General features: G+C 43.3%; 4 protein-coding genes and 1 non-coding gene across 7 annotated transcripts; 3 read left to right on the top strand and 2 right to left on the bottom strand.

Annotated features, from left to right (window-relative positions):
• The first annotated feature begins 7275 nt into the window (after positions 1-7275).
• Positions 7276-10883, top strand: LOC121585597. The gene is made up of 3 exons (XM_041901920.1): positions 7276-7401; positions 8760-9013; positions 9406-10883. The coding sequence occupies exons 1-3, from the start codon at positions 7360-7362 to the stop codon at positions 10274-10276; spliced, it is 1167 nt and encodes a 388-aa protein (XP_041757854.1). The 5' UTR covers positions 7276-7359; the 3' UTR covers positions 10277-10883.
• Positions 10884-21905: 11022 nt separating this feature from the next.
• LOC121586523 (collagen alpha-1(XXII) chain) lies at positions 21906-96016 on the top strand. The gene is made up of 63 exons (XM_041903272.2): positions 21906-22189; positions 28019-28168; positions 28445-29011; positions 37459-37539; positions 53739-53850; positions 55400-55523; positions 55757-56032; positions 56617-56697; positions 56939-57058; positions 57241-57285; positions 57410-57472; positions 59697-59735; positions 61379-61432; positions 61638-61691; positions 61798-61851; positions 62919-62972; positions 63103-63147; positions 64785-64838; positions 64962-65015; positions 65499-65534; positions 65726-65755; positions 66054-66107; positions 66272-66325; positions 71931-71984; positions 73392-73445; positions 73601-73654; positions 73786-73839; positions 74144-74197; positions 76020-76064; positions 76186-76248; positions 76376-76429; positions 76777-76818; positions 76989-77021; positions 79071-79124; positions 79463-79516; positions 80880-80933; positions 81036-81089; positions 81239-81292; positions 82227-82331; positions 83115-83159; positions 85219-85296; positions 85394-85429; positions 85549-85647; positions 85878-85913; positions 86029-86142; positions 86583-86636; positions 86802-86909; positions 87072-87125; positions 87334-87387; positions 87587-87640; positions 89314-89367; positions 89474-89518; positions 90157-90210; positions 90306-90359; positions 90759-90812; positions 91235-91306; positions 91515-91550; positions 91727-91771; positions 91862-92041; positions 92228-92294; positions 92407-92589; positions 92859-92936; positions 93189-96016. The coding sequence occupies exons 2-63, from the start codon at positions 28075-28077 to the stop codon at positions 93380-93382; spliced, it is 4875 nt and encodes a 1624-aa protein (XP_041759206.2). The 5' UTR covers positions 21906-22189; positions 28019-28074; the 3' UTR covers positions 93383-96016.
• Positions 96017-96981: 965 nt separating this feature from the next.
• LOC121586522 (collagen alpha-1(IX) chain-like) lies at positions 96982-120549 on the bottom strand. 2 transcript variants are annotated; one of them, XM_041903270.2, is made up of 38 exons: positions 120303-120549; positions 116517-116602; positions 112449-112523; positions 111246-111375; positions 109145-109391; positions 108680-108829; positions 108038-108118; positions 107335-107352; positions 107035-107127; positions 106843-106878; positions 106336-106407; positions 105768-105812; positions 105623-105658; positions 105445-105468; positions 105248-105301; positions 104908-104979; positions 104474-104515; positions 104148-104204; positions 103831-103884; positions 103629-103682; positions 103179-103232; positions 103027-103080; positions 102818-102871; positions 102639-102692; positions 102454-102507; positions 102254-102307; positions 101799-101843; positions 101322-101375; positions 101149-101202; positions 100775-100900; positions 100642-100677; positions 100492-100536; positions 100356-100388; positions 100011-100157; positions 99203-99257; positions 98904-99098; positions 98205-98291; positions 96982-97995 (listed from the first exon to the last, which is right to left on the bottom strand). In XM_041903270.2, the coding sequence occupies exons 1-38, from the start codon at positions 120329-120331 to the stop codon at positions 97787-97789; spliced, it is 2865 nt and encodes a 954-aa protein (XP_041759204.1). In that variant the 5' UTR covers positions 120332-120549; the 3' UTR covers positions 96982-97786. The 2 variants fall into 2 exon arrangements, with proteins under 2 accessions (XP_041759204.1, XP_041759205.1); XM_041903271.2 differs by lacking the exon at positions 107335-107352.
• A 4227-nt stretch (positions 120550-124776) lies between these two features.
• Positions 124777-170487, top strand: LOC121586521 (protein FAM135B-like). 2 transcript variants are annotated; one of them, XM_041903269.2, is made up of 20 exons: positions 124777-125280; positions 133389-133485; positions 135822-135901; positions 140763-140917; positions 145377-145447; positions 146433-146606; positions 148782-148914; positions 154121-154274; positions 154497-154546; positions 155637-155792; positions 160755-160828; positions 161127-161281; positions 161576-163808; positions 164044-164210; positions 164319-164410; positions 164624-164721; positions 167830-167981; positions 168323-168433; positions 169309-169422; positions 170146-170487. In XM_041903269.2, the coding sequence occupies exons 2-20, from the start codon at positions 133409-133411 to the stop codon at positions 170349-170351; spliced, it is 4452 nt and encodes a 1483-aa protein (XP_041759203.2). In that variant the 5' UTR covers positions 124777-125280; positions 133389-133408; the 3' UTR covers positions 170352-170487. The 2 variants fall into 2 exon arrangements, with proteins under 2 accessions (XP_041759203.2, XP_045081993.1); XM_045226058.1 differs by lacking the exons at positions 167830-167981; positions 168323-168433; positions 169309-169422; positions 170146-170487 and having other exon boundaries at positions 164319-164492; positions 164624-164712.
• Positions 170488-230546: 60059 nt separating this feature from the next.
• Positions 230547-230622, bottom strand: trnag-ucc. Its single transcript has one exon. It is a non-coding gene; the product is annotated as a tRNA-Gly (tRNA).
• Positions 230623-243344: the final 12722 nt, after the last annotated feature.

Raw genomic sequence — 243344 nt, 5'->3', positions numbered from 1 at the left:
TATAACACTACTGTAACCCCACTATAATACTACTGTAACCCCACTATAACACTACTGTAACCCTACTATAACACTACTGTAACCCCACTATATAACTACTGTAACTCCACTATAATACTACTGTAACCCCACTATAACACTACTGTAACCCCAATATAACACTACTGTAACCCCACTATAACACTACTGTAACCCCACTATAACACTACTGTAACCCCAGTATAACACTACTGTAACCCTACTATAACACTACTGTAACCCCACTATATAACTACTGTAACTCCACTATAACACTACTGTAACCACACTATTACACTACTGTAACCCCACTATAACACTACTGTAACCCTACTATAACACTACTGTAACCCCACTATAACACTACTGTAACCCTTATATAACACTACTGTAACCCTACTATAACACTACTGTAACCCCACTATAAAACTACTGTAACCCTACTATAACACTACTGTAACCCCAGTATAACACTACTGTAACCCCACTATAACACTACTGTAACCCCACTATAACACTACTGTAACCCCACTATAACACTACTGTAACCCCACTATAACACTACTGTAACCCCACTATAACACTACTGTAACCCCACTATAACACTACTGTAACCCTACTATAACACTACTGTAACCCCACTATAACACTACTGTAACCCCACTATAACACTACTGTAACCCTACTATAACACTACTGTAACCCCAATATAACACTACTGTAACCCCACTATAACACTACTGTAACCCCACTATAACACTACTGTAACCCCAGTATAACACTACTGTAACCCTACTATAACACTACTGTAACCCCACTATAACACTACTGTAACCCCACTATAACACTACTGTAACCCCACTATAACACTACTGTAACCCCACTATAACACTACTGTAACCCCAGTATAACACTACTGTAACCCTACTATAACACTACTGTAACCCCACTATAACACTACTGTAACCCCAATATAACACTACTGTAACCCCACTATAACACTACTGTAACCCCACTATAACACTACTGTAACCCCAGTATAACACTACTGTAACCCCACTATAACACTACTGTAACCCCAGTATAACACTACTGTAACCCTACTATAACACTACTGTAACCCCACTATATAACTACTGTAACTCCACTATAACACTACTGTAACCCCACTATTACACTACTGTAACCCCACTATAACACTACTGTAACCCTACTATAACACTACTGTAACCCCACTATAACACTACTGTAACCCTTATATAACACTACTGTAACCCTACTATAACACTACTGTAACCCCACTATAAAACTACTGTAACCCCACTATAACACTACTGTAACCCCACTATAACACTACTGTAACCCCACTATAACACTACTGTAACCCCACTATAACACTACTGTAACCCCACTATAACACTACTGTAACCCCACTATAACACTACTGTAACCCTACTATAACACTACTGTAACCCCACTATAACACTACTGTAACCCCACTATAACACTACTGTGACCCCACTATAACACTACTGTAACCCTACTATAACACTACTGTAACCCCACTATAACACTACTGTAACCCCACTATAACACTACTGTAACCCCACTATAACACTACTGTAACCCCACAATAACACTACTGTAACCCCACTATAACACTACTGTAACCCCACTATAACACTACTGTAACCCCACTATAACACTACTGTATCCCCACTATAACACTACTGTAACCCTACTATAACACTACTGTAACCCCACTATAACACTACTGTAACCCCACTATAACACTACTGTAACCCCACTATAACACTACTGTAACCCCACTATAACACTACTGTAACCCCACTATAACACTACTGTAACCCCACTATAACACTACTGTAACCCCACTATAACACTACTCTAACCCCACTATAATACTACTGTAACCCCACTATAACACTACTGTAACCCCACTATAACACTACTGTAACCCCACTATAACACTACTGTAACCCTACTATAACACTACTGTAACCCCACTATAACACTACTGTAACCCCACTATAACACTACTGTAACCCCACTATAATACTACTGCAACACTGCTGTACTGTATACTGGTCAGCTCCCAACACTGTTGCCACATCCCACTGACATAGCCAAGTACAGTATTCACTATTCACCCCATAACAGACTACACTGTATCAAGACTACACCGCCAAGGTAAAACAAGAACCAGTCTATATACTCATACATTTCCAAATTCATTCCTTAACAAGACATATTACAGTTAAAAGACTTGAGTTCAAAACCTTACCTGTTGGGGCAATTACGTTTTACTCCAAGAAGAAGTTATTAACTAATTCATTTCGTGCATTTATTAAGAATCACCCTCCAGCAGAGATAGGATAGGCATCTCATTTGAAGCACCAAAAACAAAGTGAAGCTCATATTTGTTCAAGATAGATAGCGTGGCTTAAAAAGTCATTTTAGTGTTGGCTTAAGGAGATGTGAAGAGAGAGAGAACATCTCTAGCCCCCAGACATCTACAATGATCAAAATACAAGACACTTTGAGCCAAATAAGATAGAATTCTACATTCCGATTCAGAATGACCTAGAAGAATCTGATTTAGACTGGATAAACATGTGAGAGAGGATCTTACTCACTGACTTACTTCAGCCTCCATTCCTCTCTATCCTTTCTGTGATTATAAAGATGAACTGGAATACACCTGTGTGTGCTCGTAATTAAAGCACAAGACAACTACCAAACTGATTTTAATTCACACCAAACGCTAAAGAGATGAACTGTTGTACTGAAATGCCACAGGAGGCCGATACTTGTCAAATACAATGTCTGGGTGTAGAGGAGATGGGTGGAAAAGTATTGAGAAAGTCTCCTTATTACACAGAAAGAAATCAGCAGCAAAGTTCCCCAAGCTTGGTGTGAAATGTAAATGAACCACAGTGACAGACTGAGAACTCATATTGCCTCAGTGAAGGTGTGTGTGTGTGAGGATGGTGATATACAGATATAGGCTGTAAATAGCAAAAAAGGTCTATATCTGGAAATAGCTGCCAATGCCTGGGGAAGATGCATACTGGGCTGTGTATGTGTGTGGTGTTACAGAAGGGGTTCAAACCCAGGTCTTCTGCACACTAGAAGAGCACATTAGTCCGCTAAGCCAAAGTCTAGGCATAGAGATGCAGGAGGGGGATGCTGGAGGACGCTGACTGACAGAAGAAGAGGCCTGTGTGTTCTACCGCTGGATGTTCCCTTGCCCTTTTTCAGTAGGTTGGATCTCTGCAGAGCAGAGCAGAGCGTGGTGATCACTGCAGTCCTATTTATCCAGCCCCTTGCTCTTATGTCTTCCCCCTCATCCCACACCATGCTAATTACACTGCCAGAGCCACGGACGTCAGGGATGGAGGAGGACAATAAGAACAGTGGTGGTGCTCTCTGTTCAACATTAAGCCTGTAATTTCACCACAGCTCAAATGATCATCTAAGCAGAGCCAAGTTTCCTCTGGATGGATGGAGGAGGGGTTTTATATACCAGCAAGAAGGTGCTGATGGTGCAACAGAAACAAATGTTATTTTATGTAGGATTATTTGGGAAGTTAGTGAATACATGAATGACTAACAGGGAAGATGGAAGATGTGTGTGGCACATGAATGAGACGGTTTGGGAGAAAAACTGCCTCAAAGAAATCCAGCTGGCTGAAAACCACCGTGATGTGAGAATTCATGAAAACAAAAATCCAGTGGAGTAGGCAGAAATCCGTTGATGGCAGGACCAGCAAAAATTTAACTGGGACAAAACATTTGCAATCAAATCATCATTAAATGATCATAAAATAATAGCCTACCATGCCCTCCTGTAATTGATTGCACACAACTAACATGTGATTTCGCAATACAGACCAAATATTCTTATAGCCCTACAGTACGTAAATCTATGACTCTTGCATTTAACATGTGACTCACATAGACCTACACATAATAACACATAGCCTATAATGAATAGATTATGAGACTAGAACATAATGCCCTGATATAACAGTAATAATCACAATAGACAGCCATAGCCTATATAGACTAGAACAGTGGTCACCAACCCTTTCTTAGTCGAGATCACTTTATGAGTCAAAATGCAAACTGAGTGTAATTCTCTGCTGGGTGCAGGAGATCAAGTGTGCCTACAATGTATTTTGTGATATCAATGAAATGATCAATAGTCTATAAGGCCTAACTATAGCACATGGGTGGAGAAGCACAGAGCAAAGTTCTATTTCCAAAACTCAAGTCTCAAGCTAGGCAATATGATAAGACTGATAATAGGTCCGTTGTTGTAGCTCATCGTAGCATAAATGGAAGTCACTTTTTTATTTTTTTCACTGGACTGATGGTTGAAGTGGAGAAGTGTGTTTCATGAGTTCTAAAAGCGTTGAATAAAAGCATTGTTGTAGCGATGATCATGGTCTCTGAATGTACTGAAACTGTCTTTAAGGCCCAAGATTAGATCAATGCAATCAGTGATTGATATAGAGGGGGACTGGAAGCCCTTCGTGGCGAAATCACTGATATCAAATAACTTGGCAAATGCTCCAACATCCTCTTCTATACACAGACTCTTGAAAAAATTGAACAATGAGCTTTGTTTGGCCATTTTACTGTTTTTTGCTAGCCAAGTTGGCTAGTGAGTCTTGGCTAGCTAGCGAACGGTGAGAAGCCTACACAGTGTAGCCTAGCCTACACAGCGATAGTTACTGATTACTGCACATGGTATCAGTGCGAAGTGACACATGCCAGAACCCACACATTATTTTGGAATTGATAAGTAATTTGTTTTTATTGTTTTTTCCCCCGGTAAATAATCAAGCATAATTCAAATTCATTATAAAGGCCTAAATTAAATATATTTAATGTACAGCACTAGATTTTATGTAAGATGTCTTTGAGTGTCCTGAAAGGCATCTGACAAATAACATGTATTATTATTATTATTATTATTATTATTAGTAGTAGTAGTATTACTGAGCATACAAAACATTAAGAACACCTGCTCTTTCCATGACATAGATGTACCAGGTGAATCCAGGAGAACGCTATGATCCCTTATTGATGTTACTTCAATCAGTGTAGATGAAGGGGAGGAGACAGGTTAAAGAAGGATTTTTAAGCCTTGAGACAATTGTGTACGTGTGCCATTCAGAGGGTGAACGGGCAAGACAAAAAACGTAAGTGCCTTTGAACGGGGTATGGAAGTAGGTGTCAGGCCGGTGCACCGGTTTGTGTCAAGAACTGCAACATGCTGGGTTTTTCATGCTCAACAGTTTTCCGTGTGTATCAAGAATGGTCCACCACCCAAAGGACATCCAGCCTACTTGACACAACTGTGGGAAGCATTGGAGTCAACGTGGGCCAGCATCCCTGTAGAACGCCTTCGACACCTTGTAGAGTCCATGCCCCCGACGAATTGAGGCTGTTCTGAGGGCAATATATATATCCCTTTAGTTTCCCCACCCCCTCCCTACCCCCATCCCCTCCCTACTGCTTGCTATGAATTGCATTTCATGGTGTATGCATGTTCAGGCCAGTGCTTGACTTGGACTGAGAGAGGCGCCGGTACTCATTTTGGGTGCTGGTACCATTTATATTTAGGTGCAGGAAATATTCTATAAGAGGTGCAGGAACTCAAGCAGAATAACATTTTAGGTGCCGGTACTCAGTTCTTGTAAGCTCCTGCCCAAGTCAAGTGCTGTGCTTCGGGTAAAAAGACAAATAATGACCTGTTGAGAACACTGACAAGTAGAGAATACATTTTTTGGGGGGCTCAATCTGATTGGGTGGGCCTGGCACCCAAGTGGGTGGATCTACGCCCACCCGTGTCCACCCGTGCCTATGCCCCTGCAAAGATCTACACCACCTTGTAGACAATGGATAAAAGTGTCAGTTAGGTCAACTGGAGGTAAATCATGTACAAACTTGCTGCTGTTTGAGACTGATGTTGAGATACAGGAACTCCTGCAGGCAGCACACTAGAGTCTCATGTCTAATCTAACCTGTCTGAATAGATTTACACAGGAATGTGAGTAGGTAACTGCATGCCATATGCAATAGGCTACCGATTAAAGCAAGATCACAGACACTTTTGTTATTCTAACCTATATTACTCCCATGCATAGTGGCACATACAATACACTGTAGCCTGCTGTCAGATAGCAAACTAATCTTTCTCTATCAGTTTATGTAGAAATTAACTAAGGGCTCGATTCAATCCGTAGCACTGAAGTTCCGCGTTACAGCATGATTGAAATTTAAAGGCAATGTTCCCGCGTTCGCAGAGACTGCATTCACGGTAAACTATGCAGATGTTGGCTCAATCGGAAATTACCTTTACATTTCAAGTGCGCTATAACGATACAGATTGCATCAAGCCCTAAGATATTTGGATATATTGACAGACAAGATCAGGTACACGTCCCTAGCTTCCTCTGAAGTTCTCCAAACTCCATCCATATCTCTGGAATCACTACTTGACTTCTATCCAGTGATGCAGTGAGATAACCACACACTGAGAGTACCACAGTTCAGAAATAGACTTCAGTGGTGTCTGGTGACATCTAGTGGTCATAATACAACACTAACATTCCCCATTATGATTCACTCCTAAATACATTTGATTTGAACAAAATGCCATTGATCTCATGTAGTTTTCTAGTCAATAGGCTTTAATCAATAGGTCATTAAAGAATGAAAACAGTACTTGATAACTACCCTGCATGTGGAGCCATTGGCCATTGGCACACTACCCTAGCCTCCTGTAGCTCAGTTGGTAGAGCATGGCGCTTGCAACGCCAGGGTTGTGGGTTCGATTCCCACGGGGGGCCAGTATGAAAAATGTATGCAATCACTAACTGTAAGTCGCTCTGGATAAGAGCGTCTGCTAAAATGACTAAAATGTAAAAATGTAAAATGTCTGCTACATGTGGAGTCATGGTTATTAAGGATGAAACCAGTACCAGTCCCCAGGCTGGCTGGCAAGCTGCTGTCCAGTACCATCACCCTGACCCTGTATGAAAACACTACCATGTGGAGTCATGGTTCTCTCCAGGTGTCCCTGAGCTGGATTTGGGATCATTACAGATGGCCCTGCTGCCCGCTGACCCTAATCCTCCTAATGATCTTACAGCCAGTCAGCAGGCAACTAAAACCTACCTGCCCTGCCCTTTACTGTAGTGTTATCCCATCCCCTGCTTTCAGGCCAGTGCTGGACACAGCACGGAAAGGGACAGGGGAAAACACTAACAACAACAGCCTTTCCTCCTGGGCTCTCTCAGGGAAGAAATGATTCTGCAAAAATTCAAGCTAGAGGAATTTGCCAAACCTGTGAGTATTATAGATGTATATCATCATCACTTACCTATCTCCTTCCTAGTTGTGTTGTATCTTATTGGGATTATATATATACACTGACTATACCAAACATTAAGAACACCTTCTTTATATTGAGGTACCCCCCCCTTTGCCCTCAGAACCTCAATTTGTCGGGGCATGGACTCTACAAGGTGTCGAATGTGTTCCACAGGGATGCTGGCCCATGTTGACTCCAATGCTTCCCACAGTTGTATCAAGTTGGCTGGATGTCCTTTAGGTGGTGGACCATTCTTGATACACACGGAAAACTGTTGAGCGTGAAAACCCAGCAGCATTGCAGTTCTTGACACAACCGCTGCGCCTGGCACCTACTACCATACCCAATTCAAAGGCACTTAAATATTTTGTTTTGTCCTTCACCCTCTGAATGGCACACATACACAATCCATGTCTCAATTGTCTCAAGGCTTAAACATCCTTCTTTAACCTGTCTCCTCCCCTTCATCTACAATGATTGAAGTGGATTTAACGTGACATCAATAAGGGATCATAGCTTTCACCTGAATTCACCTGCTCAGTCTATGCCATGGAAAGAGCTCATAATGTTCATACTGTTTTGTACACTCAGTGTATATTGGCGGTAGGACACATTGTATGATGCTTATTAATGTACACATGCAGTGAAATTATCAGACATTGCTTGTTATATGCGGTCTATAACCTTTTCAGGAATGAATTACACTATTTAGAAGAGGAAGAAATTATTGGTTAAATGTGTACAATGTTTGCATCAGTTTCTGTAATGTACAGCTATATTCTAGGTTTACATTAACCACTATCTTCAGGAAATTGTTATTCTGATTAATTAGGTGATTCATTAGTTTAATGTTATACAAAATATATGAGCTACTTTAACAGTCTTTATGAGCTGAGAAATCACAAAGAAAATTGCATTTTCCTCATAAAACTAATGAGAATATTGAGATCTGTGGAAAACAATCTCAAGTAAGATATTTAATTCTTGATATCAAGGTTTTTTACTGAGCAATCATTCAGTTATGAATGTTCCATTCCTATGCCAATGTTTTTGAATGAATTGAAGCTTTAAATTGGCTATCTTTGTGGAAATCTGCAATGGAATGTTGAACTCAACAAGACGTTTACAATGAGTATACAAAGTAAGACAGTTCGACAACCTCTAGAGCATACAGTATTTAACATTGATGGGTCTGCTTTATAAGTATAAGTATTCAATACTTTGCTATAATTTCATCTGACGGCTTTTCAGTGTTGATTGTCTGTGTTAGATATTCATGTAATGTAAGCGAGTGAGTGATATTAATTTGTGAGTGATGTGTGTTTTGGTGCAGGGCTTGCCCCGACCAGAAGGCCTGCTGACCTCTCAGGCTAAAAATACCATGATGCATCTCACCGGCCAGAACCACCGGCTGGCGTCTAAAAATGTATGTGATTCCAAAACACCTGGCCTCCATCTGTCAGCTACACAGGGAGGGGAAGAGGAGGAGGTGGTGATGGTGAGTCGGCTTAAGCCTGGCTCTGCCATACTGCCAACTCTGGGCCTAGAGGGCCCTGCCACCCAGAGAGACTCCTCGCTCCTGGTCAGGTATGTATTATGTACTGTTGGCTCACTTGGCTGAGGCAGCTGTACATGTATTTTAAATGTGTCAACAAAAAATAATTTGTTCATTCATTCATTCATTCATTCATTCATTCATTCATTCGTTCATTTGTTCCTTCCTTCCTTCCTTCCTTCCTTCCTTCCTTCCTTCCTTCCTTCCTTCCTTCCTTCCTTCCTTCCTTCCTTCCTTCCTTCCTTCCTTCCTTCCTTCCTTCCTTCCTTAAATCCTTCCTTCCTTCCTTATTTATTTCCTTCCTTCCTTCCTTCCTTCCTTCCTTCCTTCCTTCCTTCCTTCCTTCCTTCCTTCCTTCCTTCCTTCCTTCCTTCCTTCCTTCCTTCCTTCCTTCCTTCCTTCCTTCCTTCCTTCCTTCCTTCAGGTCCAGGTCTCCCCTGCCTGGCTCATCTCGAGAGAGGGAGAACCTGCCCCCGCGGCGGCCTCTGAAGCTGGCCCCTCTGGAGCTGCCCAGGGAGGTACAGAAGGCCCAGAGACAGAAGATGAAGGGGATTGGGCTGCAGGCCAAGACTGCTGCCCGCAAACTGGACACTACGGTAGGGGACCAACACTGCCACAGGAAGGTGAAGGCCTGTGGGGTGAGAGGAGAGGGACCAGAACTGGTTAAAGGTGCGGCAGAGTGTGTCTCCACCCCAGCCACACGTCCCCTACCCCTGACTGAAACAGCTCCCAGAGTCCAGCGACAGCAGAAGGTTCAGAGAGCGGATCTTGCTCATACCAACCCAATCCAGAGACACACAGGAGACAGGCTCTCAGAAGACGCTGGTACTGCCATTAAAGACCTCCATCCTCCTCCTAGCAGCAAACCAGCCTCTCCCTCTGCCTCTTTCCCCGTCAGTGCCAAAGCTCAGGCCCAGCAGGCGGTAGCACCATATGGCGAGGAGAGCGTATGCCAAGCGACCGGCACGTTCCAGCAGGAGACCGGTAAAAAGAGGCTACGTCTGAGGAGGGCAGAGCGCCTCGAAGAGGATCAGAGCAAATCTAACATGTCAACAGGAGGATTACCTGGGGAAGAGGCCAAGCTGGCAGGAGGTGTCCAGCAGGGAAAAGCCCTGAGGGTAGAAAAGACAGAGAAGGCTCTGAGGACAGAGAAAGCCCTGAAGGAGGCCAGTCGCATGCTGGAGAAGGCTTCCAGGAAGAACGCCAGGCCGGAATCACCGGAGAACCCGCTGGAAGTGTCTGGAAAGGCCATCAGGAGAATGGCAGTGAGCAACCTCCAGGACGCTGTCCTTTGACCTCTGACCTCTGATCTTTGACCTCTTAACCCCTGACTCCTTTTGACCAGCCCAGGAATTAGTGAAAACAGACTTGATAGTGTTAAACGGTGTGTTTACTTGCGCTTATCACCTGGAGATTACTATAGAAAAGCCCCTGTATCTTACTTCACACAACATCTGGTATTCAAAGCAACAAGCCAGTTACCCTGGCAGGCAGTATGTACAGTATAGTATATAACACAGGATAAATATATTATGGACCAAAAACATACTTATTTATTTATTATTTTGTAGAAATGATGATGCTTGTAATAAAAAATGTTGCATACCAACATGGTTCTATTAGAATATGTCAAAAATAGTAACATTTAACCATTATAGATATTCTGATGAGATATGTCTGCATATGCAGGTGACATAATTATATTTGAGCTTCACAGAGTATGTAAAGCTATGCGAAACTGACATGCATTCAGGGATTATTATCAAGGACTCATCTGACCGATACATTGGCTTCATCTATGACCACTGAAACAGTTCCATCTAGTCCAAACAATGGCATTGATTCGTAACATATCAGAACTCACAAACAGAGCTGCAGCAGTAATCAGATGTTTACATTGACAACAGCAAATAAAGTTCATGAGATTTGAAATATGCCATTGTTATGTCTTTTCTGAATCAGCCACCCCATAGATTGGGTACTGTGTGTTTAGTCCTTCAGTTCATTATATCATCTTTCTGCACCTTAGCTACTTTGTCAGGTGTGCATTAGATTCCTGTAGTTCATATAATCTAAGAAGAATGCAGTAGTGGTGCGTGGGTAAAATCACAGGGGAAGCCAGAAGAAAAGCCATATTACAACCTATGTGTTGTGATAATTGCGTTGTTTGCTCTATAACCTGTTAGTTCATATGCCTTGACACCGTGATATATAGGACTAAGGCTGAGACAATAAGAAGACACAGTGGCAGAATAAATTCAACCACACCTTTGTTTCATCACAAAACCGGAGAGCAACATCTGTCCGGTGGAGTCCACAAATCATATTGCATGTAACAAACAGTTACATGACCTGCAGCATGGTCTAGCGAGTTAATGTTTCCAACATTTTCGGACCATTAAACAACTATTGATTTAGAACCACGGAGAGTTACCACAAGTCGCAAAGAAAACAGGAGCTGCCTCCACTATTCTAACACCATTTCAACATCATCAAATCACCTATGGTTAATCTAATACAGTGACAATTAAAAGATACCAGAAACGATTTTGTCCAATCAACGTAAGCTAAATATGATATGGCTGTTTTCTGTGTGTGTGTGTGTGTATGTGTGTGTGTGTGTGCGTGCAAGTAGAAAAAACATGACTCACCCTACTTGTAGAGAAACGCCAATGCTATCCTCTCTTTCATGTTGATAAAACGGTCTATCACTCTGTCATACAGTACACCAGGTTTCTTCAATTCCGGTCCTGGAGGGCCGAAACACCTCTGTTTTTCATCCTCTCCTTCTAATCTGGGGATAATTCAGACCTGGGACACCAGGTGAGTGCAATTAACTACCAGGTAGAAATAAAAACAGAAGTGTTACGGCCCTCCAGGACCGGAATTGAAGAACCCTGCAGTACACAGTTTTATATTTTGTTGTCCAAGGGTACCTGGCTAAATTGCATGCTCTCTAGCCTAACTTCCATTCATGGGCAACGTTAGCTAGTTACATTAGTTACATTAGCCTTCTACATCTAGCTACATATTGAACTGCAATCCTCTCACACGAGGGGCACAACAATGAATGAATGAATGGTTGGATCAGAATCGCCATTATAATCATTGGCCAGTACTGAGAATTAAGTAAAACCACAAGTCCAAATCCCTATCTCCATCAATGGCTAATTTAGGAAAGGGCCAATTTTAGCTAGCTAACCACCGGAGGACAACAACAAAACGAGATGCAACAATTCAAGTTGTTTCTGTCAATGAGGTATGCTCTCAATGCGATTTGATAGGAGTGACGCCAAATCAAAACTGGCTTCCCTTTACACTTTTTTTGGTGTGCCAGGACCATTCACAGTTGAGCTCACTCAGTTTAGCTCAATGATGATTGGCTATTATTTAATACTTTTCAAGGGAGGGCAAATGCTCGCTGGTTTCCCTTGCATTCAATGCTACGGGCGGCAACAATGTCATACTCTTTTGGACCAGACAGCATCAGATAGATGTCCTACACATACAGAGGCAGAGGGGCGCTGTTTCGCTCGTTCAGATGCTTTCTCCGGTGAGATACATTCAGCTTCTTGCGAATTGAAGGAAAATTATGAAACACAGATAGACGAAAGATAAAAATGTTATATACATTGTAGAATAATAGGGAAGACATCAAAACTATGAAATAACATATAGTAACCCAAAAAGTGTTAAACAAATCCAAAGAGATTTTATATTTGAGATTCTTCAAAGTAGACTCCCTTTGCCTTGATGAAAGCTTTGCACACACTTGACATTCTCTCAACCAGCTTCACCTGGAATGCTTTTCCAACAGTCTTGAAGGAGTTCCCACATATGCTGAGCACTTGTTGACTGCTTTTCCTTCACTCAAACAGTTTGAGCTTCTACTTCTAAAAATCCACCTCTCCAGAAATAAGTCTATCACTGTTGCCGCTTGCTATAGACCCCCCCCCCCAGCTGTGCCCTGGACACCATATGTGAATTGATTGCCCCCCCATCTATCCTCAGAGTTCGTACTGCTTGGTGACCTAAACTGGGATATGCTTAACACCCCGGCCGTCCTACAATCTAAACTAGATGCCCTCAATCTCACACAAATTATCAAGGAACCTACCAGGTACAACCCAAAATTTGTAAACATGGGCACCCTCATAGATATCATCCTGACTAATTTACCCTCTAAATACACCTCCGCTGTCTTCAACCAGGATCTCAGCGATCACTGCCTCATTGCCTGCGTCTGTAATGGGTCCGCGGTCAAACAACCACCCCTCATCACTGTCAAATGCTCCCTAAAACGCTTCAGCGAGCAGGCCTTTCTAATTGACCTGGCCCGGGTATCCTGGATAGATATTGACCTCATTCCATCAGTAGAGGACGCCTGGTTGTTCTTTAAAAGTGCTTTCCTCTCCATCTTAAATAAGCATGCCCCATTCAAAAAATTCAGATCTAAGAACAGATATAGACCCTGGTTCACCCCAGACTTGACTGCCCTTGACCAGCACAAAAACATCCTGTGGCGTACTGCATTAGCATCGAACAGCCCCCGCGTAATGCAACTTTTCAGGGAAGTCAGGAACCAATATACACAATCAGTTAGGAAAGCAAAGGCTAGCTTTTTCAAACAGAAATGTGCATCCTGTAGCACTAACTCCAAAAAGTTTTAGGACACTGTAAAGTTCATGGAGAATAAGAGCACCTCCTCCCAGCTGCCCACTGCACTGAGGCTAGGAAACACTGTCACCACCGATAAACCTACGATAATCGAGAATTTCAATAAGCATTTTGCTACGGCTGGCCATGCTTTCCACCTGGCTACCCCTACCCCGGCCACCAGCTCTGCCCCCCCTCCGCTGCAACTTGCCCATGCACCCCCCACTTCTCCTTCACCCAAATTCAGATAGCTGATGTTCTGAAAGAGCTGCAAAATATAGACCCCTACAAATCAGCTGGGCTAGAAAATCTGGGCCCTTTCTTTCTAAAATTAGCCGCCGAAATGGTAGCAAACCCTATTACTAGCCTGTTCAACCTCTCTGTCGTATCATCTGAGATCCCCAGAGATTGGAAAGCTGCCGCGGTCATCCCCACAGCTCTCCTTCCGTAGACTCCAACTGCTCTTAAACGCTAGTAAAACTAAATACATGCTCTTCAATCGAACGCTGCTTGCACCCGCCTGCCCGACTAGAATCCCTACTCTCGGCGGGTCTGACTTAGAATATGTGGACAACTACAAATACCTAGGTGTCTGGATAGACCGTAAACTCTCCTTCCAGACTCACATTAAGCATCTCCAATCCAAAGTTAAATCTAGAGTCGGCTTCCTATTTCACAACAAAGCCTCCTTCACTCATGCTGCCAAACGTGCCCTCGTAAAACTGACTATCCAACCGATCCTTGACTTCGGCGATGTCATTTACAAAACACTCTACTCAGCAAATTGGATGTAGTCTATCACAGCGCCATCCGTTTTGTCACCAAAGCCCCATATACTACCCACCATTGTGACCTGTACGCTCTCGTTGGCTGGCCCTCACTACATATTCGTCGCCAAACCCACTGGCTCCAGGTCATCTATAAATCACTGCTAGGCAAATCCCCACCTTATCTTAGCTCATTGGTCACCATAGCAAAACCCACCCGTAGTATGCGCTCCAGCAGGTATATCTCACTGGTCATCCCCAAAGCCAACACCTCCTTTGGCCGCCATTCCTTCCAGTTCTCTGCTGCTAATGACTGGAACGAACTGCAAAAATCTCTGAAGCTGGAGACTCTTATCTCCCTCACTAACTTTAAGCATCAGTTGTCAGAGCAGCTTACCGATCACTGCACCTGTTCACAGCCCATCTGTAATTAGCCCACCCAACTACCTCATCCCCATATTGTTATTTATTTTGTGCATTTGCACCCCAGTATCTGTATTTGCACATCATCTTCTGCACATCTATCATTCCAGTGTTAATACTAAATTGTAATTATTTTGCACTAGGCCTATTTATTGCCTTACCTCCTTAACTTGCTACATTTGCACACACTGTATATAGATTTTCTATTGTGTTATTGACTGTATGTTTTGTTTTATCCCATGTGTAACTGTGTTGTTGTTGTTTTTATCGTACTGCTTTGCTTTATCTTGGCCAGGTCACAGTTGTAAATGAGAACTTGTACCTGGTTAAATAAAGGTGAAATAAAAATCAAAAATAAACTCTGCGGTCCAACTCATCCCAAACCATCTCAATTGGGTCGGTTGATTGTGGAGGCCAGGTCATCTGATGCAGCACTCCATCACTCTCCTTCTTGGTAAAATAGCCCTTACACAGCCTGGAGGTGTGTTGGGTCATTGTCCTGTTGAAAAAAAAAATGATAGTCCCACTAAGCGCAAACCAGATGGGATGGCGTATCGCTGCAGAATGCTGTGGTAGCCATGATGGTTAAGTGTGCCTTGAATTCTAACCGACACGGTCACCAGCAAAGCACCCCCACAACATCACACCTCCTCCTCCATGCTTCACAGTGGGAAACACACATCTAAAAAAATCTCAAATTTGGACTCATCAGACGAAAGGACAGATTTCCACCGGTCTAATGTCCATTGCTCGTGTTTTTTGGCCCAAGCAAGTCTCTTCTTCTTATTGGTGTCCTTTAGTAGTGGTTTCTTTGCAGCAATTTGACCATGAAGGCCTGATTCACACAGTCTCCTCTGAAAGTTGATGTTGAGATGTGTCTGTTACTTGAATTCTGTGAAGCATTTATTTGGGCTGCACTCTGAGGTGCAGTTAACTCTAATGAACTTATTCTCTGCAGCAGAGGTAACTCTGGGTCTTCCATTCCTGTGGCGGTCCTCATGAGAGCCAGTTTCATCATAGCGCTTGATGGTTTTTGCGACTGCACTTGAAGAAACTTTCAAAGTTCTTAAAATGTTCTCTATTGACTGACCTTCATGTCTTAAAGTAATGATGGACTATCGTTTCTCTTTGCTTATTTGAGTTGTTCTTGCCATAATATGGACATCGTCTTTTACCAAATAGGGCTATCTTCTGTATACCACCCCTACCTTGTCACAACACAACTGATTGGCTCAAATGTATTATGAAGGAAATATATTCCACAAATTAACTTTTAAAAAGGCAGACCTGTTAATTGAAATGCATTCCAGGTGACTACCTCATGAAGCTGGTTGAGAGAATGCCAAGAGTGTGCAAAGCTGTCATCAAGGCAAAGGGTGGCTACTTTGAAGAATCTCAAATATAAAATATATTTGGATTTGTTTAACACTTTTTTGGTTACTACATGATTCCATATAAGTTATTTCATAGTTTTGATGTCTTCACTATTATTCTAGTAAAAAATAAAGAAAAAACCTTGAATGAGTAGGTGTGTCCAAACTTTTGACTGGTACTGTATGTTTTTTCCTTTTTTTCGTGGTCAAATTTTTGGGGAAGCCTGGCTTCCTTTGGCATCCACGAATACACACCACTGGAAAAATGTAAAAGTGAAATATTTTCAGAGTCTTTAAGCCAGCCAGGTCAACCGTGATACATGTCAGTGTTCGACATCCATCCATGTCTGAGGAAATCAGGAGATTACTTGGAAGCCGGCCACTTTTGGCAACAGCGAGCGCTGTTACCTTCAAGTAGATTTCAGGCATTATGGACGGGGATGGTGGATGGGCATAAGCATCTGATTCCAAAGCTTGCAAGTTCAAATCCAGTGATAGAAAGTTGTTTTTGAGATGTTTGTTTTTAAGCTTATCCCAAACATTAACCCTTACCTTAAGCATTCGGACTCAATGCCTAATCTTAAAATGTCTGTGTTAATCCCTAAACTTAACCTTAAACCCTTTGAAATTTGACGTTTTGCAACAACTTCGAAATTTGACATTTGAGAAACATGGATGAATGTCTAATTCTGACGTGACACTGTGAGAGCTAGTTGCTTTAAGCAGTGTTTTTTCTACTATCAAAATGCATTACAGCTCTGTGTGTGTTTAGCAACAGATCAAATCCCATCCCTCACTGCAACAAGTGAATCACTCTGAAAGAGTGACTGAAGAACACTCACATAAAAATATCTACTTTCTGCCAATCGGAACAGAGGATGCTACTCTATACATCCAAACTTTGAGATGATCCATTTCTTTTCAAGTTATTCCTTAAATCTAGATTTAGAAATTCCAGACAGTAGTTATGGAATTTAATTTAGGTAATGTATGTTGACCCTTGACTAAATCAGGTAGTTTATCATATAAATGTCTCCCAAAACATACAGTTGAAGTCGGAAGTTTACATACACCGTAGCCAAATACATTTAAACTCAGTTTTTCACAATTCCTGACATTTAATCCTAGTAAAAATTCCATGTCTTAGGTCAGTTAAGATCACCACTTTATTTTAAGAATGTGGAATGTCAGAATTATAGTAGAGATAATGATTTATTTCAGCTTTTATTTCTTTCATCACATTCCCAGTGGGTCAGAAGTTTATATACACTCAATTAGTATTTGGTAGCATTGCCTTTAAATTGTTTAACTTGGGTCAAACGTTTCGGGTAGTCTTCCACAAGCTTCCCACAATAAGTTGGGTGAATTTTGGCCCATTCCTCCTGACAGAGCTGGTGTAACTGAGTCAGGTTTGTAGGCCTCCTTGCTCGCACATGCTTTTTCAGTTCTGTCCACAAATTGTCTATAGAATTGAGGTCAGGGCTTTGTGATGGCCACTCCAATACCTTGACTTTGTTGTCCTTAAGCCATTTTGCCACAACTTTGGAAGTATGTTTGGGGTCATTGTCCATTTGGAAGACCCATTTGCGACCAAGCTTTAACTTCCTGACTGATGTCTTGAGATGTTACTTCAATATATCCACATAATTTTCCTTCCTCATGATGCCATCTATTTTGGGAAGTGCACCAGTCACTCCTGCAGCAAAGTACCCCCACAGCATGATGCTGCCAACCCCGTGCTTCATGGTTGGGATGGTGTTCTTCGGCTTGCAAGCGGCCCCCTTTTTCCTCCAAACATAACGATGGTCATTATGGCCAAACAGTTCTATTTTGTTATATCAAACCAGAGGGCATTTCTCCAAAAAGTATGATCTTTGTCCCCATGTGCAGTTGCAAACAGTAGTCTGACTTTTTTATGGCAGTTTTGGAGCAGTGGCTTCTTCCTTGCTGAGCGGCCTTTCAGGTTATGTCGATATAGGACTCGTTTTACTGTGGATATACAGTGGGGGAAAAAAGTATTTAGTCAGCCACCAATTGTGCAAGTTCTCCCACTTAAAAAGATGAGAGAGGCCTGTAATTTTCATCATAGGTACACGTCAACTATGACAGACAAAAGGATAATTTTTTTCCAGAAAATCACATTGTAGGATTTTTTATGAATTTATTTGCAAATTATGGTGGAAAATAAGTATTTGGTCAATAACAAAAGTTTCTCAATACTTTGTTATATACCCTTTGTTGGCAATGACACGGGTCAAACGTTTTCTGTAAGTCGTCACAAGGTTTTCACACACTGTTGCTGGTATTTTGGCCCATTCCTCCATGCAGATCTCCTCTAGAGCAGTGATGTTTTGGGGCTGTCGCTGGGCAACACAGACTTTCAACTCCCTCCAAAGATTTTCTGTGGGGTTGAGATCTGGAGACTGGCTAGGCCACTCCAGGACCTTGAAATGCTTCTTACGAAGCCACTCCTTCGTTGCCCGGGCGGTGTGTTTGGGATCATTGTCATGCTGAAAGACCCAGCCACGTTTCATCTTCAATGCCCTTGCTGATGGAAGGAGGTTTTCACTCAAAATCTCACGATACATGGCCCCATTCATTCTTTCCTTTACACGGATCAGTCGTCCTGGTCCCTTTGCAGAAAAACAGCCCCAAAGCATGATGTTTCCACCCCCCATGCTTCACAGTAGGTATGGTGTTCTTTGGATGCAACTCAGCATTCTTTGTCCTCCAAACATGACGAGTTGAGTTTTTACCAAAAAGTTATATTTTGGTTTCCTCTGACCATATGACATTCTCCCAATCCTCTTCTGGATCATCCAAATGCACTCTAGCAAACTTCAGACGGGCCTGGACATGTACTGGCTTAAGCAGGAGGACACGTCTGCACTGCAGGATTTGAGTCCCTGGCGGCGTAGTGTGTTACTGATGGTAGGCTTTGTTACTTTGGTCCCAGCTCTCTGCAGGTCATTCACTAGGTCCCCCTGTGTGGTTCTGGGATTTTTGCTCACCATTCTTGTGATCATTTTGACCCCACGGGGTGAGATCTTGCGTGGAGCCCCAGATCGAGGGAGATTATCAGTGGTCTTGTATGTCTTCCATTTCCTAATAATTGCTCCCACAGTTGATTTCTTCAAACCAAGCTGCTTACCTACTGCAGATTCAGTCTTCCCAGCCTGGTGCAGGTCTACAATTTTGTTTCTGGTGTCCTTTGACAGCTCTTTGGTCTTGGCCATAGTGGAGTTTGGAGTGTGACTGTTTGAGGTTGTGGACAGGTGTCTTTTATACTGATAACAAGTTCAAACAGGTGCCATTAATACAGGTAACGAGTGGAGGACAGAGGAGCCTCTTAAAGAAGAAGTTACAGGTCTCTGAGAGCCAGAAATCTTGCTTGTTTGTAGGTGACCAAATACTTATTTTCCACCATAATTTGCAAATCAATTATTAAAAAATCCTACAATGTGATTTTCTGGATTTCTTTTCCTCAATTTGTCTGTCATAGTTGACGTGTACCTATGATGAAAATTACAGGCCTCTCTCATCTTTTTAAGTGGGAGAACTTGCACAATTGGTGGCTGACTAAATACTTTTTATCCCCCACTCTAGATACTTTTGTACCTGTTTCCTCCAGCATCTTCACAAGGTCTCCCGAGTGGCGCAGTGGTCTAAGTTACTGCATCGCAGTGCTAGCTGTGCCACTAGATATCCAGGCTCTGTCGTAGCTGGCCGCGACCGGGAGATCCATGGGGCGGTGCACAATTGGCCCAGCGTCGTCCAGGGTAGGGGAGGGAATGGCCGGCAGGGATGTAGCCCAGTTGGTAGAGCATGGCGTTTGTAACGCCAGGGTTGTGGGTTTGATTCCCACGGGGGGCCAGTATGAAAAAATAATAATAATAAATAAATAAATACAAAAAATAATGTATGCGCTCACTAACTGTAAGTCGCTCTGGATAAGAGCGTCTGCTACATGTAAGTTGTAATGTAAGTCCTTTGCTGTTGTTTTGGGATTGATTTGCACTTTCCGCACCAAAGTACGTTCATCTCTAGGAGACAGAACGCATCTCCTTCCTGAGCGGTACGACGGCTGCGTGGTCCCATGGTGTTTATACTTGCGTACTATTGTTTGTACAGATTAACGTGGTACCTTCAGGCATTTGGAAATTGCTGGATGAACCAGACTTGTGGAGGTCTACAAAACGTTTTCTGAGGTCTTGGCTGATTTCTTTTGATTTTCCCATGATGTCAAGCAAAGAGGCACTGAGTTTGAAGGTAGGCCTTGAAATACATCCACAGGTACACCTCCAATTGACTCAAATTATGTCAATTTGCCTATCAGAAGCTTCTAAAGCCATGACATCATTTTCTGGAATTTTCCAAACTGTTTAAAGGCACAGTCAACTTAGTGTATGTAAACTTCTGACCCACTGGAATTGTGATACAGTGAATTATAAGTGAAATAATATGTCTGTAAACAATTGTTGGAAAAATTACTTGTGTCATGCACAAAGTAGATGTCCTAACCGACATGCCAAAACTATAGTTCGTTAACAAGAAATTTGTGGAGTGGTTGAACAATTAGTTTTAATGAGTCCAACCTAAGTGTATGTAAACTTCCGACTTCAACTGTATGTGAGATTTATAGTTAAATTGTTTTTGTAGGTACAGTATGTGAAAATGAACTGACAGTGAGAAAACACATGCAAACCAAAACACGCATTCTACATTGATTAAAAAATGTATGCACTCACTAACTGTAAGTCGCTCTGGATAAGAGCGTCTGCTAAATTACTAAAATGTAAAAATGTAAAAAATGTAAAAACTTCTGATCAAGTGAGTCGTATTAGGCAAGTTGACAGACTTGACACATGAACCCAAAATCAGGGTTCAGAAGACAACAAGAGCCTTCTAACACACTACTTTCTGCTTTGAGTCATGCTGCATTCTGAAATGTTTATGTATATGTGAACCCTGAGGGAATTGAACCTATGACTATAAGGAGTCAGATCACTCCTCAACCCTCAATGAGTCACTCTGACACAAGTAGCACAGTAAAGTCCATCTGCCCCAGACCATCATCCGGTCACCAGACTTCATTACCCTCTCACACCACACCGGGGCTATAGTTAGACTGGCCTGTGCTCACTTGCCCTGGCTGACTGACTACAAAGGTAATCACAAATAGGATCTCAGAATGTATAGCCGTTATGTCCAATGTACAGTACCAGTCAAAAGTTTGGACACACATACTCATTCCAGGGTTTTTCTTAATTTTTACTATTTTCTACATTGTAGAATAATTGTGAAGACATCAACACTATGAAATAACACATCATCTAGTAACCAAAACAGTATTAAACAAATCAAAATATATTTTATATTTGAGATTCTTCAAAGTAGCCACCCTTTGCCTTCATGACCGCTTTGCACACTCTTTGCATTCTCTCACCAAGCTTCATGAGGTAGTCACCTGGAATGGAGGCGGTGGCTGAGAGAGAAGCTGTGTGCCTCCTGTCTCTGAGGGCAGAAACACTTCAGATGGGTGCAGTCCCGGCAGCCGTAAAGAAAAAAAATAATATATATATATACCCAGAAAGTTGGTCTATAATTGGCCAGGCCTGTCAGGGTTCTTTATGTCTGTGAGCTGAGCAGCTAGCTAAAGCAGTACAAGCTCTTCCCCTAGTGAAACCCTACACTTTCCCCTTCAGTCAGTTTCTCCCTCACTCCCACTCTATCCACCTATCCAAGAGGTTGTAGCAGAATCTCACTTTTGACTTTTTATCAACACTACACTGGATTGACATCGCGTGGATTTTAGGATTACTTGATCCTAATTTCTTCACACCTGTAAAGGAGGTACCTTGGGGGGGTTTTCATTGGATGGGGGATAATGCCTTTATGCTGAGCTAAGGGACAAGTGCACATGTGAGACTTGGAGGATAGGAGCCACACAGAGAGAGAGACCAGTGAAACTAAGTGATCCGCAATCCAGGTAGGATTAAATCAATCCGTCGCATATATATTGTTTTATTTCTGGCTATTGATATTGTTTATTTGGAGGGTAGTTTTGTGTTTTTGTGCATTTGGATGTTTGTGTTTGTGATAAATTGCTCAGAGGAGCCACATGTTTGATGCTCCATCAGGAGTAGCTACCGGATCCAGGTCAATCTTTTCCTTTTGGAGTGGAAAACTGCTGCTGTTTTTTACATCATTTGCTGGATGATGGAAGTCACGTTTCTGGAATAGACATCTACATTGTAGTCCCTGGTCTGCCATTGAGAGAGGAGGTGGAAAACACAGGCCCCATGCAGGATATAGACCATACTTTGTACGGGGGAGATCTGGGCTCAGGATTGGGCTGCTGAGCTGACTATGTAAAATCACCATGTTTTTATATTTTTTGTAATAATAAAAACATCTTATTTCAAAGTCAACATGTTGAAACTGAGTTGAAAGCATACGTCATATAGGGAGCATATGTGGTGACAACGGGTGACTGTGGTGTAAAATGCTTTATCTGATGGGATAAAGTTATGAAAATGCAAAGTAGCACTAAATGATTGTTTAGTTTCACAATTTGATCTGTTGAATAGTTAGTTATTAAAGATGTAGGCCTATCATACAGTGGGGAAAAAAATTATTTAGACAGCCACCAATTGTGCAAGTTCTCCCACTTAAAAAGATGAGAGAGGCCTGTAATTTTCATCCTAGGTACACGTCAACTATGACAGACAAAATGAGATTTTTTTTTACAGAAAATCACATTGTAGGATTTTTTATGAATTTATTTGCAAATTATGGAGGAAAATAAGTATTTGGTCAATAGCAAAAGTTTCTCAATACTTTGTTATATACCCTTTGTTGGCAATGACACAGGTCAAACGTTTTCTGTAAGTCTTCACAAAGTTTTCACTCACTGTTGCTGGTATTTTTGGCCCATTCCTCCATGCAGATCTCCTCTAGAGCAGTGATGTTTTGGGGCTGTCGCTGGGCACACGGACTTTCAACTCCCTCCAAATATTTTCTATGGGGTTGAGATCTGGAGACTGGCTAGGCCACTCCAGGACCTTGAAATGCTTCTTACGAAGCCACTCCTTCGTTGCCCGGGCGGTGTGTTTGGGATCATTGTCATGCTGAAAGACCCAGCCACGTTTCATCTTCAATGCCCTTGCTGATGGAAGGAGGTTTTCACTCAAAATCTCACGATACATGGCCCCATTCATTCTTTCCTTTACACGGATCAGTCGTCCTGGTCCCTTTGCAGAAAAACAGCCCCAAAGCATGATGTTTCCACCCCCATGCTTCACAGTAGGTATGGTGTTCTTTGGATGCAACTCAGCATTTTTTGTCCTCCAAACACGACGAGTTGAGTTTTGACCAAAAAGTTCTATTTTGGTTTCATCTGACCATATGACATTCTCCCAATCCTCTTCTGGATCATCCAAATGCACTCTAGCAAACTTCAGACGGGCCTGGACATGTACTGGCTTAAGCAGGGGGACACGTCTGGCACTGCAGGATTTGAGTCCCTGGCGGCGTAGTGTGTTACTGATGGTAGGCTTTGTTACTTTGGTCCCAGCTCTCTGCAGGTCATTCACTAGGTCCCCCCGTGTGGTTCTGGGATTTTTGCTCACCGTTCTTGTGATCATTTTGACCCCACGGGGTGAGATCTTGCGTGGAGCCCCAGATCGAGGGAGATTATCAGTGGTCTTGTATGTCTTCCATTTCCTAATAATTGCTCCCACAGTTGATTTCTTCAAACCAAGCTGCTTACCTATTGCAGATTCAGTCTTCCTAGCCTGGTGCAGGTCTACAATTTTGTTTCTGGTGTCCTTTGACAGCTCTTTGGTCTTGGCCATAGTGGAGTTTGGAGTGTGACTGTTTGAGGTTGTGGACAGGTGTCTTTTATACTGATAACAAGTTCAAACAGGTGCCATTAATACAGGTAACGAGTGGAGGACAGAGGAGCCTCTTAAAGAAGAAGTTACAGGTCTCTGAGAGCCAGAAATCTTGCTTGTTTGTAGGTGACCAAATACTTATTTTCCACCATAATTTGCAAATAAATTCATTAAAAATCCTACAATGTGATTTTCTGGATTTTTTTTCCTCCATTTGTCTGTCATAGTTGACGTGTACCTATGATGAAAATGACAGGCCTCTCTCATCTTTTTAAGTGGGAGAACTTGCACAATTGGTGCCTGACTAAATACTTTTTTCCCCCACTGTATGTCTTGCAGGTGGATGACTGGATAGTTTTTACAAGACTGAAAAGTTTCCCAGTAGGCAATATGCTTTCATTTTTGTCAGCTTTAAAAACACACTAATTACAGCAATTGCAGTCATTTCACTAAGTAGGCCTTGAGCTCAATAATAGTGGCTTTAAAGCCAAAGAAAGTTTGAGGGCATAAATAGCTCTGTGGTAAATCAGATAAAGTAAGCTACTGCCAAACTAACCAGACTAGAGGTTAAACCTAACATCATGATGACCATGCTCCTGGCGGATAATGGACAATCAAGCAAAGTGTAGGACATCACACAATTGTTAAGTGGCTGTGAGCACTCCCCTATGACCTACTGTAGCTGTAGAACGCAAGACAGGAGAGGAGGAATCATATGAGAACAGAACTTAACTTGGTCATGTTCTACTACTAAGTTCCATGTTCTCAGTAGGAATCACATTCACATAACACATTTTTAAATGGGTTCCACTATTTCCCTCCATTTCACTTTACTAAAACATTAACACAGCTGTATTCCTTGATTTGATTATCCTGTCACTGCTATATAAGATACAGTGCATTCAGAAAGTATTTAGACCCCTTTACTTTTTCCACATTTTGTTATATTACAGCCTTATTCTAAAATTGATTAAATAAATAAAAATCCTCATCAATCTACACATAATACCCCATAATGACAAAGTGAAAACAGGTGTTTAGAGATTTTTGTAAATGTATAAAAAAACAACAACAGAAATACCTTATTTACATAAGTATTCAGACCCTTTGCTATGAGACTCGAAATTGAGCTCAGGTGCATCCTGTTTCCATTGATGATCCTTGAGATGTTTCAACAACTTGATTGGAGTCCACCTTTGGTAGATTCAATTGATTGGACATGATTTGGAAAGGCACAGACCTGTCTATACAGTGCCTTGCAAAAGTATTCATCCCCCTTGGCGTTTTTCCTATTTTGTTGCATTCCAACCTGTAATTTAAATGGACATTTATTTGGATTTCATGTAATGGACATACACAAAATAGTCCAAATTGGTCAAGTGAAATGAAAAAAAGGACTTGTTTCAAAAAATTCAAAAAATAAAAAATAATGGAAAAGTGGTGTGTGCATATGTATTCACCCCCTTTGCTATGAAGCCCCTAAATAAGATCTGGTGCAACCAATTACCTTCAGAAGTCAGATAATGAGTTAAATAAAGTCCACCTGTGTGCAATCTGTGTGCAAAAGTGTCACATGATCTCAGTATATATACACACCTGTTCTGAAAGGCCCCAGTCTGCAACACCACTAAGCAAGGGGCACCACCAAGCAAGAGGCACCATGAAGACCAAGGAGCTCTCCAAACAGGTCAGGGACAAAGTTGTGGAGAAGTACAGATCAGGGTTGGGTTATAAAAAAATATCAGAAACTTTGAACATCCCACGGAGCACCATTAAATCCATTATTTAAAAATGGAAAGAATATGGCACCACAACAAACCTGCCAAGAGAGGGCCGCCCACCAAAACTCACGGACCAGGCAAGGAGGGCATTAATCAGAGAGGCAACAAAGAGACCAAAGATAACCCTAAAGGAGCTGCAAAGCCAAGGGGTCTGAATACTTTCCGAATGCACTGTATGTATAACATTCACTGTATAAAAACAAAAAAAAACTAGGATAAAGCATTATGAAAGTTCAAGGAGAATGGTAAGACATTGCCACATCATCAGTCTTCCATACACCAAAGCAGCACAGAGCTTTCCCCACACAACACTAGTCTAGCCCTCTGATGACAGTGTAGCATTGGGCCCACAGTGTCACTGATTTCTGTCCAATTAAAAATCACTCAGTACTCTCAATCAGTCCAGTCATTGGGTTAGTTTCAATGGGCCTGCTCCAAGAGTGTCAACTTACACATTCCTCAATTAATCTACTTCCAGAAGAGATGCATACCTTTAGAATAATCCTCAACGATTAAATGAGTGTTTGAGTACAGAATGGTAGCTATTTGTAAAATCAATATTCCCTAAATAATAGCTGCTTATCTGAATCACAAGACATTTAAAATCATATTGCATTCCAATTTTCAAGGAGAATATTGTGGTTTAGGATATTGTGGCTTAGGCAACAGGAAATGTCCAGTTGTCTCTCGCACCTGTCTGCTTCTTGGTAGTATGTGATAGTGATCTGTTGATGTCTGGGCATTTCCATCTAAAAGGACCCATGAGCACCAATGATTTAAAAAGGACTTCATAAATACATTTGAATTGACCCTCCCTCTCCTCTCTCTGCCGCTCTCTGTGATCTCTCTCTCCAGTTAATGTCACCTCTCCTGGCTCTTACTAACACCTACCATTTACTGTAACAAGCATCCTTACCTAATGAGCAATGACTGACACCGGACGTCCATGGACGTTGGAAAGTGGTTGAAATGTGGTCAGTCTGTCAAGATGTACACTACCGGTCAAAACTTTTAAAACACCTACTCATTCAAGGGTTTTTCTTTATTTGTACTATTTTCTCTATTGTAGAATATTAGTGAAGACATCAAAACTATGAAATAACACATATGGAATCATGTAGTAACCAAAAAATTGTTAAACAAATCAAAATATATGTTATATTTGAGATTCTTCAAATAGCCACCCTTTGCCTTGATGACAGATTTGCACACACTTTTTTTGTTACTACATGATTCCATATGTGTTCATTCATAGTTTTGATGTCTTCAAAACAATGTAAAAAATAGTCAAAATAAAGAAAAACCCTTCAATGAGTAGGTGTCTCCAAACTTTTGACTGGTCTGTATATGTTTCACATGTTTGGACAACACAGTACAGTACAGTAGAGCATAGTAGAGAACAGTACAGTAAAGTAAAGTAGAGTACAGTATAATGTACTGAATTGTACTCTACTCTACTGTACTGAACATATCTACTTTACTGTACTGTACTAAACTCGACTCTACTGTGATGTACAAACTTGTGAAACATAGCCGTCTATGATTGGTTCAGACTTGTGGTCTTGTTTGGAGGCGGAGCTCATTACAATAATTGCCAGTTTGTAAAATAATACCCAAATATGCAAAAAAAGGATATTGCATATTTCCACCTTTGTGTACCTATTCAGGATACATCACCATGAAGAGAATGACTTTCATATCCATAATTATGCATTTCTGTGTAGTACAGATCAGGGACCCATGACGTCATTCCCTTACCATAATTCTGTTCACCTGCTGTAGTTCAATAACCAAAATACATTTTTCAAACTCAAGGTGTCATGTCATAGCTGACACCCCATTGTTTCTGCAGACATCTTTGAATATTAATTCAGAGCAGATATTTTACAGAGTTTTTTGGAAAACGTGGTCGCATAAAAAACTGAGGGAGATTTTATTTTGTTACCAAACTTTTAATCTGCACAGTTCTTCCGGAAACTTGTTTTTGTGAAATGTTCTGTGTAAATTGTTCAAAGTAGTCCTTGTGCATAGTCACATGGTTTGTTAAACTTTGAAATCAATGGTTTTTGTTTGGGCTACATTTTAAAGTGAAAAACCTGAGTCAAAGCGTAATTCCGTTACCCTCGAATTGTCCATCTACAGGTTGGAGACCTTGATGGTGATCACAACCTAAGATCAAAACAGAACCAGAGGCTGATATGGAGCTGCGACTGGGATGCAGGGCTTCCCTGGTTCTGGTCATACTGGCCCTGACGCTCTCAGGACAGAAGGTTGATGCTCAGAGCAGGGCAGGTAAGGGCATCAGCTGTTACTAGCTGGTTCACATAGTATTTGTTTTCCTTTGTATACTTTGAGCCACATTGAGCTTGTCTGGCTCAAAGGAACCAATGGAGTAGTCCTAAAAGTAGAAACCCTGCCCACCTGGCACTCCACACTAGCTCAATCTTCAAAAGTTAGAAATAAAAATAAATAGAATTTGAACCCAAGCCTGGTTCTTTCTATCTTTATGTACAGTACTGGAATTCCTCAGGTCTTAATTCTAACATATTACCATCCACTTCCTCTCAGGCTGTAAGAATGTGCACTATGACCTGGTGTTCATCCTGGACACGTCGTCCAGTGTGGGGAAGGAGAACTTTGAGAAGATCCGCCAGTGGGTCTCCAACCTGGTGGAGTCGTTCGACGTGGGCCCGGACAAGACGCGTGTGGCCGTAGTGCGCTACAGCGACCGGCCAACCACAGAGTTCAACCTAGGACGCTATCGCACCATGGACGAGGTGAAGAGGGCCGCCAGGAACATCCGCTACCTGGGAGGGAACACCATGACAGGGGACGCCATCAACTACACCACCACCAACATCTTCACTGAGCGGGCCGGGGCCAGGCCTGCAGCCAGGGGCATCCAGAAGGTGGCTATCCTCCTGACAGACGGGAGGAGCCAGGATTACGTGTTGGAGCCGTCAAAGGCGGCGGCGAAGGCCGGGGTGAGGATGTTCGCGGTGGGCATCGGGGAGGCTCTGAAGGTGGAGCTGGAGGAGATCGCTGCCGACCCTAAGAATGCTCACGTGTTCCATGTGACAGACTTCAATGCCATCGACAAGATCAGAGGGCGGCTGAGGAGACGGCTCTGTGAAAGTAAGTAACTAATCACACAGGCTCTGTGAGAGTAAGCAACCAATCACAGGCTGAGAAGGAGGTTCTGTAAAAGTAAGAAACCAATCACAGCCTGAGAAGGAGGCTCTGCGAGAGTAAGCAACCAATAACAGCCTGTGAGAGTAGGTTATCAGGTGTAGGATTTTTCTGTGACTTCCCTTACCCTTTAGTTTGTCAGTTTTGAGAAAACAGATTCCAACAAGATGTCTATATTACATACACAATCAGGATGACAGAATTGGGTTTCAAATTCAGTTGAAAATGCTATTATTTCTATCAATCAAAAGCCTCAACCTTCTTACTATACAATCTGTGCCTTTAAAATGCACTTTGAAGATAGCTAAATCTATATCACTCTGAAAGTATGTACCCTTAAAACACAATGCAATTATCCCATTAACCATACACTACAAAACTAACACTTTTACGCCCCTAACCAAACCCCTCATCCCAAACGCCACCCTACACCTTCATTTAATTACAGTACATTAACCATTTCAAATGGATTTTCTCTCGAATAGGCCATTCCCCTTGACTAAGCCAGCTCCTTACTGTACTTCCTCGTCTCTGACTGGGTGTGACATGATATGTGTGAGGTGTGGGCGTTAAGCAGAGATCGGCTAGTAAATTACAGTTTTTGTGACAGATTCATTTTTGTGGCCGCTTGCCCCAGTGACTACTGGGTAAATGTTTGCTTAAGATGTGCGGAATGCTGGATAGTCTGATTTACTCTAACCTCAATGTATTTTCCAGGACCCAGCTACACATCCTCCGACAGAGACACTTTCAGTACAAATATGTTGCAATATTTTTGTTAGGCATTATAAATAACAACAACTATACACTACCGGTCAAAAGTTTTAGAACACCTACCCAGGGTTTTTCTTTATTTTTACTATTTTTTACATTGTGGAATAATAGTGAAGACATCAAAACTATGAAATAACACATATGGAATCATGTAGTAACCAAACAAGTGTTAAAGAAATATATTTTATATTTGAGATTCTTCAAATAGCCACCCTTTGCCTTGATGACAGCTTTGAACACTCTTGGCATTCTCTCAACCAGCTTCACCTGGAATGCTTTTCCAACAGTCTTGAAGGAGTTCCCACATATGCTGAGCACTTATTGGCTGCTTTTCCTTCACACTGCGGTCCAACTCATCCCAAACTATTTCAATTTGGTGGGGGTCGGGGGATTGTGGAGGCCAGGTCATCTGATGCAGCACTCCATCACTCTCCTTCTTGTTAAAATAGCCCTTACACAGCCTGGAGTTGTGTTGGGTCATTGTCCTGTTGAAAAACAAATTATAGTCCCACTAAGCCCAAACCAGATGGCATGGCGTACCAGCCATGCTGGTTAACTGTGCTTTGAATTCTAAATAAATCACAGACAGTGTCACCAGCAAAGCACCCCCACACCATAACACCTCCTCCTCCATGCTTTACGGTGGGAACTACACATGCGGAGATGTCTTCACTATTATTCTACAATGTAGAAAATAGTAAAAAATAAAGAAAAGCCCTTGAATGAGTAGGTGCTCTAAAACTTTTGACCGGTAGTGTATATTAAAAATGCCTTGACAAGAAACATTTATAAGTGCTAAAACAGTGAGGTGTGTGGCCTGGAGTAGCTCTGGGCTGGTGAGGAAAGTAGAGTAGTGAGTATGTACTGTACGTACACTCTGAAAATAAGAGGTTCTTGGAGTATCCTTTAAAAGGGAACCCCTTTTGATGGATCCTCGAAGAACCTTTTGAAGAACCTTTTGGGGTTAATATCAAAAGGTTCTTTGAGGATCCATTAAAAGGGGAGAACCCTTTTAAATAATAATAACACGCATAACAATAACAACAATAACACAATATTTTAGTTCTCAGTGATAATTATAATTTTAGGGGGAAAGCAGAATACAAAAATATAATATGAGGTAAACTCCCAGCAGAGCCCAAAGACCAATGGGTATATCCTCTGGCGTGTTGATGTTAATGTGTTGATGTTCTCCGTATCCATACCCAGAATGATTTTGCAGTGCATGGTGATTGAACAGGTTTCCTGTTATCTTCATCAGAGGTGTAGGGAGGGTGAAGTCTGTGAATCCAAAAAATTTAATTGTACAGATGATTAACAAAACATGCACACGACAGAATTCATAGCTTGGTTTTTGTGGTGAATGTGAATGAAAAAAACTGTTTTGATAATAACTTTGTATGCCTCCTCATATGTATACCTACAGACACAAAAGTGAGCAGTTCAGTCATTTGCACCCAATACAGCTAGCCTTCAACATATTCTTATAGCCTACATATTCTTACCTCTTTGTTGATTGATATCCATTGAATTGTGTCCATTTTCTGTTTTAGAAAGATTTGCACAAATATGAAAAGATAGATGGTATCATCATGAAAAAATATCAATTTGGATCATACAAGGGACAAACCTTACCTTAAATTGAGGAGATCTTTACATTTATCAGTTAAGTGCCTGCACCTGCTGTCCTTTCAAATTCAAATCCAAATGTTTCAGTTGGGCAGTTAGGTTCCTGCAAGAACCCCCACCAACTAAGGAGGCTCCTCGATGAACCCCACCTCCTATGGAGTTCTTGGAAGAACCTTTTGGGGGGCATTTTCAATGCCAAGAACCCTAAGGTTTTTCAAAGAACTTTGAGGATCTTAGAAGAACCCTTGATGAACCCCTAATTTTTAGAGTATACAGGACAGGAGGTGGAAGATGGTTGGTTGGATGCTTCACACTCCATAGTTTGCATTCCCCACTAAAACTAGCGGGACGGGAAAGCAGCGTATGCCTGAAACTGAAAAGTCTAAACGGAATCCTTGGGACCTCCCAACTCTGACATCACCCCATTTAAAGTTAAGTTAAGGTTAGGGAAGGGTTATGGTTAGGGCTAGGGCAAAGACAGCACAGTATGATTTAGAAATGTTGTGCTTAGGGTTTAGGGTAGGGACGTCCCAAGGATACCGGATAGCACCTATGTGCCTGAAACCCTGGCCGCAAAACAGTAAATAAGGAAGTTGAAATGACACGGTCACACGGCTGTACCTGATGATTAGGGCCTCGTCACGAGATAAGTATTGGACCATCATTTCAACATAGGCTTTCTCTGAAATGCCACTCCATTGGGAACTGGTCAAAAGTAGTGCACTACGTAGCGAATAGGGTGCCATTTTAGATGCACACATTGTCTCACTCACTGCTGTTAGAGCACAACAGGACAGCAACACTGCAATACTCAGAGCTGTGTTTAGTGTTAACTCAGAATCACACTGTAAGCAGAGTTTCTATTCTTTATTTAAGTCAGACAGGCGTCCTTGTGTAATTAGCGATACTTGACTTTGGCAGGGCGCTAGGAGATTCATTTGGAAGCTCTTAACCCTTCCCTCTGAGACCACAGATTCCAATGGTCATATACCCACCTTAGAGTCAATCTATAAATTCCTCACTAGTCATAATGGCACATGCTTTCAGACATGCAATCTATTGTGTACTCAGGGGTCACTACACAGAACCTATTTTGCCCTGGACAACAAGTTCATGGCCATCCAACATTTTTCGTTCTGTAATCTCTAGGATCACCATGCTATTGTATCTAAGAATATCAGTGGGCACCGCACAGAGTGGCCCAAGTTATTTTCACTCTGAAAATTACAGTTCTAATGTTTCAAGCAGGTCCCAAAGAGCAGTTTAGGACTTCTACATTGTATGCTTTCATCTTTTCATCTAACGTTACCAGCCCACCACTGTTAAACAAAGTGCTGGGAGAATATAATTATATATATATATATATATATATATATATATATACACTACCAGTCAAAAGTTTGGACACACCTACTCATTCAAGGGTATTATATATATTTTTACATTGTAAAATAATAGTGAAGATATCAAAACTATGTAGTAAACAAAAAAGTTTTTTATATTTGAGATTCTTCAAATAGCCACCCTTTGCCTTGATGACAGCTTTGCACACTCTTGGCATTCTCTCAGCCACCTTCATGAGATAGTCACCTGGAATGCATTTCAATTAACAGGTGTGCCTTCTTAAAAGTTAATTTGTGGAATTTCTTTCCTTCTTAATGAGTTTGAGCCAATCAGTTGTGTTGTGACAAGGTAGGGGGGAATATGAATATGAATATGGCCCTATTTGGTAAAAGACCAAGTCCATATTATGGCAAGAACAGCTCAAATAAGCAAAGAGAAACAACAGTCCATTATTACTTGAAGGTCAGTCAATACGGAACATTTCAAGAACTTTAAACGTTTCTTCAAGTGCAGTCGCAAAAACCATCAAGCGCTATGATGAAACTGCTCTCATGAGGACCGCCACAGGAATGGAAGACCAAGATTTACCTCTGCTGCAGAGGACAAGTTCATTAGAGTTACCAGCCTCAGAAATTGCAGCCCAAATAAATACTTCACAGAGTTCAAGTAACAGACACATCTCAACATCAACTGTTCAGAGGAGACTGTGTGAATCAGGCCTTCGTGGTCGAATTGCTGCAAAGAAACCACTACTAAAGGACACCAATAAGAAGAAGAGACTTGCTTGGGCCAAGAAACATGAGCAATAGACATTAGACCGGTGGAAATGTGTCCTTTGGTCTGGAGTCCAAATTGGAGATTTTAGGTTCCAACCTCCGTGGCTTTGTGAGACATGGGTGAACGGATTAACTCCGCATGTGTATTTCCCACCGTAAAGCATGGAGGAAGAGGTGTTATGGTGTGGGGGTGCTTTGCTGGTGACACTGTCTGTGATTTATTTATCAAGGCACACTTAACCACCATGGCTACCACAGCATTCTGCAGTGATACGCCATCCCATCTGGTTTGGGCTTAGTGGGACTATCATTTGTTTTTCAACAGGACAATAACCCAACACACCTCCAGGCTGTGTAAGGGCTATTTTACCAAGAAGGAGAATGATGGAGTCCTGCATCAGATGACCTGGCCTCCACAATCCCCCGACCTCAACCCAATTGAGATGGTTTGGGATGAGTCGGACCGCAGAGTGAAGGAAAAGCAGCCAACAAGTGCTCAACATATGTGGGAACTCCTTCAAGACTGTTGGAAAAGCATTCCAGGTGAAGCTGGTTAAGAGAATGCCAAGAGTGTGCAAAGCTGTCATCAAGGCAAACGGTGGCTATACAATATATTTTGATTTGTTAAACACTTTTTTGGTTGCTACATGATTCCATATGTGTTATTTAGTAGTTTGATGTCTTCACTATTATTCTACAATGTAGAAAACAGTAAAGAATTAAGAAAAACCCTGGAATGAGTAGGTGTGTCTCAACCTTTGACTGGTACTGTATAAAAACAGAAACATTTAAACCCAACTAAACGAGAAAGGTGTGTTAGCCAAATCAAAGACTATTCAACTGCCATAATCTCTTTACTGATGAGGTAATACAGCACACAATATTTGCTTCAAAGTGCAATACCACTGTAGGTTTGGCTATCCCAGTGCTTTGGCTTCAGAGGATGTTGTTGATTAATAGCTTCCTAGTCTGGAGACCCAAGGCCCATAGGAATTAGATGAAAAATTGTTTTGTATTTAATTAAACTTCATTTTTTCAATTTCATATACACTGAGTATACCAAACATTAGGAACACTGTCCTAATATTGAGTCGGGGCATGGACTCTACAAGGTGTCGAAAGCGTTCCACAGGGATGCTCGCCCATGTTGACTCCAATGCTTCCCACAATTTTGTAAAGTTGACTGGATGTCCTTTAGGTGGTAGATTGTTCTTGACACAAACCGGTGAGCCTGGCACCTACTACCATACCCCGTTCAAAGGCACTTAAATATTTTGTCTTGTCCATTCACCCTCTGAATGGCACACATACACAATCCATGTCTCAATTGTCTCAAGGCTTAAAAATCCTTCTTTAACCTGTCTCCTCCCCTTCATCTACACTGATTGAAGTGGATTTAACAAGTGACATCAATAAGGGGTCATAGCTTTCACCTGGATTCACCTGGTCAGTCCATGTCATGGATATTTTGTCTAGTCAGTGTATATATCTGTACGTTTTTGTTAAACTTAACAATGAACAGCAGGCTAAACAAGGCCCATCACCTGCTTCACTATGTTTCCTGTTGATACAAGATCATGGACACACTTGACCTTGCATGACCTCCTATTCCACCCATGACATGGCATTTCCACTCTCAGCAGATATCTCTTTCCCAGCGGTGATGCAGTTTTGACAATGATACAAAAGAGCAGCATGGCTGAATACAAGACAGACATACATTCCGAAAATAACCCAGTAGGCAATGAGCCCCAAAATGCAGATTCAGCTCAAGTTGTTGTTGCATTGTATGTTACTGCTGGTGTATCAGACCTATGAGATAGCACTGGGCCCCAAAAGCTAAGGGTTCTGCCCTGCATTGCTTCCATTTCAATAACTCTGAGGCGGATCTCTAAATTATAGATGTTGGGCCACAAGGAGAGGGAGTAGCTAGCTCTGCATTGAGCTCAGTCAGACCTTCAGTTATGGCTGCATCTTAAAACACATTAACGCACAGCTGTCCTTTCAAAGCTAGCGTTGTAATTGTAGGCCACAATAGGTATGTAGTATTAATCTAACCATCTCTTTACAAACTGTGTGCGTCTATCGGGAATTAAAGACCTCCTATAACCACCAGCAAAGCCTCTTCGGTTTACAAGTTTGGAAATGCTTAAATAAAGGAAAACTCCACCCAAGAACTATCTTTTGGTATTTGTTTCATTAGTCCATTGTTCATACAGTCCCAAACTGTTTTGCGTGTCAGCAATCAAGTTTTCAAGATATATAACTTTCAAAATACAGAAATACAGCTGGTATGAGGCATTTTGCCCCATATGTTTTTAAAAAAGTTAAAAGAAAGGCATGTAACCCGAACAAGCAAGGACACAAACAAACAATCACAAAACATAAAACACCTCTCAGAGAGAGAGACCACATCAAATTTAGAAATGATTGGTTGCTTATTTCCTTTTCTGCCACAGTAAACAACTTATTATGGCAGCTAGACATGAACACTGTGACACATTGTAACAGTCTACAAAGGATAAACTGTTTACCTGGATTTTCCCATTATGCACTTGACTCTGCATTTACAAAGAACAAGGCATGTCAAGAGTCTGAGCCGTCCCCGTAAAATGGATACCATAGTTAAGTTAAAGCCTCCTTAACTCGACAAAGTCCTTTTTATAGCCACGATTAAAGAAAATTACAGGGTCTGATAGTACATGATTGCCAGAGACACGATCTGCTGTGCGGTTTGGGTGTCTGCCTGCTTTACACACACACACACACACACACACGTACACGCACACGCACGCACACAGACACACACACACAGACACACTTGAGATTAACAATACATTTGGTTAAGTGCAGTTAGTTCCTCTGATGCCAACTTATCATAGCATCACAGTTCAAAGGCAATAATGTGAGTTAAAACTGAATTCCTCTGGTCTTAACACAACTATGTTGAGGAATTTAAATAATTTTACCGTCAACACCTTTTAGTGCCAGTGTGTCTGCTCTCCTCTTAATCGTCATAGCTGACATTTATTTCAGAGATTTTATCAATAGAGATCAAAGGAATGCAATAGGAATTGATGTCTCTAATATGCCTGTTTTGCACATGAACATCATACAACAAACCATACAGTATTCCAGGAAAGTAGAGTGAGGTGGGCAAAGCAATGTACAGTACAGTTACAGTATACCCCCTCTCCAACTGAGCCACTAGTCTCCATCCCAGTTTGAACAACATACAAAGAACCCCATCCCATTGTCCCAGCAGCATTGATACCTGTTACTGCAGCAACAACACATAGAACATTCAGGATCGGGTATTCCCTCCTACAAATAGAAAGTACCTCTCTGCCAATGTAAACTAACCCTGAGTGGGGCTGTTGCCTTTTCTCTCTGTCACCACTGGCATCACTTGGCTGTCCCAGGCCTTTGAGATATATGTGTGTGTGTGTGTGTGTGAGTCTAAAACTGTCACCACTGGGGTTGGTGCATGCAGCCCCCACTCCTGCTGGAGCCAGAGGCAATGTATCTTCTGTCTGGGGGCAGTCTGTCTGTGTCAAACAGACTGTCTCAGATCTACTGGTAGTTTCAATGAAGGATCCCGTTTCAATGGGACACTCCCATCATAGCTCTGATCACCTAGTTAAAACGAATGAGCTTATTCAATGAAAACTATGTAGCTAACACGGTTTCTAGGATAGGTCAAAGATAGAATTCTGTATAAGAATTGTTTTTAATTTCACACTGTAAACATTGATTTGTTGACTACATTAATCCAAGCATGTATTATTGCAGCGTAAAACAAATTATAATACAAAGTGTTAACTTGAGTTACTGTTACCCCAATCTAATTCTGCTCTTCTGCTGTCTCAGACGTGCTGTGCCCCAATATGAAGGTCCAAACAGACCGCTTCAAGCCCAACAGCACCAGCTATGGATTGGAGGAAGTTCCAGGTAAATGCAATGTATCTTACGTCTGACTGCAAGGATCATCGCAATCATGGTGATTAATAGCGTCTGAAAATAGACCTGCTACACAAATACCTGTTTTTCATGAACATTTTTATTGAAGACCAGATGGTAAATTAATTGCTAAATGACTTTCTCTACCTTCTCCTCTATCACACACAAAGGAAAAAGTATTTGAGCCAAGCCAAAACATATCTATTCATTTATCCATTCGCTGGGGCAGTTTTCCATTGTTATAATCTTACAAAAAGTATCAAAGCTTGCACCTGAAGTAGCCTACTTCCCTAGAGTTGACCCACATACTTCCATTCGACTACAAGAGAAGGTGTGACATTTTGCTAAATGAAAACAGACTATATTACTATCTATGACAACTTAAAAATAGTAATTATGGTCTAGTTCTCTATTTACTGGTTATATTAAGGCAATTAAGCAGGTTCAGGTTGTTCTTGTAGTCTCTATTTTCAGTGGCTATGTATTTACCAGTATATAAAAAAAATAGTTTCTGAGAAAAGTGGAGCAGTAGTGCTTAACCAGATAGGTAGAATGTTGTCTTACAGTCTTAAGGGATCTGAGTTCCTGTCTATGCCTCCCACTCACATTCATCATGCTAAGAGGAAAAACAGCCACAGACGAGGAGGGATGTCTGACTCCTGCTACAGCCTCTTTACCCGGGGAGAGGAAACTGTCAAATGTAGTGTGAAACGCTTAAAATATAATGAAAGCAGATCGGAAAACAAGTATTGGAGTGATGGCACTGAGATATCTAATCATAGAGAACATCAAGCAGAGAGAAATGTTAGATTTACGGGCTGTTAAAAATGCTAATTTGCCTCGTAATCTAGTGTATCAAAGCGGTATGAATAATAACATACTTCAAGAGTTTTACTGCTTAATCCTTTTTCCTTTCCTGCTCCTGAGTGCATGACTACAGTGCATTCGGAAAGTATTCAGACCCCTTGACTTTTTCTATATTTTGTTACGTTACAACCTTATTCTAAAATGGATTAACCTCTACGGAATCGTTGTCCCGAAAACGGGACAGTTGAGCTAACGTGTGCTAATGTGATTAGCATGACTGTTTTAAGTAACCGCAAACTTTCCAGGACATACACATGTCTTATATGGGCAGAAAGCTTAAATTATTGTTAATCTAACTGCACTGGCCAATTTACAGTAGCTATTACAGTGAAAATAACATTTTATTGTTTGAGGAGAGTGCACAACAAAAAACTTATCACGGCTAGTGGTTTGATACATCCCCCTCTGAAGGTAAATAATGCACTTACATTCAGTAATCTTGCTCTGATTTGTCATCCTAAGGGTCCCAGAGATAAAATGTAGCATAGTTTTGATTGATAAAATACATTTTTATATTCAAATGTAGAAACTGGGTTCTACAGTTTGAACCTCTGCTGTCTCTGGCTCCAAACCCACCCCGCCCTGCCATCTAGATGTGTGAAAGTTAGTGTATAAGCTAATGATCCATCATGTATGACATTAACTTACATTTTGTATTACCATATCATTTTTGTACGTTCTCTATAGTTATGTACTTGCAAATGTATCAATTGACCAATTCGGCACATTTGGGCAGATACAAAATAGTCCAGTATTGCAATGCTTCACTGGATCAATCTGAAACTTTGCACACACACTGCTACCATCTAGTGGCCGACATCTGAATTGCGCCTAAACTGCAATATTATACTGTGGCTTTTCTCTTGCATTTCAAAGATGCTTACCAGATCTAATGTGCTATATTCTCCTACATTAATTTCACATTTCCACAAAATTCAAAGTGTTTCCTTTCAAATGGTATCAAGAATATGCATATCCTTGCTTCAGGTCCTGAGCTACAGGCAATTAGATTTGGGTTTTTATAAATTTTTGCAAATGTATAAAAAATGTAAAACTGAAATATCACATTTACATAAGTATTCAAATCAAATCAAATGTTATTTTTCACATGCGACGAATACAACAGGTGTATACCTTACAGTGAAATCCTTACTTACAAGCCCTTAACCAATAATAATAATAATAATAATATGCCATTTAGCAGACGCTTTTATCCAAAGCGACTTACAGTCATGCGTGCATACATTTTTTGTGTATGGGTGGTCCCGGGGATCGAACCCACTACCTTGGCGTTACAAGCACCGTGCTCTACCAGCTGAGCTACAGAGGACCAAATAATGCAGTTTTAAGAAAAATAAGTGTTAAGTAAAAAATAGATAAGTAAAAATTATTAAAGAGCAGCAGTAAAATAAAATAACAGTAGTGAGGCTATATACAGGGGGAACCAGTACAGAGTCAATGTGTGGGGGCACAGGTTAGATGAGGTAATTGAGGTAATATGTACATGTGGGTAGAGTTAAAGTGACTATGCATAGATAATAAACAGAGAGTAGCAGCAGCGTAAAAGAGGGGGTGGGGTGGGATGGGGTGGGATGGGGTGGGTGGACAATCCAAATAGTCTGGGTAGCCATGGTTAGCTGTTTAGGAGACTTGGCGCTCCGGTACTGCTTGCCGTGCGGTAGCAGAGAGAACAGTCTATGACTAGGGTGGCTGGAGTCTTTGGCAATTCTTAGGGCTTTCTTCTGACACCGCCTGATATAGAGGTCCTGGATGGCAGGAAGCTTGGCCCCAGTGATGTACTGGGCTGTACGCACTACCCTCTGTAGTGCATTGCGTTCGGAGGCCGAGCAGTTAACATACCAGGCAGTGATGCAACCAGTCAGGATGCTCTCAATGGTGCAGCTGTAGAACTTTTTGAGGAACTGAGGACCGATGCCAAATCTTTTCAGTCTCCTGAGGGGGAATAGGCTTTGTCGTGCACGACTTTCTTGGTGCGTTTGGACCATGATAGTTTGTTGGTGATGTGGACAACAAGGAACTTGAAGCTCTCAACCTGTTCCACTACAGCCCCGTCGATGAGAATGGGGGCGTGATCAGTCCTCTTTTTTTCCCTGTAGTCCACAATCATCTCCTTTGTCTTGATCACGTTGAGGGAGAGGTTGTTAACCTGGCACCACACGGCCAGGTCTCTGACCTCCTCCCTATAGGCTGTCTCATCGTTGTCGGTGATCAGGCCTACCACTGTTGTGTGGTCGGCAAACTTAATGATGGTGTTGGAGTTGTGCCTGGCCATACAGTCATGGGTGAACAGGGAGTACAGGAGGGGACTGAGCACGCACCCCTTTGGGGCCCCCGTGTTGAGGATCAGCGTGACAGATGTGTTGTTACCTACCCTTACCACCTGGGGGTGGCCAATCAGGAAGTCCAGGATCCAGTTGCAGAGGGAGGTGTTAAGTCCCAGGGTCCTTAGCTTAGTGATGACCTTTGAGGGCACTATGGTGTTGAACGCTGAGCTGTGGTCAATGAATAGCATTCTCACGTAGGTGTTCCTCTTGTCCAGGTGGAAAAGGGCAGTGTGGAGTGCAATAGAGATGGCATCATCTGTGGATTTGTTGGGGCGGTATGCAAATTGGAGTGGGTCTAGGGTTTCTGGGATAATGGTGTTGATGTGAGCCATGACCACCCTTTCAAAGCACTTCATGGCTACAGACGTGTTTAGGCAGGTTATCTTAGTGTTCTTGGGCACAGGGACTATGGTGGTCTGCTTGAAACATGTTGGTATTACAGACTCAGTCAGGGACAGGTTGAAAATGTCAGTGAAGACACTTGTCTGTTGGTCAGGGCATGTTCGGAGTACGCGTCCTGGTAATCCGTCTGACCCTGTGGCCTTGTGAATGTTGACCTGCTTAAAAGTCTTACTCACATCGGCTACGGAGAGCATGATCACATAGTCATCCAGAACATCTGATGCTCTCATGCATGCTTCAGTGTTGCTTACGTCGAAGCGAGTATAGAAGTGATTTAGCTCGTCTGGTAGGCTCGTGTCACTGGGCAGCTCGTGGCTGTGCTTCCATTTGTAGTCTGTAATAGTTTGCAAGCCCTGCCACATCCGACGAGCATCGGAGCTGATGTAGTACGATTCAATCTTAGTCCTGTATTGACTCTTTGCCTGTTTGATGTTTTGTTGGAGGGCATAGCAGGATTTCTTATAAGCGTCCAAGTTAGAGTCCTGCTCCTTGAAAGCGGCAGAACTACCCTTTAGCTCAGTGCGGATGTTGCCTGTAATCCATGGCTTCTGGTTGGGGTATGTACATACGGTCACTATGGGGACGACGTCATCGATGCACTTATTGATGAAGCCAGTGACTGATATGGTGTACTCCTCAATGCCATCGGAAGAATCCCGGAACATATTCCAGTCTGTACTAGCAAAACAGTCCTGTAGCTTAGCATCTGCATCATCTGACTACTTCCTTATTAACCGAGTCACTGGTGCTTCCTGCTTTAGTTGTTGTTTATAAGTAGGAATCAGGAGGATATAATTATGGTCAGATTTGCCAAATGGAGGGCGAGGGAGAGCTTTGTACGCATCTCTGAGTGTTGAGTAAAGGTGGCCTAGAGTTTTTTTCCTCTGGTTGCACATTTATCATGCTGGTAGAAATTAGGTAGAACATGTACATTTCCCTGCATAAAAGTCCCCGACCACTAGGAGCGCTGCCTCAGCTCTTTACTCAGTGCCTTAATGAAGCACCTTGGGCAGTGATTACAGCCTCAAGTCTTCTTGGGTATGACACTACAATCTTGGCACACCTGTATTTGGGGAGTTTCTCATATTCTTCTCTGCAGATCTTCTCAAGCTCTGTCAGGTTGGATGGGGAGCGTCGCTGCACGGCTATTTTCAGGTCTCTCCTGGGCCACTCAAGGGCATTCAGAGACTTGTTCTGAAGCCACTCCTGCGTTGTTTTGGCTGTGTGCTTAGGATCATTTCCCTGTTGGAAGGTGAACCTTCACCCGTCTGAGGTCCTGAGAGCTCTGGAGCAGGTTTTCATCAAGAATCTCTCTGTACTTTGCTCCGTTTATCTTTCCCTTGATCCTGACTAGTCTCCCAGTCCCTGCCTCTGAAAAACGTCCCCACAGCATGATTCTGCCACCACCATGCTTCACTGTAGGGATGGTGCCAGGTTTCCTCCAGATGTGATGCTTGGCATTCAGGCCAAAGAGTTAAATCTTGGTTTCATCAGACCAGAGAATCTTGTTTCTCATGGTCTGAGAGTCTTTAGGTGCCTTTTGGCAAACTCCAAGCGAGCTGTCCATGTGCCTTTTTACTGAGGAGTGGGTTCCGTCTGGCCACTCTACCATAAAGGCCTTATTGGTGGAGTGCTGCAGAGATGGTAGTCCTTCTGGAAGGTTCTCCCGTCTACACAGAGGTACTCTGGAGCTCTGTCAGATTGACCATCAGGTTCTTGGTCACCTCCCTGACCAAGGCCCTTCTCCCCCGATCGCTCAGTTTTTTAAATTAAGAATTTGCAAAAATCTCTATAAATCTGTTTTCGCATTGTCATTATGTGGTATTGTGTGTAGATTCAGGATTTGTATTTATTTAATACATTTTAGAATAAGCCTGTAACATAACAAAATGTGGAAAAAGTCAAGGGGTATGAATTATTTCCGATTGCACTGTACATTGTTGGTATTATGACGGATTTAGTGTCAACTGCCAAAACTTAAACATTTTCACTCAAAAGGGGGACGACGACTCTGAGGTACCGGAACACTGAGAAAAAAAGTGACAAACACAACGTAGCATCGCAGCAGAAAGAGTAAACAGCTAAGTAGCCTACTATCTGTTGTGGTGAAATGGACAGCACTCTCAAAGGTGCTGATTAATTCAAAGCATTTTAGACGTCAACAAAGTATGCCCACATACTTGAGTGTAGCTGCGGGGCTTACACAAGTCCACATTTCTTATAGCCTAATTTTCTGTGTACAGCAACAATTTCAGACGTTACTGCAGAACACCAGCTATATGCATATGCACACATACTCAGCTGTGGGGCTTACAAGACCCGAATTTCAAATAATTTTCAAGACATAAATGTAGCAGTAGAACAAATATCATAATTTCGGAATATAACTTCAAATAAAATAAATCAATGTAGGCTGCAGCAGAACACACATATAATAATATATAGACCTCCTGCCTATGTGATAATATGAAGCACATATTCCGATTAACTTCACAGTACAGAACAAGTTTGTATAGGAAAACAATTTTCCTACCTTAGTTTCAAAACCTCCCACAATGACTCTCCCCATGTCAAGTCCATTTATCTCCTGACAGTCAATTTCCTCCTCATGGCCATGAACGGGCCTATGGCTGTGACATTTACTCTCCTTCTAAGGCTGTTCTGAAGACTCTGGCTTTTTCCTAAGGGCTCTTAGTTTTTTTCATGTCAGAGGTAGAGGATGTTACTGTACATTCCACCCTCTCTTTTGCTTGCTGGTTTAATCCTTCCAGTCGTTTCTAGACCCAAGCTCCCTACCTTTTTGCATGTTGTACAGCCCAGCTTTGAATTCTACATGACAAGCCAGGTGTTATACGTTTGCTTGTTCTTGAACTGCAAATTGCCTGTTCCGAGCACCTCGTCGGTGGATGCAATGCCCCCCCCCCAGCTCCCGTCTTTTTGTTATCAACATGTCATCAAACTCAATTACCTTTTCTTCTAAATTTTTTGGGGCGCTTTCCTACGTTTCAAATTCAGTAGGGAGACGACTAGCCTAGGCTACGTGACGTGATTACATAGGGACCTCTTCACTAGCTCACCAGCACTACCAAGACCTGTGTCAAGATCAGTTACTTACCCCACTGGCCCTCCCCATGACCTCTATGTACAAATAAGAGAGCAGGTCTGGAATCAGTGTGGCAGGATAGGATGATTACACAGAAGGATGACCGCACTTTTATATGATGGTCTTTCTGGGGGTCGGGAAAAATAATGAGGCAACTTAATTTAACGCTCATCGCTTTTAGTAGAATGTTTACAGTGCAAACAGTGAAACAATTAATAAATCATGCCGGGAGAGGTACCGGATCTGGGTAAATAGGTGCCGGAACAAACAAAGTCAGATCTGAGAGGTGCCGGATCCTTTTCCGGCAGGATCTGGCTCAAATTAAGCACTGCTGAACATTGAAACAGCTAATCATCCAAGTTCAGGAAAACCCTATCTGGGGGTGAACAGAGGTTTAACAATGTTGGTTGTAAACCTGTCTGAGAAAATGAGGCCTTCTGGCAGAGCTGGTGTTTGTTTCTGGTGTTTAAAACAACAGTTCCTCCGGTGGTTCCCACTGACTAGACATAATACATCACATCCTCTAGTAGACAACACCAGTGCTAATTATGTGGCCGGGCCTTTACTATAAACTGCAATATAAAGAGAATAAATCAGGATAAATCACTAGAACTACGTAGCCAAAGTTGTTTGAAGATGCTTCACATTCACAACAACAGTAAATGTATGCACACATGACTTTAAGTCACTTTGGATAAAAGCGTCTGCTAAATGGTATATATATATATATATATATATATATATATATATATATATATATATATATTATTTAATATATATTACATACAGCTGAATTGATTGGCAGATGTGGGTTAATCTACACACTCAAGTACGCACACACACACACACACACACACACACACAGACAAACACACTTTCACACTTACCACATTCACTACTGTTACTGTTTATTATCTATCCTGTGGCCTAGCCACTTTACCCCTACGTACCTACAGTGCCTTCGGAAAGTATTCAGACACCTTGACTTTGTCCACATTTTGTTTTGTTACAGCCTTATTCTAAAATGGATTAAATTAATAAAAATCCTCAGCATTGTACACATAATACCCCATAATGACAAAGGGAAAACAGGTTTTTAGATATTTTTGCAAATGTATTAAAAGTAATAACAGAAATATCTTATTTACATAAGTATTCAGACCTTTCGCTATGAGACTCGAAATTGAGCTCAGGTGCATCCTGTTTCCATTGATCATCCTTAAGATGTTTCTACAACTTGATTGGAGTCCACCTGTGGTAAATTCAATTGATTGGACATGATTTGGAAAGGCACACACCTGTCTATATAAGGTCCCACAGTTGACAGTGCATGTCAGAGCAAAAACCAAGCCATGAGGTCGAAGGAATTGTCCTTACAGCTCCGAGACAGGATTGTGTCGAGGCACAGATCTGGGGAAGGGTACCAAAACATTTCTGCAGCATTGAAGGTCCCCAAGAACATAGTGGCCTCCATCATTCTTAAATGGAAGAAGTTTGGAACCCCCAAGACTCTTCCTAGAGCTGGCCGCCCGGCCAAACTGAGCAACCGGGGGAGAAGGGTCTTGGTCAAGGAGGTGACCAATAACCTGATGGTCACTCTGACAGAGCTCTAGAGTTCCTCTGTTGAGATGGAAGAACTTTCCAGAAGGACAACCATCTCTGCAGCACTCCACCAATCAGGCCTTTATGGTAGAGTGGCCAGAGGGAAGCCACTCCTCAGTAAAAGGCGCATGACAGCCCGCTTAAAGTTTGCCAAAAGGCATCTAAAGACTCTCAGACCATGAGAAACAAGATTCTCTGGTCTGATGAAACCAAGATTGAACTCTTTGGCCTGAATGCCAAGCGTCACGTCTGGAGGAAACCAGGCACCATCCCTACGGTGAAGCATGGTGGTGGCAGAATCATGCTGTGGGGATGTTCTTCAGCGGTAGGGACTGGGAGACTAGTCAGGATTGAGGCAAAAATGAACGGAGCAAAGTACAGAGAGATCCTTAATGAAAACCTGCTCCAGAGCACTCAGGACCTCAGACTGGGGTGAAGGTTCACCTTCCAACAGGACAATGACCCTAAGCACACAGCCAAGAAAACGCAGGAGTGGTTTCAGGACAACTCTCTGAATGTCCTTGAGTGGCCCAGCCAGAACCTGGACTTGAACCCGAGCTAACATTTCTGGAGAGACCTGAAAATAGCTGTGCAGCAACGCTCCCCATCCAACCTGACAGAGCTTGAGAGGATCTGCAGAGAAGAATGGGAGAAACTCCCCAAATACAGGTGTGCCAAGCTTGTAGCGTCATACCCAAGAAGACCCGAGGCTGTAATCACTACCAAAGGTGCTTCAACAAAGTACTAAGTAAAGGGTCTGAATACTTATGTAAATGTGATTTACTTTATTAATTTTTTGAAAAAAATGACAAAAACCTGTTTTTGCTTTGTCATTATGGGGTATTGTGTGTAGATTGATGAGGAAAAGTAACAATGTAATCAATTTTAGAATGAGGCTGTAACATAACAAAATGTGGAAAAAGTCAAGGGGTTCGAATGCACTGTGTATATATATATATATATATAATCTTTATCTTTAACTCTGCACTTTAAATAGAACCATGAGGAAACCTATAGGAAACGCTATGCTGAAGTTCTGAAAATTCCCACAGAAGAACATTGTTTCTTAACATTCTCTCAACTATTTGAGAACATTCCCAATGTCAAACCAGTTTGAGAACGTTTCTAGAACATTACCAAAATTGGAATGAAATGTAACCATGTTTGAACTTTTAGGAAACTTTCTGTTAAATAATGAAATACCAAAAAAATAACGTTTTTTTGTCAAGTTCCTTAAATGTGCTGAGAATGTTCCAAAGCCAAGCAACTGTCCTGCACCATTCCCAGAAAGTTGTGGGAAAGTTGTAGGCAAAATATCCATAGGGCAACCATGCTCTCACCAAGTTCTAAGAAACATATGGTTCTCGGAACGTTATGTGCTGGATTGGGTTTAAACTCCACTTGTTTAAAGAAGAGGCCTAAAATTAGCTTCTGTATGCAGTTATGTCATGGTGTTCCAATGGAACAGTTGTGTGTGCGAGTATGAGTGTGTGTGAAAGGACTGAGGTTTCCAGGGTTAGTCACCCAGCATATTAAAGTGGTTTGAAAAAAACACACCCGTTTAAAAAACAAACACGTCGCTATGGGAATGCCAGCAGGGCGAGGGGCAGGGTGTTTACTAATGTTGCCAGTTATCCATCTGATCTGAGTACCAATGCCAATGCCTATAAATACACAGCCAGTCTAGCATAATTCAAGAGAAAAGTGGGTTGAATTATATTTGTGTCTACTATACATTTTTCTTACAGCAACTGTGTACAGTTGAAGTCGGAAGTTTACATACACCTTAGCCAAATACATTTAAACTCAGTTTTTCACAATTCCTGACATTTAATTCTAGTAAGAATTCCCTGTCTTAGGTCAGTTAGGATCATCACTTTATTTTAAGAATGTGAAATGTCAGAATAATAGTAGAGAGAATTATTTATTTCAGCTTCTATTTCTTTAATCACATTCCCAGTGGGTCAGAAGTTTACATACACTCAATTAGTATTTGATAGCATTGCCTTTAAATTGTTTAACTTGGGTCAAATGTTTCGGGTAGTCTTCCACAAGCTTCCCACAATAAGTTGGGTGAATTTTGGCCCATTCCTCCTGACAGAGCTGGTGTAACTGAGTCAGATTTGTAGACCTCCTTGCTCGCACACACTTTTTCAGTTCTGCCCACAAATGTTCTATAGGATTGAGATCAGGGCTTTGTGATGCCCACTCCAATAGCTTGACTTTGTTGTCCTTAAGCCATTTTGCCACAACTTTGGAAGTATGCTTGGGGTCATTGTCCATTTGGAAGACCCATTTGCGACCAAGCTTTAACTTCCTCACTGATGTCTTGAGATGTTGCTTCAATATATCCACATAATTTTCCTTCCTCATGATGCCATTTATTTTGTGAAGTGCACCAGTCCATCCTGCAGCAAAGGACCTCCACAGCATGATGCTGCCACCCCCGTGCTTCACGGTTGGGATGGTGATCTTCGGCTTGCAAGCCATCCCCTTTTTCCTCCAAACATAACGATGGTCATTATGGCCAAACAGTTCTATTTTTGTTTCATCAGACCAGAGGACATTTCTCCAAAAAGTACGATCTTCGTCCCCATGTGCAGTTGCAAACCGTAGTCTGGCTTTTTTATGGCGGTTTTGGAGCAGTGGCTTCTTCCTTGCTAAGCGGCCTTTCAGGTTATGTCGATATAGGACTCGTTTTACTGTGGAGATAGATACTTTTGTACCTGTTTCCTCCAGCATCTTCACAAGGTCCTTTGCTGTTGTTCTGGGATTGATTTGCACTTTTCGCACCAAAGTACGTTCATCTCTAGGAGACAGAACGCGTCTCCTTCCTGAGCGGTATGACGGCTGCGTGGTCCCATGGTGTTTATACTTGCATACTATTGTTTGTACAGATGAGCGTGGTACCTTCAGGCGTTTGGAAATTGCTCCCAAGGATGAACCAGACTTGTGGAGGTCTACAATTTTTTTCTGAGGTCTTGGCTGATTTCTTTTGATTTCCCCATGATGTCAAGCAAAGAGGCACTGAGTTTGAAGGTAGGCCTTGAAATACATCCACAGGTACACCTCCAATTGACTCAAATTATGTCAATTAGCCTATCAGAAGTTTCTAAAGCCATGACATCATTTTTTTGAATTTTCTAAGCTGTTTAAAGGTACAGTCAACTTAGTGTATGTAAACTTCTGACCCACTGGAATTGTGATACAGTGAATTATAAGTGAAATAATCTGTCTGTAAACAATTGTTGGAAAAATTACTTGTGTCATGCACAAAGTAGATGTCCTAACCGACTTGCCAAAACTATAGTTTGTTAACAAGAAATGTGTGGAGTGGTTGAAAAACGAGTTTTAATGACTCCAACCTAAGTGTATGTAAACTTCCAACAGTATCTGGTAGTACAGTCAGCTTGAATAACCTGCTGTGCTGTGTTCATTCATAAGTTTCAGTCCAGACTGCAGACTGCTATTCATGCCACAGAGAATCACTCTGAAGAGAGTTTTAATCAGGCTACAGTACACATTTTCTCAGTTAGAGTTGAATTACATTTCCCATATGTCCATAATTCAGAAGAAATATGCCTTGTGAATGTCAATATGCGATACTTAACATTGTTCAAGGGGCAGTTAAGTTTCATCATGAAGGTGTTAATGTGAGAGTGCTGCTGAAGCCTTGAAACACACAGGCTGCAGATACACCATTGGCAACAGAGTAAAAAATAACCCTAAAACATACAGGGGCCACTTAGCCCTGTCATTGCATGCTGTTGGATAACTGTCGAAGAGGCCCCATAACGCATCAACTGTCTGAGATGATAAACATTCCTCTGACCTGCTGCATCCATCTACTTCATCTCACAGCAAGGAAGTGACAACTACTCAGACAGACAGACAGGTCTACTGGTCTGTGAGGTTAACTACCCTGCCCCACCCCGCCTAGAAAATGATGGTAGGGGAAACACTGGGGTAACTAGCCTGTTGGTGCTTTATCAGAGACTTTGAGATCAGATGTAATCTGGGTGGGTCGTGGTCGAAGGAGGTACCCAACTATCCATAATCCAGCTGTGAGTTATTTTGTAACTCTGTTTTCTCTTCTGTCACTGTGCTGCACTATGCAAAAACTCTCCGTGCTCCATGCGCTCGCTGAGTCCCATGCTTTAGGGACGAGCCAGGGCTGTAGCACAGACCTGTAATTTGGATTGGCAGAGGATGCTGTATAATCATCATCCTCCAAAAAGTTATTCTGAACTGCCAGAGAACAGACAGCCAATGGGGCGACCTGGCTCTGTGGGGAACGCCAAATGAGTGCAGTGACTGGGAAAAGGAAATATATTATTTTGATCCGGGCAGATGGCAACATCTGAGCGCTGGGCTAAGCTGCCGTGATCGTCGGTTCATAATTACACACAGTGGGGACATCATGGCCACCAGTCTATGCTTCTATGGTTCTCTGCTGACTCTCTTCAGTATTTATCAACATGTTGGGTCAGACCAGACGACCAAAGTCTATCTCTCAACACAGATGTAAATGAGTTAGGCATGATGATTACTGAGTGACTAATAGGGTTCCTCTGGCTCTGAATGGTTATATCACCTGTCAATCTTGCCACTTGTTCAATAGGATCACTGAATGGTAGGACACCCTATGCCTACACCAGTCTGGGAATTTTTCATTCAAACAAGTTTAATAGCTACTCTGGCGGTCAATTAGTGGGTAACCACAAACTACACAGGGGATTTCCTTCTGTCTGTAACTTTTCTTTTCTCAAGTGAGGACATAGTGAGGACATATGCATAGTTCTACACCACTTTAGGGTGTGAGAATTGTTTGGTATTTTGAGTGATCATTGGTTGTTTTATGCTGGGATGACAAATGCCTATTTGCTATATCCAGAATCACTAATATCACAGCTATACAATACCTTGGGATCTCTCTCTCTCTCTCTCTCTCTCTCTCTCTCTCTCTGTCTCTGTCTCTGTCTCTGTCTCTGTCTCTGTCTCTGTCTCTGTCTCTCTGTCTCTGTCTCTCTCTGTCTCTCTCTGTCTCTCTCTGTCTCTGTCTCTCTCTGTCTCTGTCTCTCTCTGTCTCTGTCTCTCTCTGTCTCTGTCTGTCTCTGTCTCTCTCTGTCTCTGTCTCTCTCTGTCTCTGTCTCTCTCTGTCTCTGTCTCTCTCTCTCTCTCTCTCTCTCTCTCTCTCTCTCTCTGTCTCTCTCTCTCTGTCTCTCTCTCGCTCTCTCTCTCTCTCTCGCTCTCTCTCTCGCTCTCTCTCTCGTCTCTCGTCTCTGTCTCTGTCTCTGTCTCTGTCTCTGTCTCTGTCTCTGCTCTCTCTCTCTCTCTCTCTCTCTCTCTCTCTCTCTCTCTCTCTCTCTCTCTCTCTCTCTCTCTCTCTCTCTCTAAATAGAATTGTATCAATCTGACTAGATAAAAATGATATATATACAGTTGAAGTCGGAAGTTTACATACACTTAGGTTGGAGTCATTAAAACTCGTTTCTCAACCACTCCACACATTTCTTGTTAACAAACTATAGTTTTGGCAAGTCGGTTAGGACATCTACTTTGTGCATGACACAAGTAATTTTTCCAACAATTGTTTACAGACAGATTATTTCACTTATAATTCACTGTATCACAATTCCAGTGGGTCAGAAGTTTACATACACTAAGTTGACTGTGCCTTTAAACAGCTTGGAAAATTCCATAAAATGATGTCATGGCTTTAGAAGCTTCTGATAGGCTAATTGACATCATTTGTGTCAATTGGAGGTGTACCTGTAGATGTATTTCAAGGTCTCCAGTAGTTGATCTAGAAGTATTGGAGAGACTACAGAAAGATAGGGAGGGTGTTGATCCAGCTGATTTCTTGAAGAGACATCTGGAAACTGTGTATCAGGATTTTGTGGACATTTCAGCATTTGTAGTGCAGGAATGTGGGGTGGAAGTCAGGAAACATATTACAGATCATCTGGCTGTATATATGGCGGAGCTGATGGCCATACTGTTGGCATTGCAGTGGGTGGAGGCGGTAGATGAACAGGCTAAACAAGCACTTAGTAGTGGGGATGTTGATGTTGAAGTATCAATGAGCAAGGCAGAGGCAAAAAGACGGATATACAGTTGAAGTCAGAAGTTTACATACACCTTAGCCAAATACATTTAAACTCAGTTTTTCACAATTCCTGACATTTCATCCTAGTAAAAATTCCCTGTCTTAGGTCATTTAGGATCACCACTTTATTTTAAGAAAGTGAAATGTCAGAATAATAGTAGAGAGAATTATTTATTTCAGCTTTTATTTCTTTCATCACATTCCCAGTGGGTCAGAAGTTTACATACACTCAATTAGTATTTGGTAGCATTGCCTTTAAATTGTTTAACTTGGGTCAAATGTTTCGGGTAGCCTTCCACAAGCTTCCCACAATAAGTTGGGTGAATTTTGGCCCATTCCTCCTGACAGAGCTGGTGTAACTGAGTCAGGTTTGTAGGCCTCCTTGCTCACACACGCTTTTTCAGTTCTGCCCACATATTTTCTATAGGATTGAGGTCAGGGCTTTGTGATGGCCACTCCAATACCTTGACTTTGTTGTACTTAAGCCATTTTGCCACAACTTTGGAAGTATGCTTGGGGTCATTGTCCATTTGTAAGATCCATTTGCGACCAAGCTTTAACTTCCTGACTGATGTCTTGAGATGTTGCTTCAATATATCCACATAATTTTCCTTCCTCATGATGCCATCTATTTTGTGAAGTACACCAGTCCCTCCTGCAGCAAAGCACCCCCACAGCATGATGCTGCCACCCTGTGCTTAACGGTTGGGATGGTGTTCTTCGGCTTGCAAGCAGCCCCCTTTTTCCTCCAAACAGAACGATGGTCATTATGGCCAAACAGTTCTATTTTTGTTTCATCAGACCAGAGGACATTTCTCCAAAAAGTACGATCTTTGTCCCCATGTGCAGTTGCAAACCGTAGTCTGGCTTTTTTATGGTGGTTTTGGAGCAGTGGCTTCTTCCTTGCTAAGCGGTATGACGGCTGCGTGGTCCCATGGTGTTTATACTTGCATACTATTGTTTGTACAGATGAATGTGGTACCTTCAGGCATTTGGAAATTGTTTCAAATTATGTGGATATATTGAAGCAACATCTCAAGACATCAGTCAGGAAGTTAAAGCTTGGTCGCAAATGGGTCTTCCAAATGGACAATGACCCCAAGCATACTTCCAAAGTTGTGGCAAAATGGCTTAAGGACAACAAAGTCAAGGTATTGGAGTGGCCATCACAAAGCCCTGACCTCAATCCTATAGAATGGGGAATGGGCCAAAATTCACCCAACTTATTGTGGGAAGCTTGTGGAAGGCTACCCGAAATGTTTGACCCAAGTTAAACAATTTAAAGGCAATGCTACCAAATACTAATTGAGTGTATGTAAACTTCTGACCCACTGGGAATGTGATGAAAGAAATAAAAGCTGAAATAAATCATTCTCTACTATTATTCTGACATTTCACTTTCTTAAAATAAGGTGGTGATCCTAACTGACATAAGACAGGGATTTTTTTTTTACTAGGATTAAATGTCAGGAATTGTGAAACTGAGTTTAAATGTATTTGGATAAGGTGTATGTAAACTTCCGACTTCAACTGTATATAGTGAGAAACAGTATAAATATCATCCTATTTACTTGGGTAATTGGTATCTCTCTGTCAGTCATTTTCAACCTATAGGTATTTTTCGTGGTTTTTAGTGCGTTGCTCTGGCCTTGATGATCTGTGCTCCCTCTAATGGTGATCAGAAAAAAGTTCCACAAACCACTTCAATTATTTGATTTACTCAGCTATAACTCTAGGCTATTTTCTGTCCCGTCTGTTGCAGGGTTCGACCTGATGGAATACTTCAAAGTGGGAAACATACTGGGATCAAGGATTGATGAGGGCCAGAGCTCCTATGTTCGACTTGGGACCATGCCTATTGTACAACAGACAGAGTGAGTGAACTATTCTGTATTTGCTGTGACAAATATCATGCAATATCGCGCAGGCCACAAGGCAATGGCAGTCATGGCACAGGTGTAATATTTGGCCGTGTGCATAGACTGGTTGGTTGTTTAGCAACAAAACCAACGTGTGCGCAACTATGGGGCAAAACAGACTGGGAATTGGCTTAGATTGTTGACAACATGTAAACTATATTTAATATCCAAATATTTATTGAAAACATAATCACATTTGCACAATGAGCACTTGTTGTCTCTCAAATACATTGTTACAGTTGTTGGTTAGCTAGCTAGTGAATTTTTGCCATATTAGCACAGACATGACATTAGTCAAAACACCTCAAAACAGGTATCAATAACAAGATACAACGAGCCTCCTATGATTCCCCACATAGCAGCTTCTTGTCATTGTTGCTAGAGATCTGACCATTCAGAATCATAACACCACAATGCCTTCTGCCCCATCGATGCGCACATCATTTTCATGACGTTGTCAGCCAACCCGTCTATACGGATGATGAATCTAAACCCTGGTTCTGGCTAGAGGGAGTACAGCTAGGGCTGTTACGGTGACCGTATTACTGCCACACAGGCGGTCACTAGACATGACGGCAGTCAAATTCCACCTAACCGTTTAGTCACGGTAATGTATTTAAGTACGTTGTTGTAGTGGGGACAGTAACATTAGTAATCTCTAAAAATTATACTTTAAGGAAACTGTTTTTTATAAAGTGTATGTATATATATATATATATATATATTATGTTTAGCTCACATAATATAATTAAAAAATATGTATTAAGGTGTCTGTAATATAATAAATGTATATAAACAAATGTACACATTAATGTATTTCTATAGCTTCCAAAATATTTTTTATAACAGTGGAGGCAAGATGGAGGCACGGTGGCTTCAACACAGCGCCCCCTATCAGTTATCTAATGTATATATAAACCATTGGTCTATACAAGCCTTGAATTACCAGAATGCGTAAGAGCGCTACAATTTTGTGCCAGTTCTTAGATGTTATTCAATTGAAGTCAATGTATTTTTCTCTTTAGTCTAAGTATTTTTCTTCCTCATTAATTATAATGTTATAATTTTTTATGGTAGTTGAAAAGCTAAACGAACAACAACAGTTAGTGATGAATAGCTCAGTTGCAAGCTGATTGATCAAATCAAAGTTTATTGGTCGCGTACACAGTTTAGCAGATGTTATAGCGGGTGCAGCGAAATGCTTGTATTACTAGCTCCTAACAGTGCAGTAAAATGTCAAACAAGTTCACAAATAATGAATAATCCAAAACTAGAAACAAGAAATCAAGAATGTCAGAACTAATCTAATTAACAACCCAAATAACACTGTATCTAAATCTATACATATACTTTATATACCAAACAGATATAGTAAGAATGATCTGTAGGCCTACAGCAGTAGATATACTACAGTGAGCTATGTCAATAATCCAGTGATAATACATGCATGTAGTGTGGATGAGGTGATTGATTGGCAACCCTCTGTGCTGTTGATTTGTTCCAGAGACGTGTTCCCTCAAGGTCTGCCAGATGAATATGCCTTTGTGACGACTTTCAAGTTCAGGAAGACCTCGAGACGGGAGGACTGGTACCTCTGGCAGATCTTTGACAAGTATGGAATTCCACAGGTGGGTTATCATAGTGGTGTGTGTGTCAACAGACCCCATGCTGAGTCCATTTGATTGCCAATTGCAGGGCTGGCACACAGACAGAGATGCATGACTATTATTTTCCTGATCATTTATGACATTGAATATCATAGAACATGTTATATTTGCCTATCACATGCATATGAGAATCCTTTCATTATTAACATATTCAACTTTATTCACTTGATCCTTCCACCGTCGCTCCTACCCAGGTGTCTATCCGTCTGGACGGTGAGAACAAGGCAGTGGAATACAACGCAGTGGGGCTGACCAAAGACGCAGTGAGAGCTGTGTTCAAGAACGAGGAGGTGGACAACCTGTTCGACAGGAACTGGCACAAGATAGCCCTGAGCGTTGAGGCCAAGGCTGTGTCTCTCTACCTGGACTGTAAACTCATCCAGACCCTGCCCATCGGGGACAGGGAGGATATCGACATCCACGGGAAGACTGTGATCGGGAAGAGGCTGTACGACAGCGTGCCAATTGATGTGAGTGGCTGGGTGTTACAAATATCAGGGTTGAGGTTAAGAGCAGTGGGAAGGTCAGGGTATTGGAAGTATGCTACAGCATGTGGTGGAACAACATGATGGATTAAAGCTACAATTTGTAACTTTTTGGGCAACCCAACCAAATTCACATAGAAAGGTGTGATATAGATATGTCATTCTCATTGAAAGCAAGTTTAAGAAGTAGTAGATCTGTTCTATGTGCCCTATTTCTTTGCTTCCCAATCTTAAGTTTGTTTTTGCATCTTTTACTTTCGGTTTTGTACACCAGCTTCAAACAGCTGAAAATACAATATTTCTGGTTATGGAAAATATATTTCACAGCGATTTAGATGGTACAATGATTCTCTACACTGTACTTGCTTGTTTTGTCACATAAACTGAAATTAGGCGAACTATTAGATTTTTAGCAACCAGGAAATGGCATCGAGATTTCTGCATAGTGCATCTTTAAGGAAGAACTGTTTATATTGTATTTCTAGACTAGTGTCCATCTTGTGATTCTGTGTTCATTTACTGTACTGTAGTGTACATTTTGCTTACTTTGTGACTTTCTGTCCCTGCAGTTTGACCTTCAGAGGATGATGATCTACTGTGACTCCAAACACGCTGAGCTGGAGACCTGCTGTGATCTGCCCACTGGGCCGGTGAGTCAGACAGTCAGACAGACAGGGCACCTGTCTCTGTGGTAGGCCACTCCAGGAGCATGTCTGCCATGGTTCTCATACTCACCTTACAGTGGTGAGCCACCCCAGTGAATCAGCCAATCATCTGTCACTGTGGTGGGCCTGGGCCCCTCTCCTGAGAGACATTTTTCCCTTTTCTCCTTTTCTCTGTCCTGTCAACTTACCTGGCTCACCTTTCCACGGTAACACTTTTAAATTCCAGTGCCCCAAGAAGGTGGTGACGGAGGCCCCTCCCATAGAGATCCCCACCCCCACCCCTGCAGGGGTGGAGCAGCAGAGAGGACCCCAGGCGGTCAACTGCTCCTGTCCCGCTGGAGAGAGGGTAAGATGCATAGGTCAAAATTCAATCATAGGCCATAGCTCCTCTATGCCTTACAATGGAAATGTGTTTGACGGTTTCCAAAGATCTGTTTATTTAATGTTTTACTCATATGCAAAAGAGGTCTCATTTTCAATGTGACTACCTGATGAAATAATGGATCAATAAATGTTCCTTCCCCACAGGGAGAGATCGGTGTACCTGGCGTTGCCGGTCCCAAGGGTGTAAAGGTCATCTAATGCTCATCTTAAGCCATATCTCATGTGTGATACAAACAATATTCCTATTTCCTAGATCTATTTCTCTGGGCTCGTTGTTGTGCTCTGTCATAATGTCACATGCCTACTCTTACAGGGTGATACTGGTGCCCTGGGACCAGCTGGACCTACTGGCCTCAAGGGAGCCAAAGGAGAAACTGTATGAAAACATTACTGTGATAATGTCAAACATACTAATGCCTCATTTACATATATGCTATGTTAATTTGACACTGTTTCTCACAGCAGGAAAATAATCCTGCAGCAACAGGAAATGTGAATTGTTAAGTGGATTATAATTAATGGACTTTTGTAGGGGTTGATAAATATTTTCGTTAGGGCAAATCAAGTCTGACATTTTAAAGTGGAAATTAACAACTTTAGAAGCCTTTTTAAACTTTGACTACGCTACAATTTGCATTTCCTGTTGAGCTGCAAAATTCTCTGCGACAACAGAATATCAAATGAAGATAGCAGATCTGTATGGGCCTGACATTTGAAAGACAAGCAGTTGACATAGTAAACAGTCATAGTAGCACATACAGTGGCTTGCGAAAGTATTTACCCTCCTTGGCATTTTTCCTATTTTGTTGCCTTACAACCTGGAATTAAAATAGATTTTTTGGGGGTTTGTATCATTTGATTTACACAACATGCCTACCACTTTGAAGATGGAAAATACGTTTTATTGTGAAACAAACAAGAAATAAGACAAAAAAACTAAACTTGAGCGTGCATTACTATTCACCCCCCCCCCCCCCCAAAGTCAATACTTTGTAGAGCCACCTTTTGCTGCAATTACAGCTGCATGTCTCTTGGGGTATGTCTCTATAAGCTTGGCACATCTAGCCACTGAGAGTTTTGCCCATCCTTCAAGGCAAAACTGCTCCAGCTCCTTCAAGTTGGATGGGTTCCGCTGGTGTACAGCAATCTTTAAGTCATACCACAGATTCTCAATTGGATTGAGGTCTGGGCTTTGACTAGGCCATTCCAAGACATTTAAATGTTTCCCCTTAAACCACTCAAGTGTTGCTTTAGCAGTATGCTTAGGGTCATTGTCCTGCTGGAAGGTGAACCTCCGTCCCAGTCTCAAATCTCTGGAAGACTGAAACAGGTTTCCCTCAAGAATTTCCCTGTATTTAGCGTCATCCATCATTCCTTCAAATCTGACCAGTTTCCCAGTCCCTGCCGATGAAAAACATCCCCACAGCATGATGCTGCCACCACCATGCTTCACTGTGGGTATGGTGTTCTCGGGGTAATGACAGGTGTTGTGTTTGCGCCAGACATAGCGTTTTCCTTGATGGTCAAAAAGCTCAATTTTAGTCTCATCTGACCAGAGTACCTTCTTCCATATGTTTGGGGAGTCTCCCACATTTTAACTTATTTTTTTCTTTCAGAAATGGCTTTTTTCTGGCCACTCTTCCGTAAAGCCCAGCTCTGTGGAGTGTACGGCTTAAAGTGGTCCTATGGACAGATACTCCAATCTCCGCTGTGGAGCTTAGCAGCTCCTTCAGGGTTATCTTTGGTCTCTTTGTTGCCTCTCTGATTCATGCCCTCCTTGCCTAGTCCGTGAGTTTTGGTGGGCGGCCCTCTCTTGGCAGGTTTGTTGTGGTGCCATATTCTTTCCATTTTTTTATAATGGATTTAATGGTGCGCCGTGGGATGTTCAAAGTTTCTGATATTTTTTTATAACCCAACCCTGATCTGTACTTCTCCACAACTTTGTCCCTGACCTGTTTGGAGAGCTCCTTGGTCTTCATGGTGCCGCTTGCTTGGTGGTGCCCCTTGCTTAGTGGTGTTGCAGACTCTGGGGCCTTTCAGAACAGGTGTGTATATATACTGTGATCATGTGACAGATCATGTGACACTTAGGTTGCACACAGGTGGACTTTATTTAACTAATTATGTGACTTCTGAAGGTAATTGGTTGCACCAGATCTTTGCTTCGTAGCAAAGGGGGTGAATACACGAACCACTTTTCCATTATTTATTTGTTAGAATTTTTTAAAACAAATTATCTTTTCATTTCACTTCACCAATTTGGACTATTTTGTGTATGTCCATTACATGAAATCCAAATAAAAATCCATTTAAATTCCAGGTTTTAATGCAACAAAATGGGAAAAACGCCAAGGGGGATGAATACTTTTGCAAGGCACTGTAGCTTGTTTACCTCATATTTGAGTTTTTGTTGTTGAAGTGTTTGAAGTATATGATTTTAAAAAATCATGTTTAAACTTCCTGCTAGATGATGTGTTAATCTCCGTAGATATTAGACTTAGAAGTTTCTGTTTTTGTTGCATGCACCTCTTATCTTTTCCGCTGCCTTTTCTTTCTCCAGCCTCGATAATAATTGATCCTTGTTGATTGATTATTTGCAGGGCAAAGTAATATCTGTCAAGGGAGACAGAGGTGAGAAGGTAAGATCATAGTTTTGACAGTCAATCTCCTCACATGTCATAATAATAATAAAATAAAAAAAATAATAATAACATAACAACGCATGGGCATCATCATATCCTAACCCTCTACAACCAAATATGTCTGTCTCATTGGACCTATCACACACAGTTAACACAGACAGAATTACATCTCCTGAAGTAGCACTGTATAATTTTTTTTTTTTTAGGAATACCACAACATTCTTTAGGAGTAGGAAAATGGTCCTACATGTCATAGTGAGAATTACAGGACTGTTGGCCACAGAGGAAGTGTAGCACAGAGGACAAGCCCACACAGATGCCCCCCCGCTCCGTTAGAAACACACACTTTGGGTCTGTTAAACACATACACACACGCACACACACACACACACACACACACACACACAATGGGTTGGCCCTACGTGGCATTGCCAGCTGGGAGCTATAGGGTATAATTTCCCCCTCAGCCCAGACCAGGCCAAGCATGTAGCATACAGCCAGTCCAGACCACACTAAATCTGGGTTCAAATAAGATTTGTGTCCTTTTTAATGCTTTTCCTGTGCTTGAATGAGTTTGCCTGGTGGAAAGTCCCAAAACCATCTGACACTCCAGGCAGGGCTCAATCAAGTGCTCAAAGTATTTGAAATATTTGAAATACTATGTGAACCCAGGTCTAGTCCAGAGGAGGATACTTAAGATGGCCACAGTGTGGGCTGGAAAGCAAGGCCACACTTCTCGCATCTCTAGTTGAAATGCACTTCAAGTTATGTTATGGTGACATGGCGTGGTGGTGGAATTTCAACTCAATATTAGTAAGGTGTTCCTAATGTTTGGTATACTCTGTGTACATCCTCAACAGACTAGACTAGACGATCGTACAAAAGCGATTTAAAGTATTTTGTGTATAATGTATTTTCATTATAGGCTGCCATTGGTTGTATGAAGACGTTTTGTTGCAATGTTTCTCTCTTTTGATGAAGAAGTGACGTGCGTCAAAGTGATACAACCTCTGAGAGTAATGAAAGGGTAACATTGGTTTATGAAGTAAAGTCACAGTAAAGTCTTTCTGGTTGTCGAAGGCTTAGTGGCACTATGTAATTAAACACTCATAATTTTTTTTGTTTGTTTCTTCTAAGAGTTAAAATTATTTGGAGGGATTCCTTGGCAAAAAGAATGACATCAGAGCACAAACCAAAACTGCAATGTTAAAAGGCTATAGAAACTTTCTAAGCCATTGTTCCTTGAGTTTGAGGTTGGGGTTGGGTTGGCTGTGTGTGAGTGAGGTTGAGTTAGGGTTGAGTTTGGCTGTGTGTATGAACTGACCTCTGCGTTGAGAACACTGTGGGTCTTCAAGAACCGGACCGGACCGCTGTTACCATAGTTTGGCCCCCAACGCCATGGCTCAAAAGTTGAATGTGTTTGAACTGTTTGCCCTTGCTTGTTTACGTGCATTGTCTGTATTCTTTATGTGAATAACTGTCTGTTTTGTCCTAACAGTAATCTACTAATCCCTGTTCAGGAAGTGAACCCCACCATGTTGTTTCACAGCACCTCGTCGCTGTCTGCATCTGTTGTTACGCCATTACACCTATGCATCACCGGTGTCCAGCCACTCTAACCTCCTCTCCTCTCTCTACAGGGTGATCCTGGTAGCCAGGGGACATCCGGTGACAAAGGATCCAAAGGGGAGAAGGTGAGATGATCCTAAAGAGTTTTGCTTTTCCACTGTTCTGTACCTCTCATGACATGTCTGTCACAGAGGTGCTTAATGAAATGGTGAGGCTTGACATACTGTATCTGTTCTGCTGTTTGTCAGCAAGTAGACTCTATATTTGGACACATACAATAGACAGGAATGAAATACTTTTTAGATGTTTGCGTTTTAAAACCAATTCCAGGGAAGCAGTGGAGCTGCAGGTCTTGCTGGGAAAGATGGATCTAAAGGAGAAAGAGTAAGAGACAACCACCTTACACTAATATTCTCCTACAATAAGTTACTGTAATTATAATGTAAACATTTCTGATTAACTTCTGGATCTTTCTGCTTTATTGTGACAGGGTGAATCAGGACTGGCAGGCGGTCAGGGATTACCTGGACCTCTGGGACCAAAGGTGGGTGATCGTTCTATTTCTCCTTGTAGATTCCATATACGTCTCGGACAGTATACAATAGCCAATGTACTCTCATGACTACATGCAATCTGCTCTTTGCAAACCCTTTTCTTGTGTTTGGATTTGTGGCAGGTTAAGTGAGAGTTTAAAGAATGTAGGCAGTATAGTTTTTATTCGGTTTTGTCTACTCTGATATCAAAGACAGCCTTGTTCTTTGTGTTCTGTGTCTTGGTGGGCATTTGACATTTGATGGACAATTACCTCTGCTTGCTATTGATTTCCTGTGACTTGGTTGGCTGACTTCTGCTGACTTCCCTTGTCTGAGGCAGCTGGAGAGGGAGGGAGAGAAGGGGGAGAGAACGCAAGAGGGAAAGTGGGGGAAGAGAGAGAGGAAAGAGAGGGAGGGGAAGAGGGTGTGGAGAGAGTGTGGTTAGGTTTGGCCAATGTGCTGTGTGACCACTCAGTCCCAGACTCCCAGACAAAGAGAAGGTCTCAGCTCAGACTGGCAGGGACGAGTGCCCCCTGTTGACAGAACTAGATTTTGTAAGTTAATGTTTTTTAGACTGTACACCAGGGAAATTAGTCAATTATATCAAACAAAAACCTGAACATAGCATGTTCTTGTAACTGTGAATTCCATGTTAATACTGATACTTTTGTATTGTGGTGAGTTTACTCACTACCTACTTCCTAGCTAAGCCCATTGCTCCTCAGGGAGCCTCTGAGGAGGCTCTCACTTGCCCACTCTTGGCTCAGTCAGAACAGAGGTCAGGGGTCAGGGTTCCCCCAGAGGGTCACAATGCTAACAGGTGTTGTTGCTGTTCTGGGTGTTTATTGGCCTCTACAGGATCCATATACCTCCCAAGTTATCTTGTCAAGTTAGACACCGCAAAATTGGCTTTTACCCCTTTTAATGTCTTGCCTCTCATATGACCTTATATGTAATATTACTGCTCAACTTGAAATGATTGTGTAATAACATTGCATCAGTATTATCTGTATGTTACCGGTCTTTACTCTGCATCTGTTATCCGTCAATATAATGTCTGGTCCTTTTGTTCCTACAGGGAATTCAAGGAGACTCAGGACTTCCTGGTTCATCTGGACCCAAAGGTGTCAGTGTGAGTAGAAGTTACAGTAAAAAATAGCTCATATATAAGCCAAATAAATAAATGCTTTTGTCTCAGACAAACCTATGTTTTCTTAAAGTATCTTTGGATGTTACTGTATGTCTGTGTTGTACCACGTTAGGGTGAAAAAGGTTTGAAAGGAGATAAAGGATCTGCAGGATTAAGGGTAAGTATTATTACATGTCCTATATTTGATTCAAATGATCATCAAGTATCATAGGTCATCACAAGCATGACTGGTTAAAGAAATCAAATATAACTGCATGTACAGAGTTGAGAATAGAAAGCTCCAGCAGGTTTGGTTAACTTTAAAAATAGCAGACACACCTAGCTGGTATGTGCAAGTGTGGGTATACCAATTCCCTGTGGGTATACTCATTTAAATAAAGGTAATTAAATGTTTAACAATTGACAGATATTTCCTATTTAAGGGTTAAGTCCATCGTTTCTGAGAAGGAATATAAACCCCCATCCCAGAAGGGAGTAATGGTGCAGACAGATGTAAACTTGCTTCCCTGATGCATTCGCCACACTTCCTGTCCTGGGCTTGAGGGGGCGGATCCTAATACTCATTCAAGGCTAGCTACCTACAGTACTGTGTGTCAATGCCTCCGTTTCCTCTCAACTTTAAGGGTTCCTGAAATATAGACTTTCACTGCTGCTGATGGCCATTGACTAGGACGTAACACACTAGTCAATCAGTCAGAGTGATTGTGGCCTATGATTATAATGATTATACTGAAGTAGCAACCAAAATGGAGTAGTGTATATGATTCCTGGCCTACTTGGCTTCATACAGTATGTCAAGTGGGTCGTTGAGGACTATGATTGTTATTAGGCTTTTGAGATACAGATTGCCCTCTGCTTTGGGTGATGATGTGGGATGATAGGATTTAGATGTGCTGGTAAGTGTCATAGAGATAGACTGGGGTTAAAGGAGAAGGGTTTTAGACAGCGAGAGTAGAAGGTTATTTAAGATTATTATTATTTATTTATTTTATTATTTTATTTATTATTTTATTTGTATTTATTATGGGTTGTGTGAAATTAACTGCCAACCGAGATGAAAACGGGAACACCTACATAAGGACTTCATTACACACTCATAACCCATGTATACCTGTACCGCATCCATTGGTCGTTGACATACGTCTCTGTCAGCACGTAAAGTGTAGAATAATACTCCCTGTACAATACTGTCCATACATTTACCACATGGCTCTTCTCCACCAACCTCCACCAACCCTGACCCAAAGCCATGTAGCAGGTTTGAAAAACATAACAGCATGAAGCAGGTTCTGACAGCTTAACAGTGGGGTCCTGTAGAAATATGATGATGATGATGGCTGTATTTTCTGTGTTTCTGAGCTGTTATGTTATAGCCATCAGTCAGCCAGTCAGTCAGTCATTCTGTTTTCGGAGAGAACAGAAGTCTGGAGAAGCGTTTACTTCTCTGGAGGTGACAGCTGAAGTGGTGGTTCAGAACAGGAAGTGGTGGTTAGGAGAGGCTTCTGGCGGTCAGATGGGGGTCAGGGGTATCCATGTTGTTGGCAGATGGAAACAGTCACAAAGCCTGACAGACATGTGAGATGTGTGTAATATATTCAGCACTAGCTACCTGCTGGTGTTGACTGCCAAAATGATGTTCTTTTGAAACAACAAGGCCTTGGATAGAATGCAGTACAGATGGGAAGATGTAGCAAGGTTATTGTTAGTCACAGCAGGCTACTTTTGAATCTCATTTCTTATGTACCTAGAAGACCCTTTCTATTTTAATTGAACACTGTTCCTTGATCCTCACAGGGTGACAAAGGTATTGACGGATTCCATGGAAAACCTGGTGTTCCTGGAAAAGATGTGAGTTGTCATTTTCTGATAATGTTTTGCAGGTGCATACAGATGTTTACAGAAGAGAACGTTCCTTTCACTGGTAGTCTACTGCTCATTTCTGAACGCTGTTTGTTTCGATTTACTGTCTAGGGTTTGGGAGGACTGATTGGCGCACCTGGAGCCACTGGAGTGAAAGGGGAAAAGGTATGGTCTTCTCTCTATCAAACACTGTAATACAACACATGATCATGAACAATACAACATATGAAACGGAGTGACTCACAACATTAGCAGGTAAAACAACCACATAATATCACGATCATTGCAGGTAAACCTTGAAAAAAGAGACGTTATCTGCAAAATCCTTAGTCAGACTGAACTGTTAAGTTACTGTCTGTGTTCCAGACATTCCTCTGTTTTCCCCCTCAAAGGCAGCCCACTCATCTGCCTGTCTTGAAACACTCTACTCTTGTCTGTCTATAATTACCACACACACACACCTCAAGCACTGTATGAAAAGTTAAACTTCACTTAACACTACATCCCGGAAACTACTATTTTTCTTGTCATTGAAATTATTAATGTCTCTGTGTCATCTGAAATATTACCCCATAAATCACACAAATGATTTAAAGAGACAACTTCTCAAATGTGTTTTATTTCCTGTCTGGTTTCACTGTCTTGCAGGGAGAGATGGGCCCTGCTGGAATGCCTGGGGATATGGTAAGTCCCTAAACATAATATGCAGTATATTTTAATGTCATGTACTGTATACTCCACTAGAATGGATGCCAAGTGCCAACCTGATACAACAACACAGAGTGATAATAAAAACACATATTTAAAATTTGATGTAGATTGTTGTTTGTTAGTCCTGTATAAAAGTGCTTTAAACCACACCTTTATTTTGGCAGGTTCAAAGAGAGGGCTTGAAAGGAGAGGCTGTGAGTACATGGATATCGTAATTTTATCTTCATATGTTTCTGTTCAGTATTTTTTGCATGGGTCTGTATCTTTAACACTATTACCAAGTCTCCATCTGTAGTCATAGAACAGTGTGTCAAGTAAGGTCATGAAGATTTGTACACTAGAAAGTACAGAGGTAGAGTTACTACACAGTAATGGCTACAGTAACATGGACAGTATAGCGTTCCTATGATGTACAGTATATTGTTACTAAGTGACAACTGTGTCTCCTGGACTCTGACTCTGTTATTTCTTTCTGTCTGTTCTGTGTTCCAGGGACCGCCAGGACCTCGTGGCCCTCCAGGACCTGACGGCCCCCCAGGACCTCCTGTAAGGAACCATCATTTATTACTTCCTCTGTAGACCCCACCTTCATCTTTGACCAAATTACATGTCTCTGTAGAGATACCAGATAAATGCAAAAAAGCCCACTAGCTCTGTAGTTTTACCAGTCAGAGCTGAAGTAGAAAAATGACAAGTGCTTTTTCCCCCAGGGTGCAACCGGTCAACTTGGTTTACCTGGCGAACCTGGAGAGTTTGGCCAAAGGGTAAGAGTCTAACATTTGTTATAGGATTTACAGTACATGCCTTTCGTTACAGTTATACTGTAGGCCTGAATCTGACCTCACTGGTACTTTAGTCATAAGAGGTTTACTAGTGACACAAACAGTAGGTTTCTTCCCATACTCTCAAAACCACATAGTTCACCTTTTCTGTATGGCACTCAAAGGTTTATTTTTGCTCTCGGTATCAAAGCACTGTAGTCATAGTGACTGGATGTTGACGGTACACAGTAATCTGTATTACAGCAGTACAAAGCTGTTGGACTGCTGTTGGATTCCTCCCTCTGTTTTCTACAGGGACAGTTTAGGAAGTCAACTGTCTCACGGAAACAGGGATGAGCTGTTGGACTGCTGTTGGATTCCTCCCTCTGTTTTCTACAGGGACAGTTTACGAAGTCAACTGTCTCATGGAAACAGGGATGGTGCAAATGATTTATGAACCATAACATTTATACAGTTATATTCTATTCTAGGCAAGCAAATCCCTATGATAACATTACACCGTCATTTTCTGTATTGCCATTGTCGATGTGGTCTTTTTTGCACATATCTCTGGATGTATCTAATGGATTCATGAGTAGCTTAACATCTGGCTACTCTCTTGCCTCCTGTTGTGGTGGAACCCCCTACAGTGCATTCGGAAAGTATTCAGACCCCTTAACTTTTTCCACTTTTTGTTACGTTACAACCTTATTCTAAAATGGATTACATCGTTTTTTCCCCTCATCAATCTATACACAATACATCATAATGACAAAGCAAAAACAGGTTTTTGGAAATGTTTGCAAATTTATTTAAACCCCCCCCCCCCGGAAATATCACATTTACATAAGTATTCAGACCCTTTACTCAGTACTTTGTTGAAGCACCTTGGGCAGCAATTACAGCCTCGAGTCTTCTTGGGTATGATGCTACAAGCTTGGCACAACTGTATTTGGAGAGTTTCTCCCATTCTTCTCTGCAGATCTTCTCAAGCTCTGTCAGGTTGGATGGGGAGCGTCACTGCACAGCTATTTTCAGGTCTCTCCAGAGATGTTCGATCGGGTTCAAGTCCAGGCTCTGGTTGGGCCACTCAAGGACATTCAGAGACTTGTGCCGAAGCCACTCCTGCATTGTCTTGGCTGTGTGCTTAGGGTCGTTGTCCTGTTGGAAGATGAAACTTCACCGCAGTCTGAGGTCCTGAGCGTTCTGGAGCAGGTTTTCATCAAGGAGCTCTCTGTACTTTGCTCCGTTCATCATTCCCTCGATCCTGACTAGTTTCCCAGTCCCTGCCGCTGAAAAAGATCCCCACACCATGATGTTGCCACCACCATGCTTCACCGTAGGGATGGTGCCAGGTTTCCTTCAGATGTGACGCTTGGCATTCAGGCCAAAGAATTCAATCTTGGTTTCATCAGACCAGAGAATCTTGTTTCTCATGGTCTGAGAGAATTTAGGTGCCTTTTGGCAAACTCCAAGAGGGCTGTCATGTGCCTTTTACTGAGAAGTGGCTTCTGTCTGGCCACTCTACCATAAAGGCCTGATTGGTGGAGTGCTGCAGAGATGGTTGTCCTTCTGGAAGGTTCTCCCATCTCCATAGAGGATCTATGGAGCTCTGTCAGAGTGACCATCAGGTTCTTGGTCACCTCCCTGACCAAGGCCCTTCTTCCCCCGATTGTTCAGTTTGGCCAGGCGGCCAGCTCTAGGAAGAGTCTTGGTGATTCCAAACTTCTTCCATTTAAGAATGATGGAGGCCACTGTGTTCTTGGGGACCTTCAATGCTGCAGACATTTTTTGGTACCTTTCCTTAGATCTCTGCATTGACACGATCCTGTCTCGGAGCTCTACGGACAATTCCTTCGACCTCGTGGCTTGGTTTTTGCTCTGACATGCACTGTCAACTGTGGGACCTTATATAGACAGGTGTGTGCCTTTCCAAATCATGTCCAATCAATTGAATTTACCACAGGTGGACTCCAATCAAGTTGTAGAAACATCTTAAGGATGATCAATGGAAACAGGATGCACCTGAGCTCAATTTCGAGTCTCATAGCAAAGGGTTAGAATACTTATGTAAATAAGGTATTTCTGTTTTTGTTTTATTTATACATTTGCAAAAATAATGTATAAACCGCTTCAGACCTGTCAACAGCCCTACCCCAGGAACCCTACAAAACACTACAGCAGGCTGTAAAGGAGACAGGAAGCAGTGACTACCCAGCAAGCTGGGAACAATCCCAGGACATTAGCTAACATTCCTATTAAGTTCTAGTTAGGGTTTTATCTAACATTATGATGATAACATCCCCCCAAAACATTTAAATAATGTTTTTCCAGAAAATCTGTTGAATGAAATATTCTTGGAATGTTCTCCTTTTTTTTTTGTCAACGCTCTTATCCAGAGTGACTTACAGTTAGTGAGTGCATACATTATATTATTATTGTTTTTTGTTGTTTTCATACTGGCCCCCCGTGGGAATCGAACCCACAACCCTGGCGTTGCAAACGCCATGCTCTACATCCCTGCCGGCCATTCCCTCCCCTACCCTGGGCCAATTGTGCACCGCCCCATGGGTCTCCCGCTCGCGGCCGGCTACGACAGAGCCTGGATTCAAACCAGGATCTCTAGTGGCACAGCTAGCACTGCAATGCAGTGCCTTAGACCACTGCGCCACTCGGGAGACATGTTGTTATGCACAACATCTGTAACAACCACCACAGAATATCCCCCTAAGGTTCTTATTAAGGTTTCCAGGTAATGTAATAACAAAATGTGTTCTGTGAATGTTCTTCCAACATCAGGTGAATGGACAGTTTTTGTGTTATTAGAACTTTTAGGGCAACCTAATTAATGTTCTGGGAAAGTTCACAGAACCAATTTTGGTTTGCTGGGTAATCTGACCGAGCCAGACCTCCTGGAGGGAGCAGTACGATGTTACATCAGCTGGAGTTTAGATGGCACACAGTTGATGGAATTAGATGTTTTCTAACTATGACAACAGGAGCTCTATCTGTCACTGTATTGTGTTGAGGAATACCCTCACCATAGGGCTCTGATGGTAATAGAAAATTACATGACAGGTTTCTCACTTGGAAGTGGTGACGACACTGTATTTGGTATGGAGAAGGCATCACCCTACCTCCGTAGTATAGTTTTTTGTTGTTGTCATTTAGCAGATCCAGAGCGACTTACAGAAGCACTAAGGATTACATGTCTTGCTCAAGGACACATAAACAGATTTTCACCTAGTAGGCTCAGGGAGTAGAACCAGTAACCTTTCAGTTATTAGCCCAACGCTCTTAACCGCTAGGTTACCTACCTGCTTTGTCTTTCTTGTATCTGCTACCTCTACTGTAGCTCTAAGTCTAGCCTGTTCACTGTGGGGTATTCAGAGTGGATACCCTGACCTAGTCTACTCTGTTCTGTTCTGGGCAACACAACAGTTAGTTACAGTTCATCTATTTTCCCTTTTACCTTTTTGGCTGTTCTGTTGTGACTTGAAGCACTTACAGTGAGGGAAAAAAGTATTTGATCCCCTGCTGATTTTGTACGTTTGCCCACTGACAAAGAAATGATCAGTCTATACTTTTAATGGTAGGTTTATTTGAACAGTGAGAGACAGAATAACAACAAAAAAATCGAGAAAAACGCATGTCAGAAATGAGTATTTGACCCCTCTCAATCAGAAAGATTTCTGGCTCCCAGGTGTCTTTTATACAGGTAACGAGCTGAGATTAGGAGCTCCTAATCTCAGTTTGTTACCTGTATAAAAGACACCTGTCCACAGAAGCAATCAATCAATCAGATTCCAAACTCTCCACCATGGCCAAGACCAAAGAGCTCTCCAAGGATGTCAGGGACAAGAATGTAGACCTACACAAGGCTGGAATGGGCTACAAGACCATCGCCAAGCAGCTTGGTGAGAAGGTGACAACAGTTGGTGTGATTATTCGCAAATGGAAGAAACACAAAAGAACTGTCAATCTCCCTCGGCCTGGGGCTCCATGCAAGATCTCACCTCGTGGAGTTGCAATGATCATGAGAACGGTGAGGAATCAGCCCAGAACTACACGGGAGGATCTTGTAAATGATCTCAAGGCAGCTGGGACCATAGTCACCAAGAAAACAATTGGTAACACACTACGCCGTGAAGGACTGAAATCCTGCAGCGCCCGCAAGATCCCCCTGCTCAAGAAAGCACATATACATGCCCGTCTGAAGTTTGCCAATGAACATCTGAATGATTCAGAGGAGAACTGGGTGAAAGTGTTGTGGTCAGATGAGACCAAAATCGAGCTCTTTGGCATCAACTCAACTCGCCGTGTTTGGAGGAGGAGGAATGCTGCCTATGACCCCAAGAACACCATTCCCACTGTCAAACATGGAGGTGGAAACACTATGCTTTGGGGGTGTTTTTCTGCTAAGGGGACAGGACAACTTCACCGCATCAAAGGGACGATGGACGGGGCCATGTTCCGTCAAATCTTGGGTGAGAACCTCCTTCCCTCAGCCAGGGCATTGAAAATGTGTCGTGGATGGGTATTCCAGCATGACAATGACCCAAAACACACGGCCAAGGCAACAAAGGAGTGGCTCAAAAAGAAGCACATTAAGGTCCTGGAGTGGCCTAGCCAGTCTGCAGACCTTAATCCCATAGCTAATCTGTTGAGGGAGCTGAAGGTTCGAGTTGCCAAATGTCAGCCTTGAAACCTTAATGACTTGGAGAAGATCTGCAAAGAGGAGTGGAACAAAATCCCTCCTGAGATGTGTGCAAACCTGGTGGCCAACTACAAGGAACATCTGACCTCTGTGATTGCCAACCAGTGTTTTGCCACCAAGTACTAAGTCATGTTTTGCAGAGGGGTCAAATACTTATTTCCCTCATTAAAATGCAAATCAATTTATAACATTTTTGACATGTTTTTTTCTGGATTTTAGTTGTTGTTATTCTGTCTCTCACTGTTCAAATAAACCTACCATTAAAATTATAGACTGATCATGTCTTTGTCAGTGGGCAAACAAAATCAGCAGGGGTTCAAATACTTTTTTTCCCTCACTGTAACTGTACCTCAGTGTGTTGTTACTATTGCTGAGAACTCCACTGTGGTGGGATGGGGGCTGGTCTGAGTGTATGTGTGTATATTGAGGATGTGAAGTCACTGAGGGATTTCTGCTGTGATAATGGTGCTGTCATGGCCGACAGGGCCGACAGTGCCAGTTACATGGTTGATCAGCCGTGTAGTGGACCTCTCCTGGCTCCTCACACGCACCACAGTCCACACCGCAGCCATTATCAGTCAACTGTTTCCCTGATGAGCCTCAAAGAATTCTCCACCCGCCCATCCTTTACATATACAGTATCAGTCGCAACAGTAGGGCCATCTCAGGTGAAACATGACGCAGTACCTTAAACAATCCTGCAGAGGGCATTATATCAGTGCAGAGAATCAGAGAGAATAGAATTCAAGTACAGGAGTTGCCAGAGCAGCAGAGGTTTTAAAGGGTTGATTTTTACCAAGTGAATAAACATGTTTTCCGGCACAGGTTTATTTTCTCCCAACGTGACATGTTTTGATGTATGATGGTTGATTTTGCGTCTTCCTTTTTCAGGGCAAGAAAGGTGAAAGTGGATTACCTGGTGTTGACGGGCTACCCGGACCACTTGTAAGAATACTATTTTTAAGATTACTATTTTATTTCTATGTGCTATACATTGCAGGCACTCTTTATTGTGTTCTACTATAGTATCAGATCATTTACAGATATATTCCATGACGAAAAAATCTGTTGGAACATGAAAGCTATGTGTAACAGTATGATTGATTCTCTGCGTCATAAGATCTATTTTTGACACCATGAATGGAGTATGTGTCAGTTATCATCACATCTCTTAAACCTGGCTCTGGCTCATTCAATGACATTTCCTTCTGGATGTTAACTATTCACCATGGACCACATACCTGACGCTATTTCTCTCTCAGCACTAGCTTCACTAAACACCTCCACTGGAGGGAAAATACTTTATTCTCCACATTACATAAATTAATTAATATTCAATATCACTCTTAAAAGCAATAATTAGTTCCTTAGGGTCTGGAATTCCTCTTGACCATGTGACCACCCTACCAGCAGTGGTGGAAAAAGTACCCAATTGTCATACTTCAGTAAAAGTAAAGATACCTTAATAGAAAATGACTCAAGTAAAAGTGAAAGTCCCCCGGTAAAATATTACTTGAGTAAAAGTCTAAAAGTATTTGGTTTTAAATATACTTAAGTATCAAAAATAAATGTAATTGCTAAACTATAGTTAATTATCAAAAGTAAAAGTATAAATAATTTCAAATTCCTTATATTAAGCAACCAGACGGCAACATTTTTATATTTTTATTGTTTACGGATAGCCAGAGGCACACTAACACAGACATCATTTACAAATAAAGTATTTGTGTTTAGTGAGCGCCAGATCAGAGGCAGTAGGGATGACCAGGGATGTTCTCTTGATAAGTGTGTGAATTGGAAAATGTTCCTGTCCTGCTAAGCATTCAAAATGTAACAAGTACTTTTGGGTGTCAGGGAAATGTATGGAGTAAAAATACATTATTTTCCTTAGAGAAGTAAAAGTAAAACTAGTCAAAAACATAAATAGTAAAGTACAGATACCCCCCCAAAATGTCTTAAGTAGTACTTCTAAGTATTTTTACATTTACATTTTAGTCATTTAGCAGACACTCTTATCCAGAGCGACTTACAGTTTAGTGAGTGTATACATTTTCATACTGGCCCTCCGTGGGTAACGAACCCACAACCCTGGCATTGGAAGCGCCATGCTCTACCAACTGAGCTACAGGGGACTACTTAGTTACTTTACACCACTGCCTACCAGGAATAACTCATTGCCCTACTCATGATATTTCCACGACTTGGAGCTGACTGAATATCAGGCCAACCTAGAATACGATACTGTACATTACAATACTCTCCCATCTAGTGGCTGATCCTGGTACTGTATGTCTTGCCGGTTGGACTGAGGTTGATGACAGTCTTTATTGATGATGCTGTGTCTCTTTATAGGGTCCCCAAGGGCCTCCTGGAGGGCAAGGAAACCCTGGACAAACTGGACCTCCTGTGAGTTCTGTGCATCAACAATCCATTGAAGGCTGTACAGCAGTCTACTGTCAGCAGTCATCCCAAAAGCTCATCCAAAGCAAATGGAACCCACATAGAGGAAATTGAAAAAAAAAAATATATATATATATATATTGTCCCTTTTCTTTGCTCAGGGTCTACCTGGCGAGATTGGATTTTCAGGGAAACCAGGAGAGCCAGGCAAAGCTGTAAGTTTACTGAATTTTTTTCAACATTTACATGTTACATGTTTGACATGTTATAATATGATTCACTAATGTAACATTGAGTTGTCGAAGTACTCATGTCCCAGACTTAACCCAATATTTATTGTTGGAAGGGTTTACCTGGAAACGATGGGCTGGATGGAGTTCCAGGAAATGACGGAGCCAAGGTCAGTGTAGTAGTAGTAGTAGTAGTAGTAGTGATTAATGTTTCATAACCAACTGAATGTTTCAGGTTTTAATCCTCACTAACAGAAAGGAAACATCTAATAAAATGTAGCATTCCAAAGGCATAGAGGATGTTATTCTTACTGACATGGTTAGGTTCTCAGAATGTTGTCACATGGTAATGCCATGACCAACCTTCTTTCACAACCTGTTTGCAATGTTGTGACAACATTATGTGTTAGATAGGATAATATCTGATTCAATACCATAAATGTACCAAGCTGTGTTATTCATTAATCTCCATAGGGGCCTAGAGGAGAGTCTGGATTGGATGGCTTCCCTGGTAAACCTGGTCCTAAGGTACAGTGATACTACTCTTTGTCTGCGTCCACAATGGCACCCCTTTTCCTATATAGGGCACTCCATAGAGCTCTGGTCAGAAGTAGTGAACTACATAGGAATTACAGTAGGGTGCCATTTCAGATGCAACCTCTGTCTGGACACCCAGGCCATATCAATGGCACTTCATAAAAGTGATGCAGCAGACTAAAGTTTATACAGTGAGGGAAAAAAGTATTTGAATACCTGCTGATTTTGTACGTTTGCCCACTGACAAAGAAATGATCAGTCTATAATTTTAATGGTAGGTTTATTTGAACAGTGAGAGACAGAATAACAACAAAAAAATCCAGAAAAACGCATGTCAGAAATGAGTATTTGACCCCTCTCAATCAGAAAGATTTCTGGCTCCCAGGTGTCTTTTATACAGGTAACGAGCTGAGATTAGGAGCTCCTAATCCTAAAAGGGGCTCCATGCAAGATCTCACCTCGTGGAGTTACAATGATCATGAGAACGGTGAGGAATCAGCCCAGAACTACACGGGAGGATCTTGTCAATGATCTCAAGGCAGCTGGGACCATAGTCACCAAGAAAACAATTGGTAACACACTACGCCGTGAAGGACTGAAATCCTGCAGCGCCCGCAAGGTCCCCCTGCTCAAGAAAGCACATATACAGGGCCGTCTGAAGTTTGCCAATGAACATCTGAATGATTCAGAGGAGAACTGGGTGAAAGTGTTGTGGTCAGATGAGACCAAAATTGAGCTCTTTGGCATCAACTCAACTCGCCGTGTTTGGAGGAGGAGGAATGCTGCCTATGACCCCAAGAACACCATTCCCACCGTCAAACATGGAGGTGGAAACATTATGCTTTGGGGGTGTTTTTCTGCTAAGGGGACAGGACAACTTCACCACATCAAAGGGACGATGGAGGGCCGTGTACCGTCAAATCTTGGGTGAGAACGTCCTTCCCTCAGCCAGGGCATTGAAAATGGGTCGTGGATGGGTATTCCAGCATGACAATGACCCAAATCACACGGCCAAGGCAACAAAGGAGTGGCTCAAGAAGAAGCACATTAAGGTCCTGGAGTGGCCTAGCCAGTTTCCAGACCTTAATCCCATAGAAAATCTGTGGAGGGAGCTGAAGGTTCGAGTTGCCAAACGTCAGGCTCGAAACCTTAATGACTTGGAGAAGATCTGCAAAGAGGAGTGGAACAAAATCCCTCCTGAGATGTGTGCAAACCTGGTGGCCAACTATAAGAAACGTCTGACCTCTGTGATTGCCAACAAGGGTTTTGCCACCAAGTACTAAGTCATGTTTTGCAGAGGGGTCAAATACTTATTTCCCTCATTAAAATGTAAATATATTCATAACATTTTTGACATGCGTTTTTTTGTTTTGTTTTGTTTGTTATTCTGTCTCTCACTGTTCAAATAAACCTACCATTAAAATTATAGACTGATTTTGTTGATCATGTCTTTGTCAGTGGGCAAACGTACAAAATCAGCAGGGGATCAAATACTTTTTTCCCTCACTGTATGGAGCCTATAAACGTGACTTTTAAAGTATCCCTTTCACCTGCGCTGGAAGAATCATTAAATAGGAGATGGAGTAGTAAAACCAAATTAATGACATTATGTTTCAATTCAGGGAGTTGGATAGAAACCTTCTGAGATATACCCGTGCTTTTATAGACATAACCATTTCTTATTGCGCATGGCTCCTTACAGCACCCCATTTGAATGCAAATGAATGCAAGGTAGTTCATAGAAAGTGTTACAGAAATGTCAAGTGTGGTATGAGGAATCTTATGGTCTCATGATGACTGAATGCTGCTATAGGGTGAAGAAGGACCACCTGGACCAAGAGGACCTGGAGGAGAGGGGGTGAGTTAATAATACCTGGCTATGACCTTAAATCATTATACTCAACTCAAAGTTCCTCATCTCACATGCTCTTCATCTTTCTGTCTGTGTGTGTGTGTTTGTGTGTGTGTGTCTGTTACAGGGACAAGTTGGTTTAACTGGACAACCAGGTGTTGTTGGACCAAAAGGAGAGAAAGGAGGACAGGTGAGTTTGTTCGCATAAGCATCATTAAAGCTATACTCTTGAATTTGTGCTTCAGCCCAACGACAGCTTGCATCTAAATCTCCTTGTGTACTATGCTCCTGTTTGTGTCTTGTGTTTAATTTTTTAGGGTGACAGAGGACAAGATGGCTCTCTCGGGCCAAAGGGTGACAAAGGTGACAAGGTAAGATGGAGATATGAGACATTGATTTACAAAGATTCATGTAAACAGCTAGCTACTGTATGTCACAACATCCTTTAAAAGCCTTACGATCTCTTACCTTTACTGTTACTAGACAGTCAGTAACAATGAACAAGATTCTTGTTACTGTGTGATTGGATAAGCATGCTTATTAGCATAAAAGCTACGTTAGCTGCATGAAAGATGTTTGCTGCTTGTGTCAGAGAGTGTGTTAGTCACAGAGACTTCCTCTTCACTTTGTCTCACCAACGACCACCAGGGGACTAGTTTGTTGTAATGAGCTAATTAACTTTCTCACACTGTGTGTGTGTGTGTGTGTGTCGCATCAGGGTGACACGGGACCAAAGGGAACTCCAGGAATACCAGGAAACGTGAGTAAAGTAAACAGATGTTGAATGGAGCAAATGACCATATTAACCACAGGAGGTTGGTGGCACCTTAATTGGGGAGGACGGGCTTCTGGTAATGGCTGGAAAAATGCATTGCAATTTGAGGATGCTTATTGGCTAACTGGTCTCTCTGTGTTATGTTTTTCTCTCAGGTGGCCAATGTTATCCCTGAGCCTGGTGAGCCTGTAAGTACTGTAGAAACCAACAAGATCTCACGGTCTCACTTATGTTTAGACATTAATTCCAGTTTGGGATAGGGTTAAAACAGAAAAAAATAAGTGCCTAGCACTGGGATTGAACCACAATCCTCGGAGCCGGAGCATGTGGTTTAAGGCTGTGAGCCTACTTGATATACAGTGGGGGAAAAAAGTATTTAGTCAGCCACCAATTGTGCAAGTTCTCCCACTTAAAAAGATGAGAGAGGCCTGTAATTTTCATCATAGGTACACGTCAACTATCACAGACAAAATGAGATTTTTTTTTCCAGAAAATCACATTGTAGGATTTTTTATGAATTTATTTGCAAATGATGGTGGAAAATAAGTATTTGGTCAATAACAAAAGTTTCTCAATACTTTGTTATATACCCTTTGTTGGCAATGACTCAGGTCAAACGTTTTCTGTAAGTCTTCACAAGGTTTTCACACACTGTTGCTGGTATTTTGGCCCATTCCTCCATGCAGATCTCCTCTAGAGCAGTGATGTTTTGGGGCTGTCGCTGGGCAACACAGACTTTCAACTCCCTCCAAAGATTTTCTATGGGGCTGAGATCTGGAGACTGGCTAGGCCACTCCAGGACCTTGAAATGCTTCTTACGAAGCCACTCCTTCGTTACCCGGGCGGTGTGTTTGGGATCATTGTCATGCTGAAAGACCCAGCCACGTTTCATCTTCAATGCCCTTGCTGATGGAAGGAGGTTTTCACTCAAAATCTCACGATACATGGCCCCATTCATTCTTTCCTTTACACGGATCAGTCGTCCTGGTCCCTTTGCAGAAAAACCAGCATGATGTTTCCACCCCCATGCTTCACAGTAGGTATGGTGTTCTTTGGATGCAACTCAGCATTCTTTGTCCTCCAAACACGACGAGTTGAGTTTTTACCAAAAAGTTCTATTTTGGTTTCATCTGACCATATGACATTCTCCCAATCCTCTTCTGGATCATCCAAATGCACTCTAGCAAACTTCAGACGGGCCTGGACATGTACTGGCTTAAGCAGGGGGACACGTCTCGCACTGCAGGATTTGAGTCCCTGGCAGCGTAGTGTGTTACTGATGGTAGGCTTTGTTACTTTGGTCCCAGCTCTCTGCAGGTCATTCACTAGGTCCCCCCATGTGGTTCTGGGATTTTTGCTCACCGTTCTTGTGATCATTTTGACCCCACGGGGTGAGATCTTGCGTGGAGCCCCAGATCGAGGGAGATTATCAGTGGTCTTGTATGTCTTCCATTTCTTAATAATTGCTCCCACAGTTGATTTCTTCAAACCAAGCTGCTTACCTATTACAGATTCAGTCTTCCCAGCCTGGTGCAGGTCTACAATTTTGTTTCTGGTGTCCTTTGACAGCTCTTTGGTCTTGGCCATAGTGGAGTTTGGAGTGTGACTGTTTGAGGTTGTGGACAGGTGTCTTTTATACTGATAACAAGTTCAAACAGGTGCCATTAATACAGGTAACGAGTGGAGGACAGAGGAGCCTCTTAAAGAAGAAGTTACAGGTCTGTGAGAGCCCGAAATCTTGCTTGTTTGTAGGTGACCAAATACTTATTTTCCACCATAATTTGCAAAGAAATTCATTAAAAATCCTACAATGTGATTTTCTGGATTTTTTTCCCTCAATTTGTCTGTCATAGTTGACGTGTACCTATGATGAAAATTACAGGCCTCTCTCCTCTTTTTAAGTGGGAGAACTTGCACAATTGGTGGCTGACTAAATACTTTTTTCCCCCACTGTAATAGGCTCTTACATAGCCCTTAGTGAATGGTATTGAAGGCATTTCCCAACATCCTGGGGACCTGGATAAACATTGAATACTGAAGTCGATCTGGTGTGACCTGGCTGGTAGAAACTGCTCTGTGTTAGAAATGTGATCCAGGCCTAATGCATGTCTAGGAATATTTTATGTTGATACAAAAAAAAGTGTTTTTCCAGTCCTTGAAACTGTACACAACACGTATTATTACACAGCAATATTTCACAACTTGGTCATGCATTTATCCTTTTTCTTTCTCCCTAGGGAACACCTGGAGAGAGAGGAGAAAAGGGAGAGCAGGGGAATCCAGGAGAGAATGTGAGTTATTCAGAATTAAAGGAGCCTTCTACCAAAGGAATAACATTAGGTTGCATTTTTATAGGAGTAAAAAATACATATTTTCATTAGGAATGTAGTGAAGTGAAAGTTGTACGACTTAAGTAGTACTTCAAAGTATTTTTATTTAAGTACTTTACACCACCGCTGCAGTTAGTGCTTTATGCTTGTACGCTAAAATAGTAACAGTGCTCTATCAATAGGATGGGCACTGTTCACTTTGAAAGGAATATGGCATTGCAAAAGAGCAAAATACGGTATAATTTGTTTGATGTTGAACATCATTCTGGGGATGTTACTAACCTGCGTGTTGTCTGAAGGGTCGACGAGGACTGCCTGGTGAACAAGGCTTTGCGGGACTGCCCGGACCACAGGTAAGGAGTTCAGTCAGTCAATCAATCAATCAATCAATCAATCAATCAAATGTTATTTATAATTTGACACACCTATTCACAACCCATGTAGAGACAATAACATAAGTAGGGCCCTATAAAATCGGTTGCATTTTTTTGTTGCCTAAAACCGTTTTGTACAATGCTTAAAGAACGACTGCTTTTAAAAAGCAATGGATCTCTTTGAAAATGGCCTATGTGGCATCAATATGAGTCAGAAAATTTTATTCTAGTGTCAAAATTGACTACAAGATGTAAATAGGATAATTTTGGTCATAAAGTCAATCTCGTCTAAAACGGAGTTTGGAACATCCACGCGTCACAAAGGTTAAATTAAGGTATGTCCATTTGCCCACTAACATGGGGTGAACAGCTGCAGTGATTGTTCTCTAACCAATAGCATAGACAGTGCGACAGACCTGCTAGACAGCTCTGACTGTTTACATAAGACAACATGTCGCCATTTTTTTACTTGAGAAATACTGCACCAAACACCTTAGTTAGATGTAAAATTGCACAACTAAAATATCCTTGGCAAAAACGTCAAAATTGAGGATGTGAAATAGGCTTCCGCATCTACAGTGTCTCATAGGGGACATCATTAACCAAATGCGGAATTGGTCAGGAAACACACCTCCAAGACTGAAATCTAGTTTTTCTAATGATCAACAGAAAAACACACATGACAATAGTCGTGTTCAGTCGCTCTTTTTAAACCACATCAGGAGACAATTTTTTAGGTCTGGGAAAAAATCTAAGACATTTTGATTTTGGAGCATATCCTAGTTACCCTTTAATTCATGTGCGCACCTAGCAAGAGGCTATTGTTTAGCTGTGTTTTTGTAGCGCACATGTGATGGTAGAGTTTGCAAAACAAATACCCTGAATTGATGCAAATAATCATGATATAATTTTGCCAGGTAAGCACAGCCTACTTTGTAGTTAACATTTAATTGAGAATAAGGTTTCCTTGGCATCATCTCTAATGGCTACACAAAGTGGTAGACGCGGGCAACGCACGCACACAGACAGGGAAATTCTGGTCTTCAGAAAGTTGCAGGAAATACGAATCACTGATGCATTCTGTTTATGTCTAATGATAAACTTAGACAAATTAATACATTTTCAATAAATGTAGTTGATTCCCTATAAGCTCAATCATTTTTTGGGATATTGAATTCCGTTTTAATGCACCGTGGATTGTATAGGGCCTTACATAAGGTGTCATCCATTGGAAAATAGAAGCCAAACCTCGACATAATTTGTCATATTATACTGAATGATTTCCACTTACTTCATAGCCTTAAATGACTGGCAAGTTTGTTTGTTATCCCCTTCAATTCAGGGACCTAAAGGTGACATTGGCCCTAAAGGAGAGACTGGGAGACAAGGAGAGCCTGTAAGTTCTGGGTCCTTACTGCGATATATTTGCTCTCAATTACATGTCTGATAATACTATTACATATAGACAGTTGTGAATGAAGTCTTGTTTCTATTCCAGGGTCCTCCAGGATTGCAGGGTACACAGGGCGTCCGTGGACTGCCTGGCAATGTGGTAGGTTAATTTTGTGGAAATGACAACCCCAAAATATTTTCAACAAATGGAATTTGTGTGTTGGTGTTCGAGAATGTCCCTAATGCTTTAAACTAACCTTTAACCTAATGTGTGCCCTGAACATACTTCTCTCTCTGTCTATTACACAGGGCATCCCTGGAACCATTGGACCACCTGGAATAGCTGGACAGAGAGGAGAGCGGGTCAGTAACCGTATCACTGCTTTGCTATATGGATCAAAACGTGATCTCAAATGTGTTGTTCTAGGGACATCATATTGTAACCTGTAACCCGTGTGTTCTAGGGACATCATATTGTAACCTGTAACCTGTGTGTTCTAGGGACATCATATTGTAACCCGTAACTCGTGTGTTCTAGGGACATCATATTGTAACCTGTAACCCGTGTGTTCTAGGGACATCATATTGTAACCTGTAACCCGTGTGTTCTAGGGACATCATATTGTAACCCGTAACTCGTGTGTTCTAGGGACATCATATTGTAACCTGTAACCCGTGTGTTCTAGGGACATCATATTGTAACCCGTAACTCGTGTGTTCTAGGGACATCATATTGTAACCTGTAACCCGTGTGTTCTAGGGACATCATATTGTAACCTGTAACCCGTGTGTTCTAGGGACATCATATTGTAACCTGTAACCCGTGTGTTCTAGGGACATCATATTGTAACCTGTAACCCGTGTGTTCTAGGGACATCATATTGTAACCCGTAACTCGTGTGTTCTAGGGACATCATATTGTAACCTGTAACCCGTGTGTTCTAGGGACATCATATTGTAACCTGTAACCCGTGTGTTCTAGGGACATCATATTGTAACCTGTAACCCGTGTGTTCTAGGGACATCATATTGTAACCTGTAACCCGTGTGTTCTAGGGACATCATATTGTAACCCGTAACTCGTGTGTTCTAGGGACATCATATTGTAACCTGTAACCCGTGTGTTCTAGGGACATCATATTGTAACCTGTAACCCGTGTGTTCTAGGGACATCATATTGTAAGCCGTAACTCGTGTGTTCTAGGGACCTTCTATTGTAACTCGTGCTGTATGAATGACTACTCTATGCTATGCAACACTATGCTATGCTCATCTCCCTGTGTGTGGTGTGTTCCAGGGAGAGTTGGGGAAGGAGGGTCGTGGTGGCCCCCCAGGCCCTCCTGGAGATGCAGGCATACAAGGACCCCCTGGCCTACCAGGGAAGGGCAAAGACGGACAGAACGTAAGACACAGAAACATCACTCTTCATAAGACATTGAAACCTCGTTTTTACGTTCAAACCTTGAGTTTCTCCTGTCTGTGTGACCACTATAACCAAGGTCGAGAGTTTTGCCTGGTCTTGTGGCATAGTCAGGAAAAACTCCTGACTACAGAGTTAACACATATCTAACTTGTTATCCAGACTCTAAGAAATATGATCCAGAGTTTGTTGGCACTTATCCAATCAGGCTCTGGGGTTTCAAATTAAAAGACCTTCACATCCTGTACGGGTGTTGGCTGCACATGTCCATAAATCAACATGCATTTAAATACAACCATATTACAATATGACTGGTTAGTGGGGTACAACCCACATTATACAGTTATGCCAGCGATTTGACCTGGAACCTGTTTACTCATTTTCTACACCACAGACATATGGTGATAGTGCTGAGAAAGCAAACAAACAGAGCATACGCAGTTTCTGCTTTATCACATGAAACTAATGAAGGAACCCAGCAGGACGGTGTACAGGTGCTGTGTGTGTGTGGGTCATAACAGTTCCATCTTACTACTGTCAGCTGCTGGCCTATAACATATAACCCTCATGCATACACCAGTACAGTACACTATTTGCACAAATATGTAGTGATTGTTCTCCACTATATTAAATTGGTTTCTGTTACCCTAGTCCAGAGAACTGTAGGACCATTTTATTTTATTCTATAAGACTTTAAATGCCACGTTTTTTTATTTGACCAGCCAGTGGGCTGATAATAGTGTTATGTGTGATATTATATTACAGGGTGATCCTGGACAGCAGGGAATTGAAGGACCGCCCGGCCAGAAGGTAATGTCATTGGGGGTGGAGGGGTAGAGAGAAACATTAATGCCTTGAAGCTAGGGTGATTCTATCTGTTGACAAAAAGGTTTTATTTTTCTCTAACTTAGGAAGAAAACAATCCATTCTGGTTGGACAAAAGCAATTTTCTGTGACCACAATACTGTGACTGACACACTGATTTAACAACAACTGTTTTGGGAGCAGGAGATTGGTTGGGGGGGGAGAGACTGGCGAGAGTAATTGATTGAGGATAGTGCAAGGTAGAGGCCATGCATGGACATTCTGTTGATTCCATCTTTGTAGTTGTTAAACATCCTCCATGGTCACCTTTACAACCGCCACAATGAATTCTAAAACTTCTGATTGGATTCTCTGTTGTTAGAAATAAACACAAATGTGATGTATCTTGCCTGAGCAGCCAAGACCTGCAAAGATCAACAACCACTCTGCTCAGCACAGCAGAACTCTCTGAGCCAAACATTACGATAGTACAGTCGTGGTCAAAGGTTTTGAGAATGACACAAATATAAATTTTCACAAAGTCTGCTGCCTCAGTTTTTATGACGCCAATTTGCATATACTCCAGAATGGTATGAATAGTGATCTGATGAATTGCAATTAATTGCAAAGTCCCTCTCTGCCATGAAAATGAACTTAATCCCCAAAAAACTTTTCCACTGCATTTCAGCCCTGCCACAAAAGGACCAGCTGACAATCATGTCAGTGATTCTCTCGTTAACACAGGTGAGAGTGTTGACGAGGACAAGGCTGGAGATCACTCTGTCATGCTGATTGAGTTAGAATAACAGACTGGAAGCTTTAAAAGGAGGGTGGTGCTTGATATCATTGTTCTTCCTCTGTTAACCATGGTTACCTGCAAGGAAACACGTGCCGTCATCATTGCTTTGCATAAAAAGGGCTTCACAGGCAAGGATATTGCTGCTAGTAAGATTGCACCTAAATCAACCATTTATCAGATCATCAAGAACTTCAAGGAGAGAGGTTCAATTGTTATGAAGAAGGCGTCAGGGTGCCCAAGAAAGTCCAGCAAGTGCCAGGACCGTCTCCTAAAGTTGATTCAGCTGCGGGATCGGGGCACCACCAGTGCAGAGCTTGCTCAGGAATGGCAGCAGGCAGGTGTGAGTGCATCTGCACGCACAGTGAGGCGAAGACTTTTGGAGGAAGGCCTGGTGTCAAGAAGGGCAGCGAGGAAACTACTTCTCTCCAGGAAAAACATCAGGGACAGACTGATATTCTGCAAAAGGTACAGGGATTGGACTGCTGAAGCCTGGGGTAAAGTCATTTTCTCTGATGAATCCCCTTTCCGATTGTTTGGGGCATCCGGAAAAAAGCTTGTCCGGAGAAGACAAGGTGAGCGCTACCGTCAGTCCTGTGTCATGTCAACAGTAAAGCATCCTGAGACCATTCATGTGTGGGGTTGCTTCTCAGCCAAGGGAGTGGGCTCACTCACAATTTTGCCTAAGAACACAGCCATGAATAAAGAATGGTACCAGCATGATGGAGCACCTTGCATGATGGAGCACCTTGCCATAAGGCAAAAGTGATAACTAAATGGCTCGGGGAACAAAACATTGAAATTTGGCCAGGAAACTCCCCAGACCTTAATCCCATTGAGAACTTGTGGTCGATCCTCAAGAGGCAGGTAGACAAACAAAAACCCACAAATTCTGACAAACGCCAAGCATTGATTATGCAAGAATGGGCTGCCACCAGTCAGGATGTGGCCTAGAAGTTAATTGACAGCATGCCAAGGCAGATTGCAGAGGTCTTGAAAAAGAAGGGTCAACACTTATGGAATGCTTGTAATTATAATTCAGTATACCATAGTAACATCTGACAAAAATATTTAAAACACTGAAGCAGCAAACTTTGTGAAGACCAATACTTGTGTCATTCTCAACTTTTGACCATGACTGTACAGTAATGTCATCAGAGAGTATTGGCTATTGCATTAATAGGACACAGTGTCCCCTGGTTGGATGGTTACCAAGGTTCTGTTGATGTCTCATTGGATGGTAACCAAGGTTCGGTCTGTGTGTTCCAGGGCCAACCCGGATCCAAGGGACTTCAGGGGGTTCCAGGGGACAGGGGTCCTCCAGGAGAAGGCAAAGATGGACCCCCGGTATAGACAACCACGCCATACACACAACCACACACACACACACACATTCAATCTTGCAGCATATCTTGAACATGTCTGAGAACATTTTCTTTTACAGGGACCTTCAGGGCCCAATGGTGCAGTTGGACCGCCGGTAAAAACATTTTTGTCATAATTATGCTCAGCCTTAGAGTGACAAAGTCAATGTGAAAACGTAAACTGGGTAACGTTCAAATAAAAGTTTAACTGACTGCTGTTTGTTTCCTGATTCAGGGCTTGAGAGGTCTGCCAGGCGTCGCTGGTACACAGGGACCTGCAGGACACAATGGTTTACCAGGAAGACCAGGAGAGAAGGGATCCCCAGGAGAGCCAGTAAGTTGACCAGTACAGTAAATTGCCTTGTAAACGTCCCAACAACACTGCAAACAGAGACCAAATACTGTACCTTCACTATACTGTACCTTCTTTGTCACTGCACTGACATGATGGCACACCTATGGGGATGTATTCAATCTCATGATGTGATAAACAATGTGAAGTTTATAAGTCCAATCAACCTTTGTTTAATAATGGACCAAACTAATATATGCCATCTCTTTCAGGGAGCAGCAGCAGACTTATCGGATTTGAATCTGAAGGTAAGGAGGAGAGCGCCATTACTATAGTACTGTTTCCTCCATCTTGTTAAAGCATACAGTATATTCTGAGACAGACAGATTATTTCATCACTCAGTGTTTCTCTTTGTCCTTCAGGACGTGTGTTCAGACTGCCCAGCCGGACCCCCGGGACAGCCTGGTCTGCCAGGGACACCAGGGGACAAGGGACAAGCTGGATCCCCAGGGAAGAACGGACAGGACGGGTACCAAGTAAGGACAAAGTCAGAGCACCATGCTATTCCATCTGTTGTATGATAAAGGTATCTCTTACTGGGAGATGCACATCCTGAATCATTAATAGGATTAATATGATCTTCTCCATACCATTTCTTCATGCTCTAAACACTACAAAGAGAACTTCATAGAAGTAGCATGCCTCAGACTGTAGCCCAGGAGAAGAGCGAGGATTCTCCTGTATCCATCACACTGTTTGACTGAAGTAGCGGGAAGCTATCAGGCTGGCTCTCTCAGCATCGTTAGGCTTCCTGTCCTCTGGGGGGTACAGTGAATGATCAGGACCTGGAGACAGGTCTTTTTAGAGAGCCAGAGATGGGGAGAGAGAGGGAGAAAGACAGACCAGAAAGAGAGATGTAGAGAGAAAGCCTTTAGTTAGCCAGAGACTGATTGTTTCTCTGTCGTTATCATTACAGGGCCAGGCAGGCCCGACCGGACCCACTGGACCCCCAGGAGCTAACGGAGAAAAAGCAAGTCCTCCTCAACCACACCCGCACACTTTTACCTTCCGTAGAACATGAATTATTGAGTTGAAGACCTGAAAACATCCAGTGGTTTGTGTCTGTTATGTCACCTGCCATACAACACAGTGGCCAGAGGTGATATGCATTATTTATTTACTGTTTGTCCTACAGGGTGTGAAAGGTGATAGAGGACCCCAAGGAGGACCTGGAGACAAAGGTGAAATAGGCCACACCGGACCCCCTGGCCACCCCGGTGCTGCTGGTATCATGGGTAATCCTGTGAGTACCTGCCTGTTGGTACTACCAGTACCTACCATAGGCCATCATCTTTGCTGTTTAGTAGCCTAGTTTCATATCCCTGTGTGCTGTATCGCCAACTCCTATGGTTATTGCAGTAGGATGAATGTTCTTTCTGACTCTTCCCTCTTCGTCTCTCTGTAGGGTAACGACGGTCAACCCGGCCCCATCGGTCCCCCAGGAGCCCCTGGAGAAAAAGTCAGGATGTTGTCAATGTGTTTTATTTCCAGACAGCATATTACACTACATGTCATCAGTTTTATATCGGGCTCATCCCACTGGCTGGCCATATAGGTCAACTGGGCTGAGTGTTGTTGTGGCAGAGGTCATTAATCATCCTAGTGTTGTTGTTGATTTATCATGGTTGAATCTGTGGAACTATCTTGTGTTTGTTTTCACCCTGCAGGGCAAGGAGGGGATGAAGGGAATCCAGGGTCCACCAGGTCTACCAGGCTTAATGGTGAGAAACTGTGTTGATAAAGTTTTGTGAAAGAATATAAATTACCTGCTAAAGACTTAGTATTCATAGAGGTTGTTGTGGTATTGTTACTATCTCAAGCTATCCATGATAACATAAGTGTAACTTGGAGTGGACTGTAAATAAACATTTCGAAAATCAAGGCTAAATGCTAAAAGGCTGAAAGCTGAATGTTCCGCAGGGTCAAATGGGTAAAATTGGCAAAGATGGCCGCCAAGGAGAACAAGGAGAATCTGTGAGTACACATGATATGGCCTGATTATATTCCCAGGATATCCTGTATGTCCTGTATATCCTATTGGGACTTCATTTCCAGGGATACATTATGTACATAATCAGTCATAATGGTCCCTGGTTATACAGTGCATTCGGAAAGTATTCAGACCCCTTGCCTTTTTCCAAATTTTGTTACGTTATTCTAAAATTGATTAAATTGTTTATTACTTCCTCATCAATCTACACACAATACCCCATAATGACAAAGCAAAAACTGTTTTTTAGAAATGTTTGCAAATGTGTGTATGTATATATATATATATATATATATATATATATATAAAACAAAGAAATATCACATTTACAAAAGTATTCAGACCCTTTACTCAGTACTTTGTTGAAGCATCTTTGGCAGTGATTACAGCCTCGAGTCTTCTTGGGTATGATGCTACAAGCTTGTGCCAAAGCCACTCCTGCGTTGTCTTGGCTGTGTGCTTAGGGTCGTTGTCCTGTTGGAAGGTGAACCTTCGCCCCAGTCTGAGGTCCTGAGTGCTCTGGAGCAGGTTTTCATCAAGGATCTATCTGTACTTTGCTCCGTTCATCTTTCCCTCGATCCTGACTAGTCTCCCAGTCCCTGCCACTGAAAAACATCCCCACAGCATGATGCTGCCACCACCATGCTTCACCGTAGGGATGGTGCCAGCTTTCCTCCAGACGTGGCGCTTGGCATTCAGGCCAAATAGTTCAATCTTGGTTTCATTAGACCAGAGAATCTTTTTTCGCATGGTCTGAGAGTCCTTTGGGTGTCTTTTGGCAAACTCCAAGTGGGCCGTCATGTGCCTTTTGGCTTCCGTCTGGACACTCTACCATAAAGGCCTGATTGGTGGAGTACTGCAGAGATGGTTGTTCTGCTGGAAGGTTCTCCCATCTCCACAGAGGAACTCTGGAGCTCTGTCAGAGTGACCATCGGGTTCTTGGTCACCTCCCTGACCAAGGCCCTTCCCCCTCGATTGCTCAGTTTGGCCCGGGTGGCCAGTCTAGGAAGAGTCTTGTGGGTTCCAAACTTCTTCCTTCTAATGATGATGGAGGCCACTGTGTTCTTGGGGACCTTCAATGCTGCAGAAATGTTTTGGTACCTTTCCCCAGATCTGTGCCTCAACACAATTCTGTCTCATAGCTCTACGGACAATTTGTTTGACCTCATGGCTTGGTTTTTGCTCTGACATGCACTGTCAACTGTGGGACCTTATATAGACAGGTGTGTGCCTTTCCAAATCATGTCCACTCAATTGAATTTACCATAGGTGGACTCTAATCAAGTTGTAGAAACAACTCAAGGATGATCAATGGAAACAGGATGCAACTGAGCTCAATTTCGAGTCTCATAGCAAAGGGTCTGAATACTTATGTGAGTAAGGTATTTCTGTTTTTTTATTTTTAATACATTTGCAAACATTTCTAAAATCCTCTTTTCACTTTGTCATTATGGGTTAATGTGTGTAGATTGATGAGGAATGTTTTATTTAATCAATTCTAGAATAAGGGCTGTAATGTAACAAAATGTGGAAAAAGGGAAGGGGTCTGAAAACTTTCAGAATGTACTGTACATGGCAAAATGTGTGTCCCCTTTATATTTACCTGCACATCATTCCCTTGGTCTGTGTAATCTAAGTGTGAGTGTTGTGATCTCAGGGTAAACAAGGAGAGCCAGGACCACCAGGACAGCCAGGACTCAGGGGAATGCCTGTGAGTAACTAAAATTGTGGGAAGTATTATTTAACCGTGTGGTTAATGGAAATATCCTTTCACTAGTAATATTGGTGTATTCATGTTGATGATTCTCTCCATACAGGGCTTCAAGGGTCACAGAGGAGAGCCTGGACCACCAGGGTCAAAGGTCAGTCCATTGACTCCCATGTCACAATAGGCAACACATCAGATGACTAGGCCATAACTTGTTGAATATGAACGTGGGCTTATGTCTTCCCTGGTCTGTCAAGATCAAATCATCTCATTCTCAAAATTGTGACACATGCCTACTCTCATTAAATCTCACTCAGCTCTAGGATACGATATCTGTCACAGTAGTATGACCAATAGCATGTCTCAATATAGTGTGACCTATTATAGTGTGACCAATAGCATGCCTCATTACAGACACCACTGAGTCACTGAAACACAGTGCCAGGCTCACATCCCTCCAGCATTTTCTCTGACAGAGATGGACCAAGTGCCCAAGTGCATCACCAGAACACCTCTCTTAAGACAGAGCATTATGTTGGTTTGACTCCTATCTGCCTATGGATTTTATAGACCACATTAGATGTATAAGAATGTCTCGCCTTGACCCCAGACTCGTACATCCAGGCCATCAAGGTCAAGGGGTGGAGTTTTCCTCTAATCCCTGTAGATTTTACCAGTGGAGCCCCTTTCTATAGCTATAATCAAAACATTTTGATTAAATTAGGAAAAGAGAAGCCTATTGTGAATTGATTGGTTGCGTTGATTAATATCTTTCTGTCCTCGACCAATCAGGGTGAAGATGGAAAGGAAGGACGTAGCGGACCGGAGGGTAAACCTGGCCAAGACGTGAGTGAGAACACCAATTTAACCAATCATAACTCTGTAAGTATCAACATACAGGGAATGTCTTACTAATGTATGCGTTGTGTTTGTTTTTGAAGGGTAATATTGGACCACCTGGACCAGAGGGCCTGGCTGGCCAGAGAGGGGAGAATGTAAGTCACCTTTATACTGCAGTAGACAAGCCTTTATCTGCTGACACTTACCACACCAGACCTAGCACGATGACAACCTGGTGATAGAAAGTCAAAAAGTGTCTGTATTTCTCTCTCTCTCACTCTTTCTTTCTCACTCTTTCTTTCTATCTGTCTCTCTCTCTCTCTGTCTCTCTCTCTCTGTCTCTCTCTCTCTGTCTCTCTCTCTCTGGTCTCTCTCTCTCTGGTCTCTCTCTCTCTGGTCTCTCTCTCTCTGGTCTCTCTCTCTGGTCTCTCTCTCTCTGGTATCTCTCTCTCTCTGGTGTCTCTCTCTCTCTCTCTGGTCTCTCTCTCTCTGGTCTCTCTCTCTATCTCTTTCTCCCTCCCTCCTTCCATCTCTACCTCTCAACCTCTCTCAAGGGTAAACCTGGTGAACCAGGACCTTCAGGAAAGGCAGGAGCCCCTGGTACTCCAGTGAGTGATTATTTATTTATATACAGCAGGAACTGCTCTTAACATTGCAGACATCGTGGTCCTAGCTTCTGTGAAAACAGAAATGTGCACATGCAGTGAAATGCTGTTTGTATTTAGCGAACACAGCAGCTTCCCTCTGCCCTGTATCTGGTACTCTACAGCCAGCTAGATCAAGCCCCACCAAGCCCCACCAAGCCCTTGTAAATATGAATATTAATCACTTGCAGCTGTTTCATCTTCCACCGCAAGATCTTTTATGAGATTTACCTCCAAGAATAGCAACGTTCGTAAGAACATCAGATAGCTAAACGTTAGGTTAATCTCACCCAAGTGGGGCTGCCTGTGAGTGTTCAACTACAGTATGACTACAGTATGACTACGCCATGTGAAAGTCATAAGCCCCAATGTTTCTGTGTGTACAGGGTCAGGCTGGAGCCAAGGGAGATGCTGGGAACCCAGGATTACCAGGCTTTAGTGGTCCCAAGGGACCCTCGGTAAATAGGGATTCCTGCTCCTTTTGTTGTCAACGTTATCACTAGCGTGCTAAGCTACTGTTACTACGTCTCCTAGTCCTACCACTCATGTTGGAACAGTCTGAGTTGATGTTCTGCCATAAGAGGATCTGAAGTTACAAGCGTTTCTGATTTAATCAAATGTATTTATATTTAAATGTCTCTGCCTTCGATCTCTCTATCTATCTAGGGTCCTACTGGTCCTGTCGGTCCAGAGGGGAAACAGGTAAGAACCATTAATTGATTGATTGATTCGTTTGTTGATAGATTTTTTGAGATGTATTTCAATTTTCATCAGCTACTTTTTTCATCTTTACACTATGAAATGGATTTGTTGTGGAACATGGATTGGGAGATGTCTTGCCCACAACACATTAAACCAACTCCTTGTCTGTTTCACAGGGTATGTCAGGCAGAGCAGGAGAACGTGGAGTCAAAGGAGAGAGGGTGAGTACATACAGGAGCCTGCCCAACCAAAGACCATAAACAACATTGTTTATATTGTCTCCGGGTGTGTTTTGTTGGATGTCTTTGTAGGGCGACTCAGGTGGGAAGGGAGATAAGGGACCTGTTGGAGATTCAGGTATGCCTGGTAACCCGGGGCCCCCAGGCCGTAAGGGCCACACAGGGATGATGGGTATGTCCGGGCCCCCAGGAGAGGTGGGACTTACCGGGCCTCGGGGAACACCTGGAAACCCTGGACAACCAGGACCACGGGTGAGTAGTGACCTGAATACTTGCATTAGCTACCCAGAGTAAACCGCCAGGTTTTAGCTCAGCAGGACAACAGTCTTGTGGTTTACAAAATCTGGTTCAAACCCAGACACAGTCAAAGTGCTATAGACAATAGTACAGACATCTAGAAATCGATGACATAAACATGATAATTTCTCCTTCCAACAGGGAGAGTCAACATCACTGGAAACAATGAGAAGGCTGATCCAGGAGGAACTAGCTAAAGCGTTAGATGGTGAGACTGGCGTATTGTTAGGGACAATGGGACATTAGTGCAATCTGCGATGTATGTTTGACCTCGTATAAGCTGTGCAAGTCATAATCGTGTCTGTGTGTTCCACCTCCAGCCAAAATGGCGTACCTGATGGCCCAGATCCAGCCGGGCCATGTGAAGAGCACGGCAGGTCGGCCAGGACCTCCAGGCCCCTCAGGGAAAGACGGGAGCCACGGTCGCCCCGGACCCCCAGGGGAGCCTGGCATGCCTGGGCAGAATGGAGGAGACGGCATGAGGGGACCCATGGGTCCTAAAGGTAATTGATCCAAAGTGAAGACCCCATTGTTATTGGTCACACATACTGTACTGATAAACAGACACTGTGAGAGCATAATATTAAAAACTGTAATATTGTCAAACCACTACATGAGAGGTTTCAGGTTTCCACTACACCCAGAAAACACATTTTTGCCAACCATTGATAATAGTTGCCTTTGGTGGTCTTGATTTAGGTTGTCTTGATTCAGATACTGTCTGTAAGAACATCATTGTGAGTGTTATGTCTGTCATCTCTGTGACGTCCAGGTGAGAGAGGATCCAGAGGAGACAAGGGGGAAAACGGAGTTGGACAGAGAGGAGAGACTGGACCATCTGGTCCTATAGGTACAGTACTGTTCCTCTATTACAGCATTACATCAATAGAATGTCTCTATTACTACTATATCATTCTTAATGGATGATTGTTTGTATCCATCTTGAGATCCTTAGTTGCTAAACTATGCGCTATCCAGCACAAGTGGGGTGAGTGACTGAGTGACTGACACATGAACTTCCTAAGAAAGCAGCAGTTGCTTCAGTGTGACTCTTTGCCATTCACTTTACCATTTAATGTGACTTTGCTATTCCACCCTCCAGGTCCAGCAGGTATGCCAGGCTACGGTAAGGACGGGCAGCCCGGGGCGGCTGGAGCTCAGGGAGAACCAGGGAACCCTGGCCCCCATGGCCAGCCAGGCCCCAGCGGACCCCCAGGACAGTGTGACCCCTCCCAGTGTGCCTACTACGCTAGTCTGGGATCACGACCCCACACCAAGAACGTCAAGGGGACTTAAAGAGACAGAGACACACAAACAGAGGGTGCATCCGAAATGGCAACCTCTTCCTAATATAGTGCACTACTTTTGTCAAAAGTAGTGCACTATAAAGGGAATAGGATGCCATTTTGGACGCAGCCAGAGAGCTACAAGTCCAGCTATTTATGAACTGGGATGTGTTAGGATGAGCCAAGAACTTTTCTTTCCATAAAGATATATCTCCTCAGTTTGGAGGGAGCTCGAGAGAAGTGTTCTGCCTGCCTGCCGGTCAGAATTTGTTTGTTTGTTTTTGTTATGGGGGTTTGGGGGTGGAATGACCAGGGGAAGTGGTTGTGGAGGGTTGGCTCGAAGGACCATGTAAAAGACCACAGACTACAGTCATGCTTACTGGGCTATAATGTGGCGGCACAGAACCAGGCCTGGGTTCAAATAGTATTTGAACCAATGGAATAGTCCCCAAAAGTGCAAACCCTGCCGATCTGTCACTTTAGGTAGGCTCAATCAAACCCTCAAAACTATTTCAAAGAAAACAAATACCATCTGTACCCATATCTGGTAAAAGATGGAGCCACAGTTACAGAACGGCCATTTAACTGACTCCAAGTTATACCGTAATAGTGTCGTCACTCTCCCAGCCTACACAGTCATCAGACTGGTATGGGTTTAACATTAGATTTAACTTCAGCCCATCAGTCAATGGCCATATCATTGATCCAGCGGTAGGCAGCTCCTCTGGAGTCAACTGGTAATGATCCAGTCAAGTTATTTTTATTGATGGGAAGGGAAGATTAGCCTTACTGAGGCACAATCTGAAATATAAATATTACGTTTCATAGAAGGATCTTTAATGAGCCTGTGGATGGTGGTGAACGACTGCATGCTTTGTTTTGCCTTGCCTGTAAGCTTCTAATAGTGCAATTGTCTTGAATAATGATAGCCGGGCCACCAGTACTAGTCAAGGTGAATACTGAACTCTCACATTCTCTGGGTATCTGTAGAACTCTTATTACTATCCTGACCTTATTACAAACTAAGATACTGTGTCAACAACAAAACCATTTGTGACAGCTTTAATTGCCTATTGTACAGTGTTTGTTCATTGTTCCTCCAAAGGGAATCCAACTTCATGAACGTGTAAGGTCGTCAAGTAGACAAGACCCATAAGACTTTCAAAAGGAAATGGAAAACTAGAAAATAAAAACTACATTTCCCCTTTCGTTTCTACTTAAGTGTCTCTGGTGATTCCACAGAGTCTGCCAGTAAACAGTCTGGAGAGAGAAGGCACTAAAACCACAGCCTTTGTTCCACTCGTTCCTCAAACGTTGCTTGTTTCCTGGTTTCACGCTACGGTCTCTCTAACGTGTCACTTCCTCCTGCTTATTAGCCAGTCCCCCTGTGGCACAGGCAGGCCGGGGACACAGTGACTCAAATAAAGACATTGTTTTAACTAAATCTTTAAGTGCTATACAAAATGAGTTCCTTCTTCCCTGTATTGTGTATTCTGAATGGTAAAGTCAGTGAGTATTCTGTCTGAAGGATGTCTTCCTCACTCATCCCACGTCCCTGGTGGACCAATTATACCCTCTCTAAAACTCACAAGATGAGTCGAGGGAGAGAGAGTCAGTAAAAAAAATACAATAGATAGCTCACTGCTCACTCTAGGGGAATTATTTTGGTTTGAAAAAGGAGAAGAAATGTAACACATCAACGTTGAGGTTCCGAAATGTTCATCAGGTCACCAATAAAGTAAAATAGATATATTGTCTTTTAGGCCTTCCTTATATGGATGTGAGCCTGGATTCAGCATGTATTTCTAGAACACAGTAAGAACACCCACAGTGTTCCAGAACCCAGGCCAACACCAACAGTGTTCCAGAACCCAGGCCAACAGCCACAGGGTTCCAGAACCCAGGCCAACAGCCACAGGGTTCCAGAACGCAGGCCAACACCCACAGTGAAAACACTGCTTGGCCATCTGCACCTCAGGTCACTTCATTGAAGGTCATCCAAAGTGCTCTCCTGAATATTTAAAGCTAAACATTCTGTGCCTACATTGCCCATTGTACTGTAGCCTATAAAACGGTGCCTCATGATCCATAGCAGTCAAAGGAACAGATATACTCTTCACTGACTTCAATACACTTTACTACCACATCACAGTGGAGATGAGTCGACTTCGTTATGAATTACGTTTCAGAATGCCAGAATGCCAAATAGGAGCTATATAACAATAACATAATGGTTTTGTAAATGGAAAACGCTTGTTAGCCCATTGATATGAACATTAGAATGTCTGATGTTTGCTGCCAGTGCTCCCAATGCAAATAATGCATAAGGTGCTAGTTTATAATTATGTTTGGCTTGTTTCCTCATTTCATATACATTTGTGATCATTCAAAACAACCAACTGTATGTAACTGATTTAGAGTTTTTGTTAATTATACTGTTAAATTATTCACAGTTTGAACTACCAGTAGCTTACCGTATGTGGAATGTTAAAAATGGTTTTACGATGGTAATCCTTACCTGTTTATCCTAAAAGATTGGTGCTAAAATATCCTAAATTAGTGGCTGGTATATTTGTACGTATTGGAAAGGTATGTTATGTACTGTATCATGTTGTAATAAAGACTGGAACAGATCCATTTTTTAGAAAAAGGCTTTTCCTTTCCTTTGTGAGTCATCTTTCTGTGTCCTCTTATAAGTGCAGGTTTGATCAATGTTTAATACTACCAGCTAATTTACCAGTAGACCCTGCAGGCATATGACAAGTCCATTGCTTCTATTGAACATCAATAGCAACTTCTACAGACCCATTGAAATGAACAGTAATCGCTCAGTTTTACATTTTCTCCCGGCATCATTTGCATAGCAAGCACGATTGGCACTTCTGTAAAATATCTAACCGATTTTTTAGTGCTAATTAGAATTTTAATTTTGCTGAAATTATCCATTGTTCAACTGTTGGTATGTTAGTGTTTTATGGACAACCTATAACCTATTATTCTATGGGATGCCAGTAGATCCATGATTAGACCTATGAGGACAAATAGATTATGTTGAGAGGGGGAAGAGGGGGAGGAGGTGGAGGAGGAGGGGGAGGAGGAGGGGGATGGGGAGGAGGAGGAGGAGGAGGAGAGGAAGGAGGAGGAGGCTAGTTCTAGCCTGCAGTAGCCCAATCTCCTGTTTTCAGCCACCGGCCAGCAGCCTTCTAAAGGTCATATTGACTCAATAAATTAAGCTCTGGTGTATAGACTCAGAGGATGGGATTTTGACTCTCTCAGTAAATAGGCAACGGTGGACTGCAAGACCCTGCAGACGTCTGTAACAAAGACTGACCAACCTGGTGCCCTGTAGGTCTTGGTCCATCCCCTGGATGTAACAGCGTCAACAGATAGAACTCTCTAATGGTAATCATGATGTCACAAAACATCTCTCAAATGGTAATGCTGAAAGTCATAAAGCTGTCAATACATTTTGGTATTCTGTGAATGCATGTTATATCTGTCTCGAAGGACCAACATAAAAAAAATTGACTAATGGTTTGTTCTAAAATACTTCCCTAAAGGTAAAGGTAGCTGTTTTTACATTCATAAAAACAACTCACGGGTCTGATGTGAAATATTTCCCAAACAAAACAGTTTATTACATTGTTAGAAAAAAATAAACAGGGAAGAACATGTGTACTCGTACTGTACAACCTCTGTATAACATACATCCTATGTTCAAGTGACTGAATGAAAACTTGAATTACCAATATCTGTCTATGGCTCATCATGGTAGTGGACTTTTGCCGTTATTTATTGTTTATTGATCAATATTGAAAATGAATGATTCCAAAGCGCAGTTTGAGGTTTTCTTATTTGTGAAAGGCTGAACTTCGTATTGTACATGGTGCTGGAGAGGACGTTTTTGATGACTTTATTTAAACAAGGAATTAAAGAGTACATGCATAGAAGAAAAATACACACATTATTTACCTTTGTATTACTTGAAAACCAAGATATTGCCCTGTTTGTCTACCTGAATCTGTGGGTATGAATTGAACAGCATGAATTGAACAATATGGTCATTTTAGAAGTTTTTGTAATTTGCATTTGTCTTTGGGACAGCACTTGGGCCATGATGGGCCACTCATCAGTTGAAAGGCTAGCTTAAAATCAATAGCAGCTGTCTTAGAAAGCACAACATCAGATAAGCTCTCTCTACAAAGAACGAGGCATCAGTCAAAAATATGAAAAGTTAGTTATCTATACAGTATTCTAAATTACATTTGCCTTGTCTCTGTTTCTCTTTGGTTCCGTGGTGCGATGATGGAGACATGTGAAGACTCCCATGTATTACCCCTCCTGAACTGGGTACCTCACGTCTCTCTTGCTGCTGCTATAGATGGAATGTGTTCCGAGGTTCTGTTTGTGTTCCTCATGGCCCCTTGCTGTAGCTGGAGGATTTCTTCCCCCCACTCATCATATAGAGAGGTGGGGGCCTGCCTATACAGTTTGAGGGGTCACAATACCCTGGGGCTCCTGTAGCTCCCCTGGGACCAGAGGCACCTGGGCTACCGTTAACACCGTCTTTACCGGGAGCTCCATCTTTACCGTCCTTCCCGATGCCAGGGATGCCAGCCACACCTGAGAGACAAAGGATGAGGTTGATGATGGCAACAGTTACTGAACAACGCCTCCTCATGTCAATGTGTAACTGACTGGGTTCAAACCCAGGTCTCTTGAGCGACACCAGACTGTGTTAGCCCGCTGAGCTAAAGCATTGGCATAAACTTGAGGAGCTAAAATCTTCAGGTCTTAGGCAAGATAAGAATGGGGGGAGGGGGTGGTGTTACCTTGGGGGCCTGGCTCGCCTGGAGTTCCTGGGATTCCCACTCCGTTTTCTCCCTTATGTCCTGTATCTCCCTTTACACCAGCTTCACCTACAGAGAACAGGAAGACATTTCCTTTCACATGTTGTTCATTGACTGTCTGAAATGGGCTATTATCCCCACAAGAGGTATGTGTGTGTGTGTGTGTGTGTGTGTGTGTGTGTGTGTGTGTGTGTGTGTGTGTGTGTGTGTGTGTGTGTGTGTGTGTGTGTGTGTGTGTGTGTGTGTGTGTGTGTGTGTGTGTGTGTGTGTGTGTGTGTGTGTGTGTGTGTGTGTGTGTGTGAACAACAGGGATGCAATAAAAAAGAATTTAGCAGAGAGGGATTTAAGTGCTCTGTTGTCTGATTCAGCCCTCGATGTGAATGCTTGACTCAAGCCCACCTACAAAGAAAACACACTGTACAAGCACACTGTACAAGCTCTTTCAGAGCACTAAGCTACTGTACTGTGGAGACAATGTCTAACTATTTGTACTGTGTCTATACTTTTCAAGTTGCAGTTTCTATGTTCTCTACTGTACACAATGAAATGGGCATTTCCAAGATGGCCCAAGTATTCCATTGGAATTATCAGTTCTTTATACATTTCACCTTTATCTAGTAAGTTATTGATACATAATTCCCCATTATCTTTGAGCAGCTTTGAGTATCCACCTAGTCCTACCTTGTTTTCCAGGTGTGCCTGGTAACCCAAAGTATCCAGGTGGTCCCTTCATTCCCATCAGTCCTCTGGGACCGGCCTCTCCTGCAGGCCCTGCTGGGCCCGGGGGACCTGATTGGCCTGGAAGTCCTGTCATGCCAGGGGCCCCGATCGCTGCTGGTTTCTTTAGGACCTCTTTCTTAAACTCTGCTAAGTGTTCTAGATGGAGAGAATGATTCAAATGTCAGTTTAACAAAGCACCCTACGTGGCAGTCTGTCTTAAATCACTGTTACAGTGTATAAGCTACACAATATTCACATACCTTCAACAATTGCTGAGCATAGTTCGCGAAGTTGGATATCATTCACTTTAGGACCCTATTGGATTTGGAAGGGGAAAAAGTATATTAATGAACACCTGTGTGTTTTACAGTCTTCCTTCACTTGCTTGGAAGAAGGTACTTACAGGTAGGCCCCTAGGCCCAGTTTAAAGGCACTTACAGGTAGGCCTCTAGGACCAGTTTAAAGGTACTTACAGGTAGGCCTCTAGGCCCAGGTTAAAGGTACTTACAGGTAGGCCTCTAGGCCCAGGTTAAAGGTACTTACAGGTAGGCCTCTGGGCCCAGGTTAAAGGTACTTACAGGTAGGCCTCTAGGCCCAGGTTAAAGGTACTTACAGGTAGGCCTCTAGGCCCAGGTTAAAGGTACTTACAGGTAGGCCTCTAGGCCCAGTTTAAAGGTACTTACAGGTAGGCCTCTGGGCCCAGGTTAAAGGTACTTATAGGTAGGCCTCTGGGCCCAGGTTAAAGGTACTTACAGGTAGGCCTCTGGGCCCAGGTTAAAGGTACTTACAGGTAGGCCTCTAGGCCCAGGTTAAAGGTACTTACAGGTAGGCCTCTAGACCCAGGTTAAAGGTACTTACAGGTAGGCCTCTGGGCCCAGGTTAAAGGTACTTACAGGTAGTTCTCTAGGCCCAGGTTAAAGGTACTTAAAGGTAGTTCTCTAGGCCCAGGTTAAAGGCACTTACAGGTAGTTCTCTAGGCCCAGGTTAAAGGTACTTACAGGTAGGCCTCTAGGCCCAGGTTAAAGGTACTCACAGGTAGGCCTCTAGGCCCAGGTTAAAGGTACTCACAGGTAAGCCTCTAGGCCCAGGTAATCCATGTAACCCTCTCTCTCCCTCCAGACCATTGGCTCCCTGGGGACCGGTCAAACCCTCATGACCCGGCTGCCCTGGTCTACCATTTTCCCCGGTATATCCCCTCATGCCCTTCTCTCCAATCTAGAGGTTAGTGGACAACACAACATGACTTAAATGTTAACTGTATACCATACAGCATTCAATTATTCCATAAACCAACCAACCAATCAACCAATCAAACAATCAACAAACCAATCAAACAAACAACCAACCAACCAACCAATCAATCAATTAACCAACCAATCAACCAATCAATTAAACTGTAACATTGTTCTGTACCTCTCCTTTGATTCCAGGAACACCAGGAGGACCCTATAAAACAACAATAATCAACTGAATTAGGACCATTGTAATCACTACAAATACAGGGGAATACTAAAGCTAGAGCAGATGTATCTCTCAGTAGAACATATACCTGGTCTCCTTTGACTCCAGAATCGCCTGTAAGACCTGGATCACCCTGTGGAGAGAGGTAAGATTGTCAATACAGATAGTGTATCTTACAAAAGAATACTGTCTCATTGTTGACATGATATATGGTATTGACGTGAATCCATAGACTTACTTCACTTCCCTTTGGGCCAATGGGACCAATAGGACCCTAGGAACAAGACACAGGAAATTAGAAATCATTCAAACCCATTCATCTACAAACTGACAACTATTACCAAAACAATAGGCTACACATCAGGACTCACCTGGTCTCCCTTATATCCAGTGTGACCCTTCAGTCCCTTTTCACCAGTATCACCTTTGTCCCCTTTGTCACCCTGCATGCCTGTATCACCTGTGACCCCAACTGGTCCCTGCTTTCCGGTCTCGCCCTGGGGAGAGTGAAGCAGGATCAATAAGACTCACGGTTATTATTAAAGATACTCTAATAATTGTGGGTTGATGTGAGTTTAGCTATCAGCTCATTGTTACCATCAGATATGGATCGTTATTGATGAGCAATATGCATGACAATCATATTTGAATATATGAATAAAAAATTACTACTGTCATGTAGATTTAATAACAGACTATTATAAGCTGTTGAACTACAATAAAATGTTAAAAATTGTCAACTTACAGTAGCTCCCTTGTCTCCTGGTTTTCCATCTTCTCCTGCTGGTCCAGTTGCCCCCTAAACAAACAATATAGTCTTATTAAGCTCTTCAGCACCATCAGTAGAATATGGATCCACAGTCATGGCTAGCGGTGTTGAGTGATAGTAAACACTAAACTATGAAATTTGATACTCACTGTTTTCCCAGGAACTCCGATTGGTCCTACTGGTCCGTCAGCTCCTGTGTCACCCTGGACAAAAAGCATACTGTTTACAATAGACAACAGAAGGAATGAAATTGTACCCAAGATACGCACACACGCACACAGACACACACACGCACACAGACACACACACGCACACAGACACACACACGCACACAGACACACACACGCACACAGACACACACACGCACACAGACACACGCACGCACACAGACACACACACGCACACAGACACACACACGCACGCACACAGATACACACACGCACACAGACACACACACGCACACAGACACACACACAGACACACAAACACACACAGACACACACACGCACACAGACACACACACGCACACAGACACACATACGCACACAGACACACGCACGCACACAGACAAATAAATGCACACAGACACACACATGCACACAGACACACACATGCACACATTTTACCTTGGCACCTCCAGCTCCAACCAGCCCCTGCTTTCCTGGTAACCCCTGCAGAAAAAACACACAGGATATCCTCAGAATACCGTACAGTATATTGTTATTTTTTAGAGTATTACAACATATGGGATGGACTACTTCCTTGTTGTGTTGTTTCTGTTGATTCTGTTTCCCCTGCTATGTCCTCTGACTGTGTAACCAGCCAGACAGGCGAGGATGGGACGGTTGTGGTTTCTGTATTGGATGTTTCCTTCTGCATGGCTGTTTGCTTCTAAATGTTTTATTAATCTGGTCTGCAGTGTGGTTTGACTGGAAGGCAACCAACCTCTCTATTGATTTTCATAGCTTTTGCTTTTCTTTTAATACCAACAAAACCTTGTAAGGCCATCTAATCTATAATTATATTAGTAGATTAATGATATTTATTTTAGACAAATGTCAAAGATTAATATTAGACTCACTGGAATTCCGACGATACCCCTGATTCCGACAGTCCCGGGAACGCCAGCTTCTCCCTGTTGGAAAGATGAAAGGTATGTTCACAAGATAACAGATTGATTGACAGATCTTTTAAGACTGGATATATTCTCTTTATTTAAACTATACTAACTAACTATACTAAACTCTATATATGTACAGCAGTCATAAAACGTTGACTGACCTTAGCTCCATCCACTCCATGGAGTCCATCCATGCCATCTGCCCCAGGAGTACCCTGTAATCACAGCATCATAATCACACTCAATCTAACTATACAACTAACACTACAAAAGGATCTCGCATCCATCTGATAACGTATTAGTAAGGAAATAAGATCAATTGATGTTGTATTGTATGTTTACTCACAGTGTCTCCTTTTGCACCAACAGGACCCTGCTCTCCTTGAGGACCGATGGCTCCCTGAGAAAATGCACATGCAATGAACCATGCAACAATTTAGGCAAACAGAAAGGCTTGGAACAAAACAATTTTTAGAAAGGCCAGTAAAAATGCTAGAGATACTGTAGAAGAGAGGAGATACTCACATCATCACCCTTTTCTCCCTCCAGACCCTGACGTCCACGAACGCCCTCCACACCCTAACAGAAAACAAGTGGTCACTACAGAACATAATGGCAGACATTTTGGAAAACACTGTTCAGTTCTAGGTAATATCAACCACAGTCTGTCCTCCAGTCATTTATAGAAAATGGCAGTTATAATTGATTGAGTTGATTAAATTAGTAGTGCTTACAGGAGAACCCGGTGGTCCGGTGGGTCCTGGGATGCCGTTGAAACCAGGGGGACCCTGAGAGGAGGAGAAAACACGGATGGTGAGTTTAAGACCCTAAACGCTAAAGTAGAACATCAACAAGACTTGTAGTAAATATAGTTTGAAACCCTTACCCTGTCTCCCTTATCTCCAGGACTACCAGGAAAACCAATAGGACCTCTTTGTCCCTGGAATGTATTACAGATGTTAAAATGAATAATATTTGATATGATTCACAGTGATGCACAGCAAAAACATTAAACAGTTATAAATGGCTGGTTGTATGACCAATTTCCACTTGAAGCAGAAATCCTATGTACCATCTCTGAATATGCAGATACTAATTTTTTGCTTTAGGCAGAAATCCTTTGTAACATTTTAGTATGCTCAAGATACACAATTTCCAATTGAGGCAGAAATCCTGTGTAACATGTTGGTATGCTCATTACCTATGTTCTGCTTGGAACAGGAAGAAATAGGTATACAAATGACAAAACGAGTGACTGGGACTTTCGTTATCAGACAGTGAAGTAGAATATCAGCCTGGATATGTTGGTATCGTCCAGAGCAAGGAAGGTTCTTACATCATCTCCCATCTTGCCTGGTAGGCCCTGCACCCCAGATGGTCCTGGCTCGCCCTGTGGATTAGCAACATAGGAAAAACACAAATACTCACATGTAGTGATTGGTATGCTTGAACAACCATCCTAACCACCCAATGTACTTAAGCACAATGTCAAACATCACACTTCTTCACTAAACATCAGAATTGATTGCTTGTCATACCTTTTGTCCAGCTTCCCCTGCAGCTCCATTATCACCTGGTATTCCCTTGTGTCCCTGGAGATGACATAGCAATCCAGTTTAGACTGAATGTCATCTACTATCAGAAGCTCTACACATTGGTGGTTCATACAGTGATTTTCCCCCTACAATGTAAAGTGCTTTGAGCATCTGGAAAAGCCATACATCAATCCATTAAATTATCAGATACTGGTATCTGAGAGAAAACCAATGGCCACCATGTTGTGAATAATGATAAGGGCTCTGTTGCCCAAAGCCAGGTATGTATTCATTCAGTGTCTGTCATTAAGATTCCTCACCTTCATCCCTGGTAGCCCTGGGTTTCCCTGTGGTCCAGCTGGACAGGCAGCAGGGCACTGCAGACAAACATAGACAGACACAGATATAACATTATCACTACACCTGCAGAGGGCTCACCTCCTATTCAATAGCCACTGACCAAAGAACACTATAGCTACCAATTTTCCACATGCAGGTTTGTTAAAATTAAATGACAGCAACAACAACCGTTTCTAAAGGAAGTGTGAATTAAGCTGAAGTGTAGTTATTACAACAACATTAGGCTCTGAACCACCTAGTCCCACCCTCTAGCAGACCCTCTGAAAGATGATAAAAAGAGACTCACATCTTCCCCACTCCCCTCAGCTTTGCCAGCCCCAGGTGGTCCCTTAAAGACAACAGAGTGAGTGACACAGTACATATCTCTATGGAGTGACATCTAAAACCGAGTTTAGATGTCCACAAACACTACAGCAAATATCTCCAGTGTTTGAGGCTGTGCAATCAACATCCAGTAATGCAGAACTGATACTGATTATCACTCTGCATCAGGGTTAAGATGCCACCCTAAAAGTCAGAGAGAACTCTTATGACAATATTGATAAAATAAATACTTAGGTTAATGGGAAAAACCAAAGAGACATAACCACAATAGAGAGGAACATAGGTCAAGACTCCAAGTCGGGAAAACAGAGATCAATTCACACAGAGATGATACAGATGTTGAATTCACCAATTTCAGGTTAGAGCCAGAAGTCAGAGGTTAGCATCAGTACTTACCACAGGTCCAGGTGGTCCTGGTAGACCAGCAGGACCAGGGAGACCCAGACCACCTCTAGGCCCAGGGGGACCCTGATAACAACATGGACAGTTACATTTAGACATGAAACACACAGAGAATGTCCTAATAGACACTGAAAAGTCTGACATATCAGTAATGTATGTTACAAAATGGTCCACAGACTATCAAAAGGACCAATGATAAAGTAGCACTATGACTGCTAAGACACACAGTGCAGAATGCAGAGCATATCCTGTATGTTTTTATTGCTGGATGTGTTCTGTTTAATCAGTCATTTACTATAGTTGTGTAGGATGTGATCCTTATTTGAACACTGACCTCAGGCCCAATGTTCCCCTCATCTCCTGGAGTTCCTGCTTTCCCAGGTGGGCCCTGTAGGAGCGACATACACAAGTTATACGATTATTCTATAGCCCGTTAGTAGGACTCGATTAAAAAACTGTATGCTGTATTAATGCTGTTTAGAACATGGGGTGAAGATTATCTAAAGATGTTGAAGAGTGTGTAGGACATACGGGGGGTCCAGCTGTCTCAGGTCCCTGGGAAATGAGAGAAAATAACAATCAGATAAATCATATTATTTAGCTATAGAAATGAAGTGTTCTGACATGTTCCATGGCTTGATGGCTATACATATCAGCAAAATATTCCCATATATATATATACGATGCTCTAAAGATAGTGGATACTTACGGGAGAACCTGCTGGCCCAGGAAAACCTTGAAGTCCCTGTTATTAGACACAGAACAGTCAAATATTAGTTAACATTGTCCCTGCTGTTACAGTTATTAGCAAAATATTGTTTCTTTAGTAGGTTCCGGGAAGAGAAATAACTCACTCTCTCGCCCACAGGTCCTCTTGGGCCCATTGAACCAGGTACTCCCTTCATAAAAAATAGGAGAAATCATTGATCTGGCCAAAGCTAATAAATAAGGTGATAGAGAACAACTCTTTCTTACTCCACAAGACAAAATAGAGGTTGAGTGTGTGACAGGTGGTGTGTGTGGTACAGGTTGATTGTGTGACAGGTGGTGTGTGTGGTACAGGTTGAGTGTGTGACAGGTGGTGTGTGTGGTACAGGTTGAGTGTGTGACAGAGGGTGTGTGTGGTACAGGTTGAGTGTGTGACAGGTGGTGTGTGTGGTACAGGTTGAGTGTGTGACAGGTGGTGTGTGTGGTACAGGTTGAGTGTGTGACAGGTGGTGTGTGTGGTACAGGTTGAGTGTGTGACAGGTGGTGTGTGTGGTACAGGTTGAGTGTGTGACAGGTGGTGTGTGTGGTACAGGTTGAGTGTGTGACAGGTGGTGTGTGTGGTACAGGTTGAGTGTGTGACAGGTGGTGTGTGTGGTACAGGTTGAGTGTGTGACAGAGGGTGTGTGTGGTACAGTAGGATGTAGTGATCCTTACAGCAGCTCCTGGTAGGCCAGGCAGGCCTCTCTGTCCAGGCAGACCGATCTCCCCCTTGTCCCCTTTGACGCCCTGAGTTACAGACACAACAGATGGCTGAGTTACAGACACAACAGATGGCTGAGTTACGGACACAACAGATGGCTGAGTTACAGACACAACCAAAGCCATATATAGCAGACCCAACCAAAGCTAAGTATTGCTCTGTCCACAAAAAAATCTGACAAACAGCTTTATCATCTGTCTGCATCGCTCGTCGCCGTTGCTAAGATACTCCATGGCATTGCCAGTCAGCGTTTAATCAACGAAAGATGTGCAATTCTCATGAGTACAGACAGAGAGAGAGAGATAAAGGGAAGACAGGGTGGAGTAGAGAACACTGATCTATTTTTTGCAGCTAAATTGATTGTAAGTAATGACATAGGTTGAGCTACAGGATGGCAACAAAGAGTAAAATAAATATTTAGAGAATGAAACACATTTAATAATATGACATCTCGTACTTACAAGAGCGCCAGCACTGCCAGGTGAACCTGGAAGGCCCTGCAAGAAAAAAGAAAGACATTGGTTATCCATTCTAGTCATTGAGAATAGAGAATTAAGAAAAGTGTGTACTGGCTGTCTAAGTTTGAGGCAATATCCAGCATGGATGCTATGGTAAATTTTTCATTCTAGTTTGGATGGGGTGGATAGACTTACATCTCTCCCGTCTCTGCCGTCCTCTCCGTGTGGCCCCCGGGGCCCCTCAGGGCCGGTGGGACCGGGAGGGCCAGGGACAGGCTTGGGGTCAGGCTGGAGGGAGAAGAGACAACACAGTCGATGAGTACATGAGAAGGAGTGAAGGCCACTCTGAGGGGAGTGGAGAAATGTCTTACTCCAGCCAGAGTTTGATTGTGCCACTAAAGTAACAAAGCATCGAGGCAATTAGGCAACAGAGCATTGAAGTAGATTATTTGCCCCAAAAACACCAAGAAAAAAGAAGGTAGAAAAGATAAATACCTCAGCATTGGCATACATCTGAAGAAGCAAGAGAAATAAGAAACATGTAGAGTTAGTGAAGTAGTCACACCACCTTCACCCAAAGTGTCAGAAGAAGCTACAGCATTAGTCCAAAAACAATAGCTGTGAGCAGAGTCATATAGGATCTATCTATGGCTCTGGCTGTGAGCATATCATGCTGTCATTTACATACAGAACCCCATAGTAAACCTATAGTCCCTGTAGTATACTGCCCACCTGTACCATTTTAGTGTTGGCGTACTGAAAAGATACCAGTGTACGCAGAAAAGTTACCCTCAAAGCTAGAGGGAATAGACCATTGTCAAATAAAGACAGACTGGAGCTTTTCATTCTGCAGTCTATGGGAAAATAGGTCTCTACCCACTCATAACAGCATGTACTCTAACCTACAACTCTGACCCGAGGAGTCAGACTTTAATGTGCTGCCACTTTATGAAATGTGTCTAGTCTAAATTGAGAGTGAGAGCTGGCAGTATTCTCTCTGTATAAACTTAACTGCTTATTTGACATATTTATTGTAATCATAGCACTCCTACAATAGTATAACAGGCCATCCTATCTCTTCACAATTTTGCAGGTGCAGATTCATAGAAGCCAGTTAGTGAAAGTTATGTTGCTGGTCAATATGAACCCAAAACCAATGCAAGTATAGACCAGGTGGAGCCAAGGTTGTTGTTGTTACCTCTGTGGCAGGCAGCTCCTGGCAGTTCTCTCTATTGGCTCTCTTTGGGTCGCAATGGATCAGCATCCACTGGAGTTCAAACTAGAATGAGACAATGGCATGATATTGATCATTTAACATAACATAGCATAGCATAGCATGGCATGGTTAAACATAACATAAAGTATCATAACATTTTTCAGCTTCAATCAAATATTTGTTTGATAGAGTCATATGACACTAAAACTATGCCTATGCTTGCTTATGGCACAGTTATTCTAGTTCTGTTTATGTTCTCTACGAGCTGAATGTGTTTAAAGCCTGCATTTTCCTCAAGGGAGATTTCCGAGTAGAGGAACATGATTTTGTGGCAGTGGAACCCCATTGAGCCGCAGTTCTGCTGTGGCAGCAGCACTTTAGAATTACAGCAATGCTCAGCACACATATAAACCCATACCCTCTATGGTTGAAGAGCTTCACAGACTCATATGATAACGCTTACTGTATAACAAAGCACCGCTGGGGAACCAACACCTTCTCAGCCTTAGCCTGATCCCAGATCTGTTTGTGCGGTCTTGCCAACTCCTATGGTTATTGTCATCTCAAACAACGACCAAAAGAGTTGGCAATACAGCACAATACAGCTATCCCTGCCCCACTCACCACAACAGAAGCATTAGCGTCAACGTCCAGCCTCCCAATAAGTGTATCTCCCTCTGTGTTCACTGGGCCTTTCCCCTTGATGGGCTTCTTGTCCACGGGCTGACAGTCCACATACAGGGTGACCTGGTCTCTCTCCACCCCAATCATCACCTGTAAGGATATGGTATAGGGTTACTGTTGTTGATCCTCAGGGGCCACCGTAATTCATCCGGAGACTGCTAGCTAAATAAACCAGTTTTGAAACTGCTAATTTTGTAATCAGTCATCACTAATTACATTGTACCAGGAGTAGGGTTGCACATTTCCAGTAACTTTCTCAAAATGTCCAGGCTTTCCAGGATTTCCCTCTTATTACCTCCTGATTCCGGGAATCTTCCATCTGAGATCTCTGGAAAAACTGGGAATTTTGGGATAGTTACTGAATTTTGCAATGCAAACCAGGAGTACCATCACTCATTCCATCACCTTGTGCCACTTGGTGTTGAACAACACAGATAGCCCTGGGAAGGTAACGGTCTGCAGGTTGCCGTCCTGGCCCATCAGGAAGTACTCCAGCGCTTGTTGGTCTCCGTTTAGCCTGAGCCCCGCCTGCTTCCAGCCGTCCTCGTCCACCACCTGCCACACGTTCCACACCTTGTTCACCGTGTTCTTGATCATACGGAACGTGACCATGACGGAGTACTCGTCAGGAAAACCCCGGGGGAAATTGAGCCTGGGTGAAGAAGAACAGAAGATGAAAATGAAGATAAAGATGGGTGGGAGAGGGAGGAGGAGAGGAAAGGGTTGATACAGGAAGGAGTCCTCAACAGGGAAGCCCCTAGGGACGTTCATCCTCAGTAGGAGAGGGATGGATGGACAGAGGAAAGGGTTCAAATGTATCTTTACAAAATCGTAATTTAGATGATTCTCATAAAGAATGCAGTTTAGTTAGAGTCATAGAGAAGAGGTCACAGAGGGCGACGTTTCTCAGCGGGTAAAAAAGCAGCTTTCCATCACATACACACAGTTTGGTTCTAGGATTTCAGAACTCTGATGGCGGCTAATGTCAAAGACACTCCATCATCATCACAAAGCATCACACACAGCGATTCAGTTCCCTTCCCGCTCCTCACGCCCACGATAACATTCTGAATGGAGACATCAATCAAACCCTAACACTTTTATGTTCAAAGCTCTCCAGTCCTCTCTCTTTCTCTCTCTCTATCCCTCATCTCTCCCTGTCTCTAATGCATGATGCATGCATAACGCAACAGTTACAATTAATCCAAAGGAACAATAAGGCCCCTCAAACCCATCAAACCTTTCTGTTTTAAACAGAAGCAGAGCCCCAGTGGCTCTGATCAACAGATCAACTAAGCAGTCGACCCGTCTCAGTTTCTAACACTCATTATAATCTAAAAGGGAAAACTGATCCTAGAGCAGCACTCCTACTTAACGCTTTAGAAATACGAGCCCTGGGTTTTTAACTAGCCATGCCAAAGGCTCCATAGGTGGTGCCTTAATGGGTGGGAGCTGCAGAGCTGCAGTCAGCTTGTAAATAGATCAAGACAAGGCAATAAAAAAGGAGTTTCCTGTAACCCAAAAAAACTAATGAAGACCACTCTCTCTAACGTTCCTGCTGTGTGCCTGTGTGTCTGTGTATGTGTGTGTGTGTGTGTGTTAAGTGCACCTTGGGAGAAAGTCTCTCACAGCCTAGGCCAGGGTTTGATGTGTGTTGTGTTGTAGGCCTCTATCCCCTGCAGTGGTAAGGGCACAGGAATCGGAAATCAACCTTTCTGATGACAGACTTCAAAGCCCAGACAGACTGGACACTGGACTCCAAGGGATACATGTTTTTGTGATTAGTGTCGCGTTGTCCTGAGTGGCATGAGGCAGACTGGAAGGTGTCAGTATGTTACATGACAGAATGTGAAAACAGGCCCACCACATTAGCCATACCAGACCAGCAGTGAAACACTAGAAGACAGGTTAAGTTATGTAAAAAGGTAACCACTTAGCAACAACTTCTAGCCTATTAAGCAATGTGCAATCAGTCTAAGCTGAAAATGGCAGATTGTGTAGTGGTTTTAGATCAAACAAATTACAGGATACAGCACCAGGCTAGACGATCCCCACACATTCACTGCTTGATCTAGACAAGACACACACACACACTAAAATATTAATAAAACTACAACTAAGAATGCAGCATGATTAAATGTGTCTCTGTGTTTCCAGGAGGAGATATTTCGGGGGGGGGGGGGTTCCCCCCTCGTCGCCAAGAGATGCCAAATAGGTTCAGACATGTTGTTCTGTGCCAATTACAAGCTGTTTCACAGTGTGATAACACCTGTATGGAACCTGTAATAATACAACACCTGCATCGACCCAGGGGAAAGCATTTATTTGTGTATGTGTGCATGTGTGTGTGTGTGTGTTTAGCGATTATATGTGTGTTTCTCTTTCTGGTTTCTTCATTCTTTCTTTACCTGGTAGATATTTGAAAGCTGGCCTCTCTTATCAAACCATAATAATATAACACCTGCATCGACAAGCTCCAGCATTTTCTTTTTCTGTTTTTCCTTACCTGGTAGGAATCTGGAAGTTGGCCTCCCTATCGAGGCGGTACGCCACCTGGAGAGGAGTGGAGCCCTCCACCTTCCTTACCCCCTTCAGAGGAATAACATCCAACTGGAACTGGGTGATCAGATCAAACCCTAAAAGAGATTTAAACTGATTTTCAGATATATCCTGTATCGTTCAGAATGAATGACATGTTACATTACTATACATATCTCTTGAATTATTCTGGTGAAGTATATGTTATATACTGTGTTCCAGAAGTACAAAAATAAAAATGATGCACATCTGACTGACAGGTACTGGACTTTTTTGTATCCTACACACAGTGTTATAAAAGTGCAAGGGCATATTTCTGGTTCACATTCTAGTTTGTAACAAGTCATGTAAAGTGGACATTTTGGAATTTCAGTGTTGTCCCACTTTACTATGTTTAACGGTTTATTCTTATTTAGTAATCTGTATGAAACACTGGGTGCAGTGATATGACTAGCATATTATTCTAATTAGTTGTTCTCTTGCTTGGGCTGGCAACACATAGTACAACATGTGCTTTGAAGGCAGCTAGTGCATCTGTTCCTACCAGGGCGTTGGTACACAATTAACATCTTAATGAGCTAGAATTGTTCCTACTAAAATCTGTCAGGCTTCAGCAGAATATTTTATGTGGCTCATTTGAAATCTAAAGGTGTCTCAAGTCATTAAGCATTTAGACAGCCCAGTTCACTAAGCAATCACAGCAGCTAGCTTAATTGTGACATTCTGTATTTCTGTAAACCAAGGCTGGTGGTTTTCTGGTCATTTAAAATGTAAGTCTTTGCTGTCTAGTGAAGAGAAAAACCACAGGGACTATAGTGTTGAACTCCCCCTTCTGACCTGGTGTCTTGAAGAGAGGTGATACTTGGTTACAGAAAGACATCTCATTACTACTGGCTCAGAGCTCCTGAGATATCTTGTAGTGTATGATACAACGTTGGGTATGTAGTATGTCTTCCCATGCAGGTCTCCTTTGATTACATCATAAACTATATCCACATCTCATGGTACAGGGCGCAAGCAAGCTGTGGCCAAAGTCAGACCGCAGTGGAAGCAAATTGTTGCTGCCTTATGTCCGACCAGGGATGAAGAGGACTAAGTTAGTACGCATATTCACATAGTCAATATTTCTAAAAGACAACATATGATTGTTAGTATCTACTGTATATTTTACCTGGAAGGTCATCTTGTCCATTTCTCATGGGAGGGCAGACAGCTGTGTCCCCATCTAACCTGTTGAGATCTAACTCTGATGGAAAATAAACAGAGACAGCAGCTTGGTTAGGATGTTTCTGTTCACAGCACCAACCAGACACCACAGGGGATTAAACAAGGTAAGAATGCCAATTCACCTTATGCTCATGATCCACACTGGATGCATTTTTAATGTTGGTTATTCTTAAAGCTGCAGCGTTTATATTTCTCAAGTTAATTACACAAGCACAAACTCAACAGCGTGTTTATTGTATTGAAAAGAATGGACACATACTTTGATGTGCTTTATATATGTTAGTATGGGATGACAGAGGTAATGTTGATGAATGTTGTAGTGTGACTGTGGATCGGATAAGGCCATATTGCCTTACATACCCTGTAAAGCCTGTAAAGAGACTAACGAAGGTCAGACTGACAGGTAAAACCTCTTTGTACCTGTGATTTATTGAGATGCAAGTCCCTCTGGGGACTAATGTAATAAGCTATGAATCATAAATCACACTATTGTGCTTTAATTTCTGCTTTCATCCTCAATGTTTTTCTTGGGCGATTGAGTGACCTATAATGGTCTTGTGTCTTTAGTCTTTGTTAATTTACTATAGCCTACATATCTGGCTGGAATTCTAAATTCTTAAGTCATTGGATGGGATTGATTGAAAAAGAAAGCTACTGCAATGTAACTTAAACCTGATGTGATTTTTTACATTTCCTTCTCAACTAAAACTTTAAGTGAACCTTGAAACTTGAAACAATGACAGCGGAAACATTTGATAATGTTTCATTAAAGAGCCTTGCTCTACTGTAGTAGTATCATCTCAATGTGAAGCTACTAAAGTGTTCCAGATTCAGAGAACAGATCTCCTCCGCTCCTCCTCCTGTTTTAAAGGAGGATGAAAACACCTTGCAGGGAAACTACGAAACAAAGATATGGAATTAATGAAACAACACTGGGAGCCGGAGGGCCTCTATCCTCTACTCCCAGAGTCGATAACCTGAGTCAGCTTATTTGGATGTTCAGAGTGTGGAGGCAACACATCTGGAAGCCCCTATTGGCTCCACCATAACTGCTGAGTAGAGGGGATACTTTGGGGAGATGGTATTTATCCTGTGTATTTAGTGGCCATAAACACTTCTCTCACTGTGCAGTGTGGGCTGTAAGTAGTTAACGACTCCCTCTCCAACACCATGGATTGTGTCCCAAATGGCACCCTATTCCGTATATAGTGTACTACTTTTGACCAGATCCCTAAAGAAAAAAATCCAGAAAATCACATTGTAGGATTTTTTATGAATTTATTTGCAAATTATGATGGAAAATAAGTATTTGGTCAATAATAAGTGTGGTCCTCTGTAGCTCAGCTGGTAGAGCACGGCGCTTGTAACGCCAAGGTAGTGGGGTCGAACCCCGGGACCACCCATATACAAAAAAAAAATGTATGCACGCATGACTGTAAGTCGCTTTGGATAAAAGCGTCTGCTAAATGGCATATTATTATTATTATTATTATAATAACAAAAGTTTCTCAATACTTTGTTATATACCCTTTGTTGGCAATGACACAGGTCAAACGTTTTCTGTAAGTCTTCACAAGGTTTTCACTCACTGTTGCTGGTATTTTGGCCCATTCCTCCATGCAGATCTCCTCTAGAGCAGTGATGTTTTGGGGCTGTCGCTGGGCAACACGGACTTTCAACTCACTCCAAAGATTTTCTATGGGGTTGAGATCTGGAGACTGGCTAGGCCACTCCAGGACCTTGAAATGCTTCTTACGAAGCCACTCCTTCGTTGCCCGGGCGGTGTGTTTGGGATCATTGTCATGCTGAAAGTGTAACGATCCCGGCTGTCTAAGTCGGGTCCTGTCTGGTGACTAGTGTTTCTGTTCGTGATCTCCAGTTTCCCGAGGGTTCGGGAACGCTCCGGGGAGCGCTCTTGATTTCCGCACCTGCATCCCATCAGCAATCTGCACACCTGGTCCTGATCATCACCCTTCTTAGGCTCTGGCCTAACATCCAGTTCCTGCCGGATCGTTAGCCATGAACAGTATGTTTGTCAGCGTATCAGCCTCTGAGCTACTAGTGTTAGTTTTGTTGTTTTGCACCTTGTTGGCTTGCCGTGTACTTACCTCCGTTTGTTTCTATCTGCAGTCTCTCACCCGGAACCTTCTCCCAACCTCTGCCTGATGGTCGGCGGCTGCCGAGCCATTACCGGACCAACCACTGCACCCTCAACAACCCATCCACGCCACCCGCTCTGTTCCCTGGATTATTCAGCCTCACTCGGGAATCTATTAAATAAACACTCACCTTTGTCTCAACGTACCTTGTCCTGGTCTGCTTCTGGGTTCTGGCTTAGTAAACCGTGACAGAAAGACCCAGCCACGTTTCATCTTCAATGCCCTTGCTGATGGAAGGAGGTTTTCACTCAAAATCTCACGATACATGGCCCCATTCATTCTTTCCTTTACACAGATCAGTCGTCCTGGTCCCTTTGCAGAAAAACAGCCCCAAAGCATGATGTTTCCACCCCCATGCTTCACAGTAGGTATGGTGTTCTTTGGATGCAACTCAGCATTCTTTGTCCTCCAAACACGACGAGTTGAGTTTTGACCAAAATGTTCTATTTTGGTTTCATCTGACCATATGACATTCTCCCAATCCTCTTCTGGATCATCCAAATGCACTCTAGCAAACTTCAGACGGGCCTGGACATGTACTGGCTTAAGCAATGGGACACGTCTGGCACTGCAGGATTTGAGTCCCTGGCGGCGTAGTGTGTTACTGATGGTAGGCTTTGTTACTTTGGTCCCAGCTCTCTGCAGGTCATTCACTAGGTCCCCCCGTGTGGTTCTGGGATTTTTGCTCACCGTTCTTGTGATCATTTTGACCCCACGGGGTGAGATCTTGCGTGGAGCCCCAGATCGAGGGAGATTATCAGTGGTCTTGTATGTCTTCCATTTCCTAATAATTGCTCCCATAGTTGATTTCTTCAAACCAAGCTGCTTACCTATTGCAGATTCAGTCTTCCTAGCCTGGTGCAGGTCTACAATTTTGTTTCTGGTGTCCTTTGACAGCTCTTTGGTCTTGGCCATAGTGGAGTTTGGAGTGTGACTGTTTGAGGTTGTGGACAGGTGATAACAAGTTCAAACAGGTGCCATTAATACACGTAACGAGTGGAGGACAGAGGAGCCTCTTAAAGAAGAAGTTACAGGTCTGTGAGAGCCAGAAATCTTGCTTGTTTGTAGGTGACCAAATACTTATTTTCCACCATAATTTGCAAATAAATTCATTAAAAATCCTACAATGTGATATTCTAGATTTTTTTTCCTCAATTTGTCTGTCATAGTTGACGTGTACCTATGATGGAAATTACAGGCCTCTCTCATCTTTTTAAGTGGGAGAACTTGCACAATTGGTGGCTGACTAAATACTTTTTTTCCCCCACTGTATGTGTTATTGTATCTCTCTGACAGCTCGGAAGAGAGGCTTATACAGATCTAGGATCTTAATTTGAGCCAGTTTGCTACAGAAGGAAAATAATGTGAATTATTATGTGGATTATAATTATTATAATTTATTTGTAGGGGTTGATACATTTTTTGTTAGGGCAAATCAAGTCTGACATTTGTAAGTGGAAATTACAAACTTTAGAAGCCTTTGTAAACCAAATATACACTACAACTTTGCATTTCCTGCTGTGCAGGAAAATGTCTTCAACAACAGGATGATCAAATTAAGATACGGCATCTATAACAATTAAGAAACCAGAGATTATCTGAATTAATTTTACAGACTAGTACATTACGCTACACTACGTCTGCTATTTCTGTCTTAATAATAGATTTGCATTTGTAATAAATGGAATGACCTGTGATAGTATTCTGAAACAACTTGTGTGTTTTGATACCAAAAAGAAAGTTAATTATCCATATCAAAAGTAGTTGTGCAAACAAACACCACATCCCAGTAGTACACCGTTATGAGGAAGTGATGTGCCCATCATGATCCTGGAGGCTTCTGGGTAACTTACGGCCGAGGGCAGGAGAGAGTAGCAGAGAGAGGAGGGCCATGCAGGTAGAGGGGTACAGCAACATTGCTGGGTGCCATGGTCGCTTCCTGAGGGAAGAGAGAAAGAGAGAGAGAGAGAGAGAGAGAGAGAGAGAGAGAGAGAGAGAGAGAGAGAGAGAGAGAGGGACAGCTCAGTCATCATGTCTTTGGCCTGAATTGATTAAGCTTTAGAGTAGTGACACATTAAAAGAGATTACAACTCACGTAGACACATCAATATTATCTGACAGAAGTGACATACAGTATGTGACATACTGATCTTTACTGTATTAATAATCACAATCAATCTTATGACAACACAAACACAGAAACCCATCAATTTCTCCTTTGACAGGTAATGGGGGAAACTGTGTCATGATGACGTTCATAAGCAGTGCCAGACACAAGTGTACATCTATGCCAGACACAAGTGTACATCTATGCCAGACACGAGTGTACATCTATGCCAGACACGAGTGTACATCTATGCCATACACAAGTGTACATCTATGCCAGACACGAGTGTACATCTATGCCAGACACAAGTGTACATCTATGCCAGACACGAGTGTACATCTATGCCAGACACAAGTGTACATCTATGCAAGACACGAGTGTACATTGTCTAATACATTAGCTCAATGTCTGTCATTACTAAGTAGGCTTACAGAAATAATAAATTAATAACTACACACAGTAAAGACAGACATTGTGTCGTAGAAAGCAGAAACAGAGAAAATAACTTTGGAGAGCAGGCCTCTGACAATTGTTGTCATACACAGGCCTACACCACAGGTGCTGTTGAGGGGAGGACTGCTCATAATAATGGCCTGAACGGAGTGAATGGAATGGTAATCTAAACACATGGAAACCATGTGTTTCATGTGTTTGATACCATTCCACCAATTCCGCTCCAGCCATTACCACAAGCCTGTCCTCCCCAATTAAGGTGCCACCAACCTCCTGTGGCTTACATATGAATGTGTACTACATAAAACAACAACATTGTGCTGTGTGTCCTCAGACCGCTCCACAGACAATTCTCTCTCTTTCCCTCCCCTGGCCTTGTTTTCCTCAACCCTCCACAGCCTCTTCATCAGCCCTATCAGAAGGCTGACAGGCAGGGTGATATGGAGTGATGGCCGAGGCACCAAGGCAGTGTGTGACGGCAGAGACAGTCTACATGGAGGTATTTTTTAGAAAGAGAGATGATCGGTGGCGTGTTAAAGCTGAGATCTGCATTAGGGGAAACAGCGCCACTGGCTGCCCCCAGGCGCATTTGTTTTGTTTATTAAACGGCAGTGAGGAGCTCTAGCATCAAGGTAAAAAAAATCATTGTTTGAAGTAACATCTTTATTGTTGTAATATCGCAAACGAACATGGCAGTTTCACCGCTATGGATTCCAACTTTAAGGAGACAGGGAGGATGGGAGAGAGAGGGGGGTGCTGTCAGAGAAATGACGAATGGCTTACTCAGCAAGGTCCCTACAGCGAAGGGAGGTAAGAGGCAGTTAGCCACTAACATATGCCCTTCACCATGGAGGATGCTGCCCAAATCACTACAGCCTGGCAGCCCTGCATCTCCCCATGCCCATCAATCTATCTACCAGCCTGTTAGCCAAGAACAGCCCTGGCCTTATAATGGTTATGGGGAGGGCTTTCACTGACAGGAACCCTGGACCACAGTACAGTACATCCACCAACACAAACTACAAGACTATCTGGAACAGGTAGCTTTTGTTTGCTTTACTGTGAAATAGCTTGTGTAGCTCAGTTGGTAGAGCATGGCGTTTGCAACGGCAGGGTTGTGGGTTTGTTTCCCACGGGGGGCCAGCATGAAAAAAAAAAAATGTATGCACTCACTAGTTGTGCAGAGTATGTATGCACTGGATAAGAGCGTCTGCTAAATGACTAAAATGTAAATGATTTTGCCCTGCACCACTAGTTGTGCAGAGCAGTTTTAGTGTGAGACATGAGAGTGAGGGGAAGGAGAGAGAGAGAAAGAGAGAGAGAGAGTGAGAGAGAATACAATGTAGCACTAATTGGGGTTAATTCACAACAAAGATGTCCTTGTACATTCCTTCTGGGCTTTTCAATTTGCATTGGTCCTTAGATCCAGTCTGATATTGTGACATACAGGAAAGGAAAGCTTAGTGTTCTTTGATGCCTTGTGTACCATAGACTCCCAACCCCTGGGGATAAACTGTCACAGCAAGCAATAGCATCAAAAATGTTCTGACACTGATGGTCTGGGAAAGCTTGACAGCGATCTTAACATCAGCTCTTGAGCTGCAGAAAATATCTTTGGAAAAGCAATTGTGTTTTGACTTTTTCCCATACTATGTTGTCAGACCACAGATGAAACTATAAAGCAAGCCAACAGGGCAACAACCTCAACAACTCTATTCTCAGGGGGAAATTCTAAATCAATATGCTGCATCTCAGCCAGAGTTTCTAGTCTATACTACTGTGTCGTGAAAGTAAGGTCAAGGGCATTACTGATAAGAACAGAAACATCTTTAAGATTGCGCCTCTTTTATCTTTCATCGAGAGCAATTACAACTCAGTGATCAGTCATCACTCTCTCTGAGTGAAAAGCACAGTGTGTTATCTCCAGCATCCAGAGCTTGTTTGAATGTTTTCTGGCCTCCTCGCTGTGCCTCTTGTGTCACCCATATGGCCTTGTCCCCAAGCGTCCCAGAGCCTGGACCGTGTAGTAAGCCTGCACTCTAGCTCTCCTGGCGTGACTTCTGTTGCTCTCATTTGTCTTAATTACACCAACTGGACCCTCATTCCAGTCTCTGCTGCTCAGCCTTACAAATTAAACCCTGCAGTATCACTCACTTGAATTAGTAAGTTAATCATTTGGTAGCATTCCCCAGACAAAGCTTTAGGTCAAAAGTGTGTGTGTGTGAGTGTGTGCCACTCTCATTGCCACAGGGGGTCAAAAGGTGACAGGCCAGCATGCACGCACTGACACACACACAGGCAAGCAGGCACACACACACCACATGGCAGTGTCTGTGTGACAGAGGCTATTCGAGAGACCAGATGGATCTTTAACAGAGCTCTAAACCATGATAAAGACACAGTTAACCAGCCCACTGGAGAGGTAAGAAGGAGAGGAAGCCTGGTTCTTAAGGCTTAACAGCCGTTTTAATTCCCACAAAACAAGGTTTATAGTCTATGTGTGAGTGTGTGTGTGTGTGTGTGTGTGTGTGTGAGTGTGGGCCAGATTATAAAGCTGTGTTATCTCAATCTTGGCCTCTGGCCATGGAGCTTCTATAATCCATGCAGAGCTAAATATTGGTTAATTTCAAGGCTGTATAAATATTTCCAATTTCTAATAAAAGGTACTGTATGTGTAAGGACTTTTTTCTTATATAATATTTCGTCATTATTCTGAGTCAATGGCTCAGGGGAATCTGATGATTTTACTTTTTTTTTTTATGTATCAGTGATGAAAAGAGTGGATTCATACCAAGCAATGTTTCCCAAATCTCTCCTCTAGTACCCCCAGACATTCCATTTATTTGATATATTCCAGTTGTAGCACACCTGATTCAACTAGTCAACTAATCACCAAGCATTTCATTACAGGATTTGAATCATGTAATCTGGTTCTGGAATACATCAACTCTGACCTCATGATTTTCCCACACCAAGGTCACACTCAAGTGGATCACAAAAATGTCCCAATCCACCCAGATATTACCACTTCCACATATAAATAATGACATAATACATGTATCATTCAAAAAGCTCTTACCTTGTCAAGACAGCACAGTGGTGCTCCATGTTTTACTCCCGTCTAGGAGCGAGGGGCGACGCAGGGCTTTAAGAGCAGACAGACAGATAGACAGACAGAAAGCAGTGGGTGAGGTAGAGGAGCAGAAGGGGCCACAGACATGAACCTTAGCTTATTTCCCCCTGAAGCTCAGTCCTGGTGCTGGGAGAGCATGGTGAGGACTGACTGGTGGGACCAGGGCTGGGGATGCTCAAACTGGGGCTGAAGACACATAAAACCTGCTTCAATGGATTCCCATTGGACAGGGGCTATTCAGGAGGTGGCGACTAGGTTTTATTACCAACACTTAAAAGACATGTTGGAGGCCTCTAGGCCTTCCCTTCCTCCTGTTACACCTTTTCCTCTCCTCCCTCCCTCTCTCTCTCTCCTTCACTGTGCCCCATAATGATATGTGTTGGCTGTGTGTAATTCTGTTAATAATTACGTTGCAGGTTAGGGATAGGGATGCCCTAGGAGAGTGTAGAGTGATGGAGGAATGAGGATTTCATAATCGTGTAGGTCCTTTACTGTACCCGAAGAATGCCTCTATAGTGTTGAGGTGAGGAAAGACCTGGTTTTTAATTTAAAGGTCCTGGTCCACACAGACAGGGTTGTTTGCTTGTACATGTTTTATGTAATGGAGTGTGTGATTGGCTTTTTAGAAGACTTGGTGATAGATATACTGTATGTTTAGCTGTTTGTTAAGTCCCAGGGAGAACTACAAAAGGTCTGTAAATGTAACATCACACAATAATAACCTATTATGTTTGTCACAATATTTTCTATTACATAGCTGTACATAAGTATATTGCATATCTGTCACGTGAAATTGATCCTAACTGATTCAAGTACTGTATGTTTAGTCATAACTACATAATAGTCAATCAAAAAACTAGCTATCCTATCAAGTATCAGAGAGATTCCTAACCTCAAAGCCAAGTTACATAGGCCCACTAGGCTAAAAATGTCCGCCCCTGCTGAGAGGAACTGTCTGGACTTTTACAACAACAAGTTTAGACTTTAGCTCAGCCTGTTGACACAGTCTTGTGGCACGCAGGAGATTTGGGTTTGAACTCAGTTGTTCAAACACAGAAGTTGTATCTATTGTTGTGTAATTCTACAATGTAAAATAGAAATACTCAAAACACCATGATTGCATAATAAAACCATGAAAAGTAGTGCACCTAACCTGAGATCTGGTGTTTGGAGGGTGTTTATATGTAAACCCAATGTAAGTGTTATGATACACAGAAAGTGTTTTAACCTCTATGTGATCAGTGTCCCGTATATGGGACGGTTGAGCTAACGTGCGCTAATGTGATTAGCATGACTGTTGTAAGTAACAGCAAACTTTCCAGGACAGACATGTCTTATATGGGCAGAAAGCTTAAATTCTTGTTAATCTAACTGCACTGTCCAATTTACAGTAGCTATTACAGTGAAAAAATACTATGCTATTGTTTGAGGAGAGTGCACAACAAAAAAACGTATCACGGCAACTGTTTTGATACATTCACCTCTAAAGGTAAATAATGTACTTACATTCAGTAATCTTGCTCTGATTTGTCATCCTGAGGGTCCCAGAGGTAAAATGTAGCATAGTTTTGTTTGATAAAATCAATTTTTATATTCAAATGTAGGAAATGGGTTCTACAGTTTGAACCCCTGCTGTCTCTGGCTCCACAGCCACCCCGCCCGGCCATCTAGATGTGGGAAAGTTAGTATATAAGCTAATGATCCATCATGTATGACATTCCTGGGAGTGTGTAAACTTACATTTTGTATTACCATATCATTTTTGTATGTTCTCTATAGTTATGTACTTGAAAATGTATCAATTGACCAATTCGGCACATTTGGGCAGACTTGATACAAAATAGTCCAGTATTGTAATGCTTCACTGGATCAATCTGAAACTTTGCACACACACTAAATTGGGCCTAAACTACAATATTATATTGTGGTGTTTCTCTTGCGTTTCAAAGATGATGGAATAAAAAAAAAGAAAACACGTTTTTTTGTTTGTATTATCTTTTACCAGATCTAATGTGTTATATTCTCCTACATTCATTTCACATTTCCACAAACTTCATTTGTTCAACTTGTTTCCTTTCAAATGGTATTAAGAATATGCATATCCTTGCTTCAGCTTTGGGTATGTCATTTTAGGTGAAAATTGAAAAAAAGGGTCAGATTCTTTTAAAACAGAGTAGAAGTACTCTGAAACACCCAAAGTGGTTCTTCAATCTGAATATTGGTGTTTTTAAGAGAGTATTGCCAAAACACGTTTTGGGGTTTCAGTGCATGTAAAAGGCAGCATCAAAACACACCCAGAAAAGTTTAGGGGAGACTGTGTCTCTCATACAATCAAATGATTCTGAAATGCAAATGGTTTATAGCCTAAATATTGATTGATGGAGAATATTTTTGTGTGGAATTCCAACATATATTTTTTGAATGCTTTATTTAGAGAGATTAGAAACAGAAGGAGACAGAGAAGGAGTGAATGTGGGACAGGTAGAAGCAGAAATTCAACCCATGAATTCTGGGGCAGTGAAATCGTACATTTCTTTGGAATTTCATTGGAATTTTACACACTCAACCACATAGAGAACATTTTTGTGATTTAACTGATTGGAACTTTGGTTTTAATCTCTTTGCACTTCATATTTTGCCACGTGGCAATGTTTTTAGAGGATTGTGGGTAATTCAACATTTGACTTTATGATTATTTTACACAATGTTGTATGCATGTTTGAACAAAGAAAATGATACATATTAGTATTATGCAGCTTGTTGTACCATGAGGTGTAATGGATCATGATGAACGGATATCAAAACCATCAGGCAAAATGACGTTCAATGATGAGACGATCCATTTCCATATTTCCAACTTTTAATGGTAGAGGCAAATACAGTAAGTATCCTATAATACTTGCTGTAAAACCTCTAGTGCACTGTGCACTGTGTTCAACAATGCCTACAAAAATGGGTTAAACTGGTAAATAATCAGATACATAAATCAATGTTAAACATTAATATACTCCAGAAGAAGTTATCTAATTCTGCACTAGACAGGATTTGAAACATCACAATGGTGTTTTCAACCTTTTCCGGTAGTGCTCCCAGTCCCTGGCAAGGTGTTGCGCAACACTTGATTAAGTGGTGTTACAACACACCATGCCAAGTTTCAAAACATCTCAGGATGATGTGTTTCAATACTCCAGCAAAGTTAACGTTTTGTATCCTTCACATTGGTGGCAGCTCAGTTGCCACTAGTTTTGCTGTTATAAAGCACTTCATTTTAACAGTCTAATGGACTATGTGTAGCTCAAGCTTTGATAGATTGCTGGCAAAGGCCATTTACAAAGGCTCAATGACCCCCCCCATGTAAATGGTTATACATCTGTTATAGCCTAGTGTAGAAATTGTGACCTATGAGTAGCCTGGCCCTACACTGTAAAGGAACTATATGCAGCCAGTCAGTCTCAATGCCAGCTCTGATGATGGTCTTGCTAAACGCAGGACTTCTGTTTAAGAGAGAAACACATATTTCACTCCGCAGGTCCTAACAGCACATATAGATAACTATATAGATAACTACAGGAAGTGTTTATACCTTTACCAGATGGTTCTAGATCCTTCTGGTCACATTACTCTATCTACACACCTGCAATCCCTCTTCTGTCAGATGCATAGGGGATAATGATGGGTAGAACATGTTAGAGATTGACCCTGGGCCCTTAGATAAGACTATACTACAGAGAGAGAGAGAGAGAGAGAGAGAGAGAGAGAGAGAGAGAGAGAGAGAGAGAGAGAGAGAGAGAGAGAGAGAGAGAGAGAGAGAGAGAGAGAGCAAGAGAGGATGGGGAAGAGGAACTATGAAAGTGGAAATGAGATGCACAATAGCCTACAGATGTTGAGTCACTGGGGAATGTTATTACTGGTACCTGAGATAACTCCACGATTCTGAGGAAGCTGTCATGTGACATCAACACATCAGTAGGCTATACCTGTGTAGGCATCAGATCACAGAATAAAGCCTGAGCATGATAAGATATATATATCTGCCTGTTTATGAGTGCTCCAACCTGTTTACCAGGAATTTGTCTTTAAAAAAAAGTTTTTATTGGGTAAACCCTATCACTAGATTACTGTCATTGTTGTTGAGCACTCTTCCTACTTATTTTGTTTACTGAAGAACAGAGGCCTACCTTAACTCATAACTCCATGACTTGTTGGCTATTTTCCATCCCATAATAGCCTAGTTGTTGTTGGATACACCAAACTAAGAAATGCTAACAATCCAATGACTGTAAACATAGCCTATTGTATTTGTGTCAATCTTGATGGTGAAAGTTGTCAGGTGGACTAGTTCAGTGTTTAATTTCTCAGCTGGCGGTGACGTCAGCCCGTCAATTGTACGCACAGTGCAAAAGCATGCAGCACCATCGCAGGACACTGGCCCACCCGTGCATGCTGACTGTTAATATTCTCCCGAAACGATGTGTCAACCACCGGACAAAGGATAAACAAGAAGCTAAACCACGAGACAGGCCAGGCGCACCACTTAGACAAATTGAACATTACTGTCATGATGGGGGAAACGTAAGCTAAGCTAGGAGGCTGATATCTAGTGGTTTGCACTGCAGAAGAAGAGGATACAGGGGCTGAATGGATAACCATGGCAACAGCAGCAGCAGCAGGAGAAGCGCTGAGCAGCAGCTTACAACAGTGATATAAACACTGAACACAGACAAGACATCATACATCCGCAGACCGGAGAGGCAAGCAGCAGCTTACAACAGTGATATAAACACTGAACACAGACAAGACATCATACATCCGCAGACCGGAGAGGCAAGGGTCGCTGCAGGTTGTGAAGCCAAAGCCTTGTGGATATTAGACAGTGGTGGACACTGGGTATTGCGTGGGTATTCGCAGCGCAGCAGTGAGCAAGGTAAGGTTTGTTACATTGTAGCTAGCATCCTCATTGTCCATCACAGTGCAGTGGGACAGACGGAGAATATAACCGGCCGGCTGTTGCCTGCTGCTGTATTGTGAAACTGAGAATGTTTTGACAAGATTGTATCAGACCTGGCCGCTACATTGTTGCCAAAGCTCCCGCTCATAATTTAGTTGAGGTTAAAGGGTTGATATCTATAATAGCAGCGTTGGCTATAGCAGCATCACTAAAATACCAACAGTAGAACGTTGTGTCTGCCACGCACGCACACACACGCGGCACACACACACACACACACACACACACACACACACAGACAAACACACACACGCACACACACACACACAGAGTAAATCATTTTATTGAGAACATTTGGCAAACCCCCATAGCTGCTTAGTGGAGGGCAGGTACTTTGTCTGCTGTACACTGCATGGAGCTTTCCGCTTGGTGAACAGTCTACTCTCCTAGAACCTCAGCAGACCCCTACAGCAGATTCCTGAAGTGATAAAACAAGGATTTTCCAGCTGACTTCAACCCACCCAGGTCCATCCGCTCCGGGCAAAATGTAGTCAGACCACAGGGGACTTTCGTGTGAAGACAGCATTGATGCATCGTAGAATCTACTGTTAGACATCTTATTCCACCTCCCGCAACCCTCCAACCACTGTACCAACAGCCCCAACCACTGTATGAACAGCACACAGGCCACAGCAATGTTATGTTCCTTGGCTAGTTGGATGACTTGATGAGGTGAATTGCTATGATATATTATATTAGAACCATTGGATAAATGCTAGACATTGTTATCAGCACAGAACAGAACTGCAAGTTCAGTAAGTCACTGCAACCCCCCACCCACTCTCCACCATTCCTCAAATGTATGTGTGACTGTGATCTAAACTAAGTATTCCTACAGTAGCTAATGTCCTTAGAAGAACTTGGCCCAGAGTTCACTATAACATGATTGACATAATCCTCTCTCTCCTTTACACAGTCAGTCAGGCTCTCTCTGTATCACGTCTGTTCACTGCAGCTCCCTTCCTTACTCGGTGCTTTATTCATAGGGATGGTGGCTTTTAAGAAGCGGGTAGTTCACATATCTCATATAGCCTAGTTCCAGTTGGTGCATGGAGAGACAGATCAGTGTACAACTCCAGCATAGGCCTACTGGTATTATTGTAACTCCACAATACATTTAGGCTAATTTGTCTTAAAACAAAGAAAATAGCCATTTAATTTATTGTGTGGCATACAGTATAAGGATACCAGTGTGCTGGAGTGTCTTTGTGGGATGATGTTGTTGTATTCCAGTATGTTGTATTTATTTGTAGGGATGGTGTCTTTGCCTTTTATTCTAGGCCGCTTCATGAGATGGAGGTTAATTATGAAGTGAGTGTGTGAGATACATTTCCTGTCATGTGACGATGTTGTGTAAACATTCAGCCAGTTGTCATGACACTGTGACTCTGTCCTACGATTACACCTACGCTTGGCCTGTTGTCTCAGTTATGCCTCTCCAAATTCTCACTCCAAATATAGGCTAGTAGCTACAGTAGGCTGCCACACTGAATAATGTCCCCCTCTGACCCTGAGATATGTGGTTATACTGTCAGAAGTAGAAAAAAATAAGGTAGCCTACCTGCAGACTGCAGTTTCAGCATTGTGGTAAAAAATAGTCTTGAAAAAATTAAGGTCAGCCCTCAAAAATATGGATTCAAATGTTATTTCAGGTCTACCAACTACTCGTAGGCTAATATAGGAATACTACGAGTGTGCTGGGTTTTCTCCTTATTTCAGTTACTGAAATGTCACTCTATTTGCCAGCTGAACATACAAGCTAGGTCAGTGAGAGAAGAGCTAGGGGCTTGTTGTGCTTATTGTGGTTGAGAGATTAGTGGTGACCAACTCAAGTCCCTCATAGAGCCCCAGCATGCCTGTAATAGCCTCATAGAGCCCCAGCCTCAGTAGTGTAACCTGTAATAGCCTCATAGAGCCCAGTCTCAGTAGTGTAACCTGTAATAGCCTCATAGAGCCCCAGCCTCAGTAGTGTAACCTGTAATAGCCTCATAGAGCCCCAGCCTCAGTAGTGTAACCTGTAATAGCCTCATAGAGCCCCAGCCTCAGTAGTGTAACCTGTAATAGCCTCATAGAGCCCCAGCCTCAGTAGTGTAACCTGTAATAGCCTCATAGAGCCCAGTCTCAGTAGTGTAACGTGTAATAGCCTCAAAGAGCCAAAGCCTCAGTAGTGTAACCTGTAATAGCCTCATAGAGCCAAAGCCTCAGTAGTGTAATAGTATTCTGCATTAAATAGTAATCTGAAAGTGTGTCTTTAACCCAAATAGGTGGCACTTTTTCATTATTAGGGTTTAATGATTTTTACCTGCTAGCTCATCAGAACGGCAGAATATGGCCACAAGCAGCAGCACATTAAAGGGCCTATTGTAATTGGACAGAGCATCCCATCACCTACTAGCATGGTAAATGATGAAGAGCATATTAGGGCTGACCCCATTTAGTCGACTGGTTGTTTGTTTGGTCAATAGGCTGTTAGTCGACCGAGATTTCTTTAGTCGAGCATTAGCAACAAAAAAATATACAAATCATGGTGTACAAGTCACCTGTCTGATTGGTGCCTGTCTGAGTGGACTGATCCATTGTGGAGGCCATGGGGATGGCCCAGTCCATCAGTCTAAGACATGTGCTACTGAAATTGTATATGGTTATATTATGTAAGAACAATGGTGCGACGCTAATAAAAATTATATTATTTTATAACTTATGCGCTTTCTCCTGCACTGGATAGTGGTCGCTGTTCACGGTTCTGAAATACATCAGTGCGCTGTTGAATTGGCACCTTTTCCTAGATCATGTTGGTATGTGCATAATAGCAAAGTTAACCAGTATATTTGTGTTGAGAACAATGCAGCGGAGGCAGCAGCAGAATGAGGAGATGAGAAAACAGCCCTTGCCTTATTGTCTAAGAAAAGTGAGGAGAGAGGAAACCCCATAGCATATGATATGCTATAGGTCAGGCCCTATTGGTAATGTGCATGCAATGCATACATGTGTCACATAAAGAGAGCAAGGGTTGAGGGAATAGGGAATGTTTTTCCTAAACAAATGAGGGATTTCGGTAACAGACCTTTTCAGTCAGAAATGGCTGTAATTATGTTGTAGCTTAAGCGACAAGGACAGTGCGATAAACACTTTGATGTTCTGTGGTGGGTGCTGCAGCAGGGAGGAGAGAGAGACAACGGGTGCTCATCACAGTCAATCAATTGCTGGTTGGACTCCCTCTAGTCATCTGTGTGTCTTAATTATTTAATCAAACAGTGTGCTTAAAGCATCAGACAAGCTCAGTGAATATAGTTGATTCGATTAAAACACATAGGATGTGTCTATATATGGAAAAATACACATTTAAAAATGGTCAAAAGAACAGAAGACTCTTGGTCGTCCAATATTTTTTTCTGTCGGGGACAGCCCTAGAACATATCATACTGGACAACAATCTCCAGCTCTTAGTATTCTGTCTAGACTTCATCTGTCTTAACACTTGAATTACAGTGTGAAGGTCTCTTTGAATAACAGATGATCAGAACTGTAGACGTAGCAACAACCTATCTGGCTTATCTCGTACATACAGTATGCTTCATTTAACTGACTATAGAGAACTCATTTTGATTAAACAGAGATATCCGGTGAGACAAGGCCACAGCAGTTGACCCAGCTGGAGCAGTGTAGGTCAGGGACATCTAGCAGCACCTGTTCAATTCTATGATTCAATGCCATTCATTCAGCACGTGGAATCTTTGTTACCAGGCTAGTACACTTCGTGCAAGCAGGCCCACACATCTCTTCAATTGCTATGACTAACACATTACAGTCAGCAGTCTTTTTCACGTCAATAGTAAACTTTGAAATGGAAGCTGATGGCTCAACAGAGTAGTAGAGACGAGATGGTAAGGTCCTTTTTTAATCCTCCTCCTCCTCCTCCTCCTCCTCCTCCTCCTCCTCCTCATCATCATCATCATCATCCTCCTCCTCCTCCTCCTCCTCCTCCTCCTCCTCCTCCTCCTCCTCCTCCTCCTCCTCCTCATCATCATCATCATCATCCTCCTCCTCCTCCTCCTCCTCCTCCTCCTCCTCCTCCTCCTCCTCCTCCTCCTCCTCCTCCTCATCATCATCATCATCATCATCCTCCTCCTCCTCCTCCTCCTCCTCATCATCATCATCCTTCTCCTCATCCTCCTCCTCCTCCTCCTCATCATCATCATCATCCTCCTCCTCATCCTCCTCCTCCTCCTCCTCCTCCTCATCATCATCCTCCTCCTCCTCCTCATCATCATCGTCATCCTTCTCCTCCTCATCATCATCAACAGCGCAGGCAGACGAACTCAGTAGAAATAAGGAAATGATCGTAGACATGTAATACCCTTGAAACTCTTTGTGTGTGTGGATCACAGAGATCCTATCAAAGTTATATGTAATTCTATGGTCTGGAGAGATGGTGCCTGTGAGTTATTTACATTCAATTATTGATCACTTTCTGCCGAGGTTGATTAGCAGGGGAGAGAATGCAGCCTCCGCCATATACAGTACTTCTGCTGGCAGTTAATATGATCTAGCGGTTACACTGGGATTCTGTGTGTGTGTATGACAGAGAGAGAGTGAGAGAGAGAGAGAGAGAGAGAGAGAGAGAGAGAGAGAGAGAGAGAGAGAGAGAGAGAGAGAGAGAGCGCGTGAGAGATTGAATGATATGCAACTTCCTGTGTTTCTGTAAGGTACACCGTGTTCAGTCCCAGCTGTAGCCTGTATGTCCCAGACAGAGTGAGGAAAATGCAGAGCTCCTGCTTTTGACACAATGTGAGACAGCTGACAACAGCTGACAAGAACTGGGCTCAAGCGAGACTTGGGAAAATTTGACTTAACCAAATAAATTACACATTTTCCATTGTGCTATACACTTTAGACAAAAGGTGCTATCTAGAACCTAAAAGGGTTTTTCGGCTGTCCAAACCTTTGAGGAACCCTTTTTTGGTTCCAGGTAGGACCCTTTCCACAGAGTGTTCTACATGGAACACAAAAGGGTTCTACGTGGAACCAAGAAGGGTGCTCCTATGGGGACAACCGAAGAACCCTTCCAGAACCCTTTTTTCTAAGAGTGTAGCTAACTCAAATGCAACAGACTGTCACAGAGCCAACACTGATGTACAATACAACACTGATGTACAATACAACACTGATGTACAATACATCACTGATGTACAATACAACACTGATGTACAATGCAGCACTGATGTACAATACAACACTGATGTACAATACAGCACTGATGTACAATACAGCACTGATGTACAATACAGCACTGATGTACAATACAACACTGATGTACAATACAACACTGATGTACAATACAACACTGATGTACAATGCAGCACTGATGTACAATACAACACTGATGTACAATACAACACTGATGTACAATACAACACTGATGTACAATACAGCACTGATGTACAATACAACACTGATGTACAATACAACACTGATGTACAATACAGCACTGATGTACAATACAGCACTGATGTACAATACAGCACTGATGTACAATACAGCACTGATGTAAAATACAACACTGATGTACAATACAACACTGATGTACAATACAACACTGATGTACAATACAGCACTGATGTAAAATACAGCACTGATGTACAATACAACACTGATGTACAATACAACACTGATGTACAATACAGCACTGATGTACAATACAGCACTGATGTACAATACAACACTGATGTACAATACAGCACTGATGTACAATACAGCACTGATGTACAATACAGCACTGATGTACAATACAACACTGATGTACAATACAACACTGATGTACAATACAACACTGATGTACAATGCAGCATACTTTACACAGCAGCACAATATCCTCCACATCCTCTCTCTCCACCAACTGTCCGAGGCTGCTGGGTCAAGGCTCTGTGTCAGGACAGGTCACTGTTAATATGACCCACGGACTGACACAGCACAAACCTCAGTTCCCTATCATAACCTTTATTAAAGTAGTCCGTTTGGGCAGGGGTGTGTATCTGCCCCCTCACATGTCAATGTAACACAATAAGTAATGTCAGCAGAAGGCAGCAATGCTGTGTGACATACCTCTTCCCTCCCTTCAGGTGGCTTTCATCAGCAGTGGGATAATGGACCACACAGTACAGGAGGAGGAGGCTTTGTTCAAATCAAATCAAATCACATTTTATTTGCCACATGCGCCGAATACAACAGGTGTAGACCTTACAGTGAAATGCTTACTTACGAGCCCTTAACCAACAATGCAGTTTTAAGAAAAAATAAATAATAATATAAATAGCAAATAATTAAAGTAAAACAGTAGGGAGGCTATATACAGGGGGTACCGGTACAGAGTCAATGTGCGGGGGAACAGGTTAGTCGAGGTAATTGAGGTAATATGTACTTGTGGGTAGAGTTATTGTGTTTCTCATGCTTACTTATGCTTAGTGTTTATACACTGTTCTAGCTTCACAGACACAGACCCTTAACGGGGACAAACAGATTTTTGCATGGTTTTTGATTGTTTTTGGAAGTAGATTTTAATGCAGATCACATGTCACATAGCAAATGCGATGCAGAATGTTTATTTTTTATTTTTAGCTTAGTTTACTGTCCTACAGGTGTGGCTATGCTGTCGTTTCATTGCTCCATATGTATGGCTCAGTTGGTAGAGCATGGAGGTTGCAATATCGGGGTTGTGGGTTCGATTCCCGTGGCCATCTATATGTAAAATGTAGCATCTGCTGAATGTCATATGTTGTTATATTTGCTTTGATTTGGTAGAGTTATTAAATGGGGATCAAACAAGCTCAATGGACCAACTTTTTAATAGCTGTGACTCGTTAGTAGAGGTTTATCATGTCAGCCTCTGGGCTTTAAATCTTAATCAAAACAGAGACAATAAACACAATGGCTACTATGTTACTGTAATAATGCATCGCAATAACAATCTTACCTATGCTATTGCTAACTACTTCTACTACTATCATGATAAAAGGCGCTCAAGAGAAGAAGGCTAGATTTCTTTATTCGTGACTGTGAAATATATGTGGTTGTTTTAACTACCTAAGTTGAACGCACTGACTGTAAATTGCTCTGGATGAGAGCATCTGCTAAATGTCTTAAAGAACACAGTCTTCAACATGATATCATTATGATTAGAAAACACATTAAGGAGTGAATGGAGCAGACGGTTAGAGTCAACACTTTGACTCACAATCCCGGGTGTCTCTCTCTCCATTCATCTCAATGTTCCATGCTGAGGTCGTGTGCAGTCTGTTGACTGTTGACTCTGTGAATAGCTTCCTGGGAGGTGGAAGGATCAAGGCAAACGCTTCCTGAATGACTCATTGTTTTTCTAATTAGAAACCATGGTGGAGGAGTGTGTGTGTGGTGTGTGTGTGTGGTGTGTGTGTGTGTGTGTGTGTGTGTGTGTGTGTGTGTGTGTGTGTGTGTGTGTGTGTGTGTGTGTGTGTGTGTGTGTGTGTGTGTGTGGTGTGTGTGTGTGTGTGTGTGTGTGTGTGTGTGTGTGTGTGTGTGTGTGTGTGTGTGTGTGTGTGTGTAGACGAGCTTCTATATCCAGTCTGGGGTTTCCTCCCTAAATGCCAGTGTGCTTCTCACTGTGAGGCCTCCGAAGGTCAACTGAGTCACAGAAGCTCTACAGTGAAGAAGACAAATGACTGTGTTCAATGATTAGATGATAAATGTCATGGTTTGATTCGATTTTGATTCCTTGTGAATGCCTTTTTTGTTATTTTGTGAAAGGATGCTTTGTTGGCCATGAATTCACTGATGAATCATGAAGGTACTGCTGGCTTTGTCACTGCAATCATAAAACAATGGGGGTAGTGCAATGGAGCAATTTCCAGTGTGTTCCTCACTGCAATACAGTATGCACCCAGATGTGTCTATAGTGACAACATTATGACCCTTGGGTCTTTCTCAGGGCTTGAAATACTGTAAATAACTGCAGGTTATATTATTTGATATAGTATCTTTTCTCTCTGCAGGGGATGACCTGGAACATATCATGTCTGAAGTACAGGGAACGTTGGAGTTTTCTGTAGAGCTGAACAAGTTTCACAATGTGGATCTCTTCCAGAGAGGGTGAGTGTAACGGAGGTGGATCAGTGAACCTGTGATGAGTAACCTTGCCTTGAAACCTGAAGACTGCCCAAGCTAATCATTAGGCTTTAGCTCAGAGGGCTAATACACTCCTGTGGCATGTAGGAGACTTGGGTTCAAACCACAGTCTGAAAGTCTCCACCTGTATCTCTGGCTGCTTCATAGTTAATATTAATACCCACTGCACTGCCGCTGCTGTGTTAATGGTAACGATAAAACGTACAGTTATTATTTAGAAAAGGGTCATCTTTATGCTGGACAGCAGGATGTGTCTGAGGACAGATATGGGCCCTGGTAGTGCGCTACATAGGGAATAGGGTGCTATCTGGGACACAGACACGATGTAGAATAGGGTCAGCTTCATGCCGTACAGATACAGTGTATCTGCTGAGAGATTATAACCTGGCATCTGTCTCGCCTCGCCTCTGGGATGTGACTCTGGCTGACTGAAAGGCCAGCTTTACCCAGATTAGATTTTCCTGGCTCCAAACAGGACAGGGAGGGCTAAAGCTTTTGCATAATATAATCCTCTTTAGCTGAGTTTTTATGGATGTCCATGTCTGCCATGTTTCTGCTCCAAACAGCAACAAGGAGGGAGTAGGTCTGATTGGAGGACAGAACAGAGGGACAGAGAGTCAGAGACTCCTGTCCAAGTGACTGCTGATGTAAAGATAACACAGTCATTGGCTATTGTGAGATAAGGAGAAAAGTACAAAGAAAGACCATTAGGTTAAACATCTATGCAAATCTTATATACAGCCCTGAAAAAGCCATTCACTTGTACGTTTTATACAAACCCTATAGAGGAGTGATTGCATTAAACGAAAGTCTGTGTTTGATGTTTTAAACCAGGAGATGGTGATAAGAGCAACACAGGCCTTTTAGTTGAGCTTAACGGATGGTGAAAAAGTCATGTCTAACGTTGCTCTTGATGTTATAATCGGGTTTGATTGATTATCCTAGCTGTAGTTTCTAGGAGCATGTCCGTTTGAAGTCCATTTGAAGAACTGGTTCCCAATACATTTCCAGTGTGTGATACCCAGAATGCACTCTGCCAACCAGGAACCATCTGTTTCTGACATTCTAACTAGCACAATTAATGAATGTTTCCACTTTTGTTTTTATTGGAAATGTGTTCATATGTCATAATGAGGCAGTGCATGATATCAAGACAAACTACAGGTATACTGTATAAAATACATATATTTTGCTTCTCTCTCTGTTATCTTTTACCCACAATACACTCTGACTCTAACCATAACAGGTCCTACATTGGGTTTCACACAGTCGTGCAGTGAACTGCTTTTTCCGAACGAAGACTAAACCCTTATTTATTTATCAACCTCCAAAACCTTTTCCCTGCTATTCACTCTCACGCCTCCATCTCCCAGAGGTCGCTCGCCAAAACCCTGATGATGCCATGTCTGTGTTCACAGCTAGGCTCTGGTCTCTTCCATCGCCTTCCGATGGGTCTCAGGGGACGCAATGTGTTTTTACACAGAACCACATCCATTCACACTCCAATAGTCAAAGTGATCTTTGAAAGATGTGTGTTTCACTGCACTTTTCATACCATATGTTTTTGATGGGGGAATGCTGAATGTCAGCATTTGCAGGATGATAATAGTATGCAAGAGGCAATTTCAAATGATAGTATTAGGGATGTAATATCAGTTTTATCAGCATTTGTTCAGAGCTCTACTACCGTTGCCCTTCAAGCACAGACAGCAGCAGACTCCACTGAATGGATGTGCATTATTATGAGTAATTTATTAGTTATTTGCCATTTTATCCTGTCCTCATTAATAATTAAGGTACATTTGTACAATGCCTTACCAGCTGTGTTTAACATGACAGTGGTAGCCCCGGGTCTGATGTCATGGAAAGCAGCAGTTCTTTCCATTCCATTCTGAACATTGATTTCATATGCAGTAGTATGTGTGTAGTGATGTGTAGTGATGTGTAGTGATGTGTAGTACCAGTATGTGTGTAGTAGCTATTTACAGATGCCGTATCTTAATTTGATCATCCTGTTGTTGCAGGAATTTTCCTGCACAGCAGGAAATGCAAACTTGTAGTGTATCTTAGGTTTGAAAAGGCTTCTGAAGTTTGTAATTTCCATTTTAAAATGTCAGACTTGATTTGCCCTAATGAAAAATGGATCGACCCCTACAAAAAATGTCCATTAATTATAATCCACATAATAATTCACAGTTCCTGTTGCTGCAGGTTTATTTTTCTGCTGTAGCAAACTGGCTCAAATTAAGATCCTACATTTGTGTAGTAACTGAAGGTATTGTATTGCTTTCTCCCTTCAGATTCTACCAGGTCCGTGCAGGGCTGAAGGTCTCTCCTCGTGTACCACACAGGTTGATAGCAACAACACCAGGGAATACAGGTAATGTTGTCACATTGTGTTAAATCTGAATAACGTTGGGTGTTTTCAATGGATAGTTTGAACTTCGAAGCAGCAGTATGTTTTCCATTTGCCATAGATTGAGCCAGGAGTTTTTTCCTGATCAGGTTCTGGTCAGGTCATGCTGAAAGATACCATAGATGCCATAGAACAGTTTCCTTAGTTTTACAAATACTAATTCCCACACTTACAGAATGAATCTCACTGATTCCAGCAATAGGCAGGTGGGCAAGACCCACACCAGCTTGTAGCATACCAAGACTTCTATACAGGTAGTTTGAGTTCATGCAGAACTTGCCAGTGGTTGGGCCACTGTCTGTGTCTATGCAGCCTGTTAAGCCAGGGACTGTGGTGGGTTGAGTGTGAGAGGTTCATGCGTGTCTGACAGAGAGAATGTTCTGGTTACCCTACAACATGATTACGATCATCTTCTGTGATCCACATTCTTAGTCCCAATGACACACATGCTGAAGTACAGTTTCCTTTGATGTTTCTGAAAACAGTAATCTTTCACAACATCTGCTTTTTATAGTTTATGGCCACTGAAACTATACTGTATGGGAACAGTAGTGTGTTGGTAGTGTGCTGTGTTGGATCATGGGGATCAGGCCAGAGATTCTGGGTTGAAAGATACAGTATGTTCAGTTTTATTTTACAGTCACTCTCTGGAATCTGGAGGAATTCAGTCTGTACCACATGCTAGCTGTGTGTATAGCTCATATTATTCATGTTTCTGAGGTGTTATACCATCTGGTTAGGCCTCATACAACAGGCCACCATTAGCACCTAACTATGGGTGCTTCAGGGTTGCATAATGTGCAGGAATGAAAATTGCCTATCTTTATAATATATAATAATAATATCTTAGAGATTTGAAACTAAAAGGTTTATTGAACAATGATGTGTTGACTAATGATTTAAACAGTGCAAGTGTCTCAGCTGGCTTTAATAAATGCAAATTAATTGGTATTGCAATGTGTTTTGATATAGATATGTTCTGTACCAGAGAAAGTAGTCTCTCCCTTCTCGAGAAAATACAGTCCCACAGAAAGAGACGTGACAAAGTTCCCATTGCAACCGAGTGTCTCCTGCCTGTTTTACATTGTCTCAAACAATCAGTTTAGGGGTGTGAACGTATTCACAAGAATATCAAAGGATTTTTTTATAACATGACAGAGTTATATGACAGAGTTAAAACAGAGGAAACTGGCCTTGGACATACCAAAAGAGAAGTAACAGTGTGTTACTTCTAGCTGACAGCTTCCTCTCATGTTCTCTGTTTAATAGTAATAAGCCTTGCTGTTATTGGTGGAGAGAGTTTTCTTCTCTCTCTGTGAGGAAATTTGAAATTCAGGCTGATAAATCTAGCTTAAGGTCATGATGTAGTTTCTCCCTTTGTGGTGCTTTACAACTACACTTTTGTTGACTTCAGTGGCCGTTACTAAATGTTAGTGTTGAGAATATATTTTATAGGTACGCAAGACTGTTCCAGTAGACTGGGCTGACACACACTGTCATTGTACTGTACTGTAGTCCCATCAGCATTAGCAGACAGATCTGGTCCTCTGGATAAGCACGAAGCCATATCCCAGGCATCTTTGATTTGCTGTAATAAAAAAAATATTATTAGTTCATTATGATCGGAACAGGATGCAGGGAACAGTGTGTGTGTGTGTGCGTGTGTGTGCGTGCGTGTGTGTTCCTTCTTTGACAAGGGCATGCATGGTTGCGTCTGCAAAACCCCTTTGTTGTGTTGGTCTGACCCTGACATTGAGATGTGATACTCAGGCATTTATTCAGACCCACCAGCCACCTGTTCCTATCGTCCTACTGACTCAGTAATAATCTGGATGTCACTCTGACCTATGTAGGGAAGTCAGGAAGGTATTGATCAGGTCAACGTGACCTGTTGTATGGAGGAGCTTCACATGGTCCTATGCAGTATAAAACAGCATAGTATTTTACTGTATCAATTTGTGAAGCATGGAGCAGTATATAATGAGAGGTTAGCTGCATATTTAACTACATTATGCATTAGATCCATTATATGATTAGATAGGAGAACTGCATAGAGTGGAGGGTATCAATTTGAACGACTTTGCAGCATTTAGCGTCCATAATATGTTTAGTCCATTGGCGATAATGTTTAGTTTATTGTCCATAATATGTTCGCATTCAGCAATAATAGTTTGTACTGATTATCACTGCACTGCCATATGATAACATCTACAAATCATTTGCTGTAGTGCAGAATATGAATATAGCCTAGACCGCAGTATCAGGATTTCCTGCACACACACAGTGCAGCAGTGCCATAGTATCTGTACACAGTGAGTGCCGCTGGCTACATTGCAGCAATGGACCATACAATAACATTACAGTATGTATCCATATTCTAATTGGAGGGCTTAGCCGCAGTCCCCTTCACCATCTCCCTCCCCTCTCCTGCAGCTCCTCCTCTACAAGGTCACGTATTACAGTCATAAGCCTCTCGGACAGACAGGACAGACAGGGCTCCCAGACATAAATTCACCAGCCAATGGCACGCTCCGCTCCAGCCAGCCAGGACAAAGACATTTATCAATCACAGAGACTTGGGAAATGATCCACCCAGAGTACTGTGGGAAATTAAAGTGTTGTGTGCTTGACATTTCAAGCAGACAAATGAAAGGTGTGAAGGATTGTCTCGCTTCTGAGGCCCAGCCATTTAATGACTGTGATTCATATAGAAAAACATTGTGGTGTGTTAAGTCAGGATGGTGTTATATGAATTAGTTTAGCATTTACCATTCTGCTGCCTCCTTACTGTAGCTTAACTCTAAAGGTATTATGTCACACAAACAGTTGGAGAATATCTGAGAAAGAGAGAGAGAGAGAGAGAGAGAGCGAGAGAGAGAGAGAGAGAGAGCGAGAGAGAGATTACCTAGCAATCTATAAAATGTTAGCTGAGAGAGAGAGAGAGAGAGAGAGAGAGAGAGAGAGAGAGAGAGAGAGAGAGAAAAGACCATGTAAATGATGTGCAGTATTTTGATTGATAACTTGATTAGTACCTCAGTATCACAAGGAGGAGTCTCAGTGAAACCTCTTTAATGCCTTGCTAGTTCCGCTCCATCTCTCCCTCTGTCCCCTCCCTGTAGAGCGGAACTAGAGATGTTTTTAGATGAGCCTGGAGCACTGAGCATTCACCCTCATTACAATTCTGTTGACAAACTGACTCTTCATCTGTAATAGCCAGGCTATGATTGGTTTGGAATGAAATAAGAGTATTTGCACTAGCAGTAGCACAGCATGCTGCCAAAACACAACAGCCACCATGCCTTTCACTCAATTTTGAACAAAATAGTCTGCCACTCGTGCTGGTTGAAGAGACTGTTCTTTCTGGAGAGGGCTGCCGAGAGACGGGGAGAACAGAGAGAAGAGAGAGAGGAGGGGGTGTAGAGTAGATCAAAGGAGAGCACCTTGGTGGGGTGCTTCCTTCAAAGGCCTATCACAGCTGCACATCCAGAAGCCAGATGCAGCCAGGAGCTTCTTCACAACTACTCTACAGAAGCAAGCAGAAAACAGCACTGACTATATAGAGATTTATTGGAAAACCATTTATTTTTATACCCAGAGAAATGTCTGATTGTATATAATCCATTCAGCTATGCATAGTCACTGCTTCTGAGTCTCAATTATGTGGAGGACATGAAAAGACAGTGATGGGAATGTTGATGTGTTTGTGATGTATGATGATGAGCAGGGCTGCCTCTAGTCTTTGGGGGCCCTAATCGAGATCTGGTTGGGATCCACCACCTCACAGGCAAAACATTTGAATGTATATTCCTGCAATTCTACACATTTTGCCATGGGGCAGAGAGAGCATTTTTCTGTTTTAAAACTAATTTCATGCAATTCTACTAATTTTGCCATGGCAGAGAGACAATTTGGCAGTTTTAAAAGCAAATTCCCTGCAATTCTACACATTTTGCCATGACTTATACCAGGTTCATATGATATCTGAGTGAGAGTGACTAACAAAATCAATGTGGGCTCCCAGGAGGTCAGGGCTCCTGGGCACGTGCCTTGCTTGCCCAGTCAGTAATTCAGTAATTCAGCCATGATTACTACAAGGTTTAGATAGCTGGCTAGAGTAAGTTACCTAGCAATCTGTAAAATGTTAGCTGACATGGGATAATTGAGTGATTGTCAGTGACTGACATAACAAGAGAAAAGTGCAGATGCACTACCAAATGTCGTAATTGCACCTTGTGTATTCTACTATTCTAACTCTCAACAGTAAGTTGAGACCCCAGCTGACCCCCCCCAAAATAAAAACAATAGTCAGACGGACAAGTTATTATTTTGGATCGGGGGACCCTTAGCGGCCACCGGGCCCTACACACAGTGCCTTGTCTCGATAATGATGATGATGACGTTGATGATGATGATGATGACGACGACGATGATGATGATAATGATGATGACGATGATGATGACGTTGATGATGATGATGACAATGATGACGATGATGACGACGATGATAATAAAGATGATGATGATGACGATGATGATGATGATGATGAGATAATGATGACGACGACGATGATAATGATGATGACGATGATGATGACGTTGATGATGATGATTATGATGATGATGATGACGTTGATGATGATGATGATGATAATGATGATGATGATAATGATGATGATGATGATGATGATGATGATGATGACGACGACGACGACGATGATGATGATGACGATGATGATGATGATGATGACGACGATGATAATGATGATGATGATGACGATGATGATGATACTGCTGCTGATGCTGTCTCCCCTTCCTCCCCCCCCAGGTGACTGTAGTTTCAGCTCTGCAGGGGTCCATGATGGGGTCCATGAGGACACTACGGTGTTCAGCCGGATCTTCCAGATCCTCTACCGAAACCAAGAGGTCAACGTCAATGACCGCATGCTCTTCAAGGTCCACCTGCTGCTGGACGGGGAGAGGGTGAGACACACATACACACACACACAATCACACGATCACACAATCTCACACACGCTCAATTTAACCACTTGAAGAGTTTATTTCCAAAACGCTATATCCACCAATTTTTCACGTTTGTGTTTTTTCATCAGAAATAATTGCTTATGGGTACCTTCATATGTGTGTGTAAAATATTACTGTTCTCAGGTTTTTAATTCAGCGATTTTAGATGTGTATGAAAATGTTAGTTTTTTTTGCAAAACGCTATACATCATTTACATTTACATTTACATCATTTAGCAGACGCTCTTATCCAGAGGGACAACCACTTTTTTATATGTTTTTATTATTATTTATTTTTTATGGGGGGTGGGGGAAGAAGGATTACTTTTATACTATTCCAGGTATTCCTTAAAGAGGTAGGGTTTCAAGTGTCTCCGGAAGGTGGTCAGTGACTCCGCTGTCCTGGCGTCGTGGGGGAGCTTGTTCCACCATTGGGGTGCCAGAGCAGCGAATAGCTTTGACTGGGCTGAGCGGGAACTGTGCTTCCGTAGAGGTAGAGGAGCTAGCAGGCCAGAGGTGGATGAACGTAGTGCCCTCGTTTGGGTGTAGGGTCTGATCAGAGCCTGAAGGTAAGGAGTTGCCGTTCCCCTCACAGCTCCGTAGGCAAGCACCATGGTTTTGTAGTAGATGCGAGCCTCAACTAGAAGCCAGTGGAGTGTGCGGAGGAGCGGAGTGACATGAGAGAACTTGGGAAGGTTGAACACCAGACGGGCTGCAGCGTTCTGGATAAGTTGTAGGGGTTTAATGGCACAGACAGAGAGCCCAGCCAACAGCGAGTTGCAGTAATCCAGACGGGAGATGACAAGTGCCTGGATTAGGACCTGTGCCGCTTTCTGTGTAAGGTAGGGTCGTACTCTGCGAATGTTGTAGAGCATGAACCTGCAGGATCGGGTCACCGCTTTGATGTTAGCGGAGAACGACAGGGTGTTGTCCAGGGTCACGCCAAGGTTCTTTGCACTCTGGGAGGAGGACACAATGGAGTTGTCAACCGTGATGGCGAGATCATGGAGCGGGCAGTCCTTCCCCGGGAGGAAGAGCAGCTCCGTCTTGCCGAGGTTCAACTTGAGGTGGTGATCCGACATCCACACTGATATGTCTGCCAGACATGCAGAGATGCGATTCGCCACCTGGTTATCAGAAGGGGGAAAGGAGAAAATTAATTGTGTGTTGAATGTGTACTGAATTGAATTATAAAAATAAAAAAACGTTCAGTCTATCATTTTAATGGTAGGTTTATTTGAACAGTGAGAGACAGAATACCAACAAAGAAATCCAGAAAAACGCATGTCAAAAATGTTATAAATTGATTTGCATTTTAATGAGGGAAATAAGTATTTGACCCCTCTGCAAAACATTACTTAGTACTAGGTGGCAAAACCCTTGTTGGCAATCACAGAGGTCAGACGTTTCTTGTAGTTGGCCACCAGGTTTGCACACATCTCAGGAGGGATTTTGTCCCACTCCTCTTTGCAGATCTTCTCCAAGTCATTAAGGTTTCGAGCCTGACGTTTGGCAACTCGAACCTTCAGCTCCCTCCACATATTTTCAATGGGATTAAGGTCTGGAGACTGGCTAGGCCACTCCAGGACCTTAATGTGCTTCTTCTTGAGCCACTCCTTTGTTGCCTTGGCCGTGTGTTTTGGGTCATTGTCATGCTGGAATATCCATCCACGACCCATTTTCAATGCCCTGGCTGAGGGAAGGAGGTTCTCACCCAAGATTTGACGGTACATGGCCCCGTCCATCGTCCCTTTGATGCAGTGAAGTTGTCCTGTCCCCTTAGCAGAAAAACACCCCCAAAGCATAATGTGGCGCAGTGGTCTAAGGCACTGCATCGCAGTGCTAGCTGTGCCCCTAGAGATCCTGGTTCAAATCCAGGCTCTGTCGTAGCCGGCCGCGACCGGGAGACCCATGGGGCGGCGCACAATTGGCCCATCGTCGTCCAGGGTAGGGGAGGGAATGGCCGGCAGGGATGTAGCTCAGTTGGTAGAGCATGGCGTTTGCAACGCCAGGGTTGTGGGTTCGATTCCCACGGGGGGCCAGTATGAAAAAAGAATGTATGCACTCACTAACTGTAAGTCGCTCTGGATAAGAGCGTCTGCTAAATGACTAAAATGTTTAAAAAAAAATCCACCTCCATGTTTGACGTGGGGATGGTGTTCTTGGGGTCATAGGCAGCATTCCTCCTCCTCCAAACACGTTGAGTTGATGCCAAAGAGCTCGATTTTGGTCTCATCTGACCACAACACTTTCACCCAGTTCTCCTCTGAATCATTCAGATGGTCATTGGCAAACTTCAGACGGGCCTGTATATGTGCTTTCTTGAGCAGGGGGACCTTGTGGGCGCTGCAGGATTTCAGTCCTTCATGGCGTAGTGTGTTACCAATTTTTTTCTTGGTGACTATGGTCCCAGCTGCATTGAGATCATTGACAAGATCCTCCCGTGTAGTTCTGGGCTGATTCCTCACCGTTCTCATGATCATTGCAACTCCACGAGGTGTTGTAGCCCATGGTCTTGTAGCCCATTCCAGCCTTAAGTAGGTCTACAATCTTTTCCCTGACATCCTTGGAGAGCTGGTGGTCTTGGTCTTGGCCATGGTGGAGAGTTTAGAATCTGATTGATTGCTTCTGTGGACAGGTGTCTTTTATACAGGTAACAAACTGAGATTAGGAGAACTCCCTTTAAGAGTGTGCTCCTAATCTCAGCTCGTTACCTGTATAAAAGACACCTGGGAGCCAGAAATCTTTCTGATTGAGAGGTGGTCAAATACTTATTTCCCTCATTAAAATGCAAATCAATTTATAACATTTTAGACATGCGTTTTTCTGGATTTTTTTGTTGTTATTCTGTCTCTCACTGTTCAAATAAACCTACCATTAAAATTATAGACTGATCATTTCTTTGTCAGTGGGCAAACGTACAAAATCAGCAGGGGATCAAATACTTTTTTCCCTCATTGTACAGATATCTTACCTACAATCTAACCTACAGAGTTAAACAGGAACCCTGGTTCAGTCAGAATGTGACTGTCAGTTTCATCTTCAGCTTGTTGGCTACATGGCAGGTCAGCTCTCCCAATTTATTTATTTAATGTCAGCTACCTACCTTTGAGGTCTCCTAAATTTAGATTTTTTCATTAAATGTATGACACATTATTTATGTGAAGGTGGTGACAGAGAGAGGATGTGGGCTGGAACATAAATCCCCTCTTCTCATTAACCTTCCAGAGGTAAACTCCTTTCCCTCTCCCCCTCTCCCCCCTCTCTCTCCCTCCCTCTACCCCCCTCTCTCTCCCTCCCTCTACCTGCTCTCTCTCTCTCCCTCCCTCTACCCCCCTCTCTCTCCCTCCCCCTCCCCCCTCTCTCTCCCTCTCTCTCATTCCTCTCTTTCCCCCTCTCCCTCTCCCTCTCCCTCTCCCTCTCCCTCTCCCTCTCCCTCTCCCTCTCCCTCTCCCTCTCCTTCTCCTTCTCCTTCTCCTTCTCCTTCTCCCTCTCCCTCTCTCTCTCTCTCTCTCTCTCTCTCTCTCTCTCTCTCTCTCTCTCTCTCTCTCTCTCTCTCTCTCTCTCTCTCTCTCATTCTCTCTCTCTCTCTCTCTCTCTCTCTCTCTCTCTCTCTCTCTCTCTCTCTCTCTCTCTCTCTCTCTCTCTCTCGCTCTCTCTCTCACTCCTTCTCTATTTCTCAGTCTCTCTCTCTCCTTCCCTCTTCTTCCCACAGACTCAAATAAGAAGGACAAAAATAGAACTCAATTTCCCCAGTGTGTGTGTTTAACCAATCAGAATATCAATAGGATTTGACAATGCTGTTTGTTCTGCTACACAGACCATGCTGTGTGTGTGTGTAAGTCTGTGTGTGTGTCTGTTTGTGTGTGTGTGTGCATGTTGTAGGGAGATAACAAAGAGAGTGAAACGAGAGAGAGAGAGAAGAGAGAGCGAGAGAGCGGAGAGAGAGGCAGAGAGAAAGAGAGAAGTAGGGTGTGTGAAAATAAACAAGAGCGAGATAAAGTGTGTGAGACAGGAAGAGATTTCTTCCAAATCATTCTTAATTTCTCTCAACGGCGTACTCTTTTGTAGTGGCTTTTTTGTTTTCCACTGCTTTATTCAAATGGAGTTAAATTGATTACCTATATCAAATCCAACTACCTGCCTTTTACCTTCATTATGATAAGAACAATACTGTTCAGTCTACAATGTAAACAGGCAGAAGATACAGTAGAGATACTAATGACAATACTATACACACATTAACAGCTGCTCATGGTTTAATGTCTCACAATAATATTGTTACACTGGTATGGATTTACAACATTTGTTTTATAACCCTAATGCATTTTTTTAAATGTTGAATTTCATTGCTGATTTGTGTAATTCTGGTTGATACAATCTTGTTGATGTTGTGACTGTGTTTCTGTTCTCACAGGTGGAAGAGGCTCTGAGTGAAGTGGACTTTCAGTTGAAGCTGGACCTTCACTTCACAGACAACGAGGAACAGTACGTTAAACACTCGGTTACATAGTCTCTTTTCTCTGGCATTTTTTTTCTTCTCACTTTCTCTGCATCTCTCCATCTCTCTTCCTATCCCCCCTCCCTCCCCCATCTCTCTCTCCCTCTCGCCTCTCAGTTCTGAGAGGTCCTCAGTTAGTAGTGCTGAGGTCCAAGTCCTAATGATGTCCTGCCAGCGAAAAGCCTCTGGCTCTAACAGACTGGCAGACTGCATAGTCAGGAAAAAACACTAGTCAATTAAAAACACTACTTTACCACGTCTCTGTGCAGACTTGCATGCGTTGTGCATGCGTGAGCACATTTGTACGAGTGTGTCTCTGTGCGTGTGTGCATTTGTCTGTCTGTCTGTGTGTCGTGTGTGTGTGTGTGTGTGTGTGTGTGTGTGTGTGTGTGTGTGTGTGTGTGTGTGTAAAGGATGTTACTGTTGGATCAGCTATTTGGATCTGTCACTCCAAGTGTGAGCTCTGTGTGTTTGTGCTGTTGCAGCTCAATAGGTCAATAGGTCAATAGGTCAATAGGTACTGTAGGCCACAGACAAGTGATAGATGACTTGTAATGTCTCCTGGACGGCTCATTAAACATCCCATTTGGAGCGCTTACAACTTCTCAGACTTTGCTGCTCAGAACTTATACTATTTGGAGCCACCCATTTATGTGTGACCGAGACCAAGTGTTTGTGTGTGTAGAATATTACCAAGTTCAAGTTTCAACTTTATTGCCCCAGAGTGAAATTCATTTTTCACCACACTGGTGTGCTTTCTTGAATTTGCTATTGTCCTAGCTGAATAATAACAGTTAAATAACCCATAACATCATGTCCTTTAAATGGGTAATAGTTTTCAATTTTGCACAGTGCATTTTAAACTTGCATTCACTGTCTTTGGCATGATGATGTAACTGTATACTGTTCTGGCATGACCTCTCTCTGCTGTTGTTCTCAGGCTGGTTTAGATACTAACTGTGTTGTCTTTAGGTTAGGGGACATCGTGACAGTCCCAGTGATCAGCAGTAGAACCCTGGGTCTCCACTTCCATCCCAGGAGAGGTCTCCACCACCATGTACCTGTGATGTTCGACTACTTCCACCTGTCCGTCATCTCTGTCTCTATACATGCATCCTTGGTGGCCTTACATCAACCACTCATCAGGTAATACTGTGTGTGTGTTTTTGTGTGTGTGCATGTCTGTGCAAACATGCATGCTTGTGTGTGTGTGCACGTGTGTGTGTGTGTGTGTGTGCACATGTGTGTGTGTGTTTGTGTGCTTACCACCAACATGTCACACTGATGATCACTACTTAACTGTCACACCATATACAGTGGGGAGAACAAGTATTTGATACACTGCAGATTTTGCAGGTTTTCCTACTTACAAAGCATGTAGATCTCTGTAATTTTTATCATAGGTACACTTCAACTGTGAGAGACGGAATCTAAAACAAAAATCCAGAAAATCACATTGTATGATTTTTATGTAATTAATTCGCATTTTATTGCATGACATAAGTATTTGATCACCTACCAACCAGTAAGAATTCCGGCTCTCACAGACCTGTTAGTTTTTCTTTAAGAAGCCCTCCTGTTCTCCACTCATTACCTGTATTAACTGCACCTGTTTGAACTTGTTACCTGTATAAAAGACACCTGTCCACACACTCAATCAAACAGACTACAACCTCTCCACAATGGCCAAGACCAGAGAGCTGTGTAAGGACATCAGGGATAAAATTGTAGACCTGCACAAGGCTGGGATGGGCTACAGGACAATAGGCAAGTAGCTTGGTGAGAAGGCAACAACTGTTGGCGCAATTATTAGAAAATGGAAGAAGTTCAAGATGACGGTCAATCACCCTCGGTCTGGGACTCCATGCAAGATCTCACCTCGTGGGGCATCAATGATCATGAGGAAGGTGAGGGATCAGCCCAGAACTACACGGCAGGACCTGGTCAATGACCTGAAGAGAGCTGGGACCACAGTCTCAAAGAAAACCATTAGTAACACACTACGCCGTCATGGATTAAAATCCTGCAGCGCACGCAAGGTCCCCCTGCTCAAGCCAGCGCATGTCCAGGCCCGTCTGAAGTTTGCCAATGACCATCTGGATGATCCAGAGGAGGAATGGGAGAAGGTCATGTGGTCTGATGAGACAAAAATAGAGCTTTTGGTCTAAACTCCACTCGCCGTGTTTGGAGGAAGAAGAAGGATGAGTACAACCCCAAGAACACCATCCCAACCGTGAAGCATGGAGGTGGAAACATCATTCTTTGGGGATGCTTTTCTGCAAAGGGGACAGGACAACTGCACCGTATTGAGGGGAGGATGGATGGGGCCATGTATCGCGAGATCTTGGCCAACAACCTCCTTCCCTCAGTAAGAGCATTGAAGATGGGTCGTGGCTGGGTCTTCCAGCATGACAACGACCCGAAACACACATCCAGGACAACTAAGGAGGGGCTGCGTAAGAAGCATCTCAAGGTCCTGGAGTGGCCTAGCCAGTCTCCAGACCTGAACCCAATAGAAAATCTTTGGAGGGAGCTGAAAGTCCGTATTGCCCAGCGACAGCCCCGAAACCTGAAGGATCTGGAGAAGGTCTGTATGGAGGAGTGGGCCAAAATCCCTGCTGCAATGTGTGCAGACCTGGTCAAGAACTACAGGAAACGTATGATCTCTGTAATTGCAAACAAAGGTTGCTGTACCAAATATTAAGTTCTGCTTTTCTGATGTATCAAATACTTATGTCATGCAATAAAATGCAAATTAATTACTTAAAAATCATACAATGTGATTTTCTGGATTTTTGTTTTAGATTCCGTCTCTCACAGTTGAAGTGTACCTATGATAAAAATTACAGACCTCTACATGCTTTGTAAGTAGGAAAACCTGCAAAATCAGCAGTGTATCAAATACTTGTTCTCCCCACTGTATGTCCTCTCCTGTTAGAATCGGTTTAGTTTGGCAACCTGCTCTGAAAGTGCATCCACTGGCCTGCTACTTGAATAAGTAGTTTTTCAAACACTTAGGTGATGAATCCAGCTGCCAATATCTTTAACCTGAATGTTCAGCCATCAATTTCCCTGATTACACCAGAGCTCTATTGATTACATAATGACTAACTGCTCTTCTCTCTCTCTCTCTCTCTCTCTCTCTCTCTCTCTCTCTCTCTCTCTCTCTCTCTCTCTCTCTCTCTCTCTCTCTCTCTCTCTCTCTCTCTCTCTCTCTCTCTCTCTCTCTCTCTCTCTCTCTCTCTCTCTCTCTCTCTCTCTCTCTCTCTCTCTCTCTCTCTCTCTCTCTCTCTCTCTCTCTCTCTCTCTCTCTCTCCATAGTTTTGCCCGTACAGGGAAGGGTTCCTGGCTGGGAAAGGGCTCTCTAGAGAACGTTACTGACCCATCAGCCATGGGGGTGTCCATGGAGAACCTGATGTTCGGGGCTGGATACTGCAAACCTGTCATCACAGAGGTACAATCAAATCAAGTCAAACTACATTGTAAGTGCATGATTACAAGGTCTCTCAATACACCTTACAGAGGACAGTAACTGATCAACCCAAACAAGTCCTTGATTTTAAAGCATGCTCAAAGGGCAATCTGAATCTGGGAAAGTGACCCATAGAGTTCACACTGAAGATGAGAGAACCAAGAGACAGAAAAACTGAATCAAAGCTCTCTCTCTCTCTCTCTCTCTCTCTCTCTCTCTCTCTCTCTCTCTCTCTCTCTCTCTCTCTCTCTCTCTCTCTCTCTCTCTCCCTCCCTCTCTCTCTCTTCTCCCTCTCTCTCTCTCTCTCTCTCTCTCTCTCTCTCTCTCTCTCTCTCTCTCTCTCTCTCTCTCTCTCTCTCTCTCTCTCTCTCTCTCTCTCTCTCTCTCTCTCTCTCTCTCTCTCTCTCTCTCTCTCTCTCACTTTCTCTCTCTTTCTCTCTTTCTCTCTCTCGTACTTCTCTCTCTCTCTCTTTCGCTCTCTCTCTCCCTCCACTATTGTAAGGACGGGTCATCAGTCAGGTCCCTCTAGAAGTATTAGAGACAGTTTTAGTCCCCCACATGGACCCACAGGGAGATGAGTACTGCGCTGCACCACATCACTTCCTATTAATGTCTCATTAACCCACATGGCCAGACCAGGTCGCAGGACACTCAGGCTGCGTTCCAAATAGCACCTTATTCCCTACATAGTGCTCTAATTTTGACCAGAGCCCAAGACGCTGTTCAAAAGTAGTGCATTTTGGGGCTGCCATTTGGGACGCAGCCCGAGGCTAGCAGGACACTGCGACACACTGAGCTACTGTAGCCTGGCGTCTGGAGGAGAAACTACTGTAACTCTCAGTCACAGGAGGTTGGTGGCACCTTACTTGGGGAGGACAGGCTCGTGGTAATGGCTGGAGTGGAATAGGTGGAATGGTATCAAATACATCAAACACATGGTTTCCATGTGTTTGATGCCATTCCATTTGCCTTGTTCCAGCCATTATTGTGAGCCATCCTCCCCTCAGCAGCCTCCACTGCTCTCAGTAGTAATTATGGTGAATAAAGGGTTCTCATTTGCCTGTGGAGTAAAAGTCTAAGATTAATAGTAGACACTAGTGATGGTTTCTGCATGTGTAAAGGCTCATTTAGTGGTGTGAGAGCTGTGGGAGGCAGAGAAAGTGCTTAGCTGGATTCATCAACCACAGACACCACTCACGTCTCTCTCTTCTGGAGGTGTGTGTAAGGTGTGTGTGTGTGGGCGTGAGTGTGAGTGATAACTATATGGTTGTGCACATCCAGCAGAGCAGCTATTTTTCATCAGATCATTACGATGTGTCTTATCCAGCGTAGGTCATTTCCTGTATGGTAGGACGCTACTGTGATTGCAAAACCTGTTGGTCACACAAACATGTGCCTCATGCACACACCCCGATCCAGCCTTCGGCCCTGTGGCCAGACGTCACAGACTGAGCAGTAAATCTTAATGAGAGCTGGGTTGTCCCCCTCATAGCCCCTCTTCTGCGTTTGGCCCCCCTGTTCCTGGGTTACACACACACATACCGGGCTCGGCCCCCCTGTTCCTGGGTTTTACACAGCGCCTCCAACAGAGAGCTTTAATAAGCACTGCATTTAGCCAGGCGGGGGGGCAGTGTTTGATCCCCGTAATGAGTTCTCCTCCAACCGCCACGTAGCTTACCTGCAGGAGAAATGTGTACAGAGCATAGTGTGTGTGTGCGCATGCATGCGTGTGTGTGTGTGTGTGTGAGAGTCATCCCTCTCTCCCTCTCTCCTCTCTTCCACCCCTTATTTATGTAAGGCTTTCTACCTGGAGGGTACAAGCACATTTTCAGCACTTTCCCCTATTTATACTGCTGCAGCTTTTCCACACTTACCTATTTCTTTATTCATTATTAAGAGTGTTGTTATTGCGCAATCTGGACACGTGTCGTTGGAAAATTCTGTTGCGATCAGCTGAATTATAGTGGTGCTGCCTCTTCTGGTGGGCAGAAAATGGATGTTACCTTTCTTTTTCCATTTAGACCTTTCACATTTCCTCATTGGTATAGAAATGTGTATCTCAGAAATATCAAAGGCGATAAAGATCAATTTTCTGAGTGCTCCTATTATGAGTGAGATACTCGTTTTGGACCCTCGTGGGGTGATTAAGAATGTCAGGTACCAATGCAAGAGGAATAAGCAGCACACAGTCTCAGGCCTATTAGAGAGACCTGTCCTGCTATTTTTACCAGCCTGTCTGTCTTACAAGCTGCTGGCTTGTCCCTTGTTCCCGTTGTATGTAGATGAAGAGTGAGCCATAGAAATATCATTACTAGATCAGGAATTCCCATTCATGTCAATGTTTTGTAATTCTTAGTTCTATTTCTATCAGAGCAGATGGACCCCCTGTAACTACGTATCCCACGGTGCACTGCAGCAACCATCAGATCCAGTATGTCACCTGGGTACTCAGCCTTGTGTTCCTTAAACATACTGTCAGCTTCGCACGTGGCTGCTGCTGACAATTAGGACTTAAGAAGACTGTAATACAGTATCCAAAGAAGGTTATTTTGCATAAGAAGAAATGTACTGTATTTACACAAAGAGTGCCTCGGAGCCTCTTGCTTGGAAAGCTACTCTGGCACCCCAAGCCCCCTAGTGCACTTCCTCTCTGGGTGGAACGCAACGACGACGTGGACAAAAGTGCGTGCTGCTCCATAACATCTGACTCCGCCCATGCCCATGAAATAGCTATTTTTCATTCTTTGCCCCTGGAGTCCCAACCCCCATATCCCAGTATGCCTCTATAAAGGTAAAAGGAATTATGAAAGTAAACATACAGATGTTCCTTCCTGGTTGTGGAGGATCCAGAAGTATTATCTGTTATTACAGAGCAGAGTACAGCTATGATGATAGGGCCCTGTGCTTTACTGCCTCCAGGTAAATTATAGTACACACTCACATACACCAGCATTACATGTCTTTAAAACTAACACACATACACCAGCATGACATGTCTTTAAAACTAACACTCATACACCAGCATTACATGTCTTTAAAACTAACACACATACACCAGCATTACATGTCTTTAAAACTAACTCACATACACCAGCATGACATGTCTTTAAAACTAACACACATACACCAGCATTACATGTCTTTAAAACAAACACATACACCAGCATGACATGCCTTTAAAACTAACACACATACACCAGCATGACATGCCTTTAAAACTAACACACATACACCAGCATTACATGCCTTTAAAACTAACACACATACACAGGCATTATCCACACATACACCAGCATCACATATCTTTAAAACAAAACTGCCAAAACAGCCAGAACAGCCAGCCAGCCACAGGAAGATGGACCCAGCCCAGAAAACAGTGACAGAGGCCAGGGGCTGGCATCCCGAGTGGCTGGGGCCTGTGTGTGTTGTGACTGGGATGGGGTTAGAGGTGACCCGTCCCAGTCTGACCTGACCCTGCCTTGTCTCTAAAAAGATGACAGCCGGCGTCTGATCCGACGGGTGTTGTTTGGGTCCTTGACTAGAATAACATATTTTGCAATGTTACTCTTGATCTGGATATGCAGTAGCTGGGCTTTGTGGCTCCTATCGGTTGCAGAAGAGACCAGAACTGGTACTGTAGATTACAGACCTGTACAGAGAATACGATGAATGTGATGGTCCAGTGAAAGTACTGTGGGTTTGTGGTTAGAGAGCCACCTGCTGGGGAGAAATAGGAATTACTACTCATAAATACTTTCCCTAAAATGGTACTACAGTAACAACATTGAGGGACAAATTGGCTAAGCTTTCAATCCATTACCTTCCCAGTCTAATATATATTGTATGAAACATCACCCGTGATTGTTACTGATGTCTGTGTAGTTTGTGGTTACTGGGTAGTGTGGGGTTAGTTAGTTAAAGGTCATACAACTATTGTAGGGTCACGTCTTCTACATCTTCCAGTGCCACGTCCGCATCAATGTTGTTTTACTACTGGGTAACAAGCTGTGTTTAGGAGCTGCTTGTGTCCAAAACCTCCTGTAGTTACTGAGACTTTACACATTGGTGTTAACTCACTAGACAAGGTCCTAAATAAGGTCAATGGCAAAGCTACACGGAGGGAGCTCATTGGTTCCTACTGTGGAGGCCTTAAAGTCCCAGTATGTGAACTTGGCTGTCATTAGATGAAGTAATCAACATTTTCTTCTCTTCCATGTCTCTTTTCTTCCCTATCTCTACCCCGTCTCTCTCCTCTCTGCCTCTCCTCTCTCCCCTATCTCCCCTGTCTCTCTCCTCTCTTCTCTGTCTCTCTCCTCTCTGTCTCTCCTCTCTCCCCTCTCTCCCCCTGTCTCTCCCTGTCTCTCTCCTCTCTGCCTCTCCTCTCTCCCCTCTCTCTCTCTCCTCTCTTCTCTGTCTCTCTCCTCTCTGCCTCCCCTCTCTCCCCGTCTCTCTCCTCTCTTCTCTGTCTCTCTCCTCTCTGCCTCTCCTCTCTCCCCTCTCTCCCCATGTCTCTCCCCATCTCTCTCCTCTCTGCCTCTCCTCTCTCCCCTGTCTCTCTCCTCTCTGCCTCTCCTCTCTCCCCGTCTCTCTCCTCTCTGTCTCTCCTCTCTCCCCGTCTCTCTCCTCTCTGCCTCTCCTCTCTCCCCTGTCTCTCTCCTCTCTGCCTCTCCTCTCTCCCCGTCTCTCTCCTCTCTGTTTCTACTCTCTTCTCTGTCTCTCCCCGTCTCTCTCCTCTCTGTCTCTCCTCTCTGTCTCTCCTCTCTCCCCTCTCTCCCCCTGTCTCTCCCCATCTCTCTCCTCTCTGCCTCTCCTCTCTCCCCATCTCTCTCCTCTCTGTCTTTACTCTCTTCTCTGTCTCTCCCCTGTCTCTCCCGTCTCTCTCCTCTCTGCCTCTCCTCTCTCCCCGTCTCTCTCCTCTCTGTCTTTACTCTCTTCTCTGTCTCTCCCCTGTCTCTCCCGTCTCTCTCCTCTCTGCCTCTCCTCTCTCCCCGTCTCTCTCCTCTCTGTCTTTACTCTCCTCTCTGTCTCTCCCCTGTCTCTCCCGTCTCCCCTCTCTCATGTCTCTCCCCTCTTCCATGTATCTATCCTCTCTCTTCTCTTCCTCTCCTTCTTCCCTCTCCTCTCTCCCCTCTACCCTCTCCCCTCTTCTCCCTTCCTCTCCCCTCTACTCCCCCCTGTCTCTCCCCAGGGTAGTTTCTACGTCCCCAGTGAGAACTGTCTACAGAGAGCTCACACTTGGCATGGTAGACTCTGTCGCCTCCTACTGGCGGTACACAGAGGCCTACGTTCCTACTACACCACTGTGATGAAGGAGATACCACAGCTGGAACAGGTGGACATAGGTGAGGCAACAACATGTTACAATAGCATTTCCTCAATATTTAGCTGTGTCTATTGTGGCAATCAATCAAGTCAATGATTTATTGTTCAATTGATTTAAAATATATATATATATATATATATATAGATTTTTTTTTTACAGTGGTTTAACTTCATACTGTATAAGACTGAGTAGAGTTGCGCTTTGCTGTAATAATCTATTTATCTTGTCTTTCTATCCACAGAGGAGCTACCTGTGGAAGAAACACTAAATCAGCTCACAATAGAATTACAGGTAGGTGGTGTACGAGACATACAGTACTGCTAAAAACCAAGATAATAATAATATGCCATTTAGCAGACGCTTTTATCCAAAGCGACTTACAGTCATGCGTGCATACATTTTAGTGTATGGGTGGTCCCGGGGATCGAACCCACTACCTTGGCGTTACAAGCGCCGTGCTCTACCAGTTGAGCTACAGAGGAAGATCAATATCAACATTTTATATTAGCTATGCTCTCTTTCCTCTCCAATGTTCTACTAGTATTTCCATCAAAAAATTCCATTATTCAAGTTTTTTACTTTAACACATACAGTTAACTGCCAAAATAAAGGAAACACCAACATAAAGTGTCTTAATAGGGCGTTGGGCCTCAACAAGCCAGAACAGCTTCAATGCATCATGGCATAGATTCTACAAGTGTCTGGAACTCTATTGGAGGGATGCGACACCATTCTTCCATGAGAAATTCCATCATTTGGTGTTTTGTTGATGGTGGTGGAAAACGCTGTCTTAGGCCCCACTCCAGAATCTCCGACAAGTGTTAAATTGAGTTGAGATCTGGTGACTGAGACGACCATGGCATATGATTTATATCGTTTTTATAATAGTCAAACCATTCAGTGACCACTCATGCCCTGTGGCGGGGTGCATTGTCATCCTATGAGGGCATAGCCATGGTAGCCAAAATAATGGCCTGCCCAGCATTTCTATACATGACCCTCAGCATGATGGGATGTTAATTGCTTAATTAACTCAGGAATCTGTGTGGAAGCACCTGCTTTCAATATGCTTTGTATTTACTCAAGTATTTCCATTATTTGGGCAGTTACCTGTACTTTTACTATATACAGTATCTAAAATACCAGTGGCATCTGGATAAAGTAATTGAGCATATAAAGAGATACTATCTGTATCCACTCTCTCCTCTCCTCTAGGTTCAGGGAGGCCATGAGAAGGCAGCAGAACATATCAGTAGAGTCCTGACCCAGCTCTGCTCCACCTAATCTGCCCTTTGACCTCTAACCAGCCTCTAACCCCTCTAACCAGCATCACACGCTGACCCTAACCCTCCCCTGTCTCCTCTCTCCACTCCTTCTCTAGCTGCAGGAGGGACATGAGAAAGTAGCAGAACAGATCAGTAGAGACCTGACCCAGCTCTGCTCCCAACTGTCGGCCCTGTGGACCCGCTTCCTGGAGGCTGCCGTACCTAACACACATATCCTGGCCCACCTGGCCCAGGAACACCACACACTCAGGGTGAGCCCTAACCCCTTAACTCCTCAGGAACATCACACACCCCCCATACATTCTATCTAATATATTATGAAATGTGTAACACTAGAAGCCGAGGCCTTGAACCCTCCAAAGCCCACTATTCTGATTAGGTTTTGTGTGTCAGATTGTGTAGGAGTATTACAGCCAGGTAAAATACACCAGCTGATGATTAGTCCCTATAGACCTCTATGCCTTGAATAGACATTGTATCTGAGAATCCCAAATGTAATTTCCATCTAATCATTGGAATGATTAATATTAATGTAAAACTATTCCCTCTCCTCTACTCAGTGTTGCTAGCAGGTCTCCAGGCTCTTGTCTCTCACAGTGTTAGTTTCATATCTCCTGTCTGACTGTCTGTCTGTGAGTCATAATGAACACAGTATGTCTCCATATTAGTTTACCTTCAGGGGTTAGTTTCATGCTTCCACCCGCAGGATGGGTGTGATTTCAATGAACATTTATTCTGTAATTATCCTGATGAACAAACATACAGAAACACTGTTTCTTGATGTTCCTGACTCTCTGTCTATATCTGTCGTGCTCTGTGACTTTATAACAGGAGGCAGGTTTAGTTACAGTTTAGTGGGGGACCTTTTTTACTTCTGTTAATACATGGTATCAAAGTCAAATTGATATTGAAACTGTTAAAATAAATGTTATTTGCAAAATGCCAGAAGTCAAACATAATTTAACACTTTATTTAACACTAATTATTTAACACTATCTTTCATACATATACAGGTAACTGCCAAAGTAAAGGACACACCAACATAAAGTGTCTTAATTGAGCATTGAGCGACCACGAGCCGCCAGAACAGCTTAAATGCGCCTTGGCTTAGATTCTACAAGTGTCTGGAACTCTATTGGCGGGATGCAACATGATTCTTCCACGAGAAATGCAATAATTTGGTGTTTTGTTGATGGTGGTGGAAAATGTCTCAGGCGCTGCTCCAGAATCTCCCATAAGTGTTCAACTGGGTTGAGATGTGGGGTCACACTAAATATCTGCGTCCGCCATTTCTGAAAAGAATACGTACGTCTAAAAATATTTAGATTTATGAACTTGACATATGCCATACATAGCATGTTTCCCATTATAAATATGACCAGTCACAAAACTGTGCCCGCATTCTGCAAGATTGATTGTATATTGGAAAAAATTTAAAAGTAGGTAACAGCCCACACTTCTATGCAAAGGACGAATTGTTGTTCAATATTTTGTTTATCAATACTTTATTTTGTTTATATGTTCTGCCTTGGTATAGGCTGTGAGATTAAATAGGCTTATGATGTCACGCACCTATTGCACAGCAATACTGTAGCCTATATATACTGTCAAATATTTTACATCAATTACTGGTCTATTTACTGTGTTGGCAGAATGTACAGTAATTTGCAGTAATTTATGCTGTATTTGGCAAAGGACTGAGACAGTTTCTGAAAGAGAACAATGGCAAATTGTTGTCGACCTGTCAGCAGAACATTTGAATTCAACAATGTTTTGCATTTACTTTTCCCCCCAACCTAAATATGCTAGAATGCCCGCGAATTCTGAAACATTGTCTAAGCTACATAAAACAAATTGAAATTACAGTGGGCTACCTACAGTAATAGCATACACACTTCATAGTAAAATATAAACTGTTTTGATGTTCACCTGTTAAATTCATCTGTAGGCTATGAAGGAAAGGGAAAGGGGATACCTGGTCAGTTGTACAACTGAATGCATTCTACTGAAATGTGTCTTCCACATTTAACCCAACCCTTCTGAATCAGAAACCGCACTGCCTATGGGATCACGGCACGCACGGTTTATAAATGAGGCCCCTGGTGACTGAGATACAGATAGATACACACACACACACACACACACACACACACACACACACACACACACACACACACACACACACACACACACACACACACACACACACACACACACACACACACACACACACTTTAAACCCCCCTATGCTACTTTGAGACCCCTCTTTCAAAGTAACTGAGATTTCTTCTAGCCATGGTAGCCAAAATAATGGGCAACTGGGCATTTTATACATGACCCTAAGTATGATGGAATGTTAATTACTTAATTAACTCAGGATCCCCACCTGTGTAGAAGCACCTGCTTTCAATGTATCGCTCATTTACTCAACTGTTTCCTTTATTCTGGCAGTTACCTACATTACCAGTCAAAAGCTTGGACACACCTACTCATTCAAGGGTTTTTCTTAATTTTTACTATTTTCTACATTGTAGAATAATAGTGAAGACATCACAACTATGAAATAACACATATGGAATAATGCAGTAACCAAAAAAGTGTTAAACAAATCCAAATATATTTTATATTTGAGATTCTTCAAATATCCACCCTTTGCCTTGATGACAGCTTTGCACACTCTTGGCATTCTCTCAACCAGCTTCATGAGGTAGTCACCTGGAATGAATTTCAATTAATAGGTGTGCTTTCTTAAAAGTTAATTAGTGGAATTTCTTTCCTTCTTAATGCGTTTGAGCCAATCAGTTGTGTTGTGACAAGGTATATAGAAGATAGCCCTATTTGGTAAAAGACCAAGTCCATATTATGGCAAGAACAGCTCAAATAAGCAAAGAAAAATGACAGTTCATCATTACTTTAAGACGTGAAGGTCAGTCAATACGGAACATTTCAAGAACTTTGAAAGTTTCATCAAGTGCAGTCGCAAAAACCATCAAGCGCTATGATGAAACTGGCTCTCATGAGGACTGCCACAGGAATGGAAGACCCAGAGTTACCTCTGCTGCAGAGGATAAGTTAATTAGAGTTACCAGCCTCAGAAATTGCAGCCCAAATAAATGCTTCACAGAGTTCCAGTAACAGACACATCTCAAAATCAACTGTTCAGAGGAGACTATGTGAATCAGGCCTTCATGGTCGAATTGCTACAAAGAAACCACTACTAAAGAACACCAATAAGAAGAAGAGACCTACTTGGGCCAAGAAACACGAGCAAAGGACATTAGACCGGTGGAAATGTGTCCTTTGGTCTGGAGTCCAAATTGGAGATTTTTAGTCCAACCACCATGTCTTTGTGAAACGCGTAGTGGGTGAACAGATGATCTCCGCATGTGTATTTCCCACCGTAAAGCATGAAGGAGGAGGTGTTATGTTGTGGATCTCTCGTTCTCTCTTTCTCTCTGAGAACCTGAGCCCTAGGACCATACGTCAGGACTACCGGGCATGATGACACCTTGCTGTCCCCAGTCCGCCTGGCCTTGCTGCTATTCCAGTTTCAACTGTTCTGCCTGCGGCTACGAAACCCCTACCTGTCCCAGACCTGCTGTTTTCAACTCTAAATGATCGGCTATGAAAAGCCAACTGAGAGACCTGAGCCCTAGGACCATACGTCGGGACTACCGGCCGTGGTGACTCCTTGCTGTCCCCAGTCCGCCTGGCCTTGCTGCTATTCCAGTTTAAACTGTTCTGCCTGCGGTTATGGAACCCCTACCTGTCCCAGACCTGCTGTTTTAAACTCTAATGATCGGCTATGAAAAGCCAACTGAGATTTATTCCTGATTATTATTTGACCATGCTTGTCACTTATGAACATTTTTGAACATCTTGGCATGGTTCTGTTATAACCTCCACCCGGCACAGCCAGAAGAGGACTGGCCACCCCTCATAGCCTGGTTCCTCTCTAGGTTTCTTCCTAGGTTTTGCCTTTCTAGGGAGTTTTTCCTAGCCACCGTGCTTCTACACCTGCATTACTAGCTGTTTGGGGTTTTAGGCTGGGTTTCTGTACAGCACTTCGAGATATTAGCTGATGTAAGAAGGGCTATATAAAATAAAATTGATTGATTGATTGATGTGCTTTGCTGGTGACACAGTGATTTATTTAGAATTCAAGGCACACTTAACCAGCATGGCTACCACATAATTCTGCAGCGATAGGCCATTACATTTACATTTTAGTCATTTAGCAGACGCTCTTATCCAGAGCGCAAACATTAATTTTTAAAATTATTTTTTTATACTGGCCCCCCGTGGGAATCGAACCCACAACCCTGGCGTTGCAAACGCCATGCTCTACCAACTGAGCTACATCCCTGCCAGCCATTCCCTCCCCTACCCTGGACGACGCTGGGCCAATTGTGCGCCGCCCCATGGGTCTCCCGGTCGCGGCCGGCTACAACAGAGCCTGGATTCGAACCAGGATCTCTAGTGGCACAGCTAGCACTGCAATACAGTGCCTTAGACCACTGCGCCACTCGGGAGACTTCATCCCATCTGGTTTGGGCTTAGTGGGACTATAATTTGTTTTTCAACAAGACATTGACTCAACACACCTCCAGGCTGTGTAAGGGCTATTTTACCAAGAAGGAGAGTGATGGCATGCTGCATCAGATGACCTGGCCTCCATAATCTCCTGACCTCAACCTAATTGAGATGGTTTGGGATGAGTTGGACCGCAGAGTGAAGGAAAAGCAGCCAACAAGTGCTCAGTATATGTGGGAAATCCTGTTGGAAAAGCAATCTAGATGAAGACTGTTGGAAAAGCAATCTAGATGAAGCTGTTTGAGAGAAGCCTTGAGTGTGTAAAGCTGTCATCAAGGCAAAGGGTGGCTAAGAATCTGAAATATAATATATATTTTGATTTGTTTAACACGTTTTTGTTTACTACATGATTCCATATGTGTTATTTCATAGTTTTGATGTCTTCACTATTATTCTACAATGTAAACAATTGTAAAAATAAAGAAAAACCCTTGAATGAGTGGTGTCCAAACTTTTGACTGGTACTGTATATTTTAACACTTTTAACTTTTTTTACACTATTAACTTTTACACCATTTTGAAGATCAAATCATTGCCTTTCATGCATACAGTACTAACTCGGTAAGTTTCTCTGTGAGGAAATTAGGATGGTTCTTGTTTATATTTTGTGCTGATGTCAGGTCAGGCGGTTTTCAGAGGCATACTTCTTCACAGAACACCCCAAAGAGACATCCCTGACATTTCAAGAGGACCTGTGAGTACTGCCATTCCAGGAGCACAATGATGTAGTTTTGTCACTCTGTTTTACATCAAATGTTATGTTAATGCTTTACCTAAGGCGTCATTCTATGAATAGAGAAAAGGTAGGTCGAAAGTGTTTGAGTGGTTATGATAGATAGCCAAAAGTTATATTTTTCTTCTTTCTACTTTAACATTTTCTTCTTCTTCTTCTTCTTCTTCTTCTTCTTCTTCTTCTTCTTCTTCTTCTTCTTCTTCTTCTTCTTCTTCTTCTTCTTCTTCTTCTTCTTCTTCTTCTTCTTCTGGTTATAAAGGATCAACAGACACGGTCAGATAGCTGTGGAGGTGCGTAGCTCCAACTACTTGACCAGGATGCCACCATTACCTGTAGAATGCTTGGACATTGATGGAGACTGGAACAGCCTGCCTATCATCTTCGAAGACAGATATGTAGAGTCTCCATGGACAGGTGAGTTGGCTAAGTCCTGGATTTCATTCAACAGCGATGTACATTTAAAGGACATTTCCTCTACATTCGCGGAGATCATTATCGCTCATGGCTCAATAACAATTCATCTTTAAGCAGTGCATAGGTTGTTTATCTGTTTTATTTTGAATCCTGGCCTGAGTCTGCTTTTATTTGTGCTAACAATACTGTTTTATCTGTTTCAGAGTCCTACTTATTCAAGTAGTGTAGATCAGCATAATTCAAACATCTAGTATTAGCGGAAGACCTAAACATTTTCTCCATCTTTATTTCTAGATTGGGGATCATCTATGCCAACACCTCTTTCCACCAGTGAGCAGGCCATCCCCAACCCTCCTGTCACTGATGCCAACAATAGTCCTCCTGCCCTGGACAAGCTCACCAGCTCACCAGCAGTACCAACCCAGGAACCTAAAGACAGTGAGGACTGCATGGACCTGCTTACATACGGGTCTGTCATAGGAGAGCAGAGCATCAGCATTATTACTGACAAGATAGGAGAGACTTCAGACTCAAACCAGGCAGACCCAGACCAGGGAGAGCCAGTCCAGCCAGGGGATCCAGAGGAGCAGGCCAAGGCAGAGGAGATCTCAGAGGAGAGCCCTGGTTTAGGCCTGAGGATCATCAGAGTCAGGCCCACTGATGTGGATCCATTCAGAGGAGAGGCAGTGCTGATGGTCTCCTCCAACCACAAACAGTGTACAGACCCACAACATACCTCTAACCGTGAAGACATGACTTGGAAAGACTTGGAGAACCACCAAGACATCATCACACAGAGATACCAGAACATTATCAGTACAGGAAATGACTTGGATGTAGAAGAGAATGATGTTGCTATGGACGACGACAGCGAGGATGTTCCTCTGAGCAGTCTAACCACTTACCCCCAGGCTCCACTCAAAGCCCATCCCCTCACACCCCCTCTACCTACAGACCTGAGGAGAGAGCTGTCCCACCGAGGGGTGGTGGGGGTGGGGGGCTCCAAGATCATGAACCGCTCCCCCTCCATCATCTCCGACTCAGGCTTCGAGAGCGAGCCCAGCTCGATGGCCTGGCTCCTGGACGCTCACCAGACGGGAGGAGGGCACCCTCTGGAGGAGATACTGGTACTGCAGCGCATGGCGAGGAGACACCCGGCCCACCGCAGCTCCCTGGAGGGCCTGCAGACAGAGAGCAGAGCCAGCGGGGGCAGCCTGCCCAGCGCGGGCATCCAGGCCTCCCTCACCTCCATCTCGTCCCTGCCCTACGAGGACGACGAGGAACAGAGGAACCAGCAACAGCTCAGTAAACTGACCAAGTCTGTCTCAGCTCCTCAGATCTCCAGCCCTGAGGACACAGAGGAGGACCAGGGAGGAGCGGAGAAGGAGGTAGACACAGAGAGCGAGGGGACCAGTGGGTACCAGGACCAGGAGGAGGGATACTCCTCCATCTCCACTGCTGCCACCAATGTAACAACTGGGGACTTGATTAGACACCAGGAGTCTTTATCCGGGGGAAACCACCCATCTCTAGAGGACATCCAAGAGGGAGAGCTGCCTGAGGTTGGCCTGTTTGACTGGGGAGCAGCGCTCTCACCACCCCAGCAGGTGACCAGAACTCATATGGAGAGTGGTCATGTTCTTAAAGAAACTCTTAGATCTAATAAATCAGCTTTGCCAGTGCCCCTGTCAGACACTCAGGATATGAAGGCAGTATTAAGTGGCATTAGTGGAGTACCTGAAGGCCATGATGACGTGAAGGACCCAGCTGTAGTCAGTCAGATGGTGGATAAGAACCATCACAGAGGAGACAGCAGTGGTGTGTTAAACTCAGTGGACCCAGGTCTCTGTGAAGTAGAGATCACCCCCTGTAGCTGTGAGACCAAACCCTGTGAACATGACAGCAGTGTGCTGGTGGATGATGTGGAGGAGAATCCAGTCAGGGATGACTATCAGAGTCTCCATCAGATTGGGTTGAGCGATCTTGTTGACAAGGAATTGCTGGATCATCACCAGACTCCCTCCCAGAGCCTCCATCGGGTCGGGCTGCGTGACCTGGTGGTGGTCTCACAGAGGAAGAGCCTCCACGACCCCAGGCCTATCCCCTCTATCCCAAACCACACAGAGAGACCCATCCACCTTATAGGCCTTACTGTTAATGATACGGCCAGGCCTAATGACCTCATAGGGCTCCCGGCCAATGAGAGAGAGCAGCTGGATCGCAACGGTCAGACTAACCCAGCTAAAATCCCCAGTAGCTCGGGGTCAGGGTCGGGCTCAGGATCAAACTCAGGGTCAGGCCTATCCTTTATGAACAGGAAGGTGGTGGAGGTGGTGAATATGTCTGTGTCCTGCGCTCCGACCTGTCTTCCCTTCTCCTCCGTCCTCCGGGACTCACCGTCCATTACCGGCATCTCCACTCGACAAGCCGCATCCCCCATTACCCATCAGCCCCTGGGCTCCTTCGGCATCATCTGCTCGTCCAACGCCCTTGGGCCAGACGACGACACAAACGAGAGGATGCTGCAGTGAGTTGTTTTCTCTTTCTAGTTTTACAATGAGAAGGAATGCTGCAGAAAGTTGTGGTGAACCAGCTACCTCTGTCATAGATGTGTGAGAAGTCAGACGTTTGCATTGCTCTTTGACCTCTTTGATGATGAGTTCTTCTGAGTGTGGGATTTCCCATAATGATGCTGTTGTGATTTTCAATAATGACGCCACCTCTGACCATCACCTGTCCCCTCTGCCCACACTGTGTTCCAGTTTCTACAGGTCCAAAGAGGATCTGGTGAAGGAGCTGGTGTTCAAGGCAACCCTTTACAGTGACCTCCCTCACCTGGCCTCCGACCTGCCCTACTTCCCCCCTGAGGAGGAGGATGAGGAGTTTGAGGATGGCATACACCTGGTCGTCTGTGTCCACGGCCTTGATGGTGAGACAATCAATCAATTAATCAATCAAACAATCAATCAATCAATCAAATCAACCAATCACCTGATCCACCTGTTTAAAGGTGTATTGTTTTATTGTCTCCTCCTAGGGAATAGTGCAGACCTTCGCCTGGTGAAGACCTTCATAGAGCTGGGATTACCAGGGTCCAGACTGGACTTCCTCATGTCAGAGAGGAACCAGGTAAAATACAGAATATTCTGTCTGCACATTAATACAATAAATATTGATTTTAAAGAATCGATAATATGTATTAGAAAATCCTGTGAGTATGCTTTAATTTTAAGCTACTTATGTCAGAGCACCATTGTAAAAGAGGTATTTTAATCTCAATAGGATTTCCTGGTTAAATAAATGTGAAAATATGTTAGTTGTTTTCCTCTCCCTTGGGTGCAGACTGACACATTTGCAGATTTCGACACCATGACGGACAGGCTAATAGACGAGATCATCCAGCACATTCAGCTGTACAACCTCACCATCGGACGGATAAGGTCAGTGTCCTAACCACCTCACAACATTAAGGTCAGTGCCCTAACTACCACACAACATTAAGGTCAGTTCTAACTACCACACAACATTAAGGTCAGTTCTAACTACCACACAACATTAAGGTCAGTTCTAACTACCACACAACATTAAGGTCAGTGTCCTAACCACCACACAACATTAAATGTCAGTGTCCTAATCACCACACAACATTAAGGTCAGTTCTAACTACCACACAACATTAAGGTCAGTTCTAACTACCACACAACATTAAGTACAGTTCTAACTACCTCACAACATTAAGGTCAGTTCTAACTACCACACAACATTAAGGTCAGTTCTAACTACCACACAACATTAAGGTCAGTTCTAACCACCTCACAACATTAAGGTCAGTTCTAACTACCACACAACATTAAGGTCAGTTCTAACTACCACACAACATTAAGGTCAGTTCTAACTACCACACAACATTAAGTACAGTTCTAACTACCACACAACATTAAGGTCAGTTCTAACTACCACACAACATTAAGGACAGTTCTAACTACCACACAACATTAAGGACAGTTCTAACCACCACACAACATTAAGGTCAGTGTCCTAACCACAACACAACATTAAGGTCAGTTTTAGCTACCACACAACATTAAAGTCAGTTCTTACTAGCACACAACATTAAGGTCAGTGTCCTAACCACAACACAACATTAAGGTCAGTTCTAACAACCACACAACATTAAAGTCAGTTCTTACTAGCACACAACATTAAGGTCAGTGTCCTAACCACAACACAACATTAAGGTCAGTTCTAACAACCACACAACATTAAAGTCAGTTCTTACTAGTACACAACATTAAGGTCAGTGCCCTAACCACCACAAAACATTAAGGTCAGTGTCCTAAACACAACACAACATCTCTGTTTATTATCTATGCATAGTCACTTTAACTCTACCCACATGTACATATTACCTCAATTACCTCGACTAACCTGTGCCCCCGCACATTGACTCTGTACCAGTACCCCCTGTATATAGCCTCCCTACTGTCATTTTATTTTACTGCTCTTTAATTATTTTTTACTTATCAAATTTTTTTTACTTAACACTTCTTTTTCTTAAAACTGCATTGTTGGTTAAGGGCTTGTAAGTAAGCATTTCACTGTAAGGTCTACACCTGTTGTATTCGGTGCAAGTGGCAAATACAATTTGAGTTGATTTGATTAAGGTAATTTCTAACTACCACACAACATTAAGGTCAGTGTCCTAACCAAGACACAGGTATGGTAATAGGAGGCAATGGAGAAACAAAACAGATGTAGTATTCTTTATAGCCACTAGATATCAGCATATGAATACATTATGATATTCCCTGGGAAGATCTCAACTGCATACACCTCGCGCGAGTCCTCTGTCCTCGTCACCTTCTCAAAACCTATTGGATGAGAAAGCCAGAGGTTCCTCCCCTCTGACCTACTCCTCCAATGTGTTTTGAGAAGGAGATGAGGAGAGAGGACTCGAGGAGTATGTTAAGATCTTCCCCAGAAGATTTGCACACCTCCTGCATCCTCGCTACTCCGTCCTCTCTCGCCTCCTTTTGAAAAAGGTAAAAGGAGAGTCGGTGAGGAGAGTGAACGTGGATGGAAATGTGCTTGCTTGAAATGAGACGGTCGTCATTAGGCAAATTACATTTACGGGGTGGATCCCAAAATAAATGTGTAAAGTGCTCAAACAAATTAAGTTAGTTGTGCAAGACATGTTATAGATGAAACAATAAGTAGCATATCGTTTTTAAATGTGTGCATGTTTTTTTGCCTTCTGACAAAACAAAAGCTGATTCAAAGGGGGTTTGGCAGATTTAAAAACTATCCTTGATGAAAGGTGGCTATCGAGGAGGGGAGGACACTTCCGTTTGCCTACTAACGAATTCACACACTGCTCGACCTCTCGACCACTTATCGGTTTCCGGGTCACGGAGGAGAGAGGATGGAGGAGAGAGGACAGAGGACGGACTTTTGCCCAAACGAGAAAACCCCCCTATCTCAGTTCAATCCTAAACCCTATCAAACTGATGGCCAGTTAGAGCAGAGGAGGCTGGTGGGAGGAGCTATAGGAGTGGAATGGAATTAATGGAACGGAGTCAAACGTGGTTTCCATATGTTTAATGTATTTGATACCGTTCCATTTATTCCATTCCAGCCATTACAATGAGCCTGTCCTATAGCTCCTCCCACCAGCCTCCTCTGAGTTAGAGAAAGTTTTAATAACCCAGTAATGGAGGATATTCCCATGCACTGTCAATCACTTAGCATTGTCTTTGAAATGAAGAACTTAAACATATTTCTCTCCGCAGCAGAGCACTATTAGGTCCAAATCAAGTACAGTGATTCATCATGTACAATAATTGCCCTAAATATGCCAATTTTCCTATCTGAGTTTCTGGGTGTGCTATTTTAGTATGCATTCTTTTCAACATTGTTTATACTCTGGTGAACTGTGACTAAAGACATGGAGTGCCACAGTAGCAGCTGTCTCTCTCCACATCGCCTCTATATTTAGTGTTAGAGGAAACAGATGAGGTTGTTAGTAGCTGGTGTTGAGGGAAGCTGCCCAGTACTGTGATGATGGTGATACTACTGTAATTAGCAGATGAGAAATGAACATCTAAGGAAATCTAGCGTCTCAATGACTACTGGGACAAAGCAGCTAATTATTCTAGCTACCACTATCTTAGCCATTAAGACGTCAAGACGTCAACTTGCTTTGGAGGACGCTTATTTGGACATTAATCATCTCTTTGGAATTAAAAACATAAAGATGTATTTTCTTGGCAAAACTCAAGGGCTAGAGTGGATGAGCTACCCTCATCCTGAACACTTTATACTGATAGAATAAATACCAGGGGGCCAAAGAATTGGAGGCACCTCTTGCTGTGCATAGCTTCTATCCTATAATAAGAAACTGTGCAGTCAGTCTTGGAAGTCTTTTCATTGTGCATTCTTTAGTCTAACGAGACCTGGGTAGCAGCAGAGTAATGTATTTTTCTGTTCTGTTTATCTGTTCTGTTTGTTCTGTTTGTCTGTTCCGTTTGTCTCCTCTTTCCGACCCTCAGTTTCATCGGTCACTCTCTGGGGAACGTGATCATCCGGTCGGTGCTGACAAGGCCTCGGTTCCGCTGCTACCTGGTCAAACTGCACACCTTCCTGTCTCTGTCCGGACCACACCTGGGAACGCTGTACAACAACAGCACGCTGGTCAGCACAGGTGAGGTGGGGAGGGTCAGAATACTTATCTACTTACTTAGGCTTTTGAAATCCTTGCGAAACACAGGCCATCGTCAACTCAGCATGGAGAATAGAAACAGCACAGTGCAGATACTGTATATACTGTATTACTCCAAGGAGTGTTTCTGATTCTGGTTTTGTCTCCTCAGCAGCTTCCTACCAGTCTGTGTATTAATTGTACAGTATTCAGCTCTGCTCTGTGCTCCTCCCAGTGTCTTCAAAGGGGGATGTGTATGTCTGTAATTCAGATGGTTGTTACAGGTCTGTGGCTGATGTCTGTGGTTGTTTTAGGTAGGAGGCTGATGTCTGTGGTTGTTTTAGGTCTATGGCTGATGCAGAAGCTGAAGAAATCCGGATCGTTGCTGCAGCTCACCTGCAGAGATCACACCGATCCTCGCAAAACCTTCCTCTATCTTCTCAGTCAGAAACCAGGTAGGTACTGCTATAATGTAGGACAAACTATACTGTAAGAGCACAATGAGCTCAAATATTCATAAAAATGTAGGTCATCTTATTGTTTTTTGTTTAGTTTTTTTCTCTTTTCCTCTCCATATGTCATCTGGCTAACACACAGACTCCACTAGCTAGCTAGCTCTGTTCTGGGAAGCCCCCCCCCCCCACTGTGTGAGATGAACAAAGCATCCGTTTGTCAAAGACTCCAAGTACATAAGCCAGAAAAATGCTTTTTTCTTCGAGCTGTGCCGGGCTGACAAAATGATCCAAACCCTGTCATTTGAAACGCAGCAGTGCACTCTTTTAAGAGCACAGTGACAGGAGACACGAGAAATAACATATCTTTATCAGTCGAGGGCTGTCAAACAATGATGATGGCACCAAGTGATACATATATATATATAACCTACAAACTCTCTCTCTGTCTGTCTCTCTGTCTTTCTCGCTCTCGCTGTCTCTGTCTCTCGCTCTGTCTCTCTCTTTGTCTCTGTCTTTCTCTCGCTCTCTGTCTTTCTCTCGCTCTCTGTCTCTCTCTTTCTCTCTCTCTCTCTGTCTCTCTCTGTCTCTCTCTGTCTCTCTCTTTCTCTCTCTGTCTCTCTCTTTCTCTCTCTCACTGTCTCTCTTGCTCTCTCTCTCTCTGTCTCTCTCTCTCCGTCTCTCTCTCTCTCTCTCTTTCTCTCTGTCTCTCTTGCTCTCTCTGTCTCTCTCTCTCTGTGTCTCTCTCTGTCTCTGTCGCTCTCTCTGTCTGTCTCTCTCTCTCTCTCTCTCTCTCTCTCTCTCTCTCTCTCTCTGTCTCTCTCTCTGTCTCTCTCTCGCCCTCTCTGTCTACGCCCTCTGTTTGTCTCTTTTCTCAGGGCTCCAGTTCTTCAAGAATGTGGTGTTGGTGGCATCGCCTCAGGACCGATATGTTCCCTTCCACTCTGCCAGGATAGAGATGTGCAGGACTGCACTCAAAGACAGGACCACAGGTTAGCACCACTCACTGCAGCTCCTATGTTCCTATTATAAAGTCCATATGAAGGGCCTCCCGAGTGGTGCAGTGGTCTAAGGCACTGCATCGCAGTGCTTGAGGCGTCACTACAGACCCAGGTTTGATCCCAGGCTGTGTCACAGCCAGCTGTGAACGGGAGACCCATGAGGCAGCGCACAATTGGCCCAGCATCATCCGGGTTAGGGGAGGGTTTGGCCGGCCGGGATGTCCTTGTCCCATCGCGCTCTAGCGACTCCTTGTGGCGGGCCGGGCGCCTGCAATCTGACTTCGGTCGCCAGTTGTACGACGTTTCCTCCGACACATTGGTGAGTCTGGCTTCCGGGTTAAGCGAGCAGTGCGGCTTGGCAGGGTCGTGTTTCGGAGGACACATGGCTCTTGACCTTAGCCTCTTCCGAGTCCGTATGGGAGTTGCAGCGATGGGACAAGACAGTAACTACCAATTGGGGGGTAAAAGTACAACAAATAAAGACCAGATGCCTGCAATCTCCACCAAATACATCTAAGAAGCATAATTTACATAGTGAACAATCGTCATCACATACTGTACCTATCTCTTTGTTGACGTGCCAGTGTGATTGGGTAAATACAGAAAGCTTTTAACGTTCAATCAGAGACTGAACCCTAACATGTGTCTGTCTGTGTTTCCACACTGTAGGTCTTTGTGTACACTAACCAACGTGTTTCTGTCTCCATATTCAAGGTCCAGTGTACACAGAGATGATCAACAACCTACTCCAGCCATTGGTGGGGGCTAAGGACTGTCGTCTGATTCGCCAGAATGTGTTCCACGCCCTGCCCAATACCGCCAACACTCTGATTGGCCGAGCCGCTCACATCGCCGTGCTCGACTCTGAACTCTTCTTGGAGAAGTTCTTCCTGGTCGCAGGGCTCAACTACTTCAAATAGAACTTCAAACTACTTCAAATAGTACTTCAAACTACTTAAAAGGGATGCTTCAGGATTTTTATCCACTTCCCCAGAGTCAGATGAACTCGTGGATACCATTTTTATGTCTCTGCGTGCAGTTTGAAGGAAGTTGCTAACTAGCAGTAGCGCAATTGCTAACTAGCGTTAGGGCAATGACTGGAAGTCTATGGTAACTGCTAGCATGCTAGTAGATACCGTAGACTTCCAGTCATTGTGCTAACGCTAGTTAGCATTGGCTCGCGAAACTACCTCTAACTTCCTTCATACTGGATGCATAGACATAGAAATTGTATCCACTACTTCATCTGACTCTGTGGAAGTAGATAAAAGGCTTCATTGCCAAAATCCTGAAGTATCCCTTTAACTAGAGGCTCAACTATTTAAAAAAGTAGAACCACTACTTCAAATAGAGCTGTAGCTATAGAGAAACTGGCTCAGAGAGGCCCTAGGTCTATATGAAGATCTCCTTGTTGTGGTTGACTGGATAGGAGGACTTAGTGAGAGGAAGGGGGTTGCACCATGACTATGTACAGTGTATATTTAAAGTATGTATACCTCTGTTACCCCTGCTGTCAAAGAGGTGGTCATAAGCTCTATACAACCCATCCATATTAACAGCTGTATACAGTATGTCAAGTGAAACGACTGATGTAGTGCATAGTGTGGCTCATTGATGTTATATAGGCCTTATGAACACCCCTTTATCCCAAAGTATAGTCAATATAATATACATCTAATGTTCATCCCAAAGCGCTACCAAATCAAGAGCATTTCATTTTGGTCTTCAATCCTGACCTGAAGTGGCTAGTCTGAATGAATCACTGGATGAAGGATCTACTTGAAGGATTACATGTATGAAATTGTTAAAAACTAAGGAGATAGTTGCTTGGAATTTAACTCCTTGATTTTAAATGTTATAATACACATGTTTCAAACTCCACATAGAACTGTGGTGGTATTATATTGTACAAATGTTTCTTTTTATGAAAGGAATTTAGATATGATTTAAAATGATGTATTTTCAATTATGCCATATCCATACGTTCGTCAGACTATGACCATTGTGTTGTGTATTTTATATCATACAATTTCAACACATAACATGAAGGCCAAATCAAGAGGTTAACCTTCTCTGCAGTATACAGTGTAATATATACAATGCAAGAAAAAGGTGTTCTATATATTTCTTGTATAAGTTTATATACAATATATTACATATCTAAAAAGTGTGTGTTGGTTGAAAGCATTTATGTGTCTCAAACAAACTGCTGAGTTGAGTTATCAACCATGTAATGCCTTCGTGTTCTTTAAAATAAGGTATATCCCAACCTCCTCAATAAGGTATTATGTACCTTCTACCGACTGTAGTGATCCTATTGAGATATGAGTATTACTACTACTAAGATATGAGTATTACTATACTGAGATGAGTAATACTATACTGAGATATGAGTATTACTATCCTGAGATATGAGTATTACTATCCTGAAATATGAGTGATACTATTCTGAGATATGAGTATTACTATACTGAGATATGAGTAATACTATACTGAGATATGAGTATTACTAAACTGATATATGAGTATTACTGCTACTTAGTCCATTGTGTAATTATCTGGGTTGATTAAGATTTGAAATATAGAATCATGAAATAAGAATGGCTGTGGCTCATATCCCTTGGAAATGACCATAGATTTTTTTCAGATTCCTCATACTGTATGTGCACTGCTTTTAGAGTTCGATTTTGTATGCATTGAACCTTTAATGTCGCTACCTTGTCTATGACAGGAACAGTATAATAAGGAAGGTGTCACTTTCCTGCATCTGAGAACAGTGTCTCTACTATGGGCACTGACTAGTAGGCACTATGCTTATGTTCATCAAAATCAAATAATGTTTACGTTTTTAGATTTACAGAGATGTTGTCATGGTATCACTTGGAGATGACTGAAGGTGCGTCTATGGAGGTCATGTACCGACACAGACCTGTATTTATTCTTTGCACTGGTTTGACTGACAAGTGCACTTTACGGTGGACGTTACAGCAAGTAGGCCTATAGATACACTTGCTATACGAAGTCCTTGCACTCCAACATTGTCCTTCATGTATTGATGTTTCAAATGATATTGTACATACTCCATTCTCCCGCTCACAGGTTAGCTTTGAAGGATGTGTCCATGCAGCTAGTGGCAAGCGACAAAGCTTGACCTTACTCGTCTCCTATTGTAATGTCCCATCTCCTAGTGTTCTGTTGTCACTGTCATTAAGCCCTGTCCTAGTGTCCTTGCAGTACAAGTGGTCTTTTTCTTAAGTTGAGCTCCTGTGGCTGCTCTGTTTGCTGCAGCGCTGCCTGGTAGGCAGAGTGTCACTGGGGTTGACTTTAATTAAATGGCTCCCGTTAGGACGCACGCAAACATGCATGCACGCCGTACACACACACACACACACACACACACACACACACACACACACACACACACACACACCAATAGAAAGGGGGCTAGGTTGTTCCTGTTAGGACAATGAGGGGATTGCTGTTTGTGAAACCTCTACAGAAGCTGCGTCAGCAGTCTGGTAGAGCTAGCAGGCTTCATGCATCATTTCCTTCTGACATCCCTCTTGCCTGTGCTTTTACCTCCAAAGGGCCATGATCTGTTTGTCTGTTTGCCCAAAGGGTCACATCGTTCGTGAAGTAAAGCTTTTAGTTTTCATTCTCTCTCAGGGCAAGGGCAGGTGTGGATTGAGATTTTAATATTCATGCTTTACAGGTTATGTGGTTTAATTAATTGACATGTCATAACAGTTTTTTTGTGAGTTTCTGTGTTTTCCAGTAGCTGTAGGCCTACATGTCTTTAAACTCAACATACAGCTCTATTCAATGGATTTTGTTCATTGTGTTTCTTTGGTTAAACAAAACATTCTGATGCGAAAATCCTTGCCTGCTTCACACAGTCAGACAGGGCTGCTATTCTGGTGTTGTTATGAAGAGATAAACGCTTCCCATTTCAAACCATTTAAACTTTATTTTAAACTATGATTATTTTTCTTTCTTCTTGTTGACTCCTACAGTAGACATGACTTACCTCTGTCACCATAGCAACCCCTGATATGGTTGACTGAACCTTTTGTATTTTATTTAATTATTATCATTGTGAGAGTGAATACTCCTTTGTTACACTGTGTGTGTGTGTGTGTGCGCGTGTGTCACAGGCGGCCAGTGGCACCTTAATTGGGGAGGATGGGCTCATAGTAATGACTGGAACGGATTAAATGGAATGGTATCAAACACTATTCCATTCACTCCATTCCAGCCATTATTATGAGCCATCCTCCCCTCAGCAGCCTCCTGTAGTGTGTGTGTGTGTGTGTGTGTGTGTGTGTGTGTGTGTGTGTGTGTGTGTGTGTGTGTGTGTGTGTGTGTGTGTGTGTGTGTGTGTGTGTGTGTGTGTGCGCGTGTGTGTCCTCTATGTGTGCTTCTGTATAAAATGCTCCAAGGCATATTTGTGTCATGTTTGTGTAGTGGGTTTATTTAGATGGTATTTTCATTTTCTGTCTGCTGAGGATTGTGCTGGAATATGACACATTTCCAGCTGTTTGGTGTGACTTGTGAGTAACGTTGTATTTATTTATTTTATTTTTGCTAACAATATAATAGAACTTAATCCGTGCCAATAATACTAATCTAATATTTTTCTATGTTTGCTTACTGTCTGTGTTCCTTAGTAGCTTGTGCCCGTGTAAAAATATACATATATATATTACATACAGAACATTATGATATAAACAATATCAACATTATATTATAATTAAAAAGTATGTTTCTTTATGCAATTGTGGGGCTTGCCTTCTTTGTTCTCAGCTAAAGAAACTAATTGTAATGCAATATTTCTGTATTAAGCTTAGTACAGGTGACTATAACCGTTAGAGAACAAAGGCTCAAAACATAAAGGATGGGACTAAAAACAAACAAAAGATAACTAATGCAAAATATGTTGTGTCCATAAAATGTATATAGTATGTATAAGCTGGAAGTAGAAGCCTAAGTGTTGTTGTCCATTAGTTTACTCCAATTAGGGGAGGGTTGGTATAATATTTACTACCCTAAACCATACATAAAATATATGATCTCACTATTACCTTAATAATATCTAGTTGCACTAGGAAAAACAGTACAATATAACACAAGTTAAAATACTATAATATAGAGAACTAGGGATAGTGTGTAACACATTCCACCATTCTCCCTTCGAGGGCAAACGTCTGGTCACTAAGTCGGTAACTGCAGGTATCCTTACAGAGAGCTGAACATGTCTAATAGATTTGGCTCAAAGTGCATGAAAGTCATTCCACCTGCTCAGTGAGGCTGCTGCTGATTGGTCCTGTACCGTCCACCTGGGCAGGCCAGTACAGGTCACTACCGTACAGGGGGACAATGTTCTGCACCACTGCACAGAGAAAATTTCTCTCTTTCTCTATATATATATCTCTCTCTCTCCCTCTCCCTCCCTCTCATAATTGCCTGGGACAATTACTGACCAGACACAATTTCTCAGTTCCATCCTATTGTATTAAAGATGTGCCTCTCTGTTCAGAGGTAATAGGTGGGAAGTGTCAGAATATGAATAATGAAATAGATCATATCAAGAAACACCAGCTGTACTATAGATAGAAACAAATAGAAAGTAATGAGTATCTGTCATATTAAATCATTTATTTATAAAGTTTATTGAATGTTAAAAGTATGGGTTGTAGTGCCAGCCAGCACACCACTACTATCAACATTTATGTATGAATATAATGCTTATTTTCAAAATATGATATAAATCTAGGTTATGGACAACCTAGGTGATTCGAACCTGTACTCCTGAGTGGCGCAGTGGTCTAAGGCACTGCATCGCAGTGCTAACTGTGCCACTAGAGATCCTGGTTTGAATCCAGGCTCTGTCGCCGCCGGCCGCGACTGGGCGGCGCACAATTGGCCCAGCGTCGTCCAGGGTAGGGGAGGGAATGGCCGGCAGGGATGTAGCTCAGTTGATCGAGCATGGCGTTTGCAACGCCAGGGTTGTGGGTTCGATTCCCACGGGGGGCCAGTATAAAAAAAATATGTATTCACTAACTGTAAGTCGCTCTGGATAAGAGCGTCTGCTAAATGACTAAAATGTAAAAATGTATTTTCTAACGTGGGTGCCAGTCTGTTTCTGCTCTCTTGCCAACTCCTTATGGAATTGTCATGCCAAATGTTTAGCTTGGTCAAAGCACAAACAGATCTGGAACCAGGTAGGTATTTTCTAGGTTACAGTACAATATATTTCTGTGGATGCATAATGATCTCTGCATCTACTGGGTACAGAGCTGGTGATTCTACTGGTTTCTACCCGGTTACAGAGCTGGTGGGTCTACTGGTTTCTACCCGGTTACAGAGCTGGTGGGTCTACTGGTTTCTACCCGGTTACAGAGCTGGTGGGTCTACTGGTTTCTACCTGGTTACAGAGCTGGTGGGTCTACTGGTTTCTACCTGGTTACAGAGCTGGTGGGTCTACTGGTTTCCACCTGGTTACAGAGCTGGTGGTTCTACTGGTTTCTACCTGGTTACAGAGCTGGTGGGTCTACTGGTTTCTACCCGGTTACAGAGCTGGTGGGTCTACTGGTTTCTACCTGGTTACAGAGCTGGTGGTTCTACTGGTTTCTACCTGGTTACAGAGCTGATGGGTCTTGACGTAGTGCGGGTCTCTACTGTGAACCTATAGTGTGGTCTCTGCTGAAGTTATGTCCTGCAGGGGTAGTCAAGAGTTCATTATGAGCACCACCATATGAGAATAAACTGTGGCTAGATGGATCAGGCCTGACCTGACCTTGTGTGGCCTACACCACACAACTAACAGTTATACTGTACCTGTTGTTGGGGAAGCTACTCTGAAAATATAGTTTACCAAGCTACCAATTACTTCACACTGGAAGATGTTAAGCTACAGTAAAGCTACCCTTAAAAAATAGAGTTTGTTTAACTAAAGTAGTACACTGATCAAAACTACCTTGTCGGAATCTGAAATGTCATGTAATACAAAGTTAAGAAACATGACTACAAGAACACATCAAATGTTAACAGTGTAGTGAGCTCTTTGTGACAGCCAGAGAGTGAGTGTGTCGGGTTAGCCCAGTGGTCAGGGAGATAAAAAATAATGTGTAGTTATTTTGCTAATAATTTAGTGGTTCTTTTGTGAGCAAAAATGTTATGTGTAGTTCCAGTAGTTAGCTACACCACTACATGGCAAAAAACGAATTAGGTACTGAAAACACTACGACACTACTCCAAAAATGTAGCTAAATTACTAGTTGAATTACATGTAGTGTAACTACTCACCAACACTGTTGTAGAGTTCAGCATGGCTTGGTCAGACCCCCTCAAATCAAAACCATGATAATTTCACCAAATTAAAGCCGTCGCAGGACTCAGATGCCAGTTACAAAACGTCTTCATAGATGTTTGAATAGTTTTTGCTATCTCAGTTCTTTAAAGCTTTTTTTTCAGAATCTGCTCTCTGAGTCCCACTGACATCCTTAACTCTGGTGGCAATATGGTTAAACACGAACACATTATCATCCAAACATATACACTTATTGACACAGCGACGTAGGCCTACACCACAGGAGGTTGGTGGCACCTTAATTGGGGAGGATGGGCTCATAGTAATGGCTGGAACGGAATCAATGGAATGGTATCAAAAACATCAATAACATGGTTTCCACGTGGTTGATACCATTCCATCCTCTCCATTCCAGCCATTTTAATGAGCCGTCCTCCCCTCAGCAGCCTCCTGTGGGCTACACACAGCCACCCCATACAATTTACCAATAAGATTTTCCATCATGGAAATATCTGTTATAATCAGACTCTCCAAAAGATGGCACTACCCTCCTCTATTCTTGTTGTTCAGAAGGTTGTGAGGCAGCGTGAAAGACAGATTGAAATTACATGGGGTTCAGTTTATTGTGGCATTTTATGTTGTGATTGAATTGAACAATATCAAGTCATTCATAGACGGATGATCATCTTTTCCTGGATACATTTGTGATAAAACAGACTATCTTTCTTCTTCGTCATCTTTAGTCAGTGTGCACATGGAATTATGAAGGATATCTCTTGGAGTCTGGGCAAGTTTGTCTGTAGGCTGTGAAGTGATCTATAGGTCAGAGACATACTTAACAAGAGGTGAGGAGACTCACAAATAGACAGACAGACAGCAGAGGTACAGGCCAAAGTATTGATCCAGAAGTATTTAACATTTCATGTACAACCCTCACTGGTGATTCAGTGTCAGGGTGCTTCCATCCTTCTTATCGAAACAACAGAGAACAAACATGATCCTCAAAAGGGATCCATAAGCTATGAGCCTCGCAAAGCATGTTACAGACAAATAGTGAATGCTTGTTTTGACCACAACAACAATATTTATTTGAAAGGTTATCAGCTTCTCCAAGACCCTGTAATATAGATAAGTAACATCCTGGCTTCGTGCACGATTCTGGCAACACCCACCAATTGGTGGAGAATGCACTTGGACACATCTAGATCATTCTGCTTGGTGGAGGGGCTGTTACTGTTGCTGCAGAGGTCAACGTGTTCTCTCAAACATCTATAGAGAGATGTATACATTGTGAGAGAGAGAGAGAGAGAACATGATGGAGAGAGAGCGAGAGAGAGAGAAAGAGACACAGAGAGAGAGAGACAGAGAGAAAGAGAGAGAGAGAGAGAGAGAGAGAGAGAGAGAGAGAGAGAGAGAGAGAAAGAGAGACAGAGACAGAGACAGAGACAGAGATGTACATATGTAGGATCTTAATTTGACCTATATTGTCACCGCAAAATAATCGTGCAGCAACAGGATTTGAACGTTTAGTCCATAACGTTGCTTGAGCGATGGTTAGGCTGCTAGCTGGCCAAAAGTAGGCTTAATGAAAAGTGCAACACTGTTAATATAACCGTGTGTTAGTGTGGGCTTTCAGTGAATTTATGTAAATTGCAAAGCTAATATGAACATTTTCGACAACAAAAGAGGGATCAAATGATCATTGCTGTAAAATGCCAATACTGTAATGACAATGACAGCAGAACAACATGATCACAGTCACCACAGTGATTCCACAGTCAGTTATTATTGCTCTCTGCATTGTTAATGATGTCCTGCCCACTATCCAATATGAACTCACCCATAGTCACAATATGTCTGTGTCCCAAATGGCCCCCTATACCCTGTATAATGCATCACATTTGAAAAGAGCCCTATGGGCCCTGGTCAAAGGTAGGCCACTATAAAGTGAATATAAAGTAAATATGTCACAGAATAGTGCACTGAGAGTTCAGGTATTGTTTTGAATGTGACTCAGGTTTACTTCGTCAACAAATGTCTCTCCATCTCGTACTCTCCCTGTTCACTCAAACATCCACAACAATAAGACCAATTTACTCCACTATCATTCACGTTGGGATTGGCTATATACTGTAGCTTGTGGCTTCAGAGAGAAGAAGAATGGACAATGACTATCAACAAAACCAATCTGAGACCCACTCCAAGGACAACAACTTGAATTACATTTACATTTACATTTTAGTCATTTAGCAGACGCTCTTATCCAGAGCGACTTACAGGAGCAATTAGGGTTAAGTGCCTTGCTCAAGGGCACATTTACGTCATTTAGCAGACGCTCTTATCCAGAGCGACTCACCAATTGGTGTGTTCACCCTATAGCCAGTGGGATAACCACTTTACAATTTTTTTTGGGGGGGTAGAAGGATTACTTTATCCTATCCCAGGTATTCCTTAAAGAGGTGGGGTTTCAAATGTCTCCGGAAGGTGGTGAGTGACTCTGCTGTCCTGGCGTCGTGAGGGAGCTTGTTCCACCATTGGGGTGCCAGAGCAGCGAACAGTTTTGACTGGGCTGAGCGGGAACTATGCTTCCGCAGAGGAAGGGGAGCCAGCAGGCCAGAGGTGGATGAACGCAATGCCCTCGTTTGGGTGTAGGGACTGATCAGAGCCCGAAGGTACAGAGGTGCCGTTCCCCTCACTGCTCCATAGGCAAGCACCATGGTCTTGTAGCGGATGCGAGCTTCAACTGAATGTGGGACCTCCAAGGTTTACAGCTATGCTTTTGGAACATTTCAGACTTTAAAAAAAGAATTTATCGTATATCCCCTAAGAATACTGAACAGCAGCAGGATTGAATTTCTTAACCATAGTTGGTGGAAGTAAAAAGATAAAACTATAAATCTGTCAACCCAGCGGTTTTAAACATGAAGTAATCTGCTTTAATCCTGGGAGATCACAGCATGCAAAGAAACGCTAATCCCACATAATGATGGCTGTGCATCACAAAGGTCCACTCTGTCAGGAGAAATACAGATGGTAGAGGGAACGCACTGTGTGTGTGGGGGCGTCGAGTGTGTGCGTGTGAACTTTGGAGCGAGTGGTAAGCCATTCAGTGCCTCTTTCTGTGACCAGATATGTTGTAACAGTGGAAGGAAATACTGTGTAGCTACTCTCTTAGAAAAAAATGTGCTATCTAGAACCTAAAATGGTTCATCCTCTGTCCCCATAGAACCCTTGAAGAACCTTTTTGGTTCAAGGTAGAATCATTTTGGTTCCATGTAGAACCCTTTCCACAGAGTGTTCTACATGGAACCCAAAATAGTTCTACCTGGAACCAAAAAGGGTTCTCCTATGGGGACAGGAACCCTTTTGGAGCTCTTTCTTCTAAGAGTGTACCATTTACAAAACAGACATAGTTTGATGTGAGAGTTTGATATGTTCTGAATCCATTTCCTTTTTAATTACAGATTAACCATGATCCATACAGGAAGATATCTGGGGATTATCCACTCTGTGATAAGTGCATATGGTGTGCTTTTGAAACCCATCCCCAATCCTATGGTGAACATACTGTCCTTCATGTTTTAGTTTAGCCTTAGACGGAGGAACGCTGAAAGAAGCATTGATTTCTCTCTGCTTCTTCTTGTGTTTCTCCCACAAAGAGGTGTCTAGGTCGTGTCTAGTTGGTGTCTGGAGCAGTGGAAGCGGAGGGTGGAGAGGAACGGTAGAGGCGGGAGGAAGGGGAGGGAGGAAAGGAGCAGTGGCGACGAGGGGAAGGGGAGACCTATGACCTCTAGTCTGCACACTGTGTTTACTCGCTTTAGCGTTTATTTTTCTGTCTCTCACTTTTCCTCCCAGCAGTGGAGAAGGCTGGGGTGGGTATAAACTGTGCTGGAGCGAGACTGGAGAGAGAGCAGGTGAGGGAGACAGAGACAGACAGAGAGAGAGAAGGAGGCCTACAGAACTCTCTGCTCTGGGCCACAGAATAATAATAAAAAAGGCTTCTTCAGTGTTCTGTAATAAGGGCCCGATTCTGACTCAGGAAATCTATTCATTTTTTATGTGTTTTGATTTAAGCACTTCTCAGTAGTTGGTATTCAGACTTACCGAATGCAGGTGTGTCTCCCTTGCACGCACTGAATAAATTGAATTAAACTGCTAAAAACCCTCCCACTTGCTAGCCAACAGATTTTCTCCTGGAATTTTCTTTCAATAGGGTTTTCAGTACATTTATCTAAAGCCATCCCTTTAAATACGGTTAGAATATACAGTACCAGTCAAAAGTTTGGACACACCTACTAATTTAAGGGTTTTTCTTAATTTTTACTATTTTCTACATTGTAGAATAATAGTGAAGACATCAAAACTATGAAATAACATATGGAATCATGTAGTAACCAAAAAAGTGTTAAACAAATCTAAACATATTTTATATTTGAGATTCTTCAAAGTAGCCACCCTTTGCCTTGATGACAGCTTTGCACACTCTTGGCATTCTCTCATCAGCTTCACCTGGAATGCTTTTCCAATAGTCTTGAAGGAGTTCCCACATATGCTGAGCACTTGTTGGCTGCTTTTCCTTCACTCTGCGGTCCAACTCATCCCAAACCATCTAATTGGGTTGAGGTCGGGTGACTGTGGAGGCCAGGTCATCTGATGCAGCACTCCATCACTCTCCTTCTTGGTCAAATAGCCCTTACACTGCCTGGAGGTGTTTTGGGTCATTGTCCTGTTGAAAACAAATGAGCGCAAACCAGATGGGATGGCGTATCGCTGCAGAATGCTGTGGTAGCCATGCTGGTTAAGTGTGCCTTGAATTCTAAATAAATCACAGATAGTGTCACCAGCAAAGCACACCCACACCATCACACGTCCTCCATCCTTCACGGTGGGAACCACACATGCAGAGATCATCCGTTCACATACTCTGCGTCTCACAAAGACATGGCGGTTTGAACCAAAATCTCAAATTTGGACTCATCAGACCAAAGGACAGATTTCCACCTGTCTAATGTCCAGTGCTCGTGTTTCTTGGCCCAAGCAAGTCTCTTCTTCTTATTGGTTTCCTTTAGTAGTGGTTTCTTTGCAGCAATTCAACCATGAAGGCCTGATTCACGCAGTCTCCTCTGAACAGTTGATGTTGAGATGTGTCTGTTATTTGAACTCTGTGAAGCATTTATTTGGGCTGCAATCTGAGGTGCAGTTAACTCTGGGTCTTCCTTTCCTGTGGCGGTCCTCATGAGAGCCAGTTGAAAAGAATAATGGTCAAATGTTGCACAATCCAGGTGTGGAAAGCTCTTAGAGATTTACCCAGAAAAACTCATAGCTGTAATCGCTGCCAAAGGTGCTTCTATAAAGTACTGACTCAGGGGTGTGAATACTTATGTAAATGAGATATTTCTGTATTTCATTTTCAATAAATTCTGCAAAATGTTCACTTTGTCATTATGGGGTATTGTGTGTAGATGGGTGGGAGAAAAATATATTTAATACATTTTGATTTCAGGCTGCATCACAACAAAATGTGGAATAAGTAAAGATGTATGAATACTTTCTGATGTGTAAAATAGGACAAATATAAGCACCCACCAAAATTATTATTATTAACTATTAATTGTTATTGTACGTCATTGACAAATACATACATTGGACATAACGGCTATACATTCTGAGATCCTATTTGTGATTACCTTTGTAGTTAGTCAATCAGGGCAAGTGAATACAGGCCAGTCCAACTATAGCCCCGGTGTGGTGTGAGAGGGTAATGAAGTCTGGTGGTCGGATGATGGTCTGGGGCAGATGGACTTTACTGTGCTAATGGTGTCAGAGTGACTCACTGAGGGTTGAGGAGTCATCTGACTCCTAATAGTCGTAGGTTCAATTCCTGCATGGCTCACATATGCGTCTCACAAAGACACGGCGGTTGGAACCAAAAATCACAGATTTCCACCGGTCTAATGTCCATTGCTCGTGTTTCTTGACCCAAGCAAGTCTCTTCTTATTATTGGTGTCCTTTAGTAGTGGTTTCTTTGCAGCAATTCAACAATGAAGGCCTGATTCACGCAGTCTCCTCTGAACAGTTGATGTTGAGATGTGTCTGTTACTTGAACTCTGTGAAGCATTTATTTGGGCTGCAATTTCTGAGGCTGGTAACACTAATGAACTTATCTTCTGCAGCAGAGCATGAGAGCCAGTTTCATCATAGTGCTTGATGGTTTTTGCGACTGCACTTGAAGAAACTTTCAAAGTTCTTGAAATGTTCTGCATTGACTGACTTGACTGTCGTTTCTCTTTGCTTATTTGAGCTGTTCTTGACATAATATGGACTTGGTCTTTTACCAAATAGGGCTATCTTCTGTATACCACCCCTACCTTGTCACAACATAACTGATTGGCTCAAAAGCATTAAGAAGGAAAGAAATTCCATAAATTAACTTTTAACAAGGCAGACGTGTTAATTGAAATGCATTCCAATTGATTACCTCACGAAGCTGGTTGAGAGAATGCCAAGCGTGTGCAAAGCTGTCATCAAGGCAAAGGGTGGCTACTTTGAAGAATCTCAAATATAAAATATATTTTGATTTGTTTAACAGTTTTTTGGTTACTACATGATTCCTTATGTTTTATTTCATAGTTTCAATGTCTTCACTATCATTCTACAACATAGAAAACCCTGGAATGAGTAGGTGTGTCCAAACTTTTGACTATATATTGAGAGAAAAGTTCAGAATAATTATTAATGAAAGAAAACCATCTAAATACACGCATATCAGTCTCCATTTCAGCACCAATTGGTAGATTAAAAAATATTCTGATCTTGTGTATTATTTAGGGTTAGAAATATTTATGAATAATAAAAAAACAGGTTTGGAGAGCCTTTGCGCACAAAATATTTTGGTGAATAAGATAAGTGGTTTTATTCATCCTGAAAGTTGCCATATTCAGTTGTTCAATCCGTGAAATATTGGAAGGTGAGAAAGTGTACAATAGGGGTTGAACAGTAGTCCTATAAATCTACCCTAATAATCCTCACTAATCATGGAACTGTGATGACAACGGTCCAGTCGTCGTGATCCGTGTGCCGGTCTCCAGGTTTAAACTGATATGTATGGTCTGGGTTCCATAATGATTCAAATAGGAAATTATTGCACAACTGTTAGCTTAATATGATCCGCTATTACTAGCAAGCCTCAGGAACAACCTCACAAATGTGACAGAGGAAAGAAAGGTAAAATAATAATAATATGCCATTTAGCAGACGCTTTTATCCAAAGCGACTTACAGTCATGTGTGCATACATTTTTACGTATGGTTGGTCCCGGCGTTCGAACCCACTACCCTGGCGTTACAAGCGCCATGCTCTACCAATTGAGCTACAGAGGATCACAGTAATGTATGGAAACTAACTCTAAAGTGACAGTTATAAATGTATGCTGGAATAACGGACAGTGGCTACCGATAGTGGCTAATATTTAACACGATACAAATTGTAAAAAATACAATGAAAAGTCTGGCCATATAATTAAAACATTCTAGAAATCATAAATCAACTTGGTAGATTTGGCGCTATACTGTCATTTGCACATGGCTACAGAAGCTTGGGTCTCCACATTTCAATTATAAGGCCAGCATTTCAAAATCGTCACTGTGGAAAAGGTAATATGTTGTTATGCTTCAGTTTGCTGCCATGTGACTGGCTTCACATTTGTCTCCAGCGATCATAAGGTAAAATACATATAAAACAATTGTAATATATATTTACAATCCCCTTATCCAAATGGCTTACTAATTGACCTAGCTCTCATCAATAGCTCTTATCAATTTGTAAATTACAGTGCATGGAGAATGTTGTTATTTCTATAGGGGGAAAAATAAAGTAGATGTAAGCGACAGGTTGCTAAACCTTATTCATCGTTTCATCATGCTTTATGGTGGTGGAAATATGAGGGAATTAATTCAAGGTCAGAATACGGCGTATCTGTAGACAGACCTCCGCATACTATTCTCATGCTTAAATTAAAGGTCAGAATATGAGTAGAGAGATTGGTGCATAAAAGGGAATGACGTTCCATTTACGTGCGCATAACTGCGGTCGGTATCGGCCACTTATAGCACCCTTGATTATAATGTTTTCCTAGAAAATTACTGTTTACATTTTGGAAACATTGTAGCTCACACAGGTGGCCGTACAGGTACATAGTAAAGCATCAACGTGAAATTAATTCCAACTTAATTAATGGATAAATAGATAAAGGGCATTCCCATAGGGCTTATCTCGTATGATGTTTTCATTAAAGCAAAGAAAAACTATTAATTCTCAGCGTGCAGTCACCCCTGCCAATACAGTTAATTGGCAATTTGATTAGATTTCAGGATTTAATGTGTGTGTAAAAGTAGGGTATTCATCTCTCAGAGATATAGTCCTCTCAGCTAACTGCTAGTCTGTGAGGGAGAAGTCCATTAATACAAATAATATGATTTATTGCCAACTTTTAAAACTACTGAGCTATTTAATCAGCACAAAATGTGCTATGGCTGTAGAGATATGGAGGACAAAGGACTTACAGGGGATTGCCTTCATCTGACTACTCAGCTTCCATTTCAGCGAATTTGCAAGAGATTCACACATTGATAACCTGCATCAAATACAGTACTAGATGTTATTTCAGTATCTCATCTAAGTATAAGTCCTGTCTGCAGCCTTGAGTGAAATAGTTTACGTAATATTCCTTTCAAACTCACAGTGAGACACATTGAATGGAAATTGAAGCCAAATGCTGATGATGCTTCTTCTTAAAAAGTGTATTTCCCTGTTCTGCTTCAATAAAGAGAGAGGCAGCCATTCTCCTCGATGGGGAGGAAAGAGAGGAAACATAACTTCATAAAGGATGAAAGGAATAAAAACATCAGCGGAATGGTTGTGAGGAAAGAACAGAAACTGGCTCTTTAGAATCATCCTCAGAATCTTCCCGAGCCACGGCCCCTCACAGAGCTCACAGAACACGGCTACCAGTTAGAACGTTAGAACAGAGAGGAGCCCCAGAGTTCTCCTCAGGCAGACCACATCACATCTTCTATACCTGCCTTCCGGAGAGAAGAGGTCTGGGACTGACGGCCAGCCGCCTGTAGTGCTCTCGCTCTCTCTCATCATCATTACCATTTCAAGCCTAGCAGGCTCCCGGCATGGACTATACATCGCAATGAGGAAACGGGTGAGGGAGGATGAGAGACGCTCAAAGAACGCCTGCAAGGTGAACTAATGAAGAGAGAATGTGAGGAGGAGGAGAGGAGAGAGAGGAGGACGAGAGGAGGGCCTTGGCGACGAAGAGGTGAGAGAGAAGCCCAGAGTCCAACAGAGAGAAGGTAGGAGTCAGCTTTAATTGATAAGACTCTCTGGATGGGTGGAACCATTTACAGCGGGCTCCCATTGCGGTCAGCACACCTAGATACTGTACCATCAATAAATTAACGATAACCGGTAGAACAGAGAGAATCAAAGAGGATCAGATGTTCAGCTGGTTCTACATCATATAACATCAGGCATGCTGGCTAAATCAATGGGGATCACAGGAGGCTGGTGAGGGGAGGACAGATTGTAATAATGGCTGGAATGGAGTGAATGGTATCAAATACACTGAAACCAGGTGTTTGATGTGTTTGATACCATTCCATGTATTTCATTCCAGCCATTACTATGAGCCCGTCATCCCCAATTAAGGTGCCACATTAATGGTCATCGTTAAGCTTATCATTAAACTGCCAACTTAGTGGTCATCATCACCATCACCGCCACCACACAGACATAAAGGATGCTTCGATAGATGCGACAGTGGGCCAAATGGATGGAGTCTTCTCCGTCTAATACCTTGTCAGCATCATTCAGATTTACTGAGCTGCAACGCGATCTACTGAGATGAACAAAATCAAACCAGTGAGCGTGCACGGCCTGACGACGCCCACTGTGAAATACTGGCCAATGGTGAGGCTGATCTGGCAGAGATACAGGGAAACATGACGGATGCCTCAATACAGAGGAAGGAGGGCCTGAGAATAGGAAATAAGATACACAGAGATACAGAAAAACAAACAAAAACACCTAGCTATCTTAAGATGAATGCACTAACTGTAAGTCGCTCTGGATAAGAGCATCTGGTAAATGGCTAAAAATGTAAAATGTAAAATACAGAGATACAGTACAGAGATAAAGACAGATAGGACTACAGTATACACAGCAGTTGAGGCTGGTGGGAGGGGCTATAGGAGGACGGGCTCATTGTAATGGCTGGAATGAAATAAATGGAACGGTATCAAACACATCAAACATATGGAAACCACATGTTTGACTCCTTTCCATAAATTCCATTCCAGCCATTACAATGAGCCTGTCCTTCTACAGCTCCTCCCACCAGCCTCCACTGACACACAGAGATAAACTGTAAGATACAAGATACACAGTGAGATACAGCCCAAACAGCACCTGTTCAGTGATAATAGATCAAAAACCCAGAGGGGACTGGAGGTAGAGATGATAGGATGGAATGTTTAATTGAATATTTACATACAAAATAACTTGAACCATATGGATCTGTTTTTTTGCACTTCTGTTCTGTTCTGGAGGTAACTTTTTACATTAATTATCAGCGGGAAGAAACTCTTATGCAAAACACATTCCCATCATCCCACTAGCACATGTTTTGCTTATCCTCCTCTTCTTCCTCCTCCTTCTCGCGCTGCTTCATCCTCCTCCTCAACATCTCTCAGTGCCACTTGTTCCTACTTTAATGACCTGTGTGTAGCTCCCACTGTCAAGCCCATTCCCCTAACTACAGGCTCTGGGCCAGTGAGATCTCGCGTTTATCTCCATGTCAACTAAGCATCACATTTGCATGGGAATTTTAATTTCCCAGCATGCTATGTTGGCCTCCCGCAGACCAGAGTAAAGGACAGAGCTCACGAGGTGGAGCTGTCCATCAGGAACTTTGTGTCATGTGCTGTTCTTTCCCAAACCACTCGCTGTGATTCTGATCTGTATAGATGGATTACAGCAGAGAACGAGAGCTAACGGCTGCAGCGGAAATGCTTTATAATAACATCCAGTAATAAACAATTTATTAAGGCATTTATCAACAGAGTGACTTGGTTGCAAATTGAAAGTGGAAATTACCACATATGTATCCTGCATTATCATAGAAAGACAGACACACTGAAGGTTGTGAACAGCCTGCCTTTCAACATGATCAAATCCACATTAGCAATGTGTTAGGGGAGACCCACAGTATTGGAACTCTTACCCAGTCTGTTGCCCAGTCTGTTAACCCTTATACTTTTCAAAATAAATTGAATTTTTCCATCATTTCATCAAAATTAAATGGGAGTATAAGCATATTAAGAGGCTTTTATGGTGATCTGCATTGCAAACAAGACTAATTAGGCTTTAGAAAATAATTGTCCAAATGTTGTCCCTGTTCGTCTTAATTATATTCCTGGACCTTGTTTATCTCTAAAGAGGTAAATAACCAAAAAAATCACTGCCAGAGAGATGGAGAGAGAGAACACAGTGAGAGAGAAAGAGAGAGCAAGAGAGAGCAAGAGAGATTTAACAGAGAGAGAGAAAGAAAGAGAAAGAGAAAAATAAAGAGAGAGAGGAGAGATAGCGAGGGATAGATGGAGAGAGAGAGAAAGAGAGAGAGAGAGAGAGAGAGAGAGAGAGAGAGAGAGAGAGAGAGAGAGAGAGAAAGAGAGAGAAAGAGAGTGAGAGAGCCCCAGCATCATCATCTCTCATTAAGTAATGAATAGTGATTGGTATGAAATGACTTCACCTCACAGTCTGGTTGTCCATTAGTTTGTTAATCAAAAGCATATGATGCCAGGCAGAAGCTAAATCCTCCTGCAAACAAACCACCCGCACAGTCACTGGCCTTCGACACACACACATGCACACACACGCACACACACACACTACACACCCTCAAAATCCAATCCTGTATTAACATAATGAGGGCCAAAGAAGCCAATGTTTGCTGATGATCAGAATGCATTTATTCACAGGAAGCTGTTGTCATGTAGCACCTGGTTTATTCCAGGCCTGGTCTGTCCTGTAATCAAAGCTGAGGTTCAGGTTAAACTGCCGGCGTTATAATGCTCTCAACGCTCAGAGCTCAGTGGTCTCGTGGCATTCAGAATTAGATTGGCAGAGAAACTCTGTGAGAGTTCATGATTAAGGACTTAGAAACAGGGTATAGGAGTAATTCATGAGGGTGATGAACCAACACTTTACATACTACAGCAACATCTTAACTGGGAAGACATTTTTACCGTCATGTCAGAAATATTGTGTTAGTTGTTATAGGCTGCAAGGAAATGTCAGTTGTGTCACATTGAAATAAGAGTAAGGCTCATACGGGAAAGGCTACAACATCCTAAGAAAAAGGCCACAACAGTGAACAGGCTAGACTTGTGAAATACAGGTGAAATAGAGTATGTTAATAGAAACAACAAGCTCATTCTATCAACAAGGACAGTTTATTAACCAGCGTATTGCTTTATGTTAAGCTATAGCGTCATGCTATATGATGCAACCAGAACAACAGGCCTGATCCCTCTCTGCAGAACAGCCAGCTTAACAGATGGGAGAAGGTCAACAGTAATTGTGACCCATCACCTCAATTTGGTCAATTTAAAATTGTGTTTTTTACATTGGATAAAAGTAGAGACTCAGAGCTACAACATGGTATATCATACACTGCAGTTGAGGAACAATGGGGAAGCAATTCTGCTTTGAAAGTTGATAAACTTGTAACCCCACTCTTGAGAAAATGTACCTTGAATGTTTTGGTACACCTACTGGAGACCTCTTTGTCTACACCCATTCAGCATCGTTCACACCCTCTCAAGCCTTAGCCCCACTCATCTCTTTAAGGATTCACATGTGAGGCCATGTGCTAAACAGAGTAAGGTAGTGTAGTAAACAACCAAAGACTTCAAGACTAAAAGTGGTGAAAGTAGTAGCAAAAACACTTTATCTAGTCCTTGGCCTATATCCTAATCTGATTTTGGTGCAGGTCATGTTGTTCTTCACATTACTGTCTCTGGTAAACACACACTATATCAAATAAAAGTGTATTTGTCACGTGCACAGGATACAGAAGGTGTAAACGGTATAGTGAAATGGTTAGTTGCATATTTGCATAGTAGCAATATCAAAAATAGAACATGTCCAGATAAAAATATTTGTAAATATTTTAGAATTATTAGATGATGCTTACCTAGACACACTTGTTTAAATTGATGGGTAATGTGAACTAAATGTTAAAACTAGGCGTATGTCCGGGTCACTACTTCACAGCAGAGCCGTTTGAACGTAAACTTTTTTTTTGATCAAAATGCATTTTTTTGGCAGAAATACCTTCTCGAACATGTGAACTTTCATGTGCCTTAATAACAAACTTGTATGCCATCTGTAAATACGAATAAAATTGTTAAATTACGAGCCTAGTTGGTTTAGCCAAAGAAAAAGACAGCAACCTTCCTGCTAGCCATGATTGGCTGAAATAATGATTGGGCTGGACATGCCGAGAGATGAGTTTGGATTGGTCTGTCATATACAGTGGGGCGAACAAGTATTTGATACACTGCCTATTTTGCAGGTTTTCCTACTTACAAAGCATGTAGAGGTCTGTAATTTTTATCATGGGTACACTTCAACTGTGAGAGACGGAATCTAAAACAAAAATCCAGAAAATCACATTGTATGATTTTTAAGTAATTCATTTGCATGTTAATGCATGACATAAGTATTTGATCACCTACAAACCAGTAAGAATTCCGGCTCTCACAGACCTGTTCGTTTTTCTTTAAGAAGCCCTCCTGTTCTCCACTCATTACCTGTATTAACTGCACCTGTTTGAACTTGTTACCTGTATAAAAGACACCTGTCCACACACTCAATCAAACAGACTCCAACCTCTCTACAAAGGCCAAGACCAAAGAGCTGTGTAAGGACATCAGGGATAAAATTGTAGACCTGCACAAGGCTGGGATGGGCTACAGGACAATAGGCAAGCAGCTTGGTGAGAAGGCAACAACTGTTGGCGCAATTATTAGAAAATGGAAGAAGTTCAAGATGACGGTCAATCACCCTCGGTCTGGGGCTCCATGCAAGATCTCACCTCGTGGGGCATCAATGATCATGAGGAAGGGGAGGGATCAGCCCAGAACTACACGGCAGGACCTGGTCAATGACCTGAAGAGAGCTGGGACCACAGTGTCAAAGAAAACCATTAGTAACACACTACGCCATCATGGATAAAAATCCTGCAGCGCACGCAAGGTCCCCCTGCTCAAGCCAGCGCATGTCCAGGCCCGTCTGAAGTTTGCCAATGACCATCTGGATGATCCAGAGGAGGAATGGGAGAAGGTCATGTGGTCTGATGAGACAAAAATAGAGCTTTTTGGTCTAAACTCCACTCGCCGTGTTTGGAGGAAGAAGAAGGGTGAGTACAACCCCAAGAACACCATCCCAACCGTGAAGCATGGTGGTGGAAACATCATTCTTTGGTGATGCTTTTCTGCAAAGGGGACAGGACGACTGCACCGTATTGAGGGGAGGATGGATGGGGCCATGTATCGCGAGATCTTGGCCAACAACCTCCTTCCCTCAGTAAGAGCATTGAAGATGGGTCGTCGCTTGTCACGATTCTCTAAAACAGAACCCAGAAGCAGACCAGGACAAGGTGAGTAGACAGAAGGGGAGTATTTATTTAACGACTCAAATGTGGAAGCAGCATAATTCAGGAGACGGAGCGGGCGTGAGTTGGTGGAAGTGAATAGGCACTGAGGTGATAACATTGAGGTGTGCAGATAGCTGATGAGATGCAGGTGCGGGTAATAGAGAGATCTCCCGCCTAGCTTCGTTGCCTGGCAACCAGACAGGGTGCGTTCAGGAACCTCAGGAAACAGACTTCAGAACAGAAAACAGGCAACACAGGCAGAAACAGACTCAGGAAGCAGGATTCATGACATGGCTGGGTCTTCCAGCATGACAACGACCCGAAACACACAGCCAGGGCAACTAAGGAGTGGCTCCGTAAGAAGCATCTCAAGGTCCTGGAGTGGCCTAGCCAGTCTCCAGACCTGAACCCAATAGAAAATCTTTGGAGGGAGCTGAAAGTCCGTATTGCCCAGCGACAGCCCCGAAACCTGAAGGATCTGGAGAAGGTCTGTATGGAGGAGTGGGCCAAAATCCCTGCTTCAGTGTGTGCAAACCTGGTCAAGACCTACAGGAAAACGTATGATCTCTGTAATTGCAAACAAAGGTTTCTGTACCAAATATTAAGTTCTGCTTTTCTGATGTATCAAATACTTATGTCATGCAATAAAATGCAAATTAATTACTTAAAAATCATACAATCTGATTTTCTGGATTTTTGTTTTAGATTCAGTCTCTCACAGTTGAAGTGTACATATGATAAAAATTACAGACCTCTACATGCTTTGTAAGTAGGAAAACTTGCAAAATCGGCAGTGTATCAAATACTTGTTCTCCCCACTGTAGCTCTGTCTATTTGAGCTGGTCAGCATGTCTAGGTAATCCTGTCTAACGCGCCTTTTTTAAAATATGTATTGTGTATTAAAACTGCATAAGTGTTGCTCTCCACTTTCTGGAGGACAGAGTTTTGAAATCAGTGGAATTCGAGTATAATAGCTTAGGTTAACAGGTAGCTTAGTGGTTAAGAGTGTACTGCCAGTAACTGAAAGGTCACTGGTTCTAATCCCCAAGCCGACTAGGTGAAAAATCTGTTGATGTGCTCTTGAGTAAGGCACTTAACCCTAATTGCTCCAGTAAGTCGCTCTGGATAAGAGTGTCTACTAAAAATTTGTAAAATAGCTAAGGAGATGGAGAAAACACCTGTCTTCGGATTACATCTTCAAACTAAGGGCAACCATGGCATCCGACAGGAGACACATCCATGAATGATGTATATGGGTAAGATAGTCTAGCTAGCTTCATTTTCAGATATTACAAGTTTCTAATTTTGACAGAAAGAGCCATTTTCTTGGCTAGCTATAGCCTAATTTTAGCTAGCTAACATTGAACCTGGTTGGTTAGCTACCTGCAGATTCATGCAGGGTAGGAACGTCATGAGTTGGGATTATGGTTCATTGTTTACCTAGCTAGCTAGCTAACATTAGCTGGCTCGCTAGCTAACGTTACGTGTATGACCTTATTATTCGTATCTCAGAGCCATTTGCTTAGCTAGCTATAGCCTAATTTTAGCTAGCTAACATCGAACCTGGTTGGTTAGCTACCTGCAGATTAATGCAGGGTAGTAACGTCATGAGTTGTGATTATGGTTAATTGTTTACCTAGCTAGCTAGCTAACGTTAGCTGGCTGGCTCGCTAGCTAACGTTACATGTATGACCTTATTATTCGTATCTCAGAGGCATTTGCTTAGCTAGCTATAGCCTAATGTTAGCTAGCTAACATTGAACCTGGTTGGTTAGCTACCTGCAGATGCATGCAGGGTAGTAACGTCATAAATTGTGATTATGGTTAATTGTTTTAACAAAAGACTCCACTATGCAAGTAACCATTTCGGGTGCGTTCGTAAATTCAGTCTGGCCATCTACTCTGATTTCAGAGCACTCTCGTCTGAGTGTGCCAGAGCACAGAATAACAGATTAATTTACAAACGCTCAACACACGTTGAATATGGCCGGTGTCAGTAAACGTCGGCAAAAAAGCGTAATTAAATTGTTGCCAGCAGCACAGTTACAGTCACCAATGCTCTGTATAACATGAAAACAGCCTAACCAGCTCTGCTATCGTGAGTAAAATGGTCAGAGTGGGGTGTTCTCTCATTATGTGTCTGGAAGTAGCTAGCAAGCTAGCCAATGTTAGCCAGTTAGCTTGGGTGCTTGACTGTTGTGAGGTCAGAACGTTCGGCTCAACCCTACTCATCGGCCAGAGCGTCCGGTGTGCGCTCTGATCTCTCCGAGAACGACACGTTTTGTATTTACGAACGGACAATCTGACAGCACAGTTGCAGTCACCAACGCTCTGGATAACATAACAGCCTAACCAGCTCTGCTAGGGTGAGTAATGTTCAGTGAGCTGTTCTGTTTGGAAGTAGCTAGCAAGTTGGCTTGGGTGCTTGACTTCTGTTGTTAATACAGAACGCTCGGATCAACCCTTAATGAGATGGGTGGGGCTAAAGCGTAACAGGGTGTGAACAATGCTGAATGGGTGTAGACAAAGAAGGGCTCTCCAGTAGTAGTACCAAAAGATTCAAAGGACATTTTCTCAAAAGTGAGTTTACAAGTTTATCAACTTTCAAAGCAAAATTACTTTCCCATTGTTCCTCAACTGTAGCGTATGATATACCATTTTGTAGCTCTGAGTCTCTACTTTTATCCAATGTAAAAAACACAATTTCAAATGTTGCTACATAAGACCGATTTTAGCTGGTCGGTCACATTTAGCTAGTCAGCTAGCTAGATAAACAATTAACCATAAGCCCAAACCAAAGCTACAGTACAAACAGATTGTCATAGCTAGCCACCATGCATGAAATGCTGTAGTATGAATCTGAAGTTAGCTAAAGCTAACCAACTAGGTTCAACATTACCTAGCTAAAAAACATTAGGCTATAACTAGTAATGCAAATGGCTTTCTGCTTTACAAATAATATGACTACACAGATCATACACGTAATGTTAGCTAGCGAGCCAGCAAGCTAACGTTCGCTAGCTAGCAAACAGTACACTTTAACTTGCATTGAAAACGACTTTCTGACAAAATTACAAATGTATAATATCTGAAAATGTAGCTAGACTCTTACCCGTATACATGAATGAACGCTTGTTTGGCCCGTTGTGTCAAGTCACTCCGGTTCACACTGACCGTGTGTAGAAAGTAGTCCATCGCAACTTTTTCCCAGTGATCTTTGTCGATAGCGCCTGCTAACTTCAGGGCAGCAATGTTGTTGAGAGCAGTAGCAACACTTTTGCAGTTCTCCGTGGCTAATGTTATATCTTTCAAAAAAGCTGCAGTAGCAAGGATTATCTACACATACTGAGCAGCTCACGTTATAGACAGAAGCATGCTACATGCCAGACCAAGCCTGTCTTTTTCCATGGCTAAACCAACTAGGCTCATAATTTAACAATTATATTCGTATTTACAGATGGCATACAAGTTTGTTATTAAGGCACATTAAAGTTCACATGTTCCAGAAGGCATTTATGCAACAAAAAATAAAGCATTTTGATTTAAAAAAAAACATAAAACATTCAAATGCCTCTCCTGTAAAGTAGTGATGTGCGACATACGCCTAGCTTCCTGAAACGGGTCCCAAATGTCAAAAGTGTTTACACTCAAGAAGGAGACAGATTAGCCGGTATTTATCATAACCACATACTCGTTCCTATTACAGTAACATGGCTTCAGCCTCTCAGCCTCTCAGGGTCCTGTGCTTAGGTTTAATTGAGTGGAAATATCAAAAGGGAAAACAGAAGCAGAAAGATGTCTGGGTTCTATTCCTGTATGATATTATAGTGAGCTGTAAAGGTAATTCTTAAGCCTCTGTCCCAAATGGCACCCTATTCCCTACATAGAGCATTACTTTTGATAGGCCCTGGTCTAAATAGTGCACTAAATGGGGAATAGATTGTCACTTGGGACACAGTCTATGTTTCATAGGGCAGCAGAGGTTATCGGTGCTCAGCTATTGAGTCTTGTACTAGATGTTGATTTGCACTGGTTATAAAACAGCGTGTATTTTTATTACTTAATCAAGAACCTGCTTTCAAGGGCTCTAAATGTTGGCAGTATTTCCATGTGTGCATCTGAGATGGAGAGACAGCGAGAGAAAGAGAGAGAGAGAGAGCAGAGAGAAAGAGAGCAGAGAGAGATGAGATTATTACATATGTTTAGAGAGAAACTTGGTATAAATGTAGCAGAGTAGATAAACTAATCACTGAAAAGAGCCTAGAAACACCTGTGACAACCAGACTGCAACAAAGGTCTGATATTCACAGGACCACAATCAATAGTAGTATTTGTTGTTCGCTTGTCCTCTGAAAACTGAAAAGGGAAAGAATATGAACAGCTAAGTGAGATAGATTATCCTGCTACTTCAACACAACTCTGTTGTGAGTATACGGAGGCAATCCAAGCTGTTCCCTGCTCCTCCCTAGTCCAGCTCTTTATTTGGCAGCCAGCCAAAAGGATGAAAATATGTCAACCTTAAATCTGGAGAAATAATACTTTCATGAGTGAGGTGACCATACCCTATGTCTGAGTCTCAAATTGTACCCTATTCCCTACAATATATAGTGTACTACTTTTTCTCAGGGCCCATAGGGTGTCATTTGGGACTCAGCCTAAACAGTACCATGGTGGAATCACTGTGGTTCATTAGATAAATAATGAAAGGTGAGGTTTTTAACAGAGTACCGCCAGCCCTACCACCAGCAATAAGACAATTTATTATTCACTACACAGCAGATCAATAGACCATGAGTAAGGAGAGAAAGTGGAGAGCTCGGGGTATGCTGTGTCATCATTTTAATGAAATATAGATTTGGGACTATTAAACAGCGTGTTTTAGTGGTGGTAAAATTGGTCACTTTTTCAGGGCTAAACAAAGCCATCAATTTAACTGGAGAAGGATCGATGTTGGGGCCGTGGCGAATATGTAGGTCTACCTTTCAGATGTGGCTAGGGGATAAATCAAAACAAAAGCTATGACAATTTTTGATAGTTGTTGTATCTAGTCATCTGCGCACGCATGTACACACACACACACACTCACACACACACACACACACACACTACTGGAGTTATACCTATCGTGGACATTGGCATTGGATGCGCCAAACTGCATTAGTAATAATCCCATGCAGCCTTGTTACAAGTTCAAACACTGGAATGTGTCGTAATCTACACATTGATTAGGCCAATATAAATCCTTATTATTTTGTTGAATGATTTTCAATTTGAGTGTCATTATTTCTATATAGCTTACACTTTCTTGTTCTGAACTTCTAACCAGCGGTGGCCGCTGATTGGCTGAATACCAAGGGCGCGAGGTGGTTGGAGTTGTCAACAAAGCAGCATGACAGAAATATGCTGGCAAGTTTTCAAACAACCGGTAATTTCTTTGGGAAGATATACAAAGCGATCTGTGTATTTGAACAACTGCATAAATACACCTATTTCACTTTTGCATGTCAAAAACCGAATGACCACTGCTGCGACTGTTTTAACAGATTATATTATACTATTTAGAACAAGCAGCCAGCTCACATCACGAACGAATGAGTGCACCATGGAGAATGCGAGGGCGGCGCACAATTGGCCCAGCGTCATCCGGGTTTGGCCGGTGTAGGCTGTCATTGTAAATAAGAATTTGTTCTTAACTGACTTGCCTAGTTAAATAAAGGTTAAATACAAAAATACAAAATGCAACAACCATACAAATGCAGTAAGTGAAAACATATGATCTAACTGGAGATAGCTAGCTAAGATAATGTCACAAAGTATAATGCGCTAGCCAGTTAACTATGATTCTGAAAGAACTTCATATTTCCGAGTTAGTCAGAGGGATGGAAGCTAACTAGCTACCATCTAGCCAGCTGCTTATCAAAGGTAGATTTTACATTTATATATTTTCAGTCATTTAGCAGACGCTCTTATCCAGAGCGACTTACAGTTAGTGAGTGCATACGTTTTCATACTGGCCCCCGTGGGAATCAAACCCACAACCCTGGCGTTGCAAGCGTCATGCTCTACCAACTGAGCTACACGGGACTGTAGATTACTGATTAATTTGACCCAAAAATCGACCAAACTATCTCTCAATGTTTCTCAAAATTACTGTAGCTGGCTAATTAATTCGATGATGCTTTGTGATACACCTAGTTTTATGCTGTTTTAGTTCACACAACATGTCGCCCTGTCACCTACAGTAGAACCTGATGAACAACATGGGGGGAAATGATCAAATTGTCCTTGGTTTTTTGTCCTGTTAGATCCATGATGGTTCTAGCTAGTCAGCCGGTGATTGTCAAGCAAATAACTGTCGGTCTCACGGTAATTGACCGTTAATCAACATAAACACATTTAGCATCTCCTGGCTTCCACACATAGCCTACTAGCCACTGATGCAGACCTTTGGAACATTTAAAAAAGTCTAATAAATCCATGTAATATAGCCTACACCTTCACAATAAATCCATTATTTATTTTAGACAGGTCTAAAGAAGCATGATATGAAAAAAATGTAATCTATTTCAGAAGAACAGAATAGCATACTCTGAGTTATGTTATGTCCTTATGTTAGGTCCTGATCTGGCTATGCCAAATGGCTGTGGGTTACACTAGTTCATTTAGCAGACAAGATTATTTTATATTATTTTATAGTATGAAGAATACAATTGAACAAAGCTGAATAAAATAGAAAGGATATTTTCTCCAAATGATTTGAAGGAGTGCGCACATGCGGCTATTCTTTGTTGAGTGGTTAACAAAGAATTAGGTACTACTATATGCTCAATTTAGAGTTATTAATGTAACTTTAGTTGTTCTACAAACTTTGGGCTATATGTTTTGATTTTTAATACATTGTAAGGCTACATGATGCGACTCTAATGATGATTTGAAAAAAGTAGCTTGAAAGGAATGAGCTCTGCTTTGGTTTTTTTGCACAGGCTGTACACAATTCATCAGTCTTTCATTCAGAATTTGACAAGCGCTTGATAATGCCTCAAATTTCACGGCGGCATCCCCTTTGTGTGGCCGTAATGCACGCTAAAAAAATCCATGCCTTTTGCGGCCAGTGGCCGTTGTGCCCTTGGCCCGGAGTGCTGCGTTGTGCCCTTCTCCCTGAGTGTTGCGCTCTCCGAAGCACCTCTCACTCACATGGCTCTCCATCACCTGATCTGGTCTTTCTCACAGGCTACAAGTGAAGACAGACACATCGGGGACGCAACTGCACGCGTCTTATCCAATTCCGAGGTGCATATTGAAGATATTGGAAGAACTGTCCACATTTACTTTTCGTCAGCCAACAAGATGAGTAGGCCTAAGGAACAGAAAAAGCACTAGCCTATGTCAATCTACTATCCCCCATAGTACAAAAGACGACCTATTCTATTCTGTGCTAGAAATAAATATTCAAAACATAGTCTGGGACAGTTGTGTGATGCGATAGATTCCAAATTAATGCAACCGCTGATAGAGCAGATCTAGTCGAGGTAGACAAGAGCAGACCCAGAAGTTCTGACAAAACGGGCTCACATTTGAGAGCCCCAGGACGGTCCATTTGCCTTGTGCTTTTATCATTTATGTGGGTCAGTTCCCCCTCATAGCAAGTAGCTGGCAAAACAATCCAAGCAATGTTTGCACGGCCTATATGTCCATGGAGGGAGAGCTGCTGCTGCTGGCAGTCAATGAGGGGCAGAGTAGTAAGCAGCTGAACATCTTTTTTGAACAATATTACACATTTACCACATTTCTTTGAGCATTTAAAACATAATCCACAAATTATATAATGTACAGTGCCTTCAGAAAGTATTCACACCCTGTTACTTTTTCCACATTTTGTTGACTTACAGCCTGAATTTTAAATGGATTAAATTGAGATTGTGTGTCACTGATCAACACACAATATCCCATAATGTCAAAGTGGAATTTTGTTTGTAGAAAAAAAAATAGATAATTAAGCTGAAATGTTTTGAGACTGTAAGTATTCAACCTCGTTGTTATGGCAAGCCTAAATAAGTAAAAATGTGCTTAACAAATCGCATAATAAATTGCATGGACTCAATCCGTGTTCAATAATAGTTACTTTTTTAATAACTACCCCATTTCTGTACCCCACACATACAATTATCTGTAAGGTCCCTCAATCGAGTAGTGAATTTCAAGCATAGATTCAACAAAAAAAGACCAGGGTGGTTTTTCAATGGCTCACACAGAAGGGCACCTATTGGTAGATGTGTAAAAATAAAAACACAGACGCTGAATATCCCTTTGAGCCTGATGAAGTTATTAATTAGGCTTTGGATGGTGTATCAATACACCCAGTCACTACAAAGACACAGGCATCCTTTCCGAACTCAGTTGCCGAAGAGGAAGGAAACCGCTCAGGGATTTGACCATGAGGCCAATGGTGATTTTAAAACAGTTGCAGAGTTTAATGGTTGTGATATGAGAAAATTGAGGAAGGATCAACAATGTAGTTACTCCACAATACTAATGTAAATTACAGAGTGAAAAGAAGGAAGCCTGTTCAGAAAAACTATATTTCAAAACATGCATCCTGTTTGCAACAAGGCACTTTAGTAATACTGCAAAATATGTGTCAAATAAATTAACTTTTTGTCCTGAATACAAAGTGTTATGTTTGGGGAAAATCCAACAAAACACATCACTGAGTAATTACTGCAAGAAATGTGTCAAAGAAATTGACTTTTTGTCCTGAATTCAAAGCATTATTTTTTGGGCAAATCCAACACAACACATCACTGAGTACCACTCTTCATATTTTCAAGCATGATGGTGGCTGCATCATGTTATGGGTATGCTTGTCATCAGCATGGACTAAGGAGTGTTTTAGGATAAAAATAAACGGAATACAGCTATAAGCATAGGTAAAATCTTAGAGGAAAACCTGGTTCAGTCTGCTTTCCAGCAGACACTGGGAGACGAATTCACCTTTCAGCAGGACAATAACCTAAAACACAAGGTCAAATCTTCACTGGAGTTGCTTACCAAGACGAAATTGAATGTTCCTGAGTGGCCTAGTTACAGTTTTGACATAAATCTGCTTGAAAATCTATGGCAAGACTTGAAAATGCCTGTCTAGCAATGATCAACAATCTACTTGACAGTGCTTGAAGAATAAAAAGTAAATAAAATGGCAAATATTGTACAATCCAGGTGTGCAAAGCTATTAGACTTACCCCAAAAGACTCACAGCTGTAATCGTCGCCTAAGGTGCTTATCCAAAGTATTGACTCAGGAGTGTGAATACTTATGTAAATGAGATATTTCTGTATTTGATTTTCAATTAATTTTGATAACATTTCTAAAAACATGTTTTCAAGTTGTCATTATGGGGTATTGTGTGTAGATGGGTGAGATTTTGTATCTATTTAATCCATTTTGATTTCAGGCTGTAACACAACAAAATGTGAAATACATCAAGGGGTATGAATACTTTCTAAAGGCATTCTATATACAAATATACAGATATACAGTACCGGTCAAAAGTTTGGATATACCTACTCTTTCAAGGGTTTTTCTTTATTTTTACTATTTTCTACATTGTAGAATAATAGTGAAGACATAAAAACTATGAAATGACACATATGGAATCATGCAGTAACCAAAAAAGTGTTAACCAAATCAAAATATATTTAATGTTTGAGATCCTTCAAAGTAGCCACCCTTTGCCTTGATGACAGCTTTGCACACTCTTGGCATTCTCTCAACCAGCTTCATGAGGGAGTCACCTGGAATGCATTTCAATTAACAGGTGTGCCTTGTTAAAAGTTAATTTGTGGAATTTCTTTCCTTCTTAATGTGTTTGAGCCAATCAGTTGTGTTGTGACAAGGTAGGGTTGGTATACAGAACATAGCCCTATTTGGTAAAAGACCAAGTCCATATTATGGCAAGAACAGCTGAAATAAGCAAAGACAAACGACAGCCCATCATTACTTTAAGACATGAAGGTCAGTCAATCCGGAAAATGTCAAGAACTTTGAAAGTTTCTTCAAGTGCAGTCGCAAGAAACATCAAGCGCTATGATGAAACTGTCTCTCATGAGGACCGCCATAGGAAAGGAAGACCCAGAGTTACCTCTGCTGCAGATGATAAGTTCATTAGAGTTAACTGCACCTCAGAGTGCAGCCCAAATAAATGCTTCAGAAGATTCCAAACGTGAGATTTTTGGTTCAAACAGCCATGTCTTTGTGAGACGCAGAGTAGGTGAACGGATGATCTCTGCATGTTAGGTTCCCACCGTGAAGCATGGAGGAGAAGATGTTAAGGTTTGGGGGTGCTTTGCTGGTGACACTATCTGTGATTTGTTTAGAAGTCAAGGCAGACTTAATCAGCATGGCTACCACAGCATTCTGCAGCGATAAGCCATCCCATCTGGTTTGCGCTTAGTGGGACTATCATTCGTTTTTCTAAAGGACAATGACCCAAAACACACCACCAGGCTGTGTAAGGGTTATTTGACCACGAAGGAGAGTGATGGAGTGCTGCATCAGATGACCTGGCCTCCACAATCACCTAACCACAACCCAATTGAGATGGTTTGGGATGAGTTGGACCGCAGAGTGAAGGAAAAGCAGCCAACAAGTGCTCAGCATATGAGGGAACTCCTTCAAGACTGTTGGGAAAGCATTCCTCATGAAGCTGATTGAGAGAATGCCAAGAGTGTGCAAAGCTGTCATCAAGGCAAAGGATGGCTACTTTGAAGAATCTCAAATATAAAATATATTTTGATTTGTTTAACACTTTTTTGGTTACTACATGATTCCATATGTGTTATTTCATAGTTTTGATGTCTTCACTATAGTAAAAATAAAGAAAAACCCTTGAATGAGTAGGTGTGTCCAAAGTTTGACTTTGTTGACCAATCACAAGTGGGGCGTCACCCCTAACACCCTAATGGATGGTCCGCCGCTGTTTCTAATGCCTGATGGACTGATGTGGTTTCATGACAATGACCACACCAGCAACCACTCATCAATTTGATAACTCTAATGCAGTTACACCACAGGAAGTTGGTGGCACCTTAATTGGGGAGGACGGGCATGTGATAATGGCTGGAGCGGAATAAGTGGAAAGGTATCAACAACATCAAACACATGGTTTCCATGTGTTTGATGCCATTCCATTTGCCTTGTTCCAGCCATTATTATGAGCCATCCTCCCCTCATTAGCCTCCACTGAGTTACACCTCCTACACGGCCAAAACATCAGCTATGCGGGTGTCGGCTATCGCTGATTAATGCTTGATTTGATTGAATCTAGGTCTTGGTGTGTCTCTTCACAGACCAACGCTCACATTTCAGGTTATGTTTTAGTGATTATTTTCGCTTTTGTCTCATATGCTCCAACTCTCACGAATACAACAGTTCAGTTCGGTTCATTTCCCTTTTTTTTTTGTGAAAGTAAAATTGCTGAAAGCCAGCGAGCATTCTCTGAAATACTTTATATTTAGAATAAAAGACTCCAGCTCCAGTTTACCATGATGGAACAAGACGTGTCTCACAAGTCATTTTATTTTCTCCTTGAATAACATTATTTTCCCTCTCATCCAATGACACTATAATCAGACTTAGGAGTATGAACTTTCTTTTCCTTTTATTCCATCAATTACTGATAGATCCAGTAAAGTCAATCCAGTGTGTACAACAATCAGACAATTAGATTATACGGCATCAGAAAATGAAAAGAAATATTTGGTCTAATCTGTACACAGTTTCATGTATCCAGCATTAAGGAGTCTTAAACAATTGAAGCTAGCTCTGATATTACGAAGCACATTAACGGGACACTCTAATACTCTGCATCATCACATGTGTTTCAGTGGGTTCAAACAACAGCCTTGAGAGACAGATAACAGGACAAAACTAGGCTCTGGTCAAAACTAGTGTACTATACACTGTAAACTGTATTATTACACTTAATTTTTTTTTTTTATAAGTGATGTAAACAAGACATTTTAAAGTTCCATTTATTTGAAATTGACTAGTTTACTTTGTTTGGTCAAATAGTTAGTCTTGTTTTGGGGCGGAGCTCATTTTAATAATATCCTGCATGAAAAGGCTTACAGAAGGGCAAGAGACAGAGGGGAACATTAATCAAATCAAATCAAATTTTATTGGCCACATGCGCCGAATACAACAGGTGCAGACATTACAGTGAAATGCTTACTTACAGCCCTTAACCAAAAAAAAAGAGCAGAAGTAAAATAAAATAACAGTAGGGAGGCTATATATACAGGGGGGTACCGGTGCAGAGTCAATGTGCGGAGTAGCAGCAGCGTAAAAGGATGGGGTGGGGGGGCAGTGCAAATAGTCCGGGGAGCCATGATTAGCTGTTCAGGAGTCTTATGGCTTGGGGGTAGAAGCTGTTGAGAAGTCTTTTGGACCTAGACTTGGCACTCCGGTACCGCTTGCCGTGCGGTAGCAGAGAGAACAGTCTATGACTAGGGTGGCTGGAGTCTTTGACAATTTTGAGGGCCTTCCTCTGACACCGCCTGGTATAGAGGTCCTGGATGGCAGGAAGCTTGGCCCCAGTGATGTACTGGGCCGTACGCACTACCCTCTGTAGTGCCTTGCGGTCGGAGGCCAAGCAGTTGCCATACCAGGCGGTGATGCAACCAGTCAGGATGCTCTCGATGTTGCAGCTGTAGAATTTTTTGAGGATATGAGGACCCATGTCAAATCTTTTCAGTCTCCTGAGGGGGAATAGGCTTTGTCGTGCCCTCTTCACGACTGTCTTGGTGTGTTTGGACCATGATAGTTCGTTGGTGATGTGGACACCAAGGAACTTGAAGCTCTCAACCTGTTCCACTACAGCCCGTCGATGGGAATGGGGGCGTGCTCAGTCCTCTTTTTTTTCCTGTAGTCCACAATCATCTCCTTTGTCTTGGTCACGTTGAGGGAGAGGTTGTTGTCCTGGCACCACACGGCCAGGTCTCTGACCTCCTCCCTATAGGCTGTCTCATCGTTGTCGGTGATCAGGCCTACCACTGTTGTGTCGACGGCAAACTTAATGATGGTGTTGGAGTCGTGCCTGGCCATGCAGTCATGGGTGAACAGGGAGTACAGGAGGGGACTGAGCACACACCCCTGAGGGGCCCCCGTGTTGAGGATCAGTGTGGCAGATGTGTTGTTACCTACCCTTACCACCTGGGGGCGGCCCGTCAGGAAGTCCAGGATCCAGTTGCAGAGGGAGGTTAGTCCCAGGATCCTTAGCTTAGTGATGAGCTTAGAGGGCACTATGGTGTTGAATGCTGAGCTGTAGTCAATGAATAGCATTCTCACGTAGGTGTTCCTCTTGTCCAGGTGGGAAAGGGCAGTGTGGAGTGCAATAGAGATAGCATCATCTGTGGATCTGTTGGGGCGGTATGCAAATTGGAGTGGGTCTAGGGTTTCTGAGATAATGCTGTTGATGTGAGCCATGACCAGCCTTTCAAAGCACTTCATGGCTACAGACGTCAGTGCTACGGGTCGGTAGTCATTTAGGCAGGTTATCTTAGAGTCCTTGGGCACGGGGACTATGGTGGTCTGCTTGAAACATGTTGGTATTACAGACTCAGTCAGGGACATGTTGAAAATGTCAGTGAAGACACTTGCCAGTTGGTCAGCACATGCTCGGAGTACACGTCCTGGTAATCCGTCTGGCCCTGCGGCCTTGTGAATGTTGACCTGCTTAAAAGTCTTACTCACATCGGCTACGGAGAGCGTGATCACATAGTCATCCGGAACAGCTGATGCTCTCATGCATGCTTCAGTGTTGCTTACCTCGAAGCGAGCATAGAAGTGGTTTAGCTCGTCTGGTAGGCTTGTGTCACTGGGCAGCTCGCGGCTGTGCTTCCCTTTGTAGTCTGTAATAGTTTTCAAGCCCTGCCACATCCGACGAGCGTCAGAGCCAGTGTAGTACGATTCAATCTTAGTCCTGTATTGACTCTTTGCCTGTTTGATGGTTCGTCGGAGGGCATAGCAGGATTTCTTATAAGCGTCCGGGTTAGAGTCCCGCTCCTTGAAAGCGGCAGCTCTACCCTTTAGCTCAGTGCGGATGTTTCCTGTAATCCATGGCTTCTGGTTGGGGTATGTACGTATGGTCACTGTGGGGACGACATAATAGATGCACTTATTGATGAAGCCAGTGACTGAGGTGGTGTACTCCTCAATGCTGTCTGAAGAATCCCGGAACATGTTCCAGTCTGTGCTAGCAAAACAGTCCTGTAGCTTAGCTTCTGCGTCATCTGACCACTTTTTTATTAACCGAGTCACTGGTGCTTCCTGCTTTAGTTTTTGCTTATAAGCATGAATCAGGAGGATAGAATTATGGTCAGATTTGCCAAATGGGGGGCAAGGGAGAGCTTTGTATGCGTCTCTGTGTGTGGAGTAAAGGTGGTCCAGAGTTTTTTTTCCTCTGGTTGCACATTTAACATGCTGGTAGAAATTAGGTAGAACGGATTTAAGTTTCCCTGCATTAAAGTCCCCGGCCACTAGGAGCGCTGCATCTGGATGAGCGTTTTCCTGTTGATTTATGGCCTTATACAACTCATTCAGTGCAATCTTAATGCCAGCATTGGTTTGTGGTGGTAAATAGACAGCTATGAAAAATATAGATGAAAACTCTCTTGGTAAATAGTGTGGTCTACAGCTTATCATAAGATACTCTACCTCAGGCGAGCAAAACCTCGAGACTTCCTTAGTATTTGATTTTGTGCACCAGCTGTTGTTTACAAATATACACAGACCGCCACCCCTTGTCTTACTGGAGTCAGCCGTTCTATCCTGCCGATGTAGCGTATAGCCCGCTAGCTGTATGTTATCCATGTCGTCGTTCAGCCACGACTCGGTGAAACATAATATATTACAGTTTTTAATGTCCCGTTGGTAGGATAACCGTAATCTTAGGTCATCCAATTTGTTCTCCAATGATTGAAGATTGGCTAATAGGATTGATGGGAGCGGCAGTTTACTCGCTCGCCGTCGGATCCTTACAAGGCACCCCGACCTACGTCCACGATATCTCCGTCTCTTCCTCATGCGAATGACGGGGATTTGGGCCTTGTCGGGTGTCATAGTGTTGTGATTTTTCATCCGAACCAGGAGGGTGACACACAGCCTGCTATTCACTGTGTCCTGCGAATCACCTTCGATAGACACATCCACCACACAAAGAGATTGTAATATGATAATAGTCCACAAAATATGGGAAACATCAGTTCTGAAAGGACCTGGTTTGAGCTCAATGATATTACATGATATAAAGTAGGAGCTTATGTCGGGTGCCTTCGCGGCCGCCTCGTTGAAGAAAAAATCTTCGTCCAATACGAGGTGAGTAATCGCTGTCCTGATATCCAGAAGCTCTTTTTGGTTATAAGAGACGATGGCAGAAACATTATGTACAAAATAAATTACAAATAATGCGGAAAAACACACATAATAGTACAATTGGTTAGAGGGCTGTAAAACGGCAGCCATCTTCTCCGGCGCTGTCTATGTACATTAATGTTTCTTACTGAATTCTCTGTTATGCTATTGTTCATTTTAAATTAAATGAATATGTTGTGTTACAAACTGGATCAAATACTTTCTTTGTAGTTGGGAAAAACAAAGAAATACGCTTATTGCAATTGAAATAATTATTTTTAAGTAGCAACAGCTAGAAAATATTGATTATGATATGTTTTTTACGAAAACATATTGAATTACAAAATGTCTGTATTGTAAGTTCAATCAACTATTTTAACAATAACTGACTAAATGTCATGACCGCCACAGCCCTACCCACTACAGCATCAGAGTAACTCTATTGGTTTGAGTAATGACCACAAAATCACTTCAAGATACTATACTCTGACATGGTAACGCAAAGGGTTTCCACAAAAGTTTGAGTAATGACAGCACATTGGGGTTTACAGTGTATAGAGAATAGGGTGCCATTTTAGACACATCCCATGTCAAGTGTTGTGACAGTCTGAGTTGGGTAAAGAGAGGGTCCTGTCTCTGTGAGAGTTGTGTTAATGGTGTGTTGAAAGCAGCCAGAGTGACCTATCACGGTATAGAGGGAGTTTTTAATTAGAATAAATGGCTTTGTAAAAGCCCTGCCTGGCTGTTCTGTCAAAGCTTCCTGTGACAGTGACGCCTGCCGACGTTTTAAAACATACCAAATTCCCCCCTCTCTCAGAGACATAATACCCACTACCCACTGCTAACGTGTTTTCCCTGTCTGTTGTGTCAGAGAGATATGAAACATTTAACATTTATAGTATATTTTTGTCATATAGCAGACGTTCTTATCCAGAGCTACTTACAGTTCACGCAGTTAAGGTGAGGTGAATAAGATGACTACATTTGACAGTCATTACAAGTCAAATCTCCTAAATCAGTGCTAGTATAAAAGACAAGTGTGATTGTTAGTGCAAGAAAGACAAGTACCACAGTAAGGTGTTTTTTGTGCGTCCGAAAAAGCACACTATTCCATATGGGCCCCGGTCAAAAGCAGTGCACTGTATAGGGAATAGGGTTCCATTTCAGACACAACCCATACCTCCCATGCTTTATTTCAAACAGCTCTCAGTCTGGCCTGTATGACTGGGAGGTATTCATTTGAGCCTGAATCCCTTTTTCCATTTTGTATCAAATTGACAACCATCTGGGGATCTGTAGGAAAATGGCCTCCCTTTGAATAGTGAAGAAGAGAGGAGGTGTGTGCGTGTGCATGCTGAAGAGATGGGGAGAGGAGGCGACTGTCTGTCAGCTGTAATAATGTGGCTGCTTTAAATGCATTGGCACCATTCAGATGCATAGTTACAGTGGGCAGGGGAGGTCTGTAAGCTCCTACTTTATATCATGTAATATCATTGAGCTCAAACCAGGTCCTTTCAGAACTGATGTTTCCCATATTGTGTGGACTATTATCATATTACAATCTCTTTGTGTGGTGGATGTGTCTATCGAAGGTGATTCGCAGGACACAATGAATAGCAGGCTGTGTGTCACCCTCCTGGTTCGGATGAAAAATCACAACACTATTAAAACACTATTGTTAACATTTGTGATATTTACCAATGCACAATCATATGTTTCTGAAAGGAGATCACCAAAAACTTTTGTCAGCCAGAAACCAACAGATATATAAACACACGCACACACAAGCAGGTGATGGCTATGATTGTGTGAGTAGGGAGGGAGAGTTAGGTACAGTAAGTGGTTGATTAATATTGCATCTTAGACTGTGTGTGTGTATGTGCGTGTGCGTGTGTTTGTTTGTGTGTGTGTGTGCGTGTTTGTGCATTTGTCTCGTAGAGTGTTGATAACCTTTCAGCTGATTATTCCAATTAGAGAACACAGCTGGAGGAGGTGATTAATTCAACACTGTGACTGGCTCTGTTATTTACACTGGGCCCTTCAGACTGTTTATTTACCAACCTGAGTCCATGGAACAGGGTAAAAATTGCACTCTATTCCATGTATAGCACACTACTTTTGACCAGAACCCCATGGGTGCCCTATGGGTTTACATGCAAATAGGTTTTACTGCCTGTTAAATATGTGTAGTGATAAAGTAATATAGCTAATTAAATAATTTACAAGAAATGTAACACCACCTGATGGTGTGAATCTGCATGTTTACTGTCTAAGTGTTATTTTGACACTCTCAGTGTGTAAAAAGTAGTCTTGTTCCTGATTCACATAGCAGTATCTTCCCTGTCTATGTGCCTGACCAGGAAAAACATGAGGCCCTATTACAGCCCATAACTAGGGCCCAGATTTTTCCCTGGCCTGTAGGGAATCCTATCCTCAATGTAAACTGTATACGCTGCCAAGACAAAACATATGCTTTCTTTTGTCTTTCTTTTCCCCTGTCTTTCTCTCCCAGTAATGTTTCCTCTGAACTTGTGTAATTCTCTTCCCAGAGGACCAAGTTTGTTCCACATGAGTTGTCCTCCTAATAACCCAGCCAGGTCCGGACCAGCCTTCTTCCCAGCTTCCCTGTGAGAAGTCCATTAAGACCAAGTCGTGCATAGTATATGTAACATCAGGTCTGCTGGGCTTCTAAGGAAAGACAGGAGCCTGAGAATACTGAATTAATCAGAAAGGCAAATAATGTTTTTATGATTATGGAAACCCAGATGGGATAGTGTCATGTCTCCTCCTGTTGCTCCCCTCCGGCGCTCTGATTCGCCGGTCTACTGAGCCACTGGTCTGAGCGCACCACCTCGGCAACACCGGAATGGAAACCCAACTTACCCTAATCACCTCCAGCGCACCTCATCATCTCATCACCACACCTGTTTAGCCCTGGACTGTTCTGGATGATGTTGTGTGTGATTGTTAAGCTTTGTGTTGTTTACTCTATCTTTGTTATTTCTCTTTCTCATTGTTAAGTAAACCTTGTTAATTCCTGCATCTGCGTCCTGCCTCTTCGTATACTCAGTACTCGTCAAAGAATCACACACCAAACGAAAATGGATGCAGCAGGAGTTTCCCAGTGCCTCAACCAGCAGCAGCTTACCCAGTTGGACGCCGCCATGCAGGAAGTGCTCCAAACTCTGCACAATCTGCCCAGCGCTCCGGTTCCACCTCAGGGAGCGGCGAGTGACCCCAATCCACCTTTTCCCGTGCTATCACCCACTTCTGCGGGAACCCTCGCCCTACTGGAGCGCTATGACGGTAAAACTACTAAATGTAGAGGCTTCCTGCTACAGGTTTCACTTTATCTGCCGCGTCAGACTCCACCTGGGGCATATCCATCTGACCAAGCCAGGATAGCGCTGGTGATTTCGCTACTTAAAGGAAAGGTACTGGATTGGGCCACAGCAGTCTGGGAAGGAGAGGAGGCAGTGCTGCTTCCCTACCCCACCTTCCTCGCTCGGTTCAGGGCGGTGTTTGATCATCCCACGGAGGGAAAGGACGGGGGTGAGCGTCTCCTCCATATACAACAGAGAGGGGTCCGCGTCCGAGTACGCTCTGAGCTTTCGCACGGTGGCAGCGTCTTCCAGCTGGAATGAGCGTGATCTGCGCACAGCCTTCAGGAGAGGCTTACGGGAGGACATGAAGATGGAACTCCCATGTCAGGACGATACCCTAATCACCACGTCCATCCTTCTTGACGACATGTTGAGAGAGAGATGACGTTCCCAACACCTCCCAGAGCCTCGACGCTCACCCCATCTGAGCTATGGATGCCGCCCTGCTTCCGAGTTCTCACCCATGGAGTTGGGCAGTACCCCCTACACCACCATGGACCACAGATCTCCTGGCGGCTCCCTATCTAGGCGGTATGACTCCCGTCGCCGCTCCGTGAGTGTTACATCAGCTCCTATCACAAAACCATTGTTTTTAGTTCCCATAACGGTGATTGGTTATTCCTTCTCTTCCATTTCTACTGCAATGATAGATTCCGGATCAGCGGGGAAACTTATAGATAGGGAGCTGGTCTCTGAATGGGGGTTGCCCACCGTGCCACTGCCATCTCCGCTACACGTAACCTCAATGGACAATAAACCCCTTGGATCAGGCACCATTACGCACGTCACTCTCCCCATCACCATCACCATTCTCACACTACCGGAGCACCACGAGGAGCTGTCATTCCACCTCGTCAAGTCACCCCTTCATCGGATCGTCTTGGGATTGCCCTGGCTCAGACTACACAACCCCACCATCAATTGGAGCACCAAGAGGATCACAGCTTGGTCCACCTCATGCCGGAAGACCTGCCTGCCAGTGGTTTGTTGTTCCACGTCAGTGGAGAGTCTGGAGTCCGCCCTCCAGCCCAACATTCCACGTGAGTACGCAGATCTCTCCGATGTCTTCTCTTCATTAAAGGCTACGTTTCTCCCTCCTCACAGGCCCTGGGACTGCGCCATTGACCTTCTGGAGGGACAACACCCACTGAAGAGTCGCATTTACCCCCTTTCCATGGCGGAGACTGAAGCCATGGAGAAGTATGTGGCGGAGACCCTGAAACGGGGTTCATCAGACGCTCTACCTCTCCTGCCTCCGCCAGCTTATTCTTGGCCAAAAAAGACGGAGGACTGAGACCATGCATTGACTACAGGGGGCTGAACGCAGTCAACACCTAGTACCGGTACCCCCTCCCTCTGGTTCCGTCGGCCATCGAGCAGCTACGAGGGGCCCGGTACTTTACCAAGTTGGACCTAAGGAGTGCCTACAACCTGATCCGAATCCGGGAAGGAGACGAGTGGAAGACGGCATTCAGCACTACCTCAGGCCACTATGAATACTGTGTCATACCCTACGGCCTCGCCAACACACCTTCTGTGTCCCAGTCCTTCGTCAATGACGTGTTCCGGGACATGCTGAGTAGACAGGTGGTGGTGTACATCGACGATATCCTGATCTACTCGGCTACGTTCGAGGAGCACATCAGGGACGTCCGAGCTGTCCTACTCCGCCTCCGGGAACACAGCCTGTTGGTGAAGGGGGAGAAATGCGAATTCCACCAACAGGCCATCTCCTTCCTGGGATACCGGATCAATCCTCAGGGGGTGTTCATGGAAGGAGTGAAGATGGACACCATCAGGTCATGGCCAGTTCCCACCACCATTAAGGACCTACAGAGCTTCCTGGGCTTCGCTCATTTCTACCAGCGTTTCATCAGGTCCTTCAGCTTCACCTCTCTCCTTAAGGGTGGGCCTCAGAAGCTGGCCTGGAACCCTGAGGCTGATGCTTCCTTCAAGAGGCTGAAGGAGAGGTTCACCACAGCGTCCATCCTAAAACACCCAGATCCATCTCGTCCTTTCATCCTGGAGGTGGACGCATCGGAGGAGGGCGTGGGTGCGGTCCTCTCCCAGTGGCACGGTAAGCCAGAGAAAATGTATCCCTGTGCCTTTTTCTCTAAAAAGCTTACCCCCGCAGAGAGGAACTATGGAGTTGGAGACAAGGAGCTGTTGGCGGTGGTCCTTGCTCTGGAGGAATGGAGACACTGGCTGGAGGGCGCAGTCCATCCATTGTGGATTCTTACTGACCACCGGAATTGGGACCACATACGGGCAGCGAAACGGATGAACTCTCGTCAAGCCAGGTGGGCCCAATTTCTCATTCTCTTCCAATTCATTCTGTCCTACCGCCCAGGATCCCAGAATGTGAAGGCCGACGTACTCTCCAGGATGCACCATACCGGAGAAAGGAAGGATCCTACCCTCGTCTCATCGTTGCACCTGTCATTTGGGATGTGGATGAAGACATCCGCCTGGCGGCTCAGGAGGACCCAGCGCCTGCCAACGCCCCTCCGGGGCGCGTGTATGTACCCAACAGTGTCCGTGACCGCCTGCTGATCTGGGCGCACACCACCCTTACGGCAGGGCACTCTGGTATTATGCACACCCTGCATTCTCTAGCCCAAAAATACTGGTGGCCCACCTTGGCTTCTGATGTCTCCCGCTATGTCAACTCCTGTTACGTATGTGCCCGAACGAAGACACCTTGGAACACCCCGGCAGGCAAACTAGTTCCTCTCCCAGTGCCTCAGTGACCTTGGTCACACCTGTCCATAGACTTTGTCACTGACCTTCCATGTTCTGACGGCTTCACCACAGTCATGGTGGTCGTAGATCGGTTCTCCAAATCATGCCGTTTTTTGCCACTAACTGGTCTTCCTTCTGCTCTCCAGGTCGCTGAGGTCCTGTTCCAACAGGGCTTCCGGCATTATGGATTTCCGGAGGACATCGTCTCGGACCGTAGCCCCCAATTCACCTCCCGAGTGTGGAAGGCTCTCCTGGAGAAGATCAGGGCCACGGCCAGCCTCACTTCCGGGTATAGGCCTCAGTCGAATGGGCAGGTGGAGCGCATGAACCAGGAGCTGGGGAGGTTTCTTCGTTGCCACTGTCAGGACCGGCAGGGTGAAAGGGCGAGGTTTCTTCCCTGGGCAGAATATGCCCAGAACTCCCTCGTTCACTCCTCCATGGGGCTCACTCCCTTCCAGTGCGTCCTGGGTTACCAGCCGGCCCTGGCCCCTTGGACACCCAGCCAGACCGATGCGCCCACTGTTGACGAGTGGTTCCACAGGGCCGGACAGGTCTGGGACGCCGCCCATGTCCATCTCCAGAGGGCCATTCGTTGGCAGAAGGACCAAGCCGATCGCCACCACAGTGAGACCCCTGTATTCCAGCCTGGGGATCGTGTCTGGCTGTCCACAAAAAACCTCCCTCTCCACCTGCCCTGCAAGAAACTGAGCCCCCGGTTTGTGGGGCCATTAAAGGTCCTCCGGCGGATAAATGAGATATCATACCAGCTGCTCCTTTCCCCTCACTACCGTGTCTCACCCACTTTTCATGTGTCTCTGCTCAGGCCGGTGGTTCCTGGTCCTCTGGTGGATGCCGTCCCCCGGGATACACCTCCTCAGCCCCTGGACATTGACGGGAGTCCGGCGTATGCGGTAAGGGACCTGCTGGACTCCAGGTTCCGTGGGGGACGGCTCCATTACCTGGTGGACTGGGAGGGGTATGGTCCTGAGGAGAGGAGTTGGGTTCCGGCTGGGGACGTTCTGGACCCCAACCTAATTCGGGACTTCCACTGTCGCCGCCCTGACCGGCCCACTCCTCGTCCTCGGGGTCGTCCTCCTGGCCGGCGATGTCCAGAGGCTGGAGCCGCGCGTCCGGGGGTACTGTCACGTCTCCTCCATTTGCTCCCCTCTGGCACTATGATTCGCCGGTCTACTGAGCCACCGGTCTGAGCGCACCACCTCGGCAACACCGGAATGGAAATCCAATGCACCCTAATCACCTTCAGCGCACCTGCATCTCATCATCTCATCACCACCCCTATTTAGCCCTGGACTGTTCTGTATGATGTTGTGTGTGATTGTTTAGCTTAGTGCCGTTTACTCTATCTTTGTTTTTTCTCTTTCTCATTGTTAAGTAAACCTTGACTGCTTCTGCGTCCTGCCTCTTCGTATACTCAGTACTCGTCACAGATTGGATACTTTATGGGATATCTGGTAGCATTTCTGTCATCACGAGCATGATACTTGAGACTTACAGAATACAAAATATTTCCAGAAATTAGTACACTTGTTGTGATACTAGATATAACAAACATATCAATCTCAGAGGCCTTTTACTACATAGTTCAAATGGTGAAGAGTTCTGCTCTTTCTGTATGGTACTCTGCAGTAGCTGTCCTTTAGGAACAGGCTCTACAACACCCCTTGAGCAATACCCTTCCAGAAAGAGAGCCTCCCCTCCCCTCTCAGCTTGTGTTCTATGTGCTCCATTAGTCCAGACAACATATCCATCCCGCCACTCTGCCGCCACGGCAATGCACTTCGCCTCGCACGGCACGGGGGGAGGAGGTAGAACCAAGGACATTGTCGGCATCTGGGGGGTGAGGGGATGGGGGGTAACAGCACCCCGCCAAACGACGCAACCATGTGTGAAATCACCTCTCTTCTGCTATAAAGGGCTTACATAGATTTTTATATGCCAAATATACTGAATGACTCCATTCTTTTAAATGCATATTTAAAGATATGGAGGAGGATGGTACTATGACAAGATTAATGGTTATGTGCACTCTGAGATAGAGAGGGAGCCTTCCTCCTCCTATGTTACCTAACTAACACTGAACCTGATTTGGAAGAGAACAACCCAGGCCTCATCATGTATAATGAGGGAAGGGGTTTCAGGTTACGTTAACTGACCTATTGGCTCATGCAAAGCAATCAGCCAAATGCCAAGAAAGGATTTCAGTTTTTGAGCTAATGGATACATACCACAAACAAATCTCAATCTTGCTCAAATCTCTCAAAACTCTAAACATGTAAATCTATAAAATGTATACAGTACCAGTCAAAAGTTTGGACACACCTACTCATTCAAGGCTTTTTCTTTATTTGTGCTATTTTTTACATTGTAGAATAATAGTGAAAACATCAAAACTATGAAATAACACATATGGAATCATGTAGTAACCATAAAAGTGTTAAACAACTCAAAATATATTTTACATTTGAGATTCTTCAAACAGCCACCCTTTGCCTTGATGACAGCTTTGCACACGCTTGGCATTCTCTCAACCAGCTTCACCTGGAACGCTTTTTCCAACAGTCGTGAAGGAGTTCCACATATGCTGAGCACTTGTTGGCTGCTTTTCCTTCACTCTGCCGTCCGACTCATCCCAAACCATCTCAATTGGGTTGAGGTCGGGGGATTGTGGAGGCCAGGTTATCTGATGCAGCACGCCATCACTCTCCTTCTTGGTAAAATAGCCCTTACACAGCCTGGGGGTGTGTTGTGTCATTGTCCTGTTGAAAAACAAATGATAGTCCCACTAAGCCCAAACCAGATGGGATGGTGTATCGCTGCAGAATGCTGTGGTAGCCATGCTGGTTAACTGCAGCCCCCCCTCCCCGAACCCACCTCTGCCTCCCCCCTTCTCGTACAGATACAGCCCAGCGATGGAAGATTTCACTTGCATTAAATCTCATCAGGAGCAGCGCAGCACCAGCCTCCATCTGTTCAGCACAATGAGAAACCCTCACCTAGTGCTAGAGAGCCCCGCTGGAGGGAACAGGGAGGGAAGCCCCAATCAGATAAATCACCTCCCCTAAATACCACTGGGAATTACTGTGTGTGTGTGTTTGTGTGTGTGTATGTGTGTGTGTGTGTGTGTGTGTGTGTGTGTGTGTTTGTGTGTGCATGCGTGCGTGTGTGTGTGTGTGTGAGAGAGAGAGAGAGAGCCATTAGACATTAGAGTGATCTGAGACAGAACTGAGATCCTGTAAGCCTAATGTCTCATCTGGCTGAATGTGGCTGGGGTTGCGTTACAAATGGTACCCTATTCAGTTTAAATTGCACTACTTTTGACCAGGGCCCATAGGACTCTGGTCAAAAGTAGTGCACTGTAGAGAATAGGGTGCATTTTGGGAAGCATATTGGATGTATTCTGGGTTTGCTCTATCACTGACAGGAGAAGTCCATTAACCACGCCAGAGTGGGGATAATCTTTCCCCGTCCACAGCAATAGGACATTATACCTGGATTAGTGAAAAAGAATTAGGTCATCATAGAACGGAATGTTTAGAGTTTTTATTTAAGGACATCAGATGACGGTCGACCATTTTGTGGTCCTCTACTTCCTCAGCATTGTATCATTTGATAGCTCCTCATACCTTTAATATGCCATGCTTAATAGCAAACAACTCTCTATCGGACGTTTGGTTTTGAAACCACAGGGAAATAGTTGATATGCTTTTGATATTTTGCTGTGGTAGAAAAAAAGAGCATGTAAAAAGCTTTGTCAACAGATTTCAAGGACCAGTGTGGAAAGTTAATATACTTGGCATTTTCAACTAAATTACATGAGACAAAGGGCTAACTGTTTCAACTGAGAAGTAAGTGCCCTTTAAAATGAGTACATTGGAAATTTCACTTTTCACAGAAAGCTTTAAATAACACAAGTATTAGTCAAGTAATAACTTATAAGTTCAAGAAAGAAAGAAAGAAAGAAAGAAAGAAAGAAAGAAAGAAAGAAAGAAAGAAAGAAAGAAAGAAAGAAAGAAAGAAAGAAAGAAAGAGAAGGAGGAAACAACCCCCCCCCCCCAAAGAAAAAAACTGGAAGAAAACTAAGCAGTTTTAGTCATCTCAATGGCTCCAGATTCTTTGACAGCTGAAAGTTGCTGCTCAGAAACAGATTGTCGTGGTGAGGTGATTTGTCACAGAGGACCTGGCGTGTCTCCATTCAGAATGAGACGCCTTACGGCCGATGCCACGTCCTGATGGCCGCATTCCCTCCCGCCGCCTGCCTACCCACACTGACAGGATTGTCAGAGCTATTTGTCACAGCTGTGTTTAGTGATGGGATTGGTTATACCCTCTGTGCCCTCTCCTTCTCCTAGCTGCTATAAATGCCAATGGTTCAACCTCTGGAGGTTAATCAAATTACCTGCTGCTGGTGGCTTTAGAGGCTCTTATATTTTCTCTGTTCTCGTTTACCTTTCATGAAATATAAAAGCTGTATAAGAGGGGATGAAGACAGAACATCATGGCCTCTGCGTTGTACTGTCAGGGAGAGAATATAAGGGTACTATTCCTGTGGTAGAGGATGGTGGGGAGACATGTCACTGTGTTTGAAAAGGATTTGGTCCCTGGATCGACTCAAAGTCTGCCAAGACACTGTCTAATAAAGACTTTAATAGAGGTTTGGTCTTAACTATCTCCCCAAAGGAACAGTTATGTTGGTGCAGGGAAGTCAGTAGTACCAGAAACATGCATGTCTACACTGACGACTTTTGGTTACTTCATAACTTTTAGATGATGTCCCTATTCCCTATTTAGTGTACACAGGGCCTATAGGGATACACATTTTGACCAGGGCCTATAGGGATACACATTTTGACCAGGGCCTATAGGGATACACATTTTGACCAGGGCCTATAGGGATACACATTTTGACCAGGGCCTATAGGGATACACATTTTGACCAGGGCCTATAGGGATACACATTTTGACCAGGGCCTATAGGGATACACATTTTTTTACAACTATTATTGGCCCTGTCTGTGACTTCCCAAAAGGCAAGCACAGTCAGCACAAAAACACCCTGGTGATAAAGCTCTAAGTCCCTCAGAAATTGATGAATTGCTGCATTTTCTGTGACACAGGGATCATCTGGCTGTATCAGAGCACACTGTAGAGGCGATAAAGCTCTGTTATAGCAACTGTGGTATTGTAGAGGAGAGGAACTCTGTTGTATACTGTTGTACACTGTGTTAGTGCATGTCTATTCATATACTGTTGCTCCACAAACCAGACATACAGTATCTACTGTATGTTATGCCTAAATGGTAATTTAATGAATAATGGTTGCATGCCTATTCACAGCTCTTCATGGACCAGACGTATTCTGTGCCTTACTAAGTGGGAATAAGTGAGAGTAATTGCTGACTCAGACAAACTTATCATCATCTGTTCTCAATTTGTGTGTATATGTGTGTCAATAACCCATTTCAGACATTGGCCTAGGAAAATGTAGGATATTCTTTCTGAAATTAGATCCTCTAAGTGAAAATCACTCCATTATATTGACACAGGCAATCAGTGGACATGTGTTCAGTTATTTAGAATACTTTTCTTTTCAACAGCTTTACAGCAGAATGATACGGGAAGTCACGATATCGTTTTCTAGTTGAAATGTGATTTTCTTGTTAAAGAAACGTCAGCTCACCAGATACAACCAGGTAAAGAAATTTTCTGATTGCTAAGAATACGTAAAAAAAACATAATTCTTCAATCACTATACAAACTGACCATGACAAAAATCGTCAGGCTGATGTCTAGTCAACCAGTTTTGCCCACTGGGCCTGTTGGCCCCAGAGACAAATAGAGAGGTTTATGATGATGTCATCTCGTTAAAGGGATGAATTTATGATGTAACTTATTCATGTGCTGGTATGAGTAACACATCATCATGTGCCAGGTGATTTGTGGTGTCTGCTCTGGCCGGGGACGTGACAGAGACAGAGACAGAGACAGAGACAGAGACAGAGACAGAGACAGAGACAGAGACAGAGACAGAGACAGAGACAGAGACAGAGACAGAGACAGAGACAGAGACAGAGACACAAACAGAGATACATGGCCGTGGCCACCTCAGGGTTCGTAGAGTGATGGACACTGAGAACACAATGTCATTCTTGGCTTTTCAGATTTTTTGAGTAAAGCTGTAGGGGAGAGTGGTGTATGTTGAGTAATGTTTTACATTCAGCATCACTACGTCAAGGGAAATATAGTATTCTTTCTAACAAAGATATCTACATATATTTCAGGATGTTGTGTATCCCTGGAAATAATCAGAATTCATGTAAACATCACAGTTTTGAAAACATAGCTTGTTCAAAACAAATGAGGGTGTGGTATATTGTATATCTTAAATGTATGCCTACATTCAGATATAGATCTCTCTGTTTAATATCACTAACCCTTCCATTTCGTGACCAGTTGTCTGGGACAGGGATGATGTTGTTTCGATGTGTCATCAGAGAAGACCTTGTGTGCCTCTGCTACTGTATCATAGCCTCTCTATCTCACAGGTAAAAAAAAGGAAATTAACATGTACAGTGAGGGAAAAAAGTATTTGATCCCCTGCTGATTTTGTACGTTTGCCCACTGACAAAGACATAATCAGTCTATAATTTTAATGGTAGGTTTATTTGAACAGTGAGAGACAGAATAACAACAAAAAAATCCAGAAAAACGCATGTCAAAAATGTTATAAATTTATTTGCATTTTAATGAGAGAAATAAGTATTTGACCCCCTCTCAATCAGAAAGAATTCTGGCTCCCAGGTGTCTTTTGTACAGGTAACGAGCTGAGATTAGGAGCAAACTCTTAAAGGGAGTGCTCCTAATCTCAGTTTGTTACCTGTATAAAAGACACCTGTCCACAGAAGCAATCAATTAATCAGATTCCAAACTCTCCACCATGGCCAAGACCAAAGAGCTCTCCAAGGATGTCAGGGACAAGATTGTAGACCTACACAAGGCTGGAATGGGCTACAAGACCATCGCCAAGCAGCTTGGTGAGAAGGTCACAACAGTTGGTGCGATTATTCGCAAATGGAAGAAACACAAAAGAACTGTCAATCTCCCTCGGCCTGGGGCTCCATGCTAGATCTCACCTCGTGGAGTTGCAATGATCATGAGAACGGTGAGGAATCAGCCCAGAACTACACGGGAGGATCTTGTCAATGATCTCAAGGCAGCTGGGACCATAGTCACCAAGAAAACAATTGGTAACACACTACGCCGTGAAGGACTGAAATCCTGCAGCGCCCGCAAGGTCCCCCTGCTCAAGAAAGCACATAGACAGGGCCGTCTGAAGTTTGCCAATGAACATCTGAATGATTCAGAGGAGAACTGGGTGAAAGTGTTGTGGTCAGATGAGACCAAAATCGAGCTCTTTGCCATCAACTCAACTCGCCGTGTTTGGAGGAGGAGGAATGTTGCCTATGACCCCAAGAACACCATCCCCATCGTCAAACATGGAGGTGGAAACATTATGCTTTGGGGATGTTTTTCTGCTAAGGGGACAGGACAACTTCACCGCATCAAAGGGACGATGGACGAGGCCATGTACCGTCAAATCTTGGGTGAGAACCTCCTTCCCTCAGCCAGGGCATTGAAAATGGGTCGTGGATGGGTATTCCAGCATGACAATGACCCAAAACACACGGCCAAGGCAACAAAGGAGTGGCTCAAGAAGAGGCACATTAAGGTCCTGGAGTGGCCTAGCCAGTCTCCAGACCTTAATCCCATAGAAAATATGTGGAGGGAGCTGAAGGTTCGAGTTGCCAAACGTCAGCCTCGAAACCTTACTGACTTGGAGAAGATCTGCAAAGAGGAGTGGGACAAAATCCCTACTGAGATGTGTGCAAACCTGGTGGCCAACTACAAGAAACGTCTGACCTCTGTGATTGCCAAAAAGGGTTTTGCCACCAAGTACTAAGTCATGTTTTGCAGAGGGGTCAAATACTTATTTCCCTCATTAAAATGCAAATCAATTTATAACATTTTTGACATGCATTTTCTGGATTTTTTTGTTGTTATTCTGTCTCACTGTTCAAATAAAAAATTATAGACTGATCATGTCTTTGTCAGTGGGCAAACGTACAAAATCAGCAGGGGATCAAATACTTTTTTCCCTCACTGTACATATTAATTTCCTTTTTTGTCAATGTACCTCTTAAGTGTCATTCAATTCATTTCTTTGATCTCTTGCTGCTGCTCAAATGGACTTATTCCCTTCTCTCACTTCCTTGTTTGCACTCTCAAGAACCTCAAGGGGGATAGACCCCTGCTTGTTTTACGTTTGTATACACAGGGCATGATGATGTCTGCTCTGTAACCATAACAATCTTGAGTTCATATGCATGACACATTGCAAAAATACTATGCATATATTATGCATGAAACTGACTAAATGTAATTGTCATTTGTTTGGGTTATGGTGGCCACTGGCTCAACTTACCTCAAGGCAAACATTTTGACTATATTAGCCTACACAGATACAATGATGCAATTTCATGCTAGGTTTAGCACCTCATATTGTAGGTTACAGAAACCCAAACTGATGTATAGAACAATCTTAAAACTATCTAAGTTGGTTTATATACAGTACAAGCATCATAAAACCTATAACACAATGCATTAATTTGACTTTGTGAAAATCATTTTTTTGGACCTAACTTGCTCACCACATTTTCCATGTGGTTTCTTCCTTCACAGCCTCCATGAAATGATGACCTCTTCCTAAATATTTGGTCACTTGATTAATTTTGTGTATGGTTTCCTAGAAACAAGCGGTGGCTAATTTAACTCTTTGGCTCAACTTACCTCACAGGGGTTGGTGCTTTTACACACATTTCTCTAACTGGGTTGAAAATTGACATTCTTGAAAGCTTACTACAATATACAGGAAGTCATCATATGATTGTATAGCCTTAAATAAAACTTACCCATTGTGGTTAAGCACTTCTTGCTTTTGAGGACACTATAGGTGTCACGGATGCCGCCGAGGCTGCTCCTCCTCCTTGCTCGGGCAGGCTTCGGCGTTCGTCGTCCCCGGAGTACTAGCTGCTACCGCTTGATGTTTTCGATGTTTGTTTTGTCATGTCTAGTGGGTACACCTGTTGCGTATTCTGTATTGATTATGTCACGTATAAGTTCACCTGTTTTGTGTTATTGTCCGCGTGTCTTGGATGCATTGTGTCGGTGTTATACTCTTCGTGTCATTTACGCATATGGTGTTTTTCCCTCCAGTGTTGGAGACGTTTATTTCGTGCGTATTTAGTGTTCGAGTAAAGTCGTCTTTACTTATCCTCTGTGTCCTGCGCCTGACTTCACCACCGCATACACATCAGCCTTTGACAGAATAACATACCAACCCATGGAGTCAGCAGGAGCAGCGGCGGTGCCCGAGTCACTGGAGGATCGGGTCAGCAGCCAGGACGCCATGATCCATCGACTCGGCTCCGCCATGCAAGACGTGATGGACACCCTGCGCCGATGGGAAAGAGTAGGCTTGCCCACACCTCCTCCTACATTACCACCACCATCGGCCAGCCCCATCATACCATCTCCGGAGTCCAGTGGGATTCGGCTCTCGCTCCCGAGGGCATATGATGGCACCGCAGCCGGGTGTCAGGGGTTCCTACTTCAAGTGAAACTCTACCTGGCAACCATACACCCGGCGCCCTCGGGATACGAGCGTTTCGCCCTCATCTCCTGTCTATCCGGCAAGGCTTTGGAGTGGGCCAATGCCGAATGGAGGGGAATAGACGCCGCCACCATCAGCTACGCGGAGTTCTCCCGCCGCTTCAGGGCTGTTTTCGATCATCCCCAGAGGGTAAAGCGGCGGGGAGCGTCTGTTCCACCTCCGACAGGGGAAGAGGAGCGCACAGGAGTTCGCCCTGGACTTCCGGACTCTAGCAGCGAATGCGGGGTGGAATGAGAGGGCCCTCATCGACCACTATCGGTGCAGCCTGCGAGAGGACGTTCGACGAGAGTTGGCCTGCAGGGACACCAATCTAAACTTCGATTAGTTGGTGGACATGTCAATCCGTCTGGATACCCTGCTGGCTACTTGCGGACGTCCGGAGTTGGGGCCGTCCATTCCATCCCCCAGCACCTCAGAGCCGAGCCCTATGGAGCTCGGGGGTGCTGGCGCTAGAGAGAGGAGGAGAGAGATCCGGAGGCAGGCCGTCCTCTGCACCAACTGTGGCCGTGGAGGACACACTGCGGTTAGGTGCTGGGGAGGGCCTCCAGGGGATCGAGGTAACAGGTCACGCACTGGGGAGTCATTCCAGGTGAGTAGGCACCCAACTCACCCAGAGCTCTCTGTTGTTCACCTGTGTATACCAGTAGTATTTCCCCAGGTTGCATCTCATTCCCAGCATAAGGCGCTAGTCGATTCAGGTGCAGCTGGGAATTTTATTGATCGTAATTTTTGTGTTAAGTTAGGGATTCCCCTCCTACCAGTAGATGTGCCCTTTCCTATCCATGCCCTAGATAGCCGTCCGTTGGGATCTGGGTTGATTAGGGAGGTCACAGCGCCACTAAAGTTGAAGACGCAGGGGGGTCATGAGGAGATCATTCAGTTGTATCTGATCGACTCTCCTGCGTATCCCGTGGTGCTGGGGCTTCCTTGGTTAATCGCCCATGACCCCACCATTTCGTGGCAACAGAGGGCTCTCAAGGAGTGGTCTGACCAGTGTGTCGGGCGGTGTCTAGGTGTTTCCGTAGGGGCGACCACGGTGGAAAGTCCGAACCAAGTGCCCGCACTGCACATTCCTCCTGAGTATGATGATTTGGCACTTGTGTTCAGCAAGACTAGGGCGATGCGATTGCCACCTCATAGACAGGGGGATTGTACGATAGACCTCCAGGCAGGTGCTGCACTTCCGCGTAGTCATGTGTATCCTCTGTCTTAACCCTCCCGTTGTCCTAGGGTCAAAATGACCCGCCACTGTGTTGAACCAACTTTATTTAATTTTTATATTTTTGGGATCATTTGTGAGAAGGAGGCAGTGAGACTTTAAAGAAAGTATCACTGCCTCCTTCTCACAAATGATCCAAAAAATATAAAAATTAAATAAAGTTGGTTCAACACAGTGGCGGGTCATTTTGACCCTAGGACAACGGGAGGGTTAAGAGGAGACGGTGGCTATGGAGACATACATAGCCAAGTCTCTGAGACAGGGATATATACGGCCCTCCACTTCTCCTGCGTCCTCGAGTTTCTTTTTTGTGAAGAAGAAGGATGGAGGGTTGCGCCCGTGTATTGATTACCGTAGTCTCAATCAGATCACTGTTAAATACAGTTATCCTCTCCCTCTGATTGCGAGTATGACGGAATCATTACACGGAGCGCGTTTCTTCACAAAACTGGATCTCAGTAGCGCCTACAACTTGGTGCGCATTAGGGAGGGAGATGAATGGAAGACAGCATTTAGTACCACCTCGGGTCACTATGAGTATCTCGTCATGCCATACGGGTTAATGAATGCTCCTTCAGTCTTCCAATCCTTTGTGGACGAGATCTTCCGGGATTTGCATGGGCAGGGTGTAGTGGTGTATATTGACGACATTCTAGTTTACTCTTCTACACGAGCCGAGCATGTAGCCCTGGTGCGTCGAGTGTTGGATAGGCTGTTGGAGCATGACTTGTATGTCAAGGCAGAGAAATGTCTGTTTTTCCAGGAGTCCATCTCCTTCCTGGGCCATCGATTGTCCGCGTCAGGGGTGGAGATGGAGATTGACCGCGTTTCAGCCGTGCGTAATTGGCAGACTCCAACCACGGTTAAGGAAGTGCAGCGGTTTTTGGGTTTTGCCAATTACTACCGGAGGTTTATCCGGGGTTTTGGACAGGTAGCAGCTCCCATCACCTCCCTGCTGAAGGGGGACCCGGTGCGTTTGCAGTGGTCGGCTGAGGCGGACAGGGCGTTTGGTAAACTGAAGGACCTGTTCACCTCAGCTCCGGTGCTGGCACATCCGGACCCCGCTTTAGCGTTCCAGGTGGAGGTGGACGCGTCAGAGGCCGGTATTGGGGCTGTACTGTCTCAACGCTCAGGCATGCCTCCTAAACTCCGGCCCTGCGCTTTTTACTCTAAGAAGCTCAGCCCGGCGGAACGTAATTATGACGTGGGGGACAGGGAGCTGCTAGCCGTGGTTCAAGCCCTAAAGGTGTGGAGGCATTGGCTTGAGGGGGCTCAACACCCTTTTCTCATTCTGACTGACCATCATAACCTGGAGTACATCCGGGCAGCTAGGAGACTGAACCCTCGTCAGGCTAGGTGGGCCATGTTTCTGGCCCGGTTTGTTTTTAAGCTCACTTACATCCCAGGGTCCCAGAACGGTAAGGCAGACGCCCTGTCCCGGCGATATGACACAGAGGAGAGGTCCATTGAGCCCACTCCCATACTGCCGGAGTCTTGTCTGGTGGCACCGGTGGTGTGGGAGGTCGATGCGGAAATCGAGCACACGTTACTCACCGATCCTACTCCTCCAGAGTGTCCAGTGGGGCGGACGTACGTTCCGCTCGAGATTCGTGATCGTCTCATATATTGGGCTCATACGTCACCCTCCTCTGGACATCCAGGTAATGGCCGGACAGTGCACTGCCTTAGTGAAAAGTACTGGTGGCCAACATTGGCTAAGGATGTGAGGGTTTATGTCTCCTCCTGCTCGGTGTGCGCTCAGTGTAAGGTGCCTAGACACCTGCCCAGGGGGAAGTTACAACCCCTACCCGTTCCACAACGGCCGTGGTCTCACCTCTCGGTAGACTTTGTCACGGACCTTCCCCCCTCCCAGGGGAATACCACTATTCTGGTCGTTGTGGATCGGTTCTCTAAGGCCTGTCGTCTCATCCCAATGCCGGGTCTCCCTACTGCCCTACAGACTGCTGAGGCTTTGTTTACCCACGTCTTCCAGGCACTACGGGGTACCCGAGGATATAGTGTCTGATCGGGGTCCCCAATTCATCTCTAGAGTCTGGAGGGCGTTCATGGAACGCTTGGGGGTCCCGGTTAGCCTTACCTCGGGTTTCCACCCTGAGAGTAATGGGCAGGTGGAGAGAGTGAACCAGGATGTGTGTAGGTTTCTGAGATCTTATTGCCAGGACCGGCAGGAGGAGTGGTCGGGGTATATCCCCTGGGCAGAGATTGCCCAGAACTCTCTACGCCATTCCTCTACGAATCTGACCCCTTTCCAGTGTGTGTTGGGGTATCAGCCGGTTCTGGCACCATGGCATCAGAGCCAGATCGAGGCTCCTGCGGTGGATGAGTGGTTTCGGCGCTCGGAGGAGACATGGAACGCTGCGCATGTACATCTGCAGCGGGCTATCCGTAGGCAGAAGGCGAGAGCCGATCTCCACCGCAGTGAGGGTCCAGTGTACGCACCTGGAGATCGAGTCTGGCTCTCGACTCGAAACCTGCCCCTTCGCCTGCCCTGCCGGAAGCTGGGTCGGCGGTTTGTGGGGCCATTTAAAGTCCTGAGGAGATTGAACGAGGTATGTTAGAGGTTACAACTGCCTAATGATTATCACATTAACCCCTCGTTCCATGTGTCTCTCCTCAGGCCGGTGGTAGCTGGTCCACTCCAGGACAGTGAGATACGGGAGACTCCTCCGCCCCCACTGGACATCGAGGGGGCTCCGGCGTACTCAGTCCGGTCCATCGTGGATTCGAGACGTCGGATGGGGGGTCTGCAGTATCTCGTGGAGTGGGAGGGGTACGGTCCGAAGGAACGGTGCTGGGTGCCTAGGAGGGACATTTTAGATCCCTCCCTCCTGACGGAGTTCCACCGGAGTCACCCCACGCGCCCTGCTCCGCGTCCTCCTGGCCGTCCCCGAGGCCGGGGTCGGCGCACGGCTGGAGCCGCGCGTCAAGGGTGGGGGGTACTGTCACGGATGCCGCCAAGGCTGCTCCTCCTCCTTGCTCGGGCAGGCTTCGGCGTTTGTCGTCCCCGGAGTACTAGCTGCTACCGCTTGATGTTTTCGATGTTTGTTTTGTCATGTCTAGTGGGTACACCTGTTGCGTATTCTGTATTGATTATGTCACGTATAAGTTCACCTGTTTTGTGTTTTGTCTTTGTATGTTATTGTCCGCGTGTCTTGGATGCATTGTGTCGGTGTTATTCTCTTTGTGTCATTTATGCATATGGTGTTTTTCCCTCCAGTGTTGGAGACGTTTATTTCGTGCGTATTTAGTGTTCGAGTAAAGTCGTCTTTACTTATCCTCTGTGTCCTGCGCCTGACTTCACCACCGCATACACATCAGCCTTTGACAATAGGGCCATCTACATATGTTGAGATGCAGGCAAGGGATTCAACGTGGTTCGTACAGACAGGCTCTTTCAATTCTATAACCTTGAAAAGCAAATGATTTAAGTGCAAATGGTCTAAACACATGGACTAAAAAAGAAGAAAGTATGTTAGTAAAGCATGTGAGGAAGGAACACGTACTCTGGGGTTAAATTGAGGGGAAGGAGTGGAACGGAGTCTCATTGTGTTAGGATTGGTGAAAAACATGAATACAGTGAACATTTATCAATAGATCTCTATTTAGAAAATGATTATGAAACATTACCAATTATGGGTACAGTTCCACTCTGCCACCAGCTCTCAGTTTAACCACTATTATATAATTACTGTTTTTACTCAGAGAATTTAAATGTCATATTGGCCATTTGTCTGTGAGAATAAACACTGTTGAACCCAGAACACTGTTGAACCCAGAACATTTTTGAACCCAGGTTGCCACTATTTGTGTGTGTGCGTGTGTGTGTGTGTGTGTGTGTGTGGGTGTGCCTGTGTGTGTGTGTGTGTGTGTGTGTGTGTGTGTGAATGTGGTCGGGATGCTGGCTAAATCCATGCCTACTTACTGTCAGATGAACATTAATAGACACTGATACAGTACGTACCCCTCTGCTTAGGATGATCACACAGCCTCGAGGGCACAGAGAAAGAAAACCGACTACTAAATATCGCATTAATTGACATTCAGCGGGGGTCACAGGGTGGGTGTGCGTTGGTGGTGCTGACATTTTAATCTGGAGTCAGACTAAGGTTGCATCCCAAATGGCACTCTGTTCCCTTTATAGTGCACTACTTTTGACCAGCGCCCTATGGGCACCCACATTTGCGGACATCTGGAGTTAATATCTAGACATTCTGCAGTAGGCCACGTGAAAATTATTCATGCATTGATTGGTGTTCCACTGATAACCTAATACTCAGCCATACTCAGCGCAGTGGAGAGGATACTGTGGAGATATCTCTCCTTCCCTCCCTCCGACCCTCTCTCCCTCCCTCCCTCCGACCCTCTCTCCCTCGCACTCTCCCTACCTCCCACAGATGGAAGTATGATTTCAGCAATACCCAGGGCCACGATATACAGGTTTAATTAATGTCTTGCGGCTCTTCTAAATTATGCACTTACACATAGGGGTCTGGTGGGGATGTGTGTGTGTGTTTGTATGTGTGTGTGCGCTTGCAAGTGTGTACACTAGTTGTGTGTGTGTGAGAGTGAGAGCATGGCACTCAGGCTTCCCCTTAAAATGAATGTGACATGATGACTATTGATGTGATGTGATATGCTCATTGACTCTCCTGACCTTTTCTACTGCCATTAGTTCACAGCCTGGAAGAGAAACAAACACATTGCATGAATCCAGACCAATGAACGAATACAAACAGATGAATCTGGCCCCATACACACTCAAGTTGTAAAACCGATGTACAACACATTGTGTTGTGATACAATTGAGAGTTTTTCTGCACAAAAGTAATTACATAAGTGTTGTGGAGAGTGAGACACCGCACAATGGTTGGGTAAACATTTTTGTGAGACAAACTCTCCATTGTATCACAAAAAAATGCGTTGCACATTCTACAGTAGAATTTGAAATTAGAGTGAAGAATCTTGAATGGTTGTTTTGGTTTCTTGATTGATTTGTTCATTCTGTAAGTTCTAAACAACGTCTTTACTGTTATGATCTTGACGACCTTTACTAAAGTGAAACTTGTTAAATAAGTGACCGGCGCTGTAATGAAGGGGAAATAGAATGTAATAGAGGTAAGTGTTTTTTATTTGCTATTATACGAGTGGAATGTTACAGTGCTACTACACAGGTGTAAGAGCAATGAAATGAAAAGTGTTGTTATCAAGAATTCTCACTGTGTGTGTGTGTGTGTGTGTGTGTGTGTGTGTGTGTGTCCGAATGTGTAGCCTATGTGTTGACTTTGTGGTTAGAAGCTGAAGTGCATTATAAGGAAAAGGTTTGTATGTCATACATCCTAGCAGAAACAGTTCAGGTGAAGGAGGAGATTGCAACACAAATCATTCTCCCCCACCAGCAGGCATCTCAAGTGGATTAATTCTGTTAGGTGACCCGACTGACACATTGTGTGTCCCTAATGGCACCCTATTCCCTAAATAATGCATTACCCTACAGGCCCCGGTCAAAAATGGTGCACTATATAGGGAATATGTTGCCATTTGTGATGCAAAACAGTGATCCTTCTCTGGCAGTAAATGGCATTTCACTGAGCGAAGGGCGTATTCCTGTAGCCAGCCTTATCCTGCCTTATCCTCCACAGACTGCATTAAAATGGGAAAATAAAGTCCAGACTCATTACAGCGCTGTCCTTGACAGTGTGTGGTACGCACCTTGAAGATCATGTCACGCTGAAGTAGTTTTAAACGAGGCTAATCTGTATAAGAAAAGGTTTTAACATCACCAAACTGGTTATAGTGTGTGCATGGCATAGGGAGATAGATGCTAATAATGGTGTTGGGAGTCATTGAATAAAAGTTAGGCAGGGATATGGACTGTGTCCCAAATGGTACTCTATTACCTTTGTAGTGACAACGACGAGACAGCCTATAGGGAGGAGGTCAGAGACCTGGCCGTGTGGTGCCAGGACAACAACCTCTCCCTCAATGTGATCAAGACAAAAGAGATGATTGTGGACTACAGGAAAAAGAAGAGGACCGAGCACGCCCCCATTCTCATCGATGGGGCTGTAGTGGAGCAGGTTGAGAGCTTCAAGTTCCTTGGTGTCCACATCACCAACAAACTAACATGGTCCAAGCACACCAAGACAGTCGTGAAGAGGGCACGACAAAACCTATTCCCCCTAAGGAGACTGAAAAGATTTGGCATGGGTCCTCAGATCCTCAAAAGGTTCTACAGCTTCACCATCGACAGCATCCTGACTGGTTGCATCACTGCCTGGTATGGCAACTGCTCGGCCTCCGACTGCAAGGCACTACAGAGGGTAGTGCACACGGCCCAGTACATTACTGGGGCCAAGCTTCCTGCCATCCAGGACCTCTATACCAGGCGGTGTCAGTGTAAGGCCCTAAAATTGTCAAAGACTCCAGCCACCCTAGTCATAGACTGTTCTCTCTGCTACCGCACGGCAAGCAGTACCATTTAAAAAAACATTTTAGTCATTTTAGCAGACGCTCTTATCCAGAGCGACTTACAGTTAGTGAGTGCATACATTTTTCATACTGGCCCCCCGTGGGAATCAAACCCACAACCCTGCCGTTGGAAGCGCCATGCTCTACCAATTGAGCTACAGGAGGCCTAAGAGGCCAAGAGGCTTCTAAACAGCTTCTACCCCCAAGCCATAAGACTCCTGAACATCTAATCAAATGGCTACCCAGACTATTTGTCACGCCCTGGCTCTGGGGACTCTTATATGTTGAGCCAGGGTATGGATTGTCTAAGTGTGATTTTCTATGTTTTTTTCTAGTTCGTGTTTTCTATGTTGGCCAGGGTGGTTCCCAATCAGAGGCAGCTGATTCTCGTTGTCTCTGATTGGGAACCATACTTAGGCAGCCTGTTGGCACTAGTTAATTGTGGGATCTTGTTCTGTATAGGTTGGTGTTGGTGAACCTTTAGACTTCACGTATCGTTTTGTTGTTTTGTTGTTGGTGTCAGGTACTCATTAAAAGATGTACGCCTATCACGCTGCGCCTTGGTCTTCATCATGTAACGATCGTGACACTATTTGCATTGCATTTAGGGGGTTTCAAGTTGAGATCCTGCAGTATCTGGGACTACCGACCTTTCCTACTAAGAGATAAATGGTGAAGTTTACAACTACATTTTGGCCTGTGGTGAATCAACCCCCCCTCTTTTAAGCTGCTGCTACTCTCAGTTTATTATCTATGCATAGTCACTTTAATAACTCTACATACAGTTGTAGTCAGAAGTTTACATACATCTTAGCCAAATACATTTAAACTCAGTTTTTCACAATTCCTGACATTTAATTATAGTAAAAATTCCCTGTCTTAGGTCAGTTAGGATCACCACTTTATTTTAAGAATGTGAAATTTCTGAATAATAGTAGAGAGAATGATTTATTTAAGCTTCTATTTATTTCATCACATTCCCAGTGGGTCAGAAGTTTACATACACTCAATTGGTATTTGGTAAAATTGCCTTTAAATTGTTTAACTTGGGTCAAACGTTTCGGGTAGCCTTCCACAAGCTTCCCACAATAAGCTGGGTGAATTTTGGCCCATTCCTCCTAACAGAGCTGGTGTAACTGAGTCAGGTTTGTAGGCCTCCTTGGTCGCACACACTTTTTCAGTTCTGCCCACAAATGTTCTATAGGATTGAGGTCAGGGCTTTGTGATGGCCACTCCAATACCTTGACTTTGTTGTCCTTACGCCATTTTGCCACAACTTTGGAAGTATGCTTGGCGTCATTGTCCATTTGGAAGACCCATTTGCGACCAAGCTTTAACTTCCTGACTGATGTCTTGAGATGTTGCTTCAATATATCCACATCATTTTCCTTCCTCATGATGCCATCTATTTTGTAAAGTGCACCAGTCCCGCCTGCAGCAAAGCACTCCCACAGCATGATAATGCCACCCCCGTGCTTCACAGTTGGAGTGGTTGAAAAACAAGTTTTAATGACTCCAACCTAAGTGTGACTCCAACCTAAGTGTATGTAAACTTCCGACTTTGTCACAGTTTACTAAGCCAGAACCCAGAAGCAGACCAGGACAAGGTACTTTGAGACAAAGGTGAGTGTTTATTTAATTGACTCCCGAGTGAGGCTGAATAATCCAGGGAACAGAGCGGGTGGCGTGGATGGGTTGTTGAGGGTGCAGTGGTAGGTCCAGAAATGGCTCGGCAGCCGCCGACCATCAGGCAGAGGTTGGGTGAAGGTTCCGGGTGAGAGACTGCAGACAGAACAAAACGGAGGTGAGTACACAGCAAATCAACAAGGTGCAAAACAACAAAACTAACGCTAGAAACTCAAAGGCTGATACGCTGACAAACATACTGTTCATGGCTAACGATCCGGCAGGAACTGGATGTTAGGCCAGAGCCTAAGAAGGGTGATGATCAGGACCAGGTGTGCAGATTGCTGATGGGACGCAGGTGCGGAAATCAAGAGCGCTCCCGGAGCGTTCCCGAACCCTCGGGAAACTGGAGATTACGAACAAAACACTAGTCACCAGACAGGACCCGACTCAGACTGCCGGGATCGTTACAGTACCCCCCCCTCCGACGAACGCCACCGGGCGGACTCCCGGAGCGCCAGGATGGAGGCGGTAGAAGTCACTGATGAGGTCAGCATCTAGGACCTGTCGCCGCGGAATCCAACTCCTCTCTTCAGGACCATACCCCTCCCAGTCCACGAGATACTGGAAACCCCGGCCCCGCCGTCTGGAATCCATGATGCGACGCACCGTGTAGGCAGGACCACCTCCGATCATCCGAGGAGGAGGAGGAGGAGGCGGAGGAGGCAACAGAGGACTGAGGAAGACAGGCTTGAGGCAGGAGACATGAAAGGTGGGATGGACTCTGAGCGTCCTCGGTAGTTTGAGTCGAACTGCCACTGGATTGATCACCTTCTCCACCACAAACGGACCAATGAACTTCGGTAACAACTTCCTAGACTCAGTCCGTAACGGAAGATCCCGTGTGGCCAACCAAACCCTATCTCCGATGGTATAGGTGGGAGCGGGGATCCGGCGACGATTCGCCTGGAGCTGATACCGGTCCGAAACTCTAAGGAGTGCCTTTCTGGCCCGATGCCAGGTCCGGTGGCAACGACGAATATGGGCCTGAACAGAAGGCACTGAGAGCTCCTTCTCCTGAGAAGGGAACAGGGGAGGTTGGTAGCCATACAGGCACTGGAAGGGAGACATCCCAGTGGCAGATGTAGGGAGAGTATTGTGGGCATACTCAACCCAAGGCAACTGAGAGACCCAGGAGGTGGGGTTGGAAGAGACCAGACAGCGTAGCGTGGATTCCATCTTCTGGTTGGCTCTCTCCGCCTGACCATTGGATTGGGGGTGAAAACCAGATGTGAGACTGACTGTAGCTCCAATGGCCAAACAGAAGGACTTCCAGACAGCAGAGGTAAACTGAGGGCCACGGTCGGAAACGATATCACTGGGCAAACCGTGGACCCTGAAAACCTCCCTAACCAGGATCTCGGACGTCTCCGAGGCAGAGGGAAGCTTGGCAATTGGCACAAAGTGGGCGAACTTGCTGAATCTGTCCACGATAGTCAGAACGACCGTGTTCCCCTCAGAAGCGGGCAACCCAGTGACGAAGTCCAGGGCCAGATGCGACCATGGACGCCGGGGAATAGGAAGGGGGTGAAGTAGTCCAGAGCTGGGCCGATTGGTACTCTTATTCTGCGCACACACTGGACAGGCAGCCACAAAACCCCGAGTATCCTCGGCCATGGCAGGCCACCAAAAACGTCTGCGAAGAAACGCCATTGTCCGAGCCACGCCAGGGTGACAAGCCATCTTGCTGGCGTGGGACCATTTGAGGACCGCAGGACGAACCGACTCAGGCACAAACAACCGACCGGGTGGACCGTTACCGGGACCGGGCTGAGTCCGAAGGGCCGCCAGCACCTCCTCCTCAATCTTCCACATAACTGCTCCCACGACGCAGTTCCGGGGGAGAATTGTCTCGGTCTTGGACCCACTCTCCTCCGTCTTGGAGAACATCCGGGACAAGGCGTCCGCCTTGCCGTTCTTAGATCCAGGTCGGAACGTCAGGGAAAACTTGAATCGTCCGAAAACAACGCCCACCTGGCCTGACGGGAGTTGAGACGTTTAGCCGATTGCACGTAAGCAAGATTCTTGTGGTCCGTCCAGACAATAAACGGTTGCTCCGCCTCTCAACCAGTGGCGCCACTCCTCCAAGGCAAGTTTCACCGCGAGAAGCTCCCGGTTACCCACATCGTAATTCCTCTCCGCAGGCGAAAGGCGACGAGAGTAGTAGGCGCAGGGATGGAGTTTACTGTCCGTGGAGCATCGCTGCGACAGGATGGCGCCAACTCCCACATCAGACGCGTCCACTTCAACGACCGAACTGACGGGCCGTGTCCGGTTGAGAGAGAATCGGTGCGTTGGTGAATCGCCTCTTCAAATCCAGAAACGCTCGATCCGCCTCCGGATTCCACTTGAAGGTCCTGATACTGGAAGTCAAGGCAGTTAACGGAGCGGCCACACGGCTGTAATCCCGGATGAATCTGCGGTAGAAATTCGCAAACCCCAAAAATCTCTGGAGCTGCAATCTCGTACCGGGCTGGGCCCATTCCAGAACCGCTCTAACCTTCTCCTGGTCCATCCTAATCTCTCCCCTGGAGATGATGTACCCGAGAAAGGATGTCGTGTGGGCGTGAAACTCGCACTTCTCGGCCTTCACGAACAGGCGATTCTCCAACAATCGCTGCAGAACCTGCCGGACATGCTGGACGTGGTCGGAAGGTTCCTTCGAGAAGATCAGAATGTCATCCAGGTAAACAAACACAAAGAGACCGATCATATCTCTCAGGACGTCGTTCACCATACTCTGGAATACCGCTGGGGCATTGGTCAGTCCAAACGGCATCACCTGATACTGGTGACCCATCGGTGTATTGAAACCCGTCAACCACTCGTCCCCCTCTCTGATCCGGACCATGTGATACGCATTGCGTAGGTCTAGCTTGGTGAATACCGTAGCACCCTGTAAGGAGTCGAAGGCAGAACTCATCAAGGGCAGGGGATACTTGTTCTTGACCGTGATGGCATTCAACCCCCGATAATCAATACACGGTCGAAGAGAGCCATCCTTCTTACCCACAAAGAAGAATCCTGCCCCCAGGGGTGATGACGAGGACGAACGAGACCAGCCGCTAGGGACTCCTTGATGTAGGTCTCCAACGCCTCACGTTCAGGTCGGGAGATACTGTATAACCTTCCCTTGGGGTAGACAGCTCCCGGGAACAGGTTGATGGCACAATCATATGGTCGGTGGGGGAGGGAGTGACAGAGCCTTCTGTTTACTGAAAACTTCCCCCAAATCGTGATATGTCTCGGGAACCAGGGACAAATCTGGGGGTTTAGCCTCAATCACCTGACTGGGAACCGAATGGGGGCAGGCAGTCTTGAGACAGTTAGCATGACAATCAAGGCTCCAACTCGTTACCTTGCCCGTCACCCAATCGAACGTGGGATTGTGTTCCTTCAGCCAGGGGTATCCAAGGACCAGAGGAACATGGGAAGACGGCAGAATGAAGAATGAAATCATCTCAGAATGATTCCCCGACAACCGCATCTTAACCGGTTCAGTCCTCATCGTGATACGTGCCAGACTACTGCCGTTCAGAGTGGTCGCTTCAATGGCTTCCGGCAATTGCTCCTTGGAAAGCCCCAGCTGTTCCACCAACTCGGTATCAAGAAAGCTTCCATCGGCACCTGAATCGATAAAAGCGTTAATCGCTAAGCTTTGATTCCTGTTCACAAGGGTAGCCGGGAAACGGGGTCTGACAGAGGTACTGAGAGGTTGAAACTGGCTCGCTAAAAGTCCTCCCAACTTTAGCGAGCCGGGCAGTTTGACGACCGCCGGGAACAAGTGGAGATGTAATGTCCCGAGCGACCACAGTAGAGGCAGCAGTTGGTCTTACGTCTATGTTGACGCTCCTCCTTGGTTAACCCGTGCCGCCCCACTTGCATGGGTTCAGAATCGGGAGAGAGGTCCTCTCCACTAATCCTTTGTGGTGGAGAATGATCGACGTGTTCTGGTCCACCACCCGACCCGACTGGGAACTGAGAAGCTGATCGATTGGACGGACCCCATTGCTTCTCCCTCCTTCGCTCTCGGACTCGATTATCCACCCGAATAGACAAGGCTACCAAGCTGTCCAGGTCACTAGGCTCCGGATAGGAGATCAACTCATCCTTGAGCTGCTCCGACAGACCCTGGTAAAAGGCCGCTTGCAGAGACTCCTCGTTCCACCCACTCTCCACAGCCAACGTCTTGAACTCGATCACGAAGTCGGCCACGCCATGCGAGTTCCTTGGTGAAGAGAAAACAGGCGCCTAGCTGCGTCCCTCCCTCGGACGGAATGGTCGAAGAGCTTCCTCATCTCGGCCGTGAACCCCTGGTATGAAGCCATGCAGGGATCCTGTCGTTCCCAAACGGCTGAAGCCCACTCCAGCGCTCGACCACGCAGCAACTCAATCACAAAGGCTATCCTAGCCTTGTCTGTGGCATAAGAGTAGGGCTGTAGATCGAACACTAATCCACACTGCATAAGGAAGGAACGGCATCTTCCCAGCTCCCCCTCATATTTATCCGGCGTCGGAACCTTGGGCTCACGGAGGGACACAACTTCAGAAGCGGCAGGCGAGATGGGTGAAACCGGTAGTGGATCCTCCGCCGGGCACTTGCGTTGGTTCTGAACCTCCGTCAGACCGGTAGAAAGGTTCCGAACTGACAACGCGATCTCCTGTAGTACCGTGCTATGATGGCCCAACATCTTCTCCTGCTGGGTAATGGCATGGCGAACAGAGTCCAGGTCCGCTGGGTTCATTACTGGCCGGATCGTTCTGTCACAGTTTACTAAGCCAGAACCCAGAAGCAGACCAGGACAAGGTACTTTGAGACAAAGGTGAGTGTTTATTTAATTGACTCCCGAGTGAGGCTGAATAATCCAGGGAACAGAGCGGGTGGCGTGGATGGGTTGTTGAGGGTGCAGTGGTAGGTCCAGAAATGGCTCGGCAGCCGCCGACCATCAGGCAGAGGTTGGGTGAAGGTTCGGGTGAGAGACTGCAGACAGAACAAAACGGAGGTGAGTACACAGCAAATCAACAAGGTGCAAAACAACAAAACTAACGCTAGAAACTCAAAGGCTGATACGCTGACAAACATACTGTTCATGGCTAACGATCCGGCAGGAACTGGATGTTAGGCCAGAGCCTAAGAAGGGTGATGATCAGGACCAGGTGTGCAGATTGCTGATGGGACGCAGGTGCGGAAATCAAGAGCGCTCCCCGGAGCGTTCCCGAACCCTCGGGAAACTGGAGATTACGAACAAAACACTAGTCACCAGACAGGACCCGACTCAGACTGCCGGGATCGTTACAGACTTCAACTGTACATGTACATATTACCTCATTGACTCGGTACCGGTACCCCCTGTATATAGCCTTGCTATTGTTATTTTTACTGCTGCTCTTTAATTATTTGTAACTTAGTTTTCGTATTATTTTATATTGTATCTTTTTGTGATTTTTTTTGGTATTCTTTCTTAAAACTGCATTGTTGGTTAAGGGCTTGTAAGTAAGCATTTCACTGTAAGGTCTACACCTGTTGTATTTGGCACATGTGACAAATAAAATGTGATTTTGATTTGATTATTGCACTACTTTTGACCAGGACCCATAGGGCTCTGGTCAGAAGTAGTGCACTATATAGGGAATAAGGTACCAAATGGGACAGTATTTATAATTAATTGTGTTGTCTGAAGTTATTGATTAAGATGATCCGTCTCCTGTCGGCCAGGGGAAATTATTCAGAGATGAAGTCAAAAGAATCTAATCTAAAATTGAAGAGGTGAGTAGAAATAGAGCTGAATGATAATACCCTCCCTATTCACAGAATTAAGCTAATGTATCTAACCAGTCATATTGGGGATTTATTATGGGAATGAGGTGTATTATAGTCTATGTGAGATCTTAATTTGATCACCCTGTTGCAGGAGACCTTTTGCAGGAAATGTTAAACTTGTAGTGTATTTGAGGTTTAAAAAGGCTCCTGAAGATTGTAATTTCATATTTGAAATGTCAGACACATTTCCTGTAGCTGCAGGATTATTTACCTTTTTCAAATTAAGATCCTACATCTGTACATGATGATAATGTATTTTTGTGTGTGCAGATTGCATATGGTAGATTGTATTTTGTACATATAAGTGTTTGTAGACTGAAATAGTTTGGGTTTCTTCTGAGTTGTACCCTCTAAAATCCTGTGTTTTGATAAAAAGTTATTGAAGAATTGGTATTGATTCACATTACGTACGACCACTGTAGAGATGATCTCTGAATATTTCCGAAGGCACAGCCTCGTCTTATTGACTAGACATGAGATAGTATGATTTACATTTACCATGTTACGTCTACCCCTGAGTCCAGGTTGGGAGAGAAGTAGTTAGAAGTTGCCCTGTGCTCTTGCTCTGAATGCAGCAGGAGAAGTAGCCAACCTGACTTGTGTCACTACCAGAGGAAATAGCCTGTCTGCTAAGCGGCTAGGCCCTGTATTTAGATATTGATTACAGCCTATCGTCGCCCCCTTGGAGATCAGGCTAAATTACCCTCCTCTTAATTGAGACTTGCACTTAAGCAGAACTACTCCGCTATGAGGGGAGATTTAAAATTCCATTAGCGTCAAATCAATGACAGCTCTGCTCTGCGCTCGGCAGTGAGAGAGCAGCGTCTCGAAGACGGGCCTCGTCTGAGCCGCGTCCAAAATGTTTCAAGGTATTGAGGATAAAAATGTGGCAGCAGAATGATTGAAACCAGTGACTCCCTAATTACAGACAGAAGCTGTGTCTGAAATGGCACTTTATTCCCTAATTCCGATGGGCCCTGGTCAAAAGTAGATCACTATATAGGGAATAGGGGACTATTTGGGTGCTGCCCAAGCTGAGCTCTAGGAGGAAGGTCCTCACTCATCCACAGGAGGAGGGAAATATAAATGAGCATCATGGACTGTAGGTACAGATGATTGCAGATCATGATTTCTCCACCACTGTGTAGTTCATATACTTATAGGGACTAAATGTCATTAATGGCACATTCGTTATTTTCGCAGAACTTTTAGTATTTCAGCTGAAGTCGTTTTATGACAGCTATAGTCCGCTACCAAACGACTCCCTAGTGCCTGTATAGCGCACTACTTTTGACCAGAGCCCTATGGGGCATTTGAGACAGTAATAATCTCCCTTGTAACTGTCCGCAGTATTATTTGCTAAGCAAATACATCTCAGTAAGTAAGTCATATTTTACAGTGACAATACAACACACATGATTATGAATAGTTTCCCTCTGTCTAAAAACGAATCTCCTGTCACCTATACCATACTAAGATCAGTTCTTATTCTGTGTACTTCAGGCCCGAGGGACAGACACACAAGGTTGAGCCATGTCCTGTATTAGACGATCTGCTGCTGTTGTTTTGTGAATATGAAGAGCGTAATGATATCATAATGACAATCAGTGTCATAAACCTCAGTCCTCTTCATCGAGGTGATCTCCATCTGTCCATCTCTCTTTGTCTACAGTTGAAGTCGGAAGTTTACATACACTTCGGTTGGAGTCATTAAAACTCGTTTTTCAACCACTCCACAAATTTCTTGTTAACAAACTATAGTTTTGGCAAGTCGGTTAGGACATCTACTTTGTGCATGATAATTTTTCCAACAATTGTTAACAGACAGATTATTTCACTTATAATTCACTGTATCACAATTCCAGTGGGTCAGAATTTTACATACACTAAGTTGACTGTGCCTTTAAACAGCTTGGAAAATTCCAGAAAATGATGTCATAGCTTTAGAAGCTTCTGATAGGCTATTTGAGTCAAATGGAGGTGTACCTGTGGATGTATTTCAAGGCCTACCTTCAAACTTAGTGCCTCTTTGCTTGACATCATGGGAAAATGAAAAAAAATGGTAGACCTCCACAAGTCTGGTTCATCCTTGGGAGCAATTTCCAAACGCCTGAAGGTACAACGTTCATCTGTACAAACAATAGTACGCAAGTATAAACATCATGGGACCACGCAGCCATCATATCGCTCAGGAAGGAGACACGTTCTATCTCCTAGAGATTAACGTACTTTGGTGCGAAAAGTGCAAATCAATCCCAGAACAACAGCAAAGGACCTTGTGAAGATGCTGGAAGAAACAGGTACAAAAGTATCTATATCCACAGTAAAACAAGTCCTATATCGACATAACCTGAAAGGCCGCTCAGCAAGGAAGAAGCCACTGCTCCAAAACCGCCATAAAAAAGCCAGACTACGGTTTGCAAATGCACATGGGGACAAAGATCGTACTTTTTGGAGAAATGTCCTGAAACAAAAATAGAACTCTTTGGCCATACTGATCATCGTTATGTGTGGAGGAAAAAGGGGGTGGCTTGCAAGCCGAAGAACACCATCCCAACCGTGAAGCACGGGGGTAGCAGCATCATGCTGTGGGGGTGCTTTGCTGCAGGTGGGACTGGTGCACTTCACAAAATAGATGGCATCATGAGAAAGTCAAGGTATTGGAGTGGCCATCACAAAGCCCTGACCTCAATCCTATAGAAAATGTTTGGGCAGAACTGAAAATGCGTTTGCGAGCAAGGAGGCCTACAAACCTGACTCAGTTACACCAGCTCTGTCAGGAGGAATGGGCCAAAATTTACCCAACTTATTGTGGGAAGCTTGTGGAAGGCTACCCAAAACGTTTGACCCAAGTTAAACAATTTAAAGGCAATACTACCAAATACTAATTGAGTGTATGTAGACTTCTGACCCACTGGGAATTTGATGAAAGAAATAAAAGCTGAAATAAATCATTCTCTCTACTATTATTCTGACATTTCACGTTCTTAAAATAAAGTGTTGATCCTAACTGACCTAAGACAGGGAATCTCCATCTCTCTTTATCTCCATCTGTCTTTGTCTCCATCTTTCTTTATCTTCATCTGTCTTTATCTCCATCTCTCTTTATCTCCATCTCTCTTTGTCTCCATCTCTCTTTATCTCCATCTTTCATTATCTCCATCTCTCTTCATCTCCATCTTTCATTATCTCCATCTCTCTTTCTCTCCATCTCTCTTTATCTCCATCTGTCTTTGTCTCCATCTCTCTTTCTCTCCATCTGTCTTTGTCTCCATCCCTCTTTATCTCCATCTGTCTTTGTCTCCATCTCTCTTTATCTCCATCTGTCTTTGTCTCCATCTCTCTTTGCCTCCATCTCTCTTTGTCTCCATCTCTCTTTATCTCCATCTTTCATTATCTCCATCTCTCTTTATCTCTTTGTCTCCATCTCTCTTTATCTCCATCTGTCTTTGTCTCCATCTCTCTTTATCTCCATCTGTCTTTATCTCCATCTCTCTTTGTCTCCATCTCTCTTTGTCTCCATCTCTCTTTGTTTCCATCTCTCTTTATCTCCATCTCTCTTTGTCTCCATCTGTCTTTATCTCCATCTCTTTTTTATCTCCATCTCTCTTTGTCTCCATCTCTCTTGATCTATATATCTCTTTGTCTCCATCTCTCTTTATCTCCATCTCTCTTTATCTTTATCTCTCCATCCCAGGAAAAGAACAAGGTCTCATCTCTGGCTTTATTTTACACTTCATTTCCTGACGAAGTGAAGCTCACGACTCTTCTTATCTCAGGTTGCTTCCCAAATGGCACCCTACTCCCTATATAGTGCACTACTTTTGACCAGGGCCCATAAGGCTCTGTCAAAAGTAGTACACTATGTAAGAAATAGGGTGCCATTTGGGACTCCGACTTAGACCCAGATTGGCTGGAGAAACATTTTTCTAATGTCTCCATGGTCTATGGATCTGGAGGAGCGAGGGAAGAGAGGCACACCTTAATGATGTGACCTATACTCTCTTACAAAAGCTCTGTTAAAGGGCAATCAATTATTGATATGAAAACAACCATACAGAATCTTGAGAAAAATGGGTATAAAAACAGTTGCTGCATTATTTTAGATAATAAGCAGAGCATTTAAGTGTGATTCACCACAGGCCAAAATGTAGTTGTAAACTTCACCATTTATCTCTTAGTAGGAAAGGTCAGTAAGTTACTGTTTCTCATTGAATGACTGTGTCATGGTCTTTGATAAAGCTGCATGCCATAATACTAGTAGAGGAAATAGATTTGATCAATAATAAATCCGTTTTCATGAAAAATAAAACATAATGCCCGAGGACAGCCCTATCTACTGACGTGTGTTTCTCCACACTCACGATGGCCCAGTTCAACATCAATAGAGGCCACACCTTCCTCTGCTCTAACATCAATATAACATGGGTCCCTGGTTGAAAATCACATGGTTAAATATTCAGTACAACTCAACATTGACTGTCACTGTGGAAGCATTACAACTTGAAGAAGGTTGACTGTCATGGCGGTTACGTTGCCAGTGCAGAACTCCTTTCATCTAAAGTGTTTGTGTTTCTTTACCTCTTTCTGAGTTAAACTAGTGACAGAAACGGACATGTCTTAACATAATAATCGTTTAGACCCAAAGCTTTTCTCTGTTCCCATTGTGGCTAGATGCAGTTCCTGTGAGTGTCATTGTGCGTTTTCCTTTTAGCAACCTGTATAGTTCTTGTATGGTTGTCACAGGAACCCTGAACACTTTTATTCCGATGCAATTCAGACGTGAAGAAATGAGAGTGAATTAAATCAGTGTTCTGACCAGAGCATGTGAGCGGAGTTGAGCTGTTGGAAATCCCACTAATCACTCATGGAAATCCCACTCAAAAAGTCCCACTCACCACTCCAGCGCTCCATGTGCTTTCCAACTGCACGCTCACAAAAACAAATGCCGCTCCAAATTCGCTGCATTCATTAAAATCACAATTTAACCAACACCCTTCTATTTCTGGACCTACAATTTTTGTTTTTGAAAAAGGTAAATGTAAGAATCACACATAATTTAAAATAGGCTACATGTCATATTAAACAGCATATAAACACTCTAAATAGGTCAAGAGCCAGACAGGGAGCCTAAGAAGAAACGAAAATGAATTACTTAGGCTATATTATTTCAATTATTTCAAGGCTATTGCACATATAGGCTGTGACAAATTAAACGAAAACTGACTTATTAGTGCCTTTGAATTCATTTTTAGAATTCATTTTTAGAAACACAAGTTTGGCCAGTCTGTGGCTTCAGGCTCATGCGATGGTGCCTGGAGAGCATGCCAGCAGTGGAGAATATCCTCTCCACACTTCCAGAGCCACTGGAGATGCTAAACA

The sequence above is a fragment of the Coregonus clupeaformis genome, chromosome 17 (assembly GCF_020615455.1).
Source record: "Coregonus clupeaformis isolate EN_2021a chromosome 17, ASM2061545v1, whole genome shotgun sequence".
Taxonomy (NCBI): Eukaryota; Metazoa; Chordata; class Actinopteri; order Salmoniformes; family Salmonidae; genus Coregonus; species Coregonus clupeaformis.
Note: the sequence above shows the minus strand (reverse complement) of the source record. Positions and strands in the feature narration are given on the sequence as shown.

Excerpts from the sequence above, each read along its gene's own strand:
- LOC121585597 (XM_041901920.1), top strand. The coding sequence starts at position 7,360 with ATGATTCTGCAAAAATTCAAGCTAGAGGAATTTGCCAAACCT. Across the intron at positions 7,402-8,759 it reads TAGAGGAATTTGCCAAACCT|GGCTTGCCCCGACCAGAAGG; the intron begins GTGAGTATTATA and ends GTTTTGGTGCAG. Across the intron at positions 9,014-9,405 it reads GACTCCTCGCTCCTGGTCAG|GTCCAGGTCTCCCCTGCCTG; the intron begins GTATGTATTATG and ends TCCTTCCTTCAG.
- LOC121586523 (XM_041903272.2), top strand. The coding sequence starts at position 28,075 with ATGGAGCTGCGACTGGGATGCAGGGCTTCCCTGGTTCTGGTCATACTG. Across the intron at positions 29,012-37,458 it reads GAGGAGACGGCTCTGTGAAA|ACGTGCTGTGCCCCAATATG; the intron begins GTAAGTAACTAA and ends CTGCTGTCTCAG. Across the intron at positions 62,973-63,102 it reads CTGGACCCAAAGGTGTCAGT|GGTGAAAAAGGTTTGAAAGG; the intron begins GTGAGTAGAAGT and ends GTACCACGTTAG.
- LOC121586522 (XM_041903270.2), bottom strand. The coding sequence starts at position 120,331 with ATGGAGCACCACTGTGCTGTCTTGACAAG. Across the intron at positions 104,980-105,247 it reads AGGGGAACATTGGGCCTGAG|GGTCCCCCTGGGCCTAGAGG; the intron begins GTCAGTGTTCAA and ends TGTTGTTATCAG. Across the intron at positions 103,233-103,628 it reads CAGGCAAGATGGGAGATGAT|GGACAAAGAGGTCCTATTGG; the intron begins GTAAGAACCTTC and ends AATACATTCCAG.
- LOC121586521 (XM_041903269.2), top strand. The coding sequence starts at position 133,409 with ATGTCTGAAGTACAGGGAACGTTGGAGTTTTCTGTAGAGCTGAACAAG. Across the intron at positions 154,547-155,636 it reads AGCTCACAATAGAATTACAG|CTGCAGGAGGGACATGAGAA; the intron begins GTAGGTGGTGTA and ends CTCCTTCTCTAG. Across the intron at positions 160,829-161,126 it reads CTGACATTTCAAGAGGACCT|GATCAACAGACACGGTCAGA; the intron begins GTGAGTACTGCC and ends CTGGTTATAAAG.